The sequence below is a fragment of the Ornithorhynchus anatinus genome, chromosome 7, assembly GCF_004115215.2.
Source record: "Ornithorhynchus anatinus isolate Pmale09 chromosome 7, mOrnAna1.pri.v4, whole genome shotgun sequence".
NCBI lineage: Eukaryota > Metazoa > Chordata > Mammalia > Monotremata > Ornithorhynchidae > Ornithorhynchus > Ornithorhynchus anatinus.
The window spans coordinates 29,224,053-29,512,410 of NC_041734.1; the positions used below are offsets into that span (position 1 = coordinate 29,224,053).

The 288,358-nt window shown below is 42.6% G+C and overlaps 2 protein-coding genes and 1 non-coding gene across 3 annotated transcripts in view; 2 read left to right on the forward strand and 1 right to left on the reverse strand.

Moving 5' to 3' along the window:
- Positions 1-14,801: 14,801 nt before the first annotated feature.
- Positions 14,802-14,939, reverse strand: LOC114813396. The gene has a single exon (XR_003761118.1). It is a non-coding gene; the product is annotated as a small nucleolar RNA SNORA7 (small nucleolar RNA).
- Positions 14,940-30,722: 15,783 nt separating this feature from the next.
- ABCA12 (ATP binding cassette subfamily A member 12) lies at positions 30,723-168,344 on the forward strand. Its single transcript, XM_029068474.2, has 49 exons — positions 30,723-30,827; positions 34,572-34,757; positions 36,464-36,642; positions 46,001-46,113; positions 51,588-51,660; positions 54,468-54,586; positions 55,764-55,870; positions 59,844-60,100; positions 60,198-60,307; positions 63,321-63,445; positions 64,275-64,448; positions 72,556-72,720; positions 74,354-74,564; positions 75,275-75,414; positions 76,773-76,892; positions 82,692-82,782; positions 88,800-88,979; positions 90,466-90,781; positions 93,622-93,736; positions 99,378-99,707; positions 102,015-102,084; positions 102,174-102,308; positions 104,388-104,549; positions 106,397-106,583; positions 107,918-108,136; positions 112,816-113,012; positions 115,153-115,313; positions 116,539-116,775; positions 117,500-117,644; positions 118,965-119,217; positions 120,887-120,973; positions 122,053-122,146; positions 128,344-128,471; positions 129,666-129,753; positions 133,490-133,595; positions 142,090-142,144; positions 142,684-142,861; positions 144,626-144,741; positions 146,926-147,085; positions 148,130-148,383; positions 150,357-150,561; positions 151,410-151,519; positions 152,239-152,380; positions 153,838-153,972; positions 156,462-156,565; positions 158,626-158,718; positions 162,340-162,445; positions 163,554-163,691; positions 167,223-168,344. The coding sequence occupies exons 3-49, from the start codon at positions 36,464-36,466 to the stop codon at positions 167,328-167,330; spliced, it is 7,098 nt and encodes a 2,365-aa protein (XP_028924307.2). The 5' UTR covers positions 30,723-30,827; positions 34,572-34,757; the 3' UTR covers positions 167,331-168,344.
- A 22,153-nt stretch (positions 168,345-190,497) lies between these two features.
- Positions 190,498-288,358, forward strand: part of BARD1 (BRCA1 associated RING domain 1) — a 135,632-nt gene continuing 37,771 nt past the window's right edge. Inside the window, exons 1-7 of the mRNA XM_029068966.1 lie at positions 190,498-190,602; positions 223,510-223,676; positions 237,258-237,314; positions 244,211-244,359; positions 263,862-264,883; positions 272,770-272,850; positions 281,249-281,421. Of these exons, the coding sequence (XP_028924799.1) occupies positions 190,498-190,602; positions 223,510-223,676; positions 237,258-237,314; positions 244,211-244,359; positions 263,862-264,883; positions 272,770-272,850; positions 281,249-281,421 (1,754 nt within the window). The remainder of the gene's footprint in view (positions 190,603-223,509; positions 223,677-237,257; positions 237,315-244,210; positions 244,360-263,861; positions 264,884-272,769; positions 272,851-281,248; positions 281,422-288,358) is intronic.

Genomic DNA, 288,358 nt, shown 5'->3' on the forward strand with positions numbered 1-288,358 from the left:
CCCCTTCAAGCCCCTGAACCTAAGCATGACCATAATTGAGAATCAATCTATCAGTAGTATTAAGTACCTACTCTGTGCAGAGCAGTGTAATATATACTTGGAAGAGTAATGATAATAATAATAATGATCATGATAACATTTATTAAGTGCTTACTAAATGTCAAATACTTTGTGAGACATCCAAGGGATAGGAACTGTGTACAATCCCCCCTTGTATGTTCTTTCCCAGTGCTTAGTACAGTGCTCTGCGCACAGTGCACTTAATGAATACTATTACTACTACTACTGTGGTAGACTCAAAATAATCAAACCAGACACAATCCTTGTCTCACATAAAGCTTACAATTTGAGAGAGGGAGAACTGGTGTTTTTCCCCATTTTTCAAATGAGGAAATTAAGGCACAGAGAGATTAAGGAATTTATCCAAGGTCACACAGCAGGCAAAGTGACAGAACTGATACTAGATCCCAGGCTACCTGACTTTCAGGTCCTCTCCCTACCACTGTTCACAATCTTCAGGCAAAGAGCCTCATGGACTTCATGCAGCACTGCCTAATCCTCTACAGAATGATGTAAAACCTCTTCTTTGGAATAGCTTCTGGGACCACCCTGCCTTTTTCATCCTGACTCTTAGCTAACTGTAACATTTGATCCTCTGACCCCTTCCATCGCTCCAGATGGCTGGATAGCAGAGCAGTGAATTGCATTTTATGTACTGAAGACGTGATCGTTCATCTATGGAGAAAATCCAGTGTTAAGGGAGAGCTTTGCCTATTTAAAGCTCATGGCTTTATAGATTATTGATAGTCACCTCTCCCCACACCCAGCTCCACCACACTAAAGTGCCTTTCTACAAATTCTCCCTTTTCTCCACCAGTAATTTATTTTAATGTCTCTCCACCCTCTAGACTGTGTGTACTTGTCAAGTGCTTACTATGTGCCAGGCACTCTTTTAAACTCTGAGGTAGATACAAACTAATCTGGTTGGACATAGTCCATGTCCTACTTGGGCTTTGCAGTCTTAATCCCCATTTTACAGATGAGGTAACTGAGGCACAGAGAAGTGAAGTGACTTGCCCAAGGTCACACAGCAGACAAGTGGAGGAACCAGGATTAGAGCCTAGGTCCTTCTGATTCCCAGGCCCATGCTCTATCTACTAGATCATGCTGCTTGTCTCCCAAGAACCTAATACAGTGTTTGGCACAATGTAAGCACTCAATAAATACCACTGATTGATTGATTGATCAAATATTTTGGTAGAACTATAATAGTTAGGTCTTGAAGATTCTGAGACTAAAGGAAGGGGATTTTTCTGCATTTTGCTTCCTGTAGAGAGTGGTTTTGGAGAAGGTTATGGGTTCTAATCCTGGTTCTTCCACTTGTCTGCTGTGTAGCCTTGGGCAAGTCAAGTAACTTTTTTGTGACTTTGTTACCTCATCTGTAAAATAGGGACTAAGACTGTGAGCCCCATATGGACTAGGGACTGCGTCCTACCTGATTTGCTTGTACTTACCTCAGTTCTTAGTACAGTGCCTGGCACACAGTAAGTGCTTAACAAATACCACAGTAGTTGTATGCTGATTGGTGTTTGAGGAGCTGAAGGTGACTTAAAATTTCTCTGCACTTGACAGAGGTCTGGATACTGAAAGACTAAACTGTAGACTGTAAGCTCGATATGGGCAGGGAATGTGTCTGCTAATTCTGTTACATTGTACTCTCCCAAGCACTTAATGCAGTGCTCTGCACATACTGAGCACTCAGTAAATACCACTGATTGAGTGACTGATTGAAATCTGTTACCTATGAGAAAGAGATTGAGTTTGACCAGGTGGTGGTGATACCTTTGAATAGGGCTGTTGCATTTTATGTAGTCAGAGCATCAAATGCTTCTTTTCATTCACTGACAGAATGTGAATACCAAAGACCCACCTGTCGTCCAAGCTGGCAGTGAATGATAAGCTCTGGAATGGGATTCACACTTCCCCTCTGGAATGGACCATCTGCTGAGCTAAAGAAGTTATTGAGTTTCTGCTGGCTCAAGAGTCAGGAGATGATTTGATCCAGAGACCTTATTGACTTTGTGCTTGCAAGAAAAGCACACGAATCTTCATCAAATTCACTGAGGCAGATGGTTAAATGACTGGTAACAAGTCAAAACTGCCTAGTCTGTGTGCACCGGGATTCCGTTTTTACTTATCCTCATTCTTAATGACGCATTGTCTCTGGATGGACAATCTTTCTTTCCATGTGGTATTTGTGCCATGCACTTTACTAAACTCTGAGGTAGATACAGTCCCTCTCTCACATGAGGGTCACAGACTAAATGGGATGGAAATCAGATGAGGAAACTGAAGCATTGAGAAGTTAAGTGACTTGCCCAAGGTGACAGAGGAGGCAAGTGGCAGAGCTGGGATTAGAACCCAGGTCCTCTGACTCCAAGATCTGTGCTCATTCCACAAGGAAATGATGATTCTCAAGTTTGTTTGTGTGTTTGTTTATGGTGCTTACTATGTGCCCGACACTGTATTAAGTGCTGCAGTAGATACAAGACTATCGGGTTAGACACAGGCCTTTACCCACATTGGGCTCACAGTCTTAGTTCCCATTTTACAGATGAAATGACAGAGGCACAGAGAAGTTAAGTGACTTGCCCAAGGTCACACAGCAGACATGTGGCATATCCGGGATTAGAACCCAGGTCCTCTGACTTCCAGGCCCATGCTCTTTCCACTGATCTACTTAAAGCAATACTTCGGTTTGCTAATTCTCACAATTCCCTTGCGAGGTAAATTGATATTTATCTTGCTTTTCTCTTGAGGTATCAGAGTCACTCTGAAATGGACAAATTTTCCAAAGGGGTTATGGTGAAACAGTGAGGTCTAGTGGAAAGAGTACAGAACTGGGAGTCAGAGGACCTGGGTTCTAATCCCAGCTCTGCCAGTTGCATGCTGGATGACTTTGGACAAGTCACTTAACTTCTCTGTGCCTCAGTTTCCTAACCTGTAAAGTGGGGATTCAATACCTCTTCACTCTCCTATTTAAACTGTGAGCCCCTTGTAGGACAGGGGCTGTATTCAAGGGGTTTAAAGTATATCTATCCGAGCTCCTAGAACTCTGCTTGATACATAGTAAGTACCATCATTATCATTCTTATTATTATTGAAATGATAATAGGCAGTCTCATTAAAGATAATATAATACTGGAAGTTTGGAGACTTGTGTCCTACCCTAGGTCTGCCACTGGCTAGTTGTGTGACTTTGGGTCAGTCAGTAACCTCTCTGAACCTCAGCTCCCTCATCTGTAAAAATGGGAATGATATTCACTCTCCTCACTGCTTAGATTGTGAGTCCTGTGCATGTCTTTTTGGGATCTGATCATCTTCCCAGTACTTAGCACAGCGTTTGACACATCGCAGCACTTAATAAATACCAAAATTATTATGGTAGCAGAGTTCAATGACTTGGTAACTCTCTCTTGAGTCTAGCACTTCGTTCTCCAGATCCAAGTTGACTATTTCCATGGACACATGGTTCCACAATGGCCGTTATACTCCGCCTTGGTGACCTGGCCTTAGAGCCTTAGCTTCATCTCCATCCACCGGGGAAGTCAGTAGAGTTACCTGTCTGTGTAGGCTCCCCTCATCCAGAAAGCAAGGGTGGACAGAATTGCTGGAGCATGGAAAGAAGTGAACTCTGCTGTGTGACCTTGGACAAGTCACTTCACTTCTCTGTGCCTCAGTTACCTTATCTGTACAATGCAGAGTAAATTTCTGTTCCCCCATCCCATCCCGCCTTCCACTCCTCCATCTTCATTCATTCATTCACTCATTCAATCGCATTTATTGAGCACTACCTGCATGCAGAGCACTGTATTAAGCACTTGGGATGTACAATTCAGCAACAAATAGAGGCAATCCCTGCCCACAACGAGCTCACAGCCTAGAAGTGGGGGGAGATCAACTGCAGCATGAAGCCTCCACACAACCTTGAGAAGAGCAGTGGCTGTGGGAGTGCCCTGAACTCTGAACCCCGAGGGGCCTGAAATTCTGCTCTAGCCACAGCACCCTATTGATTCTGGTTTTATTTTGCACATTGTCTACGTTGTGTTTTAATGTTACAACATTCCTATGTATGGGTCTAGTCCTTTCTTCCCACTTACACTCCTGGATTGTGAGCTCCCTTACTCGTCCCGAGTAATAATATCACCAGTTGCATTTGTTGAACACTTGCTGGGTGAGAGCACTGTATTAATTGCTTAATAGTAGTCCTGGTTAAGTGTCTACTGTATGCCAAGCACTGTACTGTAATGCTAATAATAATTATGGTATTTGTTACACGCTTTCTATGTGCAAAGCACTGCACTAAGTACTGGCTGAACTAAGCACTGGGTGATGGGGTACCTACAAGATAATCCCTGATAAACCCTCTTTTCCCTGACTCCCTCTTCCTTCTGTGTTGTCTGTGCACTTGAATTAGTAAACTTTGGGCATTTAATTTTCACCCCACCCTCAGCCCCACAGCACTTTTGTACGTATCCAAAACTTATTTGTTTATATCAACATCTCTAACCCATAAATTCATGTGGACAGGAAATATGTCTACCAATTCTGTTGTATTTTACTCTCCCACTACACTACACTATTCTAAGTGCAGTGTTCTGTGGGCAGTGGACACTCAATAAATACCACTGATTGATTGATCAAGCCCCCCGAGGGACAGGGAACATATCTAATTCCCACCTAGGTATTATCTCCCAGCATTTAATACAGTGCTCTGCACACTGTAAGTGCTTAATAAATATTATTAACACTACTCCCACATGAGCCCCATTTAGGACAGGGACTGTGTTGGGCCTGATTATCTTGTATCTAACCCAGTGCTTAAGTTAATGATACATCAAATACATTGAAAAGTGGAATCCAAACAGACAAGGAAGCTGAGGATCAAGATCCTGGAAAAAGGAAGAAACCAGAAACATCATAGCAGCTCTACTGGGACCAGGAACCCCAGTCCTAAGTATCATCTTGGCTAGTGAATAGACGTTTCTAAGGTGTTTGATGGTCAATGGAAACTCATCTGCAGGAAATTCTGAGCTCTGCTTGTGACCCACTGGCTTCTCCATTTCTGACAAATTGTGAAGTTTGATTCCTCACATACTTCTATCCTCTAATGCCAACCTTATCACTAGGCCACACTTTGGTCTCTCTTGACGACAACCTCTTGCTCACATCATCCCTCCTGACTGCAACCCCTTCCCTCTTCACACCTGACAAACTACAACTCTCTTTGTCTTCATTGCCGTTATAAAATCTCATCTCCTCCAGCAATCCTTTCCCAACTAATCTCTCCTCTCCCCATCGTATTTTCCCTCCCTACTGCACCATCTCAAGTCCTTACCCCCTAAACACTAACCTTCCCCACTAATAATTGATTGAGTTTCCTGATTATTGGACTGGGACATCAATTCAGGATTGGTGTTCTTTTTATTGACAAAGACTATATATTGACAAAGACTAGGGATAATCTTTGTTTTGATTAGTTGAAGTGCTTAAAGGAGGATTGTTCTAACTGGCTTTAGTGTGATGATCTCACTAAGGAAGCTCAATGTCCATAGCATCTTTGGGCAGCTTTCTCAAATGACCACCCACACACCAAACGTACAAGAATTAGCCATGCTAGAATAGGCTTTGGTTCATCGAGCCCACTGCTCATTCTTTTGCCCCATCTCTATTCACTGGAAAAACCAACATCTCCCTTGTTTCCCTGCTCTGACTTCTCAGTTATCAGTGAGGAACTGCCTGTGTGAGACCTGGATCTGCCCTTTCAGATCCCCAAGCAGTTTCTACAGCATCACTAGTGAACTCCAAGCCACAGGAAATGGCAGCACAAAATCATCACTAACAAGAACCTGGAACACAATCAGTCAGCTCCTCAAAACTACATCATAACTTCTCTGGAGGGGACACAAGAGGAGGATGGATTACAATAGGTATGAAAGTCACTCTGAGTAGCCCTGAACATTTAGAAAAAGAAGAGAAAAATCTAAGTTGTTAGAGAAGACTCATACTTTATTTTTTTATCGTATTTGTTACTACATGCCAGGAACTGAACAAAGCATTGGGGTAGATACAAGCTAATTAGATTGGACAAAGTCCATGTCCCACTGAAGGCTCACAGTCTTAATCCACAATTTACAGATGAGGCACAGAAGAAGTGATGTGACTCATCCAAGGTCACACAGCAGACAAGTGGCAGAGGCAGGAGTAGAACCCAGATCCTTCTGACTCCTGGGCCTGTGCTCTAGCCACAGGCCATACTGCTTCTCTGCTGTCCAGTCCTGGAGTCCTCTTAATACAGGGCAAGCTCATCTGTTCAAGTAACAGGTATTTAACAGGTGGCTCCATCCAGAATTCAATTAATCACTAGGGCAGATGGCATGAAAGCAGGGTCTAAGTAATTGTGGGGAAGAAGTCTCTTGGACATTTTAAGACAGAGTAAGATTCATTCAATAATATTTATTGAGTGCTTACTATGTGCAGAGCACTGTACTGAGTGCTTATCCTTAGGGCAGGATGCAGGAGGAAAGGTTCTCTAGAGCAAGTTCCAAAGGCAGCAGCAGTTTCATCCAAGGAATAGTGAACATCAAATAATCAATCAATCATATTTATTGAGCGGTTTCTGAGTGCAGAACAGTGTACTAAGCGCTTGGAAGAGTACAATATGACAGAGTTGATAGACACGTTCCTAGCCCACAATGCAGAAGGGAGAGGGAAAAGAGACTGTATCTACCCCAGTGCTTAGAACAGTGCTGGACACGTAGTAAGCACTTAATGAATACCATTATTACTATAATTAGTAGTAGTAGCAGGAGGAGGAGGAAATCAGTGAGGTACGTTAGGAGGGGAAGGTGATTAAGTGCTTTAAAGCCTATGGTAAGGAATTTCTGTTTGATACGACAGCAGTTGGGCAACCATTGGAAGCTCTTGAGGACTGGGGCAACATGGACCAAATGGTTGTATATAAATTTTATGAGAGGTCATGAGTGGGGAAGCAGCATGGCCTAGTGGAAAGAGCACGAATAAGGGAATCAGAGGACTTGGGATTTATTCCAGGCCTACCACTTGCCAGTTGCATGATCTTGGGCAAGTCACGTAACTTTTCAGTGCTACAGTTTCTTCTTCTGTTAAGTGAAGATTATAAACCAGTTCTTCCTCCTATTTAGGCTCTGAGCCCCGTGTGGGAAAGAGACTATGTCCACCCTGAATATCTTGTATCTAACCCGGGTTTTAGTACAATGCTTGGATGCAGAGTAAGCACTTAACAAATACCATGATTATTAGTAATACTATTCAGGTGCAACTGAAGTGGCCGTTGATAATGATATAATTTGGGAAGATGAGAAATTAATCAAGAAAGCCTTCATTTTTGACTACAAAGGCAGATTATGTCTATGGATATATACATACATTTAGAGAATCATATCTATATCTGCATACATTAAGACTGTGACCCCCACATGGGACAGGGACTGTGTCCAACCTGATTATCTTATATCTACCCCAGCACTTAGAACAGTGCTTGACACATAGTAAGTGCTTAATAAATAACACTGTTGTTATTATTATTATTTAGATTTGATTTCCTAAATTTTTATCCCCCACATATATATCCACTCCTGGTTTTGTGGACCATTGGTTAGAGAAATCCCAATGAATGAGATGAAATCGTGTATGCCATCTGCATCTGATAGGGAAGATTTATTTAACCCCTAAAGGCTGGGGCCAGGGCCGGAGCCAGATCCCACAAAATCTGCCATTTCAGCTGCAAACATGGATCAGCAAAATAATGGACAAAAGGTCCATGATTGCCAAGTGACTCCTGTATATCCATATATAAGCTTTTTATGTGTAAATAATGAAGATAATTAATAATTATGGTATATGTTAAGCAATTACTATGTGTCAAGCACTATACTAAGTGCTAGGGAAGATACAAAATAATCAGGTCTCACAGCTGAGTTACAATCTAATTAAAGTGGGAAAACAGGCATGAATCTCCATTTTGCAGATTAAGGAACCGAGGCACAGAGCAGTTATGTGACTTGCCCAAGGTCACACAGCAGACAAGGGGTAGAGTCAGGATTAGAACCAAGGTCCTCTGACTCCCAGGCCTGTGCTCTATCCTCTAGGCAATGCTGCTTCTCTGAAGACTGTACTTTTTTATGGCATTTGTAAAGTACTTATTATGTGTTTTGTTTCATTCACTGAGCTCTTACTGTGTGCAGAACACTGTATTAAGTGCTCGGGAGAGTGCAATATAACAATAAATAGACATAATCCCTGCCCACAACAAGCTTACGGTATGGGGGGCGGGGAGAAAGATATTGATAAAAATAAATTACAGATATGTATATAAGTTCTGTGGGTCTGGAAGGGGGGAAGAACCAAGGGAGCAAATCAGGGTGATGCTGAAGGGAGTGGGAGAAGAGGAAAGAGGGGCTTAGTTAGGGAAGGCCTTTTGGAGGAGGAGATGTGCCTTCCATAAGGCTTTGGAGTGGGAAGAGTAATTGTCTGTCAGATTTGAGGAAGACGGGTGTTTCAGGCCAGAAGCAGGATGTGTGCAAGGGGTTGGTGATGAGATAGATGAGACTGAGGCACAGTGAGCGAAGTGTGTGAGCTGGGTTGTAGTAGGAGAGTAGTGAGGTGAGGTTGGAGGAGGCAAGGTGATTGAGTGCTTTGAAGCTAGTGGTGAGGAGGTTTTGTTTGATGCGGAGGTGGATGAGCAACCACTGGAGATTTTTGAAGAGTGGGAAAACATAGCCTGAACGTTTCTGTAGAAAAATGATCCAGGCAGGAGAGTGAAGTTTGGACTAGAGTGTGGAGAGACAGGAGGTTGGGCGGTCAGCAAGGATGTTGATGCAGTAATCCAGATGGGATAGGATGAGTGATTGTATTAACATGGTAGCAGTTTGGTTGGGGAGGAAAGGGCAGATTTTAACAATATCGTGAAGGTGGGACTGACAAGATTTAGTGGTGGATTGAATATGTAGGTTGAATGAGTCAAGGATAAACTGTCTTAGCTCTGGGGTAGGTACAAATAATTAGGTCTTTTACATTCCCTATCCTACATAGGGCTCACAGTCTAATTAGGAGGGAGAACATGTGTTTAATCCCCATTTTACAAGTGACAAACTGAGGCACAGAGAAGTTAAGCAATTTGCCCAAGGTCACATAGCAAGCAAATGGCAGAGCCCCAGATCCTCTGACTCCCAGGTCTGTGCTCTTTCCACTAGGCCACACTGCTAACCATATTACTTGGTTCATCTTTTTCATATATTCCTAAATACATATAGTATACCATGCCCCACGGATTAGTCACTCACCTAATATTAGTAATAGTAACAACATTAAAAGGCAATTGTAGATTACTTTTGAGGGAATTAGCTAATGATGCATGATATTTCACTGGTGCTGTTCCGTTAGCTCACTTCGGTCTAGGCTGAAAACACATATAGAGTCTTAAACATGTGCAGTACAGGATAACTAGAACTTGACAGTTTTTTCTTCTTTGTAATGGCTATAGCAAAGGGAGGCCCTATTTCCTTAAACAGTCAGTCAATCAGTGCTATTTATTGAGTGCTTACGGAGTGCAGAGCACTGTATAAAATGCTTTGGGAGTTTATAAATACAACAGAGGTAGTAGAAACATTCCCTGCCCAAGTGAGCTTAATCTAGAGGGCAAGATGGACATTTTTAATATAAATAAATATTTTGTGGACCAAACAATGTAATTTATTGAGTGCTTACTGTATACAGAACACTATACTATGGGCTTAGGAGAGTACAATATAACAGACTTGATAGACGTGTTCCCTGTCCATAGTGAGCTTACAGTCTAGAGGGGGAGTAAATGCCACTGACTGAAAGCAGTACCCCTCTGTTGATTGTCCCAAGCTAGGCTGGTCTGTTAGCAGAAACTTGGATTCCAGACATCAGCCACAAGCCTCCATTTCACTCTGTCTTCAGGAATTTTATTCTGCCCTCCCTACTCATCTTTGCTCACTTTTAATCATCTCAAAAGTCGAGGAAATCTTCATCTTTGCCTTGTAATTTTAGGAGAGTGGATCATGAGCTCAAGACAGTCAATTATTCTCGCCTGCTTCAAAGCCTTATTGAAGGTACATCTCTTCCAAGGTCTCCCAGACTAAGCCTTACTTTTCCTCATCTCCTACTCCCTTCTGTGTCACCCTGACTTGCTCCCTTGTTCTTCTCCCTCTCCCGGCCTTATAGCCCTTCTGTACATGTCTGTAATTTTATTTATTTGTATTGATGTCTGCCTCCTCTACTCTAGACTGTAAGCTCGTTGTGGGCAGGGAATATCACTATTGTTGTACTTTCCCAAGTGCTTAGTACAGTGCTCTGCACACAGTAAGCACTCAATAAATACAAGTGAATGAATGAATGAATGACAGGAAAGGATATGACCTGGAGGGTGAGAGTTCTGTCTGTATCTGCCACTAATAGGTCATTCTGTCCCATGCAGCTATAGGGCCTTGTAACCATTAAGTTTGGACCCAGCAGTGGAAGGGAGAAATGGCAATAATAATAATTACGGTATTTGTTTAGGACTTACTATATGCCAAACACTGTTCTCAAGGCTGGACTAGAAACAAGATGATCGGGTTAGGTCACAGTCCTTGCCCCACAGAGAGCTTACAATATAAGGGGAAGGAGGAACAAATACTGAATTCTCATTTTAAAGGTAAGGAAACTGAACCACAAAGAAGTGAAGTGAATTGCCCCAAGTCACACAGCAGGCAAGTAGCAGGGCCGGGATTAGAATCCAAGGCCTCTGTCTCCCTGTCCTGGGCTCTTTCCACTAGGCCACATGACTTCTCTGAGAATGACCCATAGTTCAAGATGAGGTTTTGTTGGGAGGAGACAGCCGGGGAAAAAACCCTCCAGGCTGCATGGGTCCCACTTATGGGCAGAAGGGCCTCTCTGCTTACACAATTCCTCAGGTCTTTCTGCTTCCAGATCCCAGCCTAAGGGCTAGAGCAACCAAAGACAGGGCCCCAGTGTCTCACTAGGCCCCTCATGTGTCAGGTGGCACAGATGACATCACGTAGATCACAATCCAACGATATTATCACATAGCACCACATCTCCTCAGCCTTATTTATTTCCTCTCTCCCTCTTCCTCTCTTTCCCCTTCCCTTTCCTCCACTGAACTCCCAACCTGCAAACCTCAGCTGTTGGTAAATAGTCCTCGGTGCCTGCTCACACAACTTAAGCTTGCACACAGTAAGCACTCAATAAATACAATTGATTGGTTGTTTGATAAGGAGGAGGAAGAGGAGAAGAAGAAAGAGGAATGTAGGTGAACACTAATAATATCTTAGTATTTTATGTCAAGCACTGTACTAAGTGCTGGGGTAGATGCAAGGAAATCAGATTGGATACAGTCCAAGTCCTACTTAGGGCTCACAGTCTTAATTCCCATTTTACAGGTGAGGTAACTGAGGCACAGAGAAGCTAAGTAACTTGACCAGGGTCACACAGACAAGAGGCAGAGCTGGAATTAGAACTCAGGTCCTTCTGACTCCCAGGCCTGGGCTCTATTCACTAGATCACTCTGCTTCCTGACAGTCTATTTCATGTGCTTTTTTCATAACTCCCCATGATGCCCCTGAGTTCTCCTTTTTGGGAGGATGGGGCCCCCTTTATCTCAGATCACAAGGTCTGTAGCACTGTGAGCCCTGAGGTAACTTGACCCTGTTTCAGCCTGGTGCAATCTCAATCTGTTCTTTTGAATGGTTCTTATACAAGCTTTACCATGTGCCAAACACTTTACTAAGCACTGGTGAAGATACAAGATGATCAGGTTGGATGCAATCCTCATTCTGCATGGGGATCATAGTCCAAGTAGGATAAAGGAGGATTTAATGGCCATTATACAGTTGAGGTAACTGAAACATGGGCTTGGGAGACAGAGGACTTGGGTTCTAATGTTGTTGGGGTTTTTTTATGGTGTTTGTTATGCACTGATGTGCCAGGCACTGCACTAAATTCTGCTGTAGATATAAGATAATCAGGTTGGACACAGTCCATGTTCCACATGGGGCTCGCAGTCTTAATCCCCATTTTGCTGATGAGGAAACTGAGGCACAGAGAAGTTAAGTGACTTGTCTAAGGTCACACAGCAAAAAAAGTGACAGAGACAGGATTAAAACCCACATCCTTTAACTCCCAGGCCCATGCTCTCTCTAAGTCACTTTGCTTTCCTTTATCTTTTCCCCAGCTCTGCCACTTTTCTGCTGTGTGATCTTGGGCAAGTCACTTCTCTGCCTTAGTTTCTTTAACTACAAAATGGGGATTCAATACTTGTTCTCCTTCAAACTTGGGCTGTGAGTCTCATATGGGACAGGGACCTTGTAGCTACCTACTCTTGGAACAGTGCTTGATACATTGTAAGCACTTAAAAAATACAATCAAAAAAATTCCTCTTCGAGGCTTGAGAGGGGCAGGCAGACTTTTGGGAGAATACAAACTTGAGACCCAGTCAATTCTTCAATAAGCATGAGAACATTGGAAGTAGTTTTTGGAGGGGGAAGGGTGTGTGTGGGTGTGTGCGTGTGTGTGCTGGGAACCTTAGTAGTTGAAGACATTGGGTACCTTTCCTGGCATAGGCTATTTAACATTCACCAGGAGCAGGGCTATGTTCCGTTCTGGTGTCTTTAGTTCCACAGGTCTCAGGAATTGCTTTTGGCTCACTGTCAGTTCAATTTTGTGTCTACTCTTGTGGGCCGTCGGAGATGGAGAGAACACTGATAAAAGAAAAATCATCTGCAGCCCAAACGTCTTCATCTTCTTCTTCATATTTAACAGAAGCAGGATGCAGCTCCTGCAGCAGTAGATTTTTCTTGGTATTTCCTCTTTAACCCTCTCTTCTCAGGACGTGCTTGCCATGTCTCTCCCTGGACTAACAGTCTTCCAACTGGGAAAGGGCCATTTGTGAGGGCAGAGTGGTTCCTGGTTCCTCTCCAAGGTCTCTCCTCAGGTCAATTATCCTTAATTTTACAGCTGAGAAAATGAGGCACAGTGAAGTTAAGTCGCTTGCCCAAGGTGACCCAGCAGGCTACTGGTAGAGGCAGGATTAGAACCCAGGCCTTCTGACTCCTGGGCCTGTGCTCTGTCCACTAGGCTACATTGCTTGAGGACTAATGAAAATGCTTCCTGAGACCCAGTCCACCAGACATTCCTGGCAATTGCTGGGATGAGCTAGGCAGAACAGTTTAGCAGATGAATTACTGTGCTGCGTGACCTTGGGTGAGTCACTTAACTCCTTTATGCCTCAGTCCCCTCATCTGTAAACTGGAGACTAAGACTGTGAGCCCCGTGTGGGACAGGGACTATACCCAATCTAATTAACTTGTATCTACCTCAGCACTTGCTACAGTTCCTGACACATATTAAGTGCTTGATAAATACCACTGAAAAAAAATGACAAAGCCCACTGTCATTGGCTTTGCTCTTAGTTTCTTACTGATCTCCATAACACCCTTCAGGAGGGGTAGAAGGGTAGTCAGTGACCTTTCTTTCATAGCCAAGGACATCCAAACCCAGAGGAGTATGGTCTCGCCTCACTCACCTCCAGCGGCCAAAATGGAGGCCCTTCTTAAATGAAAATGTTGTGGCTACTGATGAGAACCTCCACAATGCAAGGGAGCCAGAGGATATTTCATTCATTTTCTTAGGAGCTATAGGACAATATAGCCCATATAACCCATACAGAATAAGTGAGCGTGGCTCAGTGGAAAGAGCACTGGCTTTGGAGTCAGAGGTCATGGGTTCGAATCCCGGCTCGGCCACTTGTCAGCTGTGTGACTTTGGGCAAGTCACTTAACTTCTTGGTGCCTCAGTTTCCTCATCTGTAAAATGGGGATTAAGACTGTGAGCCCCACGTGGGACAACCTGCTTCCCCTGTGTCTACTCCAGCGCTTAGAACAGTGCTCGGCACATAGTAAGCGCTTAACAAATACCAACATTATTATTAAGTGCACCGAACACAGATAAATGACACTGCCCTTGGAAAACCAGATACATGTTTAGGAATGAAAACAGGTTACTCTAATGGAAGAAAGAACGTTGCTTAATGCCACTGTTTGCTCTGCTCCACACTGTAATTACTCCTACTATTATGTAGACCTCACATGTATTATGAGTCAGAGGTTGCAAGCGGGAAGATACTGTCTTATAAAGTGATTTTGTTAATTTCTCTTCGTTTTCACATAATGTTCCCACACAAGGAAAATCTCAAGGACCATTTTCACTTACTCAATCCTTCTTAAAAGGCATTATTTAACAGACTGCAGTGCTTCTGAGGAGGGCTTCAAATGACATTGAGAACCAGGGAAGACATAAGATTTTGTGACCAAAACCTTAGAATGACCATTCAGAACGAGCAGACTGCAGTGGACATAACCAGGTCTCTGAGAAGCAAAATTTTTCCAACAGCTTTTCTTTCTATTCTTCACAATGGTATCCTTGATTATGGTTTCCCTGGCCTGGAGGAGGAACCTAACTGTGTCCCTGGGTTCCAGAATATTCAAGAGGCTGAATCAGCATTTCCTGAGGCTGAAATGGCCCCAAATAAGGCCTGGCTGCTTGTGAGTTTTCTAAAGAGTTTTCTTGGTAAAAATATGGAAGTGGTTTACCATTGCCGCCTTCCATGCAGTAAACTCGAGTCTCCACCCTCCACTCTCTCCCATGCCGCTTCTGCCCAGTGTGGGTGAGTTTTGACTTGTAGCAGATTGCCTTCTACTCACTAGCCGCTGCCCAAGCTGGGAATGGAATGTGTAGGCCTCTGCTTGACTCTCCCTCCCGTAGCCGAGACTGGTAGAGTACTGGAAACTCTCCAGGTGTGACCCTGAGAGGGGAACTTGGGAGAGTACAATGTAATAGTAAACAAACACATTCCAAGCCCACAACAGCCTTCAGATTCATCATATATAATCATATATAATCTGCCTATCTCCAGCCACCTTGCTGAAGATCCAGAGATCTCTTCAATCCAGGCTGAGCTCAGGCAGATTTATAAGCATGTTGTCCTTGTGGGAGTGTTCAGACTCTTGGGAAAACAGAAATATGAACAAACTCTAACTCGGGTTCTCTTTTGCTGAGGGCTTCACAGAGAGAAGCAGAGTATTTCTGTCAATCCTAGTGTTAGAGAAGCAACGTGGTCTAATGGAAACAGCAGAGGGTTGGGAGTCAAGGAGCCTGGGTCCTAATCCCTGTTCTGTCACTTGGCTGCTCTGTGGCATTGGTCAAGTCATTTAGCTTTTCTCAGCCTCAGTTTTTTATCAGTAAAATAGGGATTCAATATCTATTCTCCCCATGGGAGAATGGAACAGGAATTGTGTCTGACCTGATTATCCTGAATCTATAGATATGTATGTAAGTGCTTCGGGGCCTAGATGGGGGGGCCAGTGGGGAGTGGTGAATAACAGGACAGGGTGACACAAAAGGGAGTAGAAGCGAGCAGAATCCCGCTCTGCCATTTATTTACCTGTTGTGTGATATTGGGAAAGTCTCTTAACTTTCTGTACCTCAGTTTCCTCAACTTTAAAATGGGGATTCAATACCTGTTCTCCCTCCTACTTAGACTGTGAGCCCCATGTGAGACCTGATTGTCTGTATCTATCCCAGAACTTAGTAGAGTGCTTGGCACATAGTAAGCACTTACTAAATAACAACACACTTATTATAGGCTTCTCAGTTCTCTTGTTCAGCATGTTACATTTGTGCAGAAGGATTGTCTCATCCGTGGAACAGGTTTGGTTTCCATTTTGGAGGACTGGACACTCACATTATTATAAAGACAAGGCTCATTCAGGTTTGGCTATCTGGTATGAAGAAAGGCAATAAGAATTGTCATCCTTTACAATGAAGAACTGACAACTCAGGGGGATGAGAGGGTTTTTTGGGAAGGCTGCCAGTTAGTTGTTCTTTATGTCTATCAGGGCTTAACAAGCAAAATAACCTTCAGTGAAAGCAGGAGAGATATCAGTTAGCTCAGGAAAGAACTTTCTGACTCTCAGGTTAAATCACTCTAAAGGGTCTGTCAAAGGAAGTTGTGAGGTCTTTATCCCCAGGGAGTTTAAGGAGGTAACCATTCCAGCCACAGACTGTAAGCTCATATCAGACTTTCCTAATCACTTAGTACAATACCTTCCAAGTGCTCTCTGGTTCTTTGATTCTGTTGCTCAACTCCCCTTCTATGGCCTTGACTACTTCTTAAAGCATAGACTAATGGCTGGAGCCACCTTGGGGAATCAGTTATTACTTTGGGAGAATTGGTTTGTTTCTTCTTCAGCTCCATTTCCTACTTGGCAAAGAAAGCAAAGAAGATTCCTCCTCTCCTGCTCACCAGTGGACTGTACTGGACTCGAGTTTGAGTAGAATGAGTTTTCCTGTAGGTGGGGCTGGAGCATTCTTGTAGGAGTCCATGTTGAGGAAAACTCATGTCATAGGACTTATTCTGTGTCTGACAAAGCATCTTTTTCTATTCAGAAAGACACATATTTTTTGGAAGGATGTTCCCAAATTGTGCTGTCATGTTCTATCCACAGCAGCCTGTGAAAACTTAGGTTTTGGAGAGAGGGCAGCTCCTGGAAATAGTGGGATATAAGCCTTCCTTCCTCTAGTGCTAATGGATATTTTATGTCCAAGAGGCACGGAAGCAGAAGCAGTGAAGCCTAGTGGGAATAGCATGGTCCCGGGAGTCAGGTAACTGGGTTCTAATCCTGGCCCTTCCATTTAATAATACTGATGGCATTTGTTAAGCACTGAGGTTGATACAAGCAAATCAGGTTGGACACAATTCCTGTCCCATGTGGGGCTCACAGTCTCAATCCCCATTTTACAGATGAGAGAACTGAGGCACAGAGAAGTGAAGTGATTTGCCTAAAGTCACACAGCAGACAAGTGGCAAAGCCTGGGTTAGACCCCATGACCTTCTGAATCCCAGTCCTGTACTCTATCCATTATGCTATGCTGATTCCTTGTCTGCTATGTGATCTTGGGAAAGTCATTGTACTTCTCTGTGCTCAGTTACCTGATCTGTAAAATGGGGATTAAGACTTTGAGCCCCATGTGAGACAGGAACTGTGTCCAAACTGATTTTCTTGTATCTACCCCTCTACCTCAGGATTTAGTACAGTGCATGGATCATAGTAAGTGATTAACATCTGTCATTAAAAAAATGGTAGTCACAGAAGACCCAGTCATGCCACCAAAGATCCAACCACATATTGGCTGAGGGAAAGGGAGAGAATCCCTAAGCAGAAGAAAGAACACCTACAGCATGTGAATTGTCTGCCGAAAGGTTGGGTTGAACCCTAATCTCTTTTTTCTCAGCTCATGCCCTAGAGGTAAGAACAAATTTTCAAGTGCAGTGCAGAAATGAAAAAGCTTAGTAACAGCTTGGAAAGTAGAACTCATTAATTGTTTATATGGCATTTGTTAGGCGCTACTTTTTGTCAAGCACTATTCTAAGTTCTGGGGTAAATACAAGTTTTGTCAGTTTGGACATAGTCCCTGTCCCACATGGAGCTCACAGTCTAAGTAGGAAGGAATAAAATTTAATCTCCACTTTACAGTTGAGAAAAATGAGGCTCAGGAAAGTCAAATGACTGGCCCAAGGTCACATAGCTAGCAATTGTTAGAGCCAGGATTAGAAGCCTGGTCCTCTGACTCCCAGGCCTATGCCCTTTCCACTATGTCACACTGCTTCTCTCAGTGCTTCCAACTTCCCCTAAGCATGAATACTAAATGAAAATTACTCCTGCCATTCAACCCCCTCAAACTCTCCTGACTTTCCTATTGCAGTGCAGGTGAAGGTTGGATTGGAGGGAGAGAGGGGAAATCTCTGGGGTTCACATTCTGCCATTTTTCACTGACTCTCATCACAATGAGAAAGGAGAGGGGCAATTATTTGTGTTCTGCTCTCGTTTGCTTTGGATCCCATCATAAACTGATGGTAAATTTGTTTCTGGAACCTCTAGGCAGTAAGCTTGTTATGGGCAGGGCACTTGTCCACTAATTCTGTTGTATTGTACTCTCTCAATCACTTAGTACAGTGCTCTGCATATTGTAAAAGCTCAATAAATATGACTGATTGATTAACTGGAATGACTGGTGAAATTGGGGCAGTGAATGAATGAACCTCTCTTACCTCAAACTAGCATGGAGTGGTTTGCTGAGTTTATGGAAACACACACTTTCGTTTAATGGCATTTGTTCAGCACCTACTATGTGCCAGCCACTATACTAAACACTGGTGTAGATACAAGATAACCAAGTTGGACAGTCCCTGGACCATTTGGGGCTCACAGTCTTAATCCCCATTTTACAGGTGAGGTAACGGAGGCCCCGAGAAGTGAAGTGACTTGCCCAAGGTCTCTAGACTGTAAGCTTGTTGTGGGGAGGGAAAGCATTTGTTATATTGTTTTATCGTATTCTCCCAAGCACTTAGTACAGTGCTCTGCACACAGTAAGCACCCAATAATTCCAATTGACTGACTGACAAGTGGTAGAGCTGGGACTAAAACCCAGGTCCTCTGACTCCCAGGTCCATGCTCTTTCCACTAGACCATGTAGCTTCTCTATTGCTTCTAAAGCCTCTATTCATTTACAATGCTGCTATCATTTCCCTTTGTCTTTTTTTCCTTCCCTCCTCATCACACTCTTTTATTTTCAGTTTTCACCTTTCTTGACTAGCAGTTTACATCCACAAGTGAGCTCCTGGAGGACAAGAGCACTTTTTGCCCTTCTCCTGGGTGATAATAATAATGATAATAATAATTATGGTATTTACTAAGTGCTTACTATGTGCCAGGTACTGTACTAAGGGCTGGAGTGGATACAAGTAAATTGGGTTGGACAAAGTCCCTGTCCTGCATAGAGTTCACAATCTTATTCCCCATTTTCAGATGAGATAACTGAGGCATAGAGAAATGAAGTGACTTGCCTAAGGTCACACAGCAGAGAAGTAAAGGAGCCAGGATTAGAATCTATGAACTTCTGACTCCCAGGCTCGTACTCTGCTTCCCCTGTAGTATTAATAATACCACAATTAATAATAACTGTGCTGAGCACCATGGTAAATCCTGGGGTAGTTCGAGGATACTCAGCTCACAGTCTAGAGATACGGGAGAACAGGTATCTGATCCCCATTTTACAGATGAGGAAACTGATGCACAGAGCAGTAAAGTGACTTGCCCAAGGTAACACAGCAGGAACGTGACAGAGCTGGAATTAGAACCCAGACCTTCTGGGTTTTCTGCCACCCCAAACGCCTAGTTCAGTGCCTCATGCACAACAGATGTTCTGTCAGTGCTGGTGATGTTGGGGACAGCATATATCAATCATGTAAACTTCCATTTGCTAATCCAAGTTCTAATTCCCTTTCCTATTAATCTATCATCATTCATAATTATTGAAGGCTTACTGTATGCAGAGCACTTTACTAAGTGCTTGGGAGAGTACAATACAACACACTGGTTTTACCTTTTTAACCCTCTGTTCTTTTATAAAAGATAGACTGGTGGTACCTCTATTGATGGTGTTTTTAAGTTGGACTGGGTAGTTTTCAAGGTGTTGTTTTTCTAATTTTCACTCTGCCCTTCCACCTGGCATTTTGCTCTGGGTCTGGAAACCCTCTCCTTTGAAACTCAGTGTGCTGGTACTCTGCTCAGGAAGTCAATCTGGGCTGTTTTCTCAAATCCAACTGTGCAGAGTTCAGTATTGCCCGGCTCATTTCTTGTGTTAAATAATGCAAGCACACTCCATCGGGGTATGTGTTGTAGCAAATACAAACATTCAGGTTACAGAACCATTTTCCTTCCATCCTGCCCACTACAATTTGTGAGAAAAAACTGGCATTTTCACCTGTAATATCTTTCTCAGGTCTTGAAGTTCCAGGGAATTTAGGGTGGAGTTGGATGAAGAGAAGGAGGGAACGTGCAAGCCACTTTCTACAGTTACAGGAAAAAATAGCTCTGAGTTGAGATGTCAGAAGCTGGAGAGGTGTGAACAATGTACACATGAGGAGCTTATGACTGTATGGCTAATATGGAACAAAGCTATTTGGGTTTAGAAATGCTATCCTGGGCCTGTGGAGTAGAAAGCTTTGCTTAGTAAGTCAGTCAATCATATTTACTGAGCATTCACTTTATTATATGCGTGGGAGAGTACAATATAACAATATAACAGACACATTCCCTGCCCACAGCGAGCTTACAGTCTGGAAGGGGAGTATAAATAAATAAGAATACAGTTATTTAAATAAGTGCTGTGGGGCTGGGAGGAAGGATAAATAAAGGGACCAAGTCAGGGCGATGCAGAAGGGAGTGAGAGAAGAGGAAATGAGGGCTTATTCAGGGACGACCTCTTGGAGGAGATGTGCCTTCAATAAAGCTTTGAAGGTGGGGATAGTAATTGTCTGTCAGATATGAAGAGAGAGAATGTTCCAGGCCAAAGGCTGGATGTAGACTAGAGCTCCCAGAAGCCTTGGAATGAGCACAGGGACCTGCAGGCTTGGAATTTCTGGGAATGTTTCTTTGGATACTCACCCCGCCCTCAGCCTCAAAGCACTTGTGTACATTCCTATATATAACATAATTGATTCATTTATTTTAATGCCTATCTCCCCCCTCAAAACTGTAAGCTTGATGTGAGCAGGAAACATGTCTACCAACTCAGTTGTACTTTCACAAAGGCTTAGTACAGTGCTCTGCACATGGTACATGCTCAAAAAAAAAAGCCACTGATAGAGGAATAAAATCAAATACCATTTGGAAGATGCTGGGGAGTTGCTGAGAAGATTTTGCTTTCTCTCCCCCCTTGGTTGATGATCAGTAATCAGTGTCATTATATTTTCAACTGAATTTGTTTCCAGGTTACCTTGCCCCTCGAAATCTCCCCAGTGCCGGCTTCTTCCCGTTTCTGCAAACTCTTCTATGCGATACAGACTCCAAGTGCAAAGACACCCCCTATGGGCCCCAGGACCTGCTCCGAAGAACAGGTGCTAACCTCACCCTATTTATGGAAAGGTAAGGGATCTTGGCTGGATGACATTGATTGGGGCACAGCGGAATAGGTATTTGTCTCCTCTCTAGACTGTAAACTTGCTGTGAGCAGGGAATGTGTCTGTTTTATTGTTGTGTTGGACTCTCCCAAGTGCTTAATACAGTGCTCTACACCTGGTAAGCACTCAACAAATAACATTAATTGATTGCCTGGGCTGCAGAGAACAAATGCTATAATAATAATAATGATGATGGTATTTGTTAAGCACTTACTATGTGCCAAGCACTGTTCTAAGCGCTGGGTAAATACAAGGTAATCAGGTTGTCTCATCTGGGGGCTTACAGTCTTAATCCCCATTTTACAGACAAGGTAACTGAGGCACAGAGAAATTAAGTGACTTGTCCAAAGTCACACAGCTGATAAGTGGAAGAGCCAGGATTAGAACCCACAACCTCTGACTCCCAAGCCCATGCTCTTTCCACTAAGCCGCACTGCTTCTCTTATTAGTTAGCATTTTGAATTAGGGAAATGACGGACAGTGATTATGTTTTATTTTTATGGTACCTGTTAAGTACTATATGCCAGTCACTATTCTAAGCACTGGGGTAGTTACAAGGTAATCAGGTTTGACGCAGTCTATGTCCCACATGGAACTCACAGACCTAATCCCCATTTTACAGATGAGGTAACTGACACACAGAGAAGTAAAGTGATTTACCCAAGATTACACAGCAGAGAAGTAGTGGAGCAGGGATTAGAATCCAGTGCTTTAGACTCTCAGATCCACACTCTGCCCACTAGGCCATGCTGCTTAGAGGGCCTTAGATAGGATTTGAAGTTAAATTAGGACTGTTGAAAATTAAGCACACTCTAATATACCATCCATTTGTTTGTTTATATTCATTCATTCCTTAGTCTTCTCTGTGGGCAAAATATGGTGTAGAGTGGGGGACGGTAGAAGAAGTGTGATCCATTAAAGAAATAGCAGGATAGCAGCAATAGCAATTGTCCTCAAGGAGCTTACCACCTAATGAAGAAAAGCAGCTTATAAACTCCTTGCTCTGCAACACCTTTAAGCAATACTGTTGGACAGAATATATTTTCTGTTCCGGGTTAGCACTTCCAAATAGACTCTTCATTGGGAATGGATGGTAGGTTCTGGGGGATGTTGCTTTTGCCATTCTACTAATGGTTTCGGATCCCACTTATGTATTCCATGCCCTAAATATTCATGACACTATAGCAGATTCTTTCAGTGAATCTGGCACCATTAGAAAGAAGGATGATGCCACAATTTCTCAGGTTAATGAAATGGGAGTGTTGACAGAAAACCTGGCTGGGACCCTCTAGCATCATATCATAAGCCTCCAAGATTTGACCACCACCCTTATTTTGGGTGTTGCCGCCAGTTAATATTGGACAAATTCAAGAGATGGACAGGAGAAATGACAGTGGATGGTACCTGTACATCAGCCCTGTCGTGTCCTTCTCCTCGATTTGGGGAGTATGGCCTTGGGTTCCTTATAACAGCTTGGTCAGAGTGCATCAGATGGGAAATGTAGACTGTCAGCTCTAGACTGTAAGCTCATAGTTGGAGGGGAATGTGTCGACCAACTCTATTATATTGTACCCTCTGAAGCATTTAGTACAGTGGTATGCATACAGTAAGTGCTTAATAAATGTGATCGATTGGTGTCTTCCCCAGAATGAAGGCCAAGTGATGGGAGCATTCTCCTTCTCCTCCCTATACAGAATGAGGAAGCAGCATGGTGTAATGGATAGAACATAAACCTGGAGGTCAAAATGTCATGGGTTCTAATCCCAGCTCTACCAGTTGTCTGCTGTGTGGCTTTGGGAAAGTCACTTCACTTCTCTGTGCCTCAGTTACATCATCTATAAAATGACGATTAAGACAGTAAGCCCCATGTGGGACAGGGACTCTGTCCAATCCGATTTGCTTGTGTCCACCCCAGGCCTTAGTACAGTGCCTAGTACATAGTAAGTGCTTAATAAATACCGAGGTTATTATTATCATTATCATTATTAGTACACTTTGCATGGGTCATCACTGCAGAGTGGCAACAAGGTATCTGCTTTCTATCCCATTCACCGAGTCAGTAGCGGGGAGAGCAGGATTAGTTGCATAAACTCTCAGCCTCCCTAGCCAGCGCTCTCCACAAGGGACCCGGCTGTATTTTTTCATTTACGTCCAGGATCTCCAGCCAATATTTTCCTTCAAGCACCAGGTAATTGCAACTTAATTTACAAAATTAACCACCACAATAAAACTGCAGCAACGCTACGTCCCACCGTGCTATTAACTTTTATGCTTTCTGTGGCCCGACGATAAAGCCGGGTTGTGGAAGAATGTAAATCAACCCTTTCCGTTCCCTTTTCTTTATGCTCACAAAGTCACAACAGTCCTGAATGCAGTCTAGTATCCCTCTTTTAAGAACAGCCCTCCTGTTTAATTTTGGGGGCCCCAGGAAAATGAGATTTCTGGTCCAATCAGAGGAGACTCCTGCATTTTGCCCAACAGCAATCTCATTAGAGAAACACACTCAAGCTTCTCTGCCTTCTGGCCAGACTCCAAGTCTTTTGGAGGGTTGTTCTACTGGCACCGACTTTCTGTTACTGAGTTCATTCAGCTGCTTGCTTTGGCTCCAGGAAGATCCGCTTTGCTCATCATCATACCAAACCACCTGCATAATTCACTGTTGGAAAGAAAGGATGCAGTAGAATTTCTCCCCTCCCTTTCATGTACTGGGGAACTGGACTGTTGAGGACAGCCCCCAGCACCCCCAACACCCAATCCCTCCTGCCCTGTCTCCCACCTGCTCTGCTCAGAATGTCTTAGGACAATAAGGGCCTTGTGTCTGGTCTCCAGTGGTGGCTAATGCCATGTGCAGGGAGTGCTTCTGACCTCTTTCCGACCTTGCCACCATGGACTGAGTTTCCATAATTATGGCACTAATCTAGGCCCTAAGAAACCAGATTCAGAAGCCAGCCAGCTCTGAGATTTCTGCAGAGACCTCAAAGATAGCTAGGAAATTCCTCTTCCTAGAAGCCTATATTTGAACCCTAAGTAGCAACATGACCTAGTGGAAAAAGCACTGGCCTGGGAATCAGAGGACCTGTGTTCTAATCTCGGGTCGGCCAAGTGCTTGCTGTGGGACCTTGGGAAAGTCACTTCATTTCTCTGTGCCTCAGTTCTCCTTTTCTCCCTTCTATTTAGACTGTGAGCCCCATGTGGGACAGGCACTGTGTCTAACTTAATTAACTTGTATCTTCCTCAGCACTTAGAATAGTGTTTAACAAATAGCAAGCACTTAACCAAATCATTTTAAAAAAAAATGGAAAATTTATAGTTTCAGAGAAGAAAGATCACATTGAAAACGTGGGTGAGTGATCCATTAGCTGTTGCAAGGCAGTTGGCCCTGTTTCTGCTCTTGCCTTTTCTTATTCTGTCAAGTCATCTCCGACCCATAGTGGCGTCATGGACACATCTATCCCATAACGCCCCCACCTCCATATGAAATCATTCTGGTAGTGTATCCATAGAGTTTTCTTGGTAAAAATATGTAAGTAGTTTACCACTGCCTCCTTCCCTGCAGTGAACTTGAGTCTCCATCCTAGACTTTCTCCCATGCTGCTGCTGCTCAGCACAAGTGAGTTTTGCCTTGTAGCAGATTGTCTTCCACTCGCTAGCCACTGCCCAAGCTAGGAATGGAATGGATTTGCCTCTGCTTGACTCTTCCTCCCATAGTCGAGACTGGTAGAGTACCAGAAACTCCTTGAAAAGGGTGTGCTGGGGTAGGTAAAAGTTAATCAGGTTGGACACAGTCCCTCTCCCACATGGGGCTCACACTCTTAATCTCTATTTCACAAATGAGGTAACTGAGGCCCCGAGAAGTTAAGTGACTTGCCCAAGGTCACAGCAGACATATGGTGTAGCCGGGATTAGAACCCAGGACTTTCTGATTCCCAGACCCATGGTCTATCCACTAGGCCACGCTGCTTCTTTTCTCCAATACATGTAACTCTGAGCAGATTAGATAAATTTTTGTCTTAAACATTCTGAAATGCAGAGAACTTTCTGAATAAGTACCCAAAGGGGACCAGAATTCTGTCCACTAAGTGTATTATACTCTCCCAAGTGCTCAGTTCACTGCCCTGTACAGATTAAGTGATAAGTAAATAAAATCGGTTGATTGATGTCTCTTCAGCACAGGTAACCTAGATGAAACAAGCAGTGTGACAAGATGTGGAAACAAAAGCTCACATACTGATATGAAAACAAAGACACAAATGATTCACCATGTTTTCCTTCTTCTTTACCCTTTTTAGGAAGTTTCAAGCCTTGCTCGCCTCCTTTTACTTCCTGTTTCAAGTCTCTCTTTTCTCCAAATGTTTTTCTCCTCTCTCCCTCTCACTGCCTGTCTTACTCTCATTTGCTCATTATCTTTTTCTCTGTGTTGGTCTCTGTCTCTCTCTGCCTCCAACTTTAAGAAATCTCTTGAGGACTCCCTCTTATTACTTCCAAAACCCTGAAGTACTGAGGAGCTTTTATTTGCTAAGACATCAGCCCAAAACTAGATGTGCCAAAGCCAAAAGAATAGCAAAGTAAGCTCAACAATCTTAAAACTTTTGGTAAGTTTAGTTTGAGGGATGGGAAAAGGTTCAGGTCAGTTCCTATTTTCATCTGAAGTAGTTTTCCCATTCCCAACAGTCAGCGTAAGGGCTTAGGAGAACAGTATCTATCGTCATGAATAATTCACACAGACCTCTTGAACGCAGGACTTCCAATACATTTTATAGGAGGAGGCAGGAAAAACTCCAGGGATCAGGCACAAATATAACTCTCTCCTTATCCAGTTAAAAATTAGCTTTACAGGAGATCAAATGATACAGAGGTTGGGAAAAATAAAGAGCTTGGAGGCATCGTCACTGTTGTCTTTTGATGAGTGAAGAGAATGTACGTGAGTAATGCAGTTGATGCAGTTCTGAAACATAATTGAACCTGTAGTTCTAGGGAAAAAGTGTGGTCTTTGCACTATCAATTACCCTTCCAACCCCTTACCCAGATTCCTTCATAAAGCATAGACCAGAACACAATAACTTTCAGGAGTTTCAGGAAAAACTACTTCAGGACCGACCCTAGTGATTGAGGCTGATTTTATTTGCATGGTTGGGCTCTCTCTGATAGTCTTTTTAAAATCTCATCCATTTCTCCAAAGATATGAAAATCTCATTTTGAACAACATCCAATTAAAGAAGTCTTTCGAAAGACAATATTTAACCCTCTTGTCTCTCCCAAGAGAGACTCTGATTCTGCTCTGCAGTGATTTCCAGAATGGCAATAGCATAATAACCCCAGATTGCCCTGTAAATACTGAGCTGCTGTTTCTACGGATAGCCCATCAGTATAGCAATATTTCCATGACCTCCTGTGGGTTTGGTGGCGTGAGGATAATCCTGGCAATGGTTTCTGTGGAAAGATTTTCTTTAGGTAATGTTCAAGTCTGCACTATTTAAGTGCAGGCATAGATGCTAAATAATCAGCTTGGCTATTTTCCTGACCCTACTGGTGGGTATTTTATCCCCATTTTTAAGCTGAGGGAAGGGAGGCACAGAAAGAAGTTAAGTGTATCACCCAAGGTCAAAAAGCAGACCAGTGGCAGAGTTTCCTGATCCCCAGTCTCATCTTCTTTCCATAAGATCTTTCTGCCTCCTATTAATTAACTCATCATTAATTCCTTCATCTAATACAAAGCCCTTGTTATCTTATTGGCTACCCAAATAAGCACTTTTCTGGTAATCACTCTTCTCTTAGCATCACAACATTTATGTGCATATCCATGACATTTTAATGTCTGTCTCCTCCTCTAACCTGCAAGCTCCTTGTGGACAGAGAACGTGACAACCAACTCTGTTGTACTGTACTCTTCCAAGCACTTAGTACAGTGCTCTGCAACAGAAAATGCTCACTAAATACCACAGATTAATTGATAGGCTGTGCTTCCTTCACTCATTCAATTGTACTTATTGAGTGCTTACTGTGTGCAAAGCACTATACTAAGCACTTGGAAGAGTACAATATAACAATGAACAGACACATTACTGCCTTCAGACCTGTCAGGCACTCTGGGCATTTCATTGTTTCTCTCAAGGCCCCCAGAGCTGGCTCAGTCCGTGTTTGCCTATGCCATGAATGTGCAGCTGCAGTAAGGGAAGAATGTTCCCCAAGCTGCTTTTCCCAAATGCCTCGTTTAGTACCAGAAGTAGCAGGGTGGATTAACCTCAGTCAGGAGGAGCAGATTCCCCCTACACCTTTCTGTGGCAGCAGGAGCGCTGTTCTTTGCCGATTCACCAATTTCCAAGTCTTCATTTAAAAGAGAAAGGTTTGTACAGAAAATCCCAAAGTATAATTAAAAAACCCTTAATTACCCAAAGACATTTTAATACAAGGTTCTCATAAAAATAGCTACTCATTCCAGTGTTAGGACCATTTCCCCCGGATAAACTTTCACCTTGTAAGAGTCTTTGTGTTTTCCCAGAGAGGGTAAAACTTTGTGGAAACTTTCATTAAATCTCAGAAAACCAATACAAATAGAAGGATTAGCTTAGAAGAAGAACTCTCACTTTACGTTCCTCTAACTTTGGGGAGAAATGAATGTTAATCAAGCTGTACGATTTTTTGCTTTTCTTCACCAGTAGTGAAATCCCAAGGAAGTCGAATGGCGTGCAAAAGGAAAGTAATTCATCCCAGCCCAGCACTGGAGTTCCAGAAGGAAGAACTACATGGCCGGGTATGCTGGTCCATTATAGTAGAGTTTAACAAGAACGATGGGGAATAGCAAATTCAACCCTAAACCACTACAGAGCTGATCCGAAAACATCCCAGAAGGAGACATAAAGTCTAGAAGTGTCCCTCTAAGAAACTAAAACTTTCCCCATAGCTGCCTCAGCCTGTGAGGGCTAGAATATTAAGTCCTTACAAATCCACCCTGCTCTTCCATAACATGGGAGAAGAGGGGGGTTGTGGAGAAGAGGGGGGTTGTTTTGTTTTTTGGAATTTTTTACTTTTTTAAAAAGGTATTTTGTTAAGCCCTTAATATGTGACAAACACTGTTCTAAGCGCTGGGGTAGGTACAGGTTAATTAGGTTGGTCACAGACGCTGTCCCCCTAGGGGCTCACAGTCTAAGTAGGAGGAGGAACAGGCATTTAAACCCCATTTTGCAGATGAGGGAACTGAGGCACTGAGAAGATAACCAAGGTGTCACAGCAGACAAGTGGTGGAGCTGGATTTAGAACCCAGGTCCTCTGGCTCCCAGGCCCATGCTCCTTCTTCTAGGCCATGCTGCTTCTCACTGGTTCTTTCAGAGCTCAAAGAGATGTGCTTTTGCTGGCAATTTATGTGCCCCAAACCATATATACATAACTGCTTCTTCCAGTATCATGCCGTACTGTGTCCAGCAGGCTTGTGTTACTGGAAGAATGTTCCATAATTCTCCCATCTCTTTTGAGTCAAATCACATAGTGAAAACACACATTATGGCACATCTGGGTAAAATCAGAAATTTAGGCCTTTCTGGAGGGCTGAAAGAGCCTTAATGCTCTGAATTGCAAATTGTTCAGGGTTAAGAAAAGAAGGGAGTTGTCTAGTACATCTGAGCTATCACAGATTCCCATTGAATATAGCTGAGGTTATTTAAGTATTCCTCCAAAACAGAGTAGTTCATTCATTCAATAGTATTTATTGAGCGCTTACTATGTGCAGAGCACTGTACTAAGCGCTTAGGATGAACAAGTCGGCAACAGATAGAGACAGTCCCTGCCGTTTGACGGGCTTACAGTCTAATCGGGGGAGACGGACAGACGAGAACAATGGCACTAAACAGCGTCAAGAGGAAGAACATCTCGTAAAAACAATGGCAACTAAATAGAATCAAGGCGATGTACAATTCATTAAAAAATAAATAGGGTAACGAAAATATATACAGTTGAGCGGACGAGTACAGTGCTGTGGGGATGGGAAGGGAGAGGTGGAGGAGCAGAGGGAAAAGGGGAAACTGAGGCTTTAGCTGCGGAGAGGTAAAGGGGGGATGGCAGAGGGAGTAGAGGGGGAAGAGGAGCTCAGTCTGGGAACGCCTCTTGGAGGAGGTGATTTTTAAGTAAGGTTTTGAAGAGGGAAAGAGAATCAGTTTGGCGGAGGTGAGGAGGGAGGGCGTTCCAGGACCGTGGGAGGACGTGACCCAGGGGTCGACGGCGGGATAGGCGAGACCGAGGGATGGTGAGGAGGTGGGTGGCAGAGGAGCGGAGCGTGTGGGGTGGGTGGTAGAAAGAGAGAAGGGAGGAGTAGTTATGTTCCTGCAAACAATCATGTTCCTGCAGAAATCATATTGTATCAGCCATTGTTTCAGTGGTAAATAAGGAACAAGGGGGGAGCTGGTCTGAAAACACTTGCAGTACAATCCAGAGGGAATTCAAGAAAGATATGAAAGTGAAAAAGCTAAAATTTGAAGTGTACTATTTTACTTCACATGTTTTGCTACCATTTTTCTGACACTGATCAGTGGTAACGATCAGTGTCATCAGCTCTGCATGAGAAACCACTTTGCCCTGCTCAATGTAAGTTTCTAATGAACAAAGAATTTTAGATACTTGCATTTACCACACAATTCTGCTGTCTCCTTGAAAACAGTTTCCTGTCAAGGTCAGATGGCATTAGAGCCAGTTTGCAACCCCATATGGGTAAATTATCTACCCCCCCCCATTCTTCCAAAGCATCCTACTCAAACCACATAGCAAAAACACATGTTGTAGCAGAAATGACCATTTCAGTTCCCAGAAATATGTTGGTGGAGCTATATGAAAGAAGTTCCACTTTGCCATAATGGGGGATCTTTCGGGAAGCTGAAATTTGGTTGTGAAGTTGAGAGGCAAAAACGTTTTGTCAAAATATAGCCGACTGGTCTACAGAGCTTACAGAGCCTGCTTAGAGTCCCAAATGCTTCTCCATTGGATTCAGGCTTAATCCCAAGAGAAGCATTACCCTTACCAATAGTGCTTGCTGGTGCCATGGGAATTTCTTAATTGAACTTTATTGGATGTCTGCCAAGGAATCGCAGTTCTTTCCCAGCCACATTTCCAGAGACAGCACTTCAGGGAAGAAAAAATTCTAAGTTTCTTAGCAGATTTCAGCCTCCCTATGGAATAATTATAAAGCAAAGCTAAACAAGAAAACAAGAAAACAAAAGATCCAATCCAAACGATTTCTAGTCAGTGTGCAGTTGATATTCCAAATTATGCAGATGGATGCCACTAGTGGCTTTAGGCCCAGGTAAAAATGCCAAGGCTTGTCAGGTAATGAACCAGTCTAGCTAGTCAAATGTACAGAAGCTTTTATGTGAGCCAGGTTAAAATGATTGACTGGAAACTCCTCTTCCCCCAGTGTTGTGATAGTCAAGAAACCAATGGAGGGGTTAGACCCTGCAAAACCAAAGTCCCATGGCATGTGGCCCACAGTACAGACCCCGTCCAAAGCGGTTCACCTTTTCAGAGTGCTAATATATTGGAATTATGCTTAGAGAGTAATTTACTTTTCCCTATTATCTTAGTTACAACGTCTTCCACACCAGCCTCCGATCTGGACAGCAGCAAAAGTACCACCCCAGAAACCACCCCTGCCCTCAACAGCAGTCAAATACTTGACCGGATCCTCATTTTGGAGAAGGTAATTGTTACCAATGCATTGCCTGACATCATCTGAACCACCATACAGTGGAAACTGTGGTTTCAGTTCTGTGGGATGAACAAAGTGAAAGGCGTGCTCTAAGCATAATGAGTACCATTGATTGATTGATTGAGTGAGGGGGAGGCTCTGAAATAAGAAGAGCCATTCTGGAACAATAGGCAAAGAGAGACTTTTTCTTAATCAAATTTTCCTTCAGGGGAAGTCTAGTTCTGGTTGTTCCAGCACTGCTTTCTTATTTGGGTATTTATGAATCAATTAAACAGTGATATTTTAAAGTGCTTACTGTATGCTTACTGTATGCAGAACACTGTGCAGTATGCATTCATTCAGTCATATTTATTGAGTGCTTACTGTGTGCAAAGCACTGTACTAAGCACTTGGTTGAGTACCATATAACACTAAATGGACATTTTCCCTGCCCACAATGGGCTTACAGTCTAGAGGGGTTCAGAGCACAGTGTCTCTGTGATTGGTCTTCTACTTGTCCATTGAACAGAAACTCCTTACCACCAGTTAAGGCACTCAATCTGCTCTCCTTCTCCTTCCTTACCTCACTGATCTGCTTTTACGGTCCATCCAGGAACACTTCACTTCTCTAGCATCAGCTTGTACACTCTGCCTCGATGTCGTCTATCCCTCCCCACCTTCAAAGCCTTATTAAGGTCACATGTCCTCCAACAGACCCTCTCTAATTAAGCCCTCTTTTTCCCACCTCCTTCTCCATTTACATTTCCTATGCACTTGAAACTAAACCCTTTAACCATTTGATATTCAACCCATTCTCAGCCCCACAACACTTATCTACATATCCTTAATTTATTTATGTGTATTAATGTCTGTCTCCTGAACTAGACTGTAAGCTCCTTGTAAGTAGGTATCTAGTCTCCCAACTCTGTTGAACCCCACAAGGGCTTATTACCATGATTTGCACCTGATACGAGCTCACTAACAGTGATTGATTTGTTGATTGATGGATGTTTAATAATTGTTGCTGCTGTTGCTACTGATGATGAAATATCCCTCACAGTCATGACTTCCCCCTCATTACTCCTCCCTTTTAACCAATCTCTTCTCTTATCCAATTCCACTCATATACCCTAGACTATAATCTCTCTGTGGATAGGGATCGTGTCTACTAATGCTATTGTATTATGAACTCCCAAGTGCCTAGTACAAAGGTCTGCACAGTAAACATTCAGTAAGTTCCACTTATTTAATGATACACACACACACACACACACACACTTTACTCACACATGTCGTGTAATGGATATAGCATGGGCCTGGGAGCCAGAAGGGCCTGGGTTCTAATCCCAGCTCTGCAACATGTCTGCAGTGTGACCTTGGGCAAGTCACTTCACTTCTCTGTGCCTCAGTTATCTCATTTGTAAAATGGGGATTAAGACTGTGAGTCCCACATTAGACAGGGACAGCATCCAACCTGATAACCTTGTAGCTACCCCAGGGCTTAGAACAGTATTTGGCACATAGTAAGTACTTAACAGATACCATCATTATCATTATTATCATTATTACACACAGAGTAGCATATTGGAAAGTTGAGAGGGTGACTGGTGACAGAAGACAACAGCTCCTATTGACTTCAAAATGTCGAAGCATTCTCTTATCAGCTGTTCCGGTTATGCTGCTTTTTGCTGGACTTCCTAGTATTCCCATTATCTGCCTCTTTTGTCTGCTATACTGGTTGGACCCCTTACAGTGCTCTGAAGTATCCCCAGAGATGTACTGAACACTGACCTACTTCCAAAGTCGTATTTTTTTTTCAGGCATGGTAAAGTGTCTTGGGATATGATCAGTTTGCCTCTTGATCAAGGAAAGAAATGATTCCCTGATTAGAGAGAGAGAATTTTAGTGGCCCACTAGAAAGACAGATGCCTAAGGAGTAGCCCCCTGAAATTTTTCTTTCCTTTTTCCACTTCTGCCTCCATCATTTTAATTCTCCCTCTTTTTGAACTCCTAATTCAGAGGGGTATGTGATTGGAGGTTGCCATAGCTACACTGTGTAGGCGCATACATGTGTGGTAATTTACTAAAGTTTTGGAATGTTGTGGGGCAGGGAGTATCCACATTTCAATCAATCAATTAATCAATGGTATTTATTGAGCACTTTGTGCAAAGCACAGAGAGAGTGCACTAGAGTTGGAAGACAATTCCTGCTCTCAAGGAGCTTACAGTCTAGTGAGGGAGATAGACACTAAAATAAATCACAGTAGGGGAAGCATCCAAGTATAAACATAAGTATATATGTATAAGTACCATCAGGGACAGGATCGGGTGAGGCCCCTAGGGTTTAGAGGGTGAGAACTCAAATGTATAGGTGATATAGAAATGTTGAAGTGGCAGTAACGGGAGAAATAGGATGGGGAGTTAAGAGATTAATCAGGTAAGGTTTCCTGAAGGAGATGTAGTTGCAGAATGGCCTTGAAGATGGGGAGAGCAGTGGTCTGTAAACTTGTATGGGCAGAGAATGTGTCTACCAACTACTTTATATTGTTATATTGTACTCTTTCAAGTGCTTAGTACAATGCTCTGCACACAGTAAGCACTCAATAAATGTGACTGATTTATTGTGACAGGGGAGGGTGTTCTGGGCAGGAGAGAGAGTCAAAGCAAGAGGTCAGCAGTAAGAGAGATGAGAGTGAGGCAAAGTAATCAATCACTGGCATTTATTGAGCACTTATTAGGTAAAAAGCACTGTACTAAGCACTTGGGAAAGTACAATACAGCAGAATTAGCAGACACGTCCCCTGCCCATAACAAGCTTACAGTCTAGAGGAGAATCAAGAGAGAAGGTTTAAGGAAGATGACTTTTCATCCACATCTGACTTTTTGCTTTTGACACAATCCTTTTACTCCTAAAGCATAAGCACCAAACCCTTCCTCTTTAAACCTGCTGCAAAGGAGATTGCTAATCTTCATAGCCTGTCAGGTAGGGTTACAGCTGATGCTTAAGAGAAGTCCTAAAATTTCCATACTGAAATATCTACATGAATAGCAGATATTATTTTTAATTCTAGACCTATCAGAAAAGGTAAACTGAGTTAAATTAACCTTGTTACCGCTGACTGGGTTGAGAAGCAGTGTTTCCTAGTGGAGACAGCATGGGCCTGGGAATCAGAAAGTTCTGCGTTCTAATCCTAGCTCCGTCACTTGTCTGGCTGTGTGAACTTGAGCCAAGCAAGTCACTTCACTTCTCGGTGCTTCAGTTACCTTATCTGTAAAATGGAGATTAAGACTATGAGCCCCACATGGGATGGAAACTGCACCCAACCTGATAACCTTTATATTTATCTCATTGTTTAGAACAGTGCTTGGCACACAGTAAGTGTTTAACAAATATGCTAGACTGTAAGCTCACTGTGGGCAGGGAATGTGTCTCTTTATTGTTATATTATACTCTGCAAAGAATTTAATACAGTGCTATGTACACAGTAAACACTCAATAAATATGATTGAAAATACCACAGTTATTATTATTTTTGTTGTAACCTCTGACTGTGACGTTTCCCCCCCATTCATTGTATGTTGGGTGCTACTTCCTTTCTAAATTAAAGCTCAGTGCCATTTTTATATGTGTTTTATACATGCTAATGTGGATATGGTTCAATGCTGATCAATTGGGTGAAAGTGTTATTCTTTGCGAGTTTTGCTCGCTATTATCTTTCCAATTCTCTGCTCACTTCAAATGTTTTTCTCTTTTAGCTACTTAGGCAAAATTCAACCTCAGAAAAACTCAGGAGGGAAATCTGTGAAACCCAGCCATCATACACCACCCATTCCCCTTTCTCCTGGGTAAATGTAGGGAAAAAAACCTATGTCACATTCTGCCTCTCCAACCTGACTCTCCTAGAGTCTTTCCTCCAGGAATTAAGAAATCAATTTTCTCAGGTAAGTGCAATAACATTGCTTGTGGGATGAAATGTTCTCCTTCCTCAAAGGTGTCCCAGGCCCCTTCCTGGCTTCAGTGCTGACTCATGGTGAATTCATGACCAACCCATTCTGAAACAAGCTAGGAAATGCTTCTCCAACCATTTGCCTATCTTGGGCCATCTTTACTCTTGGCAAGTTTTACTCAGAACACCTAGTCCTATGTGATACTGAGATGTTTACACTTCCTTTGCACAAGATGTCCAATTATGCATAAGCATTGTTCCAAGATTAAAAGGATTTCAGTATTGCAACAGAAGTGAGATAATAATGGAAATGCTGGTGTAGACACACCTCTGGTGATGAGGCAAAGCCTCAGTGACTAGTATTTGCAAAACACTTAGGCACTCTAGATTGTGAGCTTCTTGTGGGCAGGGAACATGTACACTACCTGTGTTATATTGTACTCTCCCAAGTGCTTAGTACAGTGCCCTTGACTCAGTAAGCACTCCATAGATGTGACTGATTGATTGAGTGGATTGTTTTGGAAGGGTAAAAGGCAAGCTCAACAGTGGTAAAATCAAAGAAGTAAAAAAAGGAGGTTTTCCCTTCCAATTCCATGAAGAAGGGAAAAGCCCCTATTTCATTTCTTCAGAATCTATAGGAGGCTTTTTGTAAAGCTGACTCAGTTACTATTGTAATTTGCAAATTCAAATCTAAGGCCTTATTTTCTAATTATTCTCGAGAGTTAAACATAATGGTTCCCTTCCAGTCCACTGTTCATTTTCTGTAGTCTGACATTTCTTGTGCTAGAAAAATGAACATAAACACAAGTAAAACAAAAAATAATTACATAATAGAAAGATTCAGAAGCACTTAAAACTCTACCCTGAAAATATCTTTTTACCACAAGCCCCTTGAGTGGTAAAATGAGCAATGATTACAATATATGTGGAGTAAAGCCGTGTTCTCTGAATGGCTTTTAATTCAGATGTTCATGACGTTACACCTGGAGCTCCCCTAATCACATGTCAAACTCCTGTCTTGTTCCAGAACTTTAGAACTCAAATCTTTCATTTTTGAGAGGAAAAAAATGTCTCCCAACTGAGCAACCCAAATTGGGAATACATTAAATGTTCAAAAATAACTTGTACAACATTTCATAGTAAAAGAAATGTGGCAATCAAATTGCAAAAAAGCAGTTGTACATAAGTACAAGAGACCATGAGACACAGCATAACAGAGGTTAGAGAAGTGGCCCATCCAGGCCAGGATTCTGGATCCGACAAGATGCTAGAAAGGCCACCAGGTGATAGCTGCCTTCCTGGATAATCATCCTCAATATTAGGAATGTAACAAACACCCCTAATTTAATTCACTCCATTCTCAATTTTCCCTCTAGTAATCCATTATGGACCTCTCATCCTCTGATACAGTTTTACTTAAATCTGCAGTTATTGTTTAGTTGCAAATTTTGTCCACTTTACTTGCTTGAGTGAAAAAAATGTTTCCTTTTGATTATTTTACCCACTCAACAATGCACAGAGTCCACAAATGAAACCATATAATTTTAATATAGGAAAGAGTTTATACTGGAGGAAATTCTCTGTTAGGAATTCCCAATGAATGTTTTCCAATTCTTTGTTATTTAAAAATATAATCAGTTATTTAAAGCATAAGTTTTGAAATTTTTTTGGCCTCATTCTTCTACTGCTTTCTTTCTCAAGATGTCGAAAGACCCCAACAATCAGGTGATCGTCTTCCAAGAATCAGTCAAGGTGATGTCATTTTTATCACAAGTGCAGGAACAAACCATTCTGTGGGAGCTCCTCTCAAGTCTTCCCAGTGTGTTCCAAAATGACACAAAACTCGGAGACTTGTTCAATGTCCTTCGAAAGTCAAACAGGTAAGAATAAAGGAGAATAGCACAGCTAGGTTGGAACCAGTGAAATCATGCACCACATATGAATTCTTCCTCCCCCAAATTCTCACCATCTTGTCTTCTTTCCCGACCGGCGGCCAATGAACGATTGTGTGTTTGTAGACTATATGAGGGACAAGGAGCCTTATCTTTCCAGGGCAAATGAAGGGGTAATAATTTTATATATTTTGCCCCTCCATATCTGATTAGTTAGCCGATATTTGGGGGATTGGTTATTAGGACTTTTAATTCAGGAGGATTAGAAAGAATATATAAAAATCATGGGCACAAGATTATTTGTTTCTCATATGTTTGTGTACAGCTGCATTGTCCTAATTAATTCAAGAGGATGTTTGATTTACAGTTGTCTCTATGGGCCAGGTTCCCACAGAACACTAATCTATTCTTGCTTCAAGGATGCTAGATTCTGAAACTTGGACTATATTCTTCATGAGTTCCCTTTCAAAGCAGGATAGGGATGGGAGACCAGGGATTAAGAGTGAACAACATGCTTGTCTGTCAAGCATATGTGCTCACTTTGCCAGAATAATAATAATAACAATAATTAGAAGAATGAGAATATTAATTGTGGTATTTGTTAAGCTCTTACTCTCTGCCAGGCACTGTACTAAGATGGGGTGGATGCAAGCAAATTGGGTTGGACACAGTCCTGTCTCGCATGGGGCTCACAGTGTTAATCCCCAATTTACAGATGAGGAAATTGAGGCACAGAGAATTGAAGTGACTTGACCAAGGCCACACAACAGACAAGCGGTGGAGTTGGGATAAGAACCCATTACCTTCTGACTCCCAGGCCCAAGATCAATCCACTATGCCATGCTGCTTCCCAATAGTAATAATAATAATGGTAGCATTTGTTAAGCACTTATTATGTGCCAAGCACTGTACTAAGCACTGGGATAGGTAATTAGGTCCTGCATGGGGCTCACAATCTAAGCAGGAGGGAGAATGGGTATTGAATCTCCATTTCGCAGATGAGAGAACAGTGGCACAGAGAAGTGAAGTGAAGTGACACGTCCAAGGACACATAGCAGGTTCTTGGGGAAGGTGGGATTAGAACCCAAATCGCCTGACTCCCAGGCCCGTGCCCTTTCCACTAAACCATGCTGCTTCCCAGGAGGTATGGGCCTGGCTCAGAGGCAGAAGAGATGGTTCACAGTTCCCAAAATATATGTCCATCTCCACCTAATATTAGGCAGAATGAAGTTTAGTCTCGGCAGATTTGGGCTCAAGGTGAAATTGTCTGCATAAAAGTCCTGTACAGGGGGCAGACCAGTGACCAAGAGCTATTCCAAACAAGACAACTGAGAGTTTACTCTGAAGAACGTATGGTCAGGGACACAGAATCTCCTTGAAAGTGCCCCAGAGCACTGTGGGGTTGCACACAGGATCTCCACAAGTGCTTCCAGGGCAGAGTAAGACCAAAAGGATGAACTCACAAACCCTTAGTACAGTGCTCTGCCCACAATAAGCTCTTAGTGAATACCACTGATGCTGATTGATGGGCAATGTATTTTAACTAATCTAATTCCTGCCTTTGATGTGTTCCAAATATGCTCATTACCCTATTTCATGAGGTAGTACATTTTGAGGTTATAATTACAGGGACTGTGGAACATTAGCACAAGAAAAAAGGGACTGATGCAGTAAAAATAGTTACAGCTTATGAAACAAAATCACTGTCAGTTGGCTGCTAGGCCCATTTCTGAATTACTCCCTTTTAGTAGTCTAATTGTTTGCACATCTTGTTAAATGGAAACCTGTTTTCCATGTTGGACCTCCTGGACTTAAACTGCCTGTCATATGACAGTATTCTTTAAATACCTATAACTCGCTTCAAGCCTAACCCTATTTGGTACTCGACTGTGGTTTTGCCTTACGCATCTTGCTTTATTGTGCCCAAGGAAGAGGCACAAATGGCCTCAGATATTTCTTTTTTTAAAAAAAAAATCTACTCTTTTTCCTCTCCATCCAAACTTCTACCATGCTGATCCAAGCACTTATCCTATCCTTCCCTGACTACTGCATCTGCCTCCCCCCTGATCTTCATACCTTCTGTCTCTTCCTACTCTGGTCCAGAGTTCACTCTGCTGCATGAATCATTTTCAACAAAATAATCAGTTCATGTCTCCCCACTCCTCAGGGGTTTCCAATGGCTGCCCATCCACTTCTGCATTAAACAGAAACTCCTTACCATTGACTTTAAAGCAGTCAAGCAGATTGCTCCATCCTACCTCATCTCACTGATCTCCTACTATAGTCCAGCTCGCACACTCCACTCCTCTAGTGCCAGCATACTCACTGTGTCCTGATCTCGTCTATCTTGCTTTGACCTCCTTCTCACATCCTTTCTCTAGTCTGGAACTCCCTCCCGCTCTGTGTTTGCCATACCACTACTCTCTCCACCTTCAAAGCAGTATTCATTCAATCATATTTATTGAGCTCTTACTGTGTGCAGAGCACTGTACTAAGCTCTTGAGCACTGTACTAAGTGCTTGATTTAAGGTCATAACTTCTCCAAGAGACCTTCCCTGATTAAGCCCTCTTTTCCCCAGCTTGCTCTCCCTTCTGCATCATCTATACACTTGCATCTGTGACCTTGGGACATTTGATATCCACCCCACCCCCCAACCCCACAACACTTATGTACATATCTTTAAATTGTATATTATAAATTATTTATGCATATTAATGTCTGTCTCCCCTTCTACAGTGTACACTTAAGAGGATGGGAAAGTGAATGCTAATTATGTTGAATTGTACTCTCGCAAGCATTTGGTATGGTATAGCACAGTACAGCACATAGTAAGCGATCAATCAATTATATTTATTGAGCACTTAAAGTGTACAGAGCATTGCACTAAGTTCTTGGGAGAGTACAATATAACGATACAATAGATACATTCCCTGCCCACAATGAAAGCGCTCAATAATTGGTAGTTTGATAGATTGATTAATGGTATTTGTTAAGCATGTATTATGTATCAAGCCCTATTCTAAGCACTGGGGTAGACACATGTCAGTCAGGTGAGACACACTCTATGTCCTATGTGGTGAAGACAGTCCAATCAATCAGTCCATCAATTAATTATATTTATAGATCTCTATTGTGTGTAGAGCTCTGTCCTAAGCACTTGGGAGATTACAACAAATGGAATTGGTAGACGTTTCCCACCTACAATGAGTTTATGGTCTAAAGGGGGAGACAGGCATTCATATAATAAATTAATTATGGATATATAAATAGTTGATTTGGAGCAGAGGGAGGAGGGGTGAATAAATGGTACAAATGTACTGAAAGGGCCACGCAGAAAGGAGTGGGAGTACAGAAAAGTAGGGCTTAGTTGGAGAAGGTCTCTGGGAGGAGATCTGCTTTTATTAAGGTTTTGAAGATGGGGAGAGTGATCATCTATCAGACTGGAAGAGGAAAGGTGTTCCAGACCAGAGGTAGGTTGTGGGTGAGAGGTCAGTGGCAAGATAATTGAGATCAGAGTACAGTGAGTAGATTGGCATTCATGGAGTGAAGTGTGCAGGAAGGATTGTAGTAGGAATTTAGGGAGGTAAGATATGAGGAGGCAAGGTAATTAAGTGATTTAAAGCCAATTAAGAAGATTCCTTTTGATGTGGAGGTAGATGGGCAACCACTGGAGGTTCTTGAGGAGTTGAGTAACATGGACTGAATAGTTTTGTAGAAAAATGATTTGAGCAGCAGAGTGAAGCATGGACTGGAGTGGACAGAGAAAGGAGGTAAATTTATTTATTTATTTATTTATTTATTTATTTATTTATTTATTTATTTAAGGGTATTTGTTAAACACTACGAGGTGCCAGGCACTGTTCTAAACACTAAGAGAGATATAAGATAATCAGGTTCCACAAGATCAGCAAAGAGGTTGATGTAGTTATCAAGGTGGGATAGGATAAGTGCTGCGATTAATGGCGTAGCAGTTTGGATGGAGAGGAAAGGGTGGATTTTATTGATATTGTGAAGGTTGAATTGACAGGATTTGGTGACAGATTGACTGCATGGGTTGAAGGAGAGAGATGAGTCAAGGATGACACCAAGATTACAGCCTTGTGAGACTGGGAGGATAGTGGTGTTGTCTACAGTGATGGGAAAGTTAAGGGAAGGAGAGGGTTTGGGTGGGCAGATAAGGAGTTCTGTTTTGGACATGTTAAATTTGAGGTGTCAGTAGGCCATCCAAGTAGAGCTGTCCTGAAGGTAAGAGGAAATATGAGACTTCAGAGAAGGAGAGAGATCAGGGCTGGAGATGTAGATTTGGGAAGCAGCTGGAGAGATATGGTCACTGAAGCCTTGGGAACAAATGGATTCTCCAAGGAAATGGGTGTACATGGAGAATAAAAGAAGGCAATGGAAAAAGAACCAGAATTGAGCCTTGAAGGACCACAGTTAGGGGGTGAAGGAGGAGAAGGAACCTGCCAAGCGAGGCTGAGAATGAGAGGCCAGAGAGGTAGGAAGAGAACCAGGAGAGGACAGTGTTGGTGAAGTCAAGGTTGGATAATGTATCCAGGAGAAGAGGCTGGTCAACAGTGTTGAAGGCAGCTGAGAATTTGAAGAGAATTAGAGTGCAGTAGAGACGTTTGGCCTTGGCAAGAAGAAGATCATTGGATACCTTCAAGAGGGCAGTTTCAGTGAGGGGAGGAGAGACCAGAATGGAGGGGATCAAGGAGAGAATTGGAGGAGAGGAAGTGGAGATAGTGGGTGTAAACAACTCACCCAAGGAGTTTGGAAAGAAATGGTAGGATGGAGATGAGATAACAACACGGGGGAGCCACGGGGGCCAAGGAAGAGTTTTTTTTTTAAGACATGAGCATGTTTGAAAGATGTGGGAGGAAAGCAATTGCAGAGTATATAGTTAGAGATGATGATCAGGGAGAGAAGAAGGGAGGGGGCAAGCATTTTGATAAGGTGAGAAAGGATGGGGTTGGAGTTGCAATAGGAAGGAGTAGATTTTGAGATGCTGCTGAGAAAGATAGGAGAGTGAAGAAGGGCGAGGAGAAGGGAGAGATTAGAGAGGAGCAGGGAGCATTTTAGGGAGAACATGCCTAATGGTTTCAACTTTTTCAGTAAAGTTTATGGCCAGGACACTAGGGGCAAGAGATGGGGGAGGTGGGAGACACAGTGTTTCAGGAGGGATTTAAATGTTTGAAACAACTGGCAAGGGCAGTGAGCATGGAAGTCAATAGGGAAAGAGAAATAAGATGAGCAGAGGAAAGGGCAGAGTTAAACAGGTAAGGAAGAATTTGGTGGACAAGGTCAGTCTGATAGCTGGATTTCCATCAGTGGTGCTAGTGGCTCATGACAGGAGTGAAGGAAGCTGAAAGTAGAGATGATCAAAGGCTGTAGGTTAGTGGTACAAGATGAATGAAGGGATGGGGACCAAGTGAGTTGAGTTAAGTAAAGAGATTAATGTTCAGGGCATCTATTTACTTACAAGGGAAGATAGTTCTGCCTCCCAGTAAAAGGGAGAACAGGTATTCAACTGAGGCAACCAAGGCACTGAGAAGTTAAGTGTCTTGCCCAAGATCACACAGCAGGCAATTAGCAGAGACAGGTTTAGAATCCAGGTCATCTTACTCTGAGGCCCATGCTCTTTCCACTAGGCCATGCCACTTCTGCAGGCCATGCTGCATCTGATTCACTGTTTCCTTGAGCCCATTTTCTTGAAATGCTTAGATCCAGAGTCCCATTTAAACCACATTAATATTGTGACCCAATTAAAGAAAGATAAGTCTCTCCCTCACCCCCAATTAGGGATGGGCACATCAACTTGAACTTTGAAAAAGCAGTGTGGCTCAGTGCAAAGACTGCGGACTTGGAAGTCAGAGGTCATGGGTTCTAATTCCTCCTCTGCCACTTGTCAGCTGTGTGACTTTGGGCAAATCACTTAACTTCTTTGGGCCTCAGTTATCTCATCTATAAAATGGGGAATAAGACTATTAACCCCACATGGGACAACCTGATTACCTTGTATTCCTCCTCCCCCACACCCCGCAGCACTTAGAATAGTGTTTGGCACATAGTAAGCACTTAACAAATGCCATTATTATTATTATTATTATACCTTCAGTAGGAAATATTTTCCTGTGACACCATCAAAGAGAGTGGGGCACCCATTTCTGCCACATTTTGATAGTAAAGATTTAGAATAACTTCTCTTTGGAAAAGAAGAAGAGAAACAGACAAAATAAAAAATTATTCACTTGAAGTAAAATCAGAATTTAGAGCCTGAAAGTAGCACTTAGTACATAGCATTCTGGATAAGCTCTTGGAGAAATAGGAGGTATTCCATCTTCCATGAAAGCATGAATTCTGCACTGATATATCTTCCATGAGAAGGAGGTAGTCGGTGGAGAGGATGTTCTACCTATTGCTAACAGAGGATAATTTTTATATTGGATTTTGAATTATTTAGAATAGGCTTGATCCAGTGGGTAGTAAAATCCCTTTCCAGGTAAGTGCTTGCCCAGTCATGTTATTTTTTTTTTTAATGGTATTTGTTAAGATTTTAATATGTGCCAGGCACGGTATTAAGCCCTAGTGTAGTACAAGTTAATCAGATGGGGCTCACAGTCTTAATCCCTGTTTTACAGATGAAGTAATTGAGGCACAGAGAAGTGAAGTGACTTGCCCAAGGTCACACAGCAGACAAGAGGAGGAGTTGGGATTAGATGCCTTTCAAGGCATCAAGGGGCAGGTAGTGAGAAGCAGCGTGGCTCACTGGAAAGAGCACGGGCTTTGGAGTCAGAGGTCATTTGTTCGAACCCCGGCTCTACCACTTGTCAGCTGTGTGACTTTGGGCAAGTCACTTAACTTCTCGGTGCCTCAGTTACCTCATCTGTAAAATGGGGATTAAGACTGTGAGCCCCACGTGGGACAACCTGATTCCCCTGTGTCTACCCCAGTGCTTAGAACAGTGCTCGGCACATAGTAAGCACTTAACAAATACCAACATTATTATTATTATTATTAGTGCCCTGGGATAGAATATTCTTTTGATTATTCTTCAAATTAGGCCATGGGACTAGGCAAAAGTTACTTTTTCACCACAGTATTGGCATCATACTCTGTAAAAAATGTATCCTCTTTAAGACCTTATCCCTGGATCTATCTAAGACGTATCTGTTTCTCTGGGCCAGGATTTCATAGAGACTCATTTGAAACATTATGCTATTATGTAATAAGCTTTACCAGTATTGATCACGTTATAGCTAAAAGGAGGAAGCAGCATGGCTCAGGGAAGCAGCATGGCTCAGTGGAAAGATCCCGGGCTTGGGAATCAGAGGTTATGGGTTCAAATCCCTGCTCTCACGTGGAACAACCTGATAACCCTGTATCTACCCCAGCGCTTAGAACAGTGCTCTGCACATAGTAAGTACTTAACAAATGCCAACATTATTAAAAGGAGGTAGATTCAATGTGTAGCTATTCTGCTGAAAATCAAGATTTTTTGCCTTAGAGGCTCAGCGTAGTCAACTTTTTCATGATATCTTCGCAGCAGGATCTGATGCTCTGCTCACAATAAGTGTAGGACATATTTCCAGATCTCCATCATCATCATCAATACCTCATCTTTCAGTTAGCATATGTTCAGCACAGAATTTGAGGAGCAGCATTACCTAGTAGATAGAGCATGGGCCTAGGGGTCAGAAGGATCTGGGATCTAATCCTGGCTTCACCACATGTCTGCTGTGTGACCTTAGGAAAGTCACTTAAATTCTCTGTGCCCCAGTTATCTCATCTGTAAAATGGGGATTAGGACTGTGGACCCCTTGTGGGACACAGATTCTGTCCAACCTGTTTACTTTGTTTCTACCCCAGAGCTTAGAACAGTGTCTGGCACATAGTTACCTCTTAAAAAAATCATAAAAAACAAAAACAAAAAACTTCTTTGGGATTTTGTCACCATCAAAGGCTCCTCTTCTTGGTGAGGAGCAGTGTGGCCTAGTGGAAAGAGCCAGGGTCTGGGAGTCAGAGGAACCAGGTTCTAATCCCAGCTCCATCACTTGCTTTCTGTGTGAGCTTGGGCAGCCACCTAACTTCTCTGTGCCTCAGTTACCTCATCTGTAAAATGAGGATTAAGACTCTGAGCCCCATGAGTGATGTGGATTATATCCAACCTGATTAACTTGTATCTACTCCAGTGCTTAATACAGTGCATGGCATACAGTAAGCACTTAAGAAATGCCATTAAAAAAAAACACAAACATTGCTTGGCCAGTTGCTGGTATTTGTTGCTGAATTATGCTCCCCAAGTGCTTTACAGTGGTCTGCATACAGTAAGCACTCAATAACTATGATTGAATGCATGAGTGAATTCAATGGTCTGATGGGGATGAGTTCTTCTTTAAGTCCAGTATTCTCCTTCCCAATGATCACCAAGCAGCTGAGCTCAAGAAACCACACTCTGCAAAATATGATGATGACTAAAGAATGCTTCCATGGGGAGAGAAGGTCAAAACTCAGGGTGAAGAACATTTACAGAGGAATAGATTCTAGCACTGGTGGTTTGCATAATGCCATTCACACTCTCACTTTCTGGCCACGTTTTGGCTGGAGCACAGAGTTTGAAGCAACAAGAAACATGGTCAAACACACACAAAATAATGCTTTGAGAGGCTTTGATTACATATTTGACCCCTGATTTCAGTCTATCCCCTGGCTAATTTAGTGTTTGTGAGCAATTGAGGAAATGACCTGTCCTTTCATAAAATGATAAAAAATTTTCAAAAATTCACCATTTGAAAATATCTGTCAATCATATTTATTGAGCGCTTACAGTATACAGAGCACTGTACTAAGCCCTTGGGGGAGTATGATATAACAATAAACACACACATTCCCTGTCCACAGTGGTGTTGGTTTAGATATTTCATTTTATTATCTATATTCCAGGATTTTTAATGGAACTTTTAATATTTTAGACTTCAGTGTAATTCTTATTTAAGCTTCAGTCAGGAAAAGACTAGCATTCTAAATTGGACCTTTCCTTTCTTTTCCTCCTTATTGGTGATCTTAGCAGCAGGAGGCCAAGCTATTACAAATTATATTTACCTAGTTTTTCTATGAACAAATTAGAGTTGTGGTGTGGTGGATTTCTGTGCATTCTCTCTTCGGCTTCAAGACACTTAGTGGAGAATTTGTGTATGAACAGACAAGTAATTAAATTACAAAAGCGGCATCTTGCCTGGTACAAGAATAAATTTTCTACACTCTAGCCATTTTCCATCTGAATAACCTTTTGTTTCTGTGTGTAATCCTGGAAACATAATCTGGTTTAATTATTTTTCAACTTGTTAGTGCTCTGTTGGTGGTGCAGAAGGTTTATCCACATGTCATGAATGACAAAGGATTCAAGACCATCCAGAACTCGGTTAAACATCTGCTTTACACTCTGGACTCTTCAGAACAAGGTATTTCATTTCAATCTTACCCTACTAAATGAAAAGCAAAATACCCAAGAGAAATACAAAATGTGATGGAGCCAAACCAATTATAATGCATGTTCATACCAGAACTGAGTATTTCCTTCACATGTTTCTAGTTCTCCCTGAAAATGTCAAGATAATAATGTTTGTTGTCTCAAGATAATAATGTTTATTGTCTTTCCCAGGTGAGGTTTTTTTTTTTCAGTGGGGCTTTTTGACCAGAAGAATATGTATTTCAGGGATTCTTTATAGCATGGCAAGGCTCTGGGCTCATAGCTAATGGGGTGAGGGTGGAAAGAGGAAAATCCATGATTTAACTCTCCTTAATCTTCCATGTGAAGTACCGCCAATATTTTTAAGAGCTCCATAGCATTTATGTACGCAAACTTAGCTTATTTATTTTAGGGTCTGCCTCCCTCTCTAGACTGTAAACTCCTTGTGGGCAGGAAGCGTGTCTAGACCTTTGTTTTATAATACTCTCCCAAGCACTTAGTGCAGTGTTCTGCACACAGTAAAGGCTCAGTAAATGTCATTAATTGATTAATTGATTGATTGGAGGAAGATGTCATTGAATAAAGCACCTTTTGCCCTTAGCTCCTGAGCCCTCTCCCTTGACTGTTACTGGCACTTTCAGAGACTAAGGGGTGCTTACATTTTCTGTTTCAAAATGCATCAAGACCTATTTTCGTACTGCAGTGAAAGTGAACAGGGCAAAGGAGCTAATGGTCACTAATCTGATAGGCTTGTTCTTCTTGCTAATCTCTGAATGCAACCAATCACCTACCAATAATAATAGAAAAAAAGTTCGTGGAAATACCCAGTGAAAAATCCATTGTACTATTCAAGAGCAGGATTTTGTTATTCTAATTTGGCCATCTGTCCTCTATATGACTTGATACAAGGCAAGATAAGGTGACCCGACCAATTGGTTTAGCATAATGGAGGTGAAGCGATCAGCAAAAGGCCAGAAGTTATGGAAAGTCAGAGCCCCGAACTTACATCCAATGACTATATAGCTTGGCAATACCCCTTGTCTCTTTAGTTTTCTTTTATATTTGCATTTGAATGTCTTTGGCACCTTTTCAAATCAGTCCCAACTATTCTTCTTCCTTTTATATTCAGACTTACACCTTGTAATTAAAGTGCAAGGTGATAAAGTTATGAAGTTTCACAAAGGGCAAAATCTCTGAAGCTTACTCACTGTTTTGGAAAACTAGGAAGCTACTGTCGAGATTTAACTAGACAACTGAAAAAAAATTCCCTCCTAAAGAACAATATCCCCCAGCAGTCATTCATCAGGAGTTTACATGTGATAATGATCTTGATAAGTTTGAGAGGATGCCAGTGGATGGTCAACTCAACAAGAGACGATTGCTGAAGAAGTAAGCTAAGTTTAGGAGAAGTAGCATGGCCTAGTGGAAAGAGCACAGGATGGGGACCCAGGACACTGGGCTTTTAATTCCAGCTTTAACATTTGGCTGCTGTATGATCATAGGCAGATCATTTAACTTTTCTCTGGCTCATTTTCCTTATCTGTATCTTATTTGGGTAGACAAGAACTGTATCTGATCATACCATAACTACTCTAGTCCTTGGCAAATAGAAACCATTTAACAAATGCTGGAATTGTTATTGTCAAACTGTCCATCAGTGGCATTTATTGAGCAATTACTCTGTGCAAACCACAGACCTAAGCACTTGAGAGAGTTCAATACGACAAGCTTGGCCAACTATGCTGTAGTTGGCTATTCACCCCCAAGCTTTCATTTCTTTCTCCATTTTTAGTAGCCATATCGAGCAATTTGGCTTTCTGAGTATAGGGGAGTCTAAGAACAAGGATGATGTCTGTCTTTCATTGATGTTTGCTCTTTTTTAGTTTGGGATATTATATGTTGCACTTTTTTATTTAAAATTTGATATCACTTGAATCATTGGTATTTATTGAGCACTTACGGTACTATACTATACCAATGATTCAAGGGATGTCAACATATAATATCCCAAACTAAAAAGGAGCAAACATCAGTGAAAGACAAACACATGTACTAAGCACCTGGAAGAGTCCAATACAACAGAGTTGGTAGAAGTGTTCCCTGCTCATAACAAGTTTATGGTCTCCGGATAAGAAGAGTTTTACACAGTGTTAGATTATTTTTATTAGTGTGTGGAATATTTCAAAATGATGGGAATTATTCCCTCAGGGAAAACCATGCCATATCTCTCCTACTGGAGGCACATTAACTTGACTAGATCATTTAAGTCTATTTGATCTTTACACTCTGTTCTCTCAAAATGCCTGTTTTCAGAGAGTTTTGGCTAGAACTGTGTTAGGGGATTAATATGTTGGTATTTATTGATGTTGGTATTTGTTAAGCACTTACTATGTGCAGAGCACTGTTATAAGCGCTGGGGGAGATACAGGGTAATCAGGTTGTCCCATGTGAGGCTCACAGTTAATCCCCATTTTACAGATGCGGTAACTGAGGCACAGAGAAGTTAAGTGACTTGCCCACAATCACACAACTGACAAGTGGCAGAGCTGGGATTTGAACCCATGACCTCTGACTCCCAGGCCCGGGCTCTTTCCACTGAGCCATGCTGCTTTTCAGATTAGGGAATATATGTTGAACAAACAAGGATTTCACCTATAAGGTTCTTAAAGAATATCCTGTTGTGGGAAAATTGGGCAATTACTGTAGTAACCATTGATTTGATGTAATTGTTGATCAGGGTGTGGGTGATTTAAAGATACCAAGCAATCAATCGATCAATTGTATTTATTGAGCAATTACTGTGTGCAGAACATTGTTCTAAGTGCTTGGGAGAGTAAATTCAATATAGTTGGCAGACATGATGCTTTTGTTCTTTGTCTTAAGTGCTCACTATGTATCAATTACTTTTTTAAGCACTGGATTAGATATGTTAATTCTGTTGGAAACAGTCCTACATAGGGTTCACAGTCTTAGTGGGAAGGAGAACAGGCATTGAATCCCTATTTTACAGTTGAGGAAACTGAGGCCCAGAGAAGTTGAGTGACTGTCCCAAGGTCACACAACAGCGAAGTGACAAAGCCAGGGTTAGACACCAGGTGTTCTGCCTCCCCGGCCTGTGCTCTTTCCACTAGACCACACTGTTTCCACAATGCCCAGAAGGAGCATACCACCATGAATGATACTTTTCATTATAAATTCCTGTATTCCACCATTAGCAGAATGCTTTGTACCCCTGCTACTCTTTGTGATTTAACTGTATTAAATACTTGAGAGTTGCAAAAACACAAAGGAACATGAAATAATGATTGGTAGTGGCTGGTTAATAAAGTCTGAGGCAGAAGTTGAGGAATATAGCACCATCTCATCTTGACCAAATCTACATACTTATGCACCAAATCGACTTGGGCCAACTTGTCCATCATGTTATACCAGAACAGAGTCATCATGTAGGAAGAACTCCTTAGTTCTTGCATCATGCTATATCAGAATCATATAATCAAAACACATGTTGTAGGAGAAATAACATCGCCTAGTGGATAGAGTCAGAAGACTTGGGTTCTTATCTGCGAATTCAATGATGTGTGACCTTGAGCAAGTCGCTCAATTTCTCTGTGCCTCAGTTAACTTATCTGCAATATGGGGATTAAGACTGTTAGACCCATGTGGATCAGGGACTGTGACAAACCTGATTAACTTTTATCTAACCCAGAGCTAAGTACAGAGTCTGGGACACAATAAGTGCTTAACAAACACCATAAAAAAAGAACAAGGTGTGTTTCTTTCAGTTCACTTTCTGGTGCCCTCTTACCCACAAAGAGCCAAAGCTTTCATTCATTCATACAATTGTATTTTATATTAAGAGCTTACTGTACGGAGAGCACTGTACTAAGCCCTTGGGAGAGTAAAGTATAACAATAAACAGACACATTCCCTGACAGTCCTTTTATTCCCATGTTACAGCAGCTAGTTCAGGTCTTTCATTTCTATTCCAACCCAAATCATTTCCACTAGGATGGTCACCAGACAATGTCCCATGGAACAAGGTCCAAGATAAAATTCCCTTTAATCTACCATGTTGCTACCATGTTGATCCAAGCACTTATCCTATCCTCTCTTGAGTACTGCATCTAACTCCTCACTGACCTCCCTCCCTCCTCTCTCCACACTCCAGTCCATTCTTCACTCTGCTACATTGATCATTTTTCCAAAAAAAAGTTCAGTCCATGCCTCCTCACTCCTCAAGAACCTCCAATGGCTGCCCATCCACTTCCCCATCAAACAGAAAATCCTTGCCATCAGCTTTAAATCACTCAATCAGTTCACCCCTTCTACCTTACCTCACTGATCTCCTACTATGGCCCAGCTCACAATCTTCACTCCTCTCATGCCAGTTTACTCACTGTCCCCCCGATCTTGTCTATCTCACTGCCCTTTCTCACATCTTCCCCCAGCCTGGAACTTCCTCCTCCTCCATATATGCCCGACCACCAATCTCCCAACCTTCAAACCATCATTCAGGTCACATCTCCTCCAAGAGGCCTTCCACGATTAAGCCCTCTTTTCCCTAGCTTCCTCTCCCTTCTGCGTCATCTATGCACTTGGTTCTGGTCTTGGTGACATTTGGTATTTACCCCATCTTCAACCCCACAGTTCTTATAAACATATCTTTAAATTATATATTACAATTCTTTTATTTGTATTAATGTCTGCCTTCTCCTCTAGTCTGTAAGCTCGTTGTAGGTAGGGATAGTGTGTGCCAAATGTGTTATACTGTACCATTCCCAAGAACTTAGTTCAGTGCTCTGCACATAGTAAATGCTCAATAAATACCATTGGTTGATTCCGTGTCACCTTAGGCAAGTCACCTAAACTCTCTGTGCCTCATTTCCTCATCTGTAAAATGAAGATTAAATCCTACTCCCTCCTACTTAGACTGCGAGCCCCATGTGGTGCAGAGACTGTGGCCGACCTGCACTTGGATTTGTACCTTTAGTTCACTCCACCCTCAACCCCCCATAACTTATCTACATATCCATAATTAATTTTTTTTATATTAGTGTCTCCCCCTGTAGACTATAAGCTCCTTGTTGGCAAGGGAACGTTTCTACTAACTCTATGTTATGCTCTCCCAAGCACTCAGTACAGTTCTCTGTACACAGTAAGCGCTCAAGAAATGCCATTGATCGACTGATGGGTTGATTATCTTGTATCCAGCCCAACACTTAGTACAGTGCTTGGCACATAGTAAGGGCTTAATAAGTAACATTTAAATAAAAAAAAGTTAAGGATGTTTATGTGTTTGATCCCTGGAGTGAGATTTCAGAAAATCAGAGGAAGATATTTCTCCTGAGGAAACCCACAGAAAAATTTCATAATCCTTTTGTGTATTGGTTATATTCAATTAATGACTTCTGTTTCTATCTAAGAAATAATTTTAAAAGCATTACCCATATCATTTCATTTCAGCTGGAACTGTCAATGCAACACATCTGTGGGCTGAGGGTGATCAGAAGCTCTCTCCGAGCAGTCTGGCTGCTCAGTAAGTTTTTAAATTTTTTTCTGTTAAAATTAATCAATCGGTGTTATCTATTCTCAAAGGTAACAGTATTATTGGTGCACTAGGCTTGAGAGGAAATGTAAATTTTGAAGGAAGAGAAATTTTCAATCACTAACCTACCCTAAAGTGGAAAATCCTTCGTAATGAATATTTCCTCAACATAGATCTTATTTTTGGTTAGGTTTGTCAGTAGCAAAGCCTCATTTAATTGGCTCATATTTCTGGTCTAGATGTTGGTAGAAAAACATCTGTTAGATCAGCTTTTACAATGTAGATAGATAAATTGAATTTCTTGGACCCTCATTGGCATCAATTCTTAAAACGTGAATTTTAGCTTTAGACAGCAAGCTCATTATGCTATTTCTTCTCCCTAACAACACAGTCAAAATACTTATCAATCAGTAGTATTTACTGAGCACTTGCTATGTGCAGAACACTTATGTACATATATGTAATTTATTCATTTATATTAATGTCTGTATCCCTTTCTAAAATGTGAGCTCCTTGTGGGCAGGAAATGTGCTTACCAACTCTGTTATATTGTACTCTTCCAAGAGTGCAGTACAGTACTCTACACATAGTAAGCACTCAATATATTGATCGATAGAGTTGTAGTGATTTAACCAGACAAGGTAGATTCCATTATGTTGGTGCAAATTTCATTATCCAGGTGTCTGTTCAGGTCAAATTGGTCAGAGAAATAGAGAAAATACCAGCAGGAGAAGCAAAGAGGCAGTCATCCTCAAAAGAACACTGATGTAGGCAAAATGTTCTGTGAATTCTTATGGGTAAACACACAAATATGGAGAAACAAATTCCAAAAGAAGCTCAGTGCAATAGAGAATAAACCTTGGAAAACTAGACAGCATTGGATTATTGTGCTTTAGACTTAAAGAGCTGTTTTGCATTATACTGTATACATATAAAGGTTTGGTTTGGTTCTTATTCTTGTGCATATATTTGTCAAGAGTAAAATCCACCTAGGGATTGGTGTAATTCACTTCAGATGAAAGGTTCTCCTGATCCCATCAGAATGCAATTATTTACCAATCAGAACTCAAGTTTAAATCAGTGGATTAATTAATCACATTTTCTAAGCACTTATTCTTTGCAGAACACTGTACTAAGTATTTGGGAGAGAATGTATAAACTAACAGACACAGCCCTTGCCCTTAAAGAATTTACATTCTAACGGGGGAAGACGAGCAGACAGAAATTATTTACAAATAACAGGAGCAGGAATAAGAACAAAGCTACAATTCTTGAAAGAAGAAGAGTGGGAAGATTAATAGAGAAATAAATAAGTGAAAAATGAACATAAGGTGGGTTTTTATGTGGGCTTTAGAGGGAGTTGTAGATGGCAGAGTTGAGCGAGGCGAGAGTTCCAGGAGGATTAGCCTGGAGAGAAGCACTGTAAGGAAGAAGAGTGGAAGCTAGGCTGAAGGGAGAAGATCCGTAAGGAGAGAGCTTGCAGGAGACCCTGAATCTTTTATGCTTGCCTCCTGGTGAATATTTTATTGTACAGGGTCTATGTGGATTTATCATTTTGGTAATCTTTCCCCCTCTTGTTTTTTTGGACTTTCATTCTGTAGAAATAAATTATTCAGGTTCTTGAGGGAGTCATAGTGAATCTTTATTTGTGGAGAAGTTTGCTGAAGTTCCCTTTAATTGATTCTATCAGAGGACAGAAGGCTATATAGATGATTTCTCAAGTTCTCATTCCATCCTATAATCCAATGATTGAGCCATTTCTGTACATGCAGAGTTCCTGAAGTGGTGGATTTCAAAAGTTTTCATCTTTCAACCCCTCCCAGGGGCCCCTTTAATCCCCTTGGGAAAGATACTTCCAAGTTCAGATGAGTCAGGTTTTCAGAAGCGACATTCTACATCAAATTCACTCCCACCTTATTCTGTCCCAATTCCTTCAGCATCAATGGAAAATGTTCCAAGCTATGATGACTGAACCTGGGAAGAACGTGAGGGGAAAGGTGAAAAGTAATGAAGCTGTTGATCCCTGGCATCTAGTCATTACTTTTCATACATTTCACAGCTACAGATGATCATCAAGATGCACAGTCGCCCCAACATTCTGACAAAAAAGACTGTGGAGAGGGAGACCCATAAGGTGGGGAGGGTTGATTGTCCTGCTTAACCTAGAATGCAGTCCTTCGCCTGCTGATGCCACTTCTCAGGGAGTGTGAGGAGTCTTGCTTGTTATTTCCCAGCATTCTTCTCTCCGTCTCACTCTCCACCTCCTTGGCGGTGAAGGATCCGGTTCAACGGATCGTGAAATCCTAATTCTGTTGCATGCCTGGAGCAGAAAAGTCCCTTTCATCTTTCTGAAAAATGATCTTGGAGAAACCAAGTATTTCAGTTCTGTGAGCCAATCAAAAAGGTCACAACCTCACTCTGGAATTTGGGGCAAGGATTTTTTTTATCAAGTGTTTCAAATTGCTATGCCACAGTGAACAAAGGCAGTCTTCCTGAATGCTAATGTAAAAGGTCCACTAGGAGAAAGGTAAGTTTACTTGACAGTCTCCAACAGAGTACTTGCAATACTAATTAGCTAAATCTTTAAATAAAATCAAATGTTCAATTCAAAATGGCTGACAAATGCAAATATCATGCAAGCTTAAAGCCTCTTTTTCCCCAATCCACAATGTAGTTAGTGGCAGAGTTATTCATGGGACCCAGTAAGGAGAAGTTAGAAAAAAAGTATCATTGATGTTTCATGTTCCTTTGTGGCATACCTATGTTTTATTTATTGAGTAAATGTTTTCAATTCCTAGGCTTCTCATATTGGAAAACTTTGAAAATACCCTCTTAAATATGTCTGATGAAAGCCCTTACCTGCCTTACTTGGTGTGTGTGAAGAATGTGACAAATAGTCTGGCCAATGAATTACCAGGTAATACTTGCCTTAATGCTGGAAAAAATTGTTCATTTGTTCTTCTACTCCCGAAACCATTTTCTGGAATGGAAAGTTTCTTGGCTGAACCTGTAGAAAAAAAAATAAAATGGAGCTGCTAAAAGTGACATCTTGGAATATTGATCTACAAAGATATTAAGACTTTCTATTATTATTGAGAATATTACTCATAGCATTTCTTAGGCATCTATATGTGCTAGGTGCTATTGATAATCTGTTCCTGGATCTACCTGAATGTACTTAGATAATTTTAAAAGTCAGCAGTGAATAAAAAGGCCAATATGTAGAGACTGTAGAGTCTGTCCCCTTACCCTTTGTTTTCCTTTTCAATTTTCTTCTTGTGAAAGAAGTATATACTTTGTATTTAATTAAATATATCATTTCCTTTTCCTCTTTAAAGAAATAATAATTTTTCCTTACATTTTAATCTTCCTATGTGAAAATTAAAAAGAATTCAGTCTCAAGACCAGAGCTGAATAGATTTTTTTAGTCTGTGACCTTTGTATACCTGAAATGAATGAATCAAGATTGGAAGTTCCCATTTGTTTCAAAATGATTATGCACCTGTTTCCCAAACTCACACCAAACAACAACAACAAAAAAAAGTCACAGATAGGGAGAGACATGTTCTGGCCCTCAAAGCCAAAAAACTGAAGGACCTTTAGTAGAAATGGCTATGCCTATAGGCAGTTCTTTTGTGAATCCAATTTTTAAAAATAACAGCTTCATGTTTTCTGTGTGTCTCTTTTTAATGGCATTTGTTAAGCGTTTACTATGTGCCAGGAACTGTACTAAGCCCTGGAGAAGGCTAATCAGGTGGGAAGCAGTCCATGTCCCACATAGGGCTCATGGTCTTAATCCCCATTCTACAGGTTAGGAAACAGAGGCACAGAGAAGTTAAATGACATGCTCATGGTCTCACAGCAGACAGGTGGTGGAGTTGGGATTAGAACCCACGGTCCTCTGATGCCCAGGCCTGTGTTGTTTCCCTTAGGCCTCACTGTTTCCTAGTGTTTATGGGAAAAATGCAAGTTCTGTTATTTAACATATGGCATCTTACTTTTATCTCTGAAAACTTCTTTAAATAATAGTGGTAGAAGTATATTTCAGACACCTGATATCCTATCTAAAGTAATTTTTTTTTAATTTTTTACAGAAAATCTAAGGCTTCTGCAGTCTACAGTTCGGCTAAAAAAACCTTTCCTTCAAAATGAGACTTATGAAAATTATTTTCCTTCAGTTCCAGAAATCCTAAAATCAAAGGTAAAGTAATATTCCAGTTTATCAATTTAATAAGAAGTCAAAGGGATATACCTTTTAGAACTATATCACCACAAATACGAATGTTTGCCGGTCCCTTCTGGTTAATGAGTACTTCAAGAGAAGAGGAAGAGGGGCTGGCCCAGTTTAGTCATTTTAGTCAGTCGGTCAGTCATAAGTATTTTTGAGCGCTTATTGTGTGCAGAGCGTTGTACTAAGCACTTTGGAGAGTACAATAGAACAATAGATAGACCTATTCCCTGTCCATAATAAGCTTACAGTCTAGAGAGGGAGACAGACACTCATATAAATATAAATTATAGTCCTGCCCTCTCTGACTGGGGAAAAGCCTCTAATGTAATTTTCTGCCTGTTCCAAATTGCCTATTTATTAAGCTGGGCCCCTGGAAAAAGTACCTGCACATTTAGTGGACTCTCAGCAATGTCCTGCATGGCCAGTAATAATAATGATGGTATTTGTTAAATGCTTACTATGTGTGGGCTCTGTACTAAGCGCTAGGGTGGATGCAAGAAAATCTAGTTGGACAAAGTCCCTGTCCTATGTGGGGCTCACAGTCTCAATCTCCGTTTTACAGATGAGGTAACTGAGGCACAGAGAAGTGAAGTGACTTGCCCAAGGTCACAGCAGACTAGTGGTGGAGCTGGTATTAAAACCCATGACTTTCTGACTCCCAAGCCCATACTTTATTCGCTATGCCATGCTGCTTCTCTGCCCATGTGGATTTCAAACTGGAGGGGATAGGCCTTCTCAGAGACACTGGAGAACTTAATGTGCAGCTGGTGCAGCTGGTGTGGTTCCTGGTGGAACCACAGAAACCAAAAATCCATCCAAAAGGAAGAAAACCTCTGAGGCCTCTGGTCCTCATCAAAAGATATTTAAATTGTGAAGAGTAAAAATCAATTTGGATTACTGAAGCTTGGGGACCATCTCCCCCGGCCCAGGGCTTGAAGTACTGTGCAGTGTTCCAACTTTAGAAAACGCATCACAAATGGCAATTCATACTTTTAGGCTTTAGACATGGCTGTCCCTACCAGCGTGGCATTATAAAAAGAGAAGCAGGGTGGCCTAGTGAATAGAGCACAGAGCTGGGAGTCAAAAGGACATGGGTTCTAATCTTAGCTCCACCACTTGTCTGCTGGGTGACCTTGAGCAAGTCACCTCACTTCTCTGGGCCTCAGTTACCTCATCTGTAACATCTGTAAAATGGGGCTTAAGACTGTGAGCCTTATGTGAGACAAGGACTGTGTCCAACCCAATTTGCTTGTGTCTACCCGAGTACTTAATAAAGAGCCTGCCACATGATAAGCATTTAATAAATACCATTAAAAACTTTTTTATTAAAAAAGTGAAAACATGGCAAAGTTATCACGGTCATGGGGTTTGGATAGTTCCCCTTTAGCATCTCTTGCAGAGGTAGGTAGGTAGGTACACACACTCAGACACACACACAGACACACACACACAGACACACACACGGAGAGACAATAACCCTTTTAGTCAAAGGTTTCCAAATTTCAAAGAAATTTGCTCAAATGTATTTAATTTGGCATTTTCTTGATTCAGTGATGTAAGTGGGATTGAAGTATTTATTTGTCTGTCAGTAAATCAGGGAAGTGAAGGGTGGGGTTTTGCATTATAATTGCCTTTCTTGGGCAACAACTCTTTATTTTAGCATGTTCACATAAAGCATTAACCAAAAGGCCAAATGCATTAATAGCTGGGTGTTTTGCTTAAGTGGGATATTTGCAGATTTATACCACAACCTGTATGATCTTTAAAGCTTTCTCTGGTTTAATTTATTGATTAACCTGACAGTAGAAAGAAAATCAGAGCAAAAAATGGTCACCCACTGTGCTTTCCTGGTTAATATACCTCCAAGCCATGCCCTTTGGCACAGTCTTGGTTTATCTCTCAAACTATAGTCCTCTGAGGGTGTGAAGCTCTGAATAAGACTCATTCTCTCTCTCATTCATTCTTCTAGCCTGGAAGCTCCTTGTGGGCAGTTAAAGTGCCTAACACTCTGTGGTATTGTATTCTGCAAAGCCCCATTATATGGTGCTCTGCACACAGTAAGCACTCAGTAAATACCACTGATTGAAACCTGAATATTTGACAGGATGAAACCACCAGATTACCTGTCTTCTTAGAGTAGGTCTGGATCTTGTTTTTCACCTGGGGAAAATTTTTAATCAATCAATCGTATTTATGGAGCACTTACTTTGTGCAGAGCACTGTACTAAACATTGAGAGACTATGATATAACAGAGTTTTATAAGGTATTTGTAAAGCACTTACTATGTGCCAGGCACTGTACTAAATCCTGGGGTACAAACAAGTTCATCAGGTTGGTCACAGTCCCTGTCCCACATTCCCATTCTCCAGTCTTAATCCCCATTTTACAGATGAGATAACTGAGGCACAGAGAAGTTAATTGATTTGCTCAAGGTCAGACATCAAAGCCCATGCTCTATCCACTAGGCCATGAATGGTATCACCAGTATCCAGGCTGTTTCCTGAGTACCTGACCCCACGCCTAGCCTATAAGCATGTGGTGGATAGGGAATGTGCTTACCATCTCTGTTATATTGTACTCTCCCAAGCGCTTAGTACAATACTCTGCACACAGTAAATGCTTAATAAATATTATTGATTGACTGATTGACGATCTAGCTTCCTGCACTGTCCCTCACCGACTCCAATTCCTCCTTTTCCTCTCTCATTCCCTGCATCGGGTATTACCTGGTAAAATTCCTAGGAATCAGAAACCAAGAAGTCCTGTGGAAAGCCATGGCTTTCTCCCTTCTCACCTGAATTCATCACTGCCCAGAGATTTCAGGGAACTGGTGGCAGCTACCTAGCACTTAGTGTTTTTTTTCCCTTTGGTATTTGTTAATTGCTCCCTATATGCCAGGCACTGTACTAAGCTCCGGAGTAGATACAAGCTAATCAGGTTGGACACAGTCCATGTTCCACATCGAGGCTCATAGTCTTATTCCCCATTTTGCAGATGAGGTAACTGAGACACAGAGAAGTAAAGTGTCTTGCCCAAGGTCACACAGCAGACATGCGGTGGAGCCGGGATTAGAACCCATGTCCTTCTGACTCCCAAGCTCATGTGCGCTATCCACTAGGCAATACTGCCTCCCATTGAATGGTAGTGCCTGCCCCAGAAGAGAATGATCCTCAACTGCTGCGCTGGCCCTAAGACTGGATCAATAGTTACATATAGGAATGTTAAATGAAGGGTCCCTTCAACCAAAAGTACTGTAATGCAATACCCACATGTATGAATGTGTGTATATATTCAATACGAACAAACTATGATGAAAATTGCAATTCACCACTCATATAGTGAATCTTAGAGGCTTTTGAGTGTTTTTTTCAACTGCTACAACTTGGAAACCCTTGTTTCCACCATTTGGAATTTGTGACCACCAAAAAATGATCAGGCTGTTTGGCACTAGAATTTGTCTCATTATCACCTGGTGATTTTTTTTCAGGGTTGATTTGCAAGCCCAATTTTTAGATGGCTAAAGTTGCCACATTCAAGCTGTGCCCTTGGAGCACCTGGTTTCTGAAAGGAAGTAAATCCCTGGGCACCGCCCCCCCCCCCCCCCAAAAAAACCCCACAAAACTTGGCTTTCCCAGCAATGCGACCTCGGACACGTTGTACCATGTCCAATCCTGTTAACTTTGAGCCGCAGAGCCAGCTATGCAAGCCAAGATGGATTTGCCAACCTCAATGGAGTAGGAAGTGACTGTCAAAAATAACACACTAGATTGGACTAATGTAAAGCCATCAGGCTCCCTGTAATCCTTGACCGACCACCTGAACCTGCCTACAGAGCATGAATTTGAAAGCGAATCGGTGTCAGCTCCCTGCATTTAAGCAGCAATAGCCTATATTTTTCACAACTAACCCTTCCTTCCCCTCTATCTGTTTCTATTTTGAAAGCTGTCACAACTCCGGAACCTGACCCAACTTCTTTGTGAACTGGAGACTTTCAGCGCAGTTCAGGAAACGTGCCAGATCCCTAATCTCAGTTTTGGGGAACTGTGTGAGGAGAGTCAGTTTCACGTACAATTTCTCAAGGCAGCGGAACTCGGCACAGAAATCACTGCCTCCGTACTGAACCATGACAACATTGTATCTCAAAAGCTACAGGATCTGCTAACTGGGGATCCAAGTAAAGTTAATTTGAATGTAGATTGGTAAGTTTCTCCACCATCTTTTCTACTACAGCTGAACCATTCCTCCAGATTTGCAGCACCTTAGTGGATTTCTCATTCTCATTTGCTTTTGTTCCAGGTTCCTCGAACAAGCATTGCAAATGAATTACTTGGAAAATATCACTGCGTTAATGCCCACTCTGAAGTCCATGCTGCACATCAATAACACCGTTTCAGCTTCTAAGCCAGGTGTTTTCCCATTCATCTTTGAATAGGGGGTTAATGAATCCCATACACTGATAAAATGCTGTTACAGTTACGCAGGTGCCAGGTTCTGACTCCGGTCTTTCAAGTGTCCAATCAGATTTCCTTGAATGACTTTCCCAAAAAGTAGACGCTGAGGCTGGTTAGTGTGGAATGCTACCCCTTAGACTGTGAGCCCTTGTGGGACAGGGTCTGTTTCCATCTGATTATCTGGTATCTATAACAGGGCTGAATACAGTGCGTGCCACATATTAAGCATTTAACAAATATCACGGTTATTACTGCAGTAAGTATTGAATCAATACCACAATCATTCATTAAGCCTGGGACGCAGTGAGGCCTTGGGGAGAGAGCATGGGCTTGGGAATCAGAAGAATCTGAGTTCTAAACCTGACTCTGCCAGTTGCCTGCTGTGTGACCTTGGGCAAGTCACTTAACTTTTCTGTGCCTCCGTTTCCTCAACTGTAAAATGGAGATTAAATACCTGTTCTCCCACCTACTTAGACTGTGAGCCCCATGTGGGACAGGGATTGTGTTGAACCTTATTAACCTGTATCTACTCCAACACATAGAACAGTGTTTCTACAGAAATGCTCTGGGCATGTCACCCCCCTCCTCAAAAATCTCCATTGGTTGCCTATGAACCTTCGCATGAAGAAAAAACTCCTCACTATTGGCTTCAAAGCTCTCCATCACCTTGCCCCCTCCTACCTCACCTCCCTTCTCTCCTTTCACCTTGCCCCCTCCTACCTCACCTCCCTTCTCTCCTTCTACAGCGCACCCTGCACTCTGCTCCTCTCTCGCTGCTGACGTCCTCACCTGTCCCAGCGTCCACCCCTGGCTCCGCATCTTACCTCTGGCCTGGAATGTCCTTACATCCATCCAACTAGCTCTCTTCCCTGCTTCAAAGCCCTACTGAGAGCTCACCTCCTCCAGGAGGACTTCCCACACTGAGCACCTCTTTTCCTCTGCTCCTTCTCCCCTCCCCATCACTCCTACTCCCTCTCTCTGCTCTACCCCCTTCCCTGCCCCACAGCACTTGTGTATATTTGTACATATTTATTATCCTATTTATTTTATTAATGATGTATATATATATCTATAATTCTATTTATTTTAATGCTATTGATGCCTCTCTACTTGTTTTCTTTTGTTGTCTAGCTTCCCCTTCTATACTGTAAGCCCACTGTTGGGTAGGGATTTTTTCTATCTGTTGCCGAATTGTACTTTCCAAGTGCTTAGTACAGTGCTCTGCACACAGTAAGTGCTCAATAAATACGATTGAATGAATGAATGAAATGAATAAATGAACAATGTTTGACACATAGTAAGCGCTTAACAAATATTATTTTAAAAAAACAAAACCTAAAGGATCTAGCAACATCACACAGAATTAGGGCCTTCCCTGGGCTGCCTGTAGCCCCAAGCCACCATAATTTAAGGCAAGAATTGGGAGTAGAGATTCTCCCACCTCTCTGAAGTGACCTGTAGCTGTCTGAACTTGTCTACTGTTGGGAATGAGCATAGCTCTCTGCTCCAGTCATAAATTAAAGTCAAGAACAACATCACGGGCCATGTTTCCAGGCTTCTGAAGTCACAGACGGCCCCTGAGTCAGCTGGGAACAGGAAGTGCACCTAGAATACCTGAACCTTTTTAAGAGCTTCTTAATCCTCTCCACTTTGCTCTTATGATGGATCAGAATAAAAACTGCATGCTTCCCTTCTTCCCAGTAACCACTCCTAAGGCCAGCTGTTGGATTATGGGAGTGATTTGATGAAGAAAAGCCAGAAGAAATATTTATTCATCATCTTCTCTTCTGACAGAGTTCTGCCCAGGAACATTACACATCTTAATGTAATGCAATTCTCAGGATAAGGCCTTTATGGTCAGAAAAAAGGCAGGAAGGATTTTAGTCACTGTATAACCACAAGATTTACTGATCCCCAGGGATAAAAATAAATGAAGTCACACTGGTATGAAGGAATAGAGATTAAGATCTTCTAAAATTGCCACCAAATATTATTATTTTATTACGCAAGTAGAAAGAAGGCAATTGTGCCCAAGTTGTAAAAGTAATTAGAGCTGCTGCCCTGGGCACCAAAAATTTTAAGTGTTTTGTATATTAAGGAGTGCAAATTTATCTGTCTTTGGAATAATTCATCTATAGGGCTACTTTTTATCTTTGTTTAAGAGTGAAAAAACATACTCATACAATCTCAGCAGAGAAGTTATTTGTTTTTTGTTTTTAAATCAATGACTTCTGCAGTCAGTGAAGAATAATGTTTCCCTGAACCACAAATGTGAGTCCCTGCTTTTAATCAACTGAAGCCATTGCAGAGGAATTCAGGGTGCAGAACTATCTGTTATCTTGGGATTGTTAAAGAATAAATTTTTTATGGCATTTGTTAAGCACTTGCTATGTGTCAAGCATTGTTCTAAGCCCTGGGGTAGATACGAGTTAATCAGGATGGACCTGGCCCCTGTCCCACATTGGGCTCACTATAGAATTAGGAGGGAGAAGAGATACAGACCCTTATTTTAGAGCTGAGGAAAGTGAAAGAGAAATTGAGTTGCCCACAGAGCAGGCAAATGACAGTGCCAGGATTAGAACCAAATCCATTGACTCCAAGGCCCATGCTTTTTCCATTAGGTCATGCTCCTTCCCATGCAGGTGTCCTCTAGGTAGGAATGTAGGTCTTTTGAGACAAAAAGTTCAAGGCAGATGGTTTTGCATCATGACCTAATGTGCTTATTCATGTGAGTAAGCTCCTTAGGGACTGTAAGCTCTCTGTGGACAGGGAACGTGTCTACCAACTCTGGTATATTGTACTTTCCTAATTGCTTAGTACAGTACTCTTCATATAGTATGTGTTCAACAGGTACAGTTGATTGATGGATGTCAAGTTTGCTTCAACTAATTTGAGGAAAGTTATGTGTTCATTGTATTGCAAGATGAAACACATTTTAACCGGTATACAAATGGATTCTTTTTTGAAGGCCAATTAATGGATATGTTTAAAAATGTGGATCACCTGAAAGAAGATCTCCATAGAGTCACAGGAATGTCCAATTCCAGCATTGATGTGCTACTGGAAATGCCCATTCCCGAAAACAGAGATGAGGTAGGTGAAAAAGCACCAGGGGTCTCCTTTTCAAAAGGACAAATTTTTCTTAATAGGATAAGCATTAAAGAGGCCCAGAAAGGAAAGCTTCTGAAGTGGAAACATTTGTACTTGGGGAAAAAAATCAAGACTGGCAAAGAAATCCTCATAACTTTCCAAGAGAACAAGAGGAAAGGACCTCTCTCTATAGCAAAAGCTTAGACATTTTCCTTTTTCTTTCCCATTTGGAGGAGTATCTCTGATAGGGAATCTCTCTTCCACTCTTCCTACCCCTACTGATACTGCATTCAGCATGAGGACTGAGTGTATTTAATTCATTTATTCTTGAGTCAGGTTCCTTGGGCCTCCTTTACACTGCTTCTCCTCCTTTTGTCTAAGAAAAGAGAGTCTATCTGGGGATGAACATATGCAGCAAAGCAACTTTGCTTCGAGCCCCTTCCCTGCTATTCTGCGGATAATTGGAAGTCTGCCTGGGCAGCCTCTGGATGGAGCAAATTGACTTGTAACAAAATTTTATTTGTTAACAGAATGCCTCCCAGATACTTAGGATTTAGTGTAAGACACTGCTGGGCTTGTATGGAATGGTCCCTGATTTTTATCATTCTCCCATGCCTGCCATGAACCTTTCCATTTCCCATCCTCCCCTTCCCTGATTTTTGATTTCTGTCAACTCAACAAATGTCTAATGAACAGACAGAGGGATGTTTTTAGGAGATCAATTGTTGTGACTATGGCATGATATTGTAGAATATTCCCTGCACTTTACAACACAATAGACAGACCAGAGCAACCTTGTGATATGCACTTTCTTTCCATCTCAAATTCACAGGTGGTTTCTCATGTCTTCTTCCTTCAATCTTGTGATTCCAACATCACTGATCCCAAGTTAGAAGCTGCGGTTAAGGAATTCTGTAACCTGTCTGTCCCAGAGAGATCCCGCAAGTTTTATCTTATCGGAGTTACACTTTTACACCATTTGGACATTTACAACTTTACCTACAAGGTACACATGCTGTTTTCACTTACTCATTCTGTTCCCTTCAATGCAATTAATAATATTGTTAGATGATATGATCACATTTTCTGTCAACAGCAGAAGTGATTGTCTCCTGGGAAATGATTTGATTTGTTCTTTAGTAGTAGTCACAGTAAAGGTGTTTATTAAGCACCCACTGGGTGCAATGCACTGTACAAAGCACTTGGAAAAATATAACCAAAGCATGAGACCTTTTTCCTGCCCATAAGGACCTTACACTCATGCAGGAAGGATAGACATGAAAATATTTACAAATGGGGTAGATAGAATAAATAAATTGACCAAATAATCCATCATTAAAATTTACATAAGTACCGAGGGAGGGCATAAATGTCTATACATTATACATTATAAATTAATCATTTATATTAATGTTTGTCTCCCCCTCTAGATTGTAAGGCATTGTGGGCAGGGAATGTGCTACAAATTCTGTTCTATTGTACTTTCCCAAGTGTTTTTAGTACAGTGCTTTGCACACAGTAAGTACTCAATAAGTACCATTGATGGATTGATTGATTGATGAATAAATAAATATGTAAGTACTAGAGGTGGCTGAGGGGTTGATGTGATGGATTTGGGGAGTTTATCAGAGGAGGCTTATTGGAGAAGATTGGATTTTAGAAGGGCTTCAGAGTGGGGAGAGCTGTGGTGTGTCCGACTGGGATGGGGAGGGAGTTACAGGCTGGAGGAACAGCTGGAGCAAGAAGATGGAGGTGGGAGAGCTGAGAGCGAGGTACAGCTAGGAGTTTGGCTTGAGAGGAATGAAGACAATGGAGGGAGAGCATTGGGTAAAGAAGGCTAATATGTAAAGTGGAAAGAATTAGTGGAGAGGCTTGAAGTCAGTTGTGGGGAGTTTTTATTTGATCCAGAGGGAAATGAGGAGCCACTAGAAGGATAGGAGAAGAGGGAGATGTTTGATGTGAAACCTCAAGATGATGATCCTTTCTGCAGAGAACAGTACAGTTTGGAGTGGGAAGAAGCTGGAAACAGGGAGACCAGCCAGAAGACACATACAATAGTCTCTGACTTGAGCTTTGACCTAGATGGTAGCAGTCTGAGTGGAGAGAATAGGCAGATGTGGGAGATGTTGTGTAGGAAAAATCAGCAGGATTTAGCAGTACTCTGAATGTGAATGGTAAAAGATAGTGAGGAGTCAAGGATGACACCAAGCTCACAGGCTTCTAGGACTGGAAGGGTGGTGGTGTCATCAACAGAGATGGGAAAGTTTGGAGGAGGAGGAGGGATTTTATGAGGGAAGGTGTGCAGACATTAGGTTGTGGTCTGGGCAGTTGGAGATGGTCTGGCAAGAGGCAAGAGGAAATGCAGGATTGTAGTTTAGATGAAAGGAAGGAGCAGGAGAGATAAATTAGGAAGATCTGCACAGAGCAGTAGTAGTGGAAGCAATGTATGCAGATGAACCCCCTTAGAGAGTCAGTGTAGAGCAAGAAGATTGAGGGACGCAGAACAGAGCCTTGCAAGACACTTCATTAGGGGCTATGAGGCAGAAGAGGAGCCAGTGAATGACCTGAGAAAAAGAGCTCAGAAGGTAGGAGGAGAATTAGGTACATATCTGGATGGCAAAACAAAGGCCTGCAGTGCTTCAAGGTGAAGGGAGTAGTCCACAGTGTCAAAAGTAGCTGAGAGATCAAGGAGGATTGGAGCCAAACTAGAGCTCACTGGTCTTGGCTATAAGGGCTTAGAGAGTGCAGATTCAGTGGAGCGAAGTGGTTGGAAAACTGATTGAAGTGGGCCACAAAGAGGATTGGCAGAAAGGTATTGGAGATAGCAGGCGTATATACAAACTCACTTGTATATAGTTTGGATTGGAATGGGAGCATGGAGATTGGGTGAGCTGGAGGGGCTGGAGGATTGAGAGAGGACTTTTTAAGTATGGGGGAGACTTGAGCAGTCTTCAAGGAAGGAGGGGATGAGCCTGCAGATAATAGGAAGCAGTGTGGCTCAGTGGAAAGAGTCTGGGCTTCAGAGTCAGAGGTCATGGGTTCGACTCCCGGCTCTACCACTTGTCAGCTGTGTGACTGTGGGCAAGTCACTTAACTTCTCTGTGCCTCAGTTCCCTCATCTGTAAAATGGGGATTAACTGTGAGCCTCATGTAGGACAACCTGATTACCCTGTATCTCCCCCAACGCTTAGAACAGTGCTCTGCACATAGTAAGCGCTTAACAAATACCAACATTATTATTATAGTAAGGAGTTAACAGTGAGTGAGGGGAAGAGAATGTGAACAAGCACTTTTAGGAGGTAGAGTCAGGGGCACAGAAGAGTTAGAGAGCAGGAGGAAGGCCTCTTATTGAGAAATGGCAGGGAAGCAGAAGGATGAGAAGAGGCAGGTGGCATCACAGGAGAGGATGGGGAACCTCGAAGCAGTCAAGCGTGATTGTTTCAATTTTATCAACAAAGTAGTTTGCTAGGTCAACAGGGCTTGGGGAGGGATGTGGTAGGAGAACAGAGGGCTTCAGGAAAGAGTTAAAGATTTGGATAAGTTGGTGAGGGTTGTGAACATGGAAGCAATGAGGGAGGACTAGAAGAGAGAGCTGAGTTCTAGTGGGAGACTATGAATCTGTAATGGCAGAAGTCGGACCGGTACCTGGATTTCCACCAACCACATTCAGCTGTGTGGGCGCAGGGTCAGAGGAAGCAGGGTGTGGGAGTGAACCTGGCCTGGGTAATGGTGAAACACTGAATGATGAAGGGACAGTGGGTAAAGGAGTTGAGACTGGTAGAGGAAGCTGAGTTGAGGGCAGGTATCAAGGGAGGGGATGTTTTGGAAGGAGTTTAAAAGGGAAGTGGAGTGAGAAGCAGTGAGGCCTAATGGATAGAGGGCAAGCCTGGTAGTCAGAAGGACCTTGGTTCTAATCCCGGCTCCACCACCTGTCTATGGTGTGACCTTGTGCAAATCATTTCACTTCTCTGTGCCTCTGTTCCTTCATTGGTAAAATGGGAATTAAGACTTTGAACCCCACATGGGACATGGACAGTGTCCAACTTGATTAGCTTGTATATACACCAGTGCTTAATACAGTGCCTGGCACATAGAATGACCTTAACAGAGACCATTTGTTTTAAATAATCTAGAAGGCTTGTGTTAGCCTGGGATAAGTAGAGTGGATTCAGAGGATGGAGATCCTGGAAGGGAGTGAAGACTGAGTTTGTGAGTGACTGAATGTGGGTAAAGATGCAGGTTATAAGGCTGTGTTCAGATGTGATAAGTCAGAATTTATGGGATTAGAAATGGGACAGTGACTCAAGATGATTAAATCTAGTGAGCTCCCGTGTGATGTGTGGCTGAGCTGAGGTAGAGCAAGGGGTGAACAGGGTTGAAAAGTGAGAGAAAGAAATTGCCTGAGGGGTCAAAGAAAAATCATCTGTACTGAGGTTGAAGTCCCACAGGATCAGAAAAGGAGAAGAGAAGGAGAGTAAGAGCATCTCATTCTTATGTGCAGACACAGAGTGCATGTTTCTGGATGGGGGCAGATGAGAGGTGAGGGCTGGCATATCATTGCTCTCTAACCTGGTGGAGTATCTACAAAACAGTAAAGAGAAGTTTTCTATTTTCCTGAATACACAAACTCATGTACAAAGCCTTGACACTTTCCCTGAGACTCTAGGTGATGACCCCAGACTTTCTTTACCTGCCAAAGACAGGAAATAACTCTGGCACCTTGTGTGACATCTTCTCTGCAGCAGCCATTGGAAGAACTGAGGCTCAGTTCAAATGAAACTAATGAGAGGTTATTCCTAAAACAGATTATTCCTTCTGTTTGCCTGTCTCAGTTTGCTTACCTGCAAAAACACCAAAGGATGCTTTTGAACTGAGATGCTATGTGAATCCCAGCTCCAGTTTTTCAGGATAAATTCAGGCCTGACCCAATCCTTCTGGGTTGAAAGAAGGAGTTCACATTGACTGACTGTTTAGTAAGAGTGTTTAAGAACCTGGGTAGACAGGGATTTTATGAATTGAGGGTGTGGTAGGGAGGGAAGGTCAGATCTCCGAGAAAAACACTACAATCTGAGAGGTCAGCAATTGTGTTTCTCTTAGTCTCCACTCATCTTACTTAGCGGTCATAGTAATAATAATAATAATGACATTTGTAAAGTGTTTACTATGTGCCAAGCACTGTTCTAAGCGCTGGGGTAGTTGCAAGGTAATCAGGTTGTCCCACGTGGGGCTCACAGTCCCAATCACCATTTCACAGATGAGGTAAACTGAAGCACAGAGAAGTGAAGTGACTTGCCCAAGGTCACACAGCAGACACGTGGCGGAGCTGGGATTAGAACCCATGACTTTCTACCTCCCAGTCCTGTGCTCTCTCCACTAAGCCACGCTCCTTCTAGTTTCTGTGATGTTTGGGCATTAATTGATTCACTGGGCATTCTCCTGGCAGCTATAGTTACAGTCTCTGGGTTCCTTTGGTAACCAGACAAGATGCTTTGAGCTCAGGGACATTAGCATCTCCTTAGGAAGTGAGTTTGGTGTGGAGTTGTGTGTGAGTGTGTGTATGTTTGTGTATGTGTGAATGAGAGCTTGTGACAATATGTGTTTGTGTATGGTGGGGTGAGAGTAATAATGAGTGCGGTATTTGTTAAGCGCTGATTATCAATCAATCAATTATAAGAAGCAGCATGGCCTAATGGAAAGAACATGGACCTGGCAGTCAGATAACCTAGGTTTTAATCCCGGCTCCATCTCGCATCTGCTGTGTGACCATGGGCAGGTCACTTAGCTTCCCTGTGCCTCAGTTACCTCATCTGTAAAATGGGGATTAAGGTGGTGAGCCCTATGTGGGACATGGACAGTGTCCAACTTGATTATCCCATGTCTACCCTAGTGCTTAGTACAGTGCCTGGCACATAGTAAGTGCTTAAGAAATACCAGATTAAAAAAATAATCAATGGTATTTGAGTGTTTACTGCATGGAGATCACTGCACTAAGCACTTGGGAGAGCAAAATATAACAGAGTTGGTAGACACATTCCCTGCCTATAATGAATTTACAGTCCAGACTGTGTGCCAAGGATTGTACTAAATAAAGGGGTATATATAAAATAATCACATCCCCTGTCCCACATCAAAGTAGGAGGGAGAACATGTATTGAATCTCCATTTTAGAGATGATGAAACCGAGGCACTGAGAAGTTAAGTGACTTGCCCAGTGTCACACAGCTGACAAGTGGCAAAGATGGTATTAGAATGCAGGTCCTCTGACTCCCAGGCCCATGATCTTGTTACTAAACTATGCTGTTTGGAGATAATAATAATAATAATAATAATGATAGTAATTTTTAAGCACTTACCATGTGCCAAACACTGTTCTAAGCTCTGGGGTAGATACAAGGTAGTCAGGTTGTCCCAAGTGGGGCTCACAGTCTTAATCCCCATTTCACAGATGAGGTAACTGAGGCACAGAGAAGTTAAGTGATTTTCCCAAAGTCACACAGCTGATAATAATGTTGGTATTTGTTAAGTGCTACTATGTGCTGAACACTGTTTTAAGCGCTGGGGTAGATACAGGGTAATCAGGTTGTCCCACGTGGGGCTCACACTTTTAATCCCCATTTTACAGATCAGGTAACTGAGGCACCAAAAAGTTAAGTGACTTGCCCAAAGTCACACAGCTGACAAGTGGCAAAGCCGGGATTAGAACCCTCTATCTCTGACTCCCAAGCCCGTGCTCTTTCCACTAAGCCATGCTGCTCTGAACTAGTGGGAAAATTAACCTGGGACTAGAAGACAGGAGGCCTGGGTTCTATTCCAGCTCTACCATAGCCTATAGTGAAAACCAAAAGTTTCATCAATACACTAGGTACTTGCGCCATCCTTAATAATAATAATAATAATGATGTTGGTATTTGTTAAACGCTTACTATGTGCAGAGCACTGTTCTAAGTGCTGGGGTAGATACAGGGTCATCAGGTTGTCCCATGTGGGGCTCACAGTCTTCACCCCCATTTTACAGATGAGGGAACTGAGGCCCAGAGAAGTTAAGTGACTTGCCCACAGTCACACAGCTGACAAGTGGCAGAGCTGGGATTTAAACCCATGACCTCCGACTCCCAAGCCTGGGCTCTTTCCACTAAGCCATGCTGCTTCCCTTAACATCCTTTCCCTACTGCTTTGCCATACTACATCCTGCCCAACTAAAAATGGCACCTCCTCTGGGAAGTCTTCCCTGATTAATCAATACTTCTAAGTGCTGACTGAATGCAGAGCACTGTACTGTACCGTAATAGCCATGCCTTTGCACAGCTACTTCGGGCCTTCCTAAACTTATCTGTTCATCTCTTTAGTGTTTACTTTTCCACTTGTGTTTATCATTTTGATCTACTCACATGTTAATTTAATTATTCATTACTTTTTGCTAACTTGCCTTCCCTAAAGCAGCGTGGCTCAGTGGAAAGAGCATGGGCTTGGGAGTCGGAGGTCATGGGTTCAAATCCCAGCCCTGCCACTTGTCAGCTGTGTGACTGTGGGCAAGTCACTTAACTTATCTGTGCCTCAGTTACCTCATTTGTAAAATGGGGATTAAGATTGTGAGCCTCACGTGGGACAACCTGATTGCCCTTTATCTACCCCAGCGCTTAGAACAGTGCTCTGCACATAGTAAGCGCTTAACAAATACCAACATTATTATTATATTAGCTCTTGAATTTATGGCTATTCTTAAATGCCTAACCTGGGTAGTCCACACACATTAGATGGTCAAGAAGTAGCGTCGCCTAGTGGATAGAGCACAGGCCTGGGAGACAGAAGGACCTGAGTTCTAAACCCGGTTCTGCCACTTGTCTGCTGCGTGAGCTTGGGCAAGTCAACTTCTCTATGCCTCAGTTACTTCATCTGTAAAATGGAGATTCAGGGTGTGAGCCCTATGTGGAACATGGACTGTGTCCAACTTGTTTAGGTTGTAGCTACCCCAATGCTTAGAATAGTGCCTGGCACATAGTAAGCGCTTAACAATACCATTAAAAAAATGCTTTCTTTAGGCATAGCCTCACATTAATTTTATTAAGACAGAGCCTCAGTTCCTACAATTGCTCCAGCAGAAAGACGTCACAAGTTGCCAGAGTCATTTGTCTTGCGGCTTTCCTGTCTTGGGCAGGATATAAAAAGCCAGGGTCATCGCCAAGAGAGACTGTGGGAATGCCCCGGGGCTAGACACAAGAGCTTGTGTCTTTGACAAGTAGAAAACCACCACTTAATGCTTTGAAAATACTATACCCTGTTATAGACAGACTAAGCCAAACCTCATCACTTCTTGGGCCAATTCACCCATCTCCATCCAAAACATGCATCTTCTGTTGGAGCTTAAGTGAAATGGAGGATTTTGGTTTTGATTTCAATCAGTGGTATTTATTTAGCACTGACTGTGCACATAGCACTGTATTAAGTGCCTGGGAGAGTACAATATAAAGGGATGGTTTAGCAGAAACGGAAAGGAATTAGTAGCACATTGGGACAGCCACATTTCCTCTAGAGAGGCCAAGGTAATAGTAATAATAATTATGGTATTTCCTAAGCCCTCACTATATGTAAGGCACTGCACTATGTGCTGGGGGTGCTTACAAGCAAATTGGGCTGGACACAGTCCCTATCCCACGTTGAGCTCACAGTTTCAATCCCCATTTTACAGATGAGGTAACTGAAACAGAGACAAGTTAAGTGACTTGCCCAAGGTCACACTGCAGATAAGTGGTGAAGCCAGGATTAGAACTCATGACCTTCTGACTCCCAGGTCCATGCTCTCTCCTTGACACCCTGCTACATCTTGGTCTTTCATTTACACATTGAATTTTATTAGGGCAAGAGACAGAACTGAAATGGCTTAGATTTAGAAATGCGTAGAAGGGAAAGGGAAACTGGACTTTTAAAAACCTGGTTCTTTTCAAGATTTATGTTTTCTCCTGTACTGAAACCACTGAACTTGTTCAGCTACGTAGACATTTTTCTCATAGGCTATCTACCCTATCCCAGTTGCATATATATATGGAGATGGGTGGCAGAAAGATAGCCTATATGGACTTTTCAAAGCATTTCTTTCTTTTTCTTATTTCTTCCAGGTATTTTTCCCGAGGGAAGATCAAGAGCCCATAGAAAAGATGTTGGATCTCTTCCTGAGGCTGAAGGACTTTCTCAATCAGATGGCTGCTGGCACTCATCCTCTGCTAGACAAAATGAAATCTTTGAGACAAATGCCACTGGCCAGGAGTGTGCCACTGACCCAGGTATGACGTGAGCTGGTTGTGCCCTTGGGTCAAACACCTTCTAGAGAACAGCCACCTAGAATGGACCAATGTCCTTGAGTTGCCTTAACCTTCCCCAATTTTGCCCTGAGGCATTCCACAGGCACCATCACTGATGTAGCTTCCACCAAAGATGACATGTTCTTCAAAATAAAACACCTTAAATCATGAGGGAAATCTGCTGAGTTGAGTGATGAGAAATACTCCATTCAGGAGCCAGCTCACTAAAACCCAACTTCTACTGAATCACCTGGCATTTTGCTTACTCACAGGATCTTCTGATCTTCCAAGAGGCAACGATCCCACAGCAGGATTTCTTTTGCCATTAATGAAATTTTTGTCCAGCTCTACAGGACATTCCCTGTCATTGGTGACACTGTGGATTCGTATTTAAACTGATAGTAGCAGCATGCATACCACTGGAAAGAGCATGAGCCTTGGTAGTCAGAATCCTAGATTCTAATCCTGGGTCTATCACTCGTCTGTTGTGTGACCTCAGGCAAGTCAGCTAATTTCTGTGGGCCTCAGTTTCCTTGTCTGTAAATGGGGATTCAATACCTAATCTCTCTCTTCGTTAGACTGTGAGTCCCACATGTGGAGCAGGAACTACATCTGACCTTATAATCTTGAATCCGCTCCAGGGTTTAGCACAGACCTTGACACACAGTAAGCACTTAACAAATACCATGATTATTATTATTTATCATCAATCATGAATTTGTTTCTCTAGGACTGTATATAGTTCACTTCCAAATGATAATCTCTAAAAAAAAGTTTATTTTGGAGGAGTATCAAGTACAATTAGCCAGAGCTGCCTTTCTCAAGTATCTCCAAATCTGCCTCCTTGAGCCATTTAGGTCATCACCCCACATTACAATCCAACCATCCTCTCTGTAGATTACTTAACAGTGTCAATCAGTGAAAAGGGTTGAAGTTCAGGTCTTCTATAAAACTAGATGATTATGACTTTCATTCAAATGCACCGCCCAAACTGGATAATAATAATAACCATTGTGGTATTTCTTAAGTACTTACTTTGTACCAGTCGCTGTATTAAGCACTGGGATACATTTGAAATAATCAGGTCCCACAGTCCAACTACTAGGGAGAATAGGGATCAAATCCCCATTTTGCAGCTAAGGTATTTTCTGTCTCCCAGGCCAGTGCTCTATCCACTAAGCCATGCTGTTTCTTGACCATCTCATGTGTGTGGACTACCCAGATTAAGCATTTAAGTATAGCCATAAATTCAAGAGCTAATATGTTAATGGGGAAGGCAGGTTAGCAAAAAGTAATGAGAGAAGTTAAATGACTTGCCCAAAGTCGCAACTCAGGTAAGTGCCAGAGCTGGGATTAGAACCCCGGACCTCTTGCTCCCAGGCATGTGCTCTCTCCACGAGGCCATGTTGCTTCTCTGCTTTCCACAGAGGATGAGGGTGAGTTTCCAGTATCATTTTGAAATGAATAGTACCCCTTAGGCCTATGGTCACCAGTCAAATGGGTTTTTCATTTTAATGAGCTGTGCTCTGAAATAGCCCAATGGAAGACACACTCTCTCTCTCTCTCCGATGAGTCAGTATGTATGTTTGCTCCATCACTGATGTTTATCCTCCAGGCAATGTCCAAGAGCAACCGGATGAGCCCCCCTGAAGGGTCATTCAGCACCATCTCTCAAGCTCTGTGCTCACAAGGAATCACAACAGCATACTTAATGGCCATGCTGCCCTCTTCCCAGAGACCCAAAGGCAACCACACCAAGGATCATTTGACCTACAACCTGAATAAGGAGCAGATTTCTTTAAAATATGGGATTCCCTTAAATAGCAGTAAGTGTGCATCAGAATCGGGGCCTTGCATGGTCACTTCAAAAGTGGTCATTTGGGAGGGAGGTGGAATCAGGGTTTCAACAGATGATCCTTGTATTGCCCAATATTTTGGAGTTTTACACACATCTCACAGTGTTGTCGATTGACCTTCCAAGCTATACAAATTTTGCATGGCAAGTAGTTGTTTTTTTTCTATTTTCCCAAAATAGAAATTGTTTTTGAAGTTTTAGCCTTGAATGTACTTAAATGTAATCTCTCACCCATGTCCTTCCTCTGGCCTGGAATGCCTCTTCATATCAGACAGAGAATTACTCTCCTCCCTTCCAAACCTTACTGAAGGCATACCTCCTCCAAGAATCCTTCCCTTATTAAGCTCTCTTTTTGTTTTCTTCCACTCCTGCATCAATCTGACTTGCTCATTTTACTCATCCTACCTCCCAACTCCACAGCACTTATGTACATATCTCTAATTTATTTATTTATATTAATGTCTGTCACCCCCTCTAGACTGTAAGTTCATTGTGGGCAAGGAATTAGTCTTTTATATTGTTATTGTACTCTCTCAAGCACTTAATACAGTGCTCTGATCACAGTAAGCACTCAATAAATACAACTGACTGCCTGAATGAAACAGTGATACTGTGGACAACTCATAAGAAAATAGAATGAAAGGATCTGTGCCTAATGAATCTTACTTTCATTCTTTGCAGCACCATTCTGCTTCTCCCTTTATAAGGATATTGTAAATATGCCTGCAGGACCTGTGATTTGGGCATTCTTGAAGCCTATGTTGCTGGGAAAGATTGTTTATGCTCCATATACTCCAGAAACCAAAGCAATTATGGAAAAGGTAAGACTATGTTATCTGGGAAAGTGACTTTATTCAACAAGTGCTCTGCACAAAGTAAAGGCTCATTAAATACCACTGATGAAGAATAAGAAGACTCTGTAAGTCAGTCAATTTTGATCGTGACCATTCCCTACACTTCCTCTGAACCACTCTTTCCACTGTCACACTCCCATTGAGGAATCGAGCAAAGGCTTTTCAGCTTACCTTCTCTCTGTGGTTAGATGAAATGATTGGTTTGCCTTGATATCGTGGTATATTCTTGCTGCCTCAGGATGAAGATTTTGCCAGGGAAAAGACACTCCCATCAAGCCTTTAGAGGAATGAGGAATGAAATTTATTGCTTAAATTTCCAAAGAGTAGCAAGGAATGTGGTTAGAGAACCTGTCTGGAGATACAAACACTCTGAGATTAGTTCACAAGTGGCCCCAGCCATAAAACAGAGAAGCAGCATAGCTCAGTGGAAAGAGCACGGGCTTGGGAGTCAGAGGTCATGGGTTCGAATCCCAGCTCTGACACTTGGCACCTGTGTAACTGTGGGCAAGTCACTTAACTCCTCTGTGCCTCAGTTACTTCATCTGTAAAATGGGGATTAAGACTGTGAGCCTCACGTGGGACAACCTGATTACCCTGTATCTACCCCAGCGCTTAGAACAGTTCTCTGCACATAGTAAGCACTTAACAAATACCAACATTATTATAAAGGATTTGTCCTTCCTTTCACATCTGGGAGACTTCTCTTCATTTTACCCCAGATTAGTTATAAGTTCACTTCTGTCAAAAGATTGGAGAAATGAAGGAGAAGGAAACAGGAAAATAGAAAAGAGGAAGAGGATCTTTGGGCACATCCTCTTATTCATTAACTCAGTCATATTTATTAAGCTCTTACTGTGTGCAGAGCACTGTACTAAGCATTTGAAGAGATCACACAGGCCTACAAATAGAAGCACACCCAATTTGAAAGTCACCACAATCCTCTGTTGAAGCTGAGAAGAACATTTCTGGGTTGTTGAGTGGGGAATGTTACCAAAAAATATGCCATACAATTCCACGTAGACATTGACCAATTAAAGTATTTTGTCTGTAAATTGAATATTTTGTTGATCCCTGGGAGAGTGTAACTATGCCTTGATGCCCGAAGGGAAGTCTTCCCCAAAATTCCAGAGAATTCTGATCTTGCAAGGAATATGTCTTTATTTACTAGCGAGGCAGCAGAAATGTTTGGGCGATGATGGTCTTTTTATATATTTATTAACATCACATTTAGGTTGTTCTTACAGAAGTTTCCAACATAAAGCTTAAATGATCTGTTTTTCTAGAGTTACATGTCACTGATTTTTTGTTTGTTTGCTGTTTCTCAGTCTAATGCTACCCTGAGGCAGCTGGCAGAATTAAGAGAAAAATCTCAGGAATGGATGGATAAATCACCTCTGATCATGAATTCCTTCCATCTCCTAAACCAGACGATCCCAATGCTCCAGGTATAGTTGGCTGATGGAGATTTGATTTCCCTTTAGCAGTGTGAATGTATAGGCAGTGTAAGAGGTAAAATCTCTGATTTGTCAACTCTGCCTGTCAGACTGAAAAAGCTGACTGCAATTGATGTCTTTTGCTAGTGTGAGTTGAAGATTGTATGGGGCGAATGTAACAGTAGATAGAACTATATTTACAATTGTTAGCAAAATCCAGTTAAAGATGAGAGGGTTGGATTTTTGAGCATTCTGTTGCTATTCTGTTGGACTCAAAGTGCAAGGTTGAACATGGTCGGACAGAGTATGTAATCTGGGAGATTATGTGAGGCCTTGTTTGGCTCTTTCCCCCTGACTGACAGCTCCTGCTTTGGGGTAGAGAGAGGAAGGGTCACTTAATTGACAACTGAAGCCCAGAGATGCGCCAGTATTTAGTCCAAACCCAGTTGCTGGATTGCAGGTAATGTTTCTAGGGGCTCAGGATCTGCAGGATAAAACTTTTAGTTTCTTCATCTGTAATAGGAAGAAAATAATACCGATTTTCTAAGAAACAATCAGATTCAGAATTTCGAGGAGACTCTTACATCCCTTTTATTTTCATATACTAATGACAAGAATAATGAATGATAATTATGGCATTTATTTAGGGTGTGAAGAATCACATTATGTGTTAGGAGAGGTAGAGGATAATCTTATCGAATCAGCCCAATTGGCTCCATGGACGTGGGCTCTAATCCCGGCTCCGTCACTTGTCTGCTGTGTGACCTTGGGCAAGTCACTTCTTTGTGCCTCAGATCCCTCATCTGTAAAATGGGGATTAAGACTGTGAGCCCCGCATGGGACAACCTGATTACCTTGTTTCTACCCCAGCATTTAGAACAGTGATTGGCACATAGTAAGCGCTTAACAAATACTATCATTTTTTTTCCACTATGAGGTAAGGAGATGGCCTTAAGAGAAATATTACTGGATTATTTTTGTTGAAAATAGACAATTAGGCAAAAAGTGTGAGTTTCTAACGAGGGCATTCTACAAGAGCAATATTCCCCACATTTTCTTTGAAAGTTACTTTGTCAACATATTAAGTTCCAGGCCTATTTCCATTAGGCCACACTGCCTACCCTTGAAAGACCAAAGTTTTGCATGTTCATCAACATAAAAATCAACTGATAGAAATGCTGGGATTTGATGTTGATCAGGAGAAATTATTCATTCAATTATCAGTTTTTTGTTCAAACATGAAAAAAGATACTCTGGTACCTCCCTTCATCAATGTAATGGAGAAGAATGACTATGTGAAATGGAAGTTAAAAGAAGACAGAGATGTACTTATAGGAATAATTGGGTAGCATCTTGTAACACATCATAAACATGAGGCTGTCTAGAAATACTGAACCAGATCCTTTCCAGTGCCAGTGTCACTGCATGGAAATTAGGCACTTGAATGCTTAGTGCTGTGCTATCCGCACAGTTTACAGCATTCACTGGTTTATCTATTAGACATTTCCATGGCAGCATAACCAGCTTTTTAATTTATTTTAATGTCTGTCTCCCCTTCTACTCTGTAAATTCCTTTTGGGCAAGGATAGTGTCCACCTACTCTACTGTATTGTGCTCTGCTCAGCACATTCAATAAATAAATAGCACTCAGCAAATAAGATTGGTTGATTGATTCAGATAGTGAAGGGACTCTTTAAAGCTGTTAAGGTGCTCTTAGTGAATTACTGCTGCAGGTTTCTTAGTTATCAATAAGAAGAAGATAAGCCCTGCCCATCCATCCTGATATTCTGACTCCAACCAAGAAAACAGAATGCTTTAAAAACAGTGTGGTTGTTGCCCTTCTAGACCTCAATTCTCAGGTTCTTCAGTATTTCCTTACATTTCTAACTGGACTGCAATCAATCAGTGTGATTTATTGAGCATTTATTGAGTGCAGAGCACTGTGGTATGTGTTTGAGAGAGTACAAGAGTTGGTAGACATTGATCCTTGCCCGCAAGAAGCTTATAGGTTTCAGGAACTATGGGAAATGATATCTTTCATCCCCATTCGAAAAGTAGAGTGGAAACAGCATAGACCTGGGAATCAGAGGACCTGGACTCCAATCCCTGCCCTACACCTACCCACTGTGTAACCTTAGGCAAGCACACCAACCTCTCATGGCCTCAGTTTCCTCATCTGCAAAATGGGGATTAAATCTCTGCTCTCTCTTAAAATGGGGATTAAGACTGTGAGCCCCATGTAGGACATGGGCTATGTCCAACCTGATCAATGATCATAATAAATAATAATAATAATGATGATATTTGTTAAGTGCTTACTATGTGCCCAGCACTGTTCTAAGCACTGGGGCAGATACAAAGTAATCAGGTTATCCCACATGGGGCTCACAGTCTTCAGCCCCATTTTACAGATGAGGCAACTGAGGCACAGAGAACTTAAGTGGCTTGCCCAAGGTCACACAGCAGACAAGTGGCAGAGCTGGAAGTAAAACCCAAATCTTCTGACTCCCAAGCCTGTGCTCTTTCCACTAAGCAATGCTGTCTCTCTATCTACCCTAGAGGTTAGTACAGTGCCTGGCACATGGTAAGGGCTTAACAAACACCGAAAAAAAATGGCACAGCCTGGAAGTCAGGAGACTTGGATTCTAACTCCAACCCTGCCACTTGCCTGCTGTGTAACTTTGGGCAAATCATTTAACTTCTCTGTTCCTCCATTTCCTCATTTCATTAACAGGCCTGTTCTCCCTCCCCTTTGGAATTGAACCCCCTATAGCATAGGGATTCCTTCTGACCTGATTACATTGTATCTACCCCAGAGCACAGTATATTGTTAAGTATGCAATAAATGCTTAACTAATACCACAATTATTAAAATTATGAATTCAAATGATTAAGAAAATCAAACCAAAAAGCGATTCAAAAAAGAGCAGAAATTGCTTCAGAGCAAGAGTTATGCTTTAAATGCCACTCTTTCTTACTCCCTAATTTACCAAAATGTATCCCAGACTTTCAAAAGCCCATTATTTGAGAATGCTGTACTGTATGACACAATTTTGGGGGAATCAATAATGCAGCCACAGTTTGGGGAGTTGGAGAGTTTCTGTTCTTTCGGGTGGTCACCATCTGCAAATGCATGAACTGGCATCATCTTCCACATTTGTTTCATTCAGCAGTTTGCCATTTAAGATGTCTTGAAGAGAGGCAATATGGGTCTTGGGGTATTAGATCTTAATTTAGACAGTGGATGTACTAGTTTCATTTCTGAAAAATCAGCACATCAGAAAGGAGAGTGTGTTTAATAGAGATGATTGTCTATAGTTTGCAACTGCAATTACTTTCAACCAGATATGTCAGGTTTAGTAAGCTTTCACAGTGCCAGGATCTTTAAATTGCCTAGCCTGACTCTAGAAACCAAAGCTTCTTGTGGATAAGAATAATTTCTATTAACTCCATCGTATTGTACTCTCTTAAGTGCTTAGTACAGTGTTCTGCACACAGTTAGGGCTCAATAAATACTGTTGATTAATTGACTCTTAAATAGCAATATGTTAATCATCTACATGAGAGATGCAACAGTGTGGAACTAGTTAGATGGAAAGGATTATACAAATGCTATTTTGCTCTTAGTAATCAAAACCAAAAGTCATTTAGCTTCAGGTCAAGCTCATTAGCATGCAGTGAGTTGAATCTGACCTCAAAGAGCAATTGTAACTCACCCGTTCAGTTCTCCTCACCCTCTTACCCAAGCTTCAACTCCCTACTCAATTCACTCCTGTCCATTTTTTCCATCATTCTACCCACCTCACTTGCCACTGCCTCTCTGCCTTTGGTGGCCAGACATCCCAATTTAGGCAGAACAGTTCTGAAATTTTCAGGACTGGTCCCTACCTCCTATTTGAAGTTTTTCAGAATGTGTTTACATCCTGAAAACCGCAGATGAGAAAGTCATGATCAGCTGAAGCAGTGACCTTGGTCCCATATTTACCTTGGGTAGGGTCACTGCCAGGGTTTCAAGTGGTTGTGGCAGAGGAGAAGATGTGGAGGAAGGTGATGAGTTAAGCTCTTCAGCCCTGCTGCCTCTATCCCTCTGTCTCCCTCCTTCTTTCCTAGAACTCTTCTGTCTATATCTTCAAACTCTATTGCTTCCCCTTACCTGTAATTTATTTTAACGCCTGTCTCTTCCACTAGACTGTAAGCTCTTTAAGAGAAGGGATCATGTCTACTAACTCTATTGTATTCTGTGTTCTGGAACTAATACTACTGATTGATCTTCTGCTTTCTCCCTTTTATTCCTATCTCCCACTGATGCTCACTCCATTTCTTCTCTCCCCCATTTGCCTCTCGCCCCTTTCTCCTTTTCCTCTCCTCTGTCCCCTTTTCTCCCTTACTTATTTCCCTTTGTTCCCTTTTCCTTCTCCCCCATCCTTTCTTCTGTTCCCCTTCTCTCTGATTCCACCTATCCTGCCCTTTCCTCCTCTCTTCTCTCTGACTCCACCTCATTCCCTTTATCCTCCTCTCCCCTTCTCTCTGATTTATCCCACCCTTTCATCACCTTCCCCCCAACACTTGTCTCCTCTTCTCCAACTCTATCACCCCCATCCCTCACACACAACACACACACATACACACACACACACTTTTTTTTCTGTTGCTGCTCTGCAGGAGGACAGGACAGGGAGGACAGAGTTCTACCCTACAGTCTGGTGGAGAAATGTGGTTACACTGATTGTCCTCATCAATAGTTACTTCCTGCTTCTCCTTGAGTCTGGATTTAAACATTACTTGTATCGAGACCTCTTAATAGATGTTTTGGTTTTTAAATGGAGTCAGCTGGAGTACTTTGTTAATACTTTTTTGTCTGAGATTTACAGTTCAAAATGCAGTAAAGCTCCTGAGAAACAGTTTTACCTAATGGAAAAAGTACAGGTCTGGGAATCCCAAGACCTGGATTCTAATCCCAGTTCCACCATTTGCTTTCTGAATGAACTTGGACAAGTCATTTAACTTATCTTTGACCTAGCTGTGAGCCTCATGTGGAATGGACAGTTTTTGTTTTCTTTAATGGTATTCATTAACCACTATGTGCCAGGAACTGTTCTAAACATTGGAGTAAATATGAGCTAATCTTGTTGGACACAATCCATGTCCCATATGGGACTCATAACCTAATTACCTTGTATCAACCCCAGCACTTAGAACAGTGCTTGCCACATAGTAAGTGCTTAACAAATACCATAATAAAAATACTTATCATTATTATTATTATTATTATTAATCCTCATTTTACAGATGAGGGAACAGAGGCTCAGTGAAACAAAGTGACTTGCCCAAGGTCACACAGGAGACAAGTGGCAGAGCTGGGAACCCATGTCCTTCTAACTCGCAGGCCCCATGTCCTTCTGACTGCCAGGCCCCATGTCCTTCTGACTCCCAGGCCTGTGCTCCATCCACTTTAGCCCAGGGTTTAGTATAGTGTTTGGCAAGTACCTACCAAATATCACAATTATAAAAGAGGCATGAGTTTTTGAATGAGACCCAGAGTTCTGACAGCATGCAATCAGATTCTGAATTGGCTTCTTTGCAAGTACAATGAAACAAAGACCACCCCCCATCTCTTTGAGGCATTAACAGATTCTCTTTATGTTAAAGACTTAAATATTATCTTTTGCAAGATAATCATCAGTTACAGACAATAGCTGTTAATTCATTTTACTGAGGGTGTTTTTAGGGTAATAATGATTAAACTTGTTTTGCTCTTGCAATTAAACTCATTCTGTATTTATTATTGTGATTATTGTTGTTACTTGATAGAACACACTGAGGAATCCCTTCGTACAAGTTTTTATAAAATTCTCAGTGGGACTTGATGCGGTTGAACTCCTGAAACAGATCAATGAGCTTGGTAAGTCACTGTTCAATACATTGTTTTTCCATTTTTTTAAACCTATTGTCAGCGTTGTCAAGGATGTTGTCCTAGATGAAAATGGTTTCCCCCCTTATTTGGGGATCTACCTTCTAGGAGGTAACTGGTACCTGTCTGTTCAAAGGAAAACAAATAAATTCTAGTCCAGCCATTTTCTCTATTCATTCAATCAATCAATCAATAGAATTTATTGAGTGCTTATCATGTGCAGAGCACTATACTAAGTGTTTGGGAGAGTTCAATATAGGAGAGTTGGTTATGACATTCCCAGCCCTCAGCATTTATGTACATGCCTGCGATTTTATTTATTTATGTATGCATTTATCTATTTATTTATTTATTTGTTTGTTTGTTTATTGATTGATTGATTTTAATGTCTGTCTCCCTCTCTAAATAATAATAAATAATGTTGGTATTTGTTAAGCGCTTACTATGTGCCAAGCACTGTTCTAAGCGCTGGGGTAGACATAGGGGAATCAGGTTGTCCCACGTGGGGCTCACAGTCTTAATCCCCATTTTACAGATGAGGGAACTGAGGCACAGAGAAGCTAAGTGACTTGCCCACAGTCACACAGCCGACAAGTGGCAGAGCTGGGATTCGAACTCATGAGCCCTGACTCCAAAGCCCGTGCTCTTTCCACTGAGCCACGCTGCTTCTCGTGCTCTCTACACTTTGAACTCATTGTGGATAGGGAATATGACTGTTTAATGTCATATTGTATTATCCCAAGTGCTTAGTACAATGCTTTGCACACCAGTATGCAGTCAATTAATACAAATGAAGGAATGAATGAATGATCAATGAGTTTGCAGCCTAGAGGGAGCTACAGACATTAATACAAATAAATAAATTGTGGATATAAACTCAAGTGCTGTGGGGCTGAGGGATAAGTGAATAGAGTATAAGGGCCACAGAAGGGAGTGGGAGAAGAGAAAGGGAGGGCTTTTATCTCTTTGCTTATGTAGCATGGCTCTGGTAGAAAGAGCCCAGACCTGGAATTCAGTTGCTGTTATTGCTGTTATTATTTCTATTAAAAAGGATGGTTTCTCCAGTTCAAAGGTAGTACATGTACTGTTATTATTGTAGTAATACTAGTTGTAGTAGTAATAATAATTAATAATAATTATGATATTTGTTAAGCACTTACTAGGTGTCAAGCACTACACTAAACACTAGAGTAGAGTGGATAGAGCACAGACCTGGGAGTCAGAAGGACTTAGGTTCTAATCCAGTTTCTACCTCTTGTCTGCTGTGTGACCATGGGCAAGTCGATTCACTGCTCTGTGCCTCATTTACCTCATCTGTAGCACTTACTAGGTGCCAAGCACTACACTAAACAATAAGGTAGAATGGATAGAGCACAGACCTGGGAGTCAGAAGGGCTTAGGTTCTAATCCTGTCTCTGCCCTTTGTCTGCTGTGTGACCTTATCTGTGCCTCATTTACTTCATCTGCAAAATGTGCATTAAGACTATGAGCCCCATATGGGACTTGATTATCTTGTATCCAATCCAGAAGTTAGTACAGTGCTTGGCACATAGCGAACACTTCACAAATAAACGTTATTCTTACTCTCTGGACCTCAGTTTCCTCACCTGTAAAATGGTGATTCAAAACCTGGTCTCCCTCCTTCTTAGAATGGGAGTCTCATGTGAAACAGGGACTGTGTCGAGCCCGATTAACTTATATCAACCCCAGTACTTAAAACAGTGCTTGGCACATGGTGAGTACTTATTAAAAACTATAATTATAATAAAAAATCACTTGAGAGCTAACAAGAATTTCCACCTTGGTAGATCAGGTGGTTAGATTCTGCCCTTTTTTTACTGTACAGGACACAACTCCTGCCCTGGGCAGGAGTTGAGAAGCAGAGTGGCCTAGTGTCTAGTTCATGGGCCTGGGAGTCAGAAGGACCTGGGTTCTATTCCTAGTTCCACCACTGGTCTGTTGTTTGACCTGGGGTAAGTCGCTTAACTTCTCTGTGCTTCAGTTCCCTCATCTGTGAAATGGGAATTAATACTGTGAGCCCCACATGGGATGGGGATTATCTCCAAATTGATTATCTTGTATCTACCCCAGCACTTAGTACAGTGTTTGGCTCATACTAAGCACTTAAATCCCATTAAATAGGAAAAAAAATCCACAGAGCAAGACTGTATAACTGAAATGGTATAAGTGGAGTTTTCCTTTCAGGGCTTTGTCTGATAATAATTGTTGTGTATCTACCCCAGCACTTAGTACAGTGCTTGGCACAGAAAGTGTGCTTACCAAAAATACTGTCATTGTCATTAGTATTCCCATCATTATAATTGGCATTAAATTAATTGCTTTGGACTGGTTTCCTCGGTCATAAATAGTACATGCATTGTTATTATTGTAGTAATACTAATTGTAGTAGTAAGAATAATTAATAATAATTATGGTATTTGTTAAACACTTACTATGTGCTAAACACTGGGATAGATACAAGATAATCAGGCTGGACAGAGTCCCTATCCCATGTGGGGCTTGATGTCCAAGTAGGAGGAAGTAGGGTTTAATCCCCATTTTACGGATGAGGAAACTGAGGCACAGAGAAGTGAAGTGACTTCCCCACAGTCACATGGCAGGCAAATGGCAGGGCTGGGAAGAGAACCCAGATCCTCTGACTCCCAGGCTGGTTCTTTTTTCAGTGACTCCCAGGCTGGTTCTTTTTTCAGTCAAACTATCAGTCAGTCTGTCAGTTGAATTTATTGATTCCTATGGGCAGAGCACTGTACTAAGCGCTTAAGAGAGTACCATAGAACAATATTTTCACTAGGCCACACTGTGGAAGTTGTATTTATTCAGAACCTTACCAGGTGCAATTATTATACTAAGCCCTTGGAAATACAAAATAAAGAATTGACATGCTTCCTTGCCCAAAAAGAGCACTGCATTGAATCTGACATGTTTAAAACTAAATTTTCTGGGGATTTCAAAGGTAGGAGTTTACTCCTTTCCACTGAATACATTCTACGGTTCCTGCCTCTTGGCATTGTTGAATCACACCTAAAACTAGCACATACATAGAACCTGTGGACCGAGTTAGGGAAAACCAGGAAATTCAGGCTCTCTAACAGCAGGCTGGACTTTCACAAGGTCATTAAAAACATACTCTACAGAGAACCAAAGGAGAGCTGACTCAACCCCCTGAATTCTCACTGGCCCACTCCCAGACAAATAGTCCATCACCTTTGACCTAGAGGGGACTCACCGTTGTTATGCAATTAGAGGAAAATGTTGAAAAAAGCAATATTTAGAAACAGCAGAGCTGAGGGCTTTTTTCTCCCAAAAAAGTGTCCTTGCATTTGGTAGAGAACTTGTGTTGTAGAATGCGAGAGGAACGCTAACCAGGCCATGTCTGTTTTCCATACGGACTCTATCAGATTCATGGCGTTCAATCAGTGTTCAGTAGTGAGTCAATAATCAAGTATTTCCACTCTCCAGAGAAGTCTCATTTATGGCATTATAATCCCAAATCCTTTTGTTCAAAAGGGATAAGATTTGAGGTAACGATATGCCATTCACTCTAAGTTCACACCTTACTATTTTACTACCACTGGGACTATTTGAGGTAAGATTTGGGTAATACAAATAGACATTGACAAAATTATAAATGTGACTGTCATCTAATAGTTATTAGTGAAAATATGTGATTCTGAAAGTTTGTAAAACATATCAAAGTACTAAAAGAGATAGGCCTTCCACCCATTCACTTCCTGCTTTACAACTATTGCTCTTTACAACTATATCTATAAATTATATGATCATTTTAAATTATTTATATTAACATCTGTCTCCCTCTCTAGGCTGTAAGCTCACTGTGGGCAGGGAATATATCTATCAACTCTGTTGTATTGTATTCTCCCAAGAGCTTAGTACAATACTCTGCACACAGTAAGTGCTCAATAAATACTATTGATTGATAGCTCTCAAATAAGAGACCAACTGAAATTGGAAGAGAATCTCCACAGCTCGTTGTACCTATTTTCTCTGATCCCTGGAAACCACTGTTTAACCACAATCCCCTCATCCCCCACCTCCTGCCCACCTTTCCTAGAATATCAAAAATCAATCTATCAGTGGAAATTCTCAAGAGGTACAATAAAAATGATTACCAGGGACTGGAGAACCTTGATTTATGACCTGCCATATTGTACTCTTATCATTCTGGTGCTGAGCAAAGAGGAATCCTAGAGATCATGTAGGACTGGGTTCTTTGAAGTCACACAAATGGCCAAAAGACCCTATTCAGAACCAAAAAATCACGCCATCTGGTAATGCCAAATCAAAGCCACCATTTTAGAACCATTTATGAGCATAGGATATGGCTAGTTGTGGGGTTGAAGACAAGTTTCATTTTGACTATGTGATACTTGTTGAAGTTAATGTGGTTTATGTGTGAAGGATCTCCCGTGTCCATTTATATTCATCACTTTTAATGTAGTTCTTTCCATGAAAGTCCTATTCCTTGAATCTCCAGGCTCCATTCTAATGTTTTGCTGGAAGTAGCACCTTGAATATTTCAAGATGAGTTCCTTTCTTCAGGTCTTGTCTGCATTTTCTGCAAGATCCCTTTTCTACATCTTTATCCTCCTGAAGAATGCAATGCATCAAATTCGTATAAAAGAATCAAAGGCTTTGAGATATCCTTGGTCACCTAATCAAACCATTACACAAAGCATCCCAAGTGGCAATGATTTATCCTACCCATTCTCTACACTGTAAGCTCATTGTGGGCAGTGATGTGACTGTTACACTGTTGTGTTGTACTCTCCCAGTGCTTAGTGCAGTAAACTCTCTGTAAATGCTATTGATTGTTTGATCTGTGGACAAAGATGTCCAGAAAGTGATTCTACACCTACCCTTGAAAATCCCTTACAGAATCCAGCTATCCTGGATGGGGAATTTCATTCCTTCCCCTTTGAAAGCTCCTTGTGAGCAGGAAATATGTCTACTAGCTTTGTTATATCATATTCTCCCAACTGTTTAATACACTGCTCTGCTCACAGTAAGCACTAAAAAATATGATTGACTGATTGATATAATCTTCCAGTTTACACAGCTTCAGCCTCAATCCTTGAAGGCCACTTGTCCCAATTTGGAAGGCCAACAAAATAATACTGCCATCGGTCAATCAAACAATCAATCAATCACATTTATTGAGAACTTACTAAGCACATTACACTGTACTGAGTGCAAGAGTATGCTAATTGATGGTATTTATTGGATACATATTTATGTATATGTATATATATATATTGGAAGACAGTGCAGTGCTTATTTCCAAAATGTGTCCAGCTATCTCTCAAATAATAGCCTCATTTTTGTGCTGGGTACCTGAATTAAGACCAACTAAATTATTACTATTTTACGAGTTTTAAGCTTTCACAATGCTAGGTCTGCATTGACCATATGAAAAAAAAGATACATTCTGCTTTCAGCTAGCTGTAATAATCATGGAAACAGATTTTAGGAAGAGATGATGACATCAGAGTATAACTAGCTGACTGACTGCTTCCATGTAATGTCTATACTGTAAATGGCCAATTGGAAAATGATAATACTCAATGAATCAATTAATCAACTACTTTAAATCTACTAATAATATGGAGTACCTTGTTTTACTTTAAAAATTCTCATTGCCAATAATTTCCCCTGAAGTAAGTCACAGACTATTGTGTTATTATAATAATAATCATAATCATTATTATTTATGTTAAGTGCTTGCTATATGCCATGAAATTCCCAGTGTTATATTGTTCTCTTTTTAAAGAACAAATTTATGATTACGTTAGGAGCAATTAGCATCAGGAGAGGATTATCAGAATGTTTTGCAGAGTTAAGTGGAGAAACTGCCTCAAGTTTAATATTTAGGATAAAAAAAAATTCATGGTATCATCTTTGGAATTAGGAGTGTAATGATGTGTGGGGTTTTTTTCTTTTTTTGTTTTTGTTTTGCTTCACTTCTCCAGACAACATAAGGCTGAAATTACAGAACAACATCGACATCATTGATCAGCTTAACACACTATCTTCACTAACAGTAAACATATCCTCCTGTGTTTTATATGATCGAATTCAGTCGGCCAAGACTATAGAGGAAATGGAGAGGTTGGCGGAAGTGCTGTATAAGAACAATGAACTCTTTGGAAGTAAGTGCTTCTCTGCTTCGATTAGTTTCCAATTTTCCATATCAGCCAGGACTTTGCCAAGAGACCTGGGGATTGCCCTCATCTTTAGAAACCACCAGAAACTTCCATGCCCAGGATCTTGGTCCGAGGTTACTCATATCAGCCATCTCTGACTTTGTTTCCACTGTCAGAGCTAAGTAAGCTTGCAGGTTGATTCGGCTGGTTAGAGACCATTCCGACAGTCAATCCAGCTCATTCTGGCCAAGAGGAAATTGCTTTTGGCCTTAACACCCCACAACGACTCCATATATACTTGGCAGAGAATAATGATTTCAAACAACCCACTTTGATAATGCGAATGTTCTCAGACCAAGGCTTGAAATATCCAAGGGTCAAAACTCTGTGGTAATTTTCCTTTTCCCCCTAATTAAGGAGAAGAGCCAGGGGCTCTGGTTAATATTCCCTTCAGCTAGTCCAAACGTTTGGCTAAGCTCTGTTGTAGACTTCACAATGAGTGTCTTTGGTTTAAGAAAGAGTCAATGAAAGAAAGATAAAATAGAAGCAACAAAGGAAATACAACAAGCCTAGTAATGATGTGTCGAGGGAAAGGGGAAGGGAATGAGGGTTGAGAAAAACACTTGATCTATTGCATACTGGGGCTGAGTGTGGTGAGATAAAACACATCTGAACATAAGAACAAGAAGCCATTAGCAGTAGTCAATCAATGAGTGGTATTTACTGAGTGCTCATTGTGTCCTTCTTCCCTCAGCCCCAGATGTGTATATCCATAATGTGTTTATATTAATGCCTGTCTCCCACTCTAAAATGTAAGCTCACTGTGGGCAGGGAACCTGTTTACCAACTATATTCTATTGCTATACTGCATTCTCCCAAGCGCTCAATACAGTGCTCTGCACAATATAAGTGCTCAATAAATATAATTGATTGATTGATTGATTGATTGATTGCAGAGCGACTGTACTGAGGGCTTGGGAAAATACAGTAGAGTAAGTAGACCCAATTCCTGCCCTCAAAGCACTTACAATCTTCCTTTATCAGGGGACTAATTGTCTCCACCCAGTTACACCCTGGGACTACCACCCATCCATCTGCCATCCTCCAGCTCAGCACCTGTGTGTTCTTTCCCAGTGTTTAGTGCAGTGCTTAGTAAAAACTATTACTGCTACCACTCTCCACTGCAGTTTGGCAACTGTGGGTACTGCACCAAGGCATCTTCTTTCCTGACCATGGTAACTAAAAGGAACCATTAGATGGAAGTGCATTCTTGAATTTTCACATTCAATTTTAGAAATCAATCAATGGTATTTATTGAGTGCTTACTGCATGCAGAAATAAACTTTCCTGGGTCCCAAATGCAATCCAAATGCCTTATAAATACAATTGCTTGATTGTGCATCTCTCCAGGTAACCTTTAGCTTCTTGCTCTCCATCCTGCACGAAGTCAAACTGATCCCCAGATCACTCTTTTCTTCCCTCTTCATTTTAGGTGTGATTTTCAAACTTCCTTCTAACAGAAGCACTTGGAGAATGGCAGATGCAGACCATATCTCCCTCCCGCCGCTAATCAGATACACCATCCGAATGAGTCTCAAGACTGCCCAAACCACGAGCAGCCTCAGGAATAAAATCTGGGCTCCTGGTCCCCATAACTCTCCCTCACACAACCAGATTTATGGCAGGGCCTTCATCTACCTGCAGGATAGTATTGAAAGAGCGATCATCGAATTGCAAACTGGGAGGAATTCACAAGAAATTGCTGTCCAAGTTCAAGCTATACCCTATCCCTGCTACATGAAAGACAAGTCAGTATCTGAATTTTCAATCATTCTTCAAGATAATGTTTCATTCAGTACTCCTTAGCACCAATCGAATCCTAGGGAGTGGAATTTGGTGGTGTGATTCAAATTCCTGTCAAATGCCTGTTTCACGCCCTTTAATACCTAGATTTGAGATGCCATGTAATTTTTCCTTTCCTTGTTTTAGAAGGATGGAGAGAGATTAGTGAGAAAGGAAGCTCTGTTAATTGTGGTATTTGTTAAGTGCTTGCTATGTGTCAAACACTGTACTAAGTGCTGGGATAGTTGCAAGATAATCAACCCCACATAGGGCCTCACAGTTCAAGTAGGAAGGAGAACAGGAATTGAATCCCCTCTTTGCAGAGGAGGGAAATGAGGCACAGAAACATCAAGTGACTTGCTCAAGGTCACACAGCAGGTATGCGGTGGAGCCAGGATTAGAATTCCGGTCCTCTGACTCCCAGGCCCATACTCTTTCCATTAGTCAACACTGCTTCTGTATACTAAACTCAAGTGGATGTTAAGATATCTGAGATGCCTGTAATCTCCATTTTTTCTAGCATCTTTTCAAAACCTAAAGTGATTTGAGGAAATCGATGTAATGTTTAAAGATCACTTTTATCAGGCAGGGTATTTCAGTGTTCATTAAAGTTGTCAATCTCCTAGAATTCAGTGGTCCCCCATCCTCTCTCATCATTGTATATAAAAAAAAAGAGTATGCTCTCCAGGCTCATCCACTTACAGAGGAGTTGGAGAATGGATGAGATTTTTCAAAAGTAACAGTACTTATTATTCACCCTAGCCATTCCACTTGAAACCCAGTTCAGATTGTTCAGCTTTTTTTATTATTATTCCATTGATGTCTCTATCTCTCTTTGGTTCTTCAAAAGATAGAGAAGAAAAGAGGTGATGATCCTCCCCTCAATCATCACAAAGGGATATGGGCAAGAATTCTGAATAGTGAGTTCTCAAGGGTAGCTGCCTATTATGTAGAACAGGCAGAACTGTGTAATATGAAATGCAGCTGAACTATAGTGTCTGGTTTGAATAGTTAAAGCCTGGGTTAGGGAGCATCAGGTTGAAACACCTGCTCCTGTTTCACAGGGAAATCTCGAGTGGCTTTCAGGAACCTGGTAGGAGAATGCTTCCTCGGTGTTTAATACAATCAATCAATCAATCACATTGAGTACGTACTGAGTGCTGAGTACTTTACTAAGCACTTGGGAGAATGCAGTATAACAATATAACAGACACATACCCCACCCATAAAAAGCTTATAGTCTAGAAGGGGAGATAGACATTTAACATAAATAAATTACAGATATGTACAAAAGTACTGTGGGACTGAGAGTGAATAAAGGGAGTAGATCAGAGGGATGAAGAAAGGAATTGGAGAAAAGGAAATGAAGTTTTAGTCAGGGAAGGTCTCTTGGAAAAGATATACCTTCAATAAAGCTTTGAAGTTGAGGAGAATAATTGTCTTTCAGTATGAGGAAGGAGGGTGTTCCAGGCCAGAGGCAGGACATAAGTGAGAGGTCGACAACAAGATAGACAAGATCGAGATACAGTGAGTTGGCATTAGGGGAGCGAAGTGTGCAGGCTGGGTTGCAGTAGGAGAGCAGCAAGAGAGGTAGGAGGAGTGCAAAGAAGATTGAGTGCTTTGAAGCCTATGGTAAGGTATTTCTGATTGATACAGTGACAGATGAGCAACCACTGGAGGTTCTTGAGGAGTGGGGAAACATAAACTGTTTGTTTTTGTAAAAAAAAAAAAGATCTGGGAGCAAAGTGAAGTATGAACTGGAGTGGAGAAAGACAGGAGGCAGGGAAGTCAGCAAAGAGGCTGAATGGTAATCAAGGTGGGATAGTTTAAGTGCTTGGATGATCTTGGCATCATTAGAATGGAGAGGAAAGGGCAAATTTTAGCGTTGTTGTGAAGGTTGAACTGACAGAATTTAGTGATAGACTGAATACAGGGACCATGCTGGCATTTTCCTCAGGTGTAAGACATATACATGAAAATTAATTGCAAAGGAGGAAGGGATTTCTGTTCCTCATAACCAACATCACCCCCTTTATTGACTCGCTTCCAGAGTGGCCTTCAAAGGGTCTCAGTTCCTCTAGTCAGTTGTGGGATCCCATTGTTTGCTTTGTAAAATTGAGGAGTCTGGCTTCCAATGCTGGCTCTATTGACTCAGGGCTTACAGACACTAGAAAAGTGCAGTCATTTTGGCCTTTTAGTTAGATAGGTTGAATGTCATGCAGGTTATACTACATCTTTTGGATTAGAATTTAAAGGTCCTGGAGCACATTTCACAATGGGATATTACTTCTTAAGATCAAGTCTGACAGTTTTCTTTCTCCCGACAGGTTTGAAGCACACTCTAAACTGCATGGCACTGTTTATCTGAAAAACTCAGTGCCACATAGACTCTGATAGCACTGAATCTGAGATTCAGTAACCACCAATGTCGATGTCAATATGGGACAGAATCATTAAAGCCATCTGTTTCTATATATTTCAAATGGTGAATTTATTCTTGATTGAGGGGAAAGAAGATCATCATCATCAGTGGCATTTATTGTGTACCTACTGCATGCAGAGCACTGTACTAAACGTTTCTACAGAGTTGGTAGAAGCGCTTCCTGGCCACAAGTTCACAGTGTAGAGGGGGAGACAGACATTACTATAAATAAATTATAATATATAATTTATGGATATATACATAAGTGCTGTGGGGCTGAAAGTAGGGAGAAATATCACAGCTCCCCCGGCCTATGTCCTAAAAAATGCTTACATATAAATGATCTAAGACCACAAGTCAATTATTTTTCTTTTCTTTTTACAGCTTTCTAACCAGTGTTTCCTACTCTCTTCCAATTGTGCTTATGGTTGCCTGGGTTGTATTCATAGCTGCTTTTGTGAAAAAGCTTGTTTATGAGAAAGATCTCAGACTTCATGAGGTAGGTTGTGATTTCCTACTTTACATTTAAACTGCTAAGAGGATAAAGTGTTGTGATTTTAGTTAGACCCACACAAATGTGAAAAAGCAAGCTAGATTCAGGTGATTAGGTAGAAGAAAAATGTTGCAAAAATCACTGTGGAGGCTAATGACTTGTATTACAAGAAGGAAATATAGATGAGATTCCACAGATTTCTATGAAAACTGAACAATAATGAATTATGATAATGCTTTAAGGGTAGATACAGAATTTTGTGAGCTTTTAGCCTTATATTGCCTTAAGAATTTGCTCTTTATCAGTAATAACAAAAGTCATGATGTTTTATATCTTTGGATGTTATTGTGATGTTGTACATTTAAACATTTTATTGGAACTGAATGGGTAAGTACATTTAAAATTGCCACTCAACCTTCATGTTGATGGAGGAAGATTGTTGATTTACTCTAAACTGGAAAAAGAGGATAGCTGAATTGCTTCACATTATGTTAGCCACAGTCTTCCACCTGTGCTTTGATGGAAAGAAGTAGCCATGTAATATACTTGCTTTAGGACATTATTGGGTTTTTCTGGAAGCAGCATGGCCTAGTGGAAAGAGCAGGGGCCTGGAGTCAGGGGACCTGGGTTCTATTCTCGGCTCTGCCACTACCCTGTCAGGTGACCTTGAGCCAATCAATTAACTTCTCTGTGCCTCAGTTCCACATCTGCAGAAAGGGAACTCAATACCTGTTCTTCCTCCTACTAAGACTATAAGACAAATATGAGACCCAATTAGCTTGTTTCTACCCCAGCACTTAGTAAAGTATCTGGCATAATAGTAAATGCTTAACAGATACCATTAAAAAAAGGGGACTGGCACTTTGATGGTACTTGTTAAGCACTTACTGTGTGCCAAGCACTGTTCTCAGGTTGTTCTCAGGTTAATCAGATTGGACACAGTCCCTGTCCCACATGGGGTTTATAATCTTAATCCCCATTTTACAGATGAGGTAACTGAGGCCCAGAGAGGTGAAGTGACTTACCAGCAGACATGTGGCAGAGCCAAGATTAGAACCCAGGTTCTTCTGACTACCAAGCCTGTGCTCTTTCCACTAAACCATGCTGCTTCTTGCTGCTTCTCTTTTTGATGCTTGTGGTAGCCTTGGAATCCTGAAAAGAGGAGAGCATTCTGAGCAGAGACTTCCAGAGGATTGTGAGACAAAAAAGGCAAAAGTAAATAACTGGTAGGTGCTGTACACAGTGAGCACAGCAGCATGACAAGGACAGCCTTAGCATATATATAGTGTAATTGGGACTGGTTTTGGTATTGGTCATTTTAACCACACATGCACAGAAAGGTGAATGCTTGAGCATGAAGGACAACCAACTAGTTGCTCAGGTTCCCTGTTCAAGACTACACCCAAGATGTCCTGCTAACCACCTTGCAGAGACCTTTATTTTCCCACTGAATGAAACCAGATTTCTTGAGGAAGGCAGCACACCAAGCCAAATTCTGACTCCATTTCCTCTCGTCTTCATGGAAATGGAAGGAATATTCCATACTCCAGTATATTGTAGGGAAGCATCAATCCCAACTAAGGTGGCTGGAACTGGAGGTCAGGGCAAGGTAGGCTTACTGGAGTGCCCAGAGCAGACCCTATGTCATTATACTCACATATTTCTCTGAAATGCTCAAGAAAACCTAAAAGAGTATGACCTTAAATCTGAAGCACTTCAAAACCTTGGGCCAGTCACTTAGCTTCACTTGTGCCTTAGAGTTACCTCATCTGTAAAATTGGAGTTAAGACTATGATCCCTATGTGGGACAGGGATTGCGTCTAATCTGATTACTTTGCATCTACCCCATTGCTTAGTATAGTGCCTGACACATAGTAAGCACTTCATAAATATCACAAAAAAACTCAGTGCTAACTTGTCCTGATATTTCCAATGCTATTTTTTTTTCTTTGACAAACCTGAGGAGAGTGACTTTTAGGCATCTGATGGGATCTCCACCATAAATGTCAATTAGAGGTAGAGAAATAAGTCATGACTGTAAACATGGCGCTAAAGTTGTCTGTAATTCACAGCACTGGTAACATCTTAGATAATTTACATTCATTCTCAATAATCAATCCATCCATCAGTGGTATGTATAGAATGCTTACTGTGCCCAGAGCACTGCGCTAAGAGCTTAATGTTACATGTTTATGTATTTTGCAATCATATCATTGCTGTAAAGTGCAGTTTTTCTTCTTGGATGTGGATACATGACTGCATTCACTAAATTACTGATTTATAAGCTTCAACCGAACTTCTTGGGGTGGGGAGTGAATATGAGAAAGAAATGGTGAGGCATTTTTTTCTTGCTGGATCTTATATTTTTATTCTCAAAGTGAACACTATGCTACATAGAGTAACAAGAACACAACCTTGGAACACAAAGTTTGAGAAAGAGCTATTTTCCTGACAGCTCTTGTATGCTCTGATTCCCATGGAAACAAGATTGAAGTGCACCTCTCCTAAGACCTTTCCACCTAAGAATCTTCTATGGTGGGGAAAGGGCAGAGGAGAAAACACCAAGATGACCAGCTTTTTCTCATTGGCAATTAGCTGAAGACCCACAGCTTGTGGTAGAGGCAGGTGGGCAACTGTTGCCATGGGAACCAGTAAAGCGCTAGAGTTCCTAAACGGTGGATAACATTGGAAAGGCGAAGAGTAAAAAAAAGTCGTTTCCTAAGTAACTTAAAAGATGAAGCAAATTCCTTGCTCCTCTTCTGAGCTAACTTCAGAGGAGCAGGTTAAAAAAGGAATAGAAAATGGTATTTAAAAAGCTAATCTGTCCCTTGAAGCCTGCCAGAGGGTGGAACCACTACAGGTATCTAAGCTCCAACCAAGTGAAAGGCTTGTCCAACCTTTTCTAGGATTGTAGGACTTTATGCCTGCTGTTGAGAAGCCATCAGATGTCTTGAACAATTACATAATAAAAAGACAGTCCTAGAAACACGTCTGTAGTGGGGAAGGAATGTTTGATGTTATAGAACTCTGCAGAGCTGCGAATCTCCTTCACTGTTAGCTGCAGTGAAGGAATCGTGAGCTAAGTGAGCCAATGCAGCATTTCAAAGTACATCATGCAACACCTCTTCAAAGGAAACAGCTGGGCATGGCTGGGAAACAGTGACAGATAAACCAGTAGGTATGAAAAGACTAGAGCTGGGATGGCTCTCAATCAATCAGTCAATCAATGGCATTTATTGGGTGCTTACTATGCACTGTACTAAGCGCTTTGGAGAATACACATTTATGAGAGTCACAGATACCCTAACGTTCTGCACACAGTGCTTACAGCTTTCAACAAAACAAGGGATGGGAAAAAACCTCACTCATCTCTTGAAACACATAGATAAATGCACCTAAAGGATCAATTCTGGTAGTGTCATCTTCAGATGTGAAAGACCATGAGATATTTGGATATTTAAATAATGTTTTCAAATTTTATGCTCTATAATAATAATTGTTATTATGGTACCTGTTAAGTGCTTACTATGTGACAAACACTGTTCTAAGAGCTGGGGGTAGATACAAATTAGCTAGGTTGGACACAGGCCCTATCCCATATGGGGCTGACAGTCTTAATCCCCATTTGACAGATGAGATAACTGAGGTCCAAAGAAGTGAAAAGACTTGCCCAAGCAGACACGAGGAAACATCAGGATTAGAACCCAAGTCTTTCTTATTCCCAGGCCCATGCTAGTGTTTGTGGTATTTGTTAAGCACTTACTATGCTCTAAGCACTTACTAAGCACTGTTCTAAGCGCTGGGGTAGATACAAGGTAATCAAGTTGGACAGTCCCTTACCCACATGGGGCTCACAATCTAAGTAAAAGGAAGCAGGCAAGTGATGAAGTGGGGATTAGAACCCAGGTCATCTGACTCCCAGCTCCATGCTCTTTCCACTAGGCTATGGCTGCTTCTCTATGGCATCACTTCTGGAAAGGTTGCCACCACACAAGATAGAGGCTGGAATCAACAAAGAATTAGGATGATCATCACAGTGACTAGAAAAAAAAATTATTAGTGCATTTTTTAGTGGTTGATGCCATTTGGATAGTTCTCCGAACAAGTTTAATAGTCCTAGGAATTTAAAGCCTCAAACAGGCATGTCTGGGATTTATCGCATCCACCATCCTCTCCACTTTCAAAACTCTCTTATAATCCCATATCCTCCAAATGGCCTTCCCTGACTAAGCCCCCATTGTCCCTATCTGCCCTCCCTTTACCCTCAATAAGCACTTGACTATGTACTTATTAAATACTTGGATAATCAACCCAGTCCCATAGCACCTAGGTACTTATACTTCATTTTCCCTAGCTGTAATATACTATCTACTAGAGAAGCAGCGTGGCTCATTGGAAAGAGCATGGTCTTGGGAGTCAGAGGTCATGGGTTCTAATCCTGGCTCTGCCACCTGTCATCTGTGTGACTTTGGGCACGTCACAACTGTAAAATCAGAGAAGCAGCGTGGCGCAGTGGAAAGAGCATGGGCTTTGGAGTCAGGGCTCATGAGTTTGAATCCCAGCTCTGCCACTTGTCAGCTGTGTGACTGTGGGCAAGTCACTTAACTTCTCTGTGCCTCAGTTCCCTCATCTGTAAAATGGAGATTAAGACTGTGAGCCCCACGTGGGACAACCTGATTCCCCTGTGTTTACCCCAGCGCTTAGAACAGTGCTCTGCACATAGTAAGCGCTTAACAAATACCAACATTATTAAAATGGGGATTAAGACTATGAGCCCCACCTGGGACAACCTGATTACCTTGTATCCCCTCAGTGCTTAGAACAGTACTTGGCACATAGTAAATGCTTAACAAATACCATCATCATTATTATCATTATTATCTTCCCTATAGAGTGTAAGCTCCTCATGGGCAGGGGTCATATTTACCAACTCTAACTCAATAGTGTACTTTTTCAAGTGTTTAGTATATTGTGGTCTAGTGGAGAAAGAGCACATATCTGGGAATCAAGACCTGGGTTTTAATCCCTGCTCCACCATTTATCTGCTGTAACCTTGGGCACATCACTTAAATTCCCTGTGTTTCAGTTACCTCATCTGTATAATAATGTTGGTATTTGTTAAGCGCTTACTATGTGCAGAGCACTGTCCTAAGCACTGGGGTAGATACAGGGTAATCAGGTTGTCCCACGTGAGGCTCACAGTCTTAATCCCCATTTTACAGATGAGGGAACTGAGGCACACAGAAGTTAAGTGATTTGCCCACAGTCACACAGCTGACAAGTGGCAGAGCTGTATAGAGACTGTTAGCCCTATGTGGGACAGGGATTGTATCCAACCAGATTAGCTTCCATCTTCAGCACTTCATATGCTGCCTGGCACATAGTAAGCACTTAACAGATATCATAAAAAAGCGCTCTGCGTATAGTAAGTGCTCAATAAATACCACTGACTGATTGATGGTTTATTAAGGACAAACTAGACCAAGAAACGTTGACTATATCCACAAAATGTGTCATTGCTTAGGTTCCTAAGACATAGGGAAATTCCCTATTGCCCTCCAAAAGTATTTCAAGTGGGTTCAGGAAGAACTTGCTATTTTGGCACAAATTTTTAAAATATAGCAATGTATCTTCTTTCTTCTTTTAGTACATGAAGATGATGGGTGTAAACTCTTGCAGTCACTTTTTTGCTTGGCTCGTTGAGAGTGTTGGATTCCTTCTGGTGACCATCATAATCCTCATTGTGATTCTGAAATTTGGAAACATCCTCCCGAAAACAAATGGATTCATCTTGTTCCTGTATTTTACCGACTACAGCTTCTCCGTCATTGCCATGAGCTACCTCATAAGTGTCTTCTTCAACAATACAAACATTGCTGCCCTGATTGGTAGTCTCATTTACATCATCACATTTTTCCCTTTCATTGTGTTGATTACTGTTGAGAATGAGCTGAGCTACATCGTGAAGACATTCATGGTGAGTCTATTGTTGAAGAGTGAGTGGTAACCTCGTTTTTTTTTTTCCTTTAATGGTATTTGTTAAGTTCTTACTATGGGCCAGGCACTGTACTAAATATTGGAGTTGATAAAAAAAAAATCAGGTTGGACAGTCCCTGATCCACATGGGGCTCACAGTCTAAATTGGAGAGAGGAGGAATTAATCCCTATTTTACAAATGAGGTAACTGAGGAACAGAAAAGTTAAGAAACTTACTCAAGGTCACACTGCAGACAAGAGGGAGAGTCAGGATTAGAATCCAGATCCTCTGACTCCCAGCCCTGTGCTCATTCCACTAGCTCACACTAATTCCCATCAAATTGGAAACTGCCATCAAGCCTCAGTGTGTTCTAGGAAATTAGTGTCAACATTAATTAAAATCATATGAAAAGTGAAAAAAAAAATCCTTCCCAAATGGTTTCAATTTTTTAATGTAGTCACCTAAATTTAAACCTTGAGCAGTGGGGAAATTCATCATTTTATTTCTTTAGTTTTACAGCCTCTATGGGTGGATTCTAATTCCAGCTCTTCCACTTGCTTGCTGTGTGAGCTTGGGAAAGTCATTTAACTTCTCGGTGCCTCAATCTCCTCATCTGTAAAATGGGCTTCTTCTGTAAAATGTTCTTCCTCCTCCTTAGACTGTGAGCCCCGTGTGGGTTAGGGGTTATGTCTGATCTGCTTACCTTATATCTACCCCAGCACTTAGTACAATGATTGGTACATAGTAAGCACTTTACAAATGTCATTGTTATTACTATTATTGTTATCAAATAATGGTATATACTGAGCACTGAATGTGTACAGAGAACTATTCTAAGAACTTGGAAGAGTACAATATAAAACACTTGGTAGAAATGATCCCTATTCCCCAGGAATTTACAATCTACGGGGGACTAATTATGCTTATTATTACACGAGATCACATAATGCAACTTGTCAGCTGGTTCAAATACATTTGCCAGGTTATACCTCCCTTACCACTCTCAATGGGCTAAACATCAGTATCTGGAGGATATTTGACTTGGTTATATTTTTTAAAATTCATTACAATTTAGACTTGCCTCCAGCCTAGTTTCTTTCCCTTATGATGGATGCATGACCGTGGACCTGGGCTGATTTTTAAAATGGAAGAAAGATAATTTAGAACTACTAACAGGTGCTTATTGAGAGATGCCTGGGTCGTATGCAAAAATGTCTCCCTTCAAGTCTAAGGAACATCAAGTCTAATGAACTTCAACTGAAAAACCTAGATTCTCTCCCTCTCTCTTTCTTCTCTCTCCCTCCCAATTTCTCTCCTGCTCTCTTTCTCTCCCTCTCTTCACAAATGCAAGGTCACCAGATTTGCTTGGAGATTTTAATGAGAATATCAAGGCTACTACATGTTTGCTTTGGAAGTTAGAGAACAGAGGTTAAAACACAGTGTTAATTAAGACTTATATTGAAACCACCTCAGAAATAAAGATGCTGTTAAAGTAATAAAACCCATCAGGCAATGACTTGCAATGACTAATATTTTAGTAGAAATTAAGTCCTTAATCTTTGGAGATCACAAGCTCTCAATTTCAAAGTAATCATAACCGCCTGGCATTTTAAATGTAATTTTAAAATTACATCTTAACTATATGGAATTTAAGAATGTAGGATAACCACTAGAAAGCAGAGTGGCTTGGTAAAAAGAGATCAGGAGTGAGAGTCAGGAGACCTGGATTCTAATCCTGGCTCTGCCACGTGCCTGCTATATGACCTTGGGAAAGTCACTTAACTGCTCTGCTCCTCTGTTTCTTCAGCTGTGAAATGGATAAATACCCATTCTTAGATACCTGTTCTCTCACCTCATTAGACTGTGAGCCCCAGATGGGTCGGGGACTCTGATCTAATTACCATGTATCCTTCCCTACAACTGGTACCTAAAAGTAAGCATGTAACAAATACCACAAATAGTATTATTAGAAGAATGATCTTACTATGAATGTTTTCTTAAAGATGTTTGGCTCTGTAGCACTAATTCTTCTTCATTTATAAAATGATGACTAATCTATATTAGATTTAGTGTTAAATCTTTCCTTTAGTTCATTCTATTTATATGTTGCCTCTTTAAACTACCTGGCTCTATTTGGTCTCCTTCATGCTCAGCCCTGCAGTTTCATGTTATTTAATTTTGTGTGTGTAATGCTGTGGTCCTATCAAAGGTGATCGAAACTACTGGCATACTAAATGATTTCTGCTTAGTGCACCATATGCATTCAATTTCTAATGTCTAATTTCATTGTTATTCTTTTCTACACAGAGTCTGCTGTCCCCAACAGCATTCAGCTATGCAAGTCAGTACATTGCCCGGTATGAAGAACAGGGTATAGGTAAGCTCATATCCTTTGATATTGAGTTTTTATCTTGCACGGCTCTGAGATGGCTCCACAAAGAGTGTTTTTCTGGCTTTGTTTCTCAGGTCTTCAGTGGCATAATATGTACAGTTCACCCGTGCATGATGATACCACCTCCTTCGGCTGGCTGTGCTGTCTAATTTTGATTGATGCTATCATTTACTTCCTTATTGCTTGGTATGTCAGGAATGTTTTCCCAGGTAAGAGCTTGTACCAGCTAGTCTGAGTTTTGCTTTTGGTTGATGAAATACTGTTTCTCAGTTATAGTTCAGAAGCCACTGCTTCTTTGGTCTGGTGGGGAAAAGGGCCAGAGGAAAGTGGGGGAGCTGTGCAGACAGGGCAATCCCCATAGAAGCAGCATGGCGTAATGGGTAGAGAGCAGGCCTGGGAGTCAAAGTCATAGGTTCTAATCCCAGCTCCACCACTTGTCTTCTGTGTGACCTTGGGCAAGTCACTTGACTTCTCTGGGCCTCAGTTACCTCATCTGTAAAATGAGGAAAGAGACTCTGAGCCCTGTTGGGGCAGGGACTGAGTCCAACCCGATTTAGATATCTCCACCCCAGCCTTTAGTACAGTGTCTCACACACAGGAAGCACTTAGCAAATACCACAGTCACTGCAATTATTATCTGCATTCAGAGGTACCCCTGCCAAGTATCCCTTGGTTTGGGGGATACATCAATGCTAAACCGCATGTTATCTTTGCTGATTGATCCTGTCAGGCCGTGGTTTAATCCTCTGCTCCCACCCTTCTCCTCTAGCCCTATACAGGATTTCATCCTAGCAGCAACCCAGGCCCATGCTGAGGGCTCTTCAGAGGCAGCAATGCTCCCACAGTCCTGGTGGGAGGGCTATTGGGAGCCAGATTTACCCTGCTCTAGAGTATGTGTGTGACAGATGTTACAATGCCCGCCATGATATTATAACTTCATATCATATATCTGTCATGACATTTTGCAGTTTGTAAGCCCCTCTCAAGATTGTGAACTTCCCTGTGCTTCAGTTACCTCATCTGTAAAATGGGGATTAAGACTGTGAGACCCGCTTGGGACAACCTGCTAACCTTGCATCCACCCCAGGGCTTAGAATGATGCGTAGCATATAGTAAGCTCTTAAATATCATCAGTATCATTATTATCTGTAAAATGGAGATTAAGAATGTAAGCCCATGTGGGATATGGACTGGGCCCAACCTTGTGTCTGCCTCAGCACTTAGTTTGGGACCTGGCACATAGCAAGGGCTTAACAAATATGATAAAAAAGATCATGCCCCATTGTACTCTCCCTAGCACTTAGTACAGTTTTCACATACAGCAAGCAATCAGTAAATGTCAATTGATCAAATGATCATCCAAGAAGTGGCACCTCTAGTCTGGTCCAGTGGAAAAGAAAGGTTTTTGAGACAGGATGAGAAAATAAATTGCTATGAATAGATAAAAAATAGAAAAGAATTTTGCTCCTTTGCTGCTAAATGTCATCTCCGTGCAGTTTGAGATAGCAGACTGGTGTACTACTCCCTCTGCTTCTCAAGTGGTTGGGGAAGAACAAGAAATTCATGGCTCTGAACACAATAGGCACGCAGGAAAGGCTCTTGATTATAATAGGCTGGGTACCTCCTCTCACCCTACTGCTGAGGGTGCCTACTATATGCAGCATTAATGGGATTTAAGAATTCAGCATTTCTGTCTCCCTCTTAGCCACTTTGATCATTTAAGAGAGGTCTCAGTGATGAAACTGTTTCAAGACCATTTCAAGAACAGAGGGTTTTTGCATTCATGTTTATTAATTTCATTTTACAGCATTTTAACTCAGAGATTTGAGGATTTTGGCATTGTATTTGCCTGTTTAATTGCAACCATTCAGACTAAAAGTTTTCTCAAAGAATCCGAGTGACATTAGCTTTATTTGCAAAGGAAAAGGCCAAAGTAGACCCTCTGACATTATCTAACAGCCCTTGGCTCAGCTTGCAGTGCCTGACTGTTTAATTACCAAGCAATCTTCTCCCACTCCCTTCTGACTCACCCCTGCACTTGGATTTTCACCCTTTATTCACCCATCCCTCAGTCCCACAGCATTTATGTACATAGCCATAATGTATTTATTTGTATGAGTGTGCCACCACCTCGTCCAGACTGTGAGCTCCTTGTGGGAAGGGACTCTGTCTACCAACCCTGTTACATTTCACTCTCCCAAGTGCTGTGCACAAAATAAGTGCTCAAGAAAAACGATTGATTGACTGATTGATTGAAATAATCACCCCTTCTTTTATTTTGGTCCTAGGGACTTATGGTATGGCTGCCCCTTGGTATTTCCCGATCCTTCCCTCCTATTGGAAGGAGCGCTTTGGCTGGGACGAGGTAAAGAGGGAGAGGGAAAAAAGCAATGGCTTTCTCTTCACCAATATCATGCTGCAGAATACAAACACGTCGGACAGTAAAACAAGTAGGTTAATAAAATGCTCTGGAAAAGCAGATTTCATGATTCATGATTTTCTCCAATCTCCTCCATACTATTAATCATTCTATGTCTGTCTCTTCCACTAGAGTGTAAGCTTCTTGAAGGCAGGGTTCATGTCTACTAACTCTATTGTATTGTAGTCTTCCAAGCACCTAGCAAAATGCTCTGCACAATTTAAGTGCTCAATAAATGCTATTACTTGACTGATTGTTTTTTCATGTTAGTCTTCGCAGTAACGAAATGAGTCCATTAGTTTTTGGTTTTTTAGGTTGTATTTGTGAAGCACTTACTATGTTCCAGGCACTGTTCTAAGTGCTGGGGTAGATACAAGGTAATCAGGTTGGACACAGTCCCTGTCCCAAATGGGGCTCACAGTCTTAATTCCCATTTTACAGATGAGGGAACTGAGACAAAGAGAAGTGAAGTAACTTGCCCAAGTCACACAGCAGTCAAGGGACAGAGCTGGGATTAGAACCCACATTCTTCTGACTTCCGGGCCTGTGCTCTGTCTATTAGGCCATGCTCCTTATTTTCCCAGAGTGCTTATTGTCCAGTTTATATGTTTTGGAGATTTTTGTCTTTGGGGAATAATCTTTTACATGCTGGAGAGTGGTTGCATGGATAAAAGTAAATTACAATATAGATACAAGAGTTTAAAAACATGAAAAGTCCATTGGGTGAGGAACTCTTCTTTTTCAGATACCTATGAATTATAACTTTCTTACCTTGTTCCAACTTTCTGACTCATCATACAGTTTCCTTTTTAAAAAGCAGCATGGCTTAGTAGAAAGAACATGGATCTAAGAAGTAGGATTAAGGCCATGGGAAGTAGCATGACATAGTGGAAAGATCTGGGACCTAGGAGTCGGAGGACCTGGGTTCTAATTCTGGCTCCGCCACTTACCTGCTGCTTGACTTTGGACAAATCACTTAACTTCGCCGTGCCTCCGTTCCCTCATTTGCACAATAGATTTTCAATAACTCTATTCCCTCTTAGCCTGTGAGCTCCATGTAGAACCCAATTATCAGGTATCTTACTGCAGTAATAACATTGGTATTTGTTAAGCACTTACTGTGTGCAGAGCACTGTTCTAAGCGCTGGGGTAGACACAAAGGAATCAGGTTGTCCCACATGGGGCTCACAGTCTTAATCCCCATTTTACAGATGAGGTAACTGAGGCACAGAGAAGTTAAGTGACTTGCCCAAAGTCACACAGCTGACAAGTGGCAGAGTTGGGATTCGAACCCATAATCTCTGACTCCAAAGCCCATGCTCTTTCCACTGAGCCACGCTGCCAGTGTCTGGCATTTAGTAAGCATTCAACAAATACCACAACTATAATTATTACTTAGAATCTGGAGACCTGAGTTTTTTATCCTGGCTCCATAACTTGTCTGTTTTATGACCTTGGATAAGTCACTTAGCTTTTCTGTGACTCATGTTTCTCATCTGAAAAATAGGAATTCAATACCTGTTCTCCCTTCCTTTTAGACTATGAGTCTCATATTGGAAAGGGGCAGCATTCAATCTGATTATCTTGGATCTAAGCTTATGCTTAGCATAGGGCACAAAGAAAACACTTTACAAATAATAATATTATTAGTAAGTAATGGAGCTATACTGTCTTTCAAATTAAAAGAAAGGTATCAATAGTGTACTAATATATTACAGTCCTCTAGACTGAAAGCTTGTTTTGGGCAGGGATTGTTTCCACTAATTCTGATGTATTGTGCTCTCCCAAGCACTTAGTATAGTGCTCTGTACATAGTAAGCATTCAATAAATACCACTGATTGATTGGTATTAACAACTTATGTCTTCCATTAACCCAGACGCTGAGTATATCTTTCCTTCTAACCTTGAACCTGAACCGAAAGATCTGACTATCGGAGTTTCTCTCCATGGTATAACCAAGATGTATGGATCTAAAGTTGCTGTTGACAACCTCAATTTGAATTTTTATGAAGGCCATATCACATCACTGCTGGGGCCAAACGGAGCTGGAAAAACCACAACAATGTACGTGATCAAAGCCTCTTCTCTACTCAAAGAATGCCAAAGGAACACCTTTCACCTTGTGTGGAAGAGAGCAGTAATAGGCTCAGAACTTGGTCATGCATGCTTAATGCGGGACGCTGTTGAGAGAAGAAATCTCCTACTCATCTTGATCCATGGAAAAATTGTGTCAGCTATGGGTTAGAGGAATGGGAAGGGGGAACTGATGTATTTCCCAGTAAAAATTTGGGTGTCTGGCTCTGCCCAGGTGGATCCTTATCTCCCTCCTTCCAAGGTGCAAAGGCAGGACAGAATGCAGTGTCATTAATTTGTAATTTCTTTGTCATTAGTTTTCAGTGACTTTCCTGGAAACTTCTAGATAGTAAGTGCCACAGCACTGCATACTTCTGAGCTGTGACATATGAAAACCTGGAGGAGTAGATGTAAACTTCATTTTGTAATCCTGTGAATAAATTCAGAGGTTGGTCACCCAGGGGTCAATGAATGTGTGTAGGCATGGTCATGCAGTGGGGATACCTACTACCTACAGTCTTTCCCCATTCAAAATGCCACATTTATTTTTAGAGTTGGCCCTTTAGGGTAGATTCAACTGTCAAAGGCAAAAATTGTAAAGGGATATTCAAAGCCCAGTGGAGAGAGGAGAAGGAATTTGCACAGGTCTTTCTAATTTATTGTGAGAGCTCTGAGAGTCTGGAAAAGAGGGAGAGTCTGCTATTTCAAAACCAGAAAGTAAACTTTTTTCGATAAAGTAAGACAGGTGTTTCTTGGCTTCATTCTAATTTTCTAGTAGAGCAAAATGTGTATTCTATTATATCACAAATAGAAACATTCCTTTCTTATTACTGTGTTTAGTAAACCTTTTCAGTGTACAGCATTATAAAAGTACTCAGTAATTTGCAAAATGCTTTCAAATCACTTTCATTTCATTTGGCTAATTCATGATTGTATATCTTCTCTGATAGCCGTTCTCTCCAGCGTGGCTCAGTGGAAAAGAGCACGGGCTTTGGAGTCAGGGCTCATGAGTTCAAATCCCAGCTCTGCCACTTGTTGGCTGTGTGACTGCGGGCAAGTCACTTAACTTCTCTGTGCCTCAGTTCCCTCATCTGTAAAATGGGGATTAAGACTGTGAGCCCCACGTGGGACAACCTGATTCCCCTATGTCTACCCCAGCGCTTAGAACAGTGCTCGGCACATAGTAAGCGCTTAACAAATACCAACATTATTATTATTATTATTACCTTTGCTATGATAATCTGTGCACACTCTGAAAATATGGCGATCTCTAATATCTGGGCAAAAGACTTTGGTTATCCATATTATTTTCCCTTTATCCCCAGCTCCATGTTAACTGGGCTGTTTGGTGCATCTGCGGGCACCATCTTTGTTTATGGGAAGGACATTAGAACTGATCTGGACATTGTAAGGAAGAACATGGGCGTCTGCATGCAGCATGATGTTTTATTCAACTACCTCACCACCAAGGAGCACCTTCTCTTATATGGATCCATCAAAGTCCCTCACTGGGATAAGAAGAAATTGCATGAGGAAGTGAAGAGGTAAGGGAATGTGACTGGAAGGGAATAGTAGCCAGGGTGCAAGAGGGTTTGGTGTGGGTATAACATTTGGGGGGGACAGTTTGGCTTTTAAAGAAAGTTTGGACTGCAACTCTCCAATGAATTAATGCTTTATCATGGCAGGAGAATATGCATACCTCAGTGAAACTTAGAGCTATGCCACTGAGTGATATTTTCTCATCAGGGTTACCCATAATGGAAAGGTCTAAGCCGAACTGTCAGACCAAGTTGATTCACCTGTGCTGAGCAGCAGCGACATGGGAAAAATTCAAAGGCAGATGGTCAAGTGATCAAAATGTTGATCAAAAACAATAGCTGAGATTAAAATTTTTACTGTGCAAAAGAAGGCAATGGTAAACCACTTCTATATTTTACCAAGAAAACTCTATTGATCGTCCAAAAAGTCACTGTGAATCAGAAACGATTCTACAGCATTTGATGATTGGGCTGCAGAGAGAAATGCAGATTTCTTAGGAAAGAGTAGCTTTTCCTGTAAGAATGTCTAACATGCCCTTTGGCTTGGACATTTCTTTCCTGGTCCTGCAATCCTGGTCAGAAATGTATTCCTTTGCATCACATCCTTGGTGGGGGATTTCACCATTCCGACCCTCTTCCTCTTAAACTGGCTTTTCATTCATTCATTCAATAGTATTTATTGAGCGCTTACTATGTGCAGAGCACTGTACTAAGCGCTTGGGATGAACAAGTCGGCAACAGATAGAGACAGTCCCTGCCGTTTGACGGGCTTACAGTCTAATCGGGGGAGACGGACAGACAAGAACAATGGCAATAAACAGCGTCAAGGGGAAGAACATCTCGTAAAAACAATGGCAACTAAATAGAATCGAGGCGATGTACAATTCATTAACAAAATAAATAGGGTAACGAAAATATATACAGTTGAGCGGACAAGTACAGTGCTGTGGGGATGGGAAGGGAGAGGTGGAGGAGCAGAGGGAAAAGGGGAAAATGAGGCTTTAGCTGCGGAGAGTTAAAGGGGGGATGGCAGAGGGAGTAGAGGGGGAAGAGGAGCTCAGTCTGGGAAGGCCTCTTGGAGGAGGTGATTTTTAAGTAAGGTTTTGAAGAGGGAAAGAGAATCAGTTTGGCGGAGGTGAGGAGGGAGGGCGTTCCAGGACCGCGGGAGGACGTGACCCAGGGGTCGACGGCGGGATAGGCGAGACCGAGGGACGGTGAGGAGGTGGGCGGCAGAGGAGCGGAGCGTGCGGGGTGGGTGGTAGAAAGAGAGAAGGGAGGAGAGGTAGGAAGGGGCAAGGTGATGGAGATCCTTGAAGCCTAGAGTGAGGAGTTTTTGTTTGGAGTGGAGGTCGATAGGCAACCACTGGAGTTGTTTAAGAAGGGGAGTGACATGCCCAGATCGTTTCTGCAGGAAGATGAGCCGGGCAGCGGAGTGAAGAATAGACCGGAGCGGGGCGAGAGAGGAGGAAGGGAGGTCAGAGAGAAGGCTGACACAGTAGTCTAGCCGGGATATAACGAGAGCCCGTAATAGTAAGGTAGCCATCTGGGTGGAGAGGAAAGGGCGGATCTTGGCGATATTGTAGAGGTGAAACCGGCAGGTCTCGGTAACGGATAGGATGTGTGGGGTGAACGAGAGGGACGAGTCAAGGATGACACCGAGATTGCGCGCCTGAGAGACGGGAAGGATGGTCGTGCCATCCACGGTGATAGACAAGTCTGGGAGAGGACCGGGTTTGGGAGGGAAGATGAGGAGCTCAGTCTTGCTCATGTTGAGTTTTAGGTGGCGGGCCGACATCCAGGTGGAGACGTCCCGGAGGCAGGAGGAGATGCGAGCCCGAAGGGAGGGGGAGAGGACAGGGGCGGAGATGTAGATCTGTGTGTCATCTGTGTAGAGATGGTAGTCAAAGCCGTGAGAGCGGATGAGTTCACCGAGGGAGTGAGTGTAAATGGAGAACAGAAGAGGGCCAAGAACTGACCCTTGAGGAACTCCAACAGTTAAAGGATGGGAGGGGGAGGAGGCTCCAGCGAAGGAGACCGAGAATGATCGGCCAGAGAGGTAAGAGGAGAACCAGGAGAGGACAGACTCCGTGAAGCCAAGGTGAGATAAGGTGTGGAGGAGGAGGGGATGGTCGACAGTGTCAAAGGCAGCAGAGAGGTCAAGGAGGATCAGAATGGAGTAGGAGCCATTGGATTTGGCAAGAAGGAGGTCATGGGTGACCTTAGAGAGAGCAGTCTCGGTAGAGTGGAGGGGACGGAAGCCAGATTGGAGGGGGTCTAGGAGAGAATGGGAGTTAAGGAATTCTAGGCATCGATTGTAGACGACTCGTTCTAGGATTTTGGAAAGGAAGGGTAGTAGGGAGATAGGATGATAACTGGAGGGAGAAGTGGGGTCAAGAGCGGGTTTTTTTAGGATGGGGGAGACGTGGGCATGTTTGAAGGCAGAGGGGAAGGAGCCCTTGGAGATTGAGTGGTTAAAAATAGAAGTTAAGGAAGGTAGGAGGGCAGGGGCGATGGTTTTAAGAAGGTGAGAGGGAATGGGGTCCGAGGCACAGGTGGAGGGGGTGGCACTTGCGAGGAGGGAGGAGATCTCCTCTGAGGATACTGCAGGGAAGGATGGGAAAGTAGGGGAGGGGGTTGGTGGGGGGGAGGGGAGAGGCGGAGGGGTGACTTTGGGGAGCTCAGACCTGATCGTGTTGATTTTTGTGAGGAAATAGGTGGTCAGATCATTGGGGGTGAGAGATGGGGGAGGGGGAGGAACAGGGGGCCTAAGGAGAGAGTTAAAGGTCCGGAACAATCGGCGGGGGTGACGGGCATGGGTGTCAATGAGGGAGGAGAAGAAGCTTTGCCTGGCGGAGGAGAGGGCAGAGTTAAGGCAGGAAAGGATAAATTTGAAGTGTGTGAGGTCGGCTTGGTGCTTGGACTTTCGCCAGCAGCGCTCAGCAGCTCGAGCATAGGAGCGTAGGAGGCGGACGGAGGAGGTGATCCAGGGCTGTGGGTTAGTGGAGCGAGAGCGGCAGAGGGAAAGGGGGGCGAGAGAGTCGAGATGAGTAGAGAGGGTGGAGTTGAGAGCGGAGACCTGATCGTCGAGAGTGGGAAGAGAGGACAGGGCGGCAAGGTGAGGAGAGATGCTATTGGAAAGACGGATGGGATCGAGAGAGTGGAGGTCTCTGTGGGGCAGTAGCGAAGATTTTCAGCGGGAGGGAGTGTGAGAGATGAGACAGGTGAGAAGGTTATGGTCAGAGAGAGGGATTTCAGAGTTGGTGAGGGAGGAGATAGTGCAGCGGTAGGAGATGACGAGATCGAGGGTGTGACCGAGTCGGTGAGTGGGCGCGGTACGGTGGAGGAGGAGGTCGGCAGAGTCGAGGAGGGATAGCAGGCGGGCGGCAGAGGAGTCGTCGGGTACATCCGTATGGATGTTGAAGTCTCCAAGGATCAGAGTGGGCAGAGAGAAGGAGAGAAGGAAGGTGAGAAAGGGGTCAAGGTGGTTGAAGAAGTCGGAGGTGGGACCCGGAGGGCGGTAGATGACGGCGACAAGTAACTGGAGGGGGTGGTAGAGGCGAATGATATGGGCTTCGAAGGAGGGGAAGGAGAGGGAGGGGGGAGGAGGGATAGTGCGGAAGCGGCATCAGGGCGAGAGGAGGAAGCCGACGCCTCCTCCCTTACCGGTGAGTCTGGGGGAGTGGGAGAAGGAGAGGCTTCCGCTGGAGAGAGCGGCGGCGGAGACCGTGTCTTCGGGAGAGAGCCACGTTTCCGAGAGGGCGAGGAGGAGGAGAGAGCGGGAGAGGAAAAGGTCATGGACGAAAGGTAGCTTGCCTGTAATAGAGCGGGGGTTCCAGAGGCCACACTTGAAAGTAGCTGTGGGTGCAAGGGGAGGAGGGGGGGAAGGGCGGGGGGAGGGGAGGGTTTGGATGGGAAGGAGGTGGCGGGGCCCTGGACGGGGAGGGGGTGATGAGGGGTGGCGGTGGGACAAGAGGACTGGGATGGGGCATGGGTGGGGAAGAGAGAAGGGGGGAGGGGGTGAAGAGGGGGTTTGGTGGGGGGAAGAGTAGGGGGAGGGGGAAGAGGGGTAGCGCTGGTAAAGTGGGGTTCTAGGGCGGGAGAGGGGAGGGGGGGAGGAGACAGAGGAGAGAGCGGGAAAAAGCTGAGCAAGAGAGGGGAAGGGGAAGGGGAGGATAGGAAGGGGCGGGAGGGGCGGAAGGGGGGAGGGGGGGAGGAGGGACATGGCGAGGCCAGAGAGGTGGGTGGCAGCACTGACAACAATAAACAGTAATAAACGAAATCGGTAATATAGCAACATGATACAGTATGATACAGTACAGTAGTGCTAATATAGCAACATGATACAGTATGATACAATATAGTCGTGTTAATAAAAGGGGTGATGATCAGGGTCGGGGGTAGACTCGATTAAGGGGCGACCTGATCAAATTCAAAGTCTGACGACAATAGACATAGACTCGATTAAGGGGCGACCTGATCAAATTCAAATTCTGACGACAATAGACAATGACAAGCGAGATCGCTAATATAGCAACATGCTACAGTAAGGCACACTACAATAGTGTTAATAAGCAGGCGATGACCAGGGTCGGGGGATGAGCCGACCCTACCTGATCAGACTCAAAGTCAAGCGGCCAGCAGCCGAGAGAATCCCAGAGCTCATGACCAAACTTTTGCCTCTGAAGGACATTGAAAGACACCGGGCTGTACAGTCATCGTCACAAAAGAGTTGGCACGTTATCAGGAGGGATGAAGAGAAAGTTGTCTATCTCCATAGCTCTCATCGGTGGATCAAGAGTGGTAATTTTAGATGAGCCATCAACGGGGGTTGACCCATGTTCTCGCCGGAGCATCTGGGATGTCATCTCCAAAAATAAAACAGGTATGGTCCACTTGCCCTCATCATCATGAAATCCATGGAGAATGAATAATGCTTTTCAATAAACAAATCAATCCATCAGTGGTTTTTACTTGGCACTTATGGTATGCAAAGAATTGTACTAACCTCTTGGGGGAGTAAGGACCTGGGTTCTAATCTCAGCTTTGCCACTTGTCTGCTGTGTGACCTCAAGCAAGTCACTAAACTTCCCCGAGCCTGTTACCTCATCTGTAAAAGGGGGATTAAGACTGTGAGCCCCACGTGGGACAGGGACTGTGTCCAACCTGATTAGCTTTATCTACCCCAGTGCTTAGAAAGGTGCTTGACACATAATTAGTGCTTAACAAATACCATTATTACTATTATTATTATTATTAGAACAGAGTTGTAATGATTTCTGCTCACAAGATGCTCACCAGACCAAGTGGGGAAACAGAAACTGAATAAATTAAGGATAAGGGAAAATGGCTGAGAATAAGGATATGTCCATGAGTGCTATGGATCTGGGAGTGGGATGAATATCAAATATAGACTCAGATGCACAGGAAATACAGGAGGGAAGCAATAGGGGAAGTGAGGGCTTAGTCAGGGAAGGCCTCTTGGAGGAGATGTGATTTTAGTTGGTCTTTGAAGATGCGGGAATGGTGGTCTACTGGATATGAAGTGGGAAGAAGTTCTGAGAGGGAGGGAGGACTTGGCCAAGGGGTCAGTGGTGAGAAAAATGAGATCAAGATACAGAGAGTAGGTTGGCATTAGAAGAGCAGTGTGTGTGGATTGGGTTGAGTGAGGAGATCAGTGAGGTAACGTTGGAGGGGGAAAACTGATTGAGTGCCTCCAAGCTGATAGTAAGGAGTTTCTATTTGATGCGGAGATGGATAGATAACTACTATAGATTTCAAGGAGTGAGGAGATCTGGGATGAATGGTTTGTCAGAAAAATTATCTGGGCAGCAAAGTAAAGAAAGGACTGGAGAGAGGAGAGACAGGAGGCAGGGAGGTCAACAAGGAGGCTGATGTAGTAGTCAAGGTAGGATATAAGTGCTTGGAGCAGCATGCTAGCAGTTTGGAAGGAAAGGAAGGAGCAGGTTCAGGAGACGTTTTGAGGGTAGAACTGACAGGACTGGGTGACAGTGTGAACATGGTGACAGGCTGAATGAGAGAGATGAATCGAGAATAATGCTAAGGTTATGGGCTTGTGAGGCAGAGAAGATGGTGGAGTTGCCTTCAGTGGTGGGAAAGTCTAAGGGAGGGCAGGACTTGGGTGAGAGGGCAGGGCATGTACAATGAACATTTCACAAATTCATGTTCTAAGCCAGTGATTTAAACCTGAGAAGTGGAACGAATGGTAGTAATTTGAATCTTCACTTCAATGTTGAAAAGCAGTGTGGTCTAGTGGAAAGAGCCCGGGCCTGAGACTTAGAGGACCTGGGTTCTAATCCCAGCTTTGCCACTTTTCTACCATGTGACCTTGGTCAACTTCCCTGTGCCTCAATTCCGTCATCTGCAATATGGCGTTTCATTACCTGTTCTCTCTCCTATTTAGACTGTGAACCCCCTGTGGGACCTGATTATCTTGTATCTAACCCAGCATCTAGTACAGTGGTTGGCATATAGTAAGTGCTTGACAAATACCACAGTTAATCATCATCAATGTTGCACTGTCTTTTCAAACTAAAAAAAAATGGAAATTTATTCTACCGACTCAAGATAGCACTACATTGTCAGGAGAGGTCTTGGAGTACCAATATTGTACTTATCTGAAGAATTATGAAAGTTTGCCCCTTGGCTAATGACCCACCATTCATTCAATAGTAATTATTGATGAAGAAAACTTCCTGCATTCCTGGATTATCAACCCACCACTATAATTAAGCACTTTAAATTTACATTAGTAATATCATCCAATAGTGGTCCTCCCTGTCTTCTGTTTGACCCTTCTTGAAATATATTGACATAAAATAAAAGTCAATTTGTTTTTAGTCAGTCAATAGTAAGAGGATTCCTTAGGCATAAAATGCTATGTTCAAATGACTCTTAAAACATGACCTGTCTCCCTAATACTTGAATGTCAGCATAAATTTCCACACCTTCACTTTTTGTTTCAATGGATTACAGTCTTCATCTGAACTTTTCTGTGCTTTCAGCTAGAACAATTATTCTATCGACCCATCACTTGGATGAAGCGGAAGTACTGAGTGACAGAATCGCGTTCTTGGAGCATGGTGGACTCAGGTGCTGTGGGTCTCCTTTTTACCTCAAGGAAGCCTTTGGTGATGGCTATCATCTCACTCTTACGAAAAAAAAGGTTAGCGTTTATGAGGAATTTTGCATTTTGTGAATTTCTTGATCATTTGGAAAGAGAGAGAGGCTGTACATTTGGATAGCCTCTTGAGTTCATTTCACAGCCTGAGGCAGAGGCTATATGGTTTATTCTTTGATATCAATCAATCATATTGACTGAGTACTTATTGTGTGCAGATCACTGTGCTCAGAGCTTGGGAAAACTGGGAGAATGTGGGCAAGGAATGTGTTTGTTATATTGTTGTGTTGTACTCTCCCAAGAGCTTAGTACAGTGCTCTGCACTCAGTAAATACTCAATACATATGATTGATTGTTTGCTTGATCAATTGAATTGGCATATTTGAAGAGTTTGCTGGAAATGCTTGTGGTATTTGTAACACATTTCACAGAATTCACATGCTTCTTTATAGCACTACCACTGCCTTGCATTCAATAAATAATATGAAGACTATTAGAACTTAGGGTTGCAATTTAGCAACATGGGAATCAAAACCATTAAATTCAGCGGCTTGTAACGCAAGGCTCTGTAGTTGTGAAATTGCATTCTTGTGCATGTCTTGTGATTCATCAGTTTGCTCAGTTGACAGGTACTAGCCTCACCTCTCAGTCTAGGGCCTCCTCTCCCCTCAACTCCATGTTCCAGAGAAGGGGCAGAATGAGGTTTAATTCTCAGGGCAGCAGAAAAGCTTGACATGCAGTCTGTCTATCAAGGATATGAGCTGATGACACGGTTCCTGGGACTGCCTTGCAGGAGGGGTTATTGGAATTTTCCTCCAATCCACAATCTCATTAGCAATGGGTCAATGACTACTGTTGTATTCCCCCCAGGCTATGAGTGAACCAAAAAGGGAGACATTTTCTTAGGGAAATTCCTATTCAAAAATATGCCTTCTTTTTGGCCTTTAGAGGCCACAGTTGACCTTTATGCACTAGAGGCTCAGATGAGCTCTAAATCAGAGAGAATGGAAATGCAAGAATGAATACATAACTTTTTGTCCCTCCAACTTTCCAACGTAGACTTCAAATTGAGACCACTGAGTAGACTTTTCTCCTTGCAATGGGCTCATGTTGGGTAGAGCAGAGTCCACTGAGAAGCTGAATTCAAAATTCAAAAATACCTTTTGTTCTTTGAAAGGAAAGTGGTAGGGCATTGACATCCTAGGCTGAAACAGTTTGAAAGTTATCGCAGTCCCCATGACAGCTCCTGAGAACTTTCCCTCTTTTCCAGAGTCCACACATAAATTCAAATAAAATATGCAACACTTTGGCCGTGACCTCCATGATTCAGTCGCACCTCCCCGAAGCCTATCTCAAGGAGGATATTGGTGGAGAACTGGTATATGTCCTTCCACCTTTCAACACAAAGGTTTCTGGGGCCTACCTGTCTCTCCTACGAATGCTTGATAATGATATGAATGACCTCAACATTGGCTGCTACGGAATTTCTGACACCACTGTGGAAGAGGTATGAACAGCCAACCGTCAAGTGGCTAGCAAACAGGTTTCTTTTGAAACAGGAAACAGGAAAATACAGAAGAATATTTTCATTGGGAAGAAAAGAAGAAAAATGCAAGAATGATCATTTGCAATATTAACTAGTAGTAAAGTACAATTTTTCGATTTCTTTCCCCCAAAATAGTCTTTTCGACTTAGTACATACACAAATGTTCACTGTAACAAATGGAAATAATAATCTCGACTCATAAAATGCTAATGTAGAAGCAAATCTGTACTCCCCAGGGAATAAAAATGTAGTATTGCAAGTTTCTTCAGGTCACGGATTAGTCTTCTGCTGTTTCCATGTCTCCAAGCTCTTTGTACAGTGAGAAGCAGCATGGTCTAGTGGAAGGAGCATGGTCATGGGAGCCAGAGGACCTGGGTTCTAATTCCAGCTCTGCCAATAGCTTGCTGTGTGACCTCAGACAAGTCCTCTGTTTCCTCAACTGTAAAATGAGGATTAAGTGTCTTTTCTCCCTCCTACTTAGACTGAGAGCCCCAAGTGGGACAGGGACTGTGTCCAACCTGATGAAGTAGTATCTACCCCAGTGCTAAGAACAGTGCTTGACATAAAGTAAGCACATAACATATAATAATGGTAATAATAATTCATTGCTCAGCAAATGTAGGCACCCGGTACTGTTGATATAGACACTGCTTCAGTAATATACTTTGCTATGTTGTTTATATAGGTGTTCCTTAACCTCACTAAAGACCCCCAGAAGGATGCAGAGATGAGTGCTGAAAAATTGCCACAAAAGAACACTGGCATGTCCAATGGAATAATGACACCAGATGATTGCTCAGTGAGCAGCAGCAGTTTCACAGATAAAGATGGTAATTAAGCTCAAATTTTGCTCTTAATTTCAATAAGAAGTGTCACTGCAAAACAGGCTGTTTAGCAGTTGGTGTTTTAATGAGCAAGTATCAAATGTCTTACTAAGAATTATTTTTTTGCTAGCACAAATAGTCAAATTCTTTCTGTTCACTGAACCATTGAGAAATTGTTTCTTAAACAGTTCCTCTTCAAGACTTTCCTTAGGATAACAAGCAAGTTTTGGCCAATCCAGAATCTAATTGGTATCACAAAAGACACTGTTCCACTAAAGGCGGGAACTTTTTGATAGCATGGAAAATTTGAAAATGACAATTTTGGATTTTTATGTTTGCCTAAGTTAGTCAATGTTATTGGAAACAAAACTTTCTGATAGTAAATGTCTACCTGCCAAACTCACTAAAGAGAATCCAGGACTTTTGCCTAGTTCTGGAAAAGAGCATCCTCTGGATATGTTCCACATTGCTCTTTTATAATCTCTTAGTGTATTAAGCATAAAGTTGATGGAAATGAACCCTTTGATTAGAAAATCATTGTATACTTCAGGAAGGTAAGTTATTTGCCTCTGTTTTGGTTTCACTGTTCAGGGCCATTATTCAGACAAAAATATTCCCTTCATTGACATTATCTTTTTGAAAGCACATTTAGTCTACTTGATACACCTGTAAGTCATCCATATGTAATTTCAAAAGCGCTAGAAAAGCATACTAATGAACTGAAAATATTCACCTCCATTACTATTCCCTTTTGTAGAGATACAAGTCTGAATTTTAAACTCATTCACTCCATTTAATTGGAATCCATTTTAAATTAAGCAGCTTTGTATTTTTCCTTATCAGCCCAATGAAGATCATGATTTTCACAACACATAATTTGAGATGTGAAATGAACATTACCCACAGTGGTGGCGATTATTGCCATTTTATCATACATTAAGTGCACTTTTATGTGGCTGGGATTATTCATTAATAGAGGCTCTGCTCGGGAAGCATTGTTTCCCAGGTGTCTGTAATTGTCAGAAATTTACTCAGCACCCATCTGTCAGATTCAGAGTCAGGAAGAAGATATTTTGACTTGGAGAGCTTCTGGCTACTCTTAGTTGTTTTACTTCCTTCTAAATCTATCCTCATCCTATCATCCAAGAGGCGCACTGGTTCTGAGGGCCTTGAGAATCATGCAGGCCTGATTCCACAGAGGTTAATTCTTGGCTCTGGGGGAACCATTCAGTGGAAAGTTTTTTCCAAATGCCCTGCACAAAAATGGGTGATTCCTATGTAACGAAGTGACTTGTTTTCTGTGTCTGGCAACTTCCCTTTAAATAGACAAAATCCTAATGAGAACTGGCAGATTGGATGGTTTTGGCCTATTGATGAAGAAGATAGTGGCCATGCTCATCAAGAGGTTCCACCATACTCGGCGCAATTGGAAAGGTCTCATAGCTCAGATCGTCCTCCCGGTGGTCTTCGTGACCACAGCCATGGGGCTTGGGACGCTGAGAAATGGCGGGACCAGCTACCCAGAAATCCAGCTCTCACCAGCCCTCTATGGCACCTCCGACCAGACAACATTCTATGGGTAAGTGTCCTTTTTAATGAAATTAAGTAACATCTCCCCAAGGCTGCTTATTCCTATCCAGGCCTCTGAGTATTTCTTTCAGCTTTCCTACTGGAACCAGGGAACGTGGGGAGTGATGTTAATAATAATAATACTATTTGCTAAGCGCTTACTATGTGCCAAGCATTGTTCTAAGTCCTGGGGGAGATACAAGGTTATCAGGTTGTTCCAGGCAGAGGTTACAGTCTTAATCTCCATTTTCCAGATGAGGTAACTGAGGCACAGAAAAGTTAAGTGACTTGCCCAAAGTTACACAGCTGACAAGTGGCAGAGCCGGGATTAGAACCCATGACCTCTGACTCCCAAGCCTGCACTCTTTCCACTAAGCTACACTGCCTAGTGAGGGGGCGACTACCCCTCCCTCTCCAACTCCTTACACTCTGGTAGTTAGCTAATCTAAAGCAGCGGGAAGGGAAAACTGACCTTCAAAATGTTCCAAAATGAATTACAAAGTTGTTTGGTGGTTGCTAGCCCCACTTAAAAAGAGTTGGAAGCCTTTTTCCTACCACCTGCACGTGCGGGAAAGAGGGCTACCTTAAAGTCCAGCTTATTGTCTTCCATGTCTGACACCAAACCTTCCCTGTTCCACAAAAACCCCAGGGGCACAGTGGGCTGGGGTTCTGGATCACTGATAATAGTAGTAGTAATTGTATTTATTTAGTGCTTACTGTAAGCAGAGCACTAGACTAAGCACTGGGAAAGAACTCACAGGTGTGAATTTGTAGTAGTAATAGTAGTTGTGATAGAAGTAGTTGTACCAGGAGTAGTAATAACAACAATTATTATGGTCGATAATTTGTTGAGTGTTTACTTTTTGCTAAGCACAGTACTAAGCACTGGGGTTGATACAAGCCAAACATGTTGGACACGGTCCCTGTCCCACATAGGACTCCACGGGAAGATTTGATCCCCATTTTACTGATGAGGAAACTGAGGCACACAGAAGTTAAGTGACTAGACCAACGTCTCACGTGCTGGCAAGTGCTGGAGCCAAGATTAGGACCCAGGTCTTCTCACTCTTTGGCCCAAGATCTTTTCACTAAGCAATGATACTTCTCAGTAGTAGTTCTAGTACTAGTAGTAGTTGTAGCAGCAGTAACTTTTGGGGTTTTTTGCTGTTGTAGTAGGACCAGAGGAGAGGGAGCACAGATTAGTGATTTTCCACTTCCAACTAGAGAAAAGAAGAGGAGCAAAGACTCTTCCCTCCATCTGTAGCTTGAGAATTGATTTTATTGATTTTTATACCCCAAAGGGACATAGTGAACTGTGCTAGCTGGAATTAGCAAACTGAGACTCAGAAAGCCAAGCCATCCCCCAGCCCCAGCACCGCCTTGATATGTAACCGCAGGGAGTCATGTTGCAATCTGCTCTCTCTGATTCTGATGTGCCACATTATTGTTCCTCAAACTATGTTACCAGAACATCAATCTAGGGAGAAATGAAGCAGAAAAAAATTTCTGACTCTTTCTCTAGTGTCTGTCAGGATAAATACCATTTTTTCTATGATAGGATTTTTCTTAGACAAGATGTTTCTTAGGTACCCAGAAAAAGAGCAGTTTTGAAGGCTTCAAAGGGTATTTATAAAGTAAAGGAAAAGTAGTAAAAGTGTTTTTCTCCTTTTATGTTGCAGGAACTCTCATCCCACCACAGACGCATTAGTGTCGGCAATGTTATCTTTCCCTGGAATAGATAACATGTGTTTGAACACTAGTAATCCGTAAGTGGATCGTTTTCTTTCCCTCCCTTTCCAGAGTCCTAACCTGAAAAAAAATAGTAAATATGGTAGCACTCTGCAGTCAACAATGTCCATTAATTTCCTTAATCTCTCTCACGTTCCTCTAGGAACTAACTTTTCCATAGAAGTTTTCATGATCTCTCATAGAATAATGTGACCTCAGAAGCTTAGAGAATTTAATTTTTTTTTTAAAAATCCTTATATTAAATATTGAATGACTTACCTGGCTTAAATCTATTCTGTATTTATTTGAGAAAAAAATGCAAACAATTTAAGCGGCTTTATTGCATGTGTATTGAGCCAAGGCAGGAGATTAAGCACCCTACCTTGTCGTTAGATATTTTTCTGAGTCATCTCTCCTTCAGGATTTTTTTTAAGCCACCTTTTCTCAGGACTTTCAAAAATCGAACACACCTAAAGACTTTATAATCCTGCAGACTTTAACTTCCACGTGGCTATGTCCCAGCTAGGCCACCCTGAATCTATAAGGAAGCTGCTGACACTTTCCGTGTACTGAAACAATCCCTTCCAAACGAGCATAATAAGCGGTTGAACTTACATTAATTGGAGCAGGCCCCGCAATTAAAATATATCGCCCTCACCTAGGATTTTACCCTTGTCTTCATGATGGCGTCTCCCACCATTAGCGACGGTTAGGCTTTGGGCCTGTCTCAAAGACTTCAGGACCGAGGTCCTGAGCAGAGGATTTTATTATAGGGTTAACACTGCCACTCATGAGCTCTCATCTGTCATAGCCAGATTCGTGCTGGGGCATTAGATGTAAAAACAAGTAGGCAGGTGGTTACAGACAGGGTATGGACCCAGAATACAGTACATGCCGGCATTAATCCAGGCTGGGACTCGAGATTCCTCTATTGGTATTGGGTCTGGATCCTGGGACACCATCCAGTTGGAAGAGATTCTAGACATGCCCCTGCCAAATCCAGTTAGTAAACTGCAAACCTTGGACAGAGATCCAGAGTACCACTTCTGATGTTGTGTGCCTATATATCCAATCAAAAAAAACAAAAATTCCACCTCTCCTTCATGCTTCCTTGCAGAGGGTGTTCAAAGAACAGCAGCCTGAGTCGATGGAATTCCAGTGGAGAACCTATTACTAATTTTGGGGTCTGCTCATGCTCAGAAAACATCCAGGTAAACATGAATCAGAATTCTCTAAGATTGAGCCCATCTGAGGCATGAAAGATATGCCCAGTTCTCAGGGTGAGGTCTTGTAGTTCAAGGAATTGGTACTAGGCAATTCACAGCATTGAATATTTGAATGAGTTTGAGTTAAACCAGCAGCCAGTGTTTCAGACCAACATCAATCAATAAATGGTACGTATCAAGCACTTAGAGGAGCAGCATGACATAGTGGGTAGAACCCAGGCCTGGGAATCAGAAGGTCATGGGTTCTAATGCCGGCTTTGCCACTTGTCTACTCTGTGGCCTTGGGCAAGCCACTTCACTTCTCTGTACCTCAGTTACCTCATCTGTAAAATAGGGATGAAGAATGTGAACCTTGTGTGGGACCTGGATTGTGCCCAACTAGATTTGCTTGTATCCATTCCAGTGCTTAGTACAGTGCCTGACCTATAGTAAGTGCTTAACAAATACCATAATTATTATTAACCATTATTAGTATGTGTGCAGCGCACTGTACTAAGTGCTTGGGAGAGTACTATGTGATAAAGTATATACTGTACATACAGGGAAGGATTGTTTATCTCAGGCAGATATATGGATTCAGAGATGAAAGGGGGGAAAAAAAAGGAAAATTCCTTTTACTGGAACAGGTTGGGCCCTGGGCTGTTGTCATCATGCTTCTAGGGTGTGGGGTCTAAGCCTGGACAACAAGACTTCAGGCAAAAGAAGAGAAGCAGAGTGTCCTGGTGTATAGAGTCAGAAGAACTCTTGTCTGCTTTGTGGCCTTGGGCATGTCACTTAACTTCTCTGTGCTTTTGTTACCTCTTCTGTAAAATGGGGTTTAAGAATGTGAACCCCATGTGGGACATGAACTGTGTCCAAAATGATTTGCTTGTAACTACCCCAGAACTTAGAATAGTGCCTGGACCATATTAAGCACTTAAGAAATACCATAAAAAAGACTTTTCTCCCTGGCTCCCTTTTTGCAGGGAGTATTATTTAAGTCCCCTCTCAGGGGTCTCACGTGGAGAGTTTCCAGTACTTTACCAGTCTCAGCTTTGGGAGGGAGGGTCAAGCAGAGGCATACCCATTCTGTTTCTAGCTTGGGCAGTGGCTAGTGAGTGGGAGGAAATCTGCTTCAAGTCAAAACTCTCCCATGCTGAGCAGCAGCGGCACGGGAGAGAGTCGAGGACAGAGACTCAATTACTACACGGAAGGAGGCAACGGTAAACCATTTCTGTATTTTTACCAAGAAAACTCTATAGATATGCTTCCAGAATGATTATAGATGAAAGTGAGGAGTTTTAGGAGAGATGTGTCTATGGCATCGCTATGGATCGGACACGACTCAACAACATTAGACAGCAACAACAATTCCTTAAGTGCTTACTCTGTGCCAGGCACTCTACTAAGCACTGGGCAGATACATTAGGTTGGGTACAGTCCATGTCCCACATGGGGGTCACACTCTTAATCTCCATTTTGCAGATGAGGTACTGGAGACAGAGAGAAGTTAAGTGACAGTGCAGAAAGGTGGCAGAGCTGGGATTAGAACCCAAGTCCTCTGGCTCCTAGGCCCATGCTCTTTCCCCTAGGCCATGTTGCTTTTTACTAGGCCATGCTACTTCTCATGTCCCTAGACCACATGGGGCTCACCATCTAAAGGAGAGAAAGTCCAGGTTTTAAACCCCCATTTTACAGATGAGGAAACTGAGGTATAGAGAAGTTAAGTAACTTGCTGAAGGCTAGGCAGAAGCGGAATTAGAACCCAGATCCTCGGACTCCCAGGCCTGTCTTTTTCCACTAGGCCACCCTATTTGTAAACCATAGTAACTGCTGCTCCTCTTTTCCCTTCATCCTTTTCTTTTCTTCTCCCTTCCTGTCAAACCCTAGTTTTCCATCCTACCTGCCCTCCACCGCTCCGTCTTTTCATTCAATTGAATTTATTGAGTTCTTTCAGTGTGCAGAGCACTGTACTAAGCACTTGGGAGAGTACAATATAACCATAAGCAGACACATTCCCTGTCCACAATGAGCTTACAATCTAGAGGGGGAGATAGACATTAATATAAATAAATTATAGATATGTACAAAAGTGCTGTGGGACTGGGAGTGGGGCTGAATAAAGGGAGCTAGTCAGCGTGATGCAGAAGGGAGTGGGAGAAGAGGAAAGAAGGGTTTAGTCAAGGAAGGCCTTGGCGGAGATGTGCCTTCAATAAGCCTTTGAAGTTGGGGGAGAGTCATTGTCTGTTGGACATGAGGAGGAAAGGCAGGACGTGGGCAAGGGGTAGGTGGCAAGATAGACAGGATCGAGGAACTGTGAAAAGGTTAGCCTTAGAGGAGCAAAGTGTGTGAGCTGGGTTGATATCCCAGCCCAGGACAGGCTGGAGCAGTCTACTTGACCGACTTTTCACATTCTCATCCCTCCTGTCCTGAGCTGTGCAATGAATGTGCAGCATCTCCACTGGGTGAACAGGGATTGCACCATGCAGAGAGAAGTCCGAAAGAACTAAAGCTCTGACAGAGTAAGGGCGGAGGAGCAGGTTGACTTCTCACTGCTCTCCAGAACAGTCCCCACCCCCAGCGTCCCACCTGAAGCCTTGCCAGGCTTGCTGAAGGAGCAAGTGGGGCTAGAGAAGCAGTGTGGCTTAGTGGAAAGAGATTCAAAAGCTTGGGAGTCAGAAATAGAGGGTTCTAATCCTGGCTCCGCCTCTTATCAGCTGTGTGACTTTGGGCAAATAACTAAACTTCTCTGTGTCTCAGTTACCTCATCTGTAAATTTGGGATTAAGACTGTGAACCCCACGTGGGACAACCTCATGACCTTGTATCTGCCCCAGCACTTAGAACAGTGCTTGGCACATAGTAAGTGCTTAACAAATACCATTATTATTATTATTATTACTGTTGGCCAACTCACTCCATGCTGTGGGAAAGATGAGAGAAAAGCATCCACTTTCTCATATGGAAATGGCCACATCAGGACTTATTGTTTTACTGGTGCAGTTTTCTGGGTGGTTCAGCACTCTGAAAACGCCATGATAGCTACCACCCAGGAAATGGTTTCAATAATTAATTCATTCAATCATATTTATTGAGTGCTTACTATGTGCAGATCACTGTACTAAGCGCTTGGAAAGTACAATTCAGCAACAGATAGAGACAGTCCCTACCCAAAAATGGGCTCACGGTCTAGAAGGGGGAGACAGACAACAAAACAAGTAGATAGACATCAATAGCATCAAAATAGATAAATAAAATTATAGATACATACACATTAATAAAATAGAGAAATAAATATGCACAAATATAGACAAGTGCTGTGGGGAGGGGAGGGAAGGAGAAGCAGAGGAAAAGGGGGGGCACAGTCTGGGAAGGCCTCCTGGAGGAGTTGAACTCTCAGTAGGGCCTTGAAGAGGGAAAAGAGAGGTAGTTTGGCAGATGTGAGGAGAGAGGGCATTCCAGGACAGATGTAGGACTTAGGTCAGGGGGTCAATGGTGGGACAGGTGAGAACGAGGCACAGTAAGGAGGTTAGCAGCAGGGGAGTGGAGTGTGTGGGCTGGGCTGTAGTAAGAGAGAGGTGAGGTGAGGTAGGAGGGGACAAGGTGATGGAGAGCCTTGAAGCCAATAGTGAGGAGTTTTTGCTTCATGTGAAGGTTGATAAGCAACCACTGGAGATTTTTGAGAAGGGGAGTGACATGCCCAGAGTGTTTCTGTAGAAAGATTATCTGGGCAGCAGAGTGAAGTATAGACTGAAATGGGGAGAGACAGAAGGATGGGAGATCAGAAAGGAGGCTGATGCAGTAATCTAGTCAGGATATGATGAGAGATTGTACCAACAAAGTAGCAGTTTGGGTGGAGAGGAAAGGGTGGATCTTGGCGATGTTGTGAAGGTGAGACCAGTGTGTTTTGGTGATGGATTGGATGTGTGGGGTAAATGAGAGAGCAGAGTCAAGGATGTCACCAGGGTTGTGGGCTTGTGAGCCGGGAAGAATGGAAGTGCCATCCACAGTGACGGGAAAGTCAGAGAGAGGACAGGGTTTGGAAGGAAAGATAAGGAGCTCAGTCTTAGATACGTTGAGTTTTAAGTGGAAGGCAGACATCCAGGTGGAGATGTCCATCAACACTCTCACAGTAGCCCTCAACAAAGGAACCAGCAATGGAGAGAGCTAAAACAGGGACTCAAGCCTGTTTCTAAGTAACACCCTATCGATTGGGGTGAAGTGCATTACCAGAAAGAAATGGGAAAGTTGCTCTACCTGTCTTTTGGCTGCCCCAATTCTGCAGATAAACCCTCCCGTTTGCAAAGTGATCATTCAGTCTTTTAAGGGTTCTAAATTCCCTTGAGAAATTATAGACTGTGGTGAGAAAAGCTAGAGGAGAAGCAGATTTTATTTGCTGAGATGTACAATAGTGTCAGTTTTCCTCCCCTTTGTGGAAAAGATGTAAATGTTTCCTTCCAAATGGTATATGATTGGGTTGGTGCTATATTTCTAAGGGAAAGTGCTTTTTGTACAATACTATCATCATGAAAATGACCAATTATTTCCATTTACTGCCTTTACTTTTAGCAATAGTCAGGAACCAGCAATCATCCTTTGGGTGCCTTGTTTATTAGCCGAAGTGTTTGTCCTCAGCATTCAAAGAATTCTCTCCTGGAATAAAAACAGTAATCCCTAGAAAATTCTGTTATCTGCCATTTACCCCACATCAGCTTTTCCTCTTTTGGTTGTTCTGGGGAATTCAATTACCTTTTAACATTATTAGTTAGTTAATTTTCTGGGAAAATTAAGGGCATTAGTAAGGTAGTGTGGAAATGCTGGCTGAATACCCTGCCATTTAGTTGGTCCAGCCCTTTCAGCATTCACTGGGCTCAGTTTCTGTAAAATGTCTTTGGGGTGACCATTACCCTGCATAAACAGACAGAGGGGAAGCATACAAAACTCAGTTCAGATATTCAGTTAGCACTTCTTTTCCAAAGGAAAAAGGGATAGGAATCTCAGGAGAGAGAGGGATATGGAATATATATTGAAAAGTGAGGTCTAGTGGAAAGAATACAGGCTTGGGAATCAGAGGACAGGGTCTAATCCTAGCTCAGTCACTTGTCTGCTGTGTAACTTTGGGCAAGTCACTTGACTTCTCCGAGACTCAGTTACCTCAACTGTAAATTGGGGATTAAGATTGTGTGACCCATGTGGAACATGGACAGTGTCCAAACTGATTATATTGTTCAACCCCAATGCTTAGTACAGTGCCTGGAACACAGTAAGCACTTACCAAATATCAGTAAAAAGACAGAGAGGGAACAAGAGGTTGGAAACAGAGCAGCACTCCCTTCTCCTTCCTGTTTTCCTTTCATCATCCATCCAAATGGCTCTTAAGGAGAACTGTGAAAAAGTTTTCCTCCTGGCTTTAAACAATATCCCGAAGCCTAGTGCTCTATCCCATAGGCCATGCTACTGAGAAGCAACATGGCCTAGAGCATAGAGCAAAGACCTGGGAGTCAGAAAGACCTGGTTCTAATCCCAGATCTGCACTTGTCTTCTGTGAGACCTAGAGTAAGTCACTTCACTTATCTGTGCCTCAATTACCTGATCTATAAAATGGGGATTGACACTGTGAGCCTCATGCAGGACACGGACTGTGTCCAACCCGATTTGCTTTTATTCACCCCAGTACTTAGTACAGTGCCTGTCACATATTAAGCGCTTAACAAAACCACAGTTATTACTCTTATTATTATTAACCACCAGTCACAGAAGAACAGAATGAAAAGAGAAATTCCAGCAGGGTAGGGAAGGAATGCTGAACTCCAGGGCAGAAGAATAAGGAAGAAGGGAGAATTAGTCCCACAACTAACTTCCCTTTTCCAGTCAATCAATCAGTGGAATGTACTGAACATGTACTTTGTGCAGAGTACTACACTAAATGCTTGGTAAATAGTCACTCCCATCAACTTGTTAACCTGGTTATCTTCCTGGAACATAATGTGGTGGAGACCATAAAGTAGATGCATTCTGCACCAATAATAGCTATTCATCCCTTGTCTAGGGCCCAAGCAAGATGGTTTCTTTTCCAAAAAAATCCATTTAGAAGGAGAATGCTCTTATCACATTGAGAGAGTTGGAAACAAATAAAAGTGATTGTTTTTATTTGCTCAATTTTTGTTAGCAAGAATTTGACTATTTCTTTAATATTTCTTTCAGGAATGTCCAAAGTTTAACTATTCCCCACCTCACAGGAGAATGTACTCCTCTCAAGTACTTTACAACCTCAGTGGGCTTCGCATGGAAAATTATCTTATAACAACTGCTAATGACTTTATGCAAAGGAGGTAAGCCATACCTATGTACACCGCATTTCCCATGGTACAAAATAACATGTGTTTTTGTTGACTGCCTTCTTAGCTGGAGAAAAAGTGTAGGGTATGCTTGAAGTCCCCTTGTTCTTTTATTTAAACATCCTTTTTTTAAAAAAAAAAATTGTATATTAAATGTAATTGGTCATCAGGTCACTGAAGCAGACATGCTACTGAGACATGTACCCTTTATGGTTCTCTCCATCCCTAGTACTGAATAAGTTTTATTGGTTTAAGTTCACTTGATAAAGTTCAGGATTGAAACTCAAATTCTATCAGGGCATACTGTGGCACAGAGTACTCTGCCAGGCTGTTTTCAGACCAATAGTTTGCTTCTAGTTCAGTTTGTTAAGCATTTAAAGTTGGTGCTATCTAATGAGGATTAAGATTCGACTTGTAGTAAAACAAAACTTTATAACCCCCTGATGACTACACCACAAAGTCTACTCTTATTATTGGCTTTAACCAATTGCCTTATTGGCTTTCTGGGCAGAGAAATACCTTTGTAATTGAGCTCTTTCTAAATTTTCCCTTTCTCTCCCTAGTAAAGTCTAAAATGTGTGCGGTAGGATCAAGTAATCAGTCAATGATATCTACTGAGCACTTACTTACTGTGTTCAGAGCATTGTACTAAGAACTTGGAAAAGTAAAATGCAATAGAAGACTTGATCCCTGCCCTCAAGGAGTTTACAAATCTAGTGTGGACTTTACAATAAAAAGGGGAGTTTACAATCTAGAATGTCTATTCCATTATTGTTTTCACCATATTTATCTGTTATTTATGTATATGCTTTTATATTGTGCTTTAAGCTTGTATCATTTATCCGTTAACCTTCATGACCATATGGTATTTGTAAAGATAATGCAATCTTTGGATAAAAATTAAACATTTAACACTGTTCTCCATAGTAATTTTCAATTGTATTTATTAAGCATTTACGGTGTGCAAAGCACTGTTCTAAGCGCTTGGGAGAGTACAACATAACAACAAACAGATACATTCCTTGACCACAGTGAGCTTACAGTCTAGAGAGAGAGAGATTATGAAAAACAAAAGCAGAGTAATAGATTAATCCTTAGCCACCTATTCTAAATAGCATAGATTATCAATCAACAAGTACTTATTGGCTTTTCCGTCAAATCTCAGGTGAACATTATTCTTTCTTACAGGTACGGAGGTTGGAGCTTTGGCTTACCATTGACCAAGGACCTGCGGTTTGATGTAACAACAGTGCCTGCCAACAGAACTCTGGCTAAAGTAATTTATGATTTACTCCCGACACAGTTCAAGAGCAACAGTGAGAAAATAGAGCAGTCAGTTTTCCAAGTTTGAGGCTTTCTCACTGGGAATACTACCCAAGTTAGGTTATCTATGTCATCAGGCTATGTCTATTCAGCCACGTCTGGATGGAGTGATCAAAAAAAAAAAATCCAACAGAATACTTCTCAGTTTGGAAGTATACTTACCCTTTACTGCCCTAGGGGTTAGCAAGGGTGGGAAAAGATACTTATATCCTGTGGCCTGCCTTTGAGCCTGGAAATTGGTAGTTCATTCATTCATTCATTCATTCGATCTTATTTATTGAGCACTTACTGTGTGCAGAGCACTGTATTAAGTGCAGTTCAAACCCAATGAAAAAAAGCTTGCTCTGGAGTGCATTAGTGCAGTGTATTAGGGGAAGCAACGTGGTCTAGTGGCTAGAACATGGGCCTGGGAGACAGGAGGACCTGAGTTCTAAACCCAACTCTACCAATTGACTGCTGTTTCACCTTGGACAAGTCACTTCACTTCTCTGTGCTTCAGTTATACTTCTTCTGTAAAATGGGATTTAGACTGTCCCATGTGGGACAGGGACTGCATCTGACCTGATTAGAACAGTGCCTAGCACATACTAAGTGCTTAACAAATACCACAATCATTATTATTGTCATGATTATTATGGTAATTCCATCAATTTTATGGACCAGATTGGCTGTTGGGAACTTGCTCTGGTAAATTTTTCCATCAGGTGATTCCATCAATTGCTTCAACTGTATGAATTTGGTTGGGGAAAAGGAAAAGGGAAAACCAAATAGTCAGAGGGATGGACATAATTGAATATGAGGAAAGAAGGAAAAGATTAAACCTCGTCACCCTGAAAAGATGAAGGATAAGAGCAGACATGATGAAGTCTACCTAATCATGAAGAGTGTGGACTGCGGGGCTTGATTAGGGGATAAGAGGGATTGAAGGGGGCAAGTTCCAAATAAACAAAAGAAAATAGTGCTACATTCTAGAGTACAAATGTGCACAGGTACTATACCAAATTTTTTTACTCCCCTTCAACTGCACACTGCCCAGTGATACCCTCTAGCCATGGAGATTTATACTCACCCTAAGATTTTGCAGCTGATAGCTGCAGTCAGGCCTCGAAAACTTTGGGTCTCTGTTGCAGGACTGCCAGCTATGTACAAGGCCTTAGGCTTCTGCAGTTTCGCTCACACTTTAGTCTTCTTCTCAAGGTAGAGCAGTGCTGGAGGTGCTCAGGGATGTAGGGGTGGGCAGGAATTAGACTACACACTATAGTGGGGAGAGAGGAAAAAAGGAGGAAAATTCCAGGAAGCTGCATGACCTAGCAGGGAGCAGCATGGCCCAGTGGAAAGAGCCCTAGCCTTAGGAGTCAGAGGAGCTGGGTTCTAATTCCTCCTCCACCACTCACTGCTGAGTGACCTTGGGCAAGTCACTTAACTTCTCTGTGCCTCAGTTCCCTCATGGACAAAATGGGAATTCAGTACCTGTCTTCCCTCCTACTTAGACTTTGAGTCCCATATGGGACCTGATTATTTTGTATTTACCCCAGCACTGAGTATAGTGCTTGGCATACAGTAAGTACTTACCAAATACCACAGTTATTACTAAGGAGGCCTCATGGTGGACCATGGCGGAGCCCCAGGCATTCTAATGGCTGCAGCTCCAGCTTTAGTAATTCACTCAAACCCGTGCCAGCCAACCTTAACCTCACTCATCCTCCACCTGGGTCTGGACACTAATTCTCTAAATTGACTTGTGCCTTTCCAATGGTTACCTACTGGTTGGGATAGATAAAGTGCACTTATCTATACAGCAGTTGGTAAACTATGAATTTCTTACCATTGGAAGTTGTGCGGGCAACAGTATATTAACACCTTTGGGAAGGTTTTTGTTAAATACGAAGACAAGTGTAATGGGTCATTCATTCATTCAATAGTATTTATTGAGCGTTTACTATGTGCAGAGCACTGTACTAAGCGCTTGGGTCCTAGAGGGAATGCTGAGTGTGGAAATGGGATAGTTTGAGAAGCAGCGTGGCTCAGTGGAAAGAGCGCGGGCTTGGGAGTCAGAGGTCATGGGTTCTAATCTCGGCTCCGCCGCTAGTCAGCTGTGTGACCTTGGGCAAGTCACTTCTCTGTGCCTCAGTGACCTCATCTGTCAAATGGGGATTAAGACTGTGAGCCCCACGTGGGACAACCTGATCACCTTGTATCCCCCAGCGCTTAGAACAGTGCTTTGCACATAGTAAGCGCTTAACAAATGCCACAATTTATTTATTTATTTATTTATTTATTCTGGATGTTGAATGGTCTATCCATTACCATTTGCTCCTTATGATTCTTCCAAATGTCTCAGTGCTCTGTGGGAAACAGAATCCTAGGTTGGGTAGACCATTACTCTGACCCAAGAATGGCATTATATCTTAGGTCTGAGAGATCTGTAGCCTCCACAATGTCTCCAAGTATCCACAGGTTGCCTAATAACAATGACAATACTAATACAATCACTACTACTTCAAAAATAGTATTTATTAAGTGCTTACTATGTGCCAAGCACTGTACTAAGCACTGGGGAAGACACACATTAATCAGGTCCCACCTGGAGCTTATAGTCCCTGTAGGAGGGAGAACAGGTACCAAATCCCCATTTTACAGATGAGGAAACTGAGTCACAAAGAAATAAAGTAACTTGTCTGAGGTTACACAGTAGACAAGTGACAGAGGTAGGATTAGAACCCTGGTCCTCTGACTCTCAGACCCATGGTATTTCCAGCAGGCCACTCTTCTTTTCAAAACAAATAGCTGGAAGTCCCATCCACAGACACATGCCCTGTAAACATGGCATAGAAATATAGCCTCCCAGGGAGGTTGGAATGATAAACCCTGCAAGATGTGCTTTGAATTCCTTGAAAGAGAAGCACTGGATACATAGTTGTGGCATTTGTTAAGTGCTTACTATGTGCCAGGCACTGTACCAAGTGCTGGGGTGGATACAAACAAATCAGGTTTTGACACTTTCCCTGTCCCACATGGGGCTCACAGTCTTCATCCCCATTTTACAGATGAGGGAGCTGAGGCTAGGAGAATTGAAGTGACTTGCCCAAGGCCACACAGCAGACAAGGGGCGGAGAGGGAATTAGAATCCATGACTTTCTGAGGCCCAGGTCCTTACACTATTCACTGCTTCTCCCACATTGTGGTGGTCATCAAAAGCATTTAAAGCTCTATGATGACTGTCCAGCATGGATTAGCTAAACTGTAGAAAGACACTCCAAAGTGTGGAGAAGGGAAAGACTGTAATTCTGCAAGGCAGCCACCCTTCCACCTGGTCACTACTTCTGTCAGAGAATGAGCCAGTTGGTCCCTGAAGCCAACTGAGTAGCTTACATAAGGGAGCAAAAGGCTAGTTAAGGTACCCCAGAGAAGAGCGAGCACCAGGCACTCTCTTGCCCAAGCACTAACTCCCATCTATGTCCTCAGAGGAGGGTGAGAGCTGGATTCACAGTTGTGTACCCAGTCATGGCTTATGACAACTCAATCTCTGTGGAAGGGAAGGAAAGGGCAAGGAGCAGCAGAGTGAGCAGAGACTGGAAAGAGTCCAGGTTCTTATTTTGATTTCAAACAGAAATGTTCAAGACTTTCAAGAATTGAGTCAGGAAGTCATTTTACTTCATGTTCACCATTTTTGTTTCTCATGTTACCAGGTGTGGTATGATCCAGAAGGCTATCACTCCCTTCCTGCTTATCTCAACAGCTTGAACAATTTTCTCCTTCGTGTTAACATGTCCGAAGATGAGGCTTCCAGACATGGTACGATACTATTTGTATTGGTGTCTGTTAATTAAAACTTCCAGTTCTCAACCAGCAATCTTATTTATTGACCAATTACTGGGTGCAGAGCACTGTACTAAGCATTTGGGAGTGTGCAATATAAGAGCTGGTAGACACATTTCCTGCCTACAACAAGCTTATAGTATAGAGGGGGAGAGTAAAGTTTAGATCTCCTTCTAAAGAGAAATTATTCCAGTTTGTCGCTTCATTTTGATCCTGAGAAATAATAGCAGCATTGCCTCCTTCCAAGACTTTGGAGTGGCAGACCTAGCATAAAGACTTGTAACATGCACTTAGACTATAAGCTCTCTGTGGCCAGGGAACCTGTCTGTTTATTGTTGTATCTTCTTATTATTCTTCCAATTCTTCCTATTCTTCCAAGCACTTAGTACAGTGCTTTGCATACAGTAAGTGCTCAACAAATAAACTTGACTGACTGACTGATTTAACAAAGAGTAGGGAGAGCAGTGAGTGAGTCACTCAAATGGCTTGTGAAACTTCAAATGGCTCAAAGTTCCTCCAGGGTCTCTAGTTTTCCACCCATATGGGAAAGAAGAGGGAATTAGCATTGGGGAGGAGAGACTGTCAGCTCCTTTTGAGATTGTAAACTTCTTAAGGGCAAGGGTCTAGGCTACTTAGTTTATTCTATACAGCCATGGGCTTAGTACGGGGCTTTGCCTGCAGTAAAAGCTCAATGAATACTGTTGATTGATGGATCGATTGAGAGAGATTTCAAACCTTTTGTTCATGATTAACCCTGGAAGCCTGGATAGAGTGGGAAAATGTAAATTGATGAGAAAAGGATCCAGTTTGGTGATCTTTTGGGGAAAAGGTCAACGTCTGGAGGGATTTCAGGCTTTAGCTCATGATTTGCCCTGGAAGCCTAGATAAAATTAGAGAAATGCAAAATTATGAGAAAAGAATCCAGTTTGGTACTGGTTTGGGGAAAAGGGGAATATCTAGAACATACCCATAGGTTTCCCTATGCCAACAACAAGGCCAATTTTCCATTACTGAGCTCTCTGAATGTCTCTGGTAGCTTACTGTTTTTCCGTTAAATTACTCTCATGATACAACTCTGATAGAAAAAAACTCTCTCACCTATCAGGGCTAAAATCTAAATTGTTTGAAAAACAATACTGGGATATGCTGTAACCTAGAAACTTCCATTTCAAATATGGCTAGCTTTTAAACTATATTGGTAATGACACGTCACAATATTCAAATGAGAGCAGGAATTCAGACAAGTTCATGATGTTTAGACTCCTTATTCACAATAGTGAGCCTCCCATCAGAGTGAAATCTGTGCCCTGGAAGGTTTGGAAAAGGATGGCTTCCCTTGTCTTGGACAATAAAACAGTGAAGTCCATTGAAGTCTGGGGTTGGGATAAGGGTATTCCAACAGTCTCTTCCAGGTCTTGATGAGTACCTAGAAATTGTTACTTTACTATATTTAGAGGATGTGTTATGTGATTTCACATTCTGTTTGGGAAAATAAGTTTTAGTTCTACTTCCATGCACAGAATTTTTTTAACATTGTTCAGTGCTTACTCTCTGCCAGGCACTGTACTAAGCACTGGGGTAGGTAAGAGAGTCGGATTGGACATGGTCCTGGTCCATATAAGAGATTCAGTCTGAATCCCCATTTTACAGATGAGGTAAGAGGCTCAGAGAAGTGAAGTGACTTGCTCAAGGTCACAGATCAGACAAATGGCAGAGCCAGGATTAGAACCCAAGTCTTATTCCCAGGTCTGTGCTCTTTCTACTGGGCCATGCTGCGTCTCAGAATTATTTGGGATAAATTGTTGTTCAAAGTTCATCTCTTTTCCCAGTTTGGTCCTTCACACTATGTGACTGCTTTAATTTCCTTGGGTTGTGATGTACTCATGCATGATATGATAATAATTCTCGTTTACCACCCATTATTGAAATGATAGGAAACCACCATATGTGTGAGAAGAAATTAGGTGAGTTCCACATGCATACCCAAGTGCGGTAGAGCCAAAGTGATGGCTTAAAACCAACTAAAGTCACTCACTGGTCTCCTTGTTTGGGATGGACCTTTTTCCTGGGGCTCCTAGGTCTTTGGTTTGCCAACATGCCCCAAATCATTTTGAAACTGGTCTTTGGAATTGCGAATAGACTGGTTCATTTTTCCAAAGCAATTTCATTCCACATAACCATTTTCTCATCTTCGTTGGCCTCTAAAATTCCTAATGATAAAACGTAGAATGATGATGAGGGAGACACAAAGGATTATACCATTTTATTGTTGATGTTGCATTTTAACTTAATAAATGGGATATAGTAATCTTTCATTCATTCAATCATATTTATTGAGTGCTTACTGTGTGCAAACCACTATACTAAGCACTTGGGAGAGTACAGTGTAACAATAAACAGACAAATTCCCTGCCCACAAGTTTACAGTCTAGAAGGGGAGAGAGACATTAATATAAATGAGTTACAAATATGTACATAAGTTCTGTGGGGCTGAGAAGGGGGTGATGAATGAAGGGAGCAAGTCAGTTTTACAAAAAAGGGAGAGGGAGAAGAAGAAAGGAGAGTTTACTCAGGGAAGGCCTCTTGGAGGAGATGTGCCTTCAATAAGGCTTTGAAGGGGTAGGTCTCCCATCTACCCAGTTCTCACCTTACCCTGCTGTAGGCAACTCAAAAGGGGAGAGCTGGAAGGGAGTGGAGCATCCAGGGAGAGTCCCAGAAGCAGGGCCCAGAAGGCAAAGAGTAATAAAATGCAGGTCTCTCTTAAGATGCAGGCCTCTCTGACTCCCAGCAGCCCCTAGGCTTAAGGTGCTCTCCTGACCCACCAAGATTCAGAGTAAGACCAGGCCTGTCCAAGGGCTCTGCACCACTTCTGGACTGTTTCTGGTCAAGAACTCTGATGGGATCAGGTCCCTGCAGGTTTGGGTTACTGTTGTATTGGTGTGGGGAGTCCTAGAGGTTCCAGAGTGGATCAGGCTTTCTGGTCTGTCACACTGTGACCCTAATCCCAAGCTTCTGCTCTCTATACACACACACACACACTCTCTCTCTGTCCCTCTCTCTGTCCCTCTCTCTGTCTCTATCTTTCTCTCTCTCTCTGGCCATGAATCTCCCCATCTTCACAAAGTCTCAGGTTTAGGGGTCTGCTGACAGTAAGCCAGACCCCCCAGGGCCTCTGCTGATGCATGAGGTAGTCCTGTCAAGCCCGGTCCTGACTAGACTTAAGGGATTCCTGGGACCCCTCTAATGCCCTCTGACAGTTGCTTGGCTTCCTGCTTTCTGCCAGACATTAACTCCATTCCTCCAACAAAGGCCTCTTCCCGCTCTTCCAGTCTCCAAGTAGAGAGAATTGTGACAGACATTAGGAGAAAGGGAATGAAATGAGATTTCCTTGGTTTAAAAGTAGCAACATCACATCATTGTAAACTAAGTCACCTCTGGGCCAGAGTACTAACATGGGAATATACCACCGAAAGATACCACATACCACTCCTGTCCTCAAGGAGTTTATAATGACATAGACATAAATGATTAAATATACCATATAGAAGATTATGAGTAGATACAAATAATAATTGTGAGTGAATAAATCCATCAATGAATAACAATAAACAGACAAAGACATGAATGTTTGAAGTATTTGGAGGGTTGTTCTGAGTGGGAAAATGGGAGTGGGAGATTAATCAGGGAATGCCACCTGATGGAAGTGTTGTAGCAGCAAGCTGTTGGAAAACAGTGTGGCTTAGTATAAATAATAATAATGATGGCATTTGTTAAGCACTTACTATGTTCCAAGCACTGTTCTAAGTGCTGGGGGAGATACAAGGGTATCAGGTTGTCCCAAGTGGGGCTCACAGTCTTAATCCCCATTTTACAGATGGGGTAACCGAGGCACAGAGAAGTTGTCACTTGCCCAAACTCACACAGCTGACAAGTGGTGGAGGTGGGATTAGAACCCATGATCTCTGATTCCCAAGACCATGCTCTTTCCACTAAGCCATGCTGCTTCCCTAAAAATTATGGTATTTGTTAAGCACTTACTATGTGCCAAGCACTGGGGTAGATACAACCTAATCAGGTTGTCCCCTGTGGGGCTCACAGTCTTAATCCTCATTTTACAGATGAGATAACTGAGGCCCAGGGAGAAGTGATTTACCCAAGGCCACACAACATACAAGTGGAAGAGCTGGGATTAGAACAAATGACCTTCTGACTCCCAAGCCTGTTCTCTATCCACTACTCCATGACAATTCCCCCTGGTAGCATACAGAATACAGGCCCTGGAATAAGAGGAACTGGGGTGTAATCCCAGTTCTGCCAATTCCCTGCCATGTGGCCCTGGGCAAGTTACTTAAATTCTCTCAGTTTCCTCAATTTTAACATTGGTATTCAATGCCAGTTCTCACTCCTACTTAAACTGTGAGTGTCATGTGGTCAGGGATAGCGTTCAACCTAATTAACTTGTACTTACCCCACCATTTAGAACAGTGCTTGACATATAGTAAGCACTTAACAAATATAATAATATTCATTCATTCAATCATATTTATTGAGCTCTTACTGTGTGAAGAGCACTGTTCTAAGCACTTGGAAAGTACAATATAGCAATAAAGAGAGACAATCCCTGCCCACAGTAGTCTAGCGGGGGGAAACAGACATCCAAACAAGTAAACGGGCATCAATATAAAGAAATAGAATTATAAATATATACACGGAGAGGCATGGAGAGGGAGGGAAGAGCAAAGGGAGCAAGTCAAGGTGATACAGAAGAAAGGGGAAGCTGAGGAAAAGGGGGCTTAGTCTGGGAAAGCCTCTTGGAGGAAATGAGCCTTCAGTAGGGCTTTGAAGGGGGGAAGAGTGATTGTTTGGCAGATTTGAGGAGGGAGGGCGTTCCAGGCCAGAGTTAGGGTATGGGCCAGAAGTCAGCGGCGAGATAGGCAAGTTCGAGGGACAGTGAGAAGGTTAGCACTAGAAGAGCGGAGTGTGTGGGCTGAGATGTAGAAGGAGAGTAGGGTAATGATAATCCTCCTTCTACTGTCTCTTTTCCGGACACTAACAGGGTTATGACTGGCAAATGTCCCCTGCTCAAAAACTTCCAGTGGTTGCCTATCAACCTTCTCATGAAACAAATACTCCTCACTCTTAGCTTCAGAGCTCTCCATCACGTAGCTCCCTCCTATCTCACTTTTCTTCTCTCCTTCTACAGCCCACCCCATACACTCTGCTCCTCTGCTGTTAACCTCCTCACAGCCCCTCGTTTGTGCCTGTCCCGCCGTCGACCGCTAGCCCACGTCCTACCACCGACCTGGAAGGCCCTCCCTCCTCACATCTTCCAAACTAACACTCTACCCCTCTTCAAAGCCCTACTGAAAGCTCACCTCCTCCAGGAGGCCTTCCCAGACTGAGCCCTCCCTTTCCCTCTGCTCCTCCTCCCCTACCCATTCCCCCTATTCTCTTTCTCTGCTCTTTCCCCTTCCCTTCCCCACAGCACTTGTGCATATTTGTATATATCATTTATTACTCTATTTATTTTGTTAATGATGTGTATATATCTATGATTCTATTGATGATATTGGCACCAGACTACTTGTTTAGTTTTGTTGTCTGTCTCCTCCATTTACACTGTGGGCCCGTTGTTGGGCAGGGATTGTCTCTATCTGTTGCCGAATTGTACATTCCAAGCACTTAAAACGCTCTGCACATAGTAAGTGCTCAATAAATACAATTGAATGAATGAATAAATGAATGAATGAATCCCTGGTCCTTCTGACTCCCAGGCCCATGCTCTATCCACTTGGCTACGCTGTGTCCCATGTAAAGATGGTCTTCCTCAATTCTCACATCAATGCAGCAAACAATCCCTGTCATTCAGATCTAGGTCCATATAATCACTCTGCCTTCAACCAATGAAGTACATGAATTGTTGGTAAAATTGTGGTATTTGCTAAGCACTTACTATTGCCAAGCCCTGTTCTAAGCATTGAAGCAGATACAAGGTAACCAGAGTGGACACTGTCCTTGTCCCATAGGGGGCTCACAGTAGTAATCTCCATTTTACAGATGAGGTTAACTGAGGCACAGAGAAGTGGCCCAGGGTCACACAGCAGATATGTGGTGGAGCCAGGATTAAAATCCGCTCCTCTAGTTCCCAGGCCTGTGCTCTTTCCATTAGGCCATGTTGCTTCCAACATGAGATGATGGAAAAAAGGATACCCAAATAGAAGATCAGCTTTTACCATATGTAATGTTTTAAGGCTTTAACTCAGAGATATTAAAATATTAGAAAATTATGTTATCTTTTTCATAAACCTGCTAGATATCCAAATAATTATATTTCTGAGTAGAAGCTCATTCTCAGAAATTTCGTATTTCACCAACCTAGACAATTTCCTCCAGGAAATTCACAGAAAATCATTAATATGTGTATATAGACATAAATGATTGAATATACCATATTAATAATTCTTTGTGAACATTTTAATGGTATTTATTAAGTGATTACTATGGGCCAGATATTGTACTAAGAGCTGGAGTCAGTATAACCTAATCAGTTTGGGCCCGGGCCCTGTCCCACTTGGGCTCACAGTATTAATCCCCATGTAGTTAAGTGACTTGCCCAAAGGTCATGCAGCAGACAAGTGGTAAAGCCCAGTTTAGAACCCAGGTTCTTCTGTCTCCCAGGCTTGTGCTCTATCCACTAGGACACACTGCTTCTCATCGCTTGCCATTTCAATGAGTCTCAAAAAAACAGACTTCTCACTCATTTTCTCTTTAGTCTTTGCTTGTTTTGAGTCATCCTCATGAACTGGAAATCTGTTTAAAAAATGAATTTTGTTAGTATTATTCTGTTGAAGCCTAGATAATACTTTAATTAGCTTCCTTTTGCAATGTCACTAACTGTTCTATTCACGTGGTTCCCTCTAGTGGCTAATGGAAAATGAAAATTCTTTGGGAAAGTGACTGTAGTCCTGTTGGTGTTCACTAATGGATAACAAATAGGTCTGACGAGGGACAATATTGCATAGAGTTCAACAGTTTCACAAAGTCTCCTCCTGCATTAAAGGAAGATATAGCAAATGGCTAATGGCAACCACTGTTTAGATGACAGAGAAGCAATGTGATCTAGTGGATAGAACATTGGCCTCGGAGTCAGAGTGACCGGGTTATCCTATTTCTGCCTCTTGTCTGCTGTGTGACCATTCATTCTTTCATTCAATCATATTTATTGAGTGCTTACTCTGTGCATAGCAGTGTACTAAGCACTTGGGAGGGTAAAATATAAGAGTAAGACAAATTCCCGGCTCACAACGAGCTCACTGGCTGGGCAAGTCACTTCACTTCTCGGTGCCTCAGTTAGCTCATCTGTAAAATGGGGATTAAGACTGTGAGCATTACATAGGACATAGACTGTATCCAACCTGATTGTCTTTTATCTACCACAATGCTTAGTATAGTGTCTGGCATATAGTAAGTACTTATCAAATACCATTATTATTATTGTTATTATTATTGCCTTATTTCTAATAAATAATGTTAGTAAAATAGCCATTTATCATTACTGTTATTATTGTATGTGTCAAGCATTTACTATGTGTCAAGGACTATTCTTAATGCTGAGGTAGATACAAGTTAATCAGGTAGGACACAGTCCCTTTGAAACTGTTGATAATCACTTCTTTTCAGTGGCTCTGATTGCAGAATTGGAGAATAATTTAGGCCCAATACTTGTACAAAGTAGTCGACAATTTTGAAAAGAGAGCAAGATTTTATTTTAGAATCTGAATCAATCTCTGGATCCAATAGCACTCAGTAATGTGTTGGAAAGTAAAAACTGGACCCAACAACCTTGTAAGAGCAGAGAGATCAGGTCCTAAAGTTGCTGGTATGGTTCTGAATATCAGAATTTTGAAAGTCAACTGGAAATGTTTTATTTTATTCTGTGTCTGTTCATATCAAGCCTGAGATTCCAGATATACTGGAGAAAAAGTCATATTAATGAAAGCAGTACATTGAGGGCAAAAGGGTAAAACTTTAGACCCAATGATTTCTGCCAAAACTGTCTTCCTGGCAGCTACTGAAGTTACAGGTTGTGCTCTCTAGTGCAGGGAAGCATGGAAATAGTCATTTTTCCAGCTTAAGGCTTGGATAAATACTTGTTCTCCCCTAAACTGATTGGCTTTGGGGGCAAGGGAACTGTTCCTGGCTCCACAGAGAGAAGCTACCAGTTTCCTTGCTCTTTCCTGCCCTTCCAGCCCACATTCTGCTAAACCAGTTATCCCATTTCCACTGTCCCCATTATAGAGGTACAAGTGTGGGATGAGTGACCATACCTGACATCACCCCCTCTATGGCTGTCAGCAGATGTGACTTAACCCCCCATCTCCTACTCACCCAAGACCTCCCTCTCTGCCCCATCCAGAATTTGATGGGTCCTTTAGCTAGCTAATAAAAATAATTTTCCTTTCTTTTCAAGGAATCATCATGTACAGTCATCCATACCCAGGAGTACAAGATCAAGAACAAGCCACGTAAGATCACAGACTGGACTCTAAGGCTTGACCTTTGTTATGGTTGAATCTCACTAGAATGGCATTGTAATCCCACTTGTAACCAAGTGATAGCCGATAGAAAAGACCGCTGCTTGGGATCAAAGGAGCTTCCCCTAAGAAGCTTCCCAGAGAATGCAGAGGGAGTTCTCTGAGTCAGACTTGTGACCAGAGATTATTAGTCCTGCTGCTTTTGCCAATAAAATAGTCAAGTATTTTAGCTTTCAGGCAAAGGTGTTAAGCGCTGTTTCTATCCTTGGAATTTTTTAGTCACCCTCTAATCCACAGAGACTCTGCTTTTTCTGGGGAATTCCCAGTGAATTTAGATACCCTGAAGGTACAATTATCCTGGAGTCCTCCTAGAGTCAAACAGTGGATAGTATTACTTGTTTTACTTGCGTTAAGCCCCAGTGGATGTGCTAGACAGAGCACACATTTGCTTTTTGACCTTAATCACGATTCTCAGAAGAATAATAAATTCCCAAAGATTGACCTGTGTGTTCTCTCCCCCATCCCTGCAGGATCAGCAGTTTAATTGATATTCTCGTGGCCCTCTCTATACTGATGGGCTACTCCGTTACCACGGCCAGCTTTGTGACCTACGTGGTGAGGGAACATCAGACGAAAGCTAAACAGTTACAGCACATTTCAGGAGTTGGAGTGACATGCTACTGGATCACCAATTTCATCTATGATATGGTAAGGAGCTCGGACATTTCCCCACTGAGAATACAAGGTTTCTGTGAGCTACTCGGGTGTAGGCAAATGAATAATTATGGGAGGCAGGGCATTGCAGAAAAGGGAGAGTCAAAAAGAGCAGGGTTGTGGAAAACATTCTGTCTTCCTTCCTGCTCCAAGGTAGCAGTCATGACAAAACACAAATGAAGCAGCCTGGCTTAGCGGAAAGAGCACAGGTTTGGGATTCAGAGGATGTGGGCTCTAATCCTGGCTCCTCTATTTGTCTGCTGTGTGACCTTGGGCATGTCACTTCACTTTTCTGGGCTTCAGTTACCTCATCTGACAGATGGGGATTAAATCCTACTCCTTCCTACTTAGACAGTGAGCCCCATGTGGGATAGGGACCGTGTCCATCCCGATTATCATGTATCTACCCCAGTGCTTAGAAAAGAGCTTCACACATATTTAACATTCAACAAGTACCATAAAAAAGCAACCCTCTAGAACCAATGAACGTGGGAGGAGTAGCAGTTTTTCTTCTCAACTGATCAGGTGGATGCAGTTCTGCTTCTTACAGGCTTTCTTGGAGCTTTCACATCACTGGGAGTTCAGCAAAGAAACAACTTAGCAGGGGCAATGATACCAGCAGAATCGGCTTCTGAACTATTCTCGGATACACCGGATAATGATAATAGCAATCGTGCCAGTTGTTCTTAGTTGAAACCTTCTGGCTCAGAAGGAAAATCAGGGCAAAGAGGAATTCACTTACTGATCAGTTCTTTTCCTGAGTGTGCTACAGCCTCCCTGCAGTTGGTTTCTTGAATCAAAAGCTACTACTTCTTGAGTCAGAAGCTCAATGATGGCCTGAGGCCTGCAGGAGATTTCTATTTCCCTGGCGGCTGTGTTGAGATTGGCCCGGTAGCTTTAAGGATCCAGGATGGAAGTGCTGGAAAGTAATTAAGTGCAGATCCATTTTGCAAATGAGTCCCAAGGGGTTTGAAATGTGTACATTTTGTAAGTCAAAACTAAAATAATGGTGATAGCCGTTCTACCCTTAATAGGAGCTTTAATGGGCGATAACTATTAGGAACACTTAAACGATAGGCTTCATTTCTTTATACTGACTGCTGCTTGCAGATTCCATCATCGGGAATTTGGGCCCCATGCCAATTCGGCAGACTCTTCATCACAGCAGCCTCCGTCCATTGGGTGCATCTTGCTGCAAAGTAGTTTTCAACATTTAATCCCTCTCTCTTGCTGATAAAATGGTGAGCCTTTGTTTACACACCTGCGATGCAAAAAAAATCTAAGCCCTGCTCCCCTGCTGTTGTTCTGGAGAGAACCTCCCGCTAACAACAGCAAGCTGTAAATCAACCATCTGGATGAACTAACTTCAAATCAAAATCAATATTTTGAGGCTGAAATCAAATACCAAGCTGCTCATGGTCCTATTTTTCTCCCGGAATCCCTGTCAACAGATGATCCTCAAACTTAAAGTATAGAGCCAGGACTATCAGGATTTCTTGTTGGGGTTTGTCAGGTGGGAAGCTGGTTTGACACAATGTCATAGGAGGTCAATTCCAAAGTGATGACCATGTACAGAGTCAAAGGTAATAAGCAAGACCAGACATTCCACAATGTATTTTTACAATTTTGAAATTAAAGGACCTCTTTCCCTTCAGATCTCACTGTCAGTGTATTCTGAATTGAGGTTACCCCTAAATATTGCTGAATAAAAGCCTTCTTTGCGGTCATTTAAACTAGGTATTGTTCGTCTTCCTGCAGGTCTTCTATTTGGTGCCTGTCGCATTCTCAATAGGAGTTATTGCAGCATTCAAGTTGCCTGCTTTCTCAAGTGAAAACAATCTAGGAGCAGTTTCTCTCTTACTTGTCCTGTTTGGGTAAGTTTATTGGGAATTCCTGAGGGAACATATCTGTGCTAGTTTATGAAAGCCACACAAACACTCACACCAATATTAAACTTTCCTCCAGACTGCTGAACAAATTTAGCCTCCAACCTCTAGCCAGGATGGGACAAGGAGTCCATAATATCTCTTTATGAATAGGCAGTACATAAGGGGCTATTTGGGAAACTTTGTGATATAGAGGGAAAACTTAGGTTTGTTTTAAGTCCTCTCCATGTTAAGGGAGAAACAACATGTCTAATGGTTAGAGCATAGGCCTGGGTTCTAATCCTGGTTCTGCCACTTGTCTGCTGTGTGACCTTGGGCAAGTTACTTCACTTCTCTGTGTCTGTTACCTCATCTGTGAAATGGGGATTAAGAATGTGAGCCCCACGTGCGACATGGACTGTGTCCAAACTGATTAGCTTGTACCTATCCCAGTGCTTAGAACAATGTCTGGCACATAGTAAGTGCTTAACAAATACCATAAAAAGGGAGGCAAAGATAATGCTAATGTTGGAAGTTTCAGAGAGAAGCAGGGTGGTGGCTTTGTCAACTGTGATGGGAGTTAAGTGGAGGAGTGGATTTGAGAGAGATGAGAAATTCAGGGTTCAGCATTTTCAACTTCAGTTTTCAGCAGGAAAAAATTGATGAATAGATGCCCTGGGGGCAAGAGGAAATATGAGGGTGTACAGAAGGTGAGAAAAGCCAGGGATAGTTTCATTTGGGAATTGTCTGACTGGAAGTAGTAGGTGAAGCCATAGAAGCAGATGAGCTCCCCAAAGAGGTGAATGGAAAATGAGAGGAGAGAAGGGTCTGGGATAGAGCCTTGAGTGATACCCACATTTAGAGGGTAAGAGGCAGAAGAGGAGCTATTGAAAGAAACCAGGAAGTAGTTAGACTGTGAGCCCCAGGTGGAATAAGGCTGTGTTGACCAAACTAATACAATTTTAGCTACCCCAGTGCTTAGAACAGCATTTGACTCATAGTAAGCACTTAACAAATACTACTAAAAAATATACAAAAGGGAGACCAAGGAGAGAACTGTTAGGGAAAAATCATTATGACTGCATTTCTGGAAGAAGGAAGGAGCCCATAGTGTCAAAGGCAAACAAAAGGTTGGAGAGGATTCCAAAAGAGTAGAGTTCTTTGTATATGTCAAGGAGGATGTGAGCTTGCAGAGAGTGGTTCCAGTGGAGAGGAAGGGGCAGAAACCACATGCAGTAGGAATGAGTAAGGACTGTAGAAGGCAGGCAGAGTAGCCTTTGGCTACTCAGCCACCAGCCGGGATTACGTGCCCTCCTGCGTTCTGGTGTTGTTGTCAAGAGGGTATGGAAAGTTAGGCCTTCGACCTGCACTAGTGATAGCGTGGAGTGTAGACTGTCCAGAGCTGGGGACATGGGGGTAATGGAAATATGTCAGTAGAGACTGTGGCTATGACTAAACCTAAGCCATGGGGGAGCAGTAGGTGGACTCAGGAAACCCTAAGCGTGAGGTCTTGGCCATCCTTTGTTTTTTGTGGTATTAAGTGTCTCCTATATGTCGGGCACTACACTAAGCACTGGAGTAGATAAGCTGATCAGGTTCGACACAGCCCATGTTTTCATCCCCATTTTACAGATGATGTAACTGAGGCACAGAGAAGTTAAGTGACTTACCCAGGGTCAGAAAGCAGACAAGTGGCAGACCCGGGATTAGAATCCAGGTCCTTCTGATTCCCATTCCTGTGCTCTCTATCCATTAGACCACACTGCTTCCTGAGGGTGGGCTGTACAGAGTCAAGGGAATCACAGATGAGGACCCTCCTTTCCAGACTGAGCCTGGATCAGCTCTTGTGGGAGCAAAGTTAGGAGAAAAATACCCCTGAGGAATTTACATGAGGCAATCTATGGAAAGGGCCAACACATTTGGGAAACAAAGCCCAAAGAGTTCAGGGGGTGTTCAGTGGAAGTATGGGGTGAAGGATGGGCCATTCCTGGATCAATGAAACATGCTTTGATTTCATGGAGGGAGAATGGAGGCTAAGGTTTGGGAATGAGCATGGGGGAAGAAGGAGCCATGAAAGTCATGAACACATGCCCCAAACTAGGTCAGATGTTTCTGGCTTCAATTCCATATGATATGCATAAAGACTCCCTGAAAATAATCCTCTTTCCATTTTTGCCATTGATTTATCGGCAGATATGCCACATTTTCTTGGATGTACTTGCTTGCCGGGCTCTTCCATGAAACAGGAATGGCTTTCATTACTTACGTCTGCATCAACTTGTTTTTTGGCATCAATTCTATTGTTTCTCTGTCGGTGGTATATTTCCTGTCCAAGGAAAAGCCTAATGATCCGGTAAGTTTTTCTTATATAGAAGTTCAGTGTTCACCAGGAAAGAGGGGAAAGAGGTTATTATCCTCCTAAGATCTTCTACCAGAAAGGGAAAATGTCTACTTTTGTGAAAGATAACACTGTAGGGTGTAGTTTTCATCTTTGATTAAAACTTCACCCCATTGCAACCAGTTGTAATCTATTTGGTCATTGAGATATGCCAGGGAGAAAAATCTCTCCAGGTGATTTGTCATGGTCTAGAATCTCTTCTCTGGAAATGTCATATTTGATTGATAGGCAGCAGTCAAGGAATAATGAAAGCACTAATGTAGAGAAGTCCCCACTGGGTATAAAAAATATATTAAAAGGTCAGCAGAGGGAGTATCGATAAGCGAGGAATGGGATGCAGTGTGTGAGGGGAATTAAAGGCAGAAATGTCAGGCTCCTCTATCAGTTTTACTTCCCCAGCACCCCAAGAATTGGTTCAGGAGAGGTGTGGCTACCCTGGCAGCCCTCCTAAAGCTGGGTTGGAAGCGCATGGGAACCCCAGAATCCTGGGGTATTCTGAAGGTCTAGATCGGGTCTTGGAGTGCTGACCAAAAAGAGGGAGAGAAACTATTGCAGTGGGGAGGTGGGGGAGCTGGTCCCTCCCCTCCCATGGTCCCAGAGTCTCAGATCAGCCCCAGAGGTGAGTCCTTCCTTCTAGGGCCAATCCTGGAGCTGCCTCTCTGACTGGTTCAGGCCAACATAACTAACCCCTTCAGTGCTGCCCTGGCCTGCATCTGCATGCATAGTGTTGAGCCCAAACTAGAGCAGGTTGTGAGTGGGTAGAGGGCTGGGACAAAGTGCAAGGTAAATGGCTGTCTAATTGGCTTAACTGGACTCCGTGCCATGTCCCAAATACTTAAGCAGGAAAGTCCCATCAGTGCTGTTTGATTTATCGTTTAGGCAGAGCTGCTGCGAGTCAGATCTAGAGATGTTTTTTAGGCCCTGAACTTTGCAAATAAGAGATCCTCTGATTTCTTCAGAATCACTAAACCATGGCCATGGCCATTTCTCCTCTTTCAGACGCTGGAACTTATTTCTGAAACTCTGAAACGCATCTTCCTGATTTTCCCACAATTCTGTTTTGGTTATGGGTTGATTGAATTGTCTCAGCAACAGTCGGTCTTGGATTTTCTGAAAGCATACGGTGTAGAATACCCAAATGAAACATTTGAGATGGATAAGTTAGGTGCCATGTTTGTGGCCTTGGTCGTTCAAGGGACCATATTCTTCATACTACGGCTCTTAATCAATGAATGGCTGATTAAGAAATTCAGGTAAAGTATACTGGAGCAAATAATCCTTGAAAACCTTGGGGGGAACTCAAATAATAATTTGTTAAGAGCTTACTATGTACTGGCCACAGTTCTAAGCACTGGGGTAGGTAAAAGCTAATTGAGTTAGGCACAGTCCCGGTCCCAAATAAGGCCCACAGTCTTAATCCCCATTTTACAAATGAGATAACTGAGGCATAGAGAAGCTAAGTGACTTGCCTAAGATCACACAGCAAACAAGTGCCAGAGTTGGAGTTAGAACCTATGTCCTTCTTAATCCAGGTCCATCCTCTATGCCCTAGCCCACACAACTTCTCTAATTCAAGGGACCTGGGAGAGATGTATGTTCAAGTAGTTGTAATAGTCATAATGGTATTTATTAAACATCTCCTGAATGCAATGCTCTATAATGAGCACCTGGGGGGAAGTACAACAGAAGAATGAGATTTATTCCCTGCCCACAAACAACCTGTAGACCATATTCCTCTGCAGCAGCAGCAACCTTGGATAATTCGAACCATTTTGAAAGTTTTTCTTATCATTCTAGACTATGAGCCCGTTGTTGGGTAGGGATTTTCTCTGTCACCAAATTGTACTTTCCAAGTGCTTAGTACAGTGCTTTGCATACAGTAAGCGCTCAATAAATATGATTGATTGAATGAATAAATGAATTTGGCCCACCTGTTCAATATGTTCTCATTGCAGATCTAATAGTCAAATGCCGAGTCAAACACTGACCCTGAAAAGAGTTCAAAATCTCATTTCCATTAATAATAATAGTGTTATTTGCTAAACTCTTACTGTGTGCCAACACTGTACTAAGTGTTGGGATAGATACACGATAATCAGGTCAGACATGATCCCTGTCACACATGGGCTACCGTCTAGGTAGGAGAGAGAGCAGGTATTGAATCCCCATTTTACAGATATGGAAACTGAGGCTCAGAGATGTGAAGTGACTTGCCCAAAGCCACACAATAGGTTAGTGACAGAGTTGGGTTGAGAAATGAGATCCCCTGCCCATGGTCTCTCCAAAGGCTTACCAGGAAAAGTGAGCCCAGCAGTTTGAAGATAATTCACTCTCAGCTTCTACAGTTCCCAGGAGTACTTGAGGCTAGCGGAGGTTAGCAGATGCCTGAGCTTCTATTATTTTTTCTAAATATTAATAACATTTCAAACTACTGCTATTTCCCCTCATGCTCTGCACATAGTAAGTGGGAAGCAGTGTGGCTCAGTGGAAATAGCCTGGGCTTCGGAGTCAGAGGTCGTGGGTTCGACTCCTGGCTGTGCCATTTATCAGCTGTGTGACTGTGGGCAAGTTACTTCACTTCTCTGTGCCTCAGTTACCTCATCTGTAAAATGGGGATTAACTGTGAGCCTCACGTGGGACAACCTGCTTACTCTGTATCTCCCCCAGTGCTTAGAACAGTGCTCTGCACATAGTAAGTGCTTAACAAATACCAACATTATTATTATTAGTAAGTGCTCAATAAATACCACTGATTTATTGATTTAACATAACATCCTACATAATGATAACCCCATTACGGTGTAACAACAGTGACAGGGGAAAATTTAATAATGCCAATGAAAGAAAATATATAGAAGATAATAATAATATTGTTGTTAATCACTTACTATGTTCCAAGCACTGTTCTAAGAACTGGAAAACACAGTTAGAGATCAGAAGCTAAAGGGGACAATTAGGACACCCCTTCTGGAAGTTTATGGGAGGCACTGGTGGGGCACTGGTGGCAACTAACCACCATGGGTGTGATCAGCGGAAGCTTCCAGAGTTCCCAGAAGCACCTGGATCCTACAAACCCTACCTGCATGTCCCAATTTTCATAATGGCATAATTAGTGCTAAAGGTTGCTGCTGGTGCTGTTATTAGTCCTGCCCCACCTTGGCATGTAGATGAATGAATAGGGGGAGGCAAATGTTCTCAATAAAGGTGATCTTCCTCCTTCTTTCAGACTCTTGTTCAAAAAGATGAACTTTTCACCTGGGCTGGAGGTCATCGATGAAGATGAGGATGTTCGGGCAGAGAGAATAAGGGTTGAGTCCGGAGCTGCAGAATTTGATCTGGTACAACTCCACAGCCTCACCAAGACCTACCAGCTCATCCATAAAAAGATTGTAGCTGTGAACAACATCAGCCTTGGCATCCCAGCTGGAGAGGTAAGCTGACAGTTAACAACCTCCCCTTTTGTATCTCCTTCATTGTGTAGTCAGTAGTCCCCAGTTGGACAAGTTCATTTGTATCTTGATATGACTTATTGGAAGTTCAACTCCTTATACTGGAGAACAAAATTTCAACACTTTATTTCTTCCACATGGAGAATAGATGAACTAGAGATAGTCTGTTGTGTCCCTACTTAAGTTTCTTAAGTTGGAGAGGAGGAATGGGGCAAGGGAGAATTTCAGGAAGAGAGGAAAGGAAAAGGGGCAAAATGGAGAAAACTCATTGGTTATTGAACTCAGGCAAAGACTTACTAGTACTATTAAACAAGAAAGAGAATTCTTTCCCTTTCTTTCCAAATGATAGTGCAAATTCAAGCAGAATATGGGAAATGTACTGGAAAATCCAGATAGTTGCTCTTGCAGTACACTCTGTCAAGTTATGGCTTTTAACAGTAATGGACTCTCTTTAAATTTAATTATTTAATCATGTAAACATAATCTATTCCTGGAACACTTCAAAGAAAACCATATTATATTGAATATAGTTTAAATACGCTACAAATTGTACACTCACATGGGAAAATGTATTCTATTTAGCCTACTCATAAATATATTACCAAGGAAAACAAAAAGCAAAAGGGGATTGAGTATAGGGTGGAGATAGGATGATCATAAAATTGGAAAGCACGAAACTTCAAATCGTTGACCTGCTCTGATAAGAATAGTACCAGTGCATTTAGCAGTTTCTTGAATCTTGCCTAGGAGAGTATAAAAGGAACAAAAGTTGAATTAAAATATTCCACACAGACCTGTTGATAACTGTTTTAACCTTCTTCACAATCTAGTGTTTTGGCCTCCTTGGGGTTAATGGAGCAGGAAAGACAACTATCTTCAAGATGCTGACAGGAGACATTATAGCATCAAGTGGAAAAATCTTGATCAGGAATCAAGCTGGGTATGACAAACAAGAGGTTTCCTTCAACAGAAGTTGCCTAACAAGAAATTGGGGGGTCTCCTGCAATTTGGTTCACTGTTTAAAAAAAAAAATTGAAAAAAGTGATGTGAACTGATTCTTTATAAATTATACCTTGAGTCACCTATAATGTGTATAAGAAGGTTAATCTCCTTCTTATTAGACATGCATCTATGTTGGTTTATTATTACATTAGCAAACTACCAGTTGAGTCCTAAAAATAGTTTGGGCCTCAATTTTCTAATTATTTTAGACTATAAAGGTTTACTGTTTCTTGAAATATCCAGAATTTGAGAGCAACATGTTGTTTTGGTCCTTTTTTAAAGGTATTTGTTAAGTGCATACTACGTGCCATACACTGTACTGAGCACTGGAGTAGATACAAATTAAACAGGTTGGACACAGTCCATGCCCCATATGGGGCTCACAGTCTTAATCCCCACTTTATGGATAAGGTAACTGAGGCACAGAGAGGGTAAGTGATTTGCACTAGGACACACAATACACAAGTGGTGGACTTGGGATTAGAACCCAAGTTCTTCTTACTACCAGGCTAGTGCTCTATACAGTAGGCCATGCTGCTTCCCACTTATCCAGACACATTGCTAAATCTACCCAACCTCAGAGAACCACAAACCTTCAGACTTCACACTCAAATTCTTCTTTGGACTCATCAGAACTTCTTGCTCCTGTTGATTCAGGTCCTTGGGTCATGTTGACACCCACTGCTCTTTAGTGGGTTATTGCCCACAGGAAGATGCTTTAGATGACTTGGTGACAGTGGAAGAGCACTTGTATTTTTATGCCAGGATACATGGAATTCCCGAAAAAGACATTAAAGAAGTGAGTATATTTTATTACATATACCTGTTAAAAGACTTTTCCATGTCTGAATGTAGACTGCAAAAAACCATTTCCATTTGTTCTGTATTTGTTGACGGTTTCTGTGGTCATTTACAAAGCTATGTTTAGGATTTACAAAAAAATTTCTGACTGATTTCTCTGTATCCCTGTTTCAAGTGTTCAATCCAGGATCCCAAGAGCCTCAAGTAATTTCTGTCTTTGTTCTTTGTCAGTGTCTCTACATCTGCTCCTCCTCTGGTCATCTGAATGAATTAAAGTTGGAAGATAAATGAATTATCTTCCAAATCTCCTAGTACAATTTCATTCTGCAGTGGTGTTTCAAAGAAAGCCCACTGAAACATAGTTCCTAAATTAGATTTGGTATTTGTTTTTTTAAGTACGATTTGCTTGGGGTCAAAATTGTCCTCCAAACAAGAAGCAATGACTAAAAGAGATGCAGCATGGCATAGTAGAAAGAGCATGGGCCTGGGAGGCAGAGGATCTAAATTCTAATCCCAAATCTGCCACTTGTCTGCTGTGTGACAGAGAAGGTAAGTGACTTGCCTAAGGTCAAGCAGCAGACAAGTAGAAGCCCTGGGTTTAGAACCCAGGTCCTCCTGATCCCAGGCCTGTGCTCTACTCACTAGGCCATGCTGCATCTTATGTTAATAATAATGATAACGATAATAGATGTTGATTGATATGAATTATTGTACTGTTGTTATTATTGTAGTTGTTAAGCACAAAACTAAATCCTGGGGGAGAATCAAGATAATTAGGTAGGACACAATCCTTGCCCTATATGGGGCTCCAGTCTATGTAGGAAGGAGGATGGGTATTGTTTACAGATGAGGAAACTGAGGCACAGAAAAGTTAAGTGACTTGCCTAAGGCTGCACAGCAGGCAAATTGAAAAGCCAGGATTAGAATCCAGGTCCTCTGACTGCCAGATTTATGTTCTTTCCACTAGCCCTTACTGCTTCTCTTTGATCCTGTATTTGTAAAATGGAGAGGTCTTGATGTTCCTCAGCTGTAACCTGGAATTAAAATAAAAAATTTGATGTACTACTTAGAATGTTCAGAGCCAAGGATTTTGGTAAAGGGGATAGAAACAGTTACCCCAATCTATCTCCTTCACTTTTTCAAAGCACTCAAATTCAGTTTTATGGTTTTAATAATTGGGCACCTATTTTTATTGGGTTTCTTGTCCAGACTTTTTTCTAAATAGTAATAATAGTAGCACTCATAGTAGTAATAGTGGTAGAAGAAGAAGAATTTATCAGCACCTACTTATTGTGGTGTACTGTACTAAGAGCTTGGGAAGTGCAGAATAATGAAGCATCACATTCCCTGCCCAGAAGAAGCTTGAACTTTAAGTAGATACAGTCTATGCTATTATATCTGAGAAGAAGTTGTAACTCATACCTTGATTTGAATTTTTTTATATGTTGTCTTCAGACTGTTCATAAACTTCTTCGGAGGCTTCAGTTGATGCCATATAAAGACAGAGTCACCTCTATGTGCAGCTATGGGACGAAGCGAAAATTATCTACAGCACTGGCTCTGATTGGGAAGCCATCCATTCTACTGCTGGTAAGTTTGTGGGAGGAAGGAGCCGAGAAGTGGTTATGTGTTCACAGGCTATTATGTGCTTTTATGTACTGCTTTTCTCCAGCAAGTGAAATATTCACAGAAGGCTCGTGGCAGACAAAATTCCCTAATTCTGCACCTTTGGAAATTGTTGTGGTGGCCATTTTTTCCCAGAAAAGTTCTCTTGCTCTTCCTTCGTGTTATTCCAAAAGAAATGTAGATTAGCCATAGATTTTTAAAGGCAGTTAATCGTTTTCCTGTGAATGGGGTATATTGCTTACAGTTCTAATTTAAATGCTTTGTTTAGGCCCATAAACTTAATCCTGGGATCACTGTGAGAGATCATCATGGGAGTAAGATTTGGAATGGGTGGGATAGGGTAGAGTCTTGGGCAGTTTTGTTTCAATAATGATGATATTTGTTAAGCACTTACTATGTGCCAAGATCCAAGAACATGATCCAAACCACCTACCCAAAAAAACCCCCTAAATCAGGGCAGGAACTGTGGCCAGGTGGAAAGACCATAAGCTTGGCAATCAGAAGGCCCTATGTCTAATCCCAGCTCTGCCACTTGTCGGCTGTGTGACCCTGGGCATGTCACTTAACTTCTCTGGACCTCAGTTACCTCATCTGTAAAATGGGGATGAAAATTGTCAACCCCAAGTTGGATATGCTCAGTGTCTAACCTGATTAACTTGGATCTACCTCAGTGCTTAACACATAGTAAGCACTTAAATACAACGTGGCTCAGTGGAACGAGCACGGGCTTGGGAGTCAGAGGTCACGGGTTTGAATCCCTGCTCTGCCACTTGTCAGCTGTGTGACTGTGCACAAGTCACTTAACTTCTCTGGGCCTTAGTTCCTTCATCTGTAAAATGGGGATTAAGACTGTGAGCCTCACGTGGGACAACCTGATTACCCTGAATCTACCCCAGTGCTTAGAACAGTGCTCTGCACATAGTAAGCACTTAACAAATACCAACATTATTATCATTTAGGTCCCAATTTAGGTGAGATGATCATAAAATTTTAGGGTCTGTGCCTCCTTATGCTTTAGGTTCTTTAGCAGAGACATGCTTTGGAAAATAGTCATAATGATGATGGGATGTATTAAGCATTTATTATGTTCAAACACTGTCCTAAGCACTGTGGTAGATATAAGATAATCAGATCAGATGCAATCCCTAACTCACATGAGGCTCAAGGTCTAAGAGGGAATAAAAATAGTTAGTTCAACCCCATTTTATAGATAAGGAAGCTAAGGCACAGGGAGGTTATGTGACTGGCCTAGGGTCACAGAGCAGACAAATGATGGGTTTGGGACAAGAACTCAGATGTTCTGACTCCCAGTCCCGTGCTGTTTCCACGAGTTGTGTATACATTTCAGGTGATAGGAAAAAGACCCACAGAGCAGGTGACTTGTGTGCCACCATGGGGAAAAGTTATGAGGGAAGACCAGAAAATGAAGTTGCAGCTATTATGAGCATTTGATTTGAAACCCAGAGAACACCCTGAGCTCTCAGTTCTAAGAACAAGTCCTGGTGGAGTTTTAATGAAAAGATATCTTCTGTCATATTTAATCCATTATCTTTAAAAAAGACTGAGACTAGTGTTCATACATTATTCAAACAATAATTATTAAAACTTTTGAAGTAATTTGTTAATACTGTGTTTCCATGTTTTTTTTTTCTTTTTAGAGCTAGAAGCAATTGTCTATACTTCTCACCATATATACCTTGAAATTATTTTAAATTCAGCATTGAGCTATGATTTTTTCATTAATGACCTTCAAAACTGTTCTTTCCTTTTCTGTCTCTGATGACGTATTTAACTGCAGCTTTGGCAAAGCAACTTGGCATTTCATTACTAATTTTAAGTGTGGTTAATTGGTAGAAGCACTAGTGTATTTCTTCTTGCATTCTACCTGCTAGTTTGTGGAGACTTATGATTTTCATTGGAGCATAGCTTTTTTATAAATAAATTCAAATCAAAATGGATTTTTCCTAGTGTCAAAAGTGGAAATTCAATCTGGGATGGAAAGATCCATTTGAGTTCTTTCTGCCTCCCGTATTTCAGTGTCACCAAGCACTTTTGTTGATGATCCCTGATTCTGGCGCATAATGTAACATGAATACTCTTCTTCAAATCGGCAAATGACTGTGTATTTTGTAAGAGCAAAACTTATTTTGTCAATATCTGAAACCAAATATGATTCAGAAGAAATGCAGAAGACAAATGTAGAGTAACAAATTGTCATTTTAAAGTCATTTTTCTGGGCATAACCCCATTTTAAAATGGGCCTGTTTGACAGTGCAAAAGAAAATATGAGAGAGATAGAGAGATCATTTATACATAAAATGAATTAGTCAAATGAGTTCAAAAAGTGATTTCTTCTCTGGGGAAGACAGATGTTATGATGATTCATATAAGAAAAAAATCTAATTAAATAAATTAAATTCATAAATTACTTTTTCTTGTCACGTTTTACGAAGGATGAGCCAAGCTCTGGAATGGATCCGAAATCAAAGCGACACCTCTGGAAAATCATTTCAGAAGAAGTACAAAACAAATGCTCAGTAATCCTGACATCTCATAGGTAAATGGAAGACCATGAATGTGGGTGTTGGTGTTTGTGATTCAAGTTGTGATGTCAAGATTTGTCAAGCAGAGCAATAGCAGGCCATATTACGAAGATCATTGGGGAAATAGAGGAATGCATTTACAAAAAGTCCTTTAGGAGTTGTGGCCATTATGGCAGACCGGTGGCATGGCTGTTCACAATGGCTGCATCAACAGCCAACATGTAAATGCCTGAATTTCTCGACCAGGCTGACAAGTTTATAGTTTGAATGTGAGTTTTATTAAAGACAACCTTGATCATAATAATTATTAAAGGGAAAGTTGGGGCTACAATGGTTCATATTAGGGGTATTAGTTGGTACATCTCTAACCGTGACAATGGAGATGATTCATGAAACAGTTTCTACATACATCCTGGTGATAACAGTAATAAGAAGAATTATGGTATTTATTAAGTGCTTACTATATGCCAGGCACTTTTGCCACTCCAAGTACCCTGAACTATTGGTCTGATCCAAGAGTGGTACTCCTCATAGGTTTTGGTGGTTCAGACCCCAAATTTTTTAATGCTTGTTGGACTTAGGCTGGGAAAGTCTGGTGCCAGGCATGTGGAGCTCCTAAATTTTGACCCATGCTGAGTTCTTAAAAGAAAGGATACTTCTCCAAAAGGGGCATCAAGACCCTGGGAAGAAATGTACAATGGTTGCCCTACCCAGGACATCCATCCTTAAAGCTAGGAACAGACCATCCAATACCTCCATCTCTTTTCTTTCCATCCCTAACTTTTCTTTCTAGAGACAAGTTATTATCCAATCTCCTCTTGAGCCTCTTGATATTTTCTGCATTCCTAAACTTTTATGAAAATAAATTCCACAGGTTAATCACTCACTATGTGAAGGTTTCCTGTCATTCACTCTGACCCTACCACCTTCAAGCGTTTCAGCAGTGTCCCTTCAAACTGATTTGGTATGATTTTTTTATAGTATTTGTTAAGCACTTACTATGTGCTAGGAACTGTACTAAATGCTGGGGTAGACACAGGCTAATCAGGTTGGATACAGTCCCTGTCCCACGTGGGACTCACAGCCTTAATCCCCATTTTAGAGATGAGGTAATTGAGGCCCAGAGAAGTTGAGTGACTTGACCAAGGTCACACAGCAGACAAGTGGAGGAGCCGGAATTAGAACCCAGGTCTGCACTCTGTCCACGGGGCCACGCTGCTTCTCTAGGGTTGGGGGAATAATAATTTCTTCTTCACCTTGCCCTCACTCTTCATGACTTTGTGAACTTTGTTCATGTCCCCTCTCATCCTACAAGATCCCAGTCTGAAGATTCCTAATTTTTGAAGCCTACACTCCTACACTATCCCTTGATCTTGGTTGTTCTTCTGTGGACTGTTACCATAAAGAAGGATGATTTGTATATCTCACCATATTCTAGGTGGCTTTGTTGCGGCTGTACGCCAATGCAGATAAATACTAATGGGATAAGGAAAACACAAAGTCATATGAGGCACATATAGAGGAGCGGCATGGCCTAGTAGAAAGAGAATGGGCCTGGGAATCAGAGGACCCGGGTTCTAATTCCGGCTCCACCATGTACCTACTCGGCAAATCACTTAACTTCTCTGTGCCTCAGTTATCTCAACTGTAAAATGGGGATTCAGAACCTGTTCTCCTTCCTGCCTAGATTGTGAGCCCTGTGTGGGAAAGGGACTGTATGTGACCTGATTTTTCTGTATCTTCACCAGCACTTAGAACAGTGCTTAATAAATAGTAAGTGCTTAATCAATACCAGTTAATATATGAAAGGAATAATGTTGCGGCAAAATTCCAGAAAAGCAGACGCAGGTCTGCCCTTGTTTGTTTCCTTCTCTCTCTCTCTCTCTCTCTCTCTCTCTCTCTCTCTCTCTCTTCCATAGGGATGGGAGACAAGTCCACAAAAGCATCTGGTTTTAGTGAACTTACCTTAAACCTGAGCTGGCCTTTTTTGGGAAGCAATGCAATGTAGAGAAGCCTCCTAAAACCTAAATCCCTCCTGCAAGATCTCAATGAATTTCTCTGCTTTGTTTTCCAGCATGGAGGAATGCGAAGCCTTGTGTACCAGACTGGCCATTATGGTCAATGGCCGGTTCCAGTGTATTGGTTCTTTGCAGCATATAAAGAGCAGGTTAGTCATCACACAGTCTTTTATTATGGACTTTGCCATTTGGTCAGAGTTCGGCTTCTAGCTATCTTGACTGCTCTGGTGGGGTTGCACAGAGAAACAACATGGCCTAGTGGAAAGAGCATAGGCCTGGGTTTCAGTGAACCTGAGTTCTAATCCCGGCTCTGCCACATGTCAATCAATTATATTTATTGAGCTCTTACTGTGTGCAGAGCACTGTTCTAAGTACTTGGGAGAGTACCTTATAACAGAATTGGTAGACACGTTCCCTGTCTACATCGAGCTTACAGTCTAGAGGGAGACACAGACCTTAATGGAAATACATATGTTATGGATACATATATGCGTTCTGTGGGGCTGAGGGAGTGGGTAAATAAAGCATGTCAATCTAAAAGCAAGGATAATGCAGAAGGGACTGGGAGAAGAGAAATTGAGGACTTAGTCACAGAAGGCGTCTTGGTGCAGATGTGCTTTTAATAAGGCTTTGAAGTTGGGGAGAGTGATCGTCTGTTGACTATGAAAAGGAAAGGGGTTCCAGACCCCAAAGGGGCCCAAAGGGGTTGGGCAAGAGGTCTGTGGTGATAACACAAGATATCTATCTCACAAGATAGAAGTACAGCGAATAGGTCAACATTAGAGGAGTGAAGCACGAGGGCTGGGTTGTAGTAGGAAATCAGTGAGATAAGGTAGGAGGAGACAAGGTGATTGAGTGTTTTAAAGCCTATTGTAAGGAGTTTCTGTTTGATGCAGAGGTGGATGGGCAGTCATTGGAGGTTCTTGAGGAGTGGGGAAACATGGACTGAAGGGTTTTGTAGAAAAATGATCCTGGCAGCAGAGTGAAGTGTAGGTTGGAGTGGGAGAGACAGGAGGCAGGGAGGTCAGCAAAGAGGCTGATGCAGTAATTGAGGTGAGATAGGACAAGTCCTTGGTGTAATATAATAGCAGTTTGGGTGGAGAGGAAAGGGTGTATTTTAATGATGTTGTGAAGGTTGAACCAGTAGGATTTGGTAACAGATAAAATATGTGGGTTGAATAAGAGAGCTGAGTCCAGGACAATGCCAAGATTGTGGGCTTGTGAGACAGGAATGATGGTGGTGCTGTCTAAAGGGATGGGAAAGTCACAGGGATGGTGGGTTTGAGTGCGAAGATAAGGAGTTCTCTTTTGAATATGTTAAGTTAATAATGTAATAATAATGTTGGTATTTGTTAAGTGCTTACTATGTGCCGAGCACTGTTCTAAGCGCTGGGGTAGACACAGGGGAATCAGGTTGTCCCACGTGGGGCTCACAGTCTTAATCCCCATTTTACAGATGAGGTAACTGAGGCACCGAGAAGTTAAGTGACTTGCCCAAAGTCACACAGCTGACAAGTGGCCGAACCGGGATTCGAACCCATGACCTCTGCCTCCAAAGCCCATGCTCTTTCCATTGAGCCATGCTGCTTCTCTAAGTTTAAGTTTGAGATGTCAGCCGGCATCCAAGTAGAGATTCCCTGAAGGCAGGAGGAAATACAAGACTTCAGGGAAGGAGAGATCAGGGCTAGAGATGTAGATTTGGGAATTATCTGCATAGAGATGATAAAGTCATGGGACTGAGTGAGTTCTCCAAGGGAGTGGGTGTAGATAGAGAATAGAAGGGGACTCAGAACTGACTCTCGAGGGACTCCCACAGCTGGGAGGTGGGAGGCAGAGGAGGAGCCAGCGAAAGAGACTCAGAATGAATGACCGGAGAGATATGAGGAGAACCAGGAGAGGATGGTTTCAATGAAGCCAAGATTGGATATTTCCATGTTTACTGTGTGACCTTGAACAAGTCACTTAGCTCCTTTGTTCCTCAGTTACCTCATCTGCAAAATGGGGGTTAAGACTGTGAGCCCCATGTGGGACATGGATTGTGTCCAACCTAATTCTCTCATTTCTATCTCAGCACTTAGTACAGTGTCCGGAACTGCTAATTGCTAGCAGTGCTCAACAAATACCATATAGGACAAAAAACAAAAAAACAGAAGGAATAGGACACCAATATACCAATCAAGAAAAATGAATGATTTTCCCTAATTTGAAACCATTTTGGGTAGCAGAGAAACCTTTAGAGTTTCTGAAGATGGATTTCAGTTTCCCAAATTAATTGTTTTTTCTTGCAAGAAAGCTAAAATGCTTGTTGGCATTGAGGTCCTGATTTATGCAGCAAGATAATGACCATTTCTTCCTGCCTGTCAGGATTACACTTGTCATTTTCACTCTTCTTGCAGGCTCTCCTTGTCTCCAAAAAAGCAAGGACTCTAAATAATAAGGATAACCGGCTGCACTCAAATCAAATTGATTGCATTCTTGTCATCTATATATCATAATGTAACACGTCATCTCTACACATCCATACTCATACCCAAACCCACATCTGTACCCCGCACTACTGTCAGATAGCCTAAGTAACTAATGAAGGTGAAACATAGCTTTCAGAAGGTGTACTGACTTTTAATGAAATTTGCAACTCTTGTGTCAAAGGAGATATATCCCTGGAGATAAACAATGAGTGTTTTTTCTCTTAAATGAATTACAAATTTAAACAACTTTAAACATCTCTGGAATGAACTACAGGATCTCGAAAGCAGAAGTTCCAAATCCTTATTTGCTTTCTAAATGTAAGCCTCTTAAATCCAGAAATCACTGCCTCATTGATAAGCCATATGCATCGTTTAAAGCTAGAGTTTCTGAACAAGGTTGGCATTTTCTTCTTCAATGTCACTTTCATTCAAAGGATGCAGATGTGGGTAAACCCCATGTAAGACAGTCCCTGATTGTATTGTATCTACCCTGGCCTTTAGTACTAATCAGACTGTGGTGATTAGTGGTGAGCATTTGGTGTGTACAGAACACTGTACTAAGTACTTGGGAGAGTATAGTACACCAGAGTAGGGAGAAGCAATCCCTGACCACAAAGGCTTCAGGGGGGAAAAGCTGTTAAAATAAATTACAGATGGTTACGCACATAAGTGGTGGGGATAAAAATCAAAGTGCATATGAGTTACATTCCCAAGTGTGTAGGCAAAGCAGATGGGAGGGAAAATAGGGGAAGTGGGTGCTTAGTCTCCTCTCTCAAGAAAACTCTATGGATACACTACCAGAATGATTGCAGATTGAGGTGGGGCGTTCTGGGAGAGATGTGTCCATGGCGATGCTATGGGTCGGAGATGACTCGACAGCATAAGACAAGGCAAGAGTGCTTAGGAAAGGCTTCTTGAAGCAGATGTGATTTTAGTAGGGCTTTGAAGATGAGGAGAGGGGTGGTCAGTTGGATACAAATGAGGAGGGAGTTCCAGGCCAGAGGGAAGATGTGGGCAAGGAGTACAGTACAGAGTTTGGCACAAAACTTGACATGAAATAATCACTTAACAAATGCCACAGTTATTGTTATTATTATGGGTAGTGGTTCACACAAAGTCATATATCTTCCTGACAATCTATGCATTAGTTCTAATGACAGCTTCAAGTTTGCTCTGCACACAGTAAGCACTCAATAAATACACTGACTGTCTCCCCCTTGGATAAAATATGCCTTATGTGGATCTCCAAAAGAACTGTCTCACTGCATAATCCCTATCCTGCCTCCCCACTTTCTTTCCTAGATTTGGAAGAGGATTTACTGTGAAGGTCCACTTGAAGAATAACAGGATAAGCAATGAATCTCTGACCGAATTCATGCAATTGCACTTTCCCAAAACGTATCTAAAGGTAAAGAAATTTATAAAGCATGGACATTTTCCCAGCGATGAAACCTTGGCTGTCGGTAATTAGTATTGCTTTAGTAGGATGCAAATGAAGGGTCACAGCTTTCAAGAATGTTTCTGTTTATTGTCGTATTGTACACTCCCTGTTATACTGTACAAACCTGTACAGTGTTCTGCACACGGTAAGCGCTCAATAAATACGATTGTCTGACGCTGCAGTTAACACTGGAATTGTCAGAGGCCTGGGAGAGAGCGGCAAAGCTATAGCTTAAATCTTGCCCTTTTTGCCTGGCAGTGTAACCTTGATCTGTTCATGTGTAACAGCATGGCCTAGTGGAAAGAGCACAGAACTGAGATTCAGATGACCTGGGTTCTAATCTAATCCTGTTGCAAGTTGCTTATTGTGGGACCTTGGACAAATTAAGTGTCTCTGTTTCCTCAACTGCATCAGAAAGGAGATTAAATACCTGTTCTCCCTCCTACTTAGACTGGGAGCCCCATGTGGGACAAGAACTGTGGCCAACTTGATGAACTTGTATCTATCCCAGCACTAAGAACAGTTTTTGAAACATAGTGCTTAACAAATGAAGATGATGATGATGATGATCATAATAATAACAACAGAGGAGCCCTAAAAGGACTGCAAACACAGCTGTGTAGCTAGAGAACTCCAGTTTGGAAAGGAGGGGAAAAGAACTGCTTTTAAAGTGTACTCAAATGTCCCCAAAAGGAAAAAAAAATATTGTGAAAAATGCACATAGCTAAGAGAAGAATTCTGAAAATGAAGTCGGTAGGCACCTAGGTATAATCTGACATTAGATGTGCCTAAACTTCAGGAAAGTTTTCTAGCCAGATTTGTAAATAGTGCCTGAGTGGAAATACTTGAAAATGTGGGCTAGTCTTGCATATTACTATTCCCTTTTAAATATTTGAAAATTCATTTTCATTTCATCTCTGGAAGGCAGCTTTCAGAATGTGCTTGATACTCATGCTTTAACATTGTTTGCCAGCAAGAGCAGTTTCAGCTTTTTCCTCCATGGCTTAGAGCCAAGGACTAACCAAGTCTCCATTTCCCGACATTCTAACCTGTATCTACACTTTTGATCCCACAGGATCAGCATCTTAGCATGCTAGAGTATCATGTACCAGTCTCTGCGGGAGGCGTCGCAAACATATTTGATCTGCTAGAAACGAACAAGACAGCCTTAAATATCACAAATTTTTTAGTAAGCCAAACAACTCTGGAAGAGGTAAGAGAAATATTATAAATTCTTCATTGAAGTTCACTGACCTTACTCTTAGCAATGAATAGGTGATAGCTCTCTCTCTTTGTATATACATGTATATATACATATATATATACATATACATATATGTTTTCAACGGAACACTCTATTTACTTTTAATGAAAAACCCTCATTTGTAAATGTATCTGAATTCTTACTCTTGCTTCTTTTCACTGCCCGTCAAAACATGGTGTTAACCCAAAACCCCAACATGAAGTATTGGACCCAACATTTTATATTGTTCTAAAATGAGGTGGACAGAATGACCTTTCTTAAAAAAAAAGGCATTAACTGTTTTTATTGGAAAAAAATGAGGATTTTTGGTTTTTGACATTCATCAGTATGTGTGCTTGACAGTATTTTCACTATGCTGACACATGCGTCAAATTTCTGTTACTGGTTTTCTCACCTCTTCTACTTGACAATCCTCTAAAACTGTTTTCTGTGGGCTAGAGTCGGAGGAACAGTTGAGATGGTAGTATCCATACTGGATAGATGTTCATATTCCCATTATTAACTTCATACAGCTATATTTCTGTTTTAATACCTAGGATCCTCAGTATGGCGGCATGGCCTAGAGGATAGAGCACAGGCCTGGGAGTCAGATGGTGGTGGGTTTTAATCCCTGTTCTGCCACTTGTCTGCTGTGTGACCTTGGTCAAGTCACTTCACTTCTCTGTACCTCAATTCCCTCATTTGTAAAATGGAGATTGAGACTGTGAGTCCCATGAGGGACAGGGACTGCTTCCAACTCGATTTGCTTGAATCCACCCCAGCACATAGTATAGTGCCTAGCACATAGTAAGCGCTTATTATTTCACTACAGCACCATTGTCCTCTTGGATCTTATTCTGTACAACTTGCGCAGTTTAGCCTGTGAAGAATCAACCAGTCATGTTTATTGAACACTTACTTACTCTTTTCAGAGCACAATACTAATCTCTAGGTAAAGTAAAACAGAGTTAGAACACATGATCCCTGTCCTCTAGGAGCTTACAATTTAGGAGAGACAGAGAATAAAACTAATTACTGAAAGGGGGAAACAGCTGTTTATGAGAGCAGCATGTCTTAAGGGAAAGAACATGTGCCGGGGAGTCTGAAAAACCTGGGTTCTAATCCTAGGTCCACCACTTATCTGCTGTGTGACCTTGGGTAAGTCCCTGCTTAGAAAGTGTTCGGTACATATTAAACACTTAACAAATACCATAGTTATTATTCTCTATGCCACAGTTACCTCATCTGAAAAATGGGGATTAAGACTGCGTGCACTGTGTGGAACAGGGACTGTGTCCAACCCAATTATCTTGTATCTATCCCACCACTTAATAAAGTGTCTGGCACATAGTAAACACTTAACAAATATCATTAAAACAACAACAGCCAAGTTTGAAGACATGTACAGAAGTGCTCTTGGAGTTAGGAGGGGCTAAGTGCTTAGGAAACATGGAAGTGTTGGAGTGGCATTAGCAGGGGAAATAAGGTGGGAAGATCAGTCAATCAGTCAATGGTATTTACTGAGTGCTTATTGGGTGCACAGCACTGTACTAAGCACTTGGGAGAATACAATATAATACATTTGTTAGATACTTTGCCTAGCCACAAGGAGCTTACATTCTAGAGGGAGAGGTAGGCATTAATATAAATAAATTATGACTATGTAGGTAAGTGCTGTAGGGCTGAGGGTGGGGTGAATATCAAGTTATTAAGGGGTACAGAACCAATTGCCTAGCTGTGCAGAATGAAGATAGAATAGGGAAGAAAGAGGGCTTAATAAGAAAGACTTGTTGGAGGAGATGTCATTTGAATAAGGATTCGAAGTGGGAAGAATGAAGTTGTGGTGAATATAGAGGGGGAGGGAGATTCATGCAAGATAGAGGACATGGGAGGGGGTTTGATGGTGAGATAGATGAGACTGAGGCATCATGAGCAAGCTGGTGCTAGAGGTGGGAACCGTATGGGCTGGGCAGTAGTTGGAAATCATCGAGATAAGCTAAGAGGGAGCAAGTTGATTGAGTGCTTTAAAGCTTACGTTAAGGAGTTTATGTTTGATGGGCAACCTCCAGTGAGGAATGGGGAGAAAGAGGAGGCAGGGAAGGCACAAACTTTAAATTTTGCAAAACTTTAAATTTCAATACCTTTAGATGTACACATAATTAAAAAAATAATTGAACTTAGTAGCAGAGTGCTTGGTCTTACAGCAATAAAGACTTATTTCTTCCCATTGCTCTTACTGGCAATAATTCAACTAGCCACAGCATACAATTAACCTCTTCTACTTCAGACATATTCTTAAAACAGAGATCTGAAATAAAATGCCATTCAAAGTGTCTGAATGATATGGGATTCCAATGATGCTGCATTAAACTTTATGAATTATGTTTTCAATTAACATTTAAAATTTCTTCTTATTCTCTGAATGTCAAAAGTGATTAAAGTTGTTGCTTGGGGTGGAGAGTCCAGTGAGGGGGTCAAAGGAATGCCAATCAAGATTCCTTTTTTTCCCCACTTTAGTCCAGTCCTTGCATTAAGGCTTTTTCAGGCTTGCCTTTAGTACCAAGTACCAAACAGAAATAAATCCTGAAACCTATGGATTTTCCTGAAACCTGCAGATTTTCCCATATTTTATGCATTTAGTTGCCTCCCTCCCCCGACCCTCAAACACAGCCCACACCCGATTTCATTTTAACTCTATTTAACCCAATATGCAGTGCTGCATGTCTGAACCAGTTCCTATTAAAAGGTATTAATCTTTCAGTAGGTGATTAGTAGATGAGTAAGCTAAGGAACTGCTTTATGAGATGAATATAATAATAATAATAATAATGTTATTTTCCAAGGGAGATACAATACAATCCCATCAGACACAGTCCTTATCTCTTAAGGAGAAGCAGCATAATGTAGTGGATAGAGCACAGGCCTGAGTGTCAGAAGGATGTGGGTTCTAATCCTGGCTCTGCCACTCATCTGCTGTGTGACCTTGGGCAAATCATTTCATTTCTCTGTGACTCAGTCACGTCATCTGTAAAATGGGGTTTGAGACTGTAAGCCCATGTAGGACAGGGACGTATCCAACCCAATTTTCTTATACTCACCCCAGAGCTTAGTACAATGTCTGGCACATAATAAGTGCTTAATAAATACCATAATTATTATAATCATTATTCCCATTTTACAAATGAGGAAACTGAGGCACATAAATGTTAAATGACTTGCCCAAGGTTGCGCAGCAGGCAAGTGGCAAATGGGAATTAAAGCCAAGGGTTCTTAGCTGTGAGTCATTATGAGAAGACAGACTTCCTGGTTAGCAGATCATTCACCATTTTTCACTACTTCCACCCCAAAAGCCGTGCTTCAAGCAAAGAAGGGTTGAACAGTTTTCTTTGTTGCCCAAGGATTAATGAGCCACCCAGGATTAGATCACATTGCTCTAATTTACTGTGGGTATTTGATTTACCAGGCAATAAATGCCTTCTTTCCTTTTCTTTTAAACATTAGGTGTTCATCAACTTTGCCAAAGACCAAAAGAACCATGAAAATTCAGATACAAGTAGCCAAGGCTCTTCTGTAAGTGTTGACTCTCAGGATGACCAGATCGAATCTTAGCCACTTCAGTGAACTCCCTCCAAGCAAACCATCAGTGCCATTGGAAAGAGCCACCTTAAGATACCTTGACTTATACTAACGTATCTTAATTTTTAAGTATTATTTCCTAGGAACCTTACAATTGTGTAAAAAAAAACTGGAGCAGTATCTGTCTTTAGGTTCCGTCTTATGCTGTTGAAAAGACTGTATTTACGCCGAACACTGTGAGAAAGTGGATGTCTTCCATAACTCTTACCATAATGATAGTAATAATGATAACTGTGGTATTTGTTCAGCGCTTTCTATGTGCCAAGCACCGTGCTAAGTGCTGATGGGTGTGAAGTCAAGGTGCTTCTTGTCTTCACTTGTTCTATTAAAAAGCGTAGTCATTAGTAGTCAGAAAGTCAAGGATACAGAAATGAAGTCAAATTGGTTGAAGAAACTTAGATTTGTTTAAACAAGTGAAAAGAAGGTACAGCATCACACACGGAGCTGGCCTACCCCAGAGGTCAGGTGAGCATCAGCGCTGACCTTCGGCCACAGAATTTACGCCTATCACTGTGACCTGGCACGTGTCCATCGATGGGCTCACAGAGGACCAGAAAGGAGGACGTTTCCGTGGAGATATGCTCCGCTTGCCCTGGAGGTAAATGGCGTATATGCCCCATGCTGAGACTCATGGGAAACCACAGCTGGGTGTGTCCACCGATAAGTTAACGACCCTAGTAACTGAGAGAGAACACATGTGCTGCAGGCAGGCATGTTTTTGGCTTTCAGCTATGCACTGGGTCGTATATGTTAAGGCCTTCCCCCTTCGTGGGAGGAAGAGTGCTTACAAAGATCGTGATCAGTCCCTTCCTAAAGCCAAGCCATGGTGATGACCACAGCTATGGAATAAGATTCTTCATTCCATTACAAATATGGATGGTCCTCTTTTAGGGTGTTTTCTTGAATGTATTGCTCAGTGTTCCATTTTGTATATATTCAAGTATGCCACCACGATTTTGAAATCAATAAACAATGTTTAGAAAAAAAGAAGTGGCTTCTATTTTGGAGAAGCAGCAGGAAGCAATGTCGGGTGATTGAGGTGCAGGATGGCATGAACAAAAAGGATCGATCTATCAGTCAATTCATTCAATCATATTTATTGAGTGCTTACTGTGTGCAGAGCACTGTACAGTTGGAAAGTACAATTCAGCAAAAGAGATATGACTTTACTCCCTTGTCTTCCCTCTGAAAAACAAGTTGGCTCCTTAGGGATGGGAAGCCAGACCTGTAAAGACATTTTCCCTTCAGAGAAGCAGTGTGGTTTAGTGGAAAGAGCACAGGTTTGGGAGTCAGAGGACGTGGGTTCTAATCCCAGATCCGCCATTTGTCTGCTGCATGACCTTGGGCAAGTCACTTAACTTCTCTGAGCCTCAGTTACCTCATCTTTAAAATGGGGATTAAGAGTATGAGCCCCACATAGGACAACCTGATTACCCTGTATCTACCCTGTATCTAGAACAGTGCATGGCACATAGTAAGAGCTTAACAAATACCATAATTATTATTAAAGAACACTCTTGGCATCATGGGATAATTTGTCTGTGCTCTCCTAAGACTTTCAGTGACTCAAGTCCACCAGTGTCCCTCATCATCTCTCACCTGAACACGCCCCTTCCTCTCCTCAATTTTCTCCATTTCCACTTTCCCTTCCTTCCCAGGTGTCTCCTAAGAGGAGGTATTATATTGTATTCTCCTGAGCATTTAGCATGTTGTTCTGCACACAGTAAGCACTTAACAATACCCGTGATTGATTTTTCCTGCCTGTTCTTAAAAATCTAACCTCACTACTTGGTCTTTGGACCCCAATCCATATCACCTCCTGAAAAGCCTTTCTCTCCACTGACCTCCTCTCTTGCTTTCTTCAACCTCTCAATATCCTTCAACTTCTCTATTTCCTCTGTTTCATTCTCTCTGGCCTTTGCATATACCGAAGTCTCTGTCATACGTAAAAAATCTTTGCCACATCCAGCTATCATTCCGTCTCGTTACTCCCTTATGTGACACCTGTCCAGATAATAATAGTGATAACAATAACAATTATGGTACTTATTAAGTGCTTACTATATGCCAAGCACTGGGGTATTCACAAGTTAAACAGTTCAGATATAGTTCCTGTTCCACAGGGGGCTCACCATTTTATCCACATTTTATATATGAGTAACTGAGGCACAGAGAAGTGAAGTGATTTGCCCAAGGCCATACAGCTGCCATGTGGCAGAGCCAGGATTAGAAATCAGGTCCTTCTGACTCCCAGGACTGTGCTCTATCCACTAAGCCAGGCTGCTTCTCTACTAGAGCAGGGTAGCCAGCAGTGGTAGGGACAGGTGAGATGAAAGGGGCTCACTGCTGCTGAACCTCTAGGGGACCTGTCAATCAATCAATTGTATTTATTGAGCATCTATTGTATGCAGAGAATAAAATTCATTCAATAGTATTTATTGAGCGCTTATTATGTGCAGAGCACTGTACTAAGCACTTGAAATGTACAAATGAATAACAGATTGAGACAGTCCCTGCCCTTTGACGGGCTTACAGTCTAATCGGGTGAGACGGACAGACAAGAACAATAGCAATAAATATATAGAATAAATAGAAAAATAAATACAAATATAATAAAATGATGGTGTCCCAGTCCTCAAGAAGCTTACAATCTAGTGGAGGAGATTGACATTAACAAAGCACACTTTCCAGATAGGAGAATTTTAAATAAAATATGTAAGACATGTATGTAACTTCTCCCTTGGGCTGTGAATGCTTAAGTGGTGCAGAATGGCTGAAAAGGCAGTAGAAGATATAAGGTGGAGACTAGAAATTAATCAGAGGAAGATCTTTGGGAGGAGATGTGAAGGGCTTTGAAGAGGGTGGTTGGTGGTGTTGGTTGGAGGTGGATGGGGATAGAATTATTTGCAGGGGGGAGGGTGAGTCTTGGGGTTTGGGGTTCAAAAGCCTCTTGCTATGCCCTGATTGGCTGGGACCAGGAGCACCTGCCCTCTCTCTGGCCCTTGAAAGTCATTGTCATATTCTGGCTTCTTGTTCCCCATTGTCACTAATAATGAAGGTGATGATACTGTGATGTTTGGGGCAGTACGCATGGCAGCCAAAGGAGCTGTTCTCCCATGTACTGCTTTGCTCTTGGTTGAGGTTCAGAAAGGGATTTGAGGACCCAAAAGCCTCCAATCTGCATCATTCACCTGGAAAAACAACTTCTTGGCTATTTAAATGGCTCCTGGTTGGCAAAGGGATTGCCCAAGACACTTCACCCGTCGTGGGCTTCACATGATGGGCAGACAATTTCAGGAACAGAGGTAAGTCACAGCCTCTCCAACAAGATCCTCAAAAGTGATCTTCTCTTCTCCAGCCTCTCTTTCCCAGCTGTCCCTTGAGCCCCACTGCCCCTCCACCTGTAAGTCAATGACACACATCCTCAAAGCTGTGGGAAGAAGCTTTACCAACTTGTGTATATGAAATAAAACGAGTTCTTTGACCAGACTCCCAGGATGCCCTGCTGTTGTCATTGGACCAGTTGTCCTTACTTTCATTTTGGGCCTGAAAGATTTGGTCTAATTTGCTTCGTCATTTCCTAGAGTAACACGTGTGCTCATTTAAGGGTCCCAGGAAGTGTCATTTTACAGGATAAAGTTAATTCCTGGAAATGATGGCGCTGGTAGCTAAATTTAAACTGCCAATGTTGTTTCAGAGTGATAAAATGCATCACACTGAGCGGTAATGTATTGACATTATTATTGTTTTTCCTTTGTTTCATGCCTTTTAATAGTAGTATTTGTTAAGTGCCTACTATCTGCCAAGTATTGGAGTAGATACAAAGATAAACAGGTCAGAAACTATGTCTGTTCCTCACAGGGCTCAAAGTCTAAGGGGGAGGTGGAACAAGTATTTGATCCCCATTTTACAGATAAGAAAAACAAGGCATAAGGAAGTTTAATGACTTGCTCAAGGTCACCCAGAAGGCAAGTGGTGGGTCTGGGATAGAACCCAGGTTCCCAAACATCCAGGTCTTTGTTCTTTCTTTTAGGCCATGCTGCTTCTCATACACTTTTTCCCAAGATGCTCAGAGCCCTCACATCATTTTGGATTCTTAGGACAGGGATCACCAATCACTGGGATGGTTGGAGACTGGGAAGATAAGCAGCGTGGCCTAGTGGATAGAGAATGGGCCTTGAAGTCAGAAGGAACTCACTTTTAATCCTGGCTCTGCCACTGGTCTGCTGTTTGTCCTTGGGCAACTCGCTTAACTTCTCTGTGCCTCAGTTACCTCATCTGTAAAATGGGAATTATGACTTGTGAGCTCCATGTGGGACATGGGCTGTGTCCAATTTGATTAGCTTGAATCCACCCCAGCGCCTAGCATACAGAGCCTGATACCTAGTAAGCGCTTAACAAATACCATTAAAAAAATGTGAGACTGTGTAACTCTGGGCTCAGTGAGGCTGCAATAAAATGGAAAAATTGACTCTCTGCATGCTATATTGGAGTGAAACCCACTTTGGTTCGGTGACAAAAAATGTCAGCTTAAGCTCACTGAATGGCTGGATAAAAATGGGAGAGTTTTTGATGTGCTTTCTGTCTTTATTTCTCATGATTCTATTTATTGCTATTGTTCTTGTCTGTCCGTCCCCCCCGATTAGACTGTAAGCCCGTCAAAGGGCGGGGACTGTCTCTATCTGTTACCGATTTGTACATTCCAAGCGCTCTGCACCTAGTAAGTGCTCAATAAATACTATTGAATGAATGAATGAATTACCCACTAATTAATAATAATGTTGGTATTTGTTAAGCGCTTACTCTGTGCAGAGCACTGTTCTAAGCGCTGGGGTAGACACAGGGGAATCAGGTTGTCCCACGTGGGGCTCACAGTCTTCATCCCCATTTTACAGATGAGGGAACTGAGGCACAGAGAAGTGAAGTGACTTGCCCACAGTCACACAGCTGACAAGTGGCAGAGCTGGGATTTGAACCCATGACCTCTGACTCCAAAGCCCGGGCTCTTTTCACTGAGCCACGCTGCTTCTCTAATTAAATGCAGCAGCGTTCAGAAACCTATGGCTTGGGAGCCAAATATGGATTTTTTTTTTTTAAACCAAATGTGGGCCTAGAGCCAGATGTGGGTATGTGGCATTTAAAACCTCTTCAAGGCATCAGGTTAGATTGAGGGGGTATTAACAGTGCCACTGTAACCTACCTGAAAGTTACAGCTCACAGTCCAGGGCTACCAGACTTCATTGAGCTCATTGCTGTTGGGGCAGGAGGGAACAGGCAGAGGCAGCTCCCACAGAACCCTTGATTGGTGGGGCAGGGGGATGACCCTGGAATCCCAGAACCTGGCAAGTCGCCTCAGATGAGACTAGACCCATTTGGATGGGAAAATCCTCACTTTAGTGTGTCCAGGGAGGGAATTCCCATCCTTTCAAAGCAGAGCATTCTCCCTTCCGGAGGGGACATCCCCCCAACCCTGGAGGCTCTCTCTGGGTTCAACAGCTCTTCAGAGCAGGGAGGGAAGGAGGAAAATTGAGGCGGGGGTGGCAGCTGAAAGTTAAAAATTGTTTTTTGAAGATTTTCCCAGTAGAACCCTCTTCTGAGAAAGATCATCAACTGAAGCTTTACCGTCCTCATGCAGAAAGTCAGACCCATTGCCTTGATCCCTTAAGGCAGAGTCTAGGTAGGCATGGTTTCACCATCCCAGGAAGAATTCCTAACCAAGCTGTCTCTTGTCCTGTCTTGTCTTATGCTGTCGAATCCTCTCCAACCCACAGTGACTCTATGGATACGTTTCTCCCAGAACACCCCACTTGCAGCTGCAATTGTTCTGGTAGTGCAGCCATAGAATTTCTTGATAAAAATACAAAAGTGGTTTACCACTGCCTTCTTCCATGCAGTTAAATTGAGTCTCTGCCCTTGACTCTCTCATGCTGCTGCTGCCCAGCATAGCTGAGTTTTGACTAGTAGCAGATTGCCCTGCACTAGCTCACCACTGCTCATTTTTAGGAATGGAAATGTCTCTGTTTGACTCTCCTTCCTATAATGACCCTGGTAGAGTACTGGAAACTCTCCAGGTGCAATACTGAGAGGGGAAGCAGTCTCTACTATTCATTGAATTCAAATCCAGGAACCAACAAAATTCCTCTCTTTGGACTAGCAGTTGGAGAGAAAGATTTTCAGCTTCCAAAACATAGGCCCATTTTTCTTGACTTTCAAGCATAAATAACATTGTTTGAACTTTTCATTCCATTTTCCTCAATCTCAAGAGTTAGATCCCCTTCCCCAAAAGGCAAACCACTAGAGTGCTTTTAAAGCGCTAGTTCCTTCTGAGCAGAGCTGGACCCTTGCTTTTCTCTACTCCACCCACTGTGAAATATAATTATAGAATACGATCTGTTCAATTTGGTTTTCCTTGTAAAATTGTCTAGATTCAGATCCAAAATTATGGGTAATTGGAATTGCATTTATAAAGGAAAGATACAATGGTTAGTACTCTAAGGTGTGATTTTTGACTGGCATGTAGTTTGGCAACATGGCCATGTATACGTTCAAGTGGATAAGCAGCGTGGCTCAGTGGAAAGAACCCGGGCTTGGGGATCAGAGATAATGGGTTTGAATCCTGACTCTGCCGCTTGTCAGCTGTTCACTTCTCCGGGTCTCGGTTACCTCATCTGTAAAATGGGGATGAAGACTGTGAGCCTCACATGGGACAACCTGATTACCCTGTATCTATCCCATCACTTAGAACAGTGCTCTGCACATAGTAAGCGCTTAACAAATACCAACATTATTATTATTATTATTGTATCTGCAATAAATGCACACACGTATACTGTATTTCTGAGAAGAGGAACCCTTAGATAAGGTAACTATATGGATAGTGTGTAATTTAAAGCCTTAACAAACTGCTGATATTCATGCATTGCATGATTTGTTCTGTGGGTACTTTGGGTAGGGATTTTGTCTCTCACCTATATTGAATTGTACTTTCCCAAGAGCCTAGTGCTGTGCTCTGCCCACAGTAAGTGCCCAATAAATGCCATTGATTAATTGGTTTAAGGGGGCAGTGAAGGCTCTAAGCAAGCACAAGTGCCTTGGCTGATGAGGTTTTTGCAGGAGAAAAGAGTAAACAAGCACTTGACTAACAGAGACCATTTGGCTGTTCGCCAGGATAAATGGAACCCTTGAGTGAAGAATCAGAAATAGGATAAGGATTAATGGGAGGGAAGAAACATGATTTTCATATTAAAAAGATTAGGGAAATCCCAACCTCTATTCAGAAGGATCCCTGAACCTATAAAGTTAATTTATCTTACTGGAAAAGCTTTAGATATCCTTTAGCAGCTGAAAACGTAATCCAATTTACTAGTGATGAACAAAAGAAATACATTATAAAATAATTGCTGTTTAAAATCCCAACTTTCCTAGGACTCCCGACTGCCTGGCAGCTAACCTCCACAAAAGAGATGAACAGAAAATCTAAAACCTACAACTCTTCTTTTGAGATATTTCTTACATGACTCCATACCCGTGGCTCCAAATGAAGAACCAACTGGGAAAGCTGTTTGATTAAACTCTCACTTGCATGCAGTGGAAGCTTAGTCAACGTGAAGAAAAGAAATAAGAACCGAAAAACCCAAAGTCCCTGAACTGTTAATTAAACACTTTAAATAATCAAATTGATCTTCTCAGAAAAAAAAAAAGAAAAAACATAGCCTTCACAATCCAGCATCTGTTCTAGAAGGTTTGTTATTTCTCTGAGGCGATTTTCTTTCAGGGAACCCTAATATATGGTAAGGCGTTTGAGTCCCAGAATTAATTTCAGGATCATCTAGAAGCAATATGAAAGATGAATTTTCCTGTCTGATTTTTCAGGCAGTCTTATTTATCTTGTTACTAGCTGAATCACTGCTTTCCTGAAGGTACTTTTTAGTTATGAATAATGTCTTAGAGATGAGGGGATTCCTAAAATTTGAAATACATCTGCTTTACTTCTACCCAAGCATCATCTCATTGGCTATCCTGATTACTTACTCTACTGTGACAGTCACCTACATCATGGGAATCTAAATCAGAGCATAGCAATTCTTTAAAAGTCCCCCTGAGGTCTTCATGAGCTATTTGAAACACAGTTTTATCTATAATCTAAGTAATAACATTGATTTCTTGCCTACACTAGTCAAAGCCCCTTAAATGGCCCATAGTTGACCCCACCTTCATTGTCAGGGTCTTAATCAACCCAAGGAAACTAGTTCTCAACCAGAACTAGAAGTCTAAAGACAGCTTTAAGATGATTTCTCCCAATTCTCTCTGACAATGGCCTAAGATTGCATTCTAAACCAGGGTTCATTTAATCAGTTAGTAATGGAATAATAATCACCTTCTATATGAAGATCACTGCATTAAGCACTGATTAGAGTTAGAAGAAAGCACAAGACATGCCCGCCTTCAATCAATTAATCAGTGATTTGAAAACTTCTTTTCCCACCTTAAAGTAACCCTAATTTGCTTTTCTCAAGTGAGCTGGCTTCCTTAGTGAAAATTCACCTAAGGCGCAAAATGAATGCCTAGATATCAATCAGTCAATCCAGCAATCATGTTTATTGAGCACTTTCTGTATGCAGAGCATTCTATTAAGCATTTGAGAGAGTACAATACAACAGGGTTGGTAGACATGTTCCCTGCCCACAAGGAGATGACCATCAGGAGGAAGTTTACAAACTAGAGAAGAAAGAGCTCTGATTGTTAACCCTACCTCCAACTTCATCATCAAGGAGTTTACAATCTAACAACCGCAACCACACAAACAACTAGACACAAAAGGCAGAGCAGACTAGAAAAGGCAAAAGTATAAGAGGAGTGAACAATCGCGCTTAAAGACGTGTACATATAGAGAGAGATGTGAGACAGTAATGTCACTGCTAGAAGGATCAGAGTAAATTAGCATGCTGCTGCTGAATCGAGAAGGTTTCCAAGAGAGGAAGATCTTGCGTAGAAGTGGTTTGATGATGTGTGGAAGCCCTCCATAAGTATACTGAACATGTAGCTTAGGTCGTACTACATTCTGGAACTTGCAGTTCAAGTGCTTCATAACGCCGGGGCCACCACACCCCCCATTTCACCTGCTTTTTCCCCGACCCTATCAGTCAGTGAGAGGCAAAGGCAAGACATGTTTATGGGGGAAAATGTCTAAATGCCACAGTTTTCAAGGAAAATCACAAGCTCTATGTAGCTATAAGGAGAATCATTTTTAAGCAGGCCCTGAACACTTAAATGCTTATTGAGAGTGAAAGCCCCAATGCCTACAACCACTGTATTTAATTTTTCCAAGCAAGTAATGCATTTACTCTGTGGTTGAAAGCAGAAAAGAAAGCAAGTCTAGAGGGAGAGGATGTGACCATGACACGGGCTGAATGAGACAACAAGAGGGCATCTAGGGACCTTACACAGGACTTAAACTGCTTGATGAGGGTCTTGTTTTATTAAAAAGTTTTAATCACTTTTATTAAAAATTTAAATAGCCACAGGAGAAGACTCACCTGGTGGCCTTCAAACTTGGAATTATGTTCTCTTTCTTCTTCTTCTCTCTCCCATCCTCTCTCACTCTCCATTCTCTCACTCTATCTCCCTCTTTCTCTTCTTCCCTTTCTCTTCCTATCTTCCTCTCTCCCACTCACTGTCTCCCTTCCTCTCATTCATGAGTCCTCTCTCACTCTAACTTCCTCTTACTCTTCCTCCTTCTTTTCTTCCTTTCTCCCTCTCCCCCTCTTTCTCTCTCTTTTAGTTTAACTCCCTCTTCAAACTCCCTGTTGCCCCACCTCCAATATCCCTTGTCCCTAATGACCTGGCCATGTACTTTATTGATAAAATTGAAACCATCAGGCACAATCTCCCTAAACTCCCCCTTGATCTTTTCCAGGGGGTCCTTCTGCCCCCTTTTCAAATCTCTGATCTTTCGCAGCAGTATCTCAAGAGGAGATCTCCTGTCTCCTTTCAAAATCCACCCTTTCCTTGCATGCCACTGACCTCATCCCATCACATCTTAACAAAGCACTTGCCTCCCCCTGACCACCATCTTCAAGTCTTCCCTCTACAATAGCTTTTTCCCCACTGTTTTCAAACATGCTCACTGTGTCCCTTATCCTAAAAAACCCCTCCCTTGACCACCCCCCAACTGCTCCCTCCAGATATTACCCCATCTCCCTCCTACTACTCCTCTCCAAACTCCTTGAATGAGTGTTCTACATCCACTGTATCTAATTCCTCTCCTCAAAGTCTCTCCTTAACCCCCTCCCTCTTCGCTTCGCCGCCCGTACTCCACCAGAACTGCCCTTCCAAAGGTCACCGGTGATGTCTTTCTTGCCAAATCCAACAGCCCCTACTCATCCAAATCCTCCTCAACCTCTCAGCTGCCTTCGACATTGTTGACCACCTTCTTCTTGCTTGATGGATAGATTGTTGCTTTCTCATCTCTGACATTAAAAGTGCTACTGAGTACAATGTCATTTGTTGTTTAGCTATGAAAGCCTACAGTCCTTTGATATATATGAGAATCTATTATATATATATGAGTATATGAGACTCTGCCTCCTTTCATCGGCCAGACAGCACTTATATTACAAATAAGCTGATCCATCTGCAGTGGCCAACCCACAACAGATGAAACGTTTCCTTGATTTCCAGGAGTCCTGACTGTTCTGTTATTTTACCACCTTTAGTGGCTGTGGCTTCTCTTCCTTCTCTTCCTTGCTGGTAAGATCCTAGTTAGTGACCTTCTCAACCAGCTTCAGATTAATATCACTGACCAAAAACTTCCAGAATCCTAAAGTAGTGTTGGACCATACAGTGGTCCGTAAGAGGCAGGATGAGTGCAAAGAACTTCATCAAGGCTTTCATATTGTATTTGTGGGCCATAATTGTGGTGGTGACCATTCAGGTGGTTTTATACTGAACAATCCAATTTTCAGTCTGTCCCTTGTCTGGTACTTATCTAGGACCAGACACTTTTATGTTCCGGATTTTTATTTTAAATGGCCAACATCCCTTGGCTCCCGACACTACATCCCATAGCTGGAAATTCACAGGGAGGGGATCAGGGGCACATCCTAAGTTCTGCAGATTTGCATGAAAGGTTCCATGTGACATCATTATATTCCACTGTACAACTGGCATAACATACCCATAAGGTATAGTGCCCCTATCAGTTTGGGGTTAGCAAAGGCTCATCTAACATCCATGAGTGTCAGCACTAATGGGGAAGCATGGGGAAGCAGCATGGCCTAGTAGAAGGAACTCCCAGCATGGGCCTGGGAGCCAGAGGATCGAGGTTCTAATTCTGGCTCTGTGACTTGCCTGCAGTGTGATCTTGGGAAAGTCACTTAGCTTCTTTGTAACTCAGTTTCCTCATCTAAGAAAAGGGGATTCAAGAGTTGTTCTCCCTCCTACTTGACTGTAAGTCCCAAGGGGGACAGGGACTATATTTGGCCTGATTAACTGGTAATAACGATAATAATAATAGTGGTATTTAACTGCTCACTATGTTTCAAGCAGTGTTTAGGTGATGGGGAAGGTACAAGACAAGGGCAACAAAGTGGCTTAGTGGATAGAGCAAGGGCCTAGGAGCCAGAAGGATGTGAGTTCTAATCCCAGCTCTATCACATGTCTGCTGTGTGACCTTGGGCAAGTCACAAATTCTCTGTGCCTCAATTACCGGATCTGTAAAATGGGGATTATGACTGTGAGCTCCATGCAGGACAGGCTCTGTGTCCAACCTGACCAATTTGTATCTACCCCAGCATTTAATACAGTGCCTGGCACATACTAAGTGCTTAACAAATACCACAATTATTATTATTAAATAACTGTATTTCACCCCTGCTTAGTACAGTGCTTGACACAAAGTACATGCTTAATGAATAGCCTAAAAACTAACAAACAAAAAACTCTAGCCACTCTAATCCAACCCAAGCAATAGACTTGGGCACTGACAGCAAGTGTACACATCTGAATGCCCTGAGATCTAAGACTGCTCAACAATGGCAAGGCCATTTGAAATAGAATTAAAAGGCCTCTGTCCTAACACAACTCTGACCAACACAGTAAAAACAGGGCAGCTCAATAGTAATATGACTTGTTTTATTTAACTTAGTCTGCACTGCCATGCTTAATATCACCAAAGGACCTGCAAGCTGGTGTTAGATAACACTGCCAGTCTCCATGGACACCCTTACAGCTCAGCAGGTTATAAGTATCATTGAAAGATCCTGATTCTGTCAAAAATAATAGTAATGATTGGGGATTGTTCTGCAGTTCTAGGAATCACTATAAACCTGAAAAGAAGAGATCATATAGCTGCCTGTTCTAGGCAGCCAACACCCAATTTCTGCCTGAGATCCAGAACTGAATCCTGCAGCTGCATTTTGCTACCTAGGCAACCCTAAAAGCTGAAATAAGTTTAATCGAGTAGACCAACTTTGGGGGATTGGTAGAGGGTGGAATCATCATGGCATCAAACCACAGTTCAAACTGAAAGTCAAAAGAACTACTGCAGTGTCCTCCTCCTATGGTTGTAAGACCCTGACAACACAGATGTCAAAAGTAAAGCATAAATTGATCCTTGAAAAATGCACATGGATTTAGCCTACTTGACTGCTATTATTCACTGATAAAGAGTTTCTAACAGAACTAATGTAGCCTGAGCTAAACTAATTAAAACTCCATCCATGCTTAGGGCCCAATTTTACTTGGTTGCTTTGTTTCTTTATGGTTCCAGCCAGCAGAGTTTCTTTGTCGAGAAAGAAAAAAATTACTTACTGATGACAGGAAGAATGATTATTCTCAGTCCCCCATTTCTCTTCTCTTCCGTTGTTGGGTAGGGATTGCCTCAATTTGTTGCCAAACTGTACTTTCCAAGTGCTGGGTACAGTGCTCTGCACACATTAAGTGCTCAATAAATTCGATTGAATGAGTGAATATGCATCTAAAGTCAGAACAATTTTAACATAGGTATAGTATCACTGCACATAAATGATACGAGATCGTATTAGAACTTGGAGGTTATAGTCAGTCAGTGGTATTTATCGAGAGCATACCATGTGCAGAGCACTGCACTAAGCACTTGGGAGAGTACAGTATAACAGAGTTGATAGATGCATAGCACTGGAAAAGACATAGCGCTCACCCATTAGAAGTGACACTGGTACAAAGGTCACAGCCCTCATCCCCAAAGCCTAACATGGAAATCTGGGGCTTGCTACCATAAAGGTGGCCAGAGATAAAAGGCCAGAGACTTTCCAGAGCAAATGAGAACCTTCTAGATGCTGCTGAACCTCATGCATCCTCAGGCTGCTACTCTGGAAACCCCAGTGGATATTAGACCCCTAAATACCTGCAATATTTTACCTAGTAGGAATTTTTCCTCACCAAATGGAGTTCTAGATGGCATGGAATAAATGGTCTCTAACAGTGGGAATTGTGAGACTTGGATTCTCTCCTGCTGCTTCATGGTTGATTCCTTTCACTCTCTTCCTTGGTTTTTCCTGATTTGCTCCATTGCTGTTGGGTGTGGGGTCTCCTTTCATTGGTCATCAGGGCTGTAGAACCCTTCTGCCCCACAGGCAGACTGTGCCAAGCTTCTTCCTTGGCCTGCCCTACAGAGATCATCATCCCCAGTCAGTGCTAGCAGGTTTTGTAAAGAAGAATTCCAGCCTTTCTTTCAGTTTTGTGTTTTTTTGTTTTATGTGGGTTTTTTTGGATATGGTATTTGTTAAGTGCTTACTACATGCCAGGCACTGTACTAAGCACTGGGGTAGATACAAGCTAATCAAGTTGGACACAATCCATGTTCCTCTTAAGGCTCACAGTCTTAATCCCCATTTTCTACTTATGTAACTGAGAAAACTGAATTGGTCAGATGTGATCTTCCTAAAATCTCCCCGCTCTTCTACAGTTCCCCCTTTTTCCTGCCTCTTCTTTCATTCATTCATTCAGTCAGTCACATTCATTCATTCATTCATTTCATTCAATCATATTTATTGAGTGCTTATTGTATGCAGAGCACTGTACTAAGTACTTGGGAAAGTACAATACACCAAAAAAAATGACATTTCCTGCCCACAGTGACCTCATAGTCTAGAGCGGGGTAGACAGACATAAATAAAAATAAATTACAGATATGTACATAAGTGCTGTGGGGCTGGGAGGCGCGATAAATAAAGGGAGCAAATCAAGGCAAAGCAGAAGGGAGTGGGAGCTGAGGAAAAGTGGAACTTAGTCTGGGAAGGCCTCTTGAAGGAGATGTGCCTTCAAAAAGGCTTTGAAGCAAGGGAGAGTGGTTGTCTATAGGATTTGAGGAGAGAGGGTGTTCCAGGCCAGAAGCAGGATGTGGACTAGGTTTTGGCAGAGAAGCAAGTGAGAACAAGGTACACTAAGAAGGTTATCACTAGAGAAGTGAAGTGTGCGGGCTGGGTTGTAGAAGGAAGGCGATCTCCTGTCCTCTCAAGATCCCCCCCCACCCTGTACATCCCACCCCATCCCTTCGCACCTTATCAAAACCCTTGCCCCTTCCCTTCTTCCCTCCCTGACCACCATTTTCAATTGTTCACTCTTTAGTGACTTCTTCCCCATTGCTTTCAAACACATGGTAAGCACTTCACAAATGCCATTAAAAAATAAATGTAATAGTGGTCCTTACCAGAAAGCATGCTCTAAATTGATTTTCTATTTTTAAAAAAATTATCTTTCAAAAGAAGTGCTTAATCCTTGCAGATAAGGCCTCGTGAGTTGAGATGTCACATCTGTTACATTTCATTTTCATTTCATTTCATTTCATTTAAATCATTCACAACCACAAATTGATGAGGATCAGACTTCAAAAAGGAGCAACAACATTTATTGAGCTCCCACTGGATGCAATGTACTGTACTAAGTGCTTAAGCAATACTGAATCCAGTTCTGGAATCCACAGATTTTTACAAATTTGGGATAATCTCATCACGTGTGCAAGGAAGACATGTTAGGAGGATAAATGAGTATCAATATCAGTGAATGGGTGATCACGGTAGACGTGACAAAAATAATGTGCTTCAAATAGTTCATCTGAGAGCTCACTAAACAATAAATTAACATTTTAGATCTTTACTTCTTATTTGGACTTCATTCACAGCTTTGCTAGTGGCAGATTCAAGGGTGAGATTCTTGCCCCAAGGGGAAGTTTGCCACCAAAGATGTGACCATCACTTGAACCACCCTAACGGAAAACATCTCTAAGTAGCTAAAAGGGGATGTCAGTTTACCATTTGGGAAACAGCAAAATTTATGGGTGCTTCTAAGGATGGACCAATTCCCAGATGAATTTGCATCCTGTAGAAAAGACCAAGGAATTATTTTTCAAATCGTAAAAGTGGGTCAGTGATGTTGGCAACACCCCAGTAACCCTGCATCCTCTAAGGGGCATTAGAAGGTTACAATATTAATATCCTAGAAGCTTTATGAGATCCTTCTTTTCTTCAGATTAAGGACTCTGAAAACACAAAGTCTTTTTGTAGTAATCTGATCAGTTACAAGGCATTTCTTTCTCTTCACATGCCTCATGTCTTAGCACAAAATGGCTTAAAGAGTTTCCAGTGTTTTTCATTCTGCTTCGATATAATTCTTCCCAGTTATTCTGACATTAGGTCAATGCAGTTTAAACTGTCAAAATTATAATGAAAAGTAGGTAATGAAATTTTACTAGCCATACATTCTATCCCAAAATTTTTTGGAGCAAATCTAAAGACTGATCTTAGAATAATGTGAACTTCCAGACCTTAGATACAAATATCTGATTGTGAGTAAAGATCAGTGACCTATATTATGAAATAAATTATAGTCCCCAAAAGGTAATTTAAGTAGGGAATTTAAAAGGACTAAAGACCCGACTAAGTATATTTTATAAAACTAAAAAAAACCCCTGATAATTCAAATGATCATGTGAATTTCAGTAGCATTTTTAATTCCCAAAGTTCTTTCACATCTCTCACCTCAGTATGTCCTCACAATATCCCTGTGACCTAGGGGGAGGCAGGTATTATTTTCCACTTTTAAAGATGAGGAAACTGAGGCCTGGAGAGGTGAAATGACAATCTTTAACTTGGTTTAAGGACAGAATTGGGACTAATACCAATGTGGTTTTCAAAAACCTTGCCCTTTCCCCTAGACTACACTCGTTGTCATCACCATGGATGGCATTTATTGAGGGTTGTGTACAGAGCACTGCACTAAGCACTTGGGAGATTACAGTATCATACAATACAGAGCAAAACCACAGAGTTGGTAAACACATTCTCTGCCCACAACTAACTTACACTCTAGACAGGGCGACAGACATTAATATATATAATTTCTAATATATAATTTATAGATATGTACCTAATACCTCCTCCATCAAGATGCAAGATTGTGTATATCTATAAATTATATATTAGAAATTATATGTTTATATTAATGTCTGTCCCCCCTCCAGAGCGTAAATTTTTTGTGGACAGGGAAAGTGTCCTCCAACTCTGTTGTATTCTCCCAAGTGTTTAGTACAGTGCTCTGCACACATTAAGTGCTTAGTAAATGGCACTGATTGACATATAGTAAGGTAGCTTGCAAGCTTTGCTTTGGATTTTTTTTAATGAAGAATCAGTTTATCACAATTTCAGTGTCAGCTCAAACTGATCCTACCATACCAGGAGAAATGTTCATTTTTAATCAATTAATCAGCCTGTAGTATTTAGTAACTACCTCCACCTCCAGTGGTTGCCCATCCACCTCTGCATCAAACAGAACCTCCTTACCATGGGCTTTAGAGCATTCATTCACCTTGCCCCCTCCTAACTCACCTTGCTACTGTCCTATTTCAACTCAGCCTGCAGACTTTGCTCCTCTAATGCCAACCTTCTCACTACCTCGATCTCACCTATCTCACCACTGACATCTTGACCATGTCCTGGAATGACCTCCCTCTTCATATCTGACAATTACTCTCCCCTGCTTCAAAGTTTTATTGAAGGCACAACTCCTCCAAGAAGCCTTCCCTGACTAAGCCATCTTTTCCTTTTCTTCCATTCCCTTCTGTGTCACCCTGACTTGTTCCTTTTATTGATCTCCCTTCCCAACCCCACAGCACTTTTGTACGCATTTGCAATTTATTTATTTATATTAATGTCTGCCTCCCCCTCTAGACTGAAAGCTCATTGTGGGCAGGGAATGTGTCTGTTATATTGTTATACTGTACTCTCCCAAGCACTTAGTACAGTGGTCTGCCCACAGATTGACTGATTAAGCATCTACTGTGTGCAAAACACTGTACTGAGCACTCAGGAGTGCAAAGCACTTACTGAGCACTCGGGAGAGTACAACAGAATTGATAGATATGGGCCCTGCTCTCAAGCGCTTTGCAATCTAGAGTGAGAGAGACAAGACACAAAAATAAATTTACAGATAATGGGAAAAGAAGGAAAAGGGGAAATGTACACAACAGGTAAAAATGTCTGAAAGAAATGTACAAAAGTGCTACCAGAGAAGCTGTGAGCACTTCAGTACATCAGTGGGACAGAATTTCTGCAAAGGCCAGAGGAGGGGAATATAATATAGGGAAGATTAGAAATACATCAGGAAAGACCTCCTGGAAAGGATGTGATTTCAGCAGGGCTTGGAAATATGTGGCAAAGCAATGGTTTGTCAAATTGGAAGGGAGTGGAAATTCCAGGCAGAGAGGAGGCCATTAACTACAGAAAAAAGGTGGAAAGAGCCCTGGCCTGGGAGTCAGAGGACCTGGGTTCTAATCCTGGCTCTGCCAAATGCTTGCTGTGTGACCCTGGACAAGTTACTGAACTTATCTGGGCCTCAGTTCTCCTGTTCCTCTCCTATTTAAACTATGAGCCCCATATGGGACAGGGACAATGCCCAACCTAATTAAATTGCATCTACCCTAGTGCTTACAACAGTGCTTGACACATAATAAGCACCTTACAAATATTTTGAAAATGGCAAGAGAGACAGGATTGCAACACATTTTTTTTTTGTTTTTTTGTTAAGTGTTTGTGTACGTGCAACCTAATCAAGTTGGACACAGTCAGTGTCCCAGGTGGGGCTCACAGACCTAATCACCATTTTACAGATGAGGCTTTAAAGCACTTAATCACCTTGCCCCCTCCTACCTTACCTTGTTAGTCTCCTAATACAGCCCAGCCCACACGCTTCACTCCTCTAATGCTAGCCCACTCACTGTACCTCCATCTCATCTACCTCGCAGCTGACATCTCACCTAAATTGGGCCTCTGGCCTAGAGCACCCTCCCTTTTTCTTACAGACGATTACTCTCACTACCTTCAAAAACTTATTAAAAGGACATCTCCCCCAAGAGACCTTCCCTGACTAAGCCCTCATTTCCTCTTTTCCCACTCTCTTTTACATCACCCTCACACTTGGATTTGCACCCTTTATTCAACTATCCCTCAGCTTCACAGCACTTATGTACATATCCATAATTTATTCTTTATATTAATTTCTGCCTTCCCATCTAGATTGGAAAGGGAATGTATCTACTAGCTCTGTTATACTGTACTCTCCCTAGCACTTAGTACAGTGTTCTGCACACAGTGAGCACTCAATAAATATAGTGAATTGACTGATTGATTATACAGTTTGCCTGAAAAGAACAATGAAAGGAGCAGAAGTCAGTGGAGAAAAATCTTGAGTCCAAACAGCTGTTTCAAAAACAGTGATGTGGCAGCACAGAATAATACCCACTAATATTGAATTTGTGTCTAACATTAAATTTTCCAAGTGCAAATTGGGATGAAAATTGGAAATTTCTACCAAAATATTCCTTTCAAACAATATGCCTGACCTTAGAAGACACACACAGCTAGGGAGTCAGATTTTCATCTAGTAGGACTGTGGTACTAGGTAGGTTTTACAAGTCAAAATAAAAGCACCTAAGCAGCAAATTTATATTAGTCTTATAGCTGCTCTTCTAGGTTCAGTCCATATTGAGGCCATTCCTGTATTAATAATTTCCATATCTCGTGTTTAATGCCTGTTGGTAAGTGAGCTGACTATTTTGCATTGCATGGGAAGTTTCACATTGGCCTAAAAGCCAGGAGGCATATATTCTTTTCCTGGTAATATTATGTGTTTGACTGACTTCAAAGTCAGTTTACATGTGGATAAGAATCTCCTGGGTCTTCTTCACTAATGCCTCCAGGGTTCATTTCAGTTTTTTAAGCAGGCATGACTTTCCCCGATTTCAACATTTCTCAGCCAGATCCAGCAAACAGCATCAAACCGATGACCTTTATCTATGATGTTCATTCATTGGAAGAGTTGGATAATAATTTAACACTCTTGTGCTTTCTCACCATCAACAACAAAAACATTTAGACCCGTTGGATTTATTATTCACCAGAAAAGAAACTGCCTTCATTTTCCATTCAGAGAGAATGTATACGAGTCTCAATAGAGGATGATCTCAAGAAACTGTGTGCATTTTAGAGAACTATTATCAAACATACGCAATTCCAAAATTAGCATATATTTCATAATGCATGCACATCACCAAAGGACTGTACTTTTCCTTTGATCGAACATTCTGAATTTGCATGATTAAGACTGTCATTGTCTACCCTCAATTTGCACTTCTTAAGAATTTCCCACATTTTAAAATTTCTTGCTAAAAATCTTCAACTGCCTTTTTTGTCCAAGTCAGAAAGGACGTTAGAAGTGTTTGCAATGCAGTTGGCCAAAAGCTTTGCTGCTTCTCATTCTGTTTAATATCTTTTTTGTCTCTCCAGGCACAGTTACTCAGTGGACTGCATAGGTTGCATAGTTTGGCGACAGCTTTACATTCCGTTCTGATGAAAAACCTTGGTTGTGGTTAAGTACACAACTTCCATTTTCTTCAAGGTGCAAAAATCCTTGAGAGAGATTGAACCAAGATTTGCTTCAATCAATCATTTGTATTTACTGAGCACTGACTGTATACAGAGCACTGAACTAAGCACTTGGGAGAGTAGAGCATAACAGACTAGGTAGATACATTCCCTGTCCACTATAATTTTACAGTCCAGAGGGAGAGACAGACAATAATATAAATTGCTTGATGAATCAGATAACTGCCCTGAAAATGCACACTCACGCACACAAACACACTCATAGTGATCCTTTTTATACATGGACCTCCCATCCATTAATTATGCTATTAGAAGCAACATCAGATTGGCTTAGTGGGTAGAGCACAGGTCTGAGAGTCAGAAGGATCTGGGTTCTCATCCCAGCTCCACCAAATATCGCTGTGTGACCTTGGGCAAGTCACTTCACTTTTCTGTACCTCAGTTACCTCCTCTGGAAAATGGGGAATAAGACTGTGAGCCCTCTGTGGGTCATGGACTGTGTCTAACCTGATTAGCCTGTATCTAGCCCAGCACTTAGTACAGTGCCTGGAACACAGTAAACGCTTAACTTCCACAATTCTTATTATTTTACTCCTTTATACTGTAAGCTTGTCTACCAACTCTAAGCTTGTCTACCAACTCTGCGGTTTTGTTCTCTCCCAAGGGCTTAGTATATTGTTCTGCCCAAAATAAGCTCTCATGGCCTAGTGGATAAAGCTCGGGCCTGGGAGTCAGAGGGACCTGGGTTCTCATCCCAGCTCTGCCACTTGTTTGCTGTGTGACCTTGGGCAAGTCACTTCTCTTCTCTGTACCTCAGTGCCCTCATCTATCCAAAGGAGAATAAGACTGTGAGCCTCATGTGGGACATGGCCTGTGCCCACTCTGATTACCTCATATCTAACCTAGAGTTCAGGACAGTGCTTGAACCACAGTAAGCACTTCAATACCATCATCATCATTATCATAAATACTGCCGATTGATCAAATGATTTTCTACAAGATGGCTGGTGTTCGGCCCTCCACGTCGTGCTCCCCGGCTCTGCCCACACTACTCCTATCAGAGCAGGGACTGTGATCTCCTCACCGCTTGCATTCAGGCTTGTGTCCGGACCTGCAGTTGCTGCAGTAACCCTGACTTTACTCCTCTGGTGCTAACCTCCTCAATGTGCGTCGATCTCGCCTGTCTCACCACTGACCCCTGGCCCTGGCCAACCTCTGTCCTGGAATGCCCTCCCTCCTCAAATCAGCCAAACAATCACTCTTCCCCTCTTCAAAGCCTTATTGAAGGCACATCTCCTCCAAGAGGACTTACCAAACCACTTTCCTCACTTTTCCCACTTTTCCTGACCTGCTCCCTTTGCTCTTCCTCCCTCTCCCCACCCCGCAGCACTTATGTATAGATCTGTAATTTTATTTATTTTTCTGTCTCCCCTCCCCTCCACCTACTTCTTCAACAGTATTTATTGAGTGCTTACTATGTGCAGAGCACTGTACTAAGCACTTGGAATGTACAATTCAGCAACAGATAGAGACAATCCCTGCCCAGTGACAGGCTCACAGTCTAATCGGGGGAGACAGACAGCAGAGCAAAATAGAACAAAACAAAAACAAGACAACATTATCATGATAAATAGAATCAAGGGGATGTACACTCCATTACCAAAATAAATAGGGTAATAAAAAATATATACAAATGAGCACATTGCTGAGGGGAGGGAGAGGAGCAGAGGCAAAGGGGCTCAGCTGAGGGGAGGTGAAGGGGAAAGGGGGAGGAGCAGAGGGTGGAGGGGGAGCAGAGGGAAAAGGGGGTAGCTCAGTCTGGGAAGGTCTCTTGGAGGAGGTGTGCTCTCAGTAGGGCTTTGAAGTGGGAAAGAGAGTTGAGGTCGACAGCGGGATAGGCGTGGATCGGGGACAGTGAGGAGGTGAGTGGCAGAGGAGCGGAGCGTGCGGGGTGGGCAGTAAAAAGAGAGAAGGGAGGAGAGGTAGGAGGGGGCAAGGTGATGGAGAGCTTTGAAGCCAAGAGTGAGGAGTTTTTGTTTCATGTGGAGGTTGATAGCAACCAGTGGAGGTTTTAAAGGAGAGGAGTGACATGCCCAGGGCATTTCTGTAGGACTGTGAGCTCACTGTGGGCAGGGATTGCCTCTCTTTATTGCTGTACTGTACTTTCCCAAGTGCTTAGTACAGTGCTCTGCACACAGTAAGTGCCTAATAAATACGACTGAATGAACAAATGACTCAGAATGCTTGTGAAACCAGCAAGCTGACAATAAACTGGGATCAGTGCCAGTGCCCAAGCCCTCATTTCATCAGAGAAAATCAAACGAAGCAGCATGGCCTAGTGGATAAAGCACGGACCTGGGAGTCAGAAGGGTTCTAATCCCGGTTCCACTGCTTCTCTGCTTTGTGACCATGGGCCAGTCACTTCTCTTCTGTGGACCTCAGTTCCCTCATTTGTAAAATGGGGATTCAGTACCTGTTCTCCCTGCTAGTAAGACTGTGAACCCTATGTGGGATGTGATTATCTTGTACCTACCCCAGTGCTTAGTACAGTGCTTGGCACATAGCACTTAACTAATACTATTATTATATATATTATTATCATTACTATTATTAAGCAGCATGGCTTAGTGGAAAGAGCATGGGCTTGGGAGTCAGAGGTTGTAGGCTCTAATCCCAGCTCTGCCACTTGTCAGCTGTGTGACTTTGGGCAAGTCACTTAATTTCTCTGTGCCTCAGTTACTTCATCTGTAAAATGGGGATTAAGACTCTGAGCCCCATGTGGGACAACCTGATTACCTTTTCTCTACCCCAGCACTTAGAACGGTGCTTGGCACATAGTAAGCACTTAACAAATACAGTTGTTATGATTATTACTATCATATAAAATAAAATATTGTGTATGATAGAAAAATGACAGATTGTATGGCCCACAGGGTGATAACAGTGCCATCTTCAAAGCATGGCAGGACAGAGATAGTAGTGCCTGCTGGGGTATGAACACTACTGAAGGAAGAAGAACAGATAAGAGTGCTGAAATAACGATCGGTGAACTAGTCAGGCCTTACTGCATCATCACTGAACTGAAACACAAATTGAGAGATAGACCCTTAGAAAGTTTGAGTTTGGAGAGGCCTCTGAGACAGGAAATTCAGAAATGATATAAGCTGGGGCAAAAGGATATCAAAACTTTTGTGTGTGAAAATGAAGTTATCGCTACTGAGCTGATGCAAAATTCTCCCGAGCGGGTTGTCTCGGATTTAGGCATAGTTGATGTGGCCCGTTACTTGGAAAAAGATCTCAGAGGAGAATCTCTCTTCCATTCAAGTAAGGTAATAATACTAATGATGATGATGGTATTTGTTAAGCACTTACTATGTGCTAAGCACTAGGGTAGATACAGGGTAATCATGTTGTCCCACGTGGGGCTTACAGTTTTAATCCCCACTTTACAGATGAGGTAACTGAGGCACAGAGAAGTCAAATGGCTTGCTCAAGGTCACAGAGCAGACAAGTGGTGGAACTGGGATTAGAACCCATGTCTTCTGACTGCCAAACCTGTGCTCTTTCCACTAAGGTACACTGCTTCTCTATCAATCAATCAATCAAGTTAAATGAATCCCTGGAGCTGGAACTTGCTGGAACCTTGACACATGGGCTTGGGAGTCAGAGGACATGTGTTCTAATCCCAGTTTAGCCACTTGTCTGAGCAAGTCGATTAACTTCTCTGTACCTCAGTTGACTCATCTGGAAAATGGGAATTAAGACTGTGAGCCCCACGTGGGACAACCTGATTATCTCCTATCTACCCCAGTGCTTAGAACAGTGCTTGGCACATAGTAAGCACTTAACAAATACTATAATAATGGTAACAATAACAACATTAATTAATTATGGCACCTGAGTTTTCATGAAGGACTCCCAGCTGGTGTCATTGCTGTCATCATGTGGTGGTCCTGGCTAGAGTTCTGGGAATTAGTGCTGGTTGTTACCAGAAGGAACAGGGTGAATTGCTTTGGGAAAGCTGAACTATAGAAGACTGGGTGAATAATAATAATTATTATTATGGTATTTGTTAAGCATTTACTAAGTGTCAGCCACTTTACTACTATGTGCCACTTTGTCTGCTCTGTGGGTTTGGGTAAGTCATTTAACTTCTCTGCTCCTCAGTTTCCTCATTTGGAAAATGGGAATTCAATGCCAGTTCTCCTCCTCCTTTATACCATGAGCTCCATATGGGACAGAGACTGTGTCTAATCTGATGATCTTCTATCAAACCCAGTGTTTAGTAAAGAGCTTGGCACATAACAAGCCCTTAAGAAATGCTACAATTATTTTCATTATTATTGTTGGTAGATGGACTTCTCCAACTAAACCCTCATTTCTTCTTCTCCCACTTCTGTCTCTGTTGCCCTTGCACTTGAATTTTCACTCTTTATTCACCTCACCCTCACCCCCACAACATTTAGGTACATATTTGTAATTTTATTTTGGGGTTGTCTGTCTCCCTTTCTAGACTGTAAGCTCCTTGTGGACTGGGAACATTTCTGCCAACTCTCTTATTTTGTACTTCCCCAAGTGCTTAGTTCAGTGCTCTACACACAGAAAGCATTCAATAAATATGATCAATTGATTGATTGATAAAATATATGAATTCACTACAGCTAGAGAAAATAAAATCATTCAAAAACCTGCTCCCAAAAAGCTCTGTGTTCACATTCAAAAAGAAGAGAGTGCTCTAGATGATTTCTGAGCTGACTAATAATTTGGAAGTGGAAAGTCTAGTTTCAGAATGATGAATTCAAGCCAAAAAGACTGAACATTCTACAAGAACACTCTAGGGCCTAACTCCTACAAACACCTGATGTGCTAAACAAGGGGGAGATATTAAATCTAGCTGAGAAGTAAAAGGATAGTGTCTTCAAATGCCAATCTTCTCTTTCCTAGGGCTCAGCACTCAAGGGAAGAGGGAGAAAGGTCTTCCTTTTTAAAAAAGCACCAGCAGATTGACAGTGAAATAACATACCTCGCCAAGCATTTCAGTTTGCCATGAGCGTGCTGGCTGATTATGATGCTCCTGCTGGGAAGTGCAAAAGACTACAGCTTTAATTGATTTGTATGGATTCTGGGGATGATTAAGGAGACATCGCGGGAAAGGAGAAGAAGATTAACTGGAATGTGTTCTCTGAGAGAGCATTTTAAGCCTTGGGCTTGCAGGTGCTGACAATTTCTCAATCTGTATTATATTTCATTCAAGCTGCTGTATTCGAACTCAAGCCACATAGTAGTGTAGGTTCGCTGATCACCAGGAGTAATGTAAATTTTGAAAGACACAGAATTGTCTTTGTGAGAAGAAGCATTGCCTAGGGGATAGAGTATGGGCCTGGGAGTCAGAGGGACCTAAATTCTAATCCTGATTCTGCCTTCTCATCTGTGGAATGGGGATTAAGACTGAGGAATGGAAATTAATTCCACATGGGACATAGACTGTGTCCAATCTGATTAGCTTGTATCTACCCCAAAGCTTAATACAGTGCCTGGCACATATTAAGCACTTATATCTTTTAAAAAATAGTTCTAATTGTCAATATTAGAGAAGAAATTCTTTGAGGGTCCAGTTTTAAAGCTCCACGAGTTTATTATTAGAGTTGACCACCTGTTGTCTACATATTGTATAACTCAATTAATCAGTAGTATTGATTGAGCACCTACACTGTGCAGGACATTGTATTAAGCTGTTGGGAGGCAAAATAGAATTCGTAGACATGATCTCTATCCTCAAAGATTTTGTCATCTAGTGGGGGAGGTAGTAAAATAAACTACAAAGGTGGAAAAAAGGTTTTGTATATGAGTTAGTGTATTTAAATATGTACCAAAATACTTAAGGAAATTTAGTGTATTTAACTGCTTGGGGGGTATGTAAGTGCTTAAGAGTTAGTTGGGGGAGTGTTAATAAATTGCACTAATTAGAAATTAATCATGGAAGGCTCCTGGAGTACATGTGATTTAAGAAGGGCATGTGGAGAGCTGTGGTCCGTTGAATATGGAAGGGGAGGGCATTCTAAGAAGGAAGGAAAGAATGTGCGAAAAACCAGCGATGGGAGAAAAGAGATTAAGTCACTGTGAGTGGCTTAGCTGGAGTGGAGCAAAGTGTATGAGCTGGAATGTAGTGGGATAAAAGAGTGGATGAGGAGAGAGAATGCCTTAAAGCCATAGTTAGGAGTTGCTAGATTTAGAGAATATATGTGTGTGTGTGTGTGTGTGTGTGTGTGTGATACATGTACTTGTATGTATGTGTTCTTGCCCTTCATGCCACTGAGAGTGAAACTCAGTGGATGAAGTTGTGTGAATCAACAATACCAAAACTGAAAAAAAATCATTTCCCCCTGTTGTTGTGAATGTGTGTATCTTATATACATACACTCTTTTCTCCCATAATGCATGTTTTCACTCCACAATTTCAACTGAGCACCACAGGGTAATTAGGAACTATTCTTCTGACAGTGATCATCTCTCTGGACAGAACTCAGTGTAAGGTCAAAGAAATGGTTATTCATAGCCTAAGTCAGGGTAGACATTCTTTAACATTTTCCATAACACGAAGTTCTTAAAGAATGTAACCCCTACACAATTAGATAACTGACTATATACCTACCTGCTTTTCTTGTTGAAAGAAGGGTCCACTGATGGTGAAATTCATGAATGGGTGTGTTTATGTCTGGAAAGGACAAAGTGAAATTCACAGTCATAAGCAGCATGGTCTAATGGATAGGACACAGGCCTGGGACTCAGAAGGACCTGGTTTTGAATTCTGTCTCTGCTGTGGGAACTTAAGCAAGTCACTTAACTTCTCTGTGCCAGTCACTTAACTTCTCTGTGCCTCAGTTACCTCATCTGTACAATGGGAAATAATACTGTGGGACACGGACTGTGTCCAACCTGATTATTTCAAATTTATCTCAGTGCTTAGAACAGTGCCTGGCACATAGTAAATGCATAAGAATTTCCATATCAACAGAAAGAACCATACGGGTAGAGAGAAATTACCTTTTGTTATGATGTCATTTTTGACATTTGTAGTGCCTGATGCTGTTTTTGCTTTTCATCCTTATCTCAAGATTCTTATGAAGCTTCTACTCCAAAAGAGTAGCTACTTTCCAGATTACAGTGTGCCCTGTGGCAAATGATTTCCCATTTAAAGCCAAGATGCAGCATTGTTGGAGGCTTTGAGTTACTGAATCCTAAAAATGTTTCCTCTGCCCTGCTTGCTTTCTGTTTCTCAGTTTCACCTCACCACACAGTAGGTGTTTTGATATCCAGCTGTTTCCATTCTCTGCACAAGGTGCACCTAATCAGTCAGTCATTTGTATTTATTGAGTGCTTACTGTGTGCAGAGCACTGTACTAAGTGCTTGGCAGAGTACTATACAATGAAGTAACACACATTCCTTGCCCACAGCACACTTACAGTCTAGAGAGGGAGACAGACATTAATAGAAATGAATAAATGACAGATATGTACATAGATGCTGTGGGGCTGGGAGGGGAGATGAATAAAAGGAGCAAGGCAGGGTGACTCAGAAGGGAGTGGGTGAAGAGGAAAGGAGGACTTAATCAGAGAAGGCCACTTGGAGGAGTGGAGGAGTCAATAAGATTTTGAAGCAGGGAGACTATGAGGAGGGAGGGGGTTCTGGGCCTGATGCAGGATGTGAGTGAGAGGCCAGAGGTGAAATAGACGAGATCGAGGTACAGTGAATAGGTCGGCATTTGATGAGGGATGTTTGTGGGCTGAATTGTAGTAGGAGAATAGTGAGGTGAGATAGGAGGGAGCCAGGTGATTGAGGGTTCTGTGGTGAAGGGTCAGGCTCCTACTCCATCCTAATCCTCCTCGACCTCTCAGCTGCCTTTGAAACTGTCGACCATCCCCTTCTCCTCCACACCTTATCTCACCTTGCCTTCATGGACTCCGTTCTCCCCTGGTTCTCCTCTTATCTTTCTGGCTGTTCATTCTCCGTCTCCTTTGCAGGCCCCTCCTCCCCCTCCTATCCTCTAACTGAAGGGGTTCCTCAAGGGTTGGTTCTTGGCCCTCTTCTGTTCTCCATTTACATTCACTCCCTTGGTGAAATCATTCGCTCCCACGGCTTCAACTATCATCTCTATGCAGATGACGCACACATCTACATCTCTGCCCGTTTTCTCCCCGTCCCTTCAGGCTCGTATCTCCTCCTGCCTCCAAGACATCTCCACCTGGATGTCTGCCCACCATCTAAAACTCAACAGATCCAAAACTGAGCTCCTCATCTTCCCTCCCAAGCCCTGTCCTCTTCCTGACTTCCCTATCACTGTGGATGGTACCACTATCCTTCCCGTTTCAGGGACCCGCAACCTCGGTGTCATCTTTGACTCGGCTCTCTCATTCACCCCACACATCCAATCCGTCACCAACACCTGACGGTCTCACCTTAGAATATCGCCAAGATCCGCCCTTTCCTCTCCCTCCAAACTGCTATCTTATTGGTACAGGCTCTCGTAATATCCCAACTGGATTATTGTGTCAGCCTTCTTTCTGATCTCCCTTCCTCCTCTCTCTCCCTGCTCCAGTCTATTCCTCATTCCGCTGCCCGGATCATCTTCCTGCAGAAACGCTCTGGGCATGTCACTCCCCTTCTTAAAAACCTCCAGTGATTGCCTATCAACCTCCGTACAAAACAAAAACTTCTCACTCTAGGCTTCAAGGCTCTCCATCATCTTGCCCCCTCCTACCTCACCTCCCTTCTCTCTTTCTACTGTCCACGCCACACGCTCTGCTCCTCTGCCGCTCACCTTCTCACCGTTCCCCATTCTCGCCTATCCCACCGTCGACCCCTGGCCCACGTCCTCCCGCGGTCCTGGAATGCTCTCCCTCCTTACCTCCACCAAACTAACTCTCTTCCCCTCTTCAAAGCCCTACTGAGAGCTCACCTCCTCCAAGAGGCCTTCCCAAATTGAGCTTCCCCCTTTCCCTCTGCTGCCTCTCTACCCCCCCTTCACCTCCCCTCAGCTAAGCCCCCTTCCCCCCCTTTTCCCTCTGCTCCTCCCCCCTCCCTTCTCCTCAGCACTGTGCTCATTTGCTCATTTGTATATTTTTTTTTACCCTATTTATTTTGTTAATGAGGTATACATCCCCTTGATTCTACTTATTGCTATTGTTTTTGTCTGTCTCCCCCAATTAGACTGTAAGCCCGTCCATGGGCAGGGATTGTCTGTCCGTTGCCGAATTGTACATTCCAAGTGCTTAGTACAGTGCTCTGCACATAGTAAGCACTCAATTAATACTACTGAATGAATGAATGGACAGACATTATTCTAGGACTGCAGTATTTGCGATTCACTCTTGTCATTTGATGTTGAGTGTGGGGTATAAATGCTACTAATGGAGCAGCTCAGAGTTTTATGTGATGTCTGTGGGAAGTCTATGTATGACAGCCTTGAACAAATCAATCAATCAATCAACCAGTGGTATTGTGTGCTTACTGTGTAAAATAAGGATTCCTGCTAGGCATACCCAACTCACGGAATGCTCTACCTGATTCTTTGTTCAGAAGCCCACACTGCTGATGGCAAAGCCCCAGATATTCCATTTAAACGTTTTACTCCCGGCCCCACAGCACTTGTGTATATATATGTACATATTTAGTATTCTATTTTGAGAAGCAGCGTGGCTCAGTGGAAAGAGCACGGGCTTTGGAGTCAGGGCTCATGAGTTCGAATCCCAGCTCTGCCACTTGTCAGCTGTGTGACTGTGGGCAAGTCACTTAACTTCTCTGTGCCTCAGTTCCCTCGTCTGTAAAATGGGGATTAAGACTGTGAGCCCCACGTGGGACAACCTGACTCCCCTATGTCTACCCCAGCGCTTAGAACAGTGCTCGGCACATAGTAAGCACTTAACAAATACCAACATTATTATTATTATCTATAATTTTATTTATTTATATTGATGCTGTTGATGCCTGTCTACTTGTTTTGTTGCCTGTCTCCCCCCTTCCAGAACGTGAGCCCATTGTTGGGTAGGGTTTGCCTCTATTTGTTGCCGAATTGTACTTTCCAAGTGCTTAGTACAGTGCTATGCACACAGTAAGCTCTTAATAAATATGATTGAATGAATGAAGTAAAAAATGATATTGCTATGAAACCCGAGGGCATAATATTTGAGCGCTTACTGCATGCAGAGTACTGTAGCTTACTGTGGGCAGAGACTATGTCCGTAATATTGTTAGACCGTATTCTCCTAAGTGCTTAGTACAGAGATCTGCACATAGTAAGTGCTCAGTAAATACAATTGACTGACTGTATTAAGCACTTGGAAAAGTACATTGTAACAGAATTGGTAGACACATTTGCTGCTCACAACAAAAGTACAATAGAGTTGGCAGAGATGATAGTGCTCACAAGGAAATTACAGTCTATGGGGACTGTATACTGTAAGCCCATTATGGGAAGGGAACTTGTCTGCTAATTCTGTTGTATGTCCCAAGCATTTAGTACAGTGCTCTGCACAGAGTAAGTGCTCAATAAATGGTACTGATTGATTTACTTTTTGTTTTTAAATTCTCCCAAAAGGGTGGGTAGTGATCACATATGAATCTTGAAGGCCACCCTCCCCCTTCTCTCCTGACTTCCAGAAAGCACCACAACTCTGTAGACCTCTAGTTTGGTCTGGAGCCTCACCACATTGTCACCACACTCTGCTTAACAATCTTCCAAATAATGTTCTCCACTCAATTTTCTAATTCTTTATCTAGACTTTCTCTAACCAGAGAAGCTTAGTGGATAGAGCACAGGCTAGAGGTCAGAGAGACCTGGGTTCTAATCCCAACTCTACCGCTTATCTGCTGTGTGACCTTGGGCAACTCACTTCACTTCTCTGGGCTTCAGTTACCTCATCTGGAAAATGGGGATTAATGGTGTGAGCCCAGTGTGGGACAGAGATGGTGTCCAATTTCATTAAATTTTATCAGCTCCAGTGCTTGACACATAGTAAGCTTGGCTTAATGGATGGAGCACAGGCCTGGGAGTCAGAAGGTCATGGGTTCTAATCCTGGATATGACACATGTCTGCTCTGTGACATTGGGCAAGTCACTTCACTTCTCTGGGCCTCAGTTACCTCATCTGTAAAATGGGGATTAAGAGTGTGAGCCCCATGTGGGACAGGGACCGTGTCCAACCTGATTATCTTATATATATCCCAGTGTTTCGAACAGTGCTTGGCACATAGTAAGAGCTTAACAAGTACCATCATCATTATCATTATTACCACAGGCCTTTCCTGACTAAGCCCTCTTTTCCTTTTGTGTCTCCCTGACTTGCTCCCTTCATTCATTCCCACCTCCTAGCCCGACATCACTTATGTACAGATCTGTAATTTATTTATTTATATGAATGTCTGCACCCCCCTCAAGACTGCAAGCTCACTGTGGACAGGGAATATGTCTGTGTACCATTGTGTTGTACTCTCCCAAATGCTTAGTATGATTCTTTGCACACAGTAAGTGCTCAATAAATGCTACCAAATGAACGAATAAATAATAATAATCTCAATCCCTGACCCTGCTATTTCCCCCTCCCCCCATGGCACTGATTTTTGAATATTTTTTAGAAGTACAGTGCACACTTGTACTCTGGTCAAGTTGGTGTTTCCCCAACCACATCTTTCTCTCCATCTCTGCTCTCTGACCTATATTTGGCTGAAGCGACCGAAGCTCAGTACCAGTGGTATCGCTAGCCTCACAAGGCAGTAGATGGGTGCTCTGGTAGACACTGAAGTCTTCAGCAAATTTTCACCATTCCTGCTGGACGTACAGGGGTCAAAAACCCTCACTGCTCATAGCAGAGGCTTGGATCTGTGATTTTTACATTTTACTACACATATACAATGAAATAAAAAATGATGTTGCAGTAAAATTCTTAGGGCACATCACTAAGCTTAGCAGGGGAGTCAGAGTTCCTGAAGAATCGTTGTTTTATTTTCTCTCTCCTCTTTAATACTCTCCTTTGAATGACTATGTGGATTAGTTTTTGTCTAGGTCTTTGGAAACTTTTGAGAATTTCAAGAAATCTTTCATTTTTTTAATGATATTTGTTACCATGGGACCATGTGTCAAACACTATTCTAAGCACTAGGGCAGATACAAGTTAATTACGTTGGGCAGAGTGTCACTGGAAAGAATAGAAGAAAAATTCTAGCCTTTTGCTACATATCCTTCTATACTGTTCAATGTAAATTAATACACCACAAAATTTAGTCCACCAAGCATAAAAAATGCTCATAATTTTACAATTGTCAATTGATCATATTTAAATTCGACAGCACTGTTGTGAATTGTTGCTGTAATTTCTAGTTTGTCTTTAACCATTTGCTTCTCCACACTCTGCCGACTAAATGTTTATTAAGGCTATCACAATTATAGAATTTCAATGCACAGTGTCAGGCTTAGTAGTTCCTGATATTATTCATTGCTTTCTCAAGGTGTTCTCCTACGGAATAGGAAATGATATTCATTCATTCATTCAATAGTATTTATTGAGTGCTTACTATGTGCAGAGCACAGTACTAAGCGTTTGGAATGTACAATTGGCAGTTTCATACACAGTACTAGAGATTCGTTTTTCAAAAAGCCCTAGCTATAAAAATGTCATTAAAAATAGTTCATTAGTAACAGGCATATCACAAAGTTCAAAGTAGGTTAACCTATTAGTCCCTAGTATATGTCCCATTTTATATGTTTTGACAGTTTGGCTCCAGTGGATCAGGGGAATATAAATGAAGGGATTATTGAAAAGGAAGCCCCAATATTTTTTACGGTATCTAACATGAAAGTCACCTGTCAAACCGTAATAAAGTTTATTATAATTATTGCATTATTATTATTATTATTATTACTATTACATTACCAAGCCCCAGAAAGGCTGCTCCATGAGTGGGAGGCTGACAGCTTTCCTTGGTTGTTCAGTCTTTCCTAGTCTCCCTGCCTAAAAGGAGAAGCAGCGTGGTTCAGTGGAAAGAGCCCGGGCTTGGAAGTCAGATGTCATGGGTTCTAATCCCGGCTCTGCCACTTGTCAGCTGTGTGACTGTGGGTAAATCACTTCACTTCTCTGTGCCTCAGTTACCTCATCTGTAAAATGGGGATTAACTGTGAGCCTCACATGGGACAACCTGATTACCCTGTTTCTGCCCCGGCACTTAGAACAGTGTTCTGCACATAGTAAGTGCTTAACAAATACCAACATTATTAAAACCTCTCCCTTTTCCAGGCTATTCTCAATTCCACAGATTGGGTCATTTTCTTAAACCCCATCCTTCACAAAACTCTGTTGTACTGTACTCTCCCAGGTCCTTAGTATATTATTATTATTATGGTATTTGTTAAGTACTTATTATTGCCAGTGCTCTGCATACAGTAACCATTGATTGATTGATCAAAAGGATATTAATTCTTCTCTGCAATCAATCAATCCAAGATGTCCGACCGTTGGCTTGAGGGCTCTCTGACCCTCCTACTCATGGCCCAGTATACCCCAGCTCGCACTCTTCAACCCTGCAACCCTCTCAAGTTAACTTGCTCACTAGGTTTGAATCTTTTCTCTCCCATAGCCAACCTCTATCTAGTTCACATCCTCCTCCATCAAATCCTCTCCCTATCCCCCAAAGCCTTCTGAAATCACATTTCCTCAAAGAAGCCTTCCCCCATTAAATTCTAATCTTTCCATTTTATATATCCAATTGCTACTTAAGCACTTCTGCACCCCTAAACACTTAAGAATACTCACACTTCCTTGACAATCATGCACATATCTTTCATATCCTATTACTTAAGCACTAATTTTAGCTCAAAACCATGTTTTTCATCTTTAACTCCTGTCCCTAATGCTTTTTGTTGTCTGTCTGCCTCACTAGATCGTAAATTAATCAAGGACAGGAGTCACAGCTACTAATCATGTTGTCCAATTCACTATACTTACTACTAACACAGTGCTTTGCAGACATTAGGTCCTCAATTAATCAATAGGATTTATTGAGCGCTTACTGTATGCGTAACAGCGTGCTAATTTCTTGAGAGAGTACAACAGAGTTGGTAGATCTGTTCCTTGCCCACAGCAACAAGCTTGAAGTCTAAGGGGAATAAAATGACATTCTGTAATCATTCATCTCCAATTACATGACATTAGATAATTGGTTTTTTCTTGTGAAATGATATAATACTGTTTCCTCATTTATTGGCCTGATTGATTTGTGAAATAAAAACACATAGAAATTTTTTTAATGAAAATGACTAATTAAATAGGACTGTGGCTAATGTGTACTTCATTTTTGTGAGAACGTCATTTCTACATGTCAAACTTAATTGTTACTTACATTATTTCCTCAAAGTCTTTCCTATTTTGCTTAGTGCTATAATCAAACAATTAATCAAAAGTATTTATTGAACACCTATGTGCTTTACTGATTATAGTAAGGCCTTGGATTGCATGGATCACGAGAAACTCTGGAGGAAAATGGGCATGCTGTTCCATTTAATTGAATTAAAATGGAAACTGTGCTGGGCCATTTAATTGAATTAATATGGAAACTGTATGACAAACTGGAGTCTGCAATAAGAACAGAATATGGAGAAATGCGTTGGTTTCCCATTAGCAAGGGTTTAAGATAAGGATGTATCTTAACACCCTATCTGTTCATCCTTTACACTGAATACCTAATGAGAGAAACCAGATTGGATGAAGATGAATGGGGAGTAAGATTGGAGGAAGGAGTATAAACAGCCTCAGTTATGCTGATGATACAATCTTCCTAGCAGAAAGTGAAGAAGATTTCAAGAGCTTATTATTAAAAGTTAAGGAACTGAGCAAAAAGATGGCCCTATATTTGAATGTCAAGAAAACAAAGATCATGACAACTGGAAGTTTTACCACATTTGTAATGGATGGAGAGAAGATTGAAATAGTTGAAAATTTTCCTCTCCTGGGATCGATAATCAATAATAAAGGAACAAGTAGCCAAGAAATACACGGAAGATTAATGTTAGGAAAACTTGCTATGATGACCCTGGAAAGAGTCATGAAATGTTCTGATGTAACAATCATCACAAAAATACAAATTGTCAACTCTATGGTGTTTCCAGTGACAACGTATTGATCCGAAAGCTGGACAGTGAAAAAACAGGATAGAAAGAACATCAATTCTTTCGAAATGTGGTGTTGGAGAAGGCTTTTGCAAATACAGTGGACTGTCAAAAAAACAAACAAATGGATTTTGGAGCAAATTAAACCAAAGTGGTCTTTGGAAGCCAAATGACTCGACTTAGATGAGCATATTTTGGATACATAATCAGGCGGACTAATTCTCTGGAGAAGACACTAATGCTAGGAAAAGTCCAAGGAAAACATGGAAGAGGCAGACCAGCAGCTAGATGGATAGAGACCATAACAACGGTAACGGAAGAACCATTAGAAAAGTTGAGGATTATGACAGAGGACTGGACGTTCTGGAGAAAATACATCCATGGAGTCACTATGAATAGGAAATGACTCAATGGTACTTACTAATAATAATAACTGTGAGCAGAGCTCTGTATTAAAGCCTTAGGAGAGTATAATGAATAAATAAATGGTATTTCCTGAGTTCTTGCTATATGCAGAGCACCAGAGCACTGTCCTAAGTGCTTGGGAGAGTACATTTACAAAGCACTTAATATATTGCTCTGCATATAGTAAGCACTCAGTAAATACCATTGATTAATTCCAATAGTGTTTCTAGAAATGATCACAGCTCACGGGGACCTTTCACTCTAGCAGATGTCTATTAGGATCAATCAATCAATCAATCAATCAATCAGTGATGCATTGACCACAAGCAGCGTGGCTCAGCGGAAAGAGCCTGGGTTTGGGAGTCAGAGGTCATGGGTTTGAATCCCGGCTCTGCCACTTGGCAGCTCTGTGACTGTGGGCAAGTCACTTAACTTCTCTGTGCCTCAGTTACCTCATCTGTAAAATGGGGATTAAGACTGTAAGCCCCACGTGGGACAACCTGATTCCCCTGTGTCTACCCCAGCACTTAGAACAGTGCTCGGCACATAGTAAGCGCTTAACAAATACCAACATTATTACTGTGTGCATAACCCTGTACTAAATATTGGGTGAGCATAGTACAATAGAGTTAGTAGATGCAGTCTCTGCCCACTGAGAGCTCACAGACCAAAAGGGAAGATAGACTCCAAAATAAATTACAGATAGGAGAAATGACAGATCTGTACTTAAGCTCTATGGAGCCAAGGACAAGGTGAATAGTGAGTGCTTGGGGTATCAAGTGCTAGGGAGTACAGATCCAAATGCATAGGTGATGGGAAGGGAGGGCTAGTGGGAGAAATGAGGGATTATTTGCGGAAGTCCCCTTGGAGGAGATAGGATTTCAAGAGGGCTTTGAAGGAAGGGAGAGAGATGGCCTGTCAGATATGAAAGGGAAGGAACTCCAGGCCAGAGGGAGCTGTCTCCCTCCCTAGACTGAAGGCTCGTTGTGGGCAGGGAATGTGCCTGTTTAATGATACAATGTACTCTCCCAAGCACTTAGTACAGTGCTTTGCATGCAGTGAGTGCTCAGCTGGGGGTTTGACAAGGGAATTAAACATTTGAAACAGCTGGTGAGGGCAAGGGTTATGGGAGCCAATAGGAATGGAGATGTATTGTTGCCTGATAGAAGAGAAGGCAGAGTTAAATAGGTGAGAAGAATGAGCTTGTAGTGCATGAGGTTGGCTTGGTGTTTGGATTTCTACCAGAGGTGCTCCTCAGCTCTAGTACAAGAGTGGAGGAAGTGTACTGTGGAGATAATCCAGGGCTGTGGGTTGGTGGTGTGAGACTGACCGAGAGACAGAGGAGCAAAGGAGGTTGAGTTCAGAGAAGGTGGTGCTGAGGGTGTGGTTTTTTCAGTGGTATTTATTAAGCACTATGTGTCAAGCATTGTTCAAAGCAGTTAATCAGGTCGATCACAGTCTAAGTACATCCAGGGAGGGTGGGCTGGAGACCAAGTGGGGAACGATGACTACAGTGAATTGGAGGTGGTCAAACGATTAGAGGTCTCTGTTGGGGAATGGGACAGATTAGCAAGGATGGCATGTGTGGGAAAGAACGCAGGTAAGGAGGTTGTGGTTGGAGAAGAAAATTTCAGAACTGGTGAGGTTTGAGATTGTACAGTGACTAGAAATGACTAGGTTGAGTGAGTGTCCAAGATAGTGAGAGAGTGAGGTGGAGGCAGGAAGTCTATGGAGTTGAGAAGTGAGAGGAAGAGGGCAGCAGAAAGGTCACCGGAAGCATCCCCAAGGACATTTTTAAAATCTCTAACGATCAGTGTAGGGAGGGAGAGAGAGAGGATTCAAAATGTTCTAGAAAATTGGAGAAGTGTCCTGAGGGGTGGCAGATGACTGGGACTAGTATATAGAATGGGCAGTAGCGGTGGATGATATGGGATTCAAAGGAAGGCAAAAAGAAGGTTGGATGAGTGGGAATGGTGCAAAAGTGGCTCTGGAGAGTGAGAAGAAAACTCCTTCCCATTTCCCAGTGAGTCTTGGGGAGTGGGAGAAAATCAATCAATCAATGCTACTTATTCATTCACTCCTTCAATTGGTATTTTTTGAGACTTACTGTGTGCAGAGCATTGTACTAAACACTTGGGAGAGTACTGAGTGCTTACTATGTGTAGATGAATAAATAATATGTATTGGTATGAAAGAGGCATTATTATCATTTTTAATGGCATTTCTTACATGTTTATTTTGTGCCAGGCACTGCACTATAAGCACTGAGGTAGATGCAAGATAATCAAGTTGGACACAATCCATGTACTATATGGGGCTCACAGTCTAAGGGGGAGGGAGAAAAGTGTTTCATACCTTTTGTACAGATGAGGTAGGCGAATAATGATAGTAATAATAATAATAATGATAATGGCATTTGTTAAGTGCTTACAATGTGCGAAGCACTGTTCTAAGCGCTGTGGTAGATATCTTGTATTACCTTGATACAAGGTAATCAGATTGTCCCACATGTGGCTCACATTCTTCATCCCAGTTTTACAGATGAAGTAACTGAAGCTCAGGGACATTAAGTGACTAGTCTAAGATCACACAGCAGACAAGTGACAGAGCTGGCATTAGAACCAGGTCCTTTGACTTCCAGGCCCTTGCTCTATCCATGAAGCCTGCTGGTTCTCACATTATTCTCATTATTGCACTTTGGGAATCACAATTTCTGCCCATAGCACACTTTTCTAGGAATGAGATTTCACTTCCCTAGACTACCAGGTAGCCTGATCTCATTTTTCACCTTAAGCTTTTCTTTTTACGAACTACATTGTTAAGAATGCACATTACCAATTTAGCAAGATTAAGATCGTTGTTGCTCTGGCAGGGTATGGAGGTCTTGATTCATATTTGTATAAACATGACCTACTTCACTATGTCACACCAGGGCTGAAACTATTTTATTGGTTTCCTGTCACATTACAAATTGTTTTTAAAATGTGACTTCCTTCTAAAGCCTGGAATTGCTTTGACTGAGCTTAAATACTGCATAAACCAAATTTAGTGATCTGTATATTTTTCACTTGTTCCCGGGAGGTATCCATTCAACTGCCCAATTATTTGCGATAATATTCTACAGGATAAGTTCTTTCCTATTTTCAGAATATGAAATTCATTAACTTCATACTATTAGGAAGAAGAAATACCTTTGATTTTACATAATGCCTTGAAAAGTATGTGTGGTTGATTTTAAACACACCAAGCTATAGGGTATCCATATTTAACTTAGTTATAAACTTGGGAAGTCCTGCAGTTAATCTTACTTCTCAACAGAGGTTTTACCCATAAATATTGATTTACTGAGAAGATCTTTAAACCTATTTTAGCTAGTGAAAGGGCAAGTGATATATTAGCTGTTTTATGCTCTTTTCCACTCTATTTTGGCAATAGTGTATTTTACAGCATAGATGCCAACTTCAAATAAGAGTATTGGTCATATATTGTTTGTTGTATCTTCTAACTGCTTCAAATCTGTAGGTAAGCATACTAAATCCTCTCATTTCAAGTACAGTGTTAACAATTTTCAAATAATTATAAAGTACTTGGCAATGCCAAAGCAGTCAGATTGCTTGATTAGGGAACATATTAACTATAATTTTTTTAAAGACGTGTTAGATTAATGGGAATGAAAAGAAATTTAGAGCTATGACTCTAACTGTAGAAATTTAATATTGTATTAATCTTTGAGTAAGCAGAGAAAATGGTTATTTTAATTCAATCTATTTTTTTTAATCCTTGGGTGTAAGAATTTTTTTCTATTGTACCCATGCTGTTTAATAAAAATGACTTAGACTCTGAGGATAGCACTATTTAAATTACAGGGTTTTTTGTCTGCATTTCAGAGATCAAGATGGAATGAGGTAGGTTTTTGGGGTGCTGGGGAGGACCAGTGGCTCATTCTGAAACACTATAATTCAAAGAGGGAAATTGAATTCCTACTTGGAAGTGTTAAGGAAAAATTACAAAGCATGTTGCATTGTCTATTGATTTAAAAAAAGCTCTGAAGATCCCATTTTAAAAGAAGAATTTCCGTCTAAAGAATTCACTTTGCCCCCACAGTTAGTTGCCTTACTAAAAAAAATATGGTATAGTTTAATGGTCCAAGTGGAAAAATGATGGAAAACTAAGTGGGTCCCCTCTAGAAAGTTAGAAATAAATGAGCTACCTTTTATTTAGAATTTGAAACCCTTTTGGCTGTAAGCTCCCCTCTAAATTGCAAGCTCCTTGAGGAGATACAAGTTATATTGTACTCTCCCAAGTGCTTAGTTCAGTGTTCTGCACACAGTAAGTGTTCAATAAATACCACTGATTGGTTGATTGATTGATTGATTGATTGATGGGATAATGAGCAAGAAGAAACCTCTCCCATGCCCAACCCCAGAATTGTAATATCAGCAGTACAACATATGGCCAATCACATTTAAAGACTGCATATGCATCTTTGAACATGATTAGCTTTAAACTGGTTGGCAGTTGGTGCAGATTTTTGGTGGAGGTTTGATCACCTGACTGTTGGAAGGCTCTGAGAAGTAAACCCAGCACTTCCTGCTGGAAAGAATGGCAGCCCGAAGGGTTACTTTGGTGCAAAGTTCAGAAAAGTGACCCTGAATATTTACTTTCATGATTAGAATTGGGTTTTTTTAAAAAATTTCTTCATCTGTGAATGACGTTTTAGAAAAGAGTGAGATGCCACTCTGTTTGAAAGTCTATCTTAAAAATAACTAACTTTGATATTTGTTAGTAAGATAATACGATGAAACTCTTGGCATCTAACATTCTACTAGATAGCCTTAGGACATTCGTAGAAAGTCTTAGAGTCTGTCATTTCATATGAAATATACAACCTGACTTATGCTTGATTTATCCTAGGATGAATTAAATATGGCTAATCATTCTGATTTCTATTATCTGTAGCTATAGAGCTACAGGTCGTTGTTCTAAACCCAGCTCCACTACTTGTCTGCTGGGTGATTTTGGGCAAGTCACTTCACTTCTCTCTGCCTCATTTACCTCATCTGTAAAATAGGGGTTGAGACTGTGAGAGCCCCACATAGGACAGAGACTGTGTTCAACCCGATTTGCATGTACCACCCCCAGCACTTAGTACAATGCCTGGCATATAAAAAGCTCTTAACAAAGACCACAATTATTATTATTATCTATCAAAGGCATCATTCAATCAATCAATCAATTGTATTTATTGAGCTCTTACTCTTTGCCAAGCACTGGAATAAGCACTGGAAGAATATAATATGACAGACTTGATAGACATGTTCCCTGTCCACAAGGAGCTAACTAGAAGGGGAGACAGACATTAAAATACATTACAGATATGTACACAAGTACTATTTGGCTGGGAGTGGGGGTGACTATCAAGTGTTTAAAGAGCACAGATCCAAATGCATAGATGACACAAAATGGAGAAGGAGTAAGGGGGAAAGAGGGCTTGATTGGAGAAGGTCTCTTGGTGGAGATTTGATTTTGATAAGGCTTTGAAGCTGGGGAATACGGTAGTCTTTTGTATATGAAGAGGAAAGTATTTCCAGGCCAGAGGCAGGACATAAGCCAGGTGTTGGTGGCAAGATAGATGAGACTGAGGTCCAGTGAATAGGTTGGTGTTAGAGGAGAGAAGTGCATGGTCTGGCTTATAGTAGGAAATCAGTGAAATAAGGCAGGAGGGGGCAAGCTGATTGAGTTCTTCAGAGCCAATGGTAAAGAGTTTGTATTTGACATGGAAGAGGATGGGCAGCCCCTGGGGGTTCTTGAAGAGTGGGGAGATGTGAATTGAAGATTTTTTTCAAAAAATGATGTGGGCAGCAGAGTGAAGAATGGACTGGAAGGGGAAGAGACCAGAGGCAGGAAGGTCAGCAAGGAGGCTGATGTAGTAGTCAAGTGGGATATGGTGAGTGCTTTTTGGATCAGTGTAGTAGCAGTTTGGGTGTAAGGAGAGGGTGGATATGTGAAGGTAGAACTGACAGGATTTGGGGACTATAAACTCGTTGTGGGCAGGGAATGTGTCTGTTTACTGTTATAGTGTGTATATATCTATGATTCTATTTATCTATTTTGATGGTTTTGATGCCTGTCTACTTGTTTTGTTTTGCTGTCTGTCTCTGCCCCGCCCCTTTTAGACTGTGAGCCTGTTGTTGGGCAGGGATTGTCTCTATCTGTTGCTGAACTATATATTCCTAGCACTTAGTACAGTGCTTTGCATACAGTAAGTGCTCAATAAATATGATTGAATAAAATTGGTGACATTAAATATGTGGGTTGAATGAGAGAGATGACTCAAGGGTAATATCCAGGTTACAGGATTGTGAGACAGGGAGGGTGGTGGTGCTTTCTAAAGTGATGTAAAAGAGGAAGAGGACAGGGTTTGGGAGGGAAGATGAGGAATTCTGCTTTTGATATGTTAAATTTGAAGTGTTGGCAGGGCATTCAAGTAGAGATGTCCTGAAGGCTGAAGGAATTGAAGATATCCGTAATTTATTTTAATGTGTCTCTTCCTTAGACTGTAAGCTCCTTTTAGGCAGAGAACGTGTCTAACTGTTATACTGTGCTCTTCCAAGTGCTTACAACAAAGCTCTGCATAAAGTAAGCACTCAATTAATATGATTTTAAGACTGAATGATTGAAATGTGAGATTGCAGAGAAGGAGCGAGGTCAGGGCTGAAGAGGCAGATTTGGGGATCATCTGTGTAGAGATGATAGTTGATGCCCTGGGAGCAAGTGAGTTCTCTAAGGTAATGTGTGGAGATGGATTTCTTAAGGAAAGGTTAGTCCTACTTGCTGAGTGGTATTTCTAGGATTATGGGACCTTAAGAAAACCATAACATTCTAATAATATGAGAAAAGTTCCCTTTTGCATGAAAACCACTGTGGATGAATGAAGTGAGGGGTTGGTGAATGCATGCAGCATAGACAGTCAATCCCTAGAAAGGGAAAATGGTACTTCCTGAAAGAAACAAAATTCCAATCAGATGTCCTTCTCATTGATGGTGATCCCTTTCTTCGTCCCAATGTTTCTCGCGTTCCTGGCCTCTTCCTTGGAAACAATCCTCAGATCCAAAGTCTGAGTAGGTATAGACCTGACTGTCTGTGTGAAACAAGAAAAATAATGAATACAAATGCTAATGAATGTATTTATTAAAACATTCCCAAACTCTCAGGCTGACAGAAATAAAAACATATTTTGAACTAAAGAACCTGAAAACAAACGTGATCATTGCAAAGTAGGAAAAAATAGATTAATTTATCTATTTGAGCATCCATGGGGACATAAATGTGTTTTTCTGTACACTGTCTTATACTTAAGGTATTCATTTATGCTTTTATAACCTACTGTTGCAGAAACATCTCTCCTCATAATGGTAGTTTTCTGATAACTTAGAAAATGAACATATCTTCCTCTGAGGCATTGAAAATAGTAATTAAACAAATCACAGATACAAATATCAAAGGTAGATTTAAAGAGAAGAACTAACCCATCAAGTAATAAAAACTGCAAAATACAAAACATGGTAACTGCAATTAAAGTTTGACTTTAAAATTAAGAAATGAAGTGCAGAAGATTTTGCAGGCTGCTAATGAGTGAAATTAGAATTCATCAAATAAAATTAATCTTTTAAAAAGTGGAGTAATGATTGACAAAGTCTATCTCCTTGTGGGCAGAGATCATGCCTATTAACTCTATTGGAGTTTACTTTCCCAGGTGCTTAGTACAATGCTCAACACAGACTAAGTTCTCAATCAATATCAATCCATCAATTAATGGCATTTACTGAGCACTTTCTGTGCGCAGAGCACTGTACTAAGCACTTGGAAGAGTACAACTCAACAGACACATTCCCTGCCCACAAAGAGCTTACAGTGATTGGTTGATTGAGTAAAAAATAAACAAACCCAAAAACCAGACATCTCTGGGTAAATTTCACAACATGGCCACGTGAGAAGCAGTGTGTCTCAGTGGGAAGAGCCTGGGCTTGGGAGTCAGAGGTCATGGGTTCTAATCCCTGCTCCACCACTTGTCAGCTGTGTGACTTTGGGCAAGTCACTTAACTTCCCTGTGCCTCAGTTACCTCATCTGTAAAATGGGGATTAAGACTGTGAGCCCCACGTGGGACAACCTGATTACCTTGTACCTACCCTAGTGCTTAGAACAGAGCTTGGCACATGGTAAGCGCTTAACAAATATCATCATCATCATCAACATCACCTCTCGGTGTCATTTTATGAAATAAAATGCAAATTTGAGTCTGGATTTTGATGAAAATGATTATCAAATTTTTTAATCAAACAGAAGCCAAACCAGGGCCAGTGCTCTTTTACCAAACAAACATTTATATGTATGTAAGCAGCTGTCAAAGCACAACAAAAATTTAAAGCAAGCTGTTTGTACATTTTACTGACAGCTGTTTTCATTGAATTTTGTCAACAGAATTTTGCTGCTTTGCATCAGAGCATTCTTTTATTATGAATCCTCCTCAGCATAACTTGGTTGCTTTAATCACGTTGGTGGAGATTTATGGCCTGATGCTTATTCACTGTTGAAGCTTCTCAACACAAAATGTCAGTGAGCCTGTTATAAATCGCTTCTGGCATTCCTACTCTATCTTTTATTTGGCTGGGAGTATTTCCACCTGAAAGTGATAAATTCCTGCTATAACCGTTTTATGTGCTTCAGTAATTACACTATACAGAAAAAGGAGGACTTCTACAGAAGTATCCTTTTAAAAATAGCAAGCAATAAAAAACAGCAGAATGGGTTGAACTCTGAAGTGTTATTGAACAAAAAACAATGACCAGTGAAATATCTGTGTCAGAATGAATTTGATGAATGATCGGGAAATAGAGGAGTTACAAAAACCCTCTAAAAATTGCTGTAGGGACATATTAATACAACTGTGTCGTTAGGCTTTCTGTTTCTTCTGGGTCTGGTTATTTTCATTTTGGAGATAGAGATGGACTATTCAGTTGGCTCTACTGGGAACGGAAGTACAGGTTCTTTGGAAATGTTCCACTGGTCTGCCGCTCAGTTGAACAATTTTTTTTTTCTACTTATAATCAGCTGGAAATCTGGGAGACATCTAAACATTTTTTTTAAAAAAAAACCTCTGAGCTGTTTATCATGATGAACTGACTTCAAAGTGCAAAATCTCTAGACTGACTTTTAAAAAAAAGATTGCAGGTGAGTCCAGCTGCTAAGCTCATGTAATAGTGCCCCGTATAACTCCTTGTGGGCATTGGTTGCTTGATATATTTGATGATGCTGATAATGTAGAAGATGCATTGCCATGATTCAGTCATTTGATTTGAGCACAAACATTAGGAAGAAATTCCTGGTTGTAAGCTTGTCGAATCAACGTATAGTCTTTTCAAGTAGGCTGTAAGAACCTAAAGCAAAGAGGAGATACCTGTTCCTCTGAGATAATTTGAGGGCAGACCTGCCCAGAGCTGAATCGCTAGTCACTTAGATCATCATTTAGATCATCCTTCTTTCCCAAACCAGGATTTACCTCAGGTCATTCACCTCACTTTAAGGTTTAAAACGGCACCCAAAGGATTTCCATTTTTAGGCTACCTACTTCCCTGTGTTCATGGTAGCAGGGGACGAGAAACACAGGTTCCATTTCTAACTCTTGGACAACTGAGATGACCAGTCGAAATATGTTGGCTTTATCTGTTACTCCCTCTCTTCTCTGGCTCCCGTTTATCAAAAACTATGGAAACTCCATATTTCAGGGATGAAAATTAACAGGAGCCAAGCGACCGAAAGCTTGTATCTTGAGAACTAAAGGTTTGCTTCAGACTTGCCTCAAGTTCCTTCACTATACCAGCCCACTAGGGTGGCTTTGAAGGCCTGCCACTAACCAAAGCAGGAGGTGAGTAGAAGTTGCCACAGAGTGAGTCCACCAAATATCTTGGACAGAATGGGCCATCCACATACTAGGTACAGGTATCCTAGTCCTACACACACACACACACACACACACACACACACACACACACGGGGAGAGAGAGAGAGAGAGAGAGAGAGCCAGAAATGTGTTTCTACCCACAGGCACTGTGAGACTGAAGCGAAGAGCCTCAAACTCACCTGAAGGACAGAAAAACACATTGACTGCAGACCCATAAGAACACAAAGCTGGGAGACAGACATAATAAGGGAAAGAGGGCATAAGGCCTGAGGAAGAGAGTGACAGAGAGACTACTAGATGAAGAGAAAAAAAACAAATAAATTTACCTAGTATCAGCAAAGACAAGGCATTCTTATAAGTTGTTTTTGGAAGTACTACATATAGGTAAATAGATAATCTGTCTAGCTATCTACATCTTCAAAAACTTAGGCCACATCCTTTGTTTTTGAAGAATGTCCTACTGATGATAATAATAATAATGTTGGTATTTGTTAAGCGCTTACTATGTGCCGAGCACTGTTCTAAGCGCTGGGGTAGACATAGGGGAATCAAGTTGTCCCACGTGGGGCTCACAGTCTTAATCCCCATTTTACAGATGAGGGAACTGAGGCACAGAGAAGTTAAGTGACTTGCCCACAGTCACATAGCCGACAAGTGGCAGAGCTGGGATTCGAACTCATGAGCCCTGACTCCAAAGCCCGTGCTCTTTCCACTGAGCCACGAGTCTATTCACGCATAAGAGTGTAGTTGAAAAGATGTGTAGTTGAAAAGATTAATAATGCACTATTAGCATTCCCTTACAAATTACTTGCACTGGCTTTCTTTTTTTTATTAAACCGCAAGACTACAGTTCACCCAGGGTAGTCCTCTGGCCAATCAATCAATCAATCAATCAATCAATCAATCAGTCAGTGATATATAGTCAGTGCCTATTGACTGAAAAGCAGTGAACTAAGTGGTTGGGAGAACTCGCCAGTAGCAAGACACACATCCCCTGTCCTCGAGTAGTTCACAGTCCAATAGAAGAAATAACCCCCCAAAAATAATAGGGGGAGGAGGAGATAACAGGAAGCAATTCAAGTATATGAGGGTTAAATAGCAGAATTAATCATCAAACGTACAACGGAAAATGCAAATAAAAACTCAGGTTTAAATTCTGAGGATGGGAATAAAATAAAATAAACCAGTGCTCAGAGTGGCTGTTGAGTTGACACAAGTAGGGTGGTGAAAATCAACTGGAGAAGGCTTCCTAGGGGAGTTGGGATTTTAAAAGAGCTTTGAACATGGGGAGAGCGATGGTCGGGTTGATTTGCAGGGGGAAGAAGATCCAGGCTGAGGTAGCAGTGTAAGTGAGAAGCAGCATGGCCTAGTGGATAAAGCACTGGCCTGGGAGTCAGAAGGATTCTACATCTGCCACTTGTCTGCTGTGTGACCTAAGGCAAGTCGCTTCACTTCTTTGTGCCTATTACTTCACCTGTAAAATAGAGATTGAGACTATGAGTCCCATGTGGGACATGGACTTTGTCCAACCTGATTAGCTCGTATCTACCCCAGTGCTTAATACAGTGACTGGCACATAGTAAATGCTTAACAGAGACCATAAAAAAAAATTAGGGGCTGATGGTGGGAGAATCTAGAGCTAGGTAGAGACACAAGAGGAGTTTGGGAGTTTGTAAAATGGAGAGAGAGCAGCTGGAGAGCCTTAAAGCCAATAGTGAGAAGGTTAGGAGTAAGGACTGAAGTGTTATTTCCATTATTACTATTAATAATAGAAACCATTATTATCTAACGGCATCTACTCCATCCTAATCCTCCTTGACTTCTTGGCTGCCTCTGACACTGTGGACAATGGCCTTCTCCTGGAAACATTATCCAAACATGGGTTCATTGTCACTGTCCTCTCCTGGTTCTCTTCCTATCTTTCTGTCTGCTCCTTCTCAGTCTCTCAGGGCCTCCTCCTCTGCCTCCCATCCCCTAACTTTGGAAGCCCCTCAGAGCCCAGTTCTGGGCCCCCATTTATTCTCCATCTACACCTACTCCCTTGGAGAACTCATTCGCTCCCATGGCTTTAACTAACATCTCTGTGTGGATGCTTTCCAGATCTACAACTCCAAGCAGTGATCTCTCTCCTTCTCTGCAGGCTCACACTTCCTGCTGCCTTCAGTATACTTCTACTTGGATATCCTGCAGTCACTTCAAACTTAACATGTCCAAAACAGATATCCTTATCTTCCCACTCAAGCACTGTCCTCCCGCTGACTTTCCCACTACTGTAGACAGCACCACCATCCTTCTTGTCTCACAAGCCCTTAGCCTTGGCATTTTCCTTGACGCGTCTCTCTTGTTCTACCCACATATTGAGTGTCACCAAATCCTGTCAGTTCAACCTTCACAACATTATTACAATCCACCCTTTCCTCTACATCCAAATTAATCCAGGCACTTATCCTATCCCGCCTTGATGACTGTGCATCAGCCTCCTCGCTGACTTCCCTTCCTCTTGTCTCTCCCCATTCCAGGCCTGACTTCACTCTGCTGCCCAAATGGTTCTCCTACAGAATTATTCAATCCACGTTTCCTCACTCACTCAATCGGTAGCATTTATTGAGCTCTTACTATGTGCAGAGCACTGTACTAAGCGCTTGGGAGAGTACAATACAACAGAATTAGCAGACACATCCCCTACCCACAACAAGCTTACAGTCTAGAGAGGGAGACAGACATTACTATGCATAAGTAATTTATACTATATATTTTAAAGAAATATACATAAATGCTTTGAGGTTGGAGTGGGGCAAATATCATTTGTCCCAACATCACAGCTCTAAATGTATAGAAGACGCAAAAGAGAGCGTGAGCTGGGAAAAAGAGGGCTTAAGCGGGGAAGGCCTCTCGGAGAAGATGTGACCTTAATAAGGCTTTGAAAGTGGTGCGAGTGATGGTCTGTCATATTCATTCATTCATTCAATTCTATTTATTGAGCTCTTACTGTGTGCAAAGCGCTTGGAAAATTCAATTCGGCAACATATAGAGACAATCTTTACCCCACAATGGGCTCACAGTCTAGGAGGGAGAGACAGACAACAAAACAGAACAAGTAGACAGGCATCAATAGCATTGTAGAGGGGGAAGGAGTTCTAGGCTGGGGGAAGACATGGGAAAGGAGTCGGCGGCGAGATAGCCGAGATGGGGACACAGTGAGTAAGATGATGTTAGAGGAGCGGAGTGTGCGGACTGGACTATAGGAGGAGATTAGTGAGGTGAGGTAGGTTGGGGCAAGCTGACTGAGTGCTTTATTGCCAATGGTAAGGAGTTTCTATTGGATGCCTCCAGTGGTTGCCCATCCACATCCATAACAAACAGGAATACGAATTACTTTCCTACAACACAGTCCAAACATTTCACTCCTCTAGTGCCCATCTACTCACTGTAACTTGATCTGGTCTATCTCACTGCTCTCCTCTCACCCACGTCCTGCCTCTGGCCTGGACCACCCCTCTGCCTCCCTCCCTTCATATCCGACAGACGATCACTCTCCCTACCTGCAAATCCTTATTAAGAGTACATCTCCTCCAAGAGGCCTTCCCTGATTTTTAAGCCCTCATTTTCTCTTCTCCCACTCCCTTCTGAATCCTCCTTCACTCCTCTAGTGCAAACCTTTCCGGTGCATCTCGGGTCTCACTTGTCTCGACATCAACCGCCCACCCACGTCCCGCCTCTGACCTGAAACACTCTCCCTCCTCAAATCCGGCAGACATTTACTCTCCTCCCCTTCAAAGCCTTACTCAAGGCACATCTCTTCCAGGAGGCCTTCCCTGACTAACCCACCCCCATCCTTTCCTTTTCTCCCACTCCCTTCTGCACCACCCTGACTTGCTCCCTTTGTTCATCCCTCTTCCCAGCCCCACAGCATTACTGTACATATCTATTGTACATTTGGTTTCAAGGCTCTCCATCACCTTTCCCCCTCCTACCTCTCCTCCCTTCTCTCTTTCTACTGCCCACCCCGTAGGCTCCGCTCCTCTGCTGCTCACCTCCTCACCGTCTCCCGTTCTCGCCTACCCCGCCGTCGACCCCTGGCCCACGCCCTCCCACTGTCTTGGAATGCCTCCCTCCTCACCTCCGCCAAACTAATTCTCTTCCCCTCTTCAAAGCCCTACTGAGAGCTCACCTCCTCCAAGAGGCCTTTCCAGACTGAGCTACCCCTTTTCCCTCTGCTCCCCCTCTGCCCTCTGCTCCCTCCCCCTTCCCCCCTTCACCTCCCCTCAGCTAAGCCTCCTTTCCCTCTGCTCCTCCCCCTCTCCCTCCCCTCCCCTCAGCACTGTGCTCATTTGTACATATTTTTTATTACCCCATTTATTTTGTTAATGAGGTGTACATCCCCTTGATTCTATTTATCATGATATGTTATCTTATTTTTGTTTCGTTCTGTTTTACTCTGCCGTCTGTCTCCCCCGATTAGACTGTGAGCCCATTGGGCAAGAATTGTCTCCAGCACTTAGTACGGTGCTCTGCACATAGTAAGCACTCAGTAAATACTATTGAATGAATGAATGAATGAATATCTGTAATTAATTTATATTAATGTCTGTCTCCCCACATCGAGACTGTAAGCTCGGTCTGGGCAGGGAATGTGTCTGTTTATTGTTGTATTGTACTCTCCCAAGTATTTAGTACAGTGCTCAATAAATACGATTGAACGAATATGCGTATGAATATAAGTGCTGAGGCTTTGTAATAAAATACGTCAGTACTGAGGGTCATGGTGAAGATGACATCACCCCTTAAATCTGACAGACTAAACCCCACTTTACCTCAACTCCTACTCCCTTCTGCGTTGCTCTGATTTGTTCCCTTAGCTCTTCCACGTCCCCAGCCCCACAGCACTTATGTACATATCAATAATTTTATTTATTTGTACTGATATCTGCCTCTCCCCCCACCCTCAGACTGTAAGGTCATTGTGGGCAGAGAATGTCTCTGTTTATTATATTGTACTCTCCCAAACGGTTAGTACAGTGGTCTGCTCACAGTAAGTGCTCGATAAATACAATTGATTGAATGAATGAATGAAAGTGCTTACCATGTGGCGAGCACTCTATGGCACTGGGGTAGATACAAGACAATCAGGGTGGACACAGTCCCCGTCCCACAAAGGGCTCACATCTCATTAGTTGTCTCCCCTCTTCTAGGCTGTAAGCCTGTTGTCAGGCAGGGATTGTCTTTATTTGCCGCTGAATTGTACTTTCCAAGTGCTTAGTACAGTGCCCTGCACACACTAAGTGCTCAATAAATGTAACTGAGTGAATGAATGAATGAATCCTCATTTTACAGATGAGGGAACTGACACGCTGAGAAGTTAAGTGACTTGCCCAAGGTCACACAGCGGACAAACGGCGAAGCCAGAATTAGTATGCGCTTGCTGTGGGTGGGGATGTGTCTGTCGGTTGTTATAATGTACTCTCCCAAGTGCTTAGTACAGTGCTTTGCACACGGTAAGTAGAGCACGGGCCAGGGAGTCAGAAGGCCATGGGTTCTAATCCCCGCTGTTCTGCCACTTGTCTGCGGTGTGACCCTTGGGCAAGGCACTTCACTTCTCCGGGCCTCAGTTACCTCATCTGTAAAATGGGGATTGAGACTGTGAGCCCCACGTGGGACGGGGACTGTGTCCAACCCGATCTGCTTGCATCCACCCCTGCGCTCAGTACAGTGCCTGGCACATAGTTAAACTCTTAACAAATACCATTATTATTACTATGATTGAGTGAATGAGTACGCAGGTACACTAACAGGCCCTTGCTCTTTCCTGGGCTGTGAATGTGTCAGTTATATCATATAATTATAATGTAATATAATGTAATGTATTTATAATTATAATATATTGCATATATACAGTACTCTCCGCACACAGTCACCAATCCCAACCGTGCCTAGCAGGGGGTCAACGGAGATTTTCCCACCCATTAGGGGTGGTTTTTGCGAGCCAATGTTTGGTTTTGGAGGAATCCCAATAACAACAGGTAATCCAAAGTCTTTCTCTCTCAACAGCGTCGCTGTGTTGCAAGCCTCCAAGTTGTGTAAGAGTATTGGTTAATTTTCAAACTTTTTATCCTCAAGACGGTCTTGTGGGATGGGGAGAAACGGCCATGAATGTCGTTCCCATTTGGGAGAGGAGGAAGGTGGGGCCTGGGAAGGTCAGGGGTGATGGGTGGTGCGGCCCCCTCATGCTCGCCAAGGCGGGACGAGCCTCGCCCTCTGCCTGTCTGGGGAAGGGGCGTTTTTAATAATAATAATAATAATAATAATAACGGTATTTGTTAAGCGCTTATTATGTGCCAAGCACTGTTCTAAGCGCTGGAGGAGATCCAAGGTGATCAGGTTGTCCCACATGGGGCTCACAGTCTCAATCCCCATTTTCCAGATGAGGTAACTGAGGCCCAAAGAAGTGAAGTAACTTGCCCAAAGTCACACATCTGACAAGTGAGCCCGTCTTTGGGCAGGGATTGTCTCTATCTGTTGCCGAATTTTACCTTCCAAGTGCTTAGTACAGTGTCCTGCACATAGTAAGCGCTCATTAATACTGTTGAATTTTAAGTGGCGGAGGTGGGATTAGAACCCACGACCTCTGACTCCCAAGCCAGTGCTCTTTCCCCTAAGCGACGCTGCTGTTTTTGTGGGTGGGGCCTCTTTGAGGGGCAGGGTGTTAATAATAATAATAATAATAATAATAATAGTAATAACAATAATAATAATAATGGTATCTGTCGAGTGCTTACTATATGACAAGCCCTCTTCTAAGTGCTTGGATAATGATAATAATAATAACAATAATAACCATAATAATAATGTTGGTATTTGTTGAGAGCTTACTATATGACAAGCCCTCTTCTAAGTGCTTGGATAATAATCATAATGATAACAATAATAACCATAATGATAATGTTGGTGTTTGTCGAGTGCTTACTATATGACCAACACTCTTCTAAGCTCCTTTAACTGTTGGAGTTCCTCAAGGGTCAGTTCTTGGCCCTCTTCTGTTCTCCATTTACACTCACTCCCTCGGTGAACTCATTCGCTCTCACGGCTTTGACTACCATCTCTACGCAGATGACATGCAGATCTACATCTCCGCCCCTGTCCTCTCCCCCTCCCTTCAGGCTCGCATCTCCTCCTGCCTCCAGGACGTCTCCACCTGGATGTCGGCCTGCCACCTAAAACTCAACATGAGCAAGACTGAGCTCCTCATCTTCCCTCCCAAACCCGGTCCTCTCCCAGACTTCTCTATCACCGTGGATGGCACGACCATCCTTCCCGTCCCGCAGGCCCGCAATCTCGGTGTCATCCTTGACTCGTCTCTCTCGTTCACCCCACACATCCTATCCATTACCGAGACCTGCCGGTTTCACCTCTACAATATCGCCAAGATCCGCCCTTTCCTCTCCACCCAAACGGCTACCTTACTATTACGGGCTCTCGTTATATCCCGGCTAGACTACTGTGTCAGCCTTCTCTCTGACCTCCCTTCCTCCTCTCTCACCCCGCTCCGGTCTATTCTTCACTCCGCTGCCCGGCTCATCTTCCTGCAGAAACGATCTGGGCATGTCACTCCCCTTCTTAAACAACTCCAGTGGTTGCCTATCGACCTCCGCTCCAAACAAAAACTCCTCACCCTAGGCTTCAAGGCTCTCCATCACCTTGCCCCTTCCTACCTCTCCTCCCTTCTCTCTTTCTACCACCCCCCCCTGCACGCTCCGCTCCTCCGCCGCCCACCTCCTCACCGTCCCTTGGTCTCGCCTATCCCGCCGTCGACCCCTGGGCCACGTCCTCCCGCGGTGCTGGAACGCCCTCCCTCCTCACCTCCGCCAAACTGATTCTCTTTCCCTCTTCAAAACCCTACTTAAAACTCACCTCCTCCAAGAGGCCTTCCCAGACTGAGCTCCTCTTCTCCCTCTACTCCCTCTGCCATCCCCCCTTTACTTCTCCGCAGCTAAACCCTCATTTTCCCCTTTTCCCTCTGCTCCTCCACCTCTCCCTTCCCATCCCCACAGCACTGTACTCGTCCGCTCAACTGTATATATTTTCGTTACCCTATTTATTTTGTTAATGAATTGTACATCGCCTCGATTCTATTTAGTTGCCATTGTTTTTACGAGATGTTCTTCCCCTCGACTCTATTTATTGCCATTGTTCTTGTCTGTCCGTCTCCCCCGATTAGACCGTAAGCCCGTCAAATGGCAGGGACTGTCTCTATCTGTTGCCGACTTGTTCATCCCAAGCGTTTAGTACAGTGCTCTGCACATAGTAAGCGCTCAATAAATACTATTGAATGAATGAATGAATAAGCGCTTGGATAATGATAATAATAATAATTATAATGATAATGTTGGTATTTGCCGAGCACTTACTATATGACAAGCACTCTTCTAAATGCTTGGATAATAACAATAATAACAATAATAATCATAATGATAATGTAAGTATTTGTCGAGCGCTTACTATGTGACAAGCACTCTTCTAAGTGCTTGGATAATGATAATGATAATAATAATGATAATAATGATGATAATAATGATAACTATAACAATGATAATCATAATGTTGGTATTTGTCAAGCGATTCCTATGTGACAAGCACTCTTCTAAGCGCTTGGATGATAATAATAATGATGATGATAATGATGATAATAATAATGATTATAATAATGATAATAATAATGTTGGTATTTGTCAAGCGCTTACTATGTGACAAGCACTCTTCTAAGCTTTTGGATAATAATGATAATGATGATGATAATAATAATAACTATAATAATGATAATAATAACTATAATAATGATAATAATAATGTTGGTATTTGTCGAGTGCTTACTATGTGACAAGCACTCTTCTAAGCGCTTGGATGATAATAATAACAGTAATAATAATAATAATGACTATAATAATAATGTTGGTATTTGTCGAGTGCTTACTACGTGACAAGCACTCTTTTAAGTGCTTGGATAATAATAATAATAATAATAATAATAATAATAATAATAATAATGATGACTTTAATAATGATAATAATAACGTTGGTATTTGTGGAGCGCTTACTATCTGACAAGCCCTCTTCGGGGGCGGGGCCCGGGGTGGGGGCGTGGCCTCTGTTGGGGGCGTGACGTTGCCACGGGCGGGGCCAATCCCGGGGCGTGGCTTCGCAGGGGGCGTGGCTTTGCCGGGAGAAGGTCCCTTCTGGGGGCGGGGTCTCAAGTAGGGGCGTGGCGTCCGTTGGGGACGTGACGTAGCCACGGGCGGGTCCAATCCGGGGGCGTGGATTCACAGGGGGCGTGGCCTCGAAGGGGCGTGGCCTCTCAGGGGGCGTGGCTTGGATAGCAGCAGACCCCTCTGAGGGCGTGGCCTTGTCGTGGGCCTGCTTTATTAATAAGAATAATAATAATAATAATGTTGGGATTTATTAAGCGCTTACTCTGTGCAGAGCACTGTTCTAAGCGCTGGGGTAGAAACAGGGTGATCAGGTTGTCCCACATGAGGCTCACAGTCTTCATCCCTATTTCACAGATGAGGGAACCGAGGCAGAGAGAAGTGAAGTGACTTGCCCACAGTCACACAGCTGACAGGGGGCAGAGGCGGGATTCGAACCCATGACCTCTGACTCCCAAGCCCGGACTCACTGTACTTAGAGCTTGGAATGGAAAATGCGGCAACAGATAGAGACAATCCCTGCCCATTACAGTCTAATCGTGGCTCAGTGGAACGAGCCCGGGCTTGGGAGTCAGAGGTCATGGGTTCGAATCCCGGCTCTGCCCCTTGTCAGCTGTGTGACCGTGGGCAAGTCACTTCACTTCTCTGGGCCTCAGTTACCTCCTCTGTTAAATGGGGATTATCTGTGAGCCTCCCGTGGGATAACCGGATGATCTTGTGTCTCCCCCAGCCCTTAGAACAGCGCTCTGCACATAGTAAGCGCTTAACAAATGCCAACATTATAAAGTGGCAGAGGCGGGACTCGAACCCGTGACCTCTGCCTCCCAAGCCCGGGCTCTTCCCGCTGAGCCGCGCTGCTTGCGGGCCTCCTCGGGGGCGGGGCCTCGCAGGGGGAGTGGTATAATAATGGTGGTATTTGCACTGTTCTAAACGCTGGGGTAGATAAAGGGTCATCAGGTTGTCCCACGTGGGGCTCACAGTTAATAATAATAATAATGCTAATAATAATAATAATAATGTTGGTATTTAAGCGCTTACTATGTACAGAGCACTGTTCTAAGCGCTGGGGGAGAGACAGGGTCATCAGGTGGTCCCACGTGAGGCTCACAGGCTTCATGCCCATTTTACAGATGAGGCCCAGTGAAATGACCTGCCCGTAGTCCCACAACTGACAAGCGGCAGAGGCGGGACTCGAACCCACGACCTCGGCCTCCCAAGCCCGGGCTCTTTCCGCTGAGCCGCGCTGCTTGCGGGCCGTCTGGGGGCGTGGCCTGGTCTGGGGGGCGTGGCCTGGTCTGGGGGGCGTGGCCTGGTCTGGGGGGCGTGGCCTGGTCTGGGGGGCGTGGCCTGGTCTGGAGGCGTGGCCTGGTCTGGGGCGTGGCCTGGTCTGGGGGCGTGGCCTGGTCTGGGGGCGTGGCCTGGTCTGGGGGCGTGGCCTGTCTGGGGGCGTGGCCTCGTGGGGGCGTGGCTTCGCCGGGTCGCTTTGTCCCCGCTTTTTTTTTTTTCCCGCGCAGGCGCAGTTGGGTCCGTTTCGGGCGGTCTTTGGCGGGAGCGGGAGAAGGATGGCCGCAGGATCCGCACCCGGCCCCGGCCCCGGCCCCGGGAGCGGCGGCGGCGGCGGCTGGGCCCACACCCGCACGGCCCTGCGCCGCCTGGAGAGCCGCCTCGCCTGCTCGCGCTGGTAAAGCCCCCATCCTGCCCCGGCCCGGGGGGAAACCCGGAGGGCGGCCCGGAGGGGGAGGAGGGGCGGGGGCACCCGGGGACCCCCTCCCCGCCCCCCGGGGCCCTGGCCGATATCGGGAGCAGCTATTTCTTTTATCAGCATTAGTAGTATTATTGGGCTCGGTGGAAAGAGCCCGGGCTCCGGAGTCAGAGGTCAGGAGTTCGAATCCCGCCGCTGCCCCTTGGCAGCTGTGTGACTGTGGGCGAGTCACTTCACCGGGCCTCAGTTACCTCGTCTGTAAAATGGGGATTAACTGTGAGCCTCACGTGGGATAACCTGATGACCCTGTATCTTCCCCAGCGCTTAGAACAGTGGTCGGCACCTAGTAAGCGCTTAACAAATACCAACATTATTATTATCATTCATTCAGTCCTATTGATTGAGCGCTTGCTGTGTGCAGAGCACTGTACTAATCGCTGGATAGGATACAAGCACATTTAGTCATTCAGTCCTATTGATTGAGCGCTTACTGTGTGCAGAGCACTGTAATAATAATAATAATAATGTTGGTATTTGTTGAGCGCTTACTATGTGCAGAGCACTGTTCTAAGCGCTGGGGTAAACACAGGGGAATCAGGTTGTCCCACGTGGGGCTCACAGTCTTAATCCCCATTTTACAGATGAGGGAACTGAGGCACACAGAAGTTAAGTGACTTGCCCACAGTCACACAGCTGACAAGTGGCAGAGCTGGGATTCGAAATGTACTCATCCACACTGTACTAATCGTTGGGGAGGATACAAGCACATTTAGTCATTTAGTCCTATTGATTGAGCGCTTACTGTGTGCAGAGCACTGTACTAATCGCTGGATAGGATATAAGCACATTGAGTCATTCAGTCCTATTGATTGAGCGCTTACTGTGTGCAGAGCACTGTACTGAGCTCTTGGAAAGTACAGTTCGGTACCAAGAGAGACAATCCCGACCCAACAACAATCCCGTTGTTGGGTGGGGCTCACAGTCTAAAAGTGGGGGGAGACAGACAACAAAACAAGGAGACAGGTTGAGTTGGACACAGTCCCTGTCCCACGTGGGGCTCACAGTCTCACTCCCTGTTTTACAGATGAGGGAACTGAGGCCCAGAAAAGTAGTAATAATAATAACGTTGGTATGCCAAGCACTGTTCTAAGCGCTGGGGGAGATGCAGGGTAATCAGGTTGTCCCACATGAAGCTCACAGTCTTCATCCCCATTTTACAGATGAGGGAACTGAGGCACAGAGAAGTCAAGTGACTTGCCCAAGGTCACCCAGCTGACAAGCGGTGGAGCTGGGATTAGAACCCATGACCTCTGACTCCCAAGCCCGGGCTCTTTCCACTGAGCCACGCTGAAGTAAAGCGACTTGCCCAAGGTCACACAGCTGACAAGTGGCGGAAGCCGGATTTGAACCCAAGACCTTCTGACGCCCAGGCCCGGCCTCTATCCACTAGTCTGTACTGCTTTCCTAAACCCAATCTCCGTAATTTCTTTATTTCTACTTTATTTCTTGCCTCACCCCGAGACCTCCCCGGCCCCGCAGACTGTGAGCTCGGGACGGGCTCGTTCTTCAGTTGGCAGCAGCGAGGCCGAGCTGCCTCAGCCCGGGCCTACGAGCCAGGAGGTCCTGGGTTCTAATCCCACATCCGCCTCTTGGCTGCTGGGTGACCTTGGGCAAATCGCTTCACTTCTCTGGACCTCAGTTCTCGCATCCGTAAAATGGGGATTAAGAGCGTGAACCCCACGTGGGACAGGGGTTGGGTCCAGCCCGATTTGCTTGTATCCACCCCAGCACTCAGTACAGTGCTCGGCACATAGTTAAGTGCTTAACAAATAATGCAATTGTTATAATTATTACTGTTGCCCTCCCAATCGATTATGCTATTGATGCCTGTCTACTTGTTTTGTTGTCTGTCTCCTCCCTTCTAGACTGGGAGCCCGTTGTTGGGTAGGGATTGCCTCTATCTGTTGCCGAACTGTACTTTCCAAGCGCTCGGTCTAGTGTTCTGCACACAGTAAGCGCTCAATAAATATAAATGAATGAGTACAGCATGTCATAGTGGCTAGAGCAGGGGTCTGAGAGTCAGAAGGTCAGGGGTTTTAATCCCAGACCCACCACTTGTCTGCTGTGTGACCTTGGACAAGTCACTTCCCTTCTCTGGGCCTCAGTTACTTCATCTGTAGAATGGGGATTGAGACTGGGAGCCCCACTTGGGACAGGGACTGTGTCCAACCCGATTTGCTTGTATCAATCCCAGCGCTTAGGACAGTGTCTGGCACATAGTAGGTGCTTAACAAGAACCATAATGATAATTATTACTATTCCTGTGGTCTACACCCGGCACTCAATAAATACCATTGATTGATTGCGGCAAGGATCTACCCCCCTGATGGTCAGGGGTATATGCTCAGGGGAAGCTCTAGCCTGTTTATAGTATTGTCTCCCTTTTTGCCAAAATACTTTAACTTGGGGATGGCTCTTGCTGTATTGTTACAGGGCAAATGATAATTATGATGATGACAATAATAATAATAACAGTTGTGGTATTTAAGCACTTACTATGTTCCAGGTACTGTTTCAAGCACTGGGATACAAGCTAATTGGGTTGGGCACCAGTCCCTGTCCCACATGAAGCCCACAATCTTAATCCCCATTTTACAAATGAGGGAACTGAGGCACAGAGAAGTTAAGTGTCTTGCCCAAAGTCACACAGCCAAGTGCCAGAGCTGTGATTAGAACCCAGGTCCTTCTTGTTCTAGGCCCATCCTCTATCCACTAGGCCGTGCAATCAGTGGTATTTTTTGAGTGTTTACTCTGTGCAAAGCACTGTACTAAGTGCTTGGGAGAGTACAATACAACAAGAGTAGTAGACACCTTCTTATAGTGACATTAAAATTTTGCCCAAGAGTTCTGGATTTGTTTTCCATATTTGTTAAACGCTTACTGGGTCCCAGGCACTGTACTAAGCACTGGGGTAGATACAAGATAATCAGGTTGGACACAGACCCTGTCCCACGTAGGGCTCACAGTCCTAATCCCCATTTTACAGTTGAGGAAACTGAAGCGTAGAGAAGGTAAGTGACCTGTGCAGAGTCACAGAGCAGACCAGTGGCGGATCAGGGATTAGAACCCAGGTCCTCTGATTCTCAGGCCCCTGCTCTATCCACCAGGCCATGCGGCATCTCGGTTTTGATCCAGTTTTGTGAGAATTCTGATTCGGAGATCTGAAAACTTTTGACTGCAAGCCGTCCTTGATCAATACTTGATCAATCCCAGCTCAGCCACTTGTCAGCTGTGTGACTGTGGGCAAGTCACTTCACTTCTCTGTGCCTCAGTTCCCTCATCTGTAAAATGGGGATGAAGACTGTGAGCCTCACGTGGGACAACCCAATTACCCTGTATCTACCCCAGCGCTTAGAACAGTGCTCTGCACATAGTAAGCGCTTAACAAATACCAACATTATTTTCAATACCTAGATCATTACGTAATTGTGGTATTTTAAGCGTTAACTATATGGCAAGCGCTGTACAAAGTGCCGGGGTACATAGAGGATAGTCAGGACCCACAGGCTCTCAGTTTAGGAGAAGGGAGAACAGGCATTGAATCCCCATTTTGCAGATGAGGGAACTGAGGCACAGAGAAATTCCTTCATTCCATCCAGAGTGGGGATGAATGAAGCAGGGAAATGGCCCAGATATAAGACGCCTGGGAGGTTCTGAATATTTGACAGAGGGGGAAAGGAGCCAAGGAGCCCAGTGCTTCCCTAGGGGATCTTTGAGGTTCATCTCCGTCTGATTCCCCCTTCAATCAGGCAGTGTTAGCGAGGTGGTGTATCAAGTGCTGGGGTAGATTCAAGGTAATCAGGTTGAATTTAGTCTCACAGGGTGGGGCTCACCGTTTTAAGCCCCATTTTACAGATGAGGTAGCTGAGGCCTGGAGAAGTTAAGTGACCTGCTCAAGTTCACGCCGCAGACAAGTGGCGGAGCCGGGATTAGAACCCAAGTCCTCTGACTTCTAGGCCCCTGTTCTTTCCACTAGGGCACACTGCTTCTCCTAGTTATGAGGGTTGACAGATTTTCTGTACTTTTGACACTAGTGGGAAGTATTCCAGAGGGGTGTCTGGCTAATCAAAGCTCCGAGATAAACATCCTGAACTTTTCTATCATTTATTTAGAGGGATTGACTGGAAAGGGAATTTACTGCCTTCAACTTCTGCTTCTAATAGTTTGACCGAGTAACCTTTGCCCTCCCGCTTCAGCCGGAAAAATGTAACTGACAAATTGATAAAGAATACCCTTCCTCCGGGGCCGTCCGTGGTGATGGTGGCTATTGGGGTGCAGCGCCCAATGGCGGGGAAGGGAGAGTTTAGATGTCAGAAATTCTGCCGTTAAATCTCCCTTCCCCATCCCCACAAAAGCATCATGCGGTAGCCTGGGATTCAGAGAAGCTGGGTTCTAATCCTGACTGCCACTTTACTGCTCCATGACCATGGGCAAGTCACTTAAAGTCCGTGCCTCAGTTGCTTCATTTGTAAAATGATAATTCCATACCTGTTCTCCCTCTTGCTTTAATAATAATGATGGCATTTGTTAAGCGCTTACTATGTGCAAAGGGGAGGATACAAGGTGATCAAGTTGTCGTACGTGGGTCTCTTAGTCTTAATCCCCATTTTGCAGATGAGGTAACTGAGGCACAGAGAAGTGAGGTGACTTGCCCAAAGTCACACAGCTGACAAGCGGCGGAGCCGGGATTTGAACCCATGACCTCTGACTCCCAAGCCCAGGCTCATTCCACAGAGCCACGCTGCTCGCTTTAGACTGTGAGCCCCTTGTGGGACAGAGATTGGGTCCGATCCACATAGCCTATGTGTATGTGGTGCTTAGTACAGAGCTTGCCACATCATAAGCACTTAACACATATTATTACCCCTCGTACTTCTGATCCTCAATCACTGTGATACTTGTTGAATGCTTACTCCATGCAGAGTGCTGTACTGAGCGCTTGGGAGAGTTGAGTAGTGTTAGTAGCAGCGATACTTGTCCGCCGGGATCTGCAGATCTAGCAGGTTAATTCCAATCTTTTAGATGCCTCCCTGCGCTTCCACTGTTTCCTTTGAGCCAGGGTCCGAGACCCCGATTCCCCTTGTTCCCTGCTCATCCGTGCCACTCCGTGCGATGGCATCTCTTGGGAGGGAGGTGGTCCTGAGAGCCTGGGGCCCAAGGCCAGTCCACGTTGCCACCAAGAAGGGTGGGGAGGTAGTGCCCCAATTTAGTAAAAGTAATGATGATGATGGTATTTAACTGCTTACTTTATGCCAAGTACTGAACTAAACACTGGGGTAAATACAAGCAAATCGGGTTGGACACAGTCTCTGTCCCAGGTGAGGCTCACAGTCTCAATCCCCATTTTCCAGATGAAGTAACTGAAGCCCGGAGGGGTGAGGTCACGCAGAAGAAACGTGGCAGAGCCGGAATTAGAACCATGACCTTCTGACTCCCAGGGCCGTGTTCTATCCACCGATGCCATGCTGCTTCCTTCCTGTCCTGCCCCTTTAGCTGACAGTCTGAACTGCCCTGGGCCTTAGGCCATAGACAGTCCCTCGCCTCTGCCAGGAAGTGGAAAATGGCCCCTGCTCTGGACTGCCGGGGCATCAAGGGGGCATCTGGGGCAGAGGTGTAAGATTAGCCTGCAGCAGGTGCCCAGAGATTTACTTGCCATGGTGTGGGGTGTAAGGCCGTTGCCCCGTTGGTGCCGTTGCCCAGTTGGCTTGTATACAGCTTTGGGGCGGTGTGGAACACTGTACTGAGTGCTTGGGAGAGTATGACAGCATCCATTTATTGAGCACTTACTGTGTCCAGAACACTGAAGTAAATGCTCCCTTCTCACAAGGAGTTTACAGTCTACTAAGAGAGGTGGTCATAAAATTATACAAGTCAGTCGTGCTTATTGAACGCTTACTATGTGCAGAGCATCGGACAAAGCACTTGGGAGAGTGCAATCTAACAGACCCATTTCCTGCCCAGGAAGAGTTTACAGTTGGACTTCTCTGAGTTTGCGCAAGTTTCCCCGGATGGAGGAATGTGAGCTCTCCAAGCTCAGATCTCGTCCTCTCTTCCTCCTTTGGAGACCCCGTCGGGAGGGATCTTCTTGTAAATAGTCTGAGCGGTTTTAAGTCAGCTCCGCGGCTGCAGCTGTGGCACTGATCTGGTGGGGAAAGGGGTGGCATTGGGCTCGTCTCTATGGCCCGGGAGGAGCCCTTCACCCTGATCCCCACCTCTCCGGCCCCTCATTGCGGCCTGGCCGGCTCCCAAGCCGGAGGAGGAAGGCAGGGCTCATGGAGTACAAAGTAATGGATGTGGAAGTACTAAGGGCCTGTCGAAATGCTGAGAAAGTAGGGAAGATATGGCCTAGGGAGAAGGAAACTTAACAGAGGAAAGCCTCTAGGAGGAAATGAAATTACAGAAGAATTTTTGAATAGGGGAAGAGTTGTGTGGTGGATTTGGAGCGGGAAGATATTCCAGGCAGGAGCCGGGGTCAGAGGTGGGAGAGATGAGAATCAGGCTCAGGTAGGTGAGTTAGGGAAGAAAGGAGAGAGAGAGCTGAGTTGTAGGGGGAGAGTTTATAGGTGAGCGGGAGAGAGCTGATTGAGTGCTTTAAAAGCAATGGTGAGAAATTTCTGTTTGATGCAAAGATAAATGGGTAGCCGCTGGGAGGTTTTGAGGAGTGGGAAGATGTGTGCAGAATACCGTATTAGAAAGATGAGTGAAGCAGAAGCCAGAGAGGGGAGAGACTGGATTTAGGGAGGCTAGCAAGGGGGTTATTGCAGTATTCAAGCCAGGATGTGGCTAGGACTGAGACCTGATAGACAGTTGGAAGAGAGGACAGAGCAGATCTGGGAAATACCATGGAAGAAAATGACATGATTTAGCAACAGACAGGATGCAAGAATTGAAAGAGTGAGGAATCAAGGAGTGTTCCGAGGCAGGATAGTTCAGAAACAAGGAGGGTGGAGGATGGGGGTGTCAAGTTTGATGGGAAAGTCTGGTGGCGGAGAGATGAGGTCAGTTTGTGACAGATTGAGGTATTGGGGAGACATCCTTATGGACAGGTTTTTTCAGGCAAGGGGAAGGAAGGGAGAAGTCAAGCCTAGTCAGAGATTTGGGAGTCATTTCTAGAGAGGGGGTGGCAAATGGAGTCCTTGAAGAAGGGAGTATGAAGTGAGAAGAGAAATGACCAGAATTGAGCCTTAAGGGTCACCCGTAGTTGAGGGGTATCAGGTTGAAGAGGAACCAGTGAAAGAGACCAAGTGGGAAGAACACGCGCCTGGGAGTCAGAAGGACCTGGGTCGTTATCCTGGCTTTGCCACTTTCATGCTGTGTAACCCTGGGCAAATCACTTCTCTGTGTCTGTTACCTCATCTGTAAAATGGAGATTAAACCTGTGAACCCCTTGTGAGAGAGAAGCAGCGTGGCTCAGTGGAAAGAGCACGGGCTTTGGAGTCAGAGGTCATGAGTTCAAATCCCGGCTCTGCCACTTGTCAGCTGTGTGACTGTGGGCAAGTCACTTGACTTCTCTGTGCCTCAGTTACCTCATCTGTAAAATGGGGATTAAGACTGTGAGCCCCACGTGGGACATCCTGATTCCCCTGTATCTCCCCCAGTGCTTAGAACAATGCTCGGCACATAGTAAGCGCTTAACAAGTACCAACATTATGACTGTGTCCAACCTGATTACCTTAAATCTCCGAACCACCCCCCCACCTCTCAGAGTTCAGTGCCTGGCACATAATAAAGGATTAAATACCGTTTAAAAACAAAAGAGGAAAATTGGGAAAGGACTGTAGGTTGTAGGCTCCTAACTGTAAGATTGTTGTGGGCAGAGAATGTGTTTGTTATACTGTTGTGTGGTACTCTCCCAGGTGCTTAATGCAGTGCTCTGCACATAGTAAGTGCTTAAGAAATAGGATTTATTGATCAAACCAAGATTAGGTATTCTTTGGAGGAGAGTATGGAGAGTATGGAGAGTAACCATAGTGTTATAGGTGGCTGAGAGGTCAAAGAGGATTAGGATTAGAGGAGTAGCATGGCGTAGTGGATAGAGCATGGACGGGCTTGGGAGGGAGGTCATGGCTTCCAATACTGGCTCCGCCACTTTGGTCAAGCCACTTCATTTCTCTGTGCCTCAGCTCTCTTATCTGTAAAATGGGGATGAAAACCGTGAGCCCTGTGTGGGACAGGAACCGTCTCCAACCCGATTTGCTTGTATCCACCCCAGCACTTATTACAGTGCCTGGATACAGTAGCGCCCATTAGGCTTGGTGAGGAGGAGCTCATTGGTAACTTCAGAGTGCAGTCTCAGAGCAGTGAAAGGGCTGGAAACCAGATTGTAGAGGGTCAGAGAGGGAGTTGGAACAGAGGAAGCCAAGGCAGTGGGTATATGCATCCCACTTCAGTAGTTTGCATGGAAATGGGAGCAGGGAAATTGGAATCTTTAGAGGCTGCAGTGGGGTCTGGAAAAGATGAACATATTTAATGACAATGGGAAAGAAGGAGCTGCCAGTGAGTGATTGAAGTTGGCAGTTAGGGAGGGAAGGAGGATGGGAGCCACTGTTTTCAGAAAGTGAGAGGTGATGAGGTCAGAGGTGCTGGCTGAAGGTATAGATTTTCAAAGTAGGAGAGAGATCTCTTGAGAGACACCTGAGAACGGGAAGGGAATGAATCTCACTCTAGTATGGGGTGACTATACAACAAAGTGCTTAAGTTTACCGTGTCCTAATGCACAGGTTACTTTTATAGTGGCTGCCTAGACTGACATATGTTCTTGAAATGATCCTTTTTTAAAACATAGTTCATTTTTGCCTTCCTTGATACATCCAGCCTCCTATAATGCCAAATAATCAATCAGGCAATCGGATTTATTGAGCCCTTACTGTGTGCAGAGCACTGTACTAAGCACATGGGAAAGCGCAATATAACAGTATATGTCTACTAACGTGCCCTTAAAGAGCTTACAGAAGGCTATATTCTTGCAAAAGCTCATTTTAAGGGAAATTTATGCTGGAATCCGCAGTCCTCCATTGCACATGTCAGTCAGTGGTGTTTGAGTGGCACTGAACTAAACACTTGGAGAGTACAAAGAGTTAGAAGACACGATCCCTGAACACATGGAGCCAAGTGCATGCGATAGGGAAGTGGCATGTGCTCATGAACCATTTATTCAATAACAAGGCATGCCAAGCTCTATTAAGAAAGTTCCCTTATTCCCTAATTGCATTCTATCCAAAATGTGCTTTCAATACATTATGACAGGATTGAGTGGATAAATAAAAAGGGATTTATATAATATACATAGCTGTATGCATTATGTATATAATATATGGTATGTTAGTAAATGTAAGTCTACAGTTATTGAAACTTAACTTCCTTGCTCAATTTTAAATAGCCGTTAGTGTGTCATTAGTAATTTAGCCAGCCATTCGGTAAAAGAACGGTTTTGGTGGTGTACTTTTATTCACTATATTTTTTTCTCTACTTCTGGGTTTTTCTTTTTCCCCCCCAGAGGGTATTTCATACCAATAAGAGCTTTTGTTTCCATAAAATTTCATTTGTTCTCACTGTGTTCATTCCCCTAAATCAGTCCTCCGACAGCACAGTCTCTTCTAAATCAGCCATTTATGATGTCACAGAGAATTTGATTGCAGATGGGAGCAAGGGGAGTGAAAGTAAACAGTTGAATTTTTCAGAAATTCAGATCCCATTATTATGCAAATGCCCTTTGTTATATGAAAATGGAAACAACAACAGAAAATGGAAAACTGTGTAGTGGAGGTATCAGTAGTAATTTTTTTTTTTTAAATCCTTCCATGTGGGAACAAGATGTCTCATAATTGCCCTCACCACTTCCTTCCCTTAGCTCTCTTCCGCCCCCTCTCACCCCCCGATTAACATTAATCGTATTTATTGAACACCTCCTATGTGCAGAGCACTGTACTACATGGTTGAGAAAGCACAGTACAATAGAGTTGATAGACACATCCCGACCCACAAGGAGCTTACAGACTAGTCACGAATATGAATTTTAATTTTTTTTTAATACTAATGCAATAGGTTTGGGAAAATATATACACATATGGTTGTTCGTATTAAAAGACAATACCCCTTATATGACCGACAGAGCGAGCGTGGAATCCACAGTCCCAGTCACACTGTGAACAAAAGAGGCTGTCCCTGGTTGTGTTGTCATAAATCAATGTCATCAATCGATATTGATTGCTTGGCAAGTGCTTGGGAGAGTACAATTTCTTCAGTCGTATTTATTGAGTGCTTACTGTGTGCGGAACACTCTACTAAGCCTTGGGAGAGTAGAGTACAACAATAAACAGGCATATTCCCCTCCCACAATGAGCTTACAGTCTAGAGGAGGAGATAGATGTTAATATAAATAAATAAATTACAGGTCAGTACATAAGTGCTCTGGGGTTGGGAGGGGGCATGAATAAAGAGAGCAAGTCAAGGGGAACGTAGAAGGGAGTGGGAGGGAGATGGGGCGATAACTGGAGGGAGCTGTGGAATCACGGGAGGGTTTTTTTAGGATCCGGGGGACATGAGCATGTTTAATCATAATAATGTTAATAATGCTACTTGTTAAGCACTTACTTTGTGCCAAGCACTGTTCTAAGCACTAGAGTAGATACAAGTTAATCAGGTTGGACACAGTCCCTGTCCCACATGGGGCTCACACCAGTTTACTGATGAGGTAACTGAGGCCCAGAGAAGTGAAGTGACTTTCCCAGGGTCACACAGCAGACATGGGGCAGGGCCAGGATTAGAACACATGACCTTCTGACTTCCAGGCCCTTGTGTTATCCACTACGCTGTGCTTCTTCTCCAAAGCAGCACTGGGTAAGAAGCCATTGGAGAGTGAAAGTTGAAGATGGTGGTCAGGGAGGAAGAAGGGATGGGGCAAGAACTTTGATAAAATGAGAAGGGAAAAGGTCAGAGGTGCAAGTGAAGTAGATTTTGAGATGAGGTGGAAGATCTCTTGATACCTTCATTGGAAAGATGGGAGAGTTGAAGAAGGGACAGAAGAAGGGAGGGACTGGAGAGGAGCAGGGGAGATTTTCGGGAGATCACCCGGAATGGTTTCAATTTTTATCAATAAAATTCATTGCCAGGTTACTGGGGCAAGAGGTGGAAGTGGGTGGGGGCAGGGACTTGAGGAGGAAATTAAATTTCTAAAAAGCTGGCACAGGCAGTCGACAGTGGTTAAGGGAGTCAGGAATAACGATAATAATTTGCAGTATTTATTAAGCGCTTACTATGTGGCAGGTACTGTACAGAGTGGTGGGGTAGATACAAGCAAATCGGGCTGGACACAGTCCCTGTCCCACGTGGGGCTCACAGTCTCAATACCCATTTTACAGATGAGGTAACTGAGGCCCAGAGAAGTGAAATGACTTGCCCAAAGTCTCACAACAGACAAGTGGTAGAGCTGGGATTAGTCAGATGGAGAAACAATGTTGCTGAGTGGGTCTGTTTGTTTATTCTCCCATTGCTTAGTACAGTGTTCTGAACACATTAAACACTAAATAAACATTGTTACTCCTAGTCCTAGTAGGACCTTAATGAAACCCTAAAGTTACTATTTAGTCTTGCAGGACTGTCTGTGTTGATATTGTGACTGGATGTTTTGTGAATCGTACGTTATGCCTTTAGAATTATTGCACTAGGTGTTTTGATGACTTAATAGGCATTTTTGTAACAAAACCTTTCCCTTCCTCCTTAACATTATACTGTCTGTCTTAGCAATTCAGAGAGGGAGGTCATGTCTGCCCCTGTCCTCTCCCCCTCCCTTCAGGCTTGTATCTCCTCCTGCCTCCAGGACGTCTCCACCTGGATGTCTGCCCGCCATCTAAAACTCAACATGTCCAAAACTGAGCTCCTCATCTTCCCTCCCAAGCCCTGTCCTCTTCCTGACTTCCCTGTCACTGTGGATGGTACGATCATCCTTCCCGTCTCACAAGCCCACAACCTTGGTGTCATCCTTGACTCGGCTCTCTCACCCCACACATCCAATCCGTCACCAATGCCTGCCAGTCTCACCTTTATAATATCGCCAAGATCCGCCCTTTCCTCTCCACCCAAATGGCTATCTTACTGGTACAGGCTCTCAGAATATCCCGGCTGGATTACTGTGTCAGCCTTCTCTCTGATCTCCCTTCCTCCTGTCTCTCCCTGCTCCAGTCTATTCTTCATTCTGCTGCCCGGATCATCTTCCTGCAGAAATGTTCTGGGCATGTCACTCCCCTTCTTAAAAACCTCCAGTGGTTGCCCATCAACCTCCGCATGACACAAAAACTTCTCACTCTAGGCTTCAAGGCTCTCCATCACCTTGCCCCCTCCTACCTCTCCTCCCTTATCTTTTTCTACTGGCCACCCCGTAGGCTCCGCTCCTCTGCCTCCCACCTCCTCACCGTCCCCCATTCTTGCCTATCCCGCCGTCGACCCCTGGCCCACGTCTTCCCGCTGTCCTGGAATGCCCTCCCTCCTCACCTCCGCCAAACTAACTCTCTTCCCCTCTTCAAAGCCCTACTGAGAGCTCACCTCCTCCAAGAGGCATTCCCAGACTGAGCTTCCCCTTTTCCCTCTGCTCCCTCTCTGACCCCCCGTCACCTCCCCTCAGCTAAGCCCCCTTCCCCCCCTCTTTCCCTCTGCTCCTCCCCCTCTCCCTTCCCCTCCCCTCCCCTCAGCACTGTGCTTGTCTGCTCATTTGTATATATTTTTTTTTACTCTATTTTGTTAATGAGATATACATCCCCTTGATTCTATTTATTGCTGTTTTTTTGTCTGTCTCCCCCAATTAGACTGTTAGCCCTTCAATGGGCAGGGATTGTCTCTATCTGTTGCTGAATTGTACATTCCAAGCACTTAGTACAGTGCTCTGCACATAGTAAGCGCTCAATAAATACTATTGAATGAATGAATGTCTGTTGTTATACATTTAGTCTTTGAGACAATTAGAGAGGTCAGTGCCAGGACTATAACAGGAATTTCTGGGAGTCTGTAAGCCATGTTGCCCTTTATCTCTTACCTGAGCACATACTTGTAACGTGTAAATGCAGGTCTTTTATTCGTTGGTGAATTTTCTGCACCCTTTAAAGCCAAAATGTCTGTTGCTAGTACTGCTGTAGATAGATTCTCATCCACCATTTAATGGGACAGTACTAGCCTCCTGGATGGGCACATTCTATTTGTAACCAGCATGGCTTAGTGGTTAGAGCCCGGGCCTGGAAGTCAGAAGGACATAGGTTCTAATCCTGGTTCTTCCACTAATCTGTTGCGTGACCTTGGGTAAATCACTTCACTTTGCTGGTCCTGCGTTCCGTCTTCTGTAAAACAGGGATTTTGGCTGTGAGCCCCACGTGGGATAGGGACTGTCTCCAATTCAATTTGCTTATATCAGTTTCAGCTTGACACATAGAAAGTGCTTAACAAATACCATTGTCATTAAGTACAGTGATCACAGCTACTTAAAGTGTTACCATTATTCCTCTTTTCCAACAGCCACAAAATACTGAGGGAGCCTGTGTGCCTGGGAGGATGTGAACATATCTTCTGTAGGTGAGTAGCTGGGACTTGAAGGATAAGAGCTATGGGCTGGATCATAATTCAAATAGAATTAAGCCAGTGTCCCCTGTGACATTTTATGAAAAGTGTTGTTTTAGTCATCTAATTGCACACATTTTTCAGCGACCTGAAGCCCTCAGATCCGATTCTGGGTCGTCTTTGAGGTGGTGGTCTTGCTTCATCAAGAAGGAGCCAGTAAGTGCAGTGTGAAAAGCAACATGGCATAGTGGGTAGGGCAGGGGTCTGGAAATATGAAGGTCATGGGTTCTGATTCCGGCTCCGCCACCTGTGTGCTGTGTGACCTTGGGCAAGTCACTTTACTTCTCTGTGTCTCAGTTACCTCATCTGTGGAATGGGGATTGAGACTGAGCCTCACATGGGACAGGGGCTAAGTCCAACCCGATTTGCTTGTTTCCACCCCAGTGCATAGTACTGTGACTGGCACATAGTAAGCGCTTAACAAATACCACTATTATTATTATTATTACTATTACTATTGATAACCCATTCCAAAACACATCTCTCTGTTGCTTGTTGCACATTTGAATATAAGCTCTTTGAGGGCAAGGATCCTACCTATTGATTCTGTTGTACTCTCCCAAAGGTTTTTATACATACTGTGCAGTCAATTTATGATGTTTATTTTTTATGCTATTTGTCAAATGATTGCTATGTGCCAAGCACTGTATTAAGTGCTGGGTTAGATGCAGGCTAATCAGGTTGGACGCAGTCCCTGTCCCACATGAGGCTCACAGTCATAATCCCCATTTTACAGATGAGGTAGTTGAGGCACAGAGAAGTTAAATGACTAGTCCAAGGTCACACAGCAGGCAAGTGGTGGAGCTGGGATTAGAACCCAGGTCCCTTCTGACTCTCAGACGTGCTAGATCTACTCGGCAAAGCTGCTTCTAACAGGCACTCTTCCTGGGTGCTTACTGTGTGCAGAGCACTGAACTTAGTGCTTGGGAGAGTACAATATAACAGAGTTGGTAGACACATTCCCTGCTCACAAGTACCTTAGAGTCTAGAAGGGGAGTGTATAGTTTAGAGTTTTTATGTCGTTGCTGATTTTAATTTGAAGAACCAGTGATATGCAAGTACTGAAAATTTACAAATGAACAGTTTAAAAAAATCCTGTAAACCAAGAGCATAGTTATAATAATAATAATAATAATAATGTTGGTATTTGTTAAGCGCTTACTATGTGCCGAGCACTGTTCTAAGCGCTGGGGTAGATACCGGGTAATCGGGTTGTCCCACATGAGGCTCACAGTCTTAATCCCCATTTTACAGATGAGTTAACTGAGGCATCGAGAAGTTAAGTGACTTGCCCAAAGTCACAGCTGACGAGTCAGGATTAGAACCCACGACCTCCGACTCCTAAGCCCGTGCTCTTTCAACTGAGCCACGCTGCTTCTCGTTATCTGCTCAGTTATCTGTTATCTGCTCAGTTAAATAATCCCCCAAGAAACTCTCAAATGAGGACAGAAAGAATAGTTTGTGGTATTTTTTTAAGTACTTAACATAGAAAATGCTGGGGTAAATAAAGAATATCAGGTCTCATAAGGAGCTCACAGTCCAGTAAAGAGGAAGAACAGATGTTGACCCCCCATTTTAGGCAGATGAGGAAACTGAGGCCCAGGAAAGTTAAGTGTCAGGGGAACCAGCATGATCTAGTGGACAGAGTGTGGGCCTAGGAATCAGAAGACCGGTGTTCTAATCCCTGCTCCAGCACTTGTCTGCTGTGTGACCTTGGGCAAGTCACTTAACTTCTATTTTCCTCAATTACCTCATCTGTAAAATGGGGAATAAGGCTGAGCCCCACGTGTCCAATCTGATTATCTTTTATCTATCCCAGTGGTACTAAGGTACAGTGCCCGACAGTCAGCACTTAACAAATACCATTAAACAAAAAAAATCACAAGGTCACACCCCGGACAAGTGGTGGAGCTGGGATTAGAATCCAGGTCCTCTGACTCCCAGTCCCATAAAGAAAAGAGTAACTTGGATTTTTGACCCCTTCCTCTGATCCTGAATATTTCCTAGTTCTCAGAGTCATAAAGATGTTATTCTGAATCGGGTCTGCATTGCAGTTCCTACTCTGTAACTGTGGGTTGGAAGGAAAGCCCTCTTTCTTCCTTCCCTATTGTTTTTGGGCTATTGGTGTTGTGGAAAAAAATGTTTCCTTTTTCCTCAACTCAAAGTGGGAAAGTAAGGAGGAGCCCGGGTGGTGGAGGAACTGGGCTCTTCAGACACTTAAAGACAACTCTTAAGGTGGACATGGACATAGTTGTGCAGCCTAAACCTCCTCATAGAGAAGCAGTGTGGTTTAGTGAAAAGAACGCAGGCTTGGGAGTCAGAGGATGTGGGTTCTAATCCCACTTGTCTGCTGTGGGACCTTGAGCAAGCCACCTCACTTCTCTTTGCCTCAGTTACCTCATCTGTAAAATGGGGATTGAGACTGTGAGCCCCACATGGGACAACCTCATTACTTGTATCTACTCCAGTGCTTAGAACAGTGCTTGGCACATAGTAAGCGCTTAAATATTATTATTATTATTAATAATAATACTAAAAAAGAGTTAATTGCATGGCACAAAGATTTGGGGACGAAATTAGATCCGGATGTTGCCGTTCCATTTGTAGCTTCAGAGTCCCATCTGCAGTGCTGCCCAGTGGATTGTATCATATAATCTGTTGTATCATATTCTCCCAAGCGCTTAGTACAATGCTTTGTACCCAGTAAGCATTCAGTAAATATCAGCAATTGATGGGAAAGGATGGGTGGAACCTGGAGTACTGGGAAAGATGATGAAGCACAAGAACTTTGCACCATAATCCACAGCCTTCTTTACAGACACTGTCGTAAAGACTGTATCTTATAAGAAGGTACCTGCCAAACAAAGTAATTAAGTATGCAGATAAATACAGAGATGTACCCTGGTGGTGAAGATAGGTTTTAAAGTGCATAAATGCTGAGGGTGCCTTCTGTGTTGATGGGACTAAGTGTTGTGAATTAATAGTAATAATAATAGTAATAATTATGGTATTTGTTAAGCACTTACTATGTGCCAGGCACTGTACTAAGCCCTGAGGCGGATACAGGCAAATCAGGTTGGACACAGTCCCTGTCCCGCATAGGGCTCACAGTCTTAATCCCCATTTTACAGATGAGGTAACTGAGGCACAGAGAAGTGAAGCGACTTGCCCAAGGCCACAGAGTAGACAAGTGGTGAACTGGGATTAAAACCCATGACCTTCTGATTCCCAGGACCGTGCTGTATTCACGATACCATGTTGCTTAATCTGAGAGGGCTTCCTGGAGGAGGAAGTGTTTCAGGAGGCCTTTGAAGAGGAGGAGAGCCAATTGGTTGAACTGGCGTGGGTGGAAGAACAGGAGTTTCAGGTCGGAGGAGGGAGAATCAGGAGGCATTGCAGATGAAATAAGGAGCTGGTATTGGAGAAGAACTGTATCATTTTTATATTGTAGTAGATAAATGAATTTGGGATCTAATCTTATTGCATTTGTTTTTTTCTTCACTGCCTTCATCTATATTTAAGCATGGATTAAAAGTCAGTTCCTGGTTTACCACCGCCACACGATTTGTTGTACTTGAGGGTAGATCCTGCCTGCACTATTTACTGATTTATCCCAGTATACACATACCAGCTCCCCAAATTCAGCCCTCCCCAAAATGTCTCTCCAGTCAGCTTCCGCTCCCCTTCCATGTATTCCCCCTTCCCCCCACAACTCCCACAATATCCCCCCATTGTCCTCCAACCTCCCTCCAGTTCTTTTTTTCTTGTTTGAAATTGGTCAGTTACAGACATTCCTATTAATCACACCTCTTCGCCCCGTTTCCCGCCTGCAGCCCCACCTACTCCCCAAAATCACAGGAACGGGAACAGTGAAAGTCCTGGGTGTGATTGACGCATGGCATGGTCCCTTCACAAGCTTATGCTGCACAAACACTGGCCCCCCTGCCTCAGTTTCCCCAGCTTGGGCTGGGGAGAGCTGGCAGGGCTGCAAGCGGAAGAGGAGAGAGGAGGCGGTAGTGACTGCACTTGCAGCAGCCATTACTGTGATTAGTTTAAGACTAATGCTGGAGAATTCTCTGCCTGCTGTGTGACCTTGGCAAACCACTTAACTTCTCTGTGCCTCAGTTACCTTGTCTGTAAAATGGGGGATTTGAACCCTATGAGGGTCAGGGGATGTGCCCAACCCGATTATTTTGTGTCTGACGCAGCACTTAATATAGTTCCTGGCACACACTAGTGCTTCACAAATACCATAAAAAAAATAAGAGAAGGGGGTGCAGGAAAACTGAGTTTGGGGTGCAGGGAGGTGGCAGAAATACTGGAAACAGGCAAGGATAAGGAGAAAGGGCAAGTTGAGGAGAAGGGCAGGGAGGCATTACAGTGTATTTTTACTTACCTGAAGGGTTTGACCAACATTTCAAGGCTGGTTCTCGATGTATCCTAACTATTTTGTCGGTCATTTGTATTTATTGAGCTCTTACTGTGTGCAGGACACTGTACTAAGAGGTTAGGAGAGTACATGTAACAATACAACAGACACATAACCCGCCAATAGAGAGTTTAGAGTCTAGAAGGGGTTGTAATTCTGTCATCAAAAATACCTCAAGGATACCACCACACTTTCAAGGAACAAGGCCCACGGGTATCAGGAAATATGCTTGCAGTGAGAGCTGTTAGCCTGAAAGAAGATTCTAATTCTTCCCAAGATGGCACAGTGGATAGAGCATGGGCCTGGGAGTCAGAAGGACCTGGGTTCTAAACCTGGCTCTGCCATTTGTGTGCTGTGTGAACTTGGACAAGTCACTTCAATTCTCTGTGCCTCAGTTACCTTGTCTGTAAAATGGGGATTGAGACTGAGCACCCACATGTGTCAGGTACTTAGTACAACCCTATTTACTTGTATCCACCTCAGTGGTTAGTACAGTGCGAAGCACATAGTAAGCACTTAACAATTACCACAATTATTATTGTTATTAGATTAGATGATTCCATCAACTGGCTAGAGCCAGTGAGACAATTCTCATGTCAGTGGCCAATTTTCAGGCACTTTATAGTCTTTAACTTGACTTTTAAAAAAATCAGGGCACCCAACGTATCTATTGGCGTAATTTTACTACCTTTGTACATTAAAAGTGTACCTGGTGATGGGAATATTTATGTTATTTATGTTTGGTCAAAGGTTTGGAAGATTGTTTTTTCCAGATTTACTGAAATTCTCTCAATTTCTACCAGGGATAAACTCGCTTAGGGAAATCCTGTTGATATAAGGTTGTGAGAGACTGCAGTGCTTCTTGGAATGTGTTTTTGAGATTGGAAAAAATATTGGAAGAATAATTCTTTCCAGGATGGTTAAAATTTAGGAATACCTGGAGGCGGAGGAATGGGCATGGTAGTTTCTTCTGTGGTTTTGCTACTTTATCTTTCTAATCACATTAGAGTGTCACATTTCAGAGATTTATGTATATGAAACAATATTTTTTCTCTTAAAATAATATAGGGCTTTTAAATGCTTTTTCCATCTTCTCCTCCCCACATCCCTTCCCATCATTTTCATTCAGTTGTAAATAATATACTATCCGATTCAGTGGACCATCTCCAGTAATATTTGGTAATATATTTGGGATTAGAGACCATTAGATTTGTATAGATGACTTTCAGGAAGATATTATTGGTATGCTCGCTCCTGAAAAATAGAACAATTTTTAATTCAAATGAGATAGTTGAAATAAAAGCTTATCAAAAATGTAAGCCCACATTAACCACAGCAGTCAATTGAAAAATGATTTAGGGGAAGGCTCATCTAGTTTCCATGATGGAATGTATTGGAAACTGATCTGGTTTGTTTTATTTTCCTCTTTGCCTTGTTTCAGTATTAGACTGTGAAGTTATGCTTCACAAAATTGAGATTGGGATCCCATATGACATCAGTTTGGACTAAAGTTAACCATGCAATATTCAGGGCAGTCCAAGAAAGGTGAGGAGTTAGAAACTCCAGCAAGAATCTAATTAATAGCTCTGGGAAGGCCCCATTAATCCTGTCTGAACCAGATCCCAAACAGGATAATAGTCAAAATTGAGACTTAATCATTTTTCCTAATTGGAGAAACTAGCAGCAGAAGATACCAAAGCCGAGGTTTCCAGAATGATATTTAAAGCCACCGGTATTTCAGGCTGCAAATGCAGTTTGATTGCCCGAATGCCAGAAACTCATCAATACTTGCTTAGCCACATGGCAAGCTTTAGGGTTTGCATTGTGGAAGCGGTTGGAAAAGGTTATTATATTATTAAAAAGTGACCTACATTATCTCTTGCTAGCTCCTTTTTTACCCCAAATAGAGCTTAAGCAGAGAGAACCGCATAACCACATGGAAATACTTCTGGCTGGGCCCCAGGAAACAGATAAAACACGGCACAACTCAGCCTTGAAACTAAGGTAAAGATTCTCCAAACTCTAAATGAGGAAAACTCTGTGCTATCCCTGGGGATAGACCACTCCCACTATCGGCAGAGAAGCTGGCCTCATCCCAGAGAGCTTTTGGGAAGGGTAGAAGAAGCCAGCCCCTTTGCCCTGTGGAATGAGTAGTTTAATGCTTCTTTCCCTTCAGTCCTCCTCACAGCTCTGCTGCTACAATTGGGACGCACTGTCTAGCAGTCGGGTAAAATGGCAGACTTTTCTGCACGTTTTGAAAAATGAATTGCGAGGATTCTTGTACTGAATATGAGATATGTAAGTGGTTCAGGGTTTTAAAAGGTAGCATGTGAAAAAATAAGTTGCTTTTTGTAGTAATTTACATTCTTTTTTGTGTTGACAAATAATTTAATTGTGGCATATTTTTTCTGATTTCTCTAAGTGCCTGTGTAGTTGACTGCATCGGTGCTGAGTGTCCCGTGTGTCACACGCCAACCTGGATACAGGATGTGCAGATAAATAGGCAATTAGCCAATACGATCCAACTTTTCAGCAAGCTCCAATCTCTGCTGAACAACATTGAGCCTGCAGGTAAGAAAAGAAATACGTGTTTGATTAAATGTTCACTGCATTCAAGTAGTACCCAACTAGCAAAGGATAACTAGCCTTCCTGACTAAGCCCTTCTCTACTCTTCTCCCACTCCCTTCTGTGCCGCTCTTACTTGTTCCTTCGTTCATCCTTCCTCCCATGCCCCCAGGATTCCCACTGGGCCCTATATGTGAAATTTAGTTTAATGTCTACCCCTCATGCTAGATCGAGGACAGGGATCACGTCTACTTCCTCTATTGTGTCCTCCCAAGAGCTATTCTCTGCACAGAGTTAGTGCTCCCATTCCATTGATAAGTTGAGTTGAGAGTGAGGTGCAGTTAGAAGGTTTGAATGGAAGGAACGAAGAGTGCAGACTGGGGAGCAGACCAGGGTGAAGGCGACTGATACATCAGATTGAGCTCCTGGAGAAACTTGAAGCCAGTGGTGAGACTTTTTTTTTTTGTTTGATGCTGAGGGGATATGGGCTACCATTGGAAATTACAGGGGAAGTGGAGACACATGGGCAAAGGGGAGTTTCAGGAAGATAATCTAGACAGCATTATGGAGGGTGGACCGATTGGAAGGAGACAGGGAAGACCAGGCTGATTCAGTAGTTTTTTGTTGATCTGAGTTTGCAGAAGATTTTCGTGACCAAAAAGACTAGTCTTTGTCCTGCCTACCTTCCCAATTGATCATATTTTTTCTCTTACTCAGTAGTACATATCCTTACACTTTGCCACTGCCCTGTCTGTAATTTATTGTAATGTCTCCCCGGCTGGACTGTAAATTCCTCATGTGCAAGGGATCATGTCTACTAGCTCTATTGTACTCTCCCGAACGCTTAGTAGAGTGCCCTTGTCACAGTAAGCGCTCAATAGATACCATCGAATGACTGAGTAGTTATCACTTCTGGTGCTCTAAATTTTAGTCTCATGAGCCAGTGTCAGTTGAACCGTATCAACCCTGATCTTGCACATCAGTTTGATTTTTCGATAATAGCGATGAAAGTAATAGATTCAAGCAAAGTGGCCCAAGATGGTTGACTCAATTTTAAAGGGTATCCAAACTATTGCATTGATTAATCGCAGGTAGAGAATTAAATTTTCATATTTGACTCTGAAGAGCGATATTTGTAATGGTAACAAAAAGTGTGCTGGATTGACAGCCCTAAGAATTGGAACAATTTCCCAGGAGGGCCTGAACTTCCTCCTGCCTCGTTCTCCATAGGAATTACACGTGGTAGTTAGCGGGTTCTTCATTTTCTTAGGCCAATCACCAATTCAAATACCAAATTTTCCCCAGAGGTAGGATCATTGCAGGCATAAGATGGCTCACATTTTCCAGATATAGATTGAAGCTATTTTATTTGAATACTATCCTGTTGTTCAGGTGATAACTGTCGATAACTAGTCTCTGAATTGGACTTGGAAGTTAATTTTTTTTTATTTGTGGTGTTTGTTAAGCTCTTAATATGGGCCAGGCACTGTACTGAGGGGTGGGGTAGATACAAGTTCATCACGTTGGATACAGTCCTTATCCCACATAGACCTGACAGTCTTAATCCCCAGTTTACAGATGAAGTAACCAAAGTAACTGTGTTCTGTCCATGTGATCATGCTGCTTCTCATGCTGCACTAAACGTTCAATTATCTGGGCTGCAGAGGACTGAGCTTAGCCTGGATTCTGGGAAGTCTAGATAATTCAGTCAGTCATATTTATTGAGCATTTGCTGTGTGCAGAGCACTGTATTAAGCGCTTGGGAGAGTATAATATGACAATAAACAGACACATTCCCTGCCTACAATGAGCTTAGAGTCTAGAGGACGAGTTTACAGTCTACAGGACAAGCTTACAATCTAGAGGATGAGCAAAAGGATAGAGTTGGACATGCAGGTGGACGGGTAGAATTTGAAAGGAGGCAAGAGATCGCCTCTCTAAATACTCCTGGAAAGGATGGGAGAATCAAATAGTAGGGGGCCAGGAGAGGGTGGGACTGGAGAAGTTCAGGGGAGATTTTAGGGAGATCATGCCTGAGGGTTTCAATTTTATCCTTGAATTAATGTAGTTCAAGTTGACTTCAGATAGCTCTCAAGTGTAGCTTTGATTTCTTAGTGTGGAGTGCTTTTTATGTTACAGTAACTGCTGTTTTCTATAAATTTATGCTGGGAGGTGAAGAGTATTTTCTGTAGTGGTTTGTTGATTAGATAGGCCTAATTACTTGGTAAATATAAGGTCTGCCGAAAAAGACGGGAACTTTTTTTAGGCACTTAGTTCTGAAAACCTAAAGCAATAAAGCAGTGAATACGTAATCTTGGATATAACCCAGAAAGAATCCATCCCACTGTCTTCCTAAGATGATGTGAAAATTTCTCAAGCAAAATGCTATGAAACATAAAGATTCATTTATTCAGTTGTATTTATTGAGCACTTACTGTGTGCAGAGCATTGTTCTAAGTGCTTGGGAGAGTACAAGGTAATGATAGACACATTCCCTGCCCACAACAAGTTTACAGTCTATTCCTAGGTGATTTGTAAGGCCCCAGCTTGGCCAAAGAAGAGAAGCCTTTTACTCCTAGGACGTGAGGTGTTACCTTGACTGATCCAGGAAACATAGGCTCTTTGTTTTTATTTTTATTTTTTTATTGGGATTTGTTAAGCACTTGCTATATTCCAGACACTGTTCTAAGTGCTGGGCTAGATACAAGCTAATTCATTCATTCATTCAATCGTATTTATTGAGCACTTACTGTGTGCAAAGCACTCTACTAAGTGCTTAAGAAGTACAATTCAGCAACACATAAAGCTAAAATAAATAAAGCTAATCAGAGTGGACACAGTCCCTGTCCCACATGGGGCTCACAGCCTTAATCCCCATTTTACAGATGGGTAACTGAGGCACCAAGAAGTTAAGTGACTTGTCCAGGGTCACACAGCAAACAAGTTGGTGGGGCCAGGATTAGAGCCCAGATTCTTCCAGGCCCGTGCTCTATCCACTAGGCCGTGCTGCTTCTCTTGAAAAAGGTCTTTGAATCTTTTGATATATACAGGAACAAGAGGCTTCCAAAAGGAATTTTTCCAACTGATTGCTCATCACATGGCTAAAAACAATAGAATTGCAGTCATTCAATCAGTCAGTCGTATTTACTGAGCAGATACTATTTGCAGAGCACTGTACCAAGCACTTGGGAGAGTACAGAACAACAGAATTAGCAGCCACATCCTCCTGTAGGGTATTCCTTCCCCTTATTGGGGCCCCAGTATCAACTACTACATCTCTCCAAGGTCAATGATCTGGTTTACAAATGACCACTAAGTTGAGAAGCACTGTGGGCTAGTAGGTAGAACACGGGCCTGGGCATCAGAAGGAACTGAGTTCTAATCCCATCTCTACCATTTGTCTGCTGTATGATCTTGGACAGATCACTTAAACTTCTCCATGCCTCGATTATCTCATCTGTAAAATGAGGATTAAGACTGTGAGCCCCATGTGGGACAGGGACTGTGTCCAACCTGATTAGCTTGTATCTACCCTAGCGCTTAGTACAGTGCCTGGCCCATAGTAAGTTCTTAACGAATACCATTAAAAAGTACAGGTTGCTCGCCATTAGCCAGGTTACAAGTGGGTTCAGGCCACACCTCCCCCCATCTCTCTGGCATTGTTCAGAATATTCTGGGAGAGGACTGACTTTCGGCCAACAGGGGGAAAAGTTGAATCCTCCCCTCGGTGGAGCTGACGTGGAGTGTAGAATACGGTTGAATGAATGAATGAATGAATGAATGAATGAATGAATGAATGAATGAGTACTGGCGGAAAATGGTGCTGCAAGCCAAACGCTGGTCTGAAATCAATCACTCATTCAATTAGAGGTATTTCTTGAGCACTTTGTGGGTGCAGAGCACTGTACTAGGCACTTGGGAGAATCCAATCCAATCCCCGCCCTCCAGGAGTTTACAGTCCAGTGGATAATAATAATTGTGGCATTTATTAATAATATTGGTATTTGTTAAGCGTTTACTATGTGCAGAGCACTGTTCTACACGCTGGGGTAGATATAGGGTCATCAGGTTGTCCCATGTGAGGCTCACAGTCTTAATCCCCATTTTACAGATGAGGTAACTGAGGCACAGAGAAGTTGAGTGACTTGCCCACAGTCACACAGCTGACAAGTGGCAGAGCCGGGATTCGAACCCATGACCTCGGACTCCCAAGCCCCTCCTCCTTCTACTGAGCCATGCTGCTTCTCTTACTAAGCTAAGCGCTTACTGTGTGTCAAACACTGTAATAAGCCCTGGGGTAGATATAAAATGATCAGATTTGCGTCGTCCCTGTCCCACCTCGGGCTCTTAGTCTAAGTAGGAGAGAGAACAGGCAATTAGTCCTCATTTTACAGATGAGGAGACAGATGTGGAGAAGTTAAGTGACTTGCCCAAGGTCTCACAGCAGGCAAACAGCAAAGCTGGGTTTAGAACCCAGGTGCTGTGACACCCAGGCCTGTGTTCTTTCTACTAGGCATGCTGCATCCAGATAGAACAATCCACCCCTATTTTTCTCCTTTCCAGCTACCTCTGGAACAAAAAGGTTAAGTAAAGTAGGTTAATTTGGTCATGAACGTAATTTGTGGGTGTTAAATTTGATCCAAAATGGTACTGCTAACTGAGCCCCAGAGATGTTGGTTGTCTAGGCTTGGAAAGAGAAATTCTCATTTTGATAGAATCCTCAAAATTTTCCAGGCACGGAGAACATCTCTTTACCCCTGTGTGACAAAGCCTGTTAGAGAGGCTTTCGTTAGTCATTAGAGAAGAAGGAATGTAAATGTCTCCAAAGTCTTGATTTGGAAGTGACTTGCTTTTAGAAAATGTATTTTCAGCTGGTTAACCTCTATTTCTTGATGAGAAAACTTGATTATAGAGTAATCTGGGTTCTCACTGGAAGCACTAACATATAGGCTTTCTATCTTTTCCTCCACCTCATCCATCCTACCTGTAGAGATCTTATTCCTGGAGCGACTCACTAATGAATTCAGGGGAGTAGTTGGAGAAAATTCCGTAGTTGGCATGAGAAAGCAAGTGTGCTTTAAAAATGTTTTTGACTATTTCTCTTCCAACTGAATCTTATTACTTGCATTTGCTATGGAATGTACAATTATAGCAATTAAGGTGGATAATTAGGAAGAATTTGTCAAATCATGGACAGAGTGTACTGTATACCAGAGATAAAGAAGCTTGATTTATAGTCATACTTTTCAAAATGAGCTTCTAAATATTTCAGGAGATTTTCAGTTCAGAGTACTTTCAAGAGAAGAGATTGTCATAAATTTTCCTGGCACCCATATTTTTTAAATGTACCTTTATTCTTTAGAGCATAATCCGCCATTTGCTAATAGAGTTAAATTGACAGATTTTTTTTCCCTCCCTCTTCTGTCTTGTTTTAATTCAGACCATGCAGGTGTTGGTCAGGTTCCGTTGAGCACAGTGTTGAAGCTGGTGGACAGTAAATGAGATTAACTTTGATTATGCCTTCATAGGATCACAGTTTGCTTTTTCATTTTCTCATGTGAGGAAAATGATGGGCGCTCTCTGTAATAAATTACATAATGTTTCATGCGTTCTATGACATTTTTCATAATCGCTGAAGATGAGTGTTTGAATTGCTCTGTTTTTTTTTTAGAGCTGAATACTTCTTAACTCATGAAATAATCATTCTTCAGTGAAAGCACTAATGTTGCACAGATGGTAGCAAAGCACTTTGCTTTGATTTTTAATAAGGGACTAGTTTGTCAAAGAGGTTTCTCAACTTTTGTTGTGAAACCCGTAATAGAGAATAATTCGAAAGGCACACAATGTACATCATTATATTCCTTTGATGCAGATTAATGATAGCTAAACCACATTTTCTAATTGCCTTTCTCTCTCTGCCATTTGTGCCATATCGGAAAAGCTTGGATAAACATCTTCTTTAGGTAAAAGTCTATCCAATATTTTTTGGTCTATTTTGAAATGTTTTAAGACAAGAAACACTAAAAACTAGCTTTTATGATGTGGGAAAGACTTGAAATGAATTTGCTGATTGATCATTCATTTGAATATTCCACTAAACACTCTGAGCATTCAAGTATAAAGACCACTGATGCTGTTCATGTCCTGGTTTGTAGAATGGTTATGTAGAAATTTTTCCTTTTTACATGTGGTAGATAATCCAGAATTGACAACCCTGCTAACTATAGTGTTCTTTGTCTAGTTGCCAGAACACATAATTTACAAATTTTGAACAAATTATATCATGACTGATGAAATTATAATACTGTTGCATATCTTTTATACAACAGCTCTGGTTTTGTTTATAATTTGAGATAATTATCGAATTGAAAATTAGAAAGCAATTGTTTTTGTTCTTTTGCATTATGTTCTATATATAAATCCCTAAAAAAATTTAATTACACCTCATACAGACACTTAATATTGCCTTTCACATTTTAGGATTTGGAGAATTCACATCATCTTTCCAGTATCAGTCACAGGGTTCAAATTAAATTCAAGGTGTGCAAAATGTGTATTCACACATCCTTATTCCCTTTTATCTGTGATCTTGTCAACTTTAGATTTTATCAGGAAAGACTTGGTTTTCAAATCATTTTATCACCAGGGTTGAAAGAACTTGTTGAATTGAACTTTTCTTTTTGTTTACAATTTTGACTTCCTGGTTTCCAAAACTTTTCCCTTTCACAGTATCATAGCAATATAGCATTTAAATGCCATTCTTTCTAATGCGCCATGTAAAACTAAAAATTCTTCTAGATTCCTGGAATCTCAAGTACACACAGTTCTGTGATGACGCCTGTTTTCAGTATCTGTTTTGGCTAGGACACAATTAGGGGATTAGAGGCAGTTTATTTCCAGCAATGCGCGCTTCTTTGTACTCGGCTGTTCTGTTTCTAAGAAACTGCGTGCCAGATGGGTGGAAGTGTGGTGGCATGAGCTTTCCCTTTCCCTTTCCTCCCATACATGCTCAAGCACCTTGTCCCCTTCTACCTGACCTTGCTGCTCTCCTTCTACAAACCAGCTTGCCCACTTCACTCCTCTAATGCTACCCTTCTCCCTGTACCTCGATCTCGCCTATCTTGTCGCCGACCTCTCGACCATGTCCTGCCTCTGTCCTGGAACACCCTCCCTCTTCACATTCGAGAAGCAGCGTGGCTTATTGGAAAGATAATGGGTTTGGGAGTCAGAGGATGTGGGTTCTAATCCCGACTCCGACACTTGCCTGCTGTGTGACCTTTGGTAAGCATTTAACTTTTCTGTGGCTCAATTCCATTATCTGTAAAATGGAGATTAAGACTGTGAGCCCCATGTGCGGCAACCTGATTATCTTGTATCTACCCGAGCGCTTAGAACAGTGCTTGGCATATAGTAAGCGCTTAAGTACTATTATTATTATTATTATTATTTCCAACAATCACTCTCCCCTACCTTTAAAGCTTTACTGAAGACACATCTCCTCCAAGAGGCCTTCCCCATCTAGGATGTTATTTCATTTTCTCCCACTCCCTTCTGTGTCACCCTTACATTTAGATTTGCTTCCTTTATTCACTCCTTCCCCCCCACCCCCCCGGCCTGTCCACAGAACTCGTCTACATATGTGCAATTCATGTGTATTATATTCTCTCTGCCCTTCTAGACTGTAAGCTCATTGTGGGCAGGAATGTGCTTACCATCTCTAATAATATGTTAATTTTGTTAATGAGATGTACATCCCCTTGATTCTATTTATTGCGATAAAGTTGTCTTGTTTTTGTCCATCTGTCTCCCGCGATTAGACTGTAAGCCCACTGATGGGCAGGGATTGTCTCTATCTGTTGCCGAATTGTACATTCCAAGCACTTAGTACAGTGCTCTGCACATAGTAAGCGCTAAATAAATACTACTGAATATTATACTCTTCCAAGCTCTTAATATTCTCCCAAACTCTCTCTACACACAGTAAGTGCTCAATAAATTTGATTGATTTCCCTAATGTGAGGTATTGCAAGAATGGATCCCATGCAAGATGGGAGAACTGGGTATAGCAAATAGAAGCCAGTGGACCTTGACTTTGGAAATTGCTTCTAATTTCTTATTTCTTGATCTCATCATCTCTCACCGCTGTACTATCTCCACCCTCACCAACTCTGAAATCCAACTTTCGGACCATAACCTTCTCACCTGCCTCCTCTCTCACACTCCCTCCCCCTGCAAATCTGCATTAATCCCCCACAGAGACCTCCACTCTCTTGACCCCATCCGTCTTTCCCAAAGCATCTCACCCCACCTTGCCTCCCTATCCTCTCTTCCCACTCCTGATGATCAGGATGCTGCTCTCAACTCCACCCTCTTTACTCAACTCAACTTGCTCGCTCCCCTTTCCCTCCGCCGCTGTCGCTCCACTAACCTGCAGCCCTGGATCTGTGCCTCTGGCCGCCTCCTTCGCTCTTCTTCTGCTCGACCTGCTAAGCACTGCTGGCAAAGGTCCAAGCACCAATCCAACCTTATTCACTTCAATTTTATCCTTTCCTGCCTTAACTCTGCCCTCTCCTCTGCCAGGCAAAGCTACTCTTCTTTCCTCATTGATGCCCATGCCCATCACCCCCACCAGTTGTTCTGGACTTTTAACTCTCTCCTCAGGCCCCCTGTTTCTCCCCCTTCCCTATCCCTCACCCCCAATAATCTGGCCACCTACTTCATCATGAAAATAACACTGTCAGATCTTAGCTCCCCAAAGTCACCTCTCCCCCTTCTCCATCCCCTTCGCTCCCAACCTTCTCCCCTACTTTCCCATCCTTCCCTGCAGTATCCTCAGAGGAGATCTCCTCCCTCCTCTCAAGTACCACCCCCTTCACCTGTGCTTTGGACCCCATTCCCGCTCACCTTATAAAAAACATCGCCCCTTCCCTCCTCCCCTCCTTAACATCTGTCTTTTACCACTCACTGTCCAATGGCTTCTTCCCCTCTGCCTTTAAACATACATGCCCATGTCTCCCCCATCCTAAAAAAACCTTCTCTCGACCCCACTTCCCCTTCCAGTTATCATCCTATCTCCCTCCTACCCTTCCTTTCCAAATTCCTCAATTCCAACTCTCTCCTGGACCCCCTTCAAACTGGCTTCTGTCCCCTCCACTCCCCCGTAACTGCCCTCTCAAAGGTCACCCATGACCTCCTTCTTCCCAAATCCAATGTCTCCTACTCTATCCTAATCCTCCTCGATCTCTCATCTGCCTTTGACACTGTCAACCATCCCCTTCTCCTCCACACCTTATCTCATCTTGGCTTCACAGACTCCATCCACTCCTCTTATCTCTTTGGCCGTTCATTCTCGGTCTCCTTTGTGGGCTCCTCCTCCCCTTCCCATCCCCTAACTGTAGGGGTTCCTCATTGGTCTGTTCTTGGCCCTCTTCTGTTCTCCATCTAGACTTACTCCCTTGGTGAACTCATTTGCTTCCACAGCTTCAGTGATCATCTCTATGCAGGTGACACCCAAATTGACATCTCCTCCCCTGTTCTCTTCACCTCCCTCCAGGCTTGTGTCTCCTTCTGCATTCAGGACATCTCCACCTGGGTGTCTGCCCGCCACTTAAAACTCAACATGTCTCAAACTGAGCTCCTTATCTTTCCTCCCAAACCCTGTCCTCTCCCTGACTTCCCTGTCACTTTGGACAGCACGACCATCTTTCCCATCTCACAGGCTCACAAGTTTGGTGTCATTCTTGACTCAGCTCTCTCATTCACCACATACATCCAATCTGTCACCAACACCTGCCGGTCTAACCTTTACAATACTGCCAAGATCCTGTCTCTCTGCACTGCACTCCAGTCCATTCTTCATTCTGCTGCCTGGATCTTCTTCCTACAGAAACACTCTGGGCATGTCACTCCCCTCCTCAAAAGCCTCCAGTGGTTGCCTATCAACCTTCGCATGAAACAAAAACTCCTCACTCTTGGCTTCAAGACTCTTCATCACCTTGCCCCCTCCTACCTCACCTCCCTTCTCTCTTTCTACTGCCCACCCCGTTCACTCCGCTCCTCTGCCGCTCACCTCCTGACTGTCCCCCGTTCACGCCTATCCTGCCGTCAACCCCCGGCCCACATCCCACTGCTGTCCTAGAATGTCCTCCCTCCTCACGTTCGCCAACCTAACTCTCTTCCCCTCTTCAAAGCCCTACTGAAAGCTCACCTCCTCCAAAAGGCCTTCCCAAACTGAGCCCCCCCCTTCCCTCTGCTTTCCCTCCCCTCCCCCACACCCTCTGCTCTTCCCCCTTCCCCTCCCCTCAGCACTATGCTCATTTGTATATATTATTACCCTACTTATTTTGTTAATGAGGTGTACATCTCCTTGATCCTATCGATCTTGATGAAGTTGTCTTGTTTTTGTTTTGTTCTGTTTTGCTTTCTGTTTGTCTCCCCAGTTTAGACTGTGAGCCCGTCATTGGGCAAGGATTGTCTCTATCTGTTGCTGAATTGTACATTCCAAGCACTTAGTACAGTGCTCTGCACGTAGTAAGCGCTCAATAAATACTATTGAATGAATGAATATTTTGAACCTGGTTTGTAAACCCCTTTATCTGGGAGTCTATGTCAGATTGTGTGCTTTCATTGCAGTTGAAAACTACCAGGGTTACCACTTTTTAAAATTATTTTCACTGTCTGTGAAACTTCTTACCTAAGCAATCTGTTGATATACTTTTTCTTTGGCCTATTCATGGCCTTTGGGGTCTCCTGTTCTGGTCTTCCCAACCATTTCTTAGCCCCGCAGAACCCCGCGCCTTTCCCATCATGTGAGGAAGTTCAGACAAGCATGCTGAGTATGTTTCTTTTTCTTTTCACTGTGCCTGCCCCATTCTTGCAGATTGCAGAGGATAACAGAACTTGGTCTTAGAAGTTGACTCCCTTGAGTTTTTGTAATGGTATTTGTTAAGCGCTTACTATGTACCAGGCAGTGTACAAAGCACTGTGATAGATGCAAGCTAATTAGGTTGGTTGCAGTCCCTGTCCCACGTGGTGTCCTCAGTCATAATCCCCATTTTTTTTTACAGATGAGATAACTGAGGCACAGAGCAGTAGACAAGTGGCAGAGCAGGGATTAGAACCTAGGTCCTTCTGACACATACCCATGCTGTACAGAGAAGCAGCGTGGCTCAGTGGAAAGAGCCCGGGCTTTGGAGCCAGAGGTCATGGGTTTGAATCCCGGCTCTGCCACTTGTCAGCTGTGTGACTGTGGGCAAGTCACTTCATTTCTCTGTGCTGCAGTTACCTCATCTGTAAAATGGGGATAAAGACTGTGAGCCCCACGTGGGACAACCTGATTCCCTTGTGTCTACCCCAGCGCTTAGAACAGTGCTCTGCACCTAGTAAGCGCTTAACAAATACCCACATTATTACTGAGTGGGTCACGCTGATGCTTTGTGTCAGAATCTCCCCAAGACTCTCCTTGTACCCTGGACCTCTGGCACTCTTCCACTTTTCCCAGACTCCCCCCAGACCTAGGTCTCTGGGACCCCATTATGCAGAACCCCCTGCAGCACAGCTTATCCTGGACCACTTTACCCAGATGTCCCCGGGACCCTTGTGTCCTGAATTATCCACACATTCAGTTGCTACATTCTAGTCGTGGACTTTTCTACTATGGTAGAAAAACATATTATGCTTACCTCAAGGAAAATCATATCTGCTCAGAAAGGAGCCTTTGAAGAGACTATGCTCCATTCTCTGCTGAAGCCCAGAGAACATGGGCTCCTGTTTTCTTCTACTCTCTGTAATTGCTGCGGTCCTCCTCCCCAGAGGAACTAAAACCTTACCCAAAGTCTGGTTTTAGGGGATTGAATAAAAGCACTTCCTATATACCAAGCACTGTACTAAGCACTGGGGGAGACACAAAAGTAATCGGGTCAGACAGTTCCTGTTCCACATGGGGATCACAGCCTGAATAGCAGGGAAAACAGATATTGAATCCCTTTGTTACAGAAGAGGAAACTGAAGCCCAGAGAAGATAAGTGACCCAAGCTCACTCAGCTTCCTACTGTTTTTGGAAGGGAGAGATGTGGGCAGAATGTTGGGTATACCACTTTATAATGAGATGGAAGAAAGGAGAGAGAGCGAGAGCGAGCAGAGTGAAAAGAAGGGGGAGGTGAGGTTCATAGAAATGGACAGAATTTTAGGAATGGCAGTAAACAGAGAGAGAAATGTAGCAGATCACTAGGAGAATTTATTCATTCATTCATTCAATAGTATTTATTGAGCGCTTACTATGTGCAGAGCATTGTACTAAGCGCTTGGAATGTACAATTCAACAACAGATAGAGACAATCCCTGCCCATTGACGGGCTTACAGTCTAATCAGGGGAGACAGACAAAAACAATAGCAATAAAGAGAATGAAATGAGGAAATGAGATGAGGTCCTAAGGAGGACTCAGAGGAAATAGAAGCTACAGGTGTGAAAGAGGATGTATAAGTAGAAAGGTAATTGGGGAAAGGAAGAGATACCTAGGAAAAGAAGAGGAGTGGGAAATTAGGGGAATACATCACTCTTCTCAAATATCTTACCTATTTTCTGAATACACACCAACTCAAACTTTTTACTCCACTCAACTAAACCTCTCTCACTCTTGACTGTCCCACCACCTAACCATTGATCAAGCCTCTTGTTCTGCCTCAAAAGTCCCCCCTTTCAGCTTTGCCAAACCAAGTGCTTAGTGTGTTTTAAAGTTCTCCGAAAAACATCCCCAAGAGACATTCCCTGATTCGTTTCTCCACCTTCCTAGACACAACAGCCCACCAGCCACCTCATGATTTATTTAGTTACCTGTTTATTTGTTATTGTACTTATGCATTTCAATTATTTTGAGCTATCATCCTATTTTTGTGTAGTATAGTCATCCTATACATCTACTTTATCCATTAGATTTTAGACTTGTAGAGGGTAGGGAGTATTATGTATAGTCTTGGGATACCTAAAATAGTGCTCAGTAAATACTGTTGTTTCAAGGGAAGGTGAAATGACAAGGCAAAATTACATGATCAGAAGATTCTTCACTCCTCCTCCCTCCAATCCCCACAGCACATATGTATATATTGGTACATAGCTGTAATTTATTTATGTATAGTGTCTGTCTTCCCCTTTAGATTGTGAGCTAGTTGTGGGCAGGGAATTTGTCCGTTGTTATATTGTACTCTCCCAAGTGCTTAGTACAGTGCTTTGCACACACTAAGTGCTCAATAAATACTATGGATGAATGAAAGGGAAAATGACAGAAGGATACGAGGAAAAGGGTAATCAAGTTATATTACTAGTATAGATTTCATTTGATGATAGAATCCATCTACACCCACTCCCTTGGAGAACTCATTCACTCCCGAGGCTTCAACTACCACTTCTTCGTGGTTGATCCCCAAATTTACATATCCAGCCCTGATCTCTCTCCCTCTCGGCAGTCTTACATTTCTTTATGCCTTCAAGAAATCTCTACTTGGATGTCCTCACGTCACCTCAAACTTAATATGCACAAAACAGAAATTTTTATCTTCCCACCTAAATCCTGTCCTCCCCTTGATTTTCCAATCATTGTAGATGGCACCACCATCCTTCCTGTCTCACAAGCCCATAACCTTGGCTTTAACCTTGAGTCCTCTCTCTCACATTCAATTCATAACTAAACCTTCTCAGTTCCACTTCACAACATCACTAAAATCCTCCCTGTCCTCTCCACCCAAACGGCTACCATGTGAATCTAATCACTTAACCTATCCTGCTTTGATTATGGCAGGGAGTTCAGCCTCCTGTCTCTCTCTACCCCAGTCCATACTTCACTCTGCTGCCCAGATAATTTTTCTACAAAAACGTTCAGGCTATGTTTCCCCACTCGTCAGGAACCTCCAGTGGTTGCCCATCCACCTCCGCATTAAGCAAAAACTCCGTACCATTGGCTTGAGAGCACTCCATCACTTTGTCCCCTCCCACCTCACCTGACTACTCTCCTACTACAACCCAGCCTGCACACTTCTCTCCTCTAATGCTAACCTTCTCTCTGTACCTCTGTCTCATCTACCTCACCACCGATCTCTTGCCCATGTCCTGCCTCTGGCCTGGAATGCCCTCCCTCCTCAAATCTGACAATTACTTTCCCCTCCTTCAAAACCTTATTGAAGGCACACTTCCTCCAAGAGGACTTCTCTAAATCCCCTTTCCTCTTCTCCCAATCCCCTCTGTGTCGCCCTGACTTGCTCCCTTTATTCGTCCCCGCTCCCAGAGCCACAGCACTTACGTACATCTCTGTAATGTATTTATTTATAATAATGTCTCTCTCCCCCTCTAGACTGTAAGCTCATTGTGGTCAGGAAATGTGATTTTCATTGCTATATTGTACTCTCCCAAGTGATTAGTACTGTGCGCTGCACACCTTACGTGCTCAATAAATATGAATATATGAGTTCAAATGGGATTAATATGAAGATCTAAATTGGAAAGAATGATGCAGCCCAGCTCCAATTATGTCCGTTGTTTGTGGGGATTACCTTTCTGATCTCTCGTAAAGTAGTATCACTTGAGGAAATAAGTTTGGGATTAAGACAGAGCAGGGGCCTGTGTCATTTTTATTATACTCCACACTATATATGGAAAATAGTATTGCCTCAAAGCAAATGGACAAGCCCTAAAATAATTTATCCTTCATTTTAGTACTGACCACTCAGACTTCTGATACCCTCTGTAACATTGGTAAATATCATGAGCTAGTGAAATTTGCTACCCATATCCTTTTTTTTAAATCCCCCTGGAAGACTCAATAAATATGATTGAATGAAGACTGCACTTAATTATTACTTTATTATTCCATTACAATGGCAGTAAAACTACAGGAAATTTTTTTTGTGTGGTATTTAAGTGCATTCTATGTGCCAGGCACTGTACTAAGAGCTAGGCTAGATACAAACAATTGGGTTAGACACAATCCATGTACCGCATAAGATTCACAGTCTTAATCTCCATTTTTAAAAAGGTAATTGAGGCACCGAGAAGTTAAGCGGCATGCCCAAGATCACATAGCAGACAATAGGCAGAGCTGGGATTAGAATCTCACTGCTTTGTAAACTCACCACCATTTGTGTAAATTAGTGTAATGTTGGTCTGTGTGAGATTGTGTCAGTGGTCATTGGCGGATTGTGTGGAAAATATCCTATGATGAAAATCGAAAGTTTAGCCTCAAGAGAAGTGTATTAACAGCTTTTATTAGCCCCCAATTTTTATTACATAAATTACATAAATCTTTTAAAGTGATCAGTGTATGTTAAAAAAAAAGTTTAAGTGAAACCGAATGGTAAAGTCTGATTAAACAACAATGTAGTTTATAATAATAATAATTAATAATTATGGTATCTGTTAAACATTTACTATTTGACAGGCACTCTATTAAGCACTGGGGTGGGTACAAGCAAATTGGGTCCCTGCCCCATGTGCGCCTTACAGTTTTGCTCCCCATTTTACAGATGAGGTAACTGAGCACAGGGAAGAAGAGTGATGACTTGTCCAAGGCCACACAGCAGATAGGTGCTGGAGCCAGAATTAGAACCCATGACCTTCTGACTCCCAGGCCTGTGCTCTAGACACTAGGACATGATGCTTCTTGTTCAGAAAGCAGAAAGTACATCATGTTGGCACAGTGTAACATGCATAATATGTGCTCAGTTATTGTTATTTCCTACTTCTAAATGATGGGTGCTGGGTGCTCCCTCTAGTCTATAAACTCCTGGTGGGGAGGGAATGTGTCTGCCAACTGTGGAGTGTGGGGCTCTCTCAGGTGCTTAGTACAGTGTTCTGCACACAGTAACTGCTCAATAAATGCCACTGATTGATTGATTTGAATAAAGCTGTACAGTAGCTGCGCCTTGTAACATGGAACAGTTTACAAGGTGGTAAGTTTCTTGAGGGAAGGGATTGGGTAGCCTCAGTGGGTCACCCAAAGGGATGGCTTGTTCCCAACTGCTTTCAAACATGCTTATGTCTCCCCTATTTTAAAACCCTCCCTTGACCCTACAGTTCCCTGTTATCACCACATTTCTCTCCCCAAATTCCTTGCATGAGTTGTGTATACATCTGCTGCCTCCACTCCTTCTCCTTCAATTCTTTCCTTGAGCCCCTCCAATCTGGCTTCCACCCCCTTCACTCCACTGAAACTGCCCTCTCAAACGTCACTGATGATCTTCTAGCCAAATCCAACGGCCTCTATGTACTCCAACCTAATCCTCCTCGACCTCTCTTAATAATAACTAACCATAATAATAATAATGATGATAGTATTTGTTAAGCACTGACTGTCTGCCAAGCACTGTTCTAAGCTCTGGAGTAGATACCAGGTAATCAGGTTGGACATAGCCTCCATCACACATGTGGCTCACAGTCTTAATCCCCATTTTACAGATGAGGTAACTGAGGCACAGATAAGTGAAGTGACTTGCCCAAGGTCACACAGCAGACAAGTGGCAGAGCTGAGATTGGAACCCAGGTCCTCTGACTCCCTAGCCTGTGCTCTTGCCACGGCCATGTTGCTTCCCTGCTGTCTTTGACACTGTTGACCAAATCCTTCTGGAAACATTATCCAACCTTGGTCTCACTGTCCGCTCCTGATTCTTCTCCTGTTTTTCTGGCCACTCATTCTCAGTTACTTTCATGGTGTCCATCTCTGTCACCCACCCACTAACTGTGGGAGTCCTTCAAGGCTCAGCCCTGGGCCCCCTTCCATTCTCCATCTACACCCACTCCCTTGGAAAACTCATTTGCTCCCATGGCTTCAACTACCATTTCCTAGCAGATGATTCCCAATTCTACATCTCCAGCCCTGATCTCTATTCTTCTCCACAGTCTCATATTTCCTTCTGCCTTCATTACATCTCTACTTGAATGTCCTGCTGACACCTCAAACCTAACATGTCCAAAACAGAACTCAAACCCTGTCCTCCCCCTGACTTGCCCATCACTGTAGACGACACCACCATTCTTTGTGTCTCACAAATCCGTAACCTTGGTATTACCTTCGACTCATCTCTCTCATTCAACAATACATATTCAGTCTGTCACCAAATTCTGTCGGTTCAACCTTCACAACATTACTGGTATCCTCCCTTTCCTCTCCATCCAAACTGCTACCACATAAATCTAAGCACTTATCCTTTCCTACTATAATTACTGCATCAGCCTCCATACTGACCTCCCTACCTCCTGTCTCTCCCCACATGCTTCATACTACATACTTCACTCTGTTGCTTGAATCACTTTTCTACAAAACCATTCAGTCCATGATTCTCTATTCCTCCAGAATGTCCAGTGGTTGTCCATCCACTTCTGCATCAAACAGAAACTCTTTCCCATCAGCTTTAAAGCGCTCAAGCAACTTTCCCCTTCCTACCTCATCTCCCTGATTTCCTGCTACAATCAAGCCTGCACACTCTGCTTCACTAATACCAACCTACTCACTGTATCTGTCTATCTTGTCTAGCTGCCGACCCCCTTGCCCACATCCTGCCTCTGGACTGAAATGTTCCTCCCCTACCCCCCTTTATATCCCACAGACGATCACTCTCCCCACCTTCACAGCCTTATTAAAAGCACATCTCCTTCAAGAGGCCTTCCAATTATTCAATCATATTTAGTGAGCACTTACTGTGTGCAGAGTGCTCTACTAAGTACTTGCTTAGAGTATAATATAGCAGAATTGGTAGACACATTCCCTGCCCACAGTGAGAAGCAGCATAGCCTAGTGGATAGAGCATGAGCCTGGGGGTCAGAAGGACCTGGGTTCTAAACCTGGCTCTGCCACTTGTCCGCAGTGTGACCTGGGACAAGTCATTTCACTTCTGTGCCTCAGTTACCTCATCTTTAAAATGGGGATTAAGATTGTGAGCCCCATGTGGGACAGGGACTATGTCCAACCTGATTATCTTGTATCTACCCCAGGGCTTAGAAGAGTGCCTGGCACATAGTAAGCACTTAAGAAATACCATTTAAAAAAAGAAATGAGCTTACATGCTAGGGGATGAGTTTACAGTTTAACCCCAGCTAAACCCTCATTTTCTCTTCTCCCACTCCCTCCTGCGTCACACTTGCCCTTGTATTTGAACCCTTCATTCACCCCCCCGTCGACCCCATATCCACATTCATTTATATTATTGTCTGTCTCCCCCTCTAGACTGTAAGCTCGTTTAGGGCAGGGAACGTGTCTACCAATTCTATTATAGTGTATTCTTCCAAGTGCTTGGTACAGTGATGTGCAAACAGTAAGTCCTCAGTAAATACCATTGATTGATAGATATTTATTCCAAGCCCTAGGTGGTGTTGCAATTATTTATCTTGTGCGAAAGGAAGGAGACAAGGACAGTACCTGTTCGTTAATAGTCTGTTAAAAGAAGTGGGAAAAACACAGCACTAAAGTTACTAATAATCAACACAGCCATGGACTGGATGACAACGTATTTAAATCTTCCTGAAGTTGATGTATTTCCCTTGAAGTTGTAAAATTCTTCCAGTGTGACTGCTTAATTTGTTGTGCTAATGGAGAGCAAAAGTTCCAGAACTGTATGTGTGATTTGTCTTGTTAAGCTCAATTGTCATTTACCTTCATTTATGTGTATTTATAATCTGTTTCCTAGGCATGATATTTTCTTCTTATCTCCAGAAACAGAACTGTGTTAATAATTGCAACTATGGTTTCTGGTTGGTGAGCTGTGACACAGGAATGATTTTGGAATCCCTGTAGGTTCCCCAGAGGGTTTTCTGGGTGCCACCTACTTTGATTTCATTGCACAAATTTAAGAGCAGGCCTACCTGCACAGTGTAACGAAATCTGTCAATCAAATAATGGTATTTATTAAATGCTTGTGTGCAGAGCACTGTATTGAACGCTTGGGAGAGTACAGTGCAAAAGAGGCAATAGATGCATTCTCTATCTACAAAGAGCTAAGATGGCAGCTCTCTCAACTGAGAAGCGCCTCCCTGCACATAACCAGCAACATAGGAACATCCTCTTCCCCTCTATCATATGTAATAATAATTGTGGTATTTGTTAAATGCTTACTATGCGCCAGGCACCATATAAGCACTGGGGTAGATGCAAGATAATCAGGTTGGACACAGTCTCTGACCCACATGGGGCTCACTGTCTTAACCCCCATTTTTCAGATAAGGAGATTGAGGCCCAGAGAAGTTAAGTGACTTATCATCACACCTATGGGTATCTGATCGTGATTTGTATTGATCCTTTCACCTGCTTGACTGGCTGCCTTTGCACCCAAAATAGAAAGTTGGGGGTTACTATTATATAGATTTTTGTTTAGAGCTTCAGTTTAGCTAAAGACGGAACTGAAGGATAAAATGAAGTGGCATGGCATTCTAGAAGTAATATAATGCCATCTGTAGATTTGTCCCTGACAAATATTAATAATTGTCTTTCCTTTCAAATTTCTCCTCTTTCTCTCCAATTACCAATTTAGAAGAAAACACATCTGGCCCCAGAAGCCCAGAGCAGGAAGAAGGCACCAAGAAGAAATCAATAAAAATGTGGTTTAGTCCTCGGAGCAAGAAAGTTAGATATGTTCTGAACAAAACTTCAGTGCCCAAGCAGCCTCAGCCATCCCTTAGTGTCGGGAGAGTTGACAAAGACACGGCAGACTCTTATGAATTTATCTGTTCGCCACCTCTGAAAACTTCTTCTAAGAAAGTGACAAAGAGAACTCCCAGATCCAAAAAGAAGCAAGAAAAGAAAAGCTTAGCAGAAGTCAATGAAGCATGGACCTTGGAGATGAACAATTCCAAAGAAGGCAATGAGACTATGCAAGAGACTCAGGAAGAATTTAAGGAGAAGACCGTATCATTTTGCAGTCCGCCGTTTGTCATTTGTAGCCCAGAATTAAGTCATAATGTAGAAGCACTGGGAGCTGTAACAGAGGCTGACACTATTGAAAGTGGAAGTGAGGTTGCTTTACCCTTATTGGATGTTGAAATGGATCCCTCAGAGCAATATAGGAGAAAGGAGATCATGTCTCCAGTTGAGAAGCTTGATAATAGTTGCATGTCTGAGGACTCCCTGCCTCAAAGAAATGAAATTACTCCAGGTAAACGAGAGAGGCAGCTGCACAGTTCTGTCACCACTCCCATACCTAAACGACTGAAAAAAAACAAACAAAACCCTGATAGAGATTCTTTCAGCCAAGATGTGTGTGCAGAGAATCTACCATCTCGTGTACCTAAAACTAAAGTGCATTCCTCCTCTCCTCCTCCTCCTCAACTTGCCACTGGTGACCTGTCACCCAAGTCCAGAATCGACAGTGTATTAAGTGAATTCAGCGGCTCTCCGCTTTCAAGAACTCCGTGTTCTCCTTCACCATCATCATTTACTTCTTGTCATCCCAGCATAGGATCCAGCCCTTATGGGATAAAGATGTCTCCCAATAGCATCACAAATGTCAAGAGAAATCATAAAGGAGAAACTTTGCTGCATATTGCTTCGATAAAGGTAGGTTTGTTTTTATGAAAACCGTCCAAAACTGAGCTCCTTATCTTCCCTCCCAAGCCTTGTCCTCTTCCTGACTTCCTTGTCACTGTGGATGGTACGACCATCCTTCCCGTCTCTCAAGCCCGCAACCTTGGTGTCATCCTTGACTCAGCTCTCTCATTCACCCCACACATCCAGTCCATCACCAATGCCTGCCGGTCTCACCTGTACAGTATCGCCAAGATCCACCCTTCCTCTCCATCCAAACCATTATCCTAAGGGTACAGGCTCTCATAATATCCCAGCTGGATTATTGTGTCAGCCTTCTCTGATCTTCCTTCCTCCTGTCTCTCCCCACTCCAGTCTATTCTTCATTCTGCCTCCTGGATCATCTTCCTGCAGAAACGCTCCGGGCATGTCAACTCCCCTCCTTAAAATCCTCCAGTGGTTGCCTATCAACTTCCTCATGAAACAAAAACTTCTCACTTTAGGCTTCAAGGCTCTCCATCACCTTGTCCTCTCCTACCTCTCCTTCTACTGCCCACCCTGCATGCTCCGCTCCTGTGCCGCCCACCTTCTCACCATCCACCGTTCATGCCTAACCCGTAGTCAACCCCTGGCCCACGTCTTCCCGCTGTCCTGGAATGTCCTCCCTCCTCACCTCAGCCAAACTCTCTTCCCCTCTTCAAAGCCCTGCTGAGAGCTCACCTCCTCCAAGAGGCCTTCCCAGACTGAGCTTCCCCTTTTCCCTCTGCTGCCTCTCTGCCCCCCCTTCACCTCCCCTCAGCTAAGTCCCCTTCCCCCCCTTTCCCTCTGCTCCTCCCCCTCTCCCTTCCCCTCCTCTCAGCACTGTGCTCATTTGTATATATTTTTATTACCCTATTTATTTTGTTAATGAGGTGTACATCCCCTTGATTCTATTTATCGCGATTAAGTTGTCTTGTTTTTGTCTGTCTGTCAATAGGCGGGGATTGTCTCTATCTGTTGCTGAATTTTACATTCCAAGCGCTTACTACAGTGCTCTGCACATAGTAAGAGCTCAATAAATACTATTGAATGAATGAATGAAAGTATGGGAACAGAACCTTTGTAAAAAGTATTTCTTGAATTTTTTTGAAGGGATCCCCTTGGTTGATAGCAATAATCCCAGCTCTGCTACTTGTCTGCTGTGTGACCTTAGACAAGTCATGTAATGAGCCCGTCGCCAGGGAATTGTCTCCCGTTTAATATCAGGCACTCAACTTATGAGCCCTTCACTGTTGATTCGTCTCCCCTTTAATATCAGGTGCTCAATCTATAAACCCTTCGCTGGGGAATTGTCTCCCCTTTAATATCAGGTGCTTGGTAACAAGTTCAAAGTGAAAACCAAGCCACCACTGTATACAGCGGAAAGCTTTAGTCCATACTTACCTTACTAAAAAAGAAAAGTAGATGCTTACTCACACATACAGACATACAAATTATGACAGATATAGCTACCAATCCGACACTATGTACATAGTAAGCACTTAACAAATGCCATTGTTATTTAAAAGGCTGCTTTTATTGACTTTTGTTCTTTCCAAATTTTATATGTGTATAAAATTATTATATATATCTAGAGCTAGATAGATATATTTAATAATTTTATACATATATAAAATATATGTATAATATATACATATAGCACATTTATTTATGCATATATGTATATATATATGGGTTCCAAGTTCAAAAGTTAATTATTCAATCTTTTGAAAGGAGGTAGACCATTAAATGTGGAAGAAAGATCTTGGAAAGTTCCTGGCATTCAGTGTGCACACAAATTCCATATTTTAGAACTTTTTATCTACCTGGCAGTTAGCACATAGCTTAATAAATGCCTTAGTTATTATTAATTGATCATTTGTGGAGTCTTAGCCAATCTGGATGAACAAGCTAACATCATACAAAAATCACACAAAAAAATTTGTGATCTAAATAAAGTACACCCATAGTTTGTAATCAATATAGGGAGGGTATTCTAACTTAGAAGACTTTTGCACTGAATAATGCCAGGAGAGAAGATAGATGGGGAATTGTGCCAGTACAGAAGATAGTGAGTGGAGAACACCAGTCTGGATAAAGAGCTGTGTAAGGCACAGAAACTTGGCAAAAAAAAAAAAAGAAAGAAAGAGGAGCATATACTTTTACTGCTCACTAAACTCTCATTTTAACAGACATAATAATGGCAAACCAGATACTTTTCAGAACACATTTTGCCCAGAAAAATCTACCTCCCCAGTCCCCTTAAACTTTGTTTAGTCTGGCTTCATAAAAAAGAGAATTCATAATATACTAAATGGCATTTTAATCTGACCACTTGATGAGGTCATAGGAGTGTGTCTGTTTACCAGTCATACCCATTGTACATATCCTTCGTGGGTATTACATGGAGAAACTTATCTTTTTCCTAATCCCTAGTGAGTGTTTTATTTTAGGAAACTGTCCTTCCTTATGGAACTACTTTTTTTCTTCAACCCCTACACCATTTATTTTGTCTTAAACTATACTGGTAAATTTTTACTCTTCAGAAAGGAAAATAATCTTTTCAGTGCTATTGTACAGGAAATGGAAGAAATTAAAATGTGTAGGAAAAAACAGACATTGAATGAAACAGAACAAACCACTTTGCTAATGTTTTATACCCTGAGAGGTTCAGGATTTCTTCATCTGTGTGACAGATTGTTAGAGTAATTAAAGTTGCCTTGTCAGTATCATAAGAAATTCAGAGTTTCTCGAATGACAAAATTCACATCACTGTCATCATCTGATATGATAGTCTCTGATGTGTTCCTGTTAGGTCATCTTTTATTATGACAACTTAAACCATTGATTAATAATACTAGACATTCATGGTTAGTGTGCTACTGCACATCATTCAAACTATTTGGAAAAATTTGATTTCAGTGAATGAGACCACCACTTTCCCTTCAAAGCTGTGTTTAGATCACATCTCCTCCCAGAAGCCTTCCCTGACTAAGCTCTCATTTCCTCTATTTGACCTCCCTCCTGCTTTGCCTATGCATTTGCTTCTCTAGTTAGGTATTTGACAGTCACCTCACCTACAGCACTTACGTACATATCCTCATATTCTCCCATTTCCCCCTCTGTAATTTATTTTAATGTCTGCTTCTCCCTCTAGACTGTAAGGTCCTTTATTATCGTCAAACTGTATGCAGAGCAATGTACTAAGCACTCCAGAGAGTACAGTACAACAGAGTTGGTAGACACGTTCCCTGTCCACAAGCTTAATGTCTAGAAGGAGAGACAGGTTTTGTTAAAATAAAGAATAATTTGTAATTTATAGATATGTACATAAATGCTGTGGAGCAGATATATTGCCCAAAGGTCACAGATCCAAGTGCACAGATGACACAGAAGGGAGAGGGAGCTGGGAAAAAGAGGACTTAATAGGGGAAAGAGCCCCTTGGAAGAAATGTGACCTTAATAATGCTTTGAAGATGGAGAAAGTGGTGATCTGGCATACATGAATGGAGAGGGAGTCCCAGGCTTGAAGGAGAAGATGGGCAAGGAGTTGGCATCAATGTAGGCGAAGTCAGGGCACAGTGAGTAAGCTGGTGCTACAGGAGCGGAGTGTGCGGGCTGGGCTATAGTAGGATTCATTCATTCATTCAATAGTATTTATTGAGTGTTTACTATGTGCAGAGCACTGTACTAAGCACTTGGGATGAACAAGTCGGCAACAGATAGAGACGGTCCCTGCCGTTTGACGGGCTTACGGTCTAATCGGGGGAGACGGACAGACAAGAACAATGGCAATAAATAGAGTCAAGGGGAAGAACATCTCGTAAAAACAATGGCAACTAAATAGAATCAAGGCGATGTACATTTCATTAACAAAATAAATAGGGTAATGAAAATATATACTGTTGAGCGGACGAGTACAGTGCTGTGGGGATGGGAAGGGAGAGGTGGAGGAGCAGAGGGAAAAGGGGAAAAAGAGGGTTTAGCTGCGGAGAGGTAAAGGGGGGATGGCAGAGGGAGTAGAGGGAGAAGAGGAGCTCAGTCTGGGAACGCCTCTTGGAGGAGGTGAGTTTTAAGTAGGGTTTTGAAGAGGGAAAGAGAATCAGTTTGGCGGAGGTGAGGAGGGAGGGCGTTCCAGGACCGCGGGAGGACGTGACCCGGGGGTCGACGGCGGGATAGGCGAGACCGAGGGACAGTGAGGAGGTAGGCGGCGGAGGAGTGGAGCGTGCGGGGTGGGTGGTAGAAAGAGAGAAGGGAGGAGAGGTAGGAAGGGGCAAGGTGATGTAGAGCCTTGAAGCCTAGAGTGAGGAGTTTTTGTTTGGAGCGGAGGTCGATAGGCAACCACTGGAGTTGTTTAAGAAGGGGTGTGACATGCCCAGATTGTTTCTGCAGGAAGATGAGCCGGGCAGCGGAGTGAAGAATAGACTGGAGCGGGGCGAGAGAGGAGGAAGGGAGGTCAGAGAGAAGGCTGACACAGTAGTCTAGCCGGGATATAACGAGAGCCCGTAATAGTAAGGTAGCCGTTTGGGTGGAGAGGAAAGGGCGGATCTTGGCGATATTGTAGAGGTGAAACCGGCAGGTCTTGGTAACGGATAGGATGTGTGGGGTCCTAGGATAGGAGATCAGTGAGGTAAGGTAGGAGGGGGCAAGCTGAGTGAATGTTTTAAAGACAATGGTAAGGAGTTTCTGTTCTGTTTGTGGAGGTCGGTGGATGGGCAACCACTGGAGATTCTTGGGGAGAGGACCCCTGCTTTGTGCTTTATTTACTTTGTGACCTTGAGTAAGTCACTTCACTTCTTGGTTCCTCAGTTACCTCATATGTAAAATGGGGGAAAAGACTGAGTCCCATGTGGGCCAGGGGCTGTGACCAACCTAATTAGCTTATCTACCCCAGTGCTTAGTACAGTGCCTGACCCATAATAAGTACTTAACAAATATCATAAAAGTTTAAAAAAAGCAGAGATTTGAGTTGGGCCTGAGCTAGTTCAGTTTTATTCTTTGCAGCCACGTGGAAAGATCATGATCATCATTAGTGGTATTTATTAAGCACTTATTGTGTGCAGAGCCCTGTACTAGGCTCCTGGGAGAGTATATACCATACATCAGAATTGGTAGAAACATTCTCACAAGGATGCAAAACGAGTCCTGGATACAGGTATGTGAGCCTGTCATTGGGCAGGGATTGTCTCTATCTGTTGCCGAATTTTACATTCCAAGCGCTTAGTACAGTGCTCTGCACATAGTAAGCGCTCAATAAGTGCTACTGAATGAAGGTATTAGAGTGGTATCCTGTGCCTATGGGAGATTCTTCTATCTCAGCCGTTCTAAAGGCAGTCAGTAATTGCCATGTAGATGACTTCTTCCTCTCACCCTGCTCAAAGTGTGGCATCAAGGGAAAAACGTTTTTGCCTAGTATTGATTTTGCTCTGTTCATTCTTTTTTTTATGGTACTTGTTAAGTGCTTACTATCTGCCAGGCACTGTAATAAGGTGTGAGGTAGATACAAGCTAATCAGAATAGACAAAGTCCATGTCATTCATTCATTCATTCAATAGTATTTATTGAGCGCTTACTATGTGCAGAGCACTGTATTAAGCGCTTGGAATGAACAAGTCAGCAACAGATAGAGACAGTCCCTGCCGTTTGACGGGCTTACAGTCTAATCTGGGGATACAGACAGACAAGAACACTGGCAATAAATAGAGTCAAGGGGAAGAACATCTCGTAAAAGCAATGGCAACTAAATAGAATCAAGGTGATTTACATTTCATTAACAAAATAAGTAGGGTAATGTAAATACATACAGTTGAGCAGACGAGTACAGTGCTGAGGGGATGGGAAGGGAGAAGGGGAGGAGCAGAGGGAGATGAGGGGAAAAGAGGGTTAAGCTGTCCCATATGTCTCACAATTTTAATCCCTGTTTTTTACAGTTGAGATGACTGAGTCACAGAGATGTTAAGTGACTTGCCTAAGGCCACACAGCAGATGTGGTGGAGTCGGAATTCAAACCCAGATCTTTCCAACCACCAGGCCTGTGGTCTAGCTACTAGCCCATGCTGCTTCTCAATGTGGCTTCACAGTCTTCACTGTGATACTGTATCCCTTACCTTTTTTATAATATATATATATATATATTATACATAAATGTGTGTTCACATATATACAGTCCTCTAGCTTGTAAACCCATGCAGGCAGGGAAAATATCTACCAACTCTGTGATAGTGTAGTCTCCCAAGCGTTTAGTACAGTGCTCTGCACACAGTAAGTGCTCAATAATACGACTGTTACATTGGTTATTTGCTCAAGAAAGAACAGTGCTTGGTAGGCAAAAGTTCCAGGTATTTTGTAAATACTGAATTATAATTACTTGTTTTAGTTTCTGGTTATTTTCTACTGAATAGAGTGTTCAGTGTCTTGGAAAAGTTTTATAACAGAAAGTAGGATTAATGCTGTCCTTTGTCCCGAAAGTGTTTCCTCGATGATATAAAAATGGGATTAATGTCCTCTGTTTGCCTTAATGCACATCTCATTTTTGTGCTTCATTTAATTTTTTTCCCCAAATCAAGAGGTGAATTCTAGTACAGAGTTTCTAGAATAGGCTTCAGTTAGTAACATCTAAGGTAGAAAAAAAATCGATTTTGATTTTCTTAAAAATCCTTTGTTCTTCCATAGCTAAAGTATCTGGTGGTTTTGGTCTTTTACTGGGGGGGGGGGGGGGGCGGGGGGAAATGAGTCTGATTCCCAAGTTGCATTTTGAATAGATTTGTGTGGATCATGCATTCAGCTTCCACAAAAATAACTGCTTCAGTCCTGAAATATCTTCCCACAAAGGAATAGAGCAGCAGCTAAAGTAAAATAATAGGATAGAAAGTAACTGCCAATAAGAAAGTGTTAGCAGTTTTAGCTTTTGTTGTTTTATCCATCCTGCATTTTGGGAGTTCAGGTATTAATAGGCATTACAAGTATTTTCTCACATATTACAATCTTTTCCTAGCTTGGAAATTATATAGTTGAGTGTTTAGTTTTTTAGTTTTGGTTTTTTTTTTAAATATTTTGCTTCAAGAGCAAGATATTGTTTTTACTAGTTTCCCTTGAATTAATTCTGATCTTTGGATTGCTAGCTGCAGGTAATGATGGGCATTTTGATCGGTGAATTCTGGAAATGATTCTTTTATTAATTTAATTCAGATCCAAGTCATTTGCACTAACCACGATGATATTTTTTCCCTTTTGAATATAAGAGAAATATTTTCATCTAAAATAACTAAATCATAAGTTTGTGTGTTGTGGGAAAGGTGGGCATTTTTTGTCTTTTGCTGGGAAAGGAAGTTTGCGATTCCGGGTACTGTTGAGTGTTACGTGGATGCCAAATAAGGTTCCTTTTTAAATTTCTAGTCCAGGCTAGTCCTTTAGGCATCTGGCTTTTGACAGACAAAATGTGGAACTCTTGAGATTACTCAGGTATAGGCCCTTTGTAGGTGATTGTCCAATAGTACAGGGCAGGGAAGCTGCTATGTATGTTGGTAGCTTTTCCCGCTCCTTGGTTCTTCTTATTTTGGGGACAAGGTGGGACAGGCTTACTCAACAGAGTAGGCTGGGAGTATACTAAAAGCTCATTGTGGGTAGGGAATATGTCTATTTCTTGTTATGTTGTACTCTCCCAGGTGCTTAGCACAGTACGCTGCACACAGTAGGCACTCAATAAATACAATTGAATGAATGAATGAATGTAAGAGGATATGGGATTTTTTTGTTATTTGTTACGCTTCATGCCATCGAAGCTTATAAACTGCTTTGCTAGAGTTTGTTCAGTGTTCACCATAGACATCCCTTCCTTTACCCCATCATCTTCTGATTAATATCAATGGCTTCTATTTTGTTTTTGTTTTTTTTCTTTGTAGGGTGACATCTCTTCTGTTGAAAATCTATTAGAAAATGGCACTGACCCAAATGTTAAAGACCACGCTGGGTGGACACCATTGGTATGTAATAATTTTCCATCTTTCTTTTTTGTTTTTATTCTTCTTTTCTTCTCCTCTTTTGTTTTTATTCTTCTTTTTATTCAGTATGTTCCCCTTTTCTGTAATCCAATCAATTTTATAAACAGGTAGAAAGCTTTGTTTTGTACTTGTGTTAGCCAGGATAAACCAGAAATTGATATGGTGGCTGTCCTGGTAGACAGCCTCATTGTTTTGGAATTTAGTGACAACTTTGACTGAATTACTATTATTACTATTATTATTATTGCTCATAATAATGATAATGACAATAACAATAATAGTATTTTCTAAGTGCTTATTATGTGCCAAGCATTATACTTAATGCTGAGATCATTATCCTTAGGTAATCAGGTTGGACATGGTTCTTGTTCCACATGGTGTTCTCACAGACTGAGAGAGAACAGATTTTTTTTTCAGTAGTAATGGTCTTGAATCCCCATTTTACAGATGAGGAAACTGAGGCCCCAAGAAGTGAAATGACTTGCCCAAGGTCACACAGTAGGCAAGTGGCAGAGCCAGAATAAAAACGCAGGTCTTCTGACTCCTTGCCCCAAGGTCTTTTCTTCTTTTTTTTTTAAACCCTCAAGCCAAACAGTTCGATATTGTACAGATGCCAGACTTCTCCCATTGCTCTCTTCAGAACCAGAAGTGGGCCTTCCTTTTAACTGGCAGGTATGGAGACAACGTTTCCCCATAAGGAGGGAGCATGCTTTTGGAGACACAGACTTCCAGAGAGCTTCCCCTCATCCATCTGTATGGTGTCCAATCTCCAAGAATACAAATGTCCACTTCTTGAAGATAAGCCGTACATACGTTTGGCAAGGTGTTTTCAGCTATTTTGCAATAAATTCATTTTAAAAAAATCCTACTTCTGTTTTTCAACATCTTCCCTAAAGTTTTAATGAGAAAAGAGCAAACTGCTTGATGAGCTGTAACTGTCTTGGCTGATTACATTAGAAAAATAAGAGTGGCTCAGGGAATTCAGCTCAGTCTGTCGGTAGAGTTTATGGATCACCTGCTTTTACCTACTGTGTGCCCAGAAATCTACTAAGTGCTTGGAAGAGTACAATGGAGATAAAAGACACAGCCTTGCCTTCAGTGGACCTTCAGTACTAATGAAGGAGGCAAGCAGACACTACTTATGCATAATGAACAGGAATAGGAGTAAAATAAAGATAGATGTGGTGATAGCAAAGAGCCACATCTTTGGGTTAACCAGCCCTAATTGGAGAATCTAATTATATTTTAAAGTGCTGAAAGTAGCTTTAGAATCCATATCATAGACAAAATGATTCTAATAATGAACTTGAGATTTATCTGAGCAAAAGTTGTTTGCAAGTTGCTTCAAAAAGATAAAAGACATTTTTACAGCAGCCCTTAAGGCAAGCAGTTTGAAATGAGCGTAGACACTATTGGATTGGATTGGCCATTGACCTGACTCAGGAATGACTTCTTTTTTGCCAGGAATGGATGAAATCTTGACCCAATAAACTGTATTCATCACTGAAGGTCTTAGAGTAGGAAAAAGAGTGGGCACCATTGGTGTGTAACAATTTTCCACCTTTCTTTTTGTTTTGATTCTCCTTTTCATTATTAGTGTGTTTCCTTTTTCTCCAATACAATTTTGTTAACAGGTAGAAATTTATATCTATAAATATATATGTATATAAGTATAAAATATATATAAAGCAGACTTTTTAAGTGCCAGGAAGGGATGAAATCTTGACCCAGTAAACTGTAGCCATCACTGAAGGTCTTAGAGTAGGAAAATGAGAGGGCACCAATGGTGTGTAACAATTTTCCACCTTTCTTTTTGTTTTTATTCTTCTTTTCATATTAGTGTGTTTCCTTTTTCTCCAGTACAATCAATTTTGTTAACAGGTGGAAATTTCTATATATAAATATATGTGTATATAGAAAATATATAAAGCATATGTTTTCCAGCTTTTGGGGAAGTTACACGTTATAGTTGATTTTATAAATAGCCTGCTGTTCACGTATTTGACTAAATAATTTTGATGGGGTAAAAGTGTCCCATAATTATGTCTTTTTCTTTGCCCATAGCTCCATAGAGTATTCAAACCTTTTGCCAGTTATTCATTCACAGTATTTCTTGTATCCCTCCCTTCCTCTCCTCCCTTACTGCTACCACCTTGGCTCAAGCCCTTGTACAGCCTCCTGGCTGGATTACTTAATAGCTCGTTAATATTCTTCCACTAATTTCCTCAGCTGTAAATTCAGCTGCTCACATCATCCACAGATGCCATTCAGAGCACATAACTTAGATTGTGAGTCCCTTGAAGAACAGGATCTACATTTCGTTCCTACCTCCTTCCTCTTTCCTGACGCTTAGTACAGTGCTCTGCAGACAGAAAGTTTTTAATAAATACAACTGACATGGCCTAGTAGATAGAGCACGGTCCTGGGAGTCAGAAAATCATGGGTTCTAATCCCAGGTCCTCATTGCTGTGTGACCTTGGGCAAGTCACTTAACTTCTCTGTGCCTCAGTTCCCTCATTTGTAAAATGGGGATGAAGACTTTGAGCCTTGCGTGGGACTGGGACTGTGCCCAAACCAATTATCTTGTATCTACCCCAGGGCTTAGAACAGTGTCTGGTACAAAGTAAGTGCGTAATAAATTGTCTTGTTTTATGCCGTCGAGTCATCTCCAACCCATAGCAACGCCATGGACACATCTCTCCCAGAACGCCGCACCTCCATCTGCAGTCGTTCTGGTAGTATATCCATAGAGTTTCTTTCATAAAAATATGAAAGTGGTTTACCATTCCCTCCTTCCGCTCAGAAAACTTGAGTCTCTGCCCTCGACTCTCTCCCATGCCGCTGCTGCCCAGCACAGGGGAGTTTTGACTTGTAGCAGGTTGCCTTCCACTTGCTAGCCACTGCCCAAGCTAGGAATGGAATGGATATGCCTCTGCTTGATTCTCCTGTAGTCGAGACTGGTAGAGTACTGGCTGGAAACCCTCTAGGTGCGATTCTGAGAAGAAGCTTAACAAATAACATAAATATTATTAATTATTATTATTTGTCTTCGCAAAACGCCTTCAATCATATCAAACTCTTGATCACTGGATTCAAAGCTTTCCACCAGCTCACTCTTTTTTACCGTTCCATTGTTCAGATCCATCACCCCCCAGCTCACACTCTTTGCTCCTCCTATGCCTATCTATCTCTTCCTTGCTTGTGGCTTTCCCAGTGCATGGAACTTCCCCTCCCCACACCATCCCCCACTTCCATCCACTCCAGAGAAGCAGAGTGGCGTAGCGAAAAGACCACAGGCCTTGACATCAGGGGACCTGGGTTCTGATCCTGGCCCTGTCACTTTAAGACTCAGTGGCTCAGTGGGAAGAGCCCAGGCTTGGGAGTCAGAGGTCATGGGTTCTTATCTCGGCTCTGCTGCTTGTCAGCTGTGTGACCTTGGGCAAGTCACTTCACTTCTCTCTGCCTCAATTACCTCATCTGTAAAATGGGGATGAAGACTGTGAGCCTTACATGGGACAACCTGATTACCTTGTATCTACCCCAGCGCTTAGAACAATGCTTGGCACATAGTAAGTGCTTAGCAAATACCAACATTATTATTATTATTTTTATTAAGTCACTTAAATTCTCTCTCCCTCAGTTTCCTCTTCTCTGAAATGGGGGATTCAATACCTGTTCTCCAAACCCTTTAGACTGGGGGCCCCTTGTGGGACAGGGACTGTGTCAGACATATGTCAGAGATTATGTCTTATATCTACCTCCATGCTTTGCTTTGCACATAGTAAGCACTTAACAAATACCACAGTTGAGAAGCAGCATGGCATAGTTGAAAGAGCACGGGCTGGTCTGGCTCTAGAGCCAAGTAGATTTCCACTCATCTTGCAAGCCCCCTCTCAGGCCTAGAACCCAGCACATCTCCGAGGTAAATTGGGAGCCCTCTTGCTTCTGGTCTGCCCAGACTGCTTACCATGGGTCAGTCATGTAGCCCAGCCTTGAGGCCCCTGCAGTTCTATCAATCATTGGTATTTATTGGGCGGAGCACTGAACTAAGCCCTCCTCTGCAGTTCCTCCGCAGACACTGGCCAAATTTCAGGACCACCATCCAGCTCATGGCTTGCAATGCTGGACTGGCTGCCTTTGCTGCTGTTGGTTGTCTGGATGGATGTGCCAATAGAAAGAGTGAAATTTCCCCCCTTCTCCCATTTTCCCTCCTCCCCTTTCTCCTTTTCCTTCTGCTCTGCTTTTCCCTTTTCTTTCCTCTGGTCAACTCACTTTAGGCCTTGCTTCCAGTCCATTTAAGGTAACCAGAACTTAGCTCACATTAGAATCACCACTGATCTATTTATGCAGGCTGGAGGAGACTCTGGGTTCAGAGAAGCAGCATGGCCTAGTGGATAGAGCATGGGCCTGAGAGTCACAAGGACCTGGGTACTAATCCCAGCTTCACCACTTGTCGGCTGTGTGACCCTGGGCGAGTCACTTCACTTCTGTGCCTCAGTTCCCTCATGTGTAAAATGGGGATTAAGACTGTGAGCCCCATATGAGACAGAAACTGTGTCCATCCTGATTAGTTTGTATCTACCTCAGTGCTTAGTACAGTATCGGGCATATAGTAAGTGCTTAGCAAATACCATTTTAAAAAAAGAAGTTAAACACTTCTCTTTCTCCAGAGAGGCACTAGAGAGGTTTATCAGAAGCTCCCACCATCACAGGAGACTTTGCCTGCTCCCATAGTCTGACAAAGGCTCCTTTAAATCCCAAGGTGCTGCAGCGCCCAGGTGGGTCCTATTTCTGGCTGGGGCCTTTTTGAGTGGCCACCTGGCTCTGGGACTGTGGTAGCTTGCCAAGCTCCAGAGTAGGGCCTAGGGGCTTACCGCTTTCCCTCCCGGCTTTGAGACCAGCTGAGGACCTTTTGAAATGACTCAGAAGGGCCGGGGCGAGGAGGGAGTTGGTAGTCCAGGTCAGTCATGAACTACAAATGAAAAGTTCAGTCACCTGTCACAGATTGTACAAATATATGTAGTAATAATAATGGTATTTGGTAAACACTTACTATCTGCCAGGCACTGTGCTAAGCACTGGGGTGGATAGAAGCAAATCGGTTGGACACAGTCCCTGTCCCACGTGGAGCTCACAGTCTCCATTCCCATTTTACAGATGAGGTAACTGAGGCCCAGAGAAGTGAAGTGACTTGCTCAAGGTCACACAGCAGACAAGTGGCAGAGCTGGGATTAGAACCCATGACCTTTGTAGAAAGACTTGAGAGTCAGAGAATATGGTTTCTAATCCCGGCTCCGCCGCTAGACTGCCAGGTGACCTTCTCTGTGTTTCATTTACCTCATCTTTAAAATGGGGATTAAGACTATGAGCTCCACTTAGGGCAACCTGATTATCTTCTATCTATCCCAGTGTTAGAACAGTGCTAGGCACATAGTAAGCGTTTAACAAATGCCATAAAAATTATGATTATCATTATTCTGATTCCCAAGCCCATGTTCTATCCACTACACCATGCTGCTTCTCATACATGTATATGAATTCCTCCCGAAACCTTGAAATTCTGCTTAGAAATTAGTGCAGTCTCATCAGGCCAGATGCCTACAGGTTTGAATGACATCTAATGGCTTTTCCACTTGCCAAATGAGCCAACTGGGAAGATGTGAGTCTGGCTTCAAATTTATTTTATATGGAATTCTTTGACCCATTTTCCCTAGCATTTCAGCAACCAGGGTTAAACTGTATTTTTCTGGCCAGCAAGGTGGACAGAGTTGAAAGGAATATACAGTTCTATAAATGGTTATGATACCTCGCTCAGTTGGATCCATCTAGAAACAGCTAAGGGCAGATGTCTTAGTACTCCATGGAGCTGTGTTGAATTAAAACAGATGCACCCTTGAAATACATTGTGCCAGAGAAAACTAGTTAATATGCAGAGCGTTGACATTAATGATGATTTTTTTTCGTAAAAGCAAAAAAAGACTTTTTTTTTCCTTGAGGGTTTATTTTTATGCATTTTGACACTGTTCTGTTGCCAATTATGTTCATTTAATCATCATTAGGAACAAGCCAATTAATTTTTTTCTAGGTCCTATTAGCACTGATACAGCTTTAACTTGCTGCGTGCTTTGCAAATTGTCCTCTCACAATTGAATGTTCTACAGTATGATTTCACTGTGTTGAGAGCTACTTCTTTATACTGCAAATGCTACTTTATGTGAAAAACACTGGAATGAAGAAAGACTGAATTCCCAACTATTCTAGATAATTGAGTTTTTCGAGGAAGCAAAAACTAACCAGTACCAACAACATCTTTTTTTAAAAAATAATGGTATTTGCTAAGCACTTACTGTGTGCCAGGCACTTTACTGAGTGCTGGGATAAACACAAATAATCACCTTGGACATAGTCCATGTCCCACGTGGAACTCAGTCTTAATCCCCCTTTGACAGATGAGTTAACTGAGGCCCTGAGAAGAAAAATGATTTGCCCAAGGTCACACAGAAGACAAGCGGTGGAGCCAGGATTAGAGCCCAGGCTCTTCTCTTACTCCTTTGGGGAAATCACCATTACTAGGCCTGCTGTCTTCAATAAAGAAGCAGCGTGGCTCAGTAGAACGAGCATGGGCTTGGGAGTCAGTGGTCACGGGTTCGAATCCTGCCTCTGCCACTTGTCAGCTGTGTGACTATGGGCAAGTCACAACTTCTCTGTGCCTCAGTTCCCTCATCTGTAAAATGGGGATTAAGACTGTGAGCCTCACATGGGACAACCTGATTACCCTGTATCTTCCCCAGCGCTTAGAACAGTGCTCTGCACATAGCGCTTAATAAATACCAACATTATTATTAATAAAGAGGGCTTCACAGGTTGCAACTAGATTTGTAATTTCTCTTTCGTTGAAGCTTTGAGTTACGGCAACTTTTTACAAATCGTGAAACATTTAAATATATGGCAAAATTTTTATTTGTTCTGATTATTCCTTAAAATGTCACATGAGTTCACGAGGTTACCTCTCAAACCACCAATGTATTTCCCCAAGAAGACATATGACCCATCTATAAAGTGAAATGTTTCTCTTCTTTTTCCAAATGGTATTTATTAAGTACTTACTGTATGTCAAGCAGTCAGTCATATCTAGCGCTTACTGTGTGCACAGCACTGTACTAAGCTCTTGGGAGAGTACAATATAACAGACACATTTCCTGCCCACAGTGAGCTCACAATCTACGCGGGAGACAGACATCAACTATAAATAAATAAATTGCAGGTAGGTACACAAGTGCCCTGGGGCTGGGAGGAAAGAGGAATGAAGGTAACAAGTCAGGGTGACTCAGAAGGGAGCTGAAGGAAAGGAAAGGAGAGCTTAGGTAAGACCTCTTGGAGGAGATGGGTACTGTTTTAAGTACTAGACTAATATGATTTCACAGTGTCCCCAAGCTTCTCTTTTTCAGAGGGTCCTCAATAAACTTTATTAGTGATGTTAATGATGATTTTGGTGTTCTTTTACCATTGAAATACTCAATTCTTTGTTGTGGGTTCTTGGTCCAAAGGTCTTGGGATCATTGTTCCATCATTCTCAGCAGGAGACCTCCCTCCCCTACCTCCCCCAATACACACACCAGATTGTAAGTTCTTTGTGGACAGGTATGCGTATACCAACTCTGTTGTATTAGAAAAATCCCAAGCACTTAGTACAGTTTGCTGCATACTAAGCACTCAATAAATACCACTGATTGAATGATCGAGACCATGGCAGTGTTGAAATGATTGGTAAGCTAGCTGCTTATGTCTAATTCTGCTTTAATAATACTTACTATTTTGGTATTGCTAAGCGCTTACTATGTGACAAGCACTGTCCCGAACACTGGGGTAGATACAGGTTGTCAGTTTGGACACAGTCCGAGGAGAGGCACATCAGACACAGTCTGAAGAGCGGGGGATGAGGAAACTGAGGCACGGAGAAGTTAAATGATTTATCACAGGTCACCCACAGCAAGCAAGTGGCCCAGCCAGGATAATAATAATGATATTTGTTAAGCACTTATTATATGTCAAGTACTGTTCTAAGCACTAGGATAGATACAGGCTAATCAGGTTGGAAACAGTCTCTGACCCACAAGGAGCTCACAGTCTTAATCCCCATTTTACAAATGAAGTAACTGAGGCACAGAGAAATTAAGTGACATACCCCAAGATCTCACAGCAGACAAATGGGATTAGAACCCAGGTCCTTTTGACTCCCAGGCCCATGCTCTTTCCACTTGGCCATGCTGCTTCTCAGTGAGTGACACCTTGTTAACCAGTTAGCCTACTCCTTTTGAATTCTGTGATTTTATCAGATCATCTTTCTTATCACTCTACCTGTATCAATTTTCTCAATTAGCATGAGGCCTGTAATCATGGACATAAAAAGGTGGTGGAATTGTTGCTGCAGCATAATGCTTTGGTGAACACTACTGGTTACCAGAATGACTCACCGCTTCATGATGCTGTCAAGAATGGACATGTGAGCATTGTCAAACTTTTACTGACCCATGGAGCCTCCCGGGATGTTGTGTAAGTAGATAATGCACTTTTTGGTTTTTATTGGCTGAACTTGGACAGGAGGGAAGGATTCTACTAAAATAGCAGTCTGCAAATGAGCAAAATAGAGAGGATGAGAGAGTGGATTTTAAATTCAAGGTTTGGAAAGCCGGTAAGTTCAGAAGGGCAGTAGGTCTTGATTGACAAAACCCCTGAGAGAGAGGTAATTTCAGATCATGAAAGTGCCGGGTCGGGTGGGAGGGAATTGAGGTAGCAAAGGAAGCAAGGAGAAAAAGGATGGTAAAGTGCCCTGCCTGTCTAATAGGTTGAGAGATGTGGAAATCAGCAAAGAAGTAAAGCTTTCATTTCTAAGTACTTGTGGGCTAAAATTGGGTGACTTGGAGACTTGATAGCTAGTGAGGATCTTGATATGATTGGTCAAATGAATATCTGCAGTTTGGTAGGAAGAAAACCAGTGGAGTACAGGGCTGTCAGCAGTACACCCTAAGAAAAACCGAGATGGCAGAGGGGGATGGCACTTTATATGCAGGACAATGTAAACCCGTTGAAGCCTGAATGTGTAGGAAAAGCTTCACATAGTGAATGGTAAATAAGCTTTTGGAATTTGCTAAAACCAGAGATTGTGCAGGTGGAAAAGACTAATAGGTTTAAGAAGGGTTGGAGAAATATGTAAGGAAGAGATCATTATCAACAACGATTATTGAGTGTTTAAGATCTCTAGTTGTTGGAGCGAAAAGTTAGGGATTTTGGGAGGGAAAACAAAGGCTAGAGTAGAATTTAAATATTCATTGGCAGTAGGGCCGTTGAAAAATGTTCCTTAATGTGAATACTTCCGAAAGCCAAAGATAACCTTTGAGCCATGTGTTTCAACAGTGTTTTACTTTTCTTTTCACTGTACCGAGGTTTGTAAAATAGGCCATACATGTACATTGAAGTTTCACCTATTTTCAAAGGTAGGATTTTTACTTTGAAGGATTTATAATAATAATGTTGGTATTTGTTAAGCGCTTACTATGTGCCGAGCACTGTTCTAAGCGCTGGGGTAGACATAGGGGAATCAGGTTGTCCCACGTGGGGCTCACAGTCTTAATCCCCATTTTACAGATGAGGGAACTGAGGCACAGAGTAGCTTCATACTTTTCAAATACATCTTAGCTGTCCCCCTGTCTTATTGGTGACTATCTCTGCTTAAAACCACTATTTAAATATTGAAGAAAATGCACATTTGTTAACACATCAGAATGATTTCAATTGTCTTAAAGAGTGTTTTCAATTTTGGTTTTTGTAGACTGAAAAAAAGGGTTTTTTTAAGATTTAGAGGTTGACACCTTTTGGGTATTTACAAAGATTCTTCTAGTTAAGGTAGGTTATGGAATTGCAAATGGAAAATAATATTATGTGGACCAGTGGACCTATTAATTGTCCTGTAGGCCTAGTTAATTTTTTTTAGTTAATCTCCTGAACAGAGATAATTTATATTTTATAGCTGCTGCTTCATTTGCTTTTTCTTTCGAATTCCTACATCTCTTCCTGCTTCACAGTGAGCCGAGTGAGTTGAAAAATTAGATCTATGTTTGCAATTTCACAGTTGTTCCTAAATACTTTAACTCAAATGGACTATCCTGTCAACTCGTCACGCACAGTAAGTTTAGCGTCAGTAAAAATTGACTTGCAGCATATACTTTAGGTATATGATAGTCTCTGTACAGCAGGTGCAAGTTTAAATTTGGCATAAACTCCAAAATGGGAATACTCCTGTAGTACCCATTTGTAGGCAAGCATTTGTCATATCACCCTGAAGGAAATAAAAACAGTTGTGCTGAATTCAGTGATTTGCACTGCATTTCTTGAAAGAGGATAAAAAGTAAAATACAGCTTGTTCTCTGTGTAATCACACTTTCTATACCGGTCATAACACACTCTCATCGTACTAAAATTTTAGACTGTGGACCACTTGCTGAATCGATTAGTGTTATTTATTGAGTGCTTGCTGTATGCAGAGCACTGACTGAGCACTGGGGAGAGCACAGTGCAACAGAGTTGGTAGACACATTTCCTCCTCACAAGGAGCTTACAATCTAGACGAGGTGGATTGGTAAGATATTTCTACATTTGTGGTTTCGGTATTATTTGGAAGAGATTTTAATTAGTTGCCTAAGTTTTCTCTCCTCCTTCCGGAACCCTCAGGCAGGACACAATCATACCAGCAGTAGAAAAACCGCAGCTCGGGAAGAGTCTTGTTGCTCATCTTATGTGCTGTGTGGAAAGAGCACGGGCTTTGGAGTCAGGGCTCATGAGTTCGAATCCCAGCTCTGCCACTTGTCAGCTGTGTGACTGTGGGCAAGTCACTTAACATCTCTGTGCCTCAGTTCCCTCATCTGTAAAATGGGGATTAAGACTGTGAGCCCCACGTGGGACAACCTGATTCCCCTATGTCTACCCCAGCGCTTAGAACAGTGCTCGGCACATAGTAAGCGCTTAACAAATACCAACATTAACATTAACCTGTGTGTGTCGCAGTGTGTGATTTAATTTTCCCATGGCAGCAGGCTTCAGTGTGTCATTGGTGTGAGACCCTGCTCCGTGGACCAGGGGAGAGGTGTGACTTCTGGCTGTCACTCCTCAACCCCACTAAGTTCCTGCTTCCTGCCCTTTACCTCCACCCCAAACTCCTGCTTTACACCCCTCACCATCACCCCAGTCTCCTGCCCCTTACCGCTTGCCATCACCCCCAAACTCCTACTCCCTACCATCCCCTCCACCACCATCACTTGAAACTCCTGGTCTCCACCCCTTGCCATCACCCCGAAAACTCCTCCTCACCATCGCTTCAAACTTCTCTCCACCCCTCATTCTAACCCCAAACTTCTGTTTTCTGCCCTTCGCCATCACCCCCAAACTTCTGCTTTCCCCCACCTCTGAAAGCCTACTCTCTGCCACCGAGCATCTCCTCTCTGGCACTTGCAGTCACCGCCCACGCACCTGAACTCCTGCTCTCCACCCCATGCTCCCATTCTCACACCCCCTCAATGCCTGTTCTCTGCCCCTTGCTGGTCTGAGCTGAGGCTGGCGGGCACATTAAGTTCTGGGTGGCAGCTTGGCTTAAAATTATTTTTAAATACTTAAGAGAAAGAAACCTTCTAGATTTTTCCTTTTTTGTTCACTCAAGTGGGGGTCAATAACTTCCCTGCTGGGGTCCTGCTACCCATCAGAGAAGCTAACTGCATGCGCAGGGAGTTGTTTGAGACCCCGACACTTACAACTACCCATTTCCAACTCTCATTTTCTCAGAATCAGAGCAAATCACATAAAACTAGTTAAATATTCTCTCAGGAAAATTGTCAGGCAGAATACTTTTGTCAAGTTTGGCTTTTTTTGCTTCCACTTTGTTAGAGTGTTCTAGGCAATTGTGTAGGCTGCCTCAAGTGTTCTGGAAAAGACAAAAGGGGTGGAAAAAGGGAGGTTTGAGAAACCCTCCTTCACTCTTCTGCTCATTCCAATCAGTGAATAAATCAGTTGTAATCACTGAGTGCATACTGTGTGGAGAGCACCATAGGAAGCAATTGGAAGATTACAATATAACAGTTGGTAGACATGTTCCCTGCCCCCAAGGAGCTTACAGTCTAGGAGGGGAGACAGACATTAATTTAAATAAACAAATTACAATAGATACATAAGTGCTGTGGGGTTGAGTGGTGAATAAAGGGTACAAATCTAAGTGCATGAGTGATGCAGAAGGGAGTGAGAGAAGAGGAAATAAAGGCTTACTCAGGGAAGGCCTCTTGGAGGAGATGTGATTTTGTTAAGGCATTAAAGGTGGGGAAGAGTGATTGTCAGATATGAAGGGGTAGGGAGTTCCAGCTCAGAGGCAGGAATGAGCAAGTGGTCACTGGTGAAATAGATGAGATCGAGGTACAGGAAGTAAGGTTGGCATTAGAAGAGCAAAGTGTGCAGGATGGGTTGTAATAGCAAAGGAGTGACATAAAGTAGGAGAGGTCAAAGTGATTGAGTGCTTTAAAGCCAATGGTGAAGAGTTTTTGTTTGATGTGGAGGTGGATGGGCAACCACTGGAGATTCTTGAAGAGTGGGGAATATATGGACTGAAAAACTGTAGAAAAATGATCCAGGCAGCATAATGGACTGAAATGGGGAGAGCACAAGGCAGAGAGGTCAACAGGGAGACTGATGTAGGTTACAACAAGGTGGGATAGGATTAAGTGCTTGGTTTAAAGGGGTAGCAGTTGGCTTGGGGAGGAAAGGATGGGTTTTAATAATAATAATGTTGGTATTTGTTGAGCGCTTACTATGTGCAAAGCACTGTTCTAAGCGCTGGGGGGATATAAGGTGATCAGGTTGTCCCTCGTGGGGCTCACAGTTTTAATTCCCATTTTACAGATGAGGTAACTGAGGCACAGAAAAGTAAAGTGACTTGCCCAAAGTCACACAGCTGGCAAGCAGCGGAGCAGGGATTAGAACCCATGACCTCTGACTCCCAAGCCCAGGCTCTTTCCACTGAGCCACGCTGCTTCTCAGTGAATGTTGATGTTTTAGTTTTAGTGATGTTGATGTTTTTAGTGATGGGGTTAATGATATTTAGTGGTTTAGATGAATGAACAGGATTCTGTGACTGATTGTATATGTAGGTTGAATAAGAGACATGAGTCAAGGATAATGCCAATGCCATATGCTTGTGAGACAGGGAGACAGTGATGGGAAAGTCACAGGGAGGGCAGGGTTTGAGGGGGAAGATGAGAGTTTTGGTTTTGGACTTTGGAGGTGTCAGTGGGACATCCAAATAGAGATGGTCTAAAGGCAGGAGGAAGTGTGAGATGCAGAGAAGAAGAGAGATCAGGGCTGGAGATGTAAATTTGGAAATCATCTGTGTAGAGGTGGTAGTTGAAGCCATGGGAGCCAAGGGAGTGGGTGTAGATGGAGAATAGAAGGGGGCCCAGAACTTAGCCTTGGTGGACTTCCCCAATTAGAGGGTGGGCGGCAGAGAAGACCACGAAAGAGACTGGAAAGGAGCAGTGGAGAGAGGAAGAGAACAAGAAGAGGACAGTATCACTGTAGCCTAAGTTGGATAACGTTTCCAGGAGAAGGGGTGGGCCACAGTGTCGAAGGAAGGTAGGGGCGGTAAATTGGAAGGTCAGCTTTGTCAAGTTTGGAACTGAGTGCTATTCATTTAAAGAAGTAAGAATAATTATAATTATGGCATTTACTCAATAATCACTGTGTGCTAAGTGCTGAAGTGGAATTAAGGGTGGTGTGGCCTGGGGGAAGATTCCGTGATTAGAAGCCAAGAGACCTGGATTGTGATCCTGACTCTGATACTTGCTGTGTGACCTTGGGCAAGTCCCTCTGATTTAAACTGTGAGCCCCTATGGGACAGTCAGGGTGGTGGTTTATCATGGTCTTCCGCTCAGTAAACTTGAGTCTCCACTCTCTCCCATGCCTCTGCTGCCTCCCGGCACAGGTGAGTTTTGACTTGTAGCAGATTGCCTTCCACTTGCTAGCCATTGCCCTAGCCACTGCTTGACTCTCCCTCCTGTAGCTGAGACTGGTAGAGCACTGGAAACTTTCCAGTTGCGATACTGAGAGGAGCCTCTGACTCCCAAGTCCCTGCTTTTTCTACTAGGCCATGCTGTTTCTGGCATTCAAAAACGTGCTGTTTTGTGTGTGTGTTTTTTTTAGCAACATTAACAATTTTCAAAACAATTCAGTCACCTTCAAAAGTGGACACTTACCAGCCAAGAGCTAGTCATTGATCCAGTTTCATCAAGTCGATGAGAATACTGGTATTTAACAGACTGAACGGTTCTCAGGCACTGTGGTGTGGATTCAGGCAGCGCACATCTCAATTCTGACTAGACCCCTCTGGCCTAGTAGTAACAATAATAATTGTGGTATTTGTATAGCAGCTCATAAGAGAGTTAGATGATTAGGTAAAACACTGTTTGCTAAAATTCTCAACTGGTCCTCACTCTGCTGACAGGTAAACTGCATTTTGCAGGGAATCTGTTTACCAACCTTGTTATTTTGTACTCTCTCGAGCGCTTAGTACAGTACTCTGCACATAGTAAGTGCTCAATGAATACAATTGATTGAATTGATTTGGCCCACAGCACCTGATGAATACTCCTGATATCAGCTAAGATGGAATGAATCAGAGGTTGCATCAGTTCAACACATAGCACTCAGAAGGCGTGCAATAAATACCAACATTACTACTGTTCCTGCTATCATCCCCTTGGTGGCCATTTGCGGTTTCTGACACTCTGCCTTGTCTGGAAATTCTTTCTAACGTCCAGCATGCATAGTTCTTGCTTTGAGGGCCGGAAAGCCCGTCCTGCCCGGCCCGGCCCAGGAAATGGACAGGAGGGTCAGAACACAGCCCTGCCCCTTCGGCCGGGCTCAGCGACCCCCAGTTCCTCTGCCCAGCCCATCGGGGACAAGAGGGGCAGGAAAGGCAGATGGTCGCTTACCTGCCCCACGCATGTCCACCCACTCCTTCCCCCCCCTCAGTTTCCCTGTCTGTAAAATGGGGGGTGAACAGCTCTGTGCTGGCTGGGTGGCAGGGTCCAGTGAGGCTAGCCCAAACAACATTTGACAGGGGGAGGAGGATGGACAGCCTGCAGCATATCTGCTGTGTGACCTTGGGCAAGTCACTTCACTTCTCTGGGCCTCAGTTCCCTCATCTGGAAAATAGGGGTTAAGACTGTGACCCCCCCCCCCATGTGGAAAGGGACTCTGTCCAACCTGATTATCTTGACTCTACCCCAGAGCTTATGAAGTAGAGCACCTGGAGCATAAATGGGCCCAGGAGCCCGAAGGACCTGGGTTCTAATCTCACTCTGAGACTTGCCTGCTGTGTGACTTTGGGCAACTCCCTTATCTTCTCTGTGCCTCAGTTACCTCATCATAAAATGGGTATTAAGACTGTGAGCCCCAT

Excerpts from the sequence above, each read along its gene's own strand:
- ABCA12 (XM_029068474.2), top strand. The coding sequence starts at position 36,464 with ATGTCGAAAGACCCCAACAATCAGGTGATCGTCTTCCAAGAATCAGTC. Across the intron at positions 133,596-142,089 it reads AGATGAGGCTTCCAGACATG|GAATCATCATGTACAGTCAT; the intron begins GTACGATACTAT and ends TTTCTTTTCAAG. Across the intron at positions 142,862-144,625 it reads CCAATTTCATCTATGATATG|GTCTTCTATTTGGTGCCTGT; the intron begins GTAAGGAGCTCG and ends GTCTTCCTGCAG.